Source organism: Amaranthus tricolor, chromosome 2, assembly GCF_026212465.1.
Source record: "Amaranthus tricolor cultivar Red isolate AtriRed21 chromosome 2, ASM2621246v1, whole genome shotgun sequence".
NCBI lineage: Eukaryota > Viridiplantae > Streptophyta > Magnoliopsida > Caryophyllales > Amaranthaceae > Amaranthus > Amaranthus tricolor.
Genome location: NC_080048.1, coordinates 2,865,567 through 3,153,924, shown reverse-complemented (window position 1 = coordinate 3,153,924; position 288,358 = coordinate 2,865,567). Strand labels below are relative to the sequence as shown.

At 32.7% G+C, this 288,358-nt stretch overlaps 24 protein-coding genes, 1 long non-coding RNA gene and 4 pseudogenes across 34 annotated transcripts; 14 read left to right on the top strand and 15 right to left on the bottom strand.

Moving 5' to 3' along the window:
* Window positions 1-1,839: 1,839 nt before the first annotated feature.
* On the top strand, window positions 1,840-6,331 carry LOC130806263 (uncharacterized). Its single transcript, XM_057671275.1, has 2 exons — window positions 1,840-2,359; window positions 4,048-6,331. The coding sequence occupies exons 1-2, from the start codon at window positions 2,264-2,266 to the stop codon at window positions 5,242-5,244; spliced, it is 1,293 nt and encodes a 430-aa protein (XP_057527258.1). The 5' UTR covers window positions 1,840-2,263; the 3' UTR covers window positions 5,245-6,331.
* A 5,377-nt stretch (window positions 6,332-11,708) lies between these two features.
* On the top strand, window positions 11,709-15,929 carry LOC130806588 (silicon efflux transporter LSI2-like). Of its 3 annotated transcripts, none has more exons than XM_057671725.1 (4): window positions 11,709-11,800; window positions 12,462-13,828; window positions 14,530-14,719; window positions 15,359-15,903. In XM_057671725.1, the coding sequence occupies exons 2-4, from the start codon at window positions 12,722-12,724 to the stop codon at window positions 15,622-15,624; spliced, it is 1,563 nt and encodes a 520-aa protein (XP_057527708.1). In that variant the 5' UTR covers window positions 11,709-11,800; window positions 12,462-12,721; the 3' UTR covers window positions 15,625-15,903. The 3 variants fall into 3 exon arrangements, with proteins under 3 accessions (XP_057527708.1, XP_057527707.1, XP_057527706.1); XM_057671724.1 differs by having other exon boundaries at window positions 11,776-12,044; window positions 15,359-15,929; XM_057671723.1 differs by lacking the exon at window positions 11,709-11,800 and adding an exon at window positions 11,865-12,156 and having other exon boundaries at window positions 15,359-15,916.
* A 1,590-nt stretch (window positions 15,930-17,519) lies between these two features.
* LOC130806773 (silicon efflux transporter LSI2-like) lies at window positions 17,520-22,267 on the top strand. 2 transcript variants are annotated; one of them, XM_057671977.1, is made up of 4 exons: window positions 17,520-17,819; window positions 18,985-20,222; window positions 20,496-20,685; window positions 21,808-22,267. In XM_057671977.1, the coding sequence occupies exons 2-4, from the start codon at window positions 19,086-19,088 to the stop codon at window positions 22,071-22,073; spliced, it is 1,593 nt and encodes a 530-aa protein (XP_057527960.1). In that variant the 5' UTR covers window positions 17,520-17,819; window positions 18,985-19,085; the 3' UTR covers window positions 22,074-22,267. The 2 variants fall into 2 exon arrangements, with proteins under 2 accessions (XP_057527960.1, XP_057527961.1); XM_057671978.1 differs by having other exon boundaries at window positions 17,520-17,844.
* A 5,641-nt stretch (window positions 22,268-27,908) lies between these two features.
* On the top strand, window positions 27,909-37,017 carry LOC130806754 (mitogen-activated protein kinase kinase kinase YODA-like). Of its 2 annotated transcripts, none has more exons than XM_057671957.1 (12): window positions 27,909-28,307; window positions 29,956-30,706; window positions 30,882-31,625; window positions 31,729-31,816; window positions 32,399-32,461; window positions 32,688-32,848; window positions 32,976-33,051; window positions 33,183-33,242; window positions 33,326-33,433; window positions 35,211-35,447; window positions 35,763-35,854; window positions 36,043-37,017. In XM_057671957.1, the coding sequence occupies exons 2-12, from the start codon at window positions 30,141-30,143 to the stop codon at window positions 36,563-36,565; spliced, it is 2,718 nt and encodes a 905-aa protein (XP_057527940.1). In that variant the 5' UTR covers window positions 27,909-28,307; window positions 29,956-30,140; the 3' UTR covers window positions 36,566-37,017. The 2 variants fall into 2 exon arrangements, with proteins under 2 accessions (XP_057527940.1, XP_057527939.1); XM_057671956.1 differs by having other exon boundaries at window positions 29,912-30,706.
* A 78-nt stretch (window positions 37,018-37,095) lies between these two features.
* On the bottom strand, window positions 37,096-41,719 carry LOC130806755 (short-chain dehydrogenase TIC 32, chloroplastic-like). Its single transcript, XM_057671958.1, has 8 exons — window positions 41,493-41,719; window positions 39,695-39,926; window positions 39,122-39,201; window positions 38,888-39,041; window positions 38,740-38,818; window positions 38,319-38,403; window positions 37,573-37,619; window positions 37,096-37,471 (listed from the first exon to the last, which is right to left on the bottom strand). Exons 1-8 carry the CDS (start codon window positions 41,674-41,676, stop codon window positions 37,313-37,315), a joined length of 1,020 nt encoding a protein of 339 aa, XP_057527941.1. The 5' UTR covers window positions 41,677-41,719; the 3' UTR covers window positions 37,096-37,312.
* A 1,263-nt stretch (window positions 41,720-42,982) lies between these two features.
* Window positions 42,983-49,415, bottom strand: LOC130806756 (short-chain dehydrogenase TIC 32, chloroplastic-like; annotated as a pseudogene).
* A 3,592-nt stretch (window positions 49,416-53,007) lies between these two features.
* On the bottom strand, window positions 53,008-61,071 carry LOC130805401 (short-chain dehydrogenase TIC 32, chloroplastic-like). The gene is made up of 8 exons (XM_057670172.1): window positions 60,800-61,071; window positions 58,644-58,875; window positions 57,936-58,015; window positions 57,172-57,325; window positions 56,268-56,355; window positions 55,543-55,630; window positions 55,409-55,452; window positions 53,008-53,178 (listed from the first exon to the last, which is right to left on the bottom strand). Exons 1-8 carry the CDS (start codon window positions 60,915-60,917, stop codon window positions 53,008-53,010), a joined length of 975 nt encoding a protein of 324 aa, XP_057526155.1. The 5' UTR covers window positions 60,918-61,071.
* Window positions 61,072-72,525: 11,454 nt separating this feature from the next.
* Window positions 72,526-87,013, top strand: LOC130806907 (SKP1-like protein 21; annotated as a pseudogene).
* On the bottom strand, window positions 85,536-88,191 carry LOC130805400 (uncharacterized). The gene is made up of 2 exons (XM_057670171.1): window positions 87,571-88,191; window positions 85,536-85,673 (listed from the first exon to the last, which is right to left on the bottom strand). Exons 1-2 carry the CDS (start codon window positions 88,189-88,191, stop codon window positions 85,536-85,538), a joined length of 759 nt encoding a protein of 252 aa, XP_057526154.1.
* A 2,476-nt stretch (window positions 88,192-90,667) lies between these two features.
* Window positions 90,668-91,972, bottom strand: LOC130806908 (uncharacterized). The gene has a single exon (XM_057672142.1). The coding sequence runs from the start codon at window positions 91,661-91,663 to the stop codon at window positions 90,881-90,883; it is 783 nt and encodes a 260-aa protein (XP_057528125.1). The 5' UTR covers window positions 91,664-91,972; the 3' UTR covers window positions 90,668-90,880.
* A 1,745-nt stretch (window positions 91,973-93,717) lies between these two features.
* Window positions 93,718-94,251, bottom strand: LOC130805399 (uncharacterized). Its single transcript, XM_057670170.1, has one exon. It carries the CDS (start codon window positions 94,249-94,251, stop codon window positions 93,718-93,720), a length of 534 nt encoding a protein of 177 aa, XP_057526153.1.
* A 1,046-nt stretch (window positions 94,252-95,297) lies between these two features.
* On the bottom strand, window positions 95,298-97,674 carry LOC130805398 (cyanidin 3-O-glucoside 5-O-glucosyltransferase (acyl-glucose)-like; annotated as a pseudogene).
* A 14,109-nt stretch (window positions 97,675-111,783) lies between these two features.
* Window positions 111,784-117,986, bottom strand: LOC130806132 (beta-glucosidase 10-like). The gene is made up of 13 exons (XM_057671081.1): window positions 117,712-117,986; window positions 117,504-117,567; window positions 116,611-116,666; window positions 116,458-116,533; window positions 116,309-116,380; window positions 116,144-116,231; window positions 115,201-115,456; window positions 114,522-114,637; window positions 114,222-114,436; window positions 113,620-113,654; window positions 113,111-113,204; window positions 112,502-112,592; window positions 111,784-112,428 (listed from the first exon to the last, which is right to left on the bottom strand). The coding sequence occupies exons 1-13, from the start codon at window positions 117,886-117,888 to the stop codon at window positions 112,164-112,166; spliced, it is 1,605 nt and encodes a 534-aa protein (XP_057527064.1). The 5' UTR covers window positions 117,889-117,986; the 3' UTR covers window positions 111,784-112,163.
* Window positions 117,987-120,937: 2,951 nt separating this feature from the next.
* LOC130806252 (uncharacterized) lies at window positions 120,938-129,518 on the bottom strand. The gene is made up of 10 exons (XM_057671260.1): window positions 129,278-129,518; window positions 126,781-127,009; window positions 126,520-126,656; window positions 126,292-126,339; window positions 126,150-126,203; window positions 125,624-125,728; window positions 125,242-125,448; window positions 125,021-125,106; window positions 122,214-123,220; window positions 120,938-121,736 (listed from the first exon to the last, which is right to left on the bottom strand). The coding sequence occupies exons 2-10, from the start codon at window positions 126,959-126,961 to the stop codon at window positions 121,447-121,449; spliced, it is 2,115 nt and encodes a 704-aa protein (XP_057527243.1). The 5' UTR covers window positions 126,962-127,009; window positions 129,278-129,518; the 3' UTR covers window positions 120,938-121,446.
* A 2,251-nt stretch (window positions 129,519-131,769) lies between these two features.
* On the bottom strand, window positions 131,770-140,353 carry LOC130805917 (U-box domain-containing protein 33-like). Its single transcript, XM_057670755.1, has 9 exons — window positions 139,740-140,353; window positions 137,720-137,841; window positions 137,482-137,603; window positions 137,281-137,385; window positions 135,995-136,673; window positions 135,540-135,689; window positions 134,501-135,028; window positions 133,200-133,925; window positions 131,770-132,294 (listed from the first exon to the last, which is right to left on the bottom strand). Exons 1-9 carry the CDS (start codon window positions 139,930-139,932, stop codon window positions 132,112-132,114), a joined length of 2,808 nt encoding a protein of 935 aa, XP_057526738.1. The 5' UTR covers window positions 139,933-140,353; the 3' UTR covers window positions 131,770-132,111.
* A 10,207-nt stretch (window positions 140,354-150,560) lies between these two features.
* Window positions 150,561-155,322, top strand: LOC130805397 (aluminum-activated malate transporter 2-like). The gene is made up of 6 exons (XM_057670169.1): window positions 150,561-150,816; window positions 151,265-151,405; window positions 151,994-152,266; window positions 152,841-152,962; window positions 153,839-153,985; window positions 154,810-155,322. Exons 1-6 carry the CDS (start codon window positions 150,561-150,563, stop codon window positions 155,320-155,322), a joined length of 1,452 nt encoding a protein of 483 aa, XP_057526152.1.
* An 8,764-nt stretch (window positions 155,323-164,086) lies between these two features.
* Window positions 164,087-166,852, top strand: LOC130805396 (probable LRR receptor-like serine/threonine-protein kinase At3g47570). Its single transcript, XM_057670168.1, has one exon. The coding sequence runs from the start codon at window positions 164,087-164,089 to the stop codon at window positions 166,850-166,852; it is 2,766 nt and encodes a 921-aa protein (XP_057526151.1).
* Window positions 166,853-169,816: 2,964 nt separating this feature from the next.
* Window positions 169,817-170,524, top strand: LOC130806656 (uncharacterized). Its single transcript, XR_009040337.1, has 2 exons — window positions 169,817-170,053; window positions 170,248-170,524. It is a non-coding gene; the product is annotated as an uncharacterized LOC130806656 (long non-coding RNA).
* A 1,299-nt stretch (window positions 170,525-171,823) lies between these two features.
* LOC130806655 (probable prolyl 4-hydroxylase 12) lies at window positions 171,824-175,646 on the bottom strand. Of its 2 annotated transcripts, none has more exons than XM_057671816.1 (6): window positions 175,286-175,646; window positions 173,824-173,949; window positions 173,312-173,369; window positions 173,153-173,239; window positions 172,694-172,751; window positions 171,824-172,587 (listed from the first exon to the last, which is right to left on the bottom strand). In XM_057671816.1, the coding sequence occupies exons 1-6, from the start codon at window positions 175,354-175,356 to the stop codon at window positions 172,049-172,051; spliced, it is 939 nt and encodes a 312-aa protein (XP_057527799.1). In that variant the 5' UTR covers window positions 175,357-175,646; the 3' UTR covers window positions 171,824-172,048. The 2 variants fall into 2 exon arrangements, with proteins under 2 accessions (XP_057527799.1, XP_057527800.1); XM_057671817.1 differs by having other exon boundaries at window positions 173,824-173,946.
* Window positions 175,647-177,064: 1,418 nt separating this feature from the next.
* LOC130805333 (60S ribosomal protein L36-2-like) lies at window positions 177,065-178,869 on the top strand. 2 transcript variants are annotated; one of them, XM_057670080.1, is made up of 4 exons: window positions 177,065-177,176; window positions 177,677-177,781; window positions 178,311-178,510; window positions 178,639-178,869. In XM_057670080.1, the coding sequence occupies exons 2-4, from the start codon at window positions 177,680-177,682 to the stop codon at window positions 178,667-178,669; spliced, it is 333 nt and encodes a 110-aa protein (XP_057526063.1). In that variant the 5' UTR covers window positions 177,065-177,176; window positions 177,677-177,679; the 3' UTR covers window positions 178,670-178,869. The 2 variants fall into 2 exon arrangements, with proteins under 2 accessions (XP_057526063.1, XP_057526064.1); XM_057670081.1 differs by lacking the exon at window positions 177,065-177,176 and adding an exon at window positions 177,183-177,297.
* A 144-nt stretch (window positions 178,870-179,013) lies between these two features.
* Window positions 179,014-185,233, bottom strand: LOC130805332 (uncharacterized). Of its 2 annotated transcripts, none has more exons than XM_057670078.1 (10): window positions 184,603-185,233; window positions 183,624-183,710; window positions 182,626-183,467; window positions 181,631-181,719; window positions 181,436-181,539; window positions 181,239-181,335; window positions 180,772-180,847; window positions 180,578-180,692; window positions 179,957-180,488; window positions 179,014-179,749 (listed from the first exon to the last, which is right to left on the bottom strand). In XM_057670078.1, the coding sequence occupies exons 1-10, from the start codon at window positions 184,919-184,921 to the stop codon at window positions 179,257-179,259; spliced, it is 2,754 nt and encodes a 917-aa protein (XP_057526061.1). In that variant the 5' UTR covers window positions 184,922-185,233; the 3' UTR covers window positions 179,014-179,256. The 2 variants fall into 2 exon arrangements, with proteins under 2 accessions (XP_057526061.1, XP_057526062.1); XM_057670079.1 differs by having other exon boundaries at window positions 183,624-183,721; window positions 184,603-184,744.
* LOC130805395 ((+)-borneol dehydrogenase 2-like) lies at window positions 185,096-188,064 on the top strand (annotated as a pseudogene).
* Window positions 188,065-195,790: 7,726 nt separating this feature from the next.
* On the top strand, window positions 195,791-198,367 carry LOC130805838 ((+)-borneol dehydrogenase 2-like). The gene is made up of 2 exons (XM_057670628.1): window positions 195,791-195,904; window positions 197,228-198,367. Exons 1-2 carry the CDS (start codon window positions 195,843-195,845, stop codon window positions 198,021-198,023), a joined length of 858 nt encoding a protein of 285 aa, XP_057526611.1. The 5' UTR covers window positions 195,791-195,842; the 3' UTR covers window positions 198,024-198,367.
* Window positions 198,368-198,712: 345 nt separating this feature from the next.
* On the bottom strand, window positions 198,713-202,829 carry LOC130805839 ((+)-borneol dehydrogenase 2). The gene is made up of 2 exons (XM_057670629.1): window positions 202,551-202,829; window positions 198,713-199,757 (listed from the first exon to the last, which is right to left on the bottom strand). Exons 1-2 carry the CDS (start codon window positions 202,592-202,594, stop codon window positions 198,959-198,961), a joined length of 843 nt encoding a protein of 280 aa, XP_057526612.1. The 5' UTR covers window positions 202,595-202,829; the 3' UTR covers window positions 198,713-198,958.
* Window positions 202,830-204,662: 1,833 nt separating this feature from the next.
* Window positions 204,663-214,344, bottom strand: LOC130805192 (signal peptide peptidase-like 1). Of its 2 annotated transcripts, none has more exons than XM_057669858.1 (4): window positions 214,078-214,344; window positions 212,181-213,121; window positions 205,709-205,909; window positions 204,663-205,016 (listed from the first exon to the last, which is right to left on the bottom strand). In XM_057669858.1, the coding sequence occupies exons 2-4, from the start codon at window positions 212,976-212,978 to the stop codon at window positions 204,900-204,902; spliced, it is 1,116 nt and encodes a 371-aa protein (XP_057525841.1). In that variant the 5' UTR covers window positions 212,979-213,121; window positions 214,078-214,344; the 3' UTR covers window positions 204,663-204,899. The 2 variants fall into 2 exon arrangements, with proteins under 2 accessions (XP_057525841.1, XP_057525842.1); XM_057669859.1 differs by having other exon boundaries at window positions 213,835-214,093.
* Window positions 214,345-216,851: 2,507 nt separating this feature from the next.
* LOC130805191 (pectin acetylesterase 9-like) lies at window positions 216,852-226,250 on the top strand. The gene is made up of 11 exons (XM_057669856.1): window positions 216,852-217,206; window positions 217,288-217,370; window positions 220,316-220,445; window positions 222,225-222,304; window positions 222,418-222,504; window positions 222,854-222,978; window positions 223,405-223,522; window positions 223,627-223,704; window positions 224,430-224,535; window positions 224,638-224,786; window positions 225,877-226,250. Exons 1-11 carry the CDS (start codon window positions 217,071-217,073, stop codon window positions 225,982-225,984), a joined length of 1,200 nt encoding a protein of 399 aa, XP_057525839.1. The 5' UTR covers window positions 216,852-217,070; the 3' UTR covers window positions 225,985-226,250.
* An 11,757-nt stretch (window positions 226,251-238,007) lies between these two features.
* On the top strand, window positions 238,008-250,715 carry LOC130806540 (pectin acetylesterase 9-like). The gene is made up of 11 exons (XM_057671667.1): window positions 238,008-238,255; window positions 238,386-238,468; window positions 241,066-241,195; window positions 246,301-246,380; window positions 246,707-246,793; window positions 247,352-247,476; window positions 248,190-248,307; window positions 248,402-248,479; window positions 249,254-249,359; window positions 249,835-249,983; window positions 250,270-250,715. The coding sequence occupies exons 1-11, from the start codon at window positions 238,105-238,107 to the stop codon at window positions 250,375-250,377; spliced, it is 1,215 nt and encodes a 404-aa protein (XP_057527650.1). The 5' UTR covers window positions 238,008-238,104; the 3' UTR covers window positions 250,378-250,715.
* A 1,757-nt stretch (window positions 250,716-252,472) lies between these two features.
* On the top strand, window positions 252,473-281,400 carry LOC130806752 (tripeptidyl-peptidase 2). Of its 2 annotated transcripts, none has more exons than XM_057671953.1 (34): window positions 252,473-252,986; window positions 256,044-256,122; window positions 256,450-256,523; window positions 258,197-258,306; window positions 258,426-258,506; window positions 259,019-259,105; window positions 259,182-259,324; window positions 259,733-259,883; window positions 259,960-260,082; window positions 260,302-260,385; window positions 260,549-260,736; window positions 260,872-261,046; window positions 261,125-261,246; window positions 261,358-261,437; window positions 263,199-263,257; window positions 265,807-265,961; window positions 267,466-267,644; window positions 270,480-270,592; window positions 270,687-270,857; window positions 272,459-272,587; window positions 272,676-272,776; window positions 272,867-272,984; window positions 273,244-273,323; window positions 273,470-273,542; window positions 273,682-273,767; window positions 274,028-274,079; window positions 274,159-274,293; window positions 274,448-274,519; window positions 274,596-274,688; window positions 276,877-276,972; window positions 277,643-277,741; window positions 278,444-278,536; window positions 278,647-278,805; window positions 280,132-281,397. In XM_057671953.1, the coding sequence occupies exons 1-34, from the start codon at window positions 252,629-252,631 to the stop codon at window positions 280,288-280,290; spliced, it is 4,077 nt and encodes a 1,358-aa protein (XP_057527936.1). In that variant the 5' UTR covers window positions 252,473-252,628; the 3' UTR covers window positions 280,291-281,397. The 2 variants fall into 2 exon arrangements, with proteins under 2 accessions (XP_057527936.1, XP_057527935.1); XM_057671952.1 differs by having other exon boundaries at window positions 252,512-252,986; window positions 277,640-277,741; window positions 280,132-281,400.
* Window positions 281,401-282,087: 687 nt separating this feature from the next.
* On the bottom strand, window positions 282,088-287,307 carry LOC130806753 (cytokinin hydroxylase-like). Its single transcript, XM_057671954.1, has 4 exons — window positions 286,995-287,307; window positions 285,945-286,177; window positions 284,822-285,439; window positions 282,088-282,699 (listed from the first exon to the last, which is right to left on the bottom strand). The coding sequence occupies exons 1-4, from the start codon at window positions 287,269-287,271 to the stop codon at window positions 282,274-282,276; spliced, it is 1,554 nt and encodes a 517-aa protein (XP_057527937.1). The 5' UTR covers window positions 287,272-287,307; the 3' UTR covers window positions 282,088-282,273.
* Between the last annotated feature and the right edge of the window lie 1,051 nt (window positions 287,308-288,358).

Here is a 288,358-nt window from a genome sequence, read left to right as displayed (position 1 = left end):
CTTAAAGCGAAAGGTGAAAAGACTTTTAACAACTTAAAGCGTAATGAATAATACAATACTTCCTCATATTTTTTTCCTTTTCTTTTCTCTCTCCTCTCTCTAAAAAAAACCCTAATCTCCATAGTTGGTTTGGGGCTATTATCAACCTTCTGGTTAATGATAAGCCCCTAAATTTATCCATTTTAAGCTTTTTAAATATAATTAGAATAAATATTTGTCCTCTCCCAACTGAAAAGTTGTTCTACCCATTCATAGGGTTGATTCTATCCATATATTGTGTTTTGATCTCTCTCTCCGTGAGAGTTTGGAGTTATGAAGTTTGGTTTGTAATTGATTTTTTCGTAGAGATTAATGCGATAATGCAGCAGACACCAAAATTGCAATTACCATCAACTACATCAAATTCAATTTTATCTCAAGACTACAACAGATCGAAAGACCCCCTTGTAGAAGGCTGTGTCAAACAACGATGTGAAAGAGGATATTGAGAATCGTCAGATCTCATATACAACGATCGTAGTTTTGTTAATTTTGAATTATCTTTGGTTAAATTTATTATGTACTTGTTAATTTTATCTCTGATGTAGATGTCGTATGACTCTTTATGAATGAATCAGGTATTATTCAAAAAAAATATATACTCCCTCATATTCTTCCTACTTGTCTCATTTATTTTTTCCGCCAATATTCTCTAATCACTCTTAATTTATATTTTATTCTTAATCTCTAATTTAAAATATAGTCAAGTGAGATTTTATTTTAGTCGTCTCAATGCAAGGATTCTCAAGATTAATTTTTCATAATTTACAATTATGCACAATTAGAGATATTAATGGCTAGAATGTTATCTCGGCAAATGTGAACATTCAATTGAGACAAGTAGGTTGAATAGGAGGGAGTACTTTTAACTATATTATGAATAGCACTTGATCTTATATTATGAATAGCAATAATAAGTAATAACTCATATTACTTGGCAAAAATGCAAATTGTATCTAAATTTAATTCATATTAATATCAACCATGTGAACATGAAAACTACATTTTTGGACCTTAAAAATTTTGGGCCCTGAGTGATAGCCCGCTTTGACATAGTTAATCGATGCATATACTTATTTTGCATCATTTTTGACTTTTAGATAATAATCCGTCACTTTCTTTTTATTTATACATTTTAACTATCTTTTAATTTCATTAGTATAATTTACTCTCTATTTATTTATTACTAAAATATTCATCTTTTTCTTAATAAAAAACACTTTATTTCTCTTTGGTATTAATTTAAGAAAAACAAATAGTATCTAATTATTAGTGTCACGTAGTAATAAGTAATATTCTTAAAGTGATATTAATTATTAATCTCTTGTATATAGAATTATTAGGTTGTTTTGGGTTCATTAATGTGATTATTTTTGAAAGACATTTGGAAATAAAAAAGATAAGTCAATCAAGAAAAGGTAATAATATGTATTTATACTAATTTTCTGTTCTTTTGTATGTAATTATATACCTATGAAAAATTAATATTGTGTTTTGATGTATATAAGAATACTGGTTGATTTAGTAAAAATCAATTGAAATTAGTAAAAGTTAATAATTGTAAAAATCAATTCAATAAAAATAAGTTACTATTAGTAAAAATTTGTAGTAAAATTAAATTTTAATCAATAAAAATTAATTTTTATTTTCGCTTAATATATAAAAAATTCATTTTTTGTTCTGAAATAAAAATAATATTATCTCACATGGCGTCAAGTTTCCAACAATGAAAGGGCATAATAGTAATTCAAAGACATCCTCCGTGTAATCCGTTATACGCACAAGCGGCACAAACAACGCACAACAGAATAACAGCAAGTATCTCAAATAAATTATATCATTTTATTCTCTCTCCATTAAAATTAAAATACATAATTCACGAATCATTTTGTTTTACTCTCCATTTCTTTTCTTTACACATCAAGAGAGAGAAACAACATTTACGTGAATTCAATCCGTTTTCAGTTTTCATCTTATTTTTTCCATTGATCTCCTTCTTCACTGATTAAATTCTACTCAACTGGATTTGTTCGACGAAAATCGGTGCCTTTCATGATCTCTAGTGGTTAAATTCGTTGTGTGTATTAGATCTTGTTTTCCTGGACTCTTTTGGCGGTTGTAAATTTTTTGAAGGTTTTCCGGTGGACTAGAACAGAATAGTTGAGAAATTGCGGTTTTTCGGTGGAAACAGCAGTATATTGAGAAATTGCGATTTTTCGATGCAATGATGGCGAGAGTGAATAATAGCGTCGAAACTGTTAACGCTGCTGCTGCGGCGATCGTCACCGCTGAAAGCCGTGTTCAACCTGTCTGTGTTCAGGTAAATTTGATTTTCGTTAATTTTATCGATTAATCTCCTTTTTTGTTGATTATCTTTTTTAGTATATGTATTGATTCTTTAAATATTTTTTGAGTTATGATGTAGTGAAGAACACATAATTGAATATCAAAACGCGTGAACAGTAAACTAAGAGAGTGTTGATATATCTCGATATTGATAATTGATGTTTAAATCAAGAATTATTTGTTCCATAGAAAAAAAAAATTGAATCATGTATTTTTAGAGATTCATGCTTTAACTGAAAAAGAAAAGTGAATTATTCATTAAATGAGGCGGTAAAGAATTTAGGAGCTGTTGTAAGAGAAGATAATTTGGTCACTTTTTGCAATTGTAGTGATTGATTTAATCTCTTGAATCTTGAGACTTCTCCTTTAATTTTGAGTGATGGTTGAAATAAGTATGATTATCAACTTTATGGAAGTAAACTTACTTTATACCTACTTAGAAGTAGCCTTTTTCATAGTTAAAAAGGTAATAACTTTGCTTTTGATTGCGAAATTATGGTTTTTTTTAAACTTGTGTAATTCTGTGAAAAAGCTATTAAGGTAACTATTATTAGTTAGTTGCCTCGGGAGAAGGAGAAGATGCGGCCGATGTTTTAAGATATTGTGATTAGTTGAGTTGAGTTGTTAGGTTGGTAGATGTCAAATGTGATACTATTGATAAGAACTGTGGACTTGTTTAAGGTTTTATTAGTTTTTTATGCGAAAGCTAGCTTGTTTTGGAATTTGATGAGTTTTGCTTAGTGTGAGATGGGTTGTGCAAGCTGGAAGTCCAGCTACTATGAGGTACTAACATGAATTCATGATTAAATATGAAGCGACTTGAAATATTTTCGGAAAACGTTTTATCTTTCCACTTGCCTTTGACTGCGAGTTGACCTTATTATACTTCACTAGAATTGATTTGTCCGTGATGAAGTGTGTTTGGCATGCTGGAGATTTTGGATGGGCAATCTGAAAGCTTTGTTGGAATATGCAACTTACTGTGGAAATCAAGTAGGATTGTTATATGCGGACTGAGATTTCAAGTTGAAATGATTTTTTTCTGAATTTGGAGATGAAGCCACTGTTTATTGATGTCACTTTTCCTAGAGAAAAGTTTGAAATTTTATTGTGTAGGTTGATCATGGACGTGTAGTAAATTGTTCTAGATAAGTCTATTATGCTTGTTCTCAGCATTCTATTCTCAGAATAAGAATGTTACGGTATTTTGACCACCCAAAGTAGATTTTTGACCACCTAAGGTAGATACAAAGTTAGAAGGAACTTGACTTAATCCTAAATCTGAATTTCTGAGTCTAGGTCTCTGTGTTACCAGATCAGAAACAGGGAATGCTTCGTTGATCTTTGACCCTCTTTTATCTGACAGTTGAAGAACATCTTGAAAGTTGAATACTTAGTAGCTAATGGGACGATTATCAAAATTTACAAATGTGATGAAGCTAGAATAGTTTGATTGCCCTTGAAGAACTTTATGATTGAAGAAAAAATATTGTGCTTTCTTTCGATCACCAGTTGCTATGTGTTACTCAGAGCCTGGGTTTATCTGATTGTTTCCAATATTGTGCCCTGCATTATTTTAACCTAGTTGTTAGTCAAATATTTTTTACAAGCATCTTTTTTTGTGAGTATAATTCTAAATAAAGTATTGGATGATGATTACAGAAAAGAAGATGGGGAAGCTGTTGGAATCTCTATTGGTGCTTCGGTTCTCTCAAAACCAGCAAGAGGATAAGCCATGCTACCCTTGTACCCGAGCCTACTGTTACTGAGACTGCAGTGACTGTTTCTGACAACCCAAACCCTTCAACATCTATAATATTACCATTTATTGCACCTCCATCGTCTCCTACATTTTTGCAATCAGATCCACCAACAGCTACTCACTCTCCAGGTGGATTGCTGACGATAACTCCTCTTTCTGTAAATGCTCTTCAGTCTCCTGGACAAGCACATATTTTCACCATTGGCCCATATGCCCATGAGACTCAGCTAGTCTCACCCCCTGTACTTTCTGCCTTCACCACGGAGCCATCTACTGCTGCTGTTACTCCCCCTCCTGAACCTATGCAATTCACCACTCCATCATCTCCTGAAGTTCCATTTGCTCAATTGCTCACCTCTTCACTCAACCGTGCAAGGAGGAACAGTGGAACCAATCACAAACTTGCACTATCCTGCTACGAAGTCCACCATCTCATATCCCCTGGCTCAGTAAATTCTACGTCTGGCACGTCATCACCTTACCTTGATAGACGTCCAATCCTTGAGTTCCGCATGGTAGATGCTTCCAAGTTGTTTGACTCAAAGAAATTTTCTACGCACAAATGGGGTTCAAGACTAGGATCTGGATCAGTTACACCAGATGGTACAGGATTTGCCCCTTATGACCCTCTACCAGTGGAGAACCAAATTTCAGAAGTGGCATCACTTGCTAACTCGGAAAATGGTTTGCTGGCTGCGGAGGCTCTAGTCGATCACAGGGTCTCATTTGAGCTTTGTCGGGAAGATATTCCAATAGTTCTTGAGAAGGCAGTGGAAGGTGAGCAGGAAACTAGGGATCAATACGCAAGAAGCAATGATGTTGTTCCACACAAAGCCGAGAACTGCTTCCTGTGTTCTCAAGAGGGCTTAACCGAAAGCCATGAGACAACTTCAGGTGTAACAGAGGATTGTCTACACAAGAAGTCCTCTATCTCTCTCGGATCAGTCAAAGAATTCAATTTCGATAGTAGCAACAGAGAATCTATTGCGCAATCAAACCTTACCTCAGAGTGGTGGGCTGATGAGAAAGTCGGGAAAGATATTAGTGGTCAAAACAACTGGAGTTTCTTTCCAATGCTTCAGCCGGGAGTCAGCTGACTATCCCTTTTCGTAATGGCTAAACCTTAGCCATTTAGCACTCCATACTCGCAGTAAGTCAATCAACAGACGGACTTAATTTTGTTCATACAAAGATACAATCTTCAACCGTTTTACAAACTCCGACAATGGATGATGAACAAGCACAAACTATCCTGGATTGAGAAATAGGTTTGCGCACTCTTGGTATGACAATCACTTGACCTTATTTTTTCTCATTATGTTATACATAAATTAGGATTTTGTTATTAGCATCCCTTCTTGAATGTATGTATAATTATTATTCAACAAAAATGATGATAACTCTATCCTATCCAATATGAAAAGCATAGCTTTATTTGTATCAATTTCGGCTACTATTTGGTCTATGACTTGTTTGTGGCTTTGTGTCCTAGGGCAGCACACTGAAACACATACATTATACGCACTTATTTTAGTAACATAAAATTTTGGTAATGGCTTAGTGACCAACTTATTACTTTAGTTGACTTATAGCATATTAAATTGGGAAAATTGTAAAAATATGATTCATAAATAGCTTTTACAAAAAGTTAACTTTTGACCCTTGGCAATATATAAACCACATTTGGTCACTCTGTTTCTTTATGTAGTATTTGCTACAAGAAGTACATAGAACTCTCATTTTGATTTTTGAGCTGCAGCAAACTCTAGGGAGGAAGCATCCACTTAAACAAACATGAATTAAAACCATTTGCTACTCACCTAAGTTGAAATAGCCATGGCTATAAGACTAGGGGTGGATCTTTTAAGCAACCTAAAGGGGCCTGCCTCTATTCCATGCCAATAATTTTTTTGGGTTAATATTTAAAAGTAAAATATTATCTACTAATAGGAAAATGTATATTTAGTATTCACAAGTAGAGTTTTTGAATTATAGGTTTGAGTGTATGTGAATGTTTTAACTCTTTCAAACGTGAGATCCCTAAGTGATGTAAGACTCTTTTTCATCATACTTGTTATACTTTTTTTATTTAGCTGTTTTAAATTACTTGCTTGATTATTATTTATGGCAAAATTTAACTATATAAATGTTTATTTTGTCCTATTTTTTCTTTACACCTCTTTTTACATCTTTCTATTTAGAAATTATAGTATTTTTAATGTAAAAATACTAATTTTTTAATTCTTGTGTAAAATGCTTATGAAGCATGGAAAACAGAACGAAAAAATATTTTGTAAGAAAAAAATATTAATAATTATAGCAATTTCAAAAACATGGTTTACTAGAGTATTAGTTAGAATGAAAGTGCAGTTTGAGTTAGCACAGAAATGAAAGTAAGAGTAGATTTGGATGGAGAATTTAGTGGGATAATATATGAGCTTTATAAGAAGTTGCATGAACCATTCATTATTGATTAGTTCCCCTGTTTGTTCCTCGTTACAGGCTGTACCCATAAAGCTGATAGAGAATAGGTGTAGGAGTATAAAGTTATTCTGGTCCTACCTTTTTCTCTTTAAATTACTGTACAAGTGACTGCGGACGTCTTTCACCAATTCTCCTGCCCATATCTTTTAGATAGATTTAAGTATTTAACGCTTTTCTTACTCTTTCTTTTTAAGTTTATAAAAATTTCCCTTTCTAATTTTAGTTCACATATTTTATGTTTTTCTTAATCAAAGAAAAATAAAGTGATTTTTAAGAAGTATAAAAAATTTTGATATTTTATTTAGCGCAATATAGGTAAATTTAAATGATAGGAGATAATGAATTATGTAGTGATACTTTATTTATTTTATAATATTTGCTACATTTTTTAAATTACTTGTTATATTAATATTTTTGACAAAAAATAACGACATAAAAGTCTAGTGCCCTTGCTTTTATTATTTTATCCTTTTAAGTTTTTTTATTTAACTCAAACTTATCTCATTTTCTGAGGTTATTTAAGTCTTTTTTTCAATAAATATTCTCTTATTTTTTGAGCATAGTTGAAATGTAGCAATAAATACAAAACGGAGAAAGTATTAAAAGAGAATTTAAATATTTAGATGAGATTAAAATAAGGTGGTACGGTTTATTTATAAATAAGAAAACGACGCAAAGTAAGCAGAACAATTTAAAATGAAAATTAAAGCAAATTGAGTGGGGCAGAGGAAATAATACTAGTAAATAATATTCTTTTCATCTCATTTGATTTGCATCTCTTTTATTATATATGATGTAAATATTAGTTTGTAATTGGTGAAAAAATTAAATAAAAAATAAGGTAAACGAATGAGTGAATGCGATCAAAGGAAAAAACGAATTTGTGGATGCAATTACAAGAAAATTGTGATAATTATTATCAAAAAAACAAAATCATTACAAAGTAGGTGGGACAATTCAAATAAGAAATGTGGTGATCTACAACTAATCCAAGTCTAATTTGAAGTTACTTCATGATCGGCATTCGGCTCATCAACTTGAAAATGTAGATAATTGAACTCAGCTTGCAACCATATGTTACTGACCAAAAATTCAATTTATTTGATTTGTAATCGACCCAACCAGAAATAAAAAGTATAACCGCTTAGGATTATATTGTATTTAGTTTTATCGTATCTAATATAAAACATGAATTGAGTTAAGTTTAACTTGACGTATATATATTAGGCAAAACTTGACTCAAAATGACTAGAAATCTAATTTGATTTAACCTTACTTATACTTGATCCGATGCACAATTGAACTTGAATGAACATGAGGATTTATTTGAAGAGAATTACCAACTTTGAACTTAATTAAACTCAATATCTCTAAGTAGATCCATTGAAATTTAAGTCGTTTTAAGTTTTAACTCAATTTGAATTTATTTCACATGTAATTTGATGTTGACTTGATGGAAATTTAAATACTGGTCTAGGTGAGACATTTGAGTTGATGTAAAACAATTATAAATAAATATGACCCAATTTAATATATGATCCAAAATCCAATTTAGTAACTAAATTTCTATCTCTACTTATATACATTTTTTCAAATTTCCAATTCATGTGGTGGCATCATAGGTCATTTATATAGGAGTTAATGAAGATGGTTCAAGTGTGCAAAGGAAGATCAGTGATGCGTCTGTGAGAAAGTCGAAGAACGTCATAATTGATGAAAAGAGATGTCTTATTAGACCTAAGAAAACGCAAAAAAAAAAAACAAAAATTAGGAACAAAATAAATGAATTGCAGCATTCTGAGAATCTGGCCAGAGATACAACAAGTTTAAGACATTGTATTCACGTCGTAGACCATCGATTCTTTGGTTTATATTTGCTACGTGTCTAGCATTGTCTAGTCCTTGCTTGTCTTTCATTATATTTGCAGGTACTCCTGATCGAGACGAGGGTTTTGTTGGCTACATCTTCTTTGGAAGGGTATTGTTGGCCACATCTTCTTTGGAAGGGTATTGTTTATTGTCTTTTATTCCTTCTCAGTCCCTGATCATATCTTCTATGAGCAGAATAAACACCAAATATAATGATGATGGTAAATGGTGTTCGTTGTTATTAATAGCGATCAAGTTATGCTCTATTCAAAAAGTCAAAAAAAGCTTTGTTCATTGTCAGTTACAACGAACAATCATTTAATAAGTTGGTCAACAGGAACGTCGTGGTCACTTTACAACAACGATCAAAGCCTTCTTGTTGACTTTTGACTAGCTTTTAACTCTAAAGTGATGGATTTGAGAGGAAAAAAAAGCAAATGAAGTACATAGTAGGAAAAAGGTGGAGGCAAAGTAGAGATTCATATAGCTATTTTTCACTATAAATATTAGTAAAGCAAGTAATTTTAAATGATCAACAAAAATATAGTAAGTTTAATAGAATAGAGGATAAGTAAAGATTTAATTAAAATCAAAAAGTAATTTTAGAGCTTTATAATTTTTTATTGTTGATGGGCTTGCAAACCTTGAAAAATCACAACATATAAAAATACTGCTGTAAACTAAAACAACAGTAAAATAATTTTAAAATCCTCAACTATAAAAACTCTCACAAATAAAAATCAACGAAACTATTGCATATAAATTGAGCACATTATTATTATTATTCAAATTATTGAACATTTTGCAATCAAAAAAACTAATTGTGTCACGACCTCAAATTTAAATGCAAAAATAGACTAATAATAATTATCGGTTAGATGATCACAAAGTAAAGTTAATAGTTTCAGGAAGTAGGGATGCAAACGGGGCGGGCGGGGCGGGGATTGGAATTCCCATCCCCATCCCCATATGTTAATGCAATACCTATCCTCGTCCCCATCCTCACGGCGGGTATAATTTTTTTCCCCGTCCCCTCCCCGATGGGTTTGTACCTAAAATCATCCCCGCCCCACCACCCATCTGGATATCCATCCCCGTCTAATATCCATTTTTCCCGCCCCACCACCCGTCAAATCCTCGCTTAATACCCATCTGTGCCACATATTTATATTCAATCATTTGGGCCTTAAAACCCATAATACATATCCAAACTCCAAAGTCTCAAATAAACACACATCCAAAGTCTCAAATAAACTGGGGTTTCCCAAAATTTGAAAAAAAAAATTTTAAAAATAAATTTAGGGTTTCCCAAAATTTGTACATATCTTGAGGCGGGGCGGGGCGGAGCGGGGATGGGGCGGGTATCACCTAAAACCCATCCCCATCCCCATCCCCGCGGTGGGAATGAATTTTATACCCGTACCCGCCCCATGACCCATCAAACCGGGACCCATTCGAAACGGGGATGGAGCGGGTCTCCTATTAGACCCGCCCCGCCTGCATCCCTATAAGGAAGGGTAAATCGAGAATTACAATACAACATTGAAAAAAGATTTTTGTTTATGGACCTATAAGAGTCTAAATTTAAGATTTTTGATCAGTTTTATTATTTTGACAAGACCAATAAACATTGAGTCAAACGCTCATATAATTTAAGCTTTTTAACCGATTTTAAAAATGAACCACAATCATAGCTCTATGTGTAATACACCTCTAAATTTACGACCCAAAATCTCAAAAGACAATGAAATATGATTGTTACACCACCTCTCTCTTGGAGTGATGACTTAAAGGTGAGTATAAGCTAAAAAGACAAGATTACTAATATTTTATCTTCTCCTCACAAAATAACAAAATGTCAACTCAAAATTAGTAATTTTTTATAAATAAGATGAGAAATTAGACTTGCATATCTTTTCATGTATTGTAATCTCTACTTTATTTAATTTGCCCTATTTTTATTTTTAATTTATCTTAATAAATTTATTTTATTTCCTAATCGTTCTCACATTCTATATTTTGTCTTATATATATATATATATATATATATATATATATAAATATATATATATATATATATATATATATATATATATATATATATATATATATATATATATATATATATATATATATATATATACTACTATTTTAATTAATTACTAGTGTAATGTCTATGTAATATGCAGGGAATTTTTGAAATTTTCATATATATAGTAATTTAATTATTTTGACCATTTTTTTAGCATAATTATTAATTATTTAGATACAAAAAGCCATTTAATAATTATATTTAAAAAATTTACATACTCGATCAAAGTAGATATTAAATTTATAATGTAAGTTGCACTCTAGAGTTATTCACAATAATTAAGCGAATAAGAAACAATATTTAATTAAGAAATAATTGAGCAAATAAGAAAACAGTATTTGATTAAGGAATAAAACAATAGTATTTAATTTGAAAAGATAATTCAACAAAGTGACACGTGGCAACCATAGGTAGAAGTATTTAATAAAGGAATAAGAAAATCGGCAATTAATTTGAGGAGATAATTCAGCAAAGTGACTCGTGGCAAATCGATCATGAGAATTTATCAACCTTCATTCTAAAGCCGCCACATGTCATATGGTTGCTGAATTAGTTATATATATATACTTCCTCTGTTCCATAATACCCGCTATATTTTCTATTTTTGTCAATTTTATATTACTTGCTACATTTCCGTTTTTAGTAATAAAATAATCATTTAAAGTTCTACCTACTCCTATTTTTATCCTACTCTATACTCTATACTCTATAATAAAATACTATACTATACTCTATAAAGTAATCTAACAACCTATTTTTCCTTTTTCTTTTTCAATTAACAATAATAAAAATACTATACTCTATAAAGTAAACAATTAGCTACAGTGTAGGTCAATCACTTTTTTTAATTCTCGTACTCATGTAAATGTAGCAACAATATCAGAACGGAGGAAGTATATATATATATATAATGATACTTTAACTTTTTAGTCTATGTGCCAAAACCACGCAAAATAGCTGACATGATGTACATGCAGTTCAAACCTACACCAAAAAACATCCACAAATGTGGTAAGTTAACCAGCACTTGACAACACTCCAAAGGCAGAAAGCAACTATACAAACCTTTAAAAACACAGGATACAACAAATAAATTAAAAAACATACAAATTTTGGTAAAAAATAAAATAATTCCTAAATTCCTTAACTTATTCAGTGTTCAACATTCAACGATTCCTGAATTGTCTGGTTTAATTTGTGGCTTACATGTATGTAACGTCTCAGTCTCCTCTTAATGGTCCTTCTCCTACCTTAAGCTATCACATTAAAGTGTATTTTTAATGTATATTTTTTTAAATACCCATATAAAATTTGGAATTATTTTTCAATAAAATAAAATAATACCAAATAAAATAACCCATTTTTATTGATAGTGATCACCTTCATATTTTACTAGTTTATGGCTGATTGTTTCAAGGAAGATTATATTCAAGATTGAATTTTTGCATCTGGGTATTTCTTTCTTTCCTTTTTTTTTTTTAATAAATTTGAGCTAGGATTTTTGTGAATCGAGTTAAGGTTGGAGAGTTCCTTACAGGCAAAAAGACGGGAATAAATCCTTCATGTATGTGGCTATTTTGATTACTTTTTTGTTGTGGAATATATTGATCATTATTGTTAGCAATACATGATTTTTATTTGGCAACTATTTTGTTGGTTATAACTACATGATTGTTTTTGCACTTTCTACTAATTTTTTTAGACTACTCTGTTCCTTATGAATTTGCTACATAGCCAAAGTCATAGTTATATTATATAGCAAATTTAAAGAGATAAATAAACTGTATTTTAAAATATCTGTCTCAAGTTGCATTTAACAAACTTCTCTTTAGTACTTGTGTAATGTGTAGCAACATGTGTTATTTTCAGGATGTTACTGTTTAGTTCTGTAATTGGATCTCAAAACTGTGCATACAAGTTCTAATCAAGATGCCTTGAATATTTGTACATAAGAGAAGGATCAATGGTTTATTAGATCATCGAGAATCATAGGTTGGCCTAGTATATAAAGGCCTTCTTTTTCACTTCGGGAAAAGGAATCGATTCCACTCCCCCTGTTGTCTGTAGGAGATTCACTAGCCTTAACCCGACAAAAAAGGGTTTACAAGATCAACAAATTTAGTAAAAAAATGGCTATGGAACCTACAATTAAGCTTGTTTTAGGCTCAATAGCCTTTGGAGTCTTTTGGGTATTAGCAGTTTTTCCTGCTGTCCCTTTCCTACCCATTGGAAGAACAGCAGGATCACTCTTAGGTGGTATGCTTATGGTCATATTCGGAGTAATATCCCCCGATCAAGCCTACGCCTCAATCGATCTTCCTATACTCGGTCTCCTTTTCGGTACAATGGTAGTTAGTGTGTACCTAGAAAGAGCTGATATGTTCAAATACTTAGGTAAATTACTTGCTTGGAAAAGTAAAGGGGCTAAAGATTTGATTTTCAGAATCTGCATAATTTCTGCAGTGTCTAGTGCCTTTTTCACAAATGATACTTCTTGTGTTGTTTTAACTGAGTTTGTATTAAAGATTGCTAGACAACACAATTTGCCCCCTCACCCCTTTTTACTTGCACTAGCTTCTAGCGCGAATATTGGATCCTCGGCAACACCAATTGGCAACCCGCAAAATCTTGTGATCGCGGTCTTAAGTAAGATTTCATTCGGGGAATTCTTAGTAGGGATTCTCCCGGCTATGATTGTGGGTGTTTTTGTAAACGCGTTGATCATAATAGGCATGTTTTGGAAGTTGTTATCGACTTCAAAAGATGAGGAAGATTCGTGTTCAGAATCAGTTGGTCAAGATGAATTTACTTCTCATAGATTTTCGCCCGCCACAATGTCACATATATCTCCTTCTGGTTCTTTGATATTGGATGGGAATCATACTTTTCCGGGTGTAAATGGAGTATCGGATCATGTAGAGACTTTAAGAAACCGTCTAAATGTGTCTGATAACGAAATCCATAGTGCGGATTCTTCTCGAAGAACAGGGGAATTTCAGCAAGCTGAGAGAACCGAAAGTGTAAGAGACGGGTTCATTACACAGTTGATGTTATTCGTTAGGAAAGCAATGAATGAAAAGTCGAAGCATGTAGTTTGGAAAGTATGTGTGTATCTTATCACTATAGGCATGTTAATCGCGTTGTTAATGGGTTTGAATATGTCATGGACTGCAATGACTGCTGCATTGGCTCTTATAGTGCTCGATTTCAAGGATGCTCGCCCTTCACTCGAAAAGGTAATAACCCGAATCTTTGTTTATATCCGTCCTTGACTTGTAAATCAATACAAGATACTTGAATAGAAAAACCCGTTGAACCGAGAATCATAGGTTGGCCTATTGGTTGAGAGTGAGACTTTCCATTTTACCCTTGTGTCGACTCGAGGGTTTGATTAGTTCGCCGTTCCCCTTGCATGTAGGGAATTCTCCAGCCTTACACTCTGATCCAAGAAAAACCCGTTGAACTGAGAATCATAGGTTGGCCTAGTGGTTGAGACTTTCTATGTTACCTTTGTGTTCAGTGTTTGATTAGTTCGCTTTTCCACTTGCCTGTAGGGAATTCTCTGGCCTTTTCTCCTATCCAAGAAAAACCCGCTGAACTAGACCAAATTTCTCCGATCCAAGAAAAACCCGCTGAACTAGACCCAATTTTCTGATATTGATACTGTGACATGCTGCACAGTGCACAGTGCAGAGCATCATAGGTTCGTTGTCCTAGTGGATGCCCGTAGAAAATTCACCGGCCTTGGCTCCGATCCAAGAAAACCGGAAAAACTAGACCAAATATCCTGATATATGATACTGTGACATGCTGCACACTGCACACTGCACACTGCACACTGCAGAGCATCAGTATCAGCAAACAAACATACTGCAGCAGTTTTGTGATGTATAATGTGTTGTATAACCCTTGTTTTTGTGTGTATCTAATGAAGCAGGTATCATATTCACTTCTAATATTCTTCTGTGGAATGTTCATCACTGTCGATGGATTCAATAAGACAGGCATTCCGGGCAAATTATGGGACGTTATGGGGCCGTATTCACAGGTTGATCGTGTTGTCGGGATAGTAATCCTTGCACTGGTCATATTGGTGCTCTCTAACTTGGTATCAAATGTTCCTACTGGTATGGATTCTGCCTGTCTATGTGTTCATATCTTCGCATTCATCAAACTCAACTCATTAATATACCGACTTGCTTCGAAGTCGAAACAACCTTGAACTAACTCGATTTTTAACAAGATGTTCACAAGTACAGGTGTTCAACGGGCTGGGGCGAGTCAAAGCAAGTTTAAGCCCAACCCACTTTGACCCTTTTTTAAAAGTTCATATAATAGTTTTTTATTCTACTTTATGGCCCGTTGGTTTGACCCACCTATGTATATAATAATATCATATAAAAATATAAAAAAAAGTGATAAAAGTTTTTTCGCAACCAATTCCTATAATTATCCGGCCCAACCCTTTACACCAAGGCCCGTTAATGGTCTGATCTGATACTGACCCGATACGCTAATGACACAAGAAATTTGACCCGTTGGGTCGATCCACCCTGTTAAACACCTCTATTCACAAGTAATCCAAGAGTGACTTCTTTTAGTTGCCACCCAAGGATAGACTGCATAAATTAGACATTTAACCTTTGATTTTGCTTAATAGATTTTCGATCCGTCTAACCTCATTTATAGCCTTAAAGTTCACATTCCGTAAAGTATCAAGGTTTTGACATTGTTGCGTTGAATTAATCACAAAATGTTGTTCACAGTTTTGTTGTTGGGTGGACAAGTAGCTGCATCCGCAGCAGCAATATCCGCATCAAAAGAGAGAAAGGCGTGGCTAATTCTAGCTTGGGTTAGCACTGTGGCCGGAAACTTATCACTTCTCGGATCAGCTGCCAACTTAATCGTTTGTGAACAAGCTCGATTTTCACCATATTTAGGCTACAACCTCACCTTTTGGAGACATCTTAAATTTGGAGTTCCATCCACACTTATTGTTACTGCTATTGGCTTACTTTTAATTAGAGGTTGATAACATATTTCTTCAAGTTTAGTATTCATAATGAAGAAATATACTCAAAGAACATGAATCCATGACTTAGAGCTCTATGCTCTTAGAAGATCATGTTGAATACATGTATAGTACCTTTTTTGCTAAGAATTGTATCATTTTGTTAGTTCTGTAAAATCTTGCATAGCAATGAACCGATGATCTATTATGTTGATTTTCGATTTGTGTAGCCAACTTTGATGTTGTTTCATAGTTTTGTAAATTATCACGTATTCAATTTCTTTGGAATATTAATAAAATAATATTATTATTTATCGATATCGTTTTGGTTGAGCTATGGTGTCACGTCACGTCCAAGCACTTCTAATCTAATGGACATGTAGTGTACTTTTGATTGGTTTTTTTTCCTTATAATTATATTCGATTCTCTAATCAAGAATTATTCAAAATTTTGAGCATCGGATCTTGTCTTAGTTAGAGTAGATACCACTTTTCATAGACAATGTCTTGGAAATTAGGATCGATTTTCTCACTTAGTCCTTCCATTTTTCTCAGACTATCCTATAAAAAAAAATATATTCAAAATCTCTCCTCTCTTATAAATTCTATATAATAATAATAATGTAGAGAATGTTCAAATAAATCGACTACATATTTAAGTACCTCAATTAAGCACCTCAATAAAACAAGTCAAAACTAAATAGTAAATACTATCATTTGGAATTATTCACATTTAAAATTGAGTAAACTCAAATAAATAATCTTCTTATAAATGATCAAAACTTTGTTTGAACTTAAACCGATCTCCTTGTCATATAGCAAAAATGTGATTTTGGTCACAATAATTGTTAAAATAAATGCCAATATTCATATAAATGACGTTAACTTTAATCATATTATCGAGCATGCTTTATCATGTACATTAGAGGAGGATGGTGAAAATGTGTCGAATTGTGTTGGATTAAGGTTTGGTATGATTGATTAGGTGTTTAACGAGAAACAAATGAGGCTTCACTGAAGGTGGGAACCATACCTTGAACAAGGCAAGGCATGGTATGAAGGTTGCTTGAACAAGACAACTTGAAAACTAAGTCAAAAGTGGGCTGGAGAGGTGTGCTCGTTCAAGGCACATTGTGCATGTGGGTTCTAAACTAAGTGCTCATTCGAGCACATGGGATGCTCGTTCGAGCACTTTGCCTAGGATTCCTTGTGGGACGTTTTAGCTACGGTATGACTTGGTAGAGCATAGTATTTCTTGATTAATTACTATGTTTATTGAGTTGTATATTGTCATACTAATTGCTATGATTAATTGGTGATGTAATTGTACTTTGATGGTGCATTGAGTGTGGTTCTATGAAAGATGCTTTCCTTCATCTATAAAAGGGAACATCATTCATAAGAACAAGGCACTACAAACACATATTGTTGAGAGTTAAAAATGTTCTTCATAGAATTAGTATTGTGATCTTGAAAGAGTTATTCTCAAGATAAAGGGAGATTTATTACATTATAATTGTTGAATTCAATCTAATAAATTACATTTAAGGGGAGGTATCCAAGATACTTCATATAAGATACCTCATAACACTTGTGTTCATCTTTTGCTTTAATTTTCATTTTGTTTTTCATTGTTAAACCTCTTTGAGGCTATCATTTCAATAACGAATATGCATTTTACAATTTCTTGACCTGTGTATCTGTTGTAATAAAAAAATGCATTTAACACGTCACTAGTAATTACTCATTGCGAATAGCCAAATATTCCCTTCGCCTCTAACAGGTTACAACAACAATAGTTAATAAAGTACTAAGTAATTGGTAGGAACGATCTATTAAATTGTATGAATAAGAATTATAAAAATAACTATAAGTAGAAATATAGAAAACATAAACAAATTAAAATGAAAAGGAGGACTACATAGCAATATAGCATATTCCATACTTCCATGGAAAAAATGCACAAGAGAAACTCCATGGCTACTCCATGATTGCAATCTCTCTTCTTCATCTATCACTATGAAATCACTGATACCGAGTTACCGCCACGGCTCACTCAATTCCTACACAAATTTCATGATCACCCATCTTACATTTGGAGGAGAGACAGAAATTTTAACCGGGAAATGGAGGTGGGTTTTTGCAAGAATAATTTCCCGAGGAAGAAATCGAGCTTCGAAGACTGAATCTATTGAAAATTGAAGAAAAATTCTTCAGTATGAATCCCCAAATTCTTATTCAGTTATTCTCCTCCATTTTCTTAATTTCAGCAGTAATTTATCATGTTAAGTGCTTGTTTATTAGGGGGTATAGACTTATTATAGATTTAAAATGTGTCATTTCATGAATGTAAAGAACTATGAATTTTTTCAAACCCATCTAAAATTTAGAACCCTTTTTAGTTTTTATTGTCCAAGTGAAATGTGATGAAATGCAGTTGAAATTGTTCTTTATGTTATGCCCTTTAAATACTTATCTTTGATATGACTTATGAGCACCTTGATAAAAGTAACATACTAAAAAGTTTGAATATTCTGAGGAATTTTATTTTGTGGCTGCTTTGTTGCAGATAAGATTTGGTGGGAATCCTTACTTCCATAGTTTCATTCATTGTTTATTGTCATAAAAATTGAATTGTTTGATATGGGCATATGGGTAGTGATGAGAATTGCAGTTTTTTGCAAATTGGGTTTTAAGGAGTATATTTATGATTATAGTGCAGAATTGCGGTAATGATTGCGATTGAAGTAATGTAATGCATTAATGGAGGTGTGGTTGTAGTACCGAATATCAGCTATAACCATGAAATATCCCTTGATGTGGTGTAAAACATTGCTTTTTTTATGCCTTTATGATGCAGGCAATATAGATTCGATAAATTTAAAAACATTAACAATGTGGCCTTCTTTTCACTATATGCAGTTGGGTTAAGGTGGGAGAATCCTCGACAGATAAGTCTGGGGAAATTAAACCTTCCTATACAGGCGGTGAGAATTGAACAGAAAAGTCTTCAACCACTAGGCTAGCTCATGATTCTTAAGCACTATGCCTATCCCTCGTAATTAAGGATTTACTACCAGGATTTCTCCAAGTCCTTATATGTATTGATAGTCTCTTGTTCTCACTTCATTCTATTTAGGTAGAGTGACCTTTCAAAAAATATCTAACTTGATTAGCATTTTTAGCATATAATATGTGACAATTTGGTCCGGACAATCCCAAAAAGCAGATATGACAATATATTTGTTGTTTGTTTGAGTATGACTGTTTTTGCACCTCATGGGCCATGGTGATAATGCTTTCTTATATGCACTTTTATGGTTGTCTGAGTTGGATGTCAAACCATTGTGCTTAATATGTGCATTTGTTTTATACTTCCAGGCTATATAAGTGACTGTGAAGCCGAACCTTAATGCACGCCTTAAAACGTTTGAGCATAACAGAAAGACCGAGATTTTGTTGGATCTGTAAAGGTACTAAAAATGGCCTTGGCTCCAACAATCAATGTAGTTTTAGGATCGATTGCATTTACGGTCTTTTGGGTATTAGTCGTTTTCCCTGCTGTCCGTTTTTTACCCATTGGAAGTGGCGCCGGATCACTCCTAGGAGCTACGCTCATGGTGATATTCGGTGTCATTTCCCCACAGCAAGCATATGATGCAATTGATCTTCCGATACTTGGCCTTCTTTTCGGAACAATGGTAGTTACCATTTATCTAGAAAGAGCCGATTTGTTCAAATACTTAGGTAAGTTGCTTGCATGGAAAAGTAGAGGAGCCAAGGATTTGATATTCCGAATTTGCCTAATATCTGCGCTTTCTAGTGCTTTCTTCACAAATGATACTACTTGTGTCGTCTTAACTGAGTTTGTCTTAAATGTTGCCAGGCAACACAATCTTCCTCCGCATCCGTTTTTACTCGCTCTTGCTTCTAGCGCGAATATTGGATCTTCGGTAACACCCATTGGGAACCCGCAAAATCTAGTTATAGCTGTCCAGAGTAAGATCCCATTTGGAAAGTTCTTATTGGGTCTTCTCCCAGCTGTGCTCGTTGGTGTTTTTGTTAACACTTTGATCATAATAGCCGCATTTTGGAAGATTTTACAAACTCCCAAGAATGCGGAATCTGTCGCTTCAGAAGGAGCACATTCACATCCTGTCAAGACTCCAAGTAATGGCCTCAATTCTGTGAATATTGAAATCAATAGTTTAGAGTCTTCGAGAATAATAGATACGTCTAAAGATGTGGTAGATTTAGACGAATCTTTTAACTTTCAGCAGAAGGAAGAAACCGAGTCTCTTGAGTCTTCCGAAAGATTAGATACAACAAAACATTTGGTGATCTATCTAGACGAGCCTTTTCAGAAGGAAGAAACGAGAATTCCTGAGCGATTTGAGACCGGAAAAAAAGAGTTTACTACACAATTGAAACTATTCTTAGCTGGAAAGGAAGTTAGTGAAAAGTGGAAGCATATAAATTGGAAGATATGTGTTTATCTTATTACTATGGGCATGCTAATTGCTCTAGTCTTTGGTTTGAATATGTCATGGACTGCGATTACTGCTGCTTTAGCTCTTATAGTTCTCGATTTCAAGGATGCTCGACCTTCATTAGCGAAGGTAATAGTCCCTTAATATGAATTCCTTGTTTGATTGTGAAGTTAAATTGTAACTAATCGGTAAATTTGTTAACGGGTTTGTACATAATAAGACCTGTATAAGAGGAGAGTTGGCTGCACATGAGTCTGATGAGGTTCTATCCTAAAACCAATTGGTAATAGGAGGAGTAGCCCATCAAGCGTATATGTTAGTCATTCTCTCTCAAATTATTCGATGTGGGATCACATGTAGGTAATTTTTCCAACGCTGATCGGTTTTCATGTTCTTTCGCAGGTCTCGTATTCAATTTTGATATTCTTCTGTGGAATGTTCATCACTGTTGATGGATTCAATAGGACTGGCATCCCTAGCAAACTATGGGAGATCATGAAACCGTATTCGCGTGTTGATCATGTTGGTGGAATGGCAATGCTCTCGCTTGTCATTCTCGTCCTTTCCAACTTGGTATCAAACGTTCCAACTGGTGTGGATTCGACTTGCTTGTTTCGTATTTCCATTTCATTATGTGAAATTTATTCGGTCGTTAAACATAAGTCTAGCATCCATCTCAGTTTATGGTGCACTGCCATTGATGAAACTGATCAGGATCAGTACAACTTACGTAGTGCTGAAAGCTTGACAAATTTTCATTTATAAATTCCCTCCGGCCTTGATCAATGTTCCTCCCTGACTTCAGGATTTCAGGCTCGGGCCTGCCTAGGCCATTGCCTGGGTCATTTGATTGAAAATCTTATTAATATTAAATTTTATAATATTAGCACACAAAAATGACGGCCAAAATCCAGTGCACATGCAAAGATGAGTGTTCAGTCCACCCTATACCTTGACGAGTGACAAGTAGTAAGGGTAAATGACGATCTATTAGCAAGTAGGATGTAGATGATAGAATACTATAAAATGAAAGTGGACAATAAGACTTTTATTAAGAAAAAAGTGTTGAAAAGGTTGAGAACTAGAGAAGTAGTTGGAATAGATTGATTCTTTTGCAAGTTGGGTAGAAGTATATACTATATTGTCTATATATATTATAGTGACAAGTTGTGAGAAAAAGTGCTTAAAGTGAGCGAAAAGGGTTTAAAGTGATTGGGAGAAAAAATATAGTATGAGAATTAGGACCCTTATGCACACAAAAGGGTGAAGGTTTTCAAATAACCAAAATCTTCAACTAGTGGGAGAGTATATTGCGATGAACCAAATTGCTTTACAATTAGATTATTTTGAGAGAATTTTTATCTTTTAGCTTGATTCTGAACTTATTACCCCATATCCAAACTTGACGCCTCGACCTTTTGGGGTTGTGAGTCAAATTTTGAGTAACGGTTATAATTAGTTGATTAGTCTCTTCACTTTATCTCAAATACCTTTGTCAGATCTTTGACAGTTGGACATGGGTAGGTGAAGGTCACTTAGTCGATTCAAATTCGTTCAAAATCTTCGGAATTTTTACAAAATAGTCAAGTTGGACACTTAAACATGTATTTATGAACTGTGATAATTGGGGTATGAATCCGAGTAACATAGCATATATCTTAACTTATTAGAACTTATGGGTTGGTTTTTTCATGATCATTTATGTTTTTTATAGTATTGTTGTTGGGAGGACAAGTAGCTGCATCTGCAGCAGCAAGTTCACCATCGGAAGAGAGAAAAGCATGGTTGATCTTAGCTTGGGTCAGCACGGTGGCTGGAAACTTGACGCTCCTTGGATCGGCAGCCAACTTAATTGTGTGCGAACAGGCTCGACATTCCCCTCATCTAGCCTACAATCTCACGTTTTGGAGACACCTTAAATTTGGAGTTCCATCCACACTTATCGTCATTGCTATTGGCTTGCTTTTGATTCGAGGTTGATTACATATTTCTTTTTCAAAATCTATGTTTTTATAAGAAACTCTTTTACCGATGATTCGACTTCAATGTTGTAGTTGTATGATTTGAATTGATTGGAGTGTGCTTTAGAATGGTTGAGTAAAAAGAAATGTAAATAGCAATGGTATCGTCTCTCAATAATATCAATTTTCTTGAATTAGTTGTATATTCTTAAATTAGACAAGTTAAAACTGTTGGGTTTTAGCAAATTTCAGGTTAGATGATTTTCGGTTTACGATATTTGAGTTGAAGGGTTCCCTTTGATCGCGACTTCATCGTGAAGAGAATGTTGATCAGCCTTCTTTCCCACCCTCCCCAGATCCTGCTTTGAACGGGACTTGGGATAATTATGATGATGATAAATTTCGGTCCAGTTATTTTCGGTTTGACAGCATACATGAACCTACATGATCAAAAATACATCGTGGCCTATGGGCCTATAATTAAGGCGCCAAAGGTCAAACTTCTAAAATGGGTTGAAAAAGAGCGAATAATTTGTATTTTCATGGCCTGCAAAAGATAAAGGCCCAACATTCTGAACATGGTGGGCTTTTGAGCCTTGATTGTGAGGTTACACAAATTTTCATTTAAAACTTCTCGGGAAATTTGAAAAAATTTAAATTTATTTTGAAAAATAAATTCTAAAATAAGTGTGGAGAAATGTTAATTTTCAAAATAAATATCTTTATGTCAAAGCTGAGATTGTGTATTTGTTTGCTATTACTAACCGCGAACAAAGAAATTGGTCAAAAAAGTCAAAATTTTTTATTCGTTGATTCAACGAATAAAAGAAAGACAATGTCACAACTTGAACGAAAAAATAAATAAAACACGTAATTGTTTGTACTATTCAATACACTGTTCCTTAACTCTTATGTACACCTCTACTTAAAATCATAAGTAATAGTAATAAAATATTTTTGAAATAATTTTTAATATTTACCAAACACTTTTTATTTTGGCCAATTAAATTGAAATGATGTTTTTGACCTCTGGGCTTATGGCTTATTTATTTATTATCAATTCATTTTCAACTAAATTTATTCATAATTTTTACTTTCACATTTCATTTTCAACTAAATTTATTCATAATTTTTACTTTCACATTTCTAGTTGTATTTTGTTATTTCTTTGAAGTTCAAATTAGCTTAACTTAATTAAAAAAACAACAATTTGAATAATTTAGTCATTTACATCACTTTCCAAGAAATTTCTAGGAAATTAAATGATACAAATTTCAAAGTAAAATGGACTATAAATTATAGACTATATTCATGCACTTGACTAATAAATAGAGCATCCAATTCCATCAAGAAATGGATGATGTGTGAAAGCTATACATCATTTTCAATTAAATGTAGTAATGAGTAATTTTGCCTTTTCTTTTATAGAAGTGATGACTTGAAATTGACACACTTCACAATTGACATTGTTAAGTCGCTCTTCATCTAAAGTCTAACCTCATCTCACTTCTTTTGTCAATGTGCCCACCAACGGTCATATTGGATTCATCAATAAAGATATTACTTTCTCCCCAACTAGCGGTATTCTAAACATACTCAACAATTTGATATTTATAGCAACGAATTTAAGACTCAAATTCAGTGATAGCACAATCATAAAAAAAAAAATCAATCAGAAATTTTCAAAAAATCATATATATATATATATATATATATATATATATATATATATATATATATATATATATGTTAAAAATTAATGTTTTGAATTTAACCCTAAAAAAATATTTTATAATCTCTTTTGACAAATTTTCATATCGGGATATTAACTTTCCAAATTACTAATTAATTAGAATAATAAAAGACAAAAATTACACATAGAGTGTGTAGCTTAACTGGTCTTGAGTGTCCCATAAATGCTTCAACACAAAGGGTCTTAGCTTCAAATCCTATAAACAATAGATTTTTTACAAAATTTTAGTACCCTCACGTGCGGGCGTGGGATCCGACCTTATGATCAAATTCGACATTAAAATGAATTTAAATTATATAAAATTTATGTGCACACAATACTCGATTTTAAAATCGATCTGAAAGAATTAATTTATTTTAAACAGGATTTTGATTATGCTATATTTAAGAATCATGATTTAGTCTAAAGATTAAGTTTAATATATCATTATTTAATTATTAAAATCAATCTCAAAAAAATATACTACATTTGAGAATCATGATCTAGTCGAGTGGTCGACGATTTTCTCTTACACCATTTTAACAGAAGTTTAATTATAGCTACATACAGAAAAAATTAATTTATTTTTCCTTTATTTGTATTTTTGGTGTATTATCACTGCATACAAAAAGAAGTCTCTAGTCCACACTCAATAAAAAAAAATTGCAAATTATGCTACATTTAATTATCTCATGCATATCCTCTAAAAAAATTATTATATCATGCATAAATTAGAAACTCGCCTAAAGGAACTACTTTTATGCATAGGTGGTTGATGACTTGTTGGGGGAGGAAGAGGAACAACGTAACGTATTCTTTGGAGCCAAATACTATTCCCTTTTTTTTTTTTTTTTTTTTCTAAATTATAGTTGTCAACTACTTTTTATTCTTGTAGAATTAAATGATTTTGAAGTGTTTACACACACATTCGCTTTTGCATTGTTTAGGAAAAAGAACAAGTCAAATGATCATTTCATCATCTTCTTCTTTATGTTTTCTTAAATCTCTTACATGCATATACTCCAATGCTTTTTTAAATAACTACACTTGAATAGTAAAAATTATTTATAAATTAATTTTATTTTTTAATTTTTACAAATGTGTAAAAAAACATAACTAAATGGATTTTTATTGGATTTATTTTAATACATATTTTCACTATATTATTTTTTATTTTTAATATAAGTCAGGATCGAAAACAACTAAAAATCAATCATATTATAGAATTATATTAATTTGATATTATAAACGAACAAATATTTAACTTATAAAAAATAAGTTAAATACAAATTAAAATAAATTACATATATAAGTTTAGAATAGAATTTGACACAGCCTTGATTAGAATATATTATGATGTTTAAATTATGATATAATAACTTAAATAATAAAGAATTGAATTATATGAGTAGGGTTTTTATTTTTTTAAAAACAGTAGAAAAATTTAGGATTTATAAAATCGAGAAAAAATTTCAAATTTAGAAAAGATAAAAATTAATTTTCATTTTTCCTTATGTTTCCCAAGTTATTTTTTGTCACAAACTAGGGAGTAGGGATGCACGTGTTTCCCCCTTTGTCATATAAATTCAATTATACAAATTTGTGTTTGGATTTTGTCCAATAGATTGGTCAACTCAACACTCCGATTTCTAAAAAAAAAAATACAAGATTTATTTGGATTTTCATAACACCAATTTTTTTTTTTTTTTTTTTGGCTACTTCTTTTTCATTAATCGTCATAATTATGCTATTTTTAGAATGATGAAGCATTACCATAATCTCAACTCACTTTTTTTTTTTCTCTATTTGTTTTTGTTATTTGTACGTTATTGGATCATTGTCCAAAATAAAGAATAAAGGACCAAACTAGTTGATATAAAGACCAAATATGTTAATAGTATTAAAACAAACCCATCAAGGTTAATCAGAAAAAGGGAGAGGGGACATCCAATATTGATCGCAAATTCTTGCGTGAGACGGTCTCTTTGAGAGACAATCTCTAATTAGGCAGACTCATTATATGTTTTTTAAAAATACTATAAATAGGCATTAAGAATGATGTAAATATACATTTAAGATATTGAAATTAGACATTATGATAAATAAGTATTAAGAATACCATAAATAAACATTAATTTTTAATGGGCTGGGCTTGAAATATCTCTTAAAGAGACGGTCTCTCAAAAACTCGCTGAATATTAATAGGGCAATTTGTAATGTGGCATATAATTAATAATTTTTGAAAAAGTGCAAATAAAAATACACATTTCTTTTCAGATAATAAAAAAAAGAATAGCATGCATACACCAAATGTATTTTAATTTTTTTATTTTTAATATTATATCTTAAGCAAGGAGTAAAGGACATAAGTATAAAATTTTCCTCTTTATCTTTATAAAAAGTGATATTGTGAATTTAAAAATAGATATATTCATATATTCCTAAATCTTTATTTTGTTTTGGAAAAACCCTAATTTTTATAACTAAATTGAATTGTCAACATGAATAGCAAAATAAAATTGAACAATAACGAAGATATTCTACAATTTTGTGGTCTTATTAAAATTAAATTTGAATTTAAATGTCTTAAATTTTATTCAGTATAAAGTCGTTGAGAAAAGAAAAAATTAAAAAGAAATAGTATAAATCAAATTTAAAATCTAATTTTAAAAATATGATACATGTTTCAACCCTCATGAAACAATATATAAAAGTGCCTCAAAATTTTACAATTAAGAGTACTTTGTTATTGATCAATCATTGGTGTCAAAGAATGGAGGAATCCTTTTTACTTTTCATCCATTGGCTATTCCCTCTATATGACTTGTGCATATTCTCTCCTCTTTCATATTTATATTTCTTCCCTCTAATAACAAAGATGTACTTCATTTTATTTTAAAAATTTGCAACACAATTTGATAGTCAGATCTCATATTAATTATAGCAAATAACATTTTTTTCAAGTAAGATTATTAATTCAATTCTCACATATTTTTTTTTAAATTTTTTTAGCCTACATTGTAATCCCAAAAAAAATATAAAAAATAAAATGAAATTAGAATTTCCAATCTCAAATATTTCAATTCTAAAAATCTTGACTTTAAAATATTATTTAAAAAATCCTAACTTTTAAAATAAACTAAAAGACATATATATATATATATATATATATATATATATATATATATATATATATATATATATATATAAACTACTAAAATAATGTCACTTATTTGTTCTTACCTCTTATGACAGTCATCAATAAGTTATTTGTTTAAAAATAATATACCCTTAAAGTTGAAATATTATATATAAATGCAAAGTTGAGATTTTTATAATCAACGTACTTAAAAGAGAGTTTTAAAATCAAATTTTCCAAAAAAAGTTTTGCAAGTACCTTTTAAAGTAAGTATTTCAATGTATAATTTTAATTGTTACTCCCTCCCTTCTTTTTTGTTCTTTCCATTTACTTTTTGCACATTTTTTAAAATAATTTTTAGTCTCAATATATTTAAATACGCATCATTAAAAATTATAAAAAATATATGATCAAAAAGTATTCTTTAAGACGAACCTAACGAGATCCCACATACATATATTTTATCATCTATATACGTCTTAAAAATTTTAATCAAATTTCTCTCTCCAAAATGAAATATTCTAAACGGGAAGAACATTAGGAAACGGAGGGGTAATATATAATTGTAAAAATTCTAAAAAAATGATATTATTAAAATTATAAATTTAGACTAATCTAATATAATTTTATAATATACTATTTTTATGTATTAAATATAAGAGTAAATATTTCAATAAAGTTAATTATTACTCCACATAATTTATAAATAGAGTAAAAGTTAAACTAAAACATTAAAAATTGTGTTTGATATACTTCAAATTGTTGTACTTTCACCTTAATATTTCTTATGATTACCAAATAATCCAAATAATGAAAACCAAGATGAAAATAAAACTTAAAAGAAATTATTTAAAAAAAATAAAAAATAATACTTCATTTTAGACAAGACTCCATTCTCGGATTTTACCTTAAACCTTAACACAGAGAAACAAATACATTGACATTTCTATTTTTTATTACTACAAACATTTTAGGAAAAATAAAAATAAAAACAAATAAATGCGGAAAATCAACGCTCAGACAACTTCCATTGTTACACACTAACACCATTACCATTTACCACCATTTCTTTCTCTCTCTAATAAAATTCCATTTCTCTTCCTTTTTCTCACTCTATTTTGTTCTCCCACAATTTTTCCAGATTTTTAGGGTTTTGTTTTTTCCGCTGATTTGTCAGTTCAATTTTACAACTTGAAGTTTAAGGAATTCATTAACTTTGCTAGATTTATAAATCTTGAACTATCATACTTCGTTAAGTTACTTTAATGGTGGACATTTTTGTTACAATTCCGAGCTTACTTACTGTAGTTAATGAGTTATAGTGTTTGTTGAAGAAAAAAGATTCGTTGTTTTAACTGAGGATTTGATGCTGATAATTTGAGGTGAGTTTAAGTAACTGTTCTCTGATTTCGGATCTGTTGCTTTTTTGAAATCTTAGACATCTGAACGGTATAATTTCTTGCTCTAATTTTAATTTAGTTGTATACTTCATACTAGGATTTTTTGAAATATTTTTTGGCATGTATTTGTTTGCTTGTTTATTTATGTATTTTAGGGTTAATTAGGTTAGGAAATTTAGGATAATGGATAAACAATACTTCTACTATTTTGATGTTTTTGGAAGATGAGATCCATGTAATGATTGGAGGATACTTTTATGAACTATTTTAAGAAATTAGTGTTATGGACTTGTTCTAAATTAGAATTTAAAAGGATTATTTTTGTTGAAGTTGAGAATTGACTTGACTAAATCAAGTTTTGGCCAACCTTAGACTTTGGAAGTTGATTATGGAAGGAATTAGTCAAGTTATATAAATTTTGTTAGACATATAATCATATGGACTTTGGTCTTGGAGACTTGTTAAACTGTCCTCGCCTCGCGCCTCACTTGTTAGGTTTTTGGTGTGTTACAGGTGTGTTTGCGGGTGTGTCGTGGAGGTGAGCCGGTTATGGATGTTTAATGTTTCGTAGAGTAATAGGTTGGAAAAGAAGCATCGTTGTTGTTGATTTCTTGACTGAAGTTGGTTTTAGTGGTTCATGTAGTCAAACTAGCCAATCCCATTTTGTTGGGATTAAGGCTTTGGCACTGCTCTGTTGTTCGTGTTGCCAAACCTTTATTTTGTGATTTCAGTTTTGACGTTCTTGTTGCTAGACTAGTAGTTTTTTTTGTGCTGAATAGCAGGGGCTGAACTATGTTAAGACTAAGGTACTCATGACCCCTCTTAAAAATTAGTAAATGTAGGAGATACGGGTATTTGGCCCACAATTTTTTTGTAGCTCTACATTCAAGTTATAGAGCCTCTTATTTCCTGTCAACATAACAAAATTGCTCAAATACCTTGACATTTTTTGCTCCCTTTATGTAACATCCTTTATGTGTTAATACGAAAATTTCAGCCATCCCTCACCTAGATCAGGGCTTCTCTTCTGCTTAGGGGGGTGGGTGTTTAAATGTCACTGGTTAAATGGGAGGTGTTGTGGGAGAAATTGTCATCCAGAGTACTATCGAGAGTTGAGATCATTCGGAGAGATGGGGGTTACCATGGCTTGGGTTTTGTGGAGCTCTATCCTTTTCTACATTGAGAATCATTAGCAAAAGGGAAAACTTACAGTGGAATGTTAGCGAAATTGATATCTGTTTCTCTTTTTAATTGGCCAATCAAATTGGTAAAGATTACTGTGAGGAAATGTTTAAGAATTTATGCGTGGAATTTAAGTGTTGACCAGCACGCAATGGCTTTCTCGTTTTCAGAGACTGGACATACAAGTTTTGAGTGATATATGAGGAGAATTTTTTCACTAATATCACTCTCCATTTGTATTCATATTCTTCTGCATTAACATAAAAGAGATGTTTATTACGTAGATGTAGCTTGGCTTGCTCCTTTGTGGCTGTGATTTGCAACTGTAGAATGTGTACTATAACTCAAATTAAGAAGTCTGTGGATTCACTATCCTTTTTTTTTCTATCTATTTTCTCTTTCAGGTGCTACCTTCTGAATTTGTTTCCTTTGTGTACTCCAAGCGCAGTTGATATTAGTACAATCGGTGCTGTTGAACATAGCTGCAGTGTTGTTGAAGATTTTGGGTGCTGTTCAGCTTGAATTCTGTTGCTATGATAAGATATACCTGTATAACTTAGTGAACTCGGCTTAGATATCTTTTTTGAGTATCTGCATTCGACTTTTGATTAGTGAAGTAGCTGGAACAAAACTATGCCTTCATGGTGGGGCAAGTCATCATCAAAAGAAGCAAAGAAAAAAACAGGTGATGAAACCATCCTTGACACATTACGAAGGAAATTCAGAAGTCCATCTGATGTGAAGTTAGATAGTAGCTCAGGAGCATCTCGAAGGCATTGCATTGACACTGTCTCCGAGAGGGGTGCTCAATCTAGGGCAGAATCTCGATCTCCTTCTCCTTCCAAGGATTCTAAACGTGTTGGGAGGTGTCAAAGTTTTGTTGAAAGGCCTCTTGCCCAGCCACTTCCACTTCCAGGCTTGCATCCTGCCAATGTTAGTCGTACAGATTCTGGAATCAGTCTGACATCAAAGCCGAGATTAGAAAAGAGCTCCAAGTCATCATTGTTTCGTCCCCTTCCAAGACCTTCCTGCATCAGGAGCACTGCAGATCATTCTGAGTTGGACAATGATTTGGTTACTGCTTCTGTTTCTAGCAACAGTTCAGTAGAGAGTGATGATTTGACGGATTCTCGGCTGCGCAGTCCGCAAGCATCTGATCTTGATATTGGGCCAAGAACTGCTGCTGGAAGCCCTTCTAGGTAAGAATGTCATCTTTTGCATTCTTTGATATTCGTTATTGAAATTTTTTTGTATCTGCTTTTTTCTTTTTTCTTTCTTGCCTTTTTTTCATCCAGAATTCCATTTTGAAGAACCGGAAAGTACGTGAGATGATCACATGAAATTGATGATTTTGTTCGACTCTTGTTTTTCCAGTGTCATGCTCAAAGATAATTCACCAAAATCTGCCCAGAATAATTCTATAGAAGCACTTAGACCTGGGAGCATTCCGTTAAGCAAACAAAATACTACTGCCTCTACAAGAAGAAGACCTCTTGGCAATCATGTGCCCAATTTGCAGGTACCTGCTCATGGTGCTTTTTACAGTGCTCCTGACAGCTCGATGTCCAGTCCCTCAAGAAGCCCAATTAGAACACCTAACTCTGAACAAGTTTTGAACACTGCTTTCTGGGCTAGTAAACCTTATCCTGATGTCACTTTACTTGGATCTGGTCACTGCTCTAGTCCAGGCTCAGGCCACAACTCTGGCCACAATTCCATGGGAGGGGATATATCAGGACAGCTGTTTTGGCAGCAACCAAGCAGAGGTAGCCCTGAGCATTCTCCAATACCTAGTCCAAGAATGACTAGCCCTGGGCCAAGCTCTAGAGTTCAGAGTGGTGCTGTTACTCCGATACATCCTAGAGCTGCAGCCTCAGGTTCTGAGACACATGCAAGCTGGGGTGATGATGGAAAACAACAGAGTCATCGTTTACCTCTTCCACCAGTAGCAATTCCTAGTCCTTCCCCATTTTCTCATGGAAATTCAGCAGCCACATCTCCCTCTGTTCCGAGAAGTCCTGCTAGAGGGGACAATCTTCCGAGCCCCACCTTGCGGTGGAAAAAGGGAAGGTTACTTGGTAGAGGAACTTTTGGACATGTATATCTTGGGTTTAATAGGTGACTATACTTTCAAAACTATTGTTGCCTTTTTACATATCTAGCTAGTGGAAAAAAAACACTGAAGACAGTTTTTGACTGGGTCTTTCTGTCATTGACATAGTGAAACGGGTGAAATGTGCGCGATGAAGGAGGTGACACTGTTTTCTGACGATCCAAAATCAAAGGAAAGTGCTAAGCAGCTTCAACAGGTAATTGTGGCTCTAATTGTCTTGCTACATCATAAAAAGGCACAAAGATATGGGTTCTCCTTTTTTTTGCCCTTCTGTTTAATTCATGGACCATCTATTTATGTGTGGCTCATTTGCTATTTTCTAATAGTTATACATTTTCAACCTTATATGTTGGGATTAAGGCTTTTGACATTTTTGTTGAATCCATGACGAGAAACTTCTAGCATCTTGAGTGCAGTCAATGGCACACTAACATTTAGAGCAGGAAGATGATATGACACACTGGCACATTAGGTGCAGTTAATGGCACCAAAATTTGTAATTTACCTACTATCTTATGAACTATCACAAAATGGACAAGGGAGAAACTACCTGACGTTATTGTGAACTGGTGCTAGGTTATTTTAGGATTTTGTATTATCACTATTCTTTTAATCATGTGTCAAGGGATTAATTATTGGCATTGTTGTTGATGTGTCAACTGTCAAGTATAGAACGTTACCACCAAAATGGTTTCTTCAGTGACCTCTGTGCTATTCATGTGCCTTGCATTTAGCAGACCATGTGATTATCTTTAAAAGTAAATGTTTTATTGCGCAGGAAATTTCTTTGTTGAGCCGCCTACGACATCCAAATATTGTGCAGTATTACGGTTCAGAAACTGTAAGTCTAATTTACTATTTTTAGATCGTATTGTAGCTAATTTTTCCCTTCGTTCTTGCATTCATTGTTTATGAATTACGCCATCACTGATGTTTCTTTGACTGTCAAATTTATTTTAATGGAAATTTTGGAAGATGCTCTTGAGCTTTTTTTTTTTCTTTTTTTTTCTTTCCATTTTGCTTCTTTCTCATTTAAATTAAACCTTATTGTTATGTTGGTTTTACAGGTTGGTGATAAACTCTATATATACTTGGAATTTGTGTCTGGTGGGTCTATCTATAAGCTTCTTCAAGAGTATGGACAGCTCGGTGAACTTGCAATACGTAGTTATACTCAACAAATACTTTCTGGACTTGCATACCTCCATGGGAAAAAAACTGTTCATAGGTGATTATTGTTAGCCACTTTTTATGTTTCTGTTCCTAGGATACCGTTTGGCATTGTAAGATTATATTTGTATCATGAAGTACAAGAGTATAGAGTCGTAATTTAGAGTGTGAACTTTGCCATGCAGGGACATTAAAGGAGCAAATATACTTGTTGATCCTAATGGACGTGTTAAGTTGGCAGATTTTGGTATGGCAAAACATGTAAGTGCTTTGTCTACTTTTGTTTATGCCCTAAAAGCTATTGAAGTTATTAGTTTGTGTGAACCAGTTCTATTTATATGTAACTGTTAACTGATAGAACCCTCCATAATGGCTTATGAATGTCTTTGTAGATTACAGGACAATCATGTCCGTTGTCATTGAAAGGAAGCCCTTACTGGATGGCACCTGAGGTAAGAATCTGAATGGTGTCTCTACTTATGGCTTCAGTTGTGTGTTTCCTTGTGGCATTTTCAGTTTTCTTTTTCAATTGTAGGTTATAAAAAATTCAAATGGTTGTAACCTCGCTGTTGATATTTGGAGCCTTGGTTGTACTGTCTTAGAGATGGCAACAACCAAACCACCTTGGAGCCAATATGAAGGGGTATGTGTCTTGTTTTCGACAGTTTGGTTTTCATTTAAATTACTGGCATTGTTTCTTGTGTGTTACAAACAACTATGACAAACAACAGGCACTTCAATAGGGGATGAAGTGCGTCCTCTGTCCAATGTCCTTTAACTTTTACGATTTTCTTATACTATTGTCATCAATAAATTTATCAGTATTTATGAAATGTTCTGGCTTCAGAAACTGTAAATTTATTTTGTATCCTCACTTTTTTTATCATAAAACTATTGTCAATACTTCTTGGTATCTTTATTTGCTTAAGCATGCATTATCCTAATATATTCTGTTATATGTACTCCTAGTCATATATATTCATAGTATGCCCACTGGTTGCTATCATGCAAGGATAAAATCTAAGGATAAGAAAGAATCAACTGATGGAATTTTAGAGGGCTTGCTTAATTTTTTGTTGAATCGTTGAAGAAGCTGTTTAGACAAATGAGGAGGATGCAAATTTTTAACTTGGATGAAAATGAAGAATTTTATATTTGTGTGACATGGAGCGTAGTGGTGGTATGAGAAAGTAAAGGGTGATATGGTAGTTAATAAAAGGATATAACGTGGTGGTATCAGGTATGAGGAAGTAAAGGACATTTAATAAAAAAAAATTGTTATTTAGCTTTTGTATAATTTAAGAGTGAGGTGAATCAAAGGGTGATTAGTAGTAAAATTAGAGCGTGGTGTTATGAGGAAGTAAAGTTAATAAAGAAGAAGAAAGAATGTTGTTTAGCGTAAGGAAAATCTAAGAGTAAGGAGAACAGCGCAAAAAACATGGAAGTCAAATCTAGGACAAAACTAGTGTTGAGGCAAAGTTAAAGTGCACTATGAGGCATACAACAAGTTAGAATTGAGAAAAGGGGAGAAAACTCTATATAGTAAGGCTAAAAGAAGACTAGAGGTTAGAAGAGATTTTAACAGGTAAAAGTGTTATCAAGTTAGGTTTGAAGAAGTTCCCACAATCATGTGATTTAAGTACATTAGATCAAATTTCCGTAGAACTGAAATATCGATCAAGATGTAAATTATAAGATTCAATGCGCTTGGCTCAAATAGAGGTGGATCAAAAAGATTATGTGACCTTAGTGTGTCATTAAGATTAAACAGAAAATTCTATCATACTGTCATTAAACCAACATTACTACTACTACATGTGTCAAAATGCAGAAAAGATGGGGATAACTGAAATGCATATGTTGAGGTGGATGAATAGATGTACTCTAAGGATAAATCAAAAGTAAAGATATGAGAAAAAGGTCTTATTGTGGAAAAAATCAGAGACGTTTACATTGGTTTGATCGTGTACAAAGAAGACCAAAACATGCACTAGTTTAAAGTGAAAAGTTGAAATTTTCAGGTGCTTTGTTTAGAATAAGGTGATCCATAGTTGATGAGTTCAGAATAACATGAAAAATTAAGGTTTGCACGAGTGTATGACAATAGATATAAGTGAACGAAGGAGGAGAATATATGTGTATGATAATTGGCCAAATAATGTATGATCTTTGTTACCAATGAATACATGATACCTCGAATTTATTTGTTTTGGTTCTAGTTGACCTCACATGAGGGATTAAGGATTTGACATTGTTATTACAGTTCATCATTTAAGTTGATCCAAGTTTGATGCTTCCATAATTTTTCCGATCTTGAAGTAGCTAAATACGTTTCATTTTTGTGCTCGCACCAAAGTACATTGTGGGTTTGGGTACCTCTTGCGTTGTAGAGTGCGTTGACATAATGTTGGTGTTTGCAGGTTGCTGCTATGTTCAAGATAGGTAACAGCAAAGAATTACCGGCTATTCCTGATCATCTTTCTGAGGAAGGAAAAGATTTTGTGAGGCTATGTTTGCAACGAAATCCATATCATCGCCGAACAGCAGCTAAATTACTAGAGCACCCATTTGTCAAGAATACTGCTCCTCTGGAGAGGCCTTTGCCAACCCCTGAGCCAGCTGATTCAACTAGTCTTCCAAATGGGATGAGGAATTTGGTACGATCTTGGGTCTTAATTTGTCCCTTATCTTCATTTCAGATTGTCAGCAGTGGCTATTCCATTAATCCATAGTCTTAAATAATCAATATCCTAGTACCAAACTACCAATTACGTGGGGCAAGCTGCATTGCCTGCAACTTTTCATTCTGAATAGAAACTTTTTCCCTTGAGATAGTGCATTGTAGCAAATATGGTCCTCATTGGATTGATGGTGTGGGCTTTGGCTTTTCAGACAAGCTCATTTGCTTTTATGCACATAGATGATATACATTGGCGTTGATTTTTTATTTTCTGCTGCTTGAATAACTTCAGGGGGTTGGATTTGAGAGGAATCTATCTGGTTTGGACTCAGAAAGACTTGCTGTTCATTCATCCAGGGTTTCACCAGCTCGACCTCGCTCCAGGTTTCTTTTGAACTCTTTCCTTCAACTTTAGTTTATACATTTAGAAAATTTGCATGTGCTGACATCAACAACATTCTTTTTGTTAGTGTTGTGAAAATTAGAGCATCTATATTTATTATCAAGGTGTAGAAATCAGTGTTGTAGTTTTAATATCTGACTTTTGGTCGAATTTCATGTTTGTTTTCTAGCGAGTATCACATCCCACGGAACATATCTTGTCCTGTTTCTCCAATCGGTAGTCCACTTTTACATTCAAGGTCACCTCAGCATCTTAATGGTATGATGTCTCCTTCTCCTATATCCAGCCCACGAGCCACTTCTGGCTCGTCAACACCCCTTACTGGTGGTAGTGGTGCAATCCCATTTCATCTCTCACAACAGTCACTTTACATGCAAGATGGTTTTGGAGCCATGCCAAAGTCCCCCAACAGTGTTTTTCTCAACGGACCATGTTACCATGATCATAACCCAAACATTCTTCGAGGAATGCAATCTGGACCCCGTGCTATGATGACACCAGTGAGTTCTGAAAGTGAAATTCGTGTGAAGCAGATTGAAAGAGAAAGACCCTATCAAGGGGGCCCATGTAATGGACGGGCATTATTGGCTGATCGTGTATCCCAGCAGCTCTTGCGGGAGCAAGTTAAGCTAAATCCTTCAGTGGAATTCAGCCCCCGCTCAACGTTGCCTAGTCGGACCCATGGCCTCTAGCCTCATATCCTGCCCGATACCAAATAATTTTAAATGCATTGGTCCTCAGACGTTAAAGGGAAATTGGGGAATCATTGGTGAATTCAGACAGTGCTGCTGGTTATGGCACCTGGGCGCCTTCATTGTATATGCTGGAATGAGTTCCGTTTTCCCTGTTGCTGGAACCATGATAGCTCGGGGTTTTCACAGCTCAAATTGGTTATGCGGAAGTGGTTTTGGAGCACCGTACAGTTAGCTTCCGTGTGTTACTCTTACACATGCAGAACTCTGCTATCTCATTCAACAGACTCCAAAAGCAGCTTAGCAAAGGTAGCCCTACAGTTTCCAAGAGAAGTTTGAAGTTTCGTATGGACCTGCGTTTTTCTAGGTCAATTTCAGACGAGTTAGAATGAAGCTGGGATTTTTTTCAATGGTCTAATATTTTGTACAGGAGCCTAATTTGGATATACAACCATGCATTAAGGCATTTTAAAATTTGTTTACCCAATAGATTTCAGTCTGGGAAATGATTTATACCTGCTCTAATGTAATTGTCTATAATATTATGATTATGTATTAATATTGTTGCTCTGTTTCTGTACATACATTATTTTAGTACAGAAATCTACTCATTCAGACTGTAATCTACTTTTCATATCAGTGATATTTGATGAAACAAACACTCTCCCGAGTGTCCCCCTGCCGACCTCTCCTGTTAAAAATCGCGTTCCAACCTAGCTGCATTGTGCTATACGAAGACACAGTACTTCATTTGACTAGACTAGAGCTGAGATCCCACAACTTCCTGGCCAAATCCGCATCATTACTCTGTGCGCTTGCTTCAGTTATATTGCAGTCGGCAAAATATTTGCCACTCACCCCTCTCACATTCGGGTGCAATGCTACATAGCACGTCGTTGCTGCACCCTGTGCCATTGATTATGAGGTTAGTACAAACACGTAGTTGCTGTTAATGTCTTCGGCCCATTGTCCGAATTAATACAGTGAACTTAAAATGCAGCAATTACCTGTTGGACATTTTTGACAACCCATTGCCCCACAAGATTAACTAAACCTGCACTAAGTAAAAATAAAACGCATTAAACACATCATATGTTGCTCTATTTGAACCAATAGCACACGAAACCAAATTTTATTCGATACAAGAAAAGAAACGAGAAATGAGACATTAATTTAATATTTCGAAAACATAGAAAACGTAATTTGATCTTGTAAAAGCTAAGATTGGGCCGGTGTTGTCCATATACAATGATCATAAGTAGGAAATGTAATTATAACAGTAACCATAAATCAAGTTTATTGTAGCACAAATGTAGAACATAATATAACCATATCAGTAAAAGAAAAAGAAAATAGAAGACACACTTTTCCATGAGAAATGAGAAGTGTTAATTTAGTGTTTCGAATCGATGGTTCAGACACGGTAAGGGGCATAGTTTTTCGTTTCGTGCTTCAATGATTTGCACTGTTAACTTTCATATTTAACCTCCTTTTGAATTCTATACATCTTGGACTGCATTACTGTGACACCTTATATTAAGATACATATAAAGCGGGAAAACACTGAAGAGATTACAAAGACAATCATCTATGTCCTATATGTGCACAGAGCTGATTGTTCTATTACAGGTTGGGATGAAAGGAAATTAATGCATCGGCATTTTACATTTATGGTCACAAGGTGGTAGACTGGTAGACGGTAGTGTGTCCCGTTACAAAATAAATGGCTGGGCAATAGAGCATAGTATGTTACCTCTAAAAAGGCTGTGATGGCGAAAAATATCAGTGTCAACTACTCCTGGGTGAACTGAATTGGCCGTTACCTTTACTCCCTCTTCCTACACAACAAAAAATCCGTCAAACAGAACAGGGCAAACATAAAGCAGAAAACTTCACTTCATATTCGTTTTCTGACATTACCTCTTGCTAAAACGGAGAAAAAATACGCATACTTTGACAACATCTAAACTTAATGTCGGTCACGTTACGATGGTTTTGAAGGTGTATATAAATACCAAGACAACGGTAAGTTTCTATGTGAATACTTTTATATTTCTCGAAAATATTCTCAATAAAGCAAAATTATATGTCGATAATATGCTCAAGAGAATGAAGAGACAATAAGTGGCTGTACTAGTGTATCGGACATTCGGTTGACAGCTAAAAGAACATACCTTTAATTGTCTTGCAAGTTCATTAGCGTGCAAAACATTTGCAAGCTTTGACTGACCATAGGCTGATAGGCTATTGTACCTGAGATTCATCGCAACGATTACAAAAATTATTGAAACGAGATATCCTTGGACAAAAAATGTCATTTACCCTGAAGGATCATTTATTTTGGCAAATCGAATTCCTTCAGGATAAGATAGCTTGTGGCGCCTTGATGATACATTTACGATCCTTCCTTCTGTTTTACTCTCTAGTGCAGTCCTCTTCATTCTCTCGAGCAATAAATTTGTCAAAAGAAAGTGGCCTACACGAATAAAAGATTGCATTACAAATGTCGTAACCAAGGGCTCCAATGATAGGGGTAGCAATGTAACTAAGCATTACCTAAATGGTTGGTTGCAAATTGTAGCTCAATATTGTCTTTGGAAAGCATGAAAGGGGTAGCCATTATGCCCGCGTTATTACTTGGAGAAAAAAATGAAAAATGATGATTATAAGTGTTGTTTCTCGATAGAAAAGCAGAAACTTGACAAATACGAGCCCTAAGCTCATCATATACGCTATCACCATACTATGGAGTGTTTGGCAAACGATAGATAGATGGTAGCTGATATCTGATTATGGTAGCTGATTTGACCAGCTAATTTCATTAACTGGTTTAACCAGCTGATTTCAAACCCGCTGCTATAAGCAACTTGTTCAAAAACAGCTTGTCGTAAAAATAAAATGTTTCAACCAGCTAGTTTACCGAACATAGCATTAGCTGGTTTGACCACCAACCCTTTATTTGTATTTAAATAAGCTAAAGTTACTCAATAAGCTAAGTTGCCAAACATCTTCTATGACATAGTAACAAAATCATCTTTTGGAAATTCACAGCTTCAGGAGAACCCGAAAAGAGAAAGATGACTGACTCATGAAGCTATCATTAAGGTGATGGTGTTTGATTGAACTTACATGAGAAGATTTAGTGGACAGCCTGATGAATTAAATTCTAAAGCAAATTTCCTGACAGAAGCCATAGAGCTGAGGTCCAATTCCATTACATCGATTTTTGCAGACGGGATATCTTTTGCTATTGTTTGTTTCATGTCCCTGGACAATGTCGTATTTCTTACCCCCATAATAACATGGACACCACGCAGTGCAAGTACTCGAGCAGTTTCAGCTCCAATACCACTTGTTGCTCCTGAAAACTCCGTGAAACCAAATATTGAAAAGAAAAGGTAAAAGAACCAACACGCGAAGGGTTACTACTTACTTGGGATCGAAACATCCCGATTTTTAACTGGTAATTCAAATTAATAAAACAAATAAATACCATATTCTACATTTCTGTAATTGATATCATGTATATTCTAACTACTCTCATTAAATCATGTGCACTTTTTTTTTCAAGTTAAGCTGCAAACACTATTTCAAGGGTCAATCGGAAAGGCATCAAATCCCTTTTTCTTTCTTCGGTAGGAGTCCCTTTAGTGTAATTTGAGGCAATGTTATGTTGTTGATGTAGATTGTATTGTTTGATAAGGGAAAATCATAACAGATCCATTAAACAAATAAAGTGTGTCAAGATTATAGTTTCATTGTCAATCAACTATTAAGGTTAAATTTTCAAGTCTAGTGGTTGACCTAGTGGCTGAAGGTTTTTCTTCCACCTTTTGATCGGATAACGATTCTAACCACCTACAAGAAAGTCAACTCTTCATCCCCTCTCGCTTATAAGGATTCAGCTTACCCTAGAATCAAAAAAAGGTCAAAACCTTAACACTATGTATAGATAGCAAATTAGGAGAGAAAAAGAAAGGAAGGAAAAGAAAGGAAAAATGAAGGAAAATGAGTCTTTTCTCTCCAAATTATTCCATCTAGGAGAGATTGTGTTCTTAACAAAATTTGTCTATGTTATCCCTCCAAACCCCTCCCTTCAAAATCCCTTCCCTCCTTTTTCCTTATCCAAACAAAGGATCCTCTATCCTTCTAAATCTCTTCCTTTCTTTCCCTCCATTTATCCCTATCCAAACAGGGTGTAAGCCTTTTCAGTTAGCGGTTGAAGCAAGCACGAAATTGCTATACAACATGGAAGGTTACTTGTAAGCTACCTTGGATGCTTAAGCCCATACTGTTAGGATCGATGCTTTGACATTATTGTTGACATAGACACTCAACCTTGTTCACACAACATAATTTCTTTACCTAAAAACTAAAAAATGTCACTTTAGTTATATTGAGCAGAAAAAAACACTCCCACACCTTAACCAATTAATATATAACTCATCAAATTATCTGGATTTCATTTACAGGTGTTTAAGGGTAGGTCATTTCATCAAGTATTTTACCTTAATGGCCTAATGGGTTAAAATTTTTGCAACAATTACATAATTTCAAAGCATAAATTCTTAATCAGAACTCAAATTGAATTAATTCAATCAAATCATAATCCCCCACAATATTCTGAAATTGAAATTGAAATTGAAATAAATACCATCAAAATTCAAGTCAATAAATTTAGCAATTATAATATAATAGAAGAACTCAATTCAACAACAGTTGCAGTAAAACAAAAACAATAAAAAGTAAAAACAAAAGATAAACACATATTGTATGAGGCGGTCTCACACTCTCACTAAATTATACATTGTTGAATAGCCCGACTAATACGAATGATGGGAATAGGGGATTTTTGTTTTGAGGTCTTCAATGAGACATGGTCTCTAATAAGAGTAGCTAAAAGAGAAAGGGATATATGATGATGAACCTGTGACAATGGCTGTAAGACCATCGCCATTAATGCCTTCAGTAACTTGTTCAGCTGTTGAGCTTCCTGAGAATCCTGATGACCCTTTTCTGCCCAACACCCACATTTTTTGGTAGATTTTTGGTAAAGAATTAAAATGGGTTTTGGTTTTAGTGTTCACCAGTGGATGATCATAGTCCACCATCTCAGGGATAGCGGTGAGTGAGTAGTTGGGTAAAAACACAAACACCAAATAAAATTAATAATGTAGTTGATTGATTTTTTAGTAATTTAGTTCGGTTTGGATTAAAAAAAAATAATGTTGCTATTTTTTTATTTGGATTTGGTATTTATTTGAAAATAAATCAAAGCATCACTAAATTGAATTTTACGGTCTTTATAAGCGTCAAAGAAAACACTTAGCTTTAATGTGTTAATTGAAGATTGACGAAAATAAGTGTGCTAAATGAAGTACTAATTTTTTAGATTTTTAATTTGGTTATGTTATGCTTTAAACCTTTAATAGTATTTGGTTCATCAAACTTTTTATTATCTTTTGAAATTTAATTAATTTTTTTTTGGCAATTAAAATGATATATTAACCAAAAAAAACTTTTTACAATTTAGATTATAAAAGGAAAAAAAACGCCATCCAAAACACAAAAGGGAGGCAACAAACAAATCAAACCGCCCACAAGAAAGACAAACAAACCAACACAAAGGAAGACAAACTATACAATAAGGCTATTTTTCCTATCATCCTAAAGTCTAGTAGCAACATAAAAGATGATAGTGTTAGCCACAAGTCGAGCCGATAAGACTTTCCCTTCAAAGGTCCTGGCATTCCTTTGGAGCTAGGTCTGGTATAACATTTTAGTCTAAGCCATAACAGCGATATTAGCTTTGGAGAACGTACTCTTGCACAACTTACTCATCAAATGCACCTCATGCTCATAAGAAAAAACCCAAGGAAAGAAAATATGGTGAGAGATAAACTGATGTACCTCCTAAATGAAGCGACATCCATGAAAAAGATGATCCCGATCCTCTACCTCAAGCTAACACAAGACACACTAAGTATCACAGATGATCTCCCTTTGGCAAGTCTAGCCTTCGTCGGCAATCGGTTTAGAAGGATCTGCCACAGACAAATGACAATTCTGAGAGAAGCCAAATTCAATTTAATTAATTGTTTTATTATTTAATTTTGGTTGAGCTACTTTGGACTTTTGTTTTATAGTTTAATATTGATCTTTACTCAGTTTGGTTTGATTTGGTTTAGTAAAATTTTGACACAAATTTGGAATGAAAAATGAAAACCAAATTTAGTTTTGGTTTATTTTGGTGTATCAAAATGCAAAAAAAAATAAATAAATAAATAAATAAACCAAAAACCAAAGTTGCATACTTAAACTCATAGATACATTTCATTGTGTAAATCAATGGGAAACTTTTTCTCAATATAATGCCTTAATAAACCCGATTTTTCAAAATATTGATACCTACTACAATTTTTAATTTGTCACTTTATCATTCATATATATTTGTTGCATTTTTTTTCCCATGACACCCTAAAATCGCGCTCATTTCAAGTTCGAGAAATGGATGGAAGCTATATACATTTCATATTCACCGTAGAAGGCGCTTCTCGGAATGGAGTACAAAGAAGCAATCACACAAACTAAACAAACATGTATCTTCATAAAGCTCACTGCACATAATCTTCAGCATAAAAGCAACTTAAACCATATTACAACTCAATTACTACATCAAGCTTCAGTAATCAGCTTACATTTCCACTTCTATCTTTCTTGTTTGCATATTCGGTTGCTATACGACTAAGGAGAATCATTAGTGTTGATCAAATTCATGCTAAAGTCCCAGAGTCTTTCGGCCAAGGAAACATCTCGAGCTTGTGAAGTAGGCTTGGCTATGTTACAGTCGCTGAAGTATTCACCACCGGACTCCCTTCAACTGTGGATGCATAGCAACGTAACAAGTTGTTGCAGCTCCCTGCGGTAATTAGCTCAAGGTTCATAAGTTCAGTGTTATCACAAGGGCACGGTCGTGTACATCTGACTGCTCCAAAATCCCATCAAAGTGGGGGCCACTTCACGACACTAGGATAATAGAAGGTTGTACAGGAAAAAAGTTGGTGGATAACTATTACTATTGAATAACATTATCAATCTACATGGTTGTATGAGACAGTCTCTCCGAGAGATGAGCCTCACACATGGGCCAAATAGCCCTTGTCATACATATTATAAGAACATAGGTTCTTTGTTTGAGATCGCCTCACCGATAGACGATCTCTGACAAGAATAGCTCCAATCAATCTAGTACTAGCCAATGATGGACGCATGTTGGGGATAGGGAGTGTCCCGGTCCAGCACTAGTAGTAGCAATTGTGGTAAGGAACAAATTATCGTGTGAACCCAATGTGCAAGCTAAACTTACCTGTGGAATACTTTTCAAGGCAAACTTGCCAACCACTTTAGTCATACCTGTCAAAAAAAACCCAACAAAATCAGTAATAATTAGTGCACATATGGAGTGAGATCATCAATGTTAAAAGAACCCTGAAGCGTATATAAATTAAGCTTGAACGATGAATAGTGTCAATAAGGTTAATGTAGCGAGTATTTCAGAACGGAGGAAGTATGTCCTAATATTTCCATGACATTAGTTGAGTGATAACAAATGAAAACACAAGCCAAAATGCCGATCATGAAGTACATACTGGCCATCCAGCTGTGATGGCGTACAAGGTTTGTACTAATCGCCCCTGGATGAAGAGAATTTGCTGTTATATCAACGCCTTCATCCTGATAAAAAAAAATGGATTATCAATAGACACAACTAAAACCTACTACAACAAAAAAGCAAAAAATAGGCGTGTAGCGTAATCGGAGTATCGTACTCAGATTAACAGAGTATTAAGAAAAATTCTCAGAATTGCAGATGTTTGCACGGTATTGAATTCTCGAATACAAAAGATTAGTTCTCACTGCCGTATCTTTAGAGAAGAACAAAGCAATACCCTGAAACGCTTATTCAGCTCGTTCGCATGCAAAATGTTAGCTAGCTTTGATTGGCCGTATGCACGCCAACTGCCGTACCTGTACAGGCCATGAATAAGGCATGAAGGCATGAAAATGGATATTAATCAACGGAAACAAACATTCCCTACACATAATTTATGTAATGCTTCGTGTAAAGGATAAGCTGAAAGTTTCATGACAGCTTAAGCCCATACATTGAGACCTTCCCGACCCAAAATGGAATTTTTCAGGGACTTATTACGGACTTACTGTTTTATCTATTGAGAATTCAGAGCATTCTAGAACCGATTTCCTAATGAATAAGCTAGCTTAGTGCATGAGGATAGGAGTGCATGAAATTCAGATTATGAAGGAGCGTGAAGCTACTTGCTTTAGTAGGGTTACAAAAATGAGGGCTCGACGAGTAGTTGAGGTATATCCATATATATCGACTGGTTGTCGAGGCTACGCAAAAAAGCAGGAAACGAAAACAGGTGGCTGGAGGTTGAAGGCTTAATGAGCCATCGAGGTTGACCTCGACCAGTCGTCAAGTGTGCAACATGCCCTGCTCCTTTCTTTGTGGTTTGAGTAATCTTTCTTTGTATCTCTCGGGTTTGTTTCGATTTCATCCCTAGCATCAAGTCGGAAAAATAAAGCTCAAGGAAAGACTCGTGTTGCCTAGAGAGAAGTATCAAGTTTCCGATTTTATCATTTGAAGTTAAAGTTCAATATTTGTAATCCATGTAGTGACTGTTATTCCAAGTTTATCAAAAAAGTTTGTTCATTTGTGATCTTGATGCTTACACTCCAACGTTTTAAAGTAAAGATAAGCAAATCAACGGATGTCAAATTGATAACAAGTCAGTGTCTGGCGTTAACATATCACCCTGATGGATCGTTGACTTTGTCAAAGCGAACTCCTTCAGAATATGTAAAGCGTTGAGCCTCTGATGACACATTAACTATTCTTCCTTCCCGACCACTTTCACGAGCAGTTTTCTTCATGGTGTCCAATAGAAGATGTGTCAATAGAAAATGACCTGTAAAAGGATATAGAATGATTAAGGGAATGCCTTTAGTGGTCTAAGAGTGCTAAATTGTACTCCTCCGTCCCGTTAAGATTGCTCTTTAGGGAATGACACCAAGATTAAGAAAAATAGGAAAGTGAGTATTTTAGTGGAGTATTGTAGGTTTTTAATGTAGGAAGGAAAAATAAATTATAGGTTTTAGTTGGGTATTATAAGTGAGGTCATGTCTAGAAATAGTAAAGAAGCAAACTCAGTGGGACGAACGGAGTATATATTTCTCTCATAAGCAACAAATAGCTAAACATCAGTAACAAAAGCTAATTAGGATGGCGTAAACAAGAAACAAAAATTCTTAAATGGGATGGTCTCATGGTGGAACTCTCTATTAGGATGACCCATGTACATTTAGTCTATTAAAGTGATCACTTATAATCTTAAAGTGATCAATTAGAGAAATAGACTAATTATATGGGCTCGTCTTAGGGTAAGACAGTCTCATACAAGACACTGTAAAGTCAATATATTGCTCTATCAGTGAGAGACAATTGATCATACTTTTCATTTTAACATACCCAAGTGGTTTGTCTCGAACTGAAGCTCAATACCGTCTTTAGAGAGCATAAAAGGCGTGGCCATCACTCCTGCATTGTTACTTAAAATAAAGGACAAGTTAGAGTTCACTTAACGAATTAAAGCATAAAGTACACATAAGAACTAGCTTGTAAGTTAACGAAGGGATTACATCACCAATCGAGCTAAGTATGATCATATATAGGGGAGCAGAAGATACAATGAGGCCCAATAGAGAACGAGATAAAGACGGTAGCTTAATTTTACAAAGAAGAAAGGTTGAACTAGTGTCATGATTTGATAATCTCCTCGCGAATCGCGAGTCGAGAAAAGCAAATTATGGTCGGTTTTGGGCTATTCTTGGGCAAATTTGAGCGAATCGCGAATTTAAAAAGCGAATTAGCCAGTGAATTATGTTACACCGAGTTGAATGCTCATTATAAAATAAAATATTTCAGAATGCCATGAGTATGATAGAATAGGTTCTCACATTAAAAGGTTAAGTGGACGGTTTGAGGAGTTGTACTCTGACACGAATTTTCTTACAGATGCCATTGAGCTCAAATCCAACTCCATAGCATCAACTTTAGCTTCCGGAAATTGCTGAACTATTTTATCCTTGACCTCTCTGCCGGCCTCCATATTCCTAACACCCATGACCACATTTACACCACGTAATGCAAGGACGCGTGAAGTTTCAGCACCAATGCCACTGGATGCTCCTGTTGAATCGTCAAACCAAGTAAAACTTCATTCAACCAAGAGTTAAAAAAATGATCAATCCATAAAAGTCTGTATGCAAAAAACAGATTCAACCATTAAACATTGGGTATAAAAGAAAGCATTTGCTCTAAAAATGAACCATATTTCCTTATCTTCTCATAAACATCTAAAACCCAACACACATGATAGTCTAGAAAAAAAGAAATTATTTAAATTGAAGCTACAAAAAGTTTAATTTTTATTCTTCGTACTTTCTAGAAAGATTTGTTCACTTTTCTAAAAGTTTTCTTAGCACACCTTGTTTACGGTTTTTACATCTAACAATGGTGAAGCCTTAATCCCGATAATGTGGGATTGACTGCATGAATCAAAACAAATCAAAGTGGAATATCATGCTAACAAAGGATATACCTTATTCAATCCTATCTTATACATATCTACAAATAAGATAATGAATACCGAACACCAATGAACATTCACATACATTATCATTCTCCGTTCATTCCTATCCCATTTTTGTGTAATTCTTCACTTTTTTTATCCACGCCCTCTTCAGAAAAACTCTTTCCTCTATATGCTCCTCAAAAATCTAATCAAGTTTTCTAATTGGTGCATTTTGCGATCTTCTTTACTCTAACGGAGCCAGAAAATTTGCAATAAATCCACCCTAGTCAAGATGTAACTAAAGCTTATCTATTGCCAGTGTAACTAACCAAAAGTGAACAACCAATCAAATGGAAAAGTATAACATACTCAAGCAAGAAAAGACAACTTATATAAACCCTCCTACTATGATCTACAAATCTGAATTTCCAAATGAGAGTAGGCGAAAAGACATCAAATGAGGTGTTCCGCCATCAAACTAAAAGCTTTGCCCTTAAGCCTAGACAAACCCACAATTAGATTACATGTATCTAATTTCTTGTTTTGGATTCAAGGAACTAAAATGATGAGTCTAAAAGATGAATTTTGATGAATTCAAAAGATTTTGTGGATCCTATTAACTTTTTTTTGAACAGTAAGCCTGATTCAATTGGATATGCAACTTACTAACTATTTCAAATTGCCATTACTTATTAGCCAATACAACAGTGAACACAATAAAAACTTAAAGAAACTAGGAAAGTTAGCTACTCCATACAAATAGAGTGGCTCATAGTTGATTAGACTGAAAAAACAAACAATATTAGGTATTTGCATATCATTTATAGAATTAACAATAGATATCCAATCCTCATCTAGAACTTGAGGTTTCTCATAGAGTATAAATCATATCCTCGAGCTACAACTATCAGCTTAAGCTCTTGGTTGAGTTGATTACTTGACATGGTATTGGAAGCCAACATGACCGAAGGTCAGGTTCGATTCTTCTCAGCTCTCATTTCAAGTGGAATATATAGCGCCAAGAAGAGCTTGTGCAACATTCACAATTCAAGCCCAAAAGGCTATTGTGTACGGGGGTGCGATAGAGTATATAACATATCCTAGGGATACAATCATCAACTTAAGCTTTTAGTCCAATCGATTCCTTAACATGTTCAACATGTTCATCTATTTTCTAAATGCTACAACATGCATTCATAGTCGAACTAGTCAGACTAATGGACACTCAGAACAATGGTACAACCTCTAAAGATTTAACACATTTCACTGAAAAAGCAAGGTACAACCTCACAATCATTGAATATTGACACATTTCACCATGACACATAGTAATTGTAATTCTATATATATCATTTAAGAGTACTTTCAAATTGAGTACTCTTTATCCCAGGAAAATCACATCCTTTAAAAGATTTAACATCAAGCAAACAAGTCCATACTACCCCAACTCAATAATTTCCCAATTTATTCAACAAATTCTTTAGCATATGAACTAAAATTCCCACCACAAAAGCCAATAATCCCAAACTGTGTGTTCCTCGACATTCCACAGTAGGGCAAATTGAACTTTTGGTAACAAAAACACAGCAAAACTAACAATTCAGACCACAGTACCCACACCCAGTATAATCCCACTACTTAAGCAACATAATATTTGCTCTATTGACACAGATCATCACTTTTTGGTTGGAAATAAATTAGCAGTTAGTACAGAGAAGTAAGGAAAATAACCACAAATCATATCAAGCTCTAATGCGAAAATTCAACTTACCCATCTACTGAAACAGAAAAATAAAAATACCCATACATTAAAAATTACATATAAAAATACCCATCCACCAAATTTTGCAAACAAACATACCCATCAACTAAAATTGCAAAAAAAAAAATACCCATCTACTAAAATTGTCAAATAAAAACACCCATCAAACAAAAATATATTAAAAAAAATGGAGGTAAAATGGAAAAAGAAATAGAGAAGAGACTAGATAGATAGAAATAAGGACCTGTAACAATGGCAGTAAGAGCAGTACCATCAATTCCATGAGTAACTTCTTCTGCTGTTGAAGACTTAGAAAATCCAGATGGACCCTTTCCTCCAAATAACCACATTTTTTCTTTGGTTTTTCTCCCTTCTTTTTTTGGATTTTAGCATTGAATGTATTTGCAAGAGCCAAGATGACAGAGTAATTAAAGGTGGTTAGTGGAAGATGATTATAGTTTATCTTCAAATTAATTTTAATAAGGGAGTTACTAAACTTCGCCACTTCTTTTCATTTTATCTCACCCCTTCAAATGAAATTACGAATTTGTCCCTGATATTTAAAAAATTATAACTTTACCACTTCCTACAAATTTCTTATTTATAATAATAATAATAATAATAATATTATCAATAATAACAATAATAATAATAATTAACTTTTTTATATTCTTCAAAAAGAATATAAATAAAATTAATAATAATAAAAGTAATAATAATAATAGTAATAACAACAATAATAAAATTAAAAATAATAATTATTATTCAAAAAAAAAAAAATTAAATAAAATTAAATAAAATTAATCGCCCAGAACCGGGCGATTGGACCCCGGTTCAATCGCCAAAAAAGTGGCGCCTAATTCTGGGCGATTAATTTTTTTTTTTTTTTGAGAATTCTAACAGTCAATTTACTAATTGAGCTTTTTTAAGTATTGTAAATGTAAATTAATTAATTGTAATTAATTCCCGATATGGAAAAACTGTACTGCCACCTAGCCGCATTGTTCTGGGATTATACATTGAAACTTTATCTCATTCTTAAACACTAGTCAAGATGTAATGTGGGTTACGAACTCATTTAGTTTATAATAAGAAACACTAGGATTTTCCAGACTGATCTAATGTTGCAATGGCAGGTCCAAGATCTTATAGAACATTGCCTTCAACTGTACATGACCAGTAAAGAAGCTGTGAGTTAGAGCAAATGTGATGCCGAGCATTACTGACTGAACTTTGTAATTTTTCATTTCTCCCTTTCTTTTAATTATTATTATTATCATTATTATTATTATTATTATTATTATTATTATTATTATTATTATTATTATTATTATTATTATTATTACTATTATTTAAAAGAATATAAAAAAGTTAATAATATTATTATTGTTGTTATTAATATTATATTATTATTATTATTATTATTATTATTATTATTATTATTATTAATATAAATTTTCCAAAAAGAAAAAAAAAAAAAGTCAATCGCCCAAAATTAGGCGATTGAACCGGATTGGACCCCGGTTCAATCGCCACTTTTTGGGCGATTGAACCAGGGTACAATCGCCCGGTTCTGGGCGATTCAATTTTTATTTTTTTTGAATAATAATTATTAATTTTAATTTTATTATTGTTGTTATTATTATTATTATTATTATTATTACTGTTATTATTATTAATTTTATTTATATTCTTTTTGAAGAATATAAAAAAGTTAATTATTATTATTATTATTGTTGTTATTGATATTATTATTATTATTATTATTATTATTCTTATTATTATTATAAATAAGAAATTTGTAGGGAATGGCAAAATTGTTATTTTTTAAAAATCAGGGGCAAATTCGTAATTTCATTTGGAAGGGGGTGCCGATAAAATGAAAAGGGTGGCGATATTTAAGGATTGGGTTTTAATAAATCTACCTTGATTGACTATTGAGTCCATGACTCATGAAAGTGAACTGTGAAGTGTTATCGACTATGGTGGTTACAAAAAATAAAAAAATTGACATTAATTTAACTTTTATCCATTCGTCGTAAATAATTTTAACTTTGAATTATTTTTTAATAAATAAATATTTATCCTTAGTTTGCTGTCAGCATATTAATACGATATGCTGATAATAAATTTAGAGCAAAGATTGAATTATTATAAAATAAAAGGTTATTCTGATAATAAATTAAGAACAAAGGTTGAATTATTAAAAAATAATTTAAAGTTGGAATTATTCATAGCAAATGGATTAAAGGTTAGATTATTAATATTAATTTTTTAAAAAAAATTTGAATATTTTTTAATTAGTGACTGTTAGCTGGAGATATTTACCGAAAAGATTATTTAACTCGAGCAACTAAAAAGCCTGAAATTCATTGATAAGTGACAGGTTAAAGCCAAATGATTAAGAAAATAGTTGGCAAAAAATATTATTGATCGTTCACTATTTATTAAAAAAAACATAGCTAAAAGCCAAAGTCAATGATAAAAGCTATTATGAGTAATATTTTGATTTTGACTAAAACTAATTTTGTAATTGATTTAAAAGTCATTCATTAAAGATTTTTTTATTTTTTGACTCATCGAAAAGTTAAAAGTCAAAAGTCATTTAACAAAACCAATAAAAAACTAATTGTCAAACATCTTTTTATCTTTTATGTTTGTTTATGAATTTTTACTATTTATAAATATTTTAATATGGATGTATTTATAGAGGAAAAAAATATTAATATATATAATTAAATTTATTATTATGGTTTAAGTAATTTGAATTGGGCTAACAAGTCACAAGACTTAAAGAAGGGTAGGTCTACTCATAATTTACCAATGAAAAAACTAGAGGTGTTCATTCGGGTGATCGGGTCGGTTTCAGACGGGTTTCATTCGATTCGGTTGTATTTTGGATCGGTTATATTTCGAATGCGTGTTACAACGGGTCATACTCGAGTCGGGTCAGTTAGTCACGGTTCGATCGAGTCAGTATCAGATTAAGTTGTTAGTTATTTTTTAATTGATGATAAGGTTCCCTTTACTTAAAGCAAAATAGTTAAAATGCAAATCAATTAGTGATCATTATTACATTGTTACTTTTATTTGTTTGACCGAAAATTAAAATTATAAAGTTCTATCAATTTTCATCTAATTCGATCAAAAGTAGTTAAATAAACATTGATCATTGATTATTAACTCTAAATATATGAAACTATGTATTTATAAAATTTATTTTATTAAAATATTTATCACTTTATTAGAATAACTAATAAGATAATTGAATATGAGTCGATCATATTTCTATATAAAAATTTGGTTCAGGTTTACAATAGTTCGATCTAAACTTCGTTCGGGTTAGGTCGGTTTTTAGCCGAATCGATTTCGGTTTCGAGCATGATTCGGGTCGGATATGACTCGGGTCGGTCATTATTAGGTTCGGGTAATCTCGGTTAACAGTTATGTGCCGGTTACAAAAATCGGTTACGGCTCAGGTTCAGTTTTTCCATTTTCGGTTGTCAACCGGTTCGGGTAATGTCGGTTCGATAAACCTAAAAAATGAACACATTTTCGGGTCAGTTTACTTTTGGTTTCGGTTCGGGTTTTCGGGTCGGGTCGGGTCAGTTTTGAACAGCTCTAGAAAAAACATAAAGAATTATACTAGGATTTTTTTTTCACCCTCCGTATGATCGTAGATTAGTAAGAGTAAAGTAAACTATTGACTAGAGCCTTTAATTTTAAAGGTCCAAAAATTTGATTTTATATACAAGATTAATATTAATTTGAATTAAATTCAAATATAATTTACATTTTATTGTAATGAATATGGATTATTTATAGTACTTCTATTATATTAGAAAAATAAGTTGTTTTTTCATTTCTATGTATATCAAACTCAATTTGAACGTTTGATTAATTCATTCATAGTGATAATGAAATCACATCTCTATCATTATTATTTATCAATAACACATTGCATTCATAATAGAATTATTAATTATAAGTTTTTTTTTGTTTAACAATATAAAAATTAATTACAATTAATGAGCGTGATTAGTGATCAAATCCATGGTATAATCCCACAATTTTTGTGCCAAAACGACATCTTGTGTTTGCTTAGAAGGTTTAGCTAAATTAGAGTTACTGAAATATTTTCCGCTTATGCCCTTCACTTCTGGATTTAAAGCTACATAACATGTTGTTGCTGCTCCCTGCAATCAAATTCACCATATATCAACACTAATTACAAAATTACTTTCCATATATAGCAAGCAAACTCCCTCTATCACTTTAATTTGCACCTTTTTTAAACAGAGTAAATATTAATTTGTAATTGGTACATCAAGTGGGGTCATTAAATGAGTGAATGTGCAAATTGAATAAATCGGAAAAATAATAAATAATCAAGGGCAAAATTAGAACTTCAGGCGTTGGATTGAATATTTTTATATCCTTATTTGACAGGTAGACCTATTAAATATTGACCTGACTCGATATTGACCTTGAGGCCGACCAAAATTAAATGGGTCACTAGAGTTTGACCCATAGAATTTCTAGTGAATTTTTTGTACTTTAAATCAATATTTTGTAAGACATAAAATATTATTGTATATATTTCTTTTGGAAAAAATATAATGATATAACATAATTTTTTATAACCTTTAAGGCTTTAACCATTGAGTTGATCCAAACTCAACCTGACCCGTATATTATTTGATTCAAAAATGATTTGGCTAGAAACCTTAACTTGAAACTTGCGCATATGTCGTTTTGACAGGTATAGTGATCCATTGGAAATTATCAGGATTTTAGGGTTTTTGAACAGTTTCATTACATCAACAATGACATCAATAAATAATATTACTTAAATTTCGAGTTAAAATAATTCATGGTTCAGATATTCCATATGTTATATTTTGATATCTAAATACATGCTGTGATTGACCTTTTCATTATGGTTGCTTTTTTGGAAAACTAGTATAAAAAAACTAGTATAATATCATGTGCAATACATGTATTGTGACTATAACGATATATAAATAAAAATTTTAAAGATATGTAATATTCAAATTAATTTAATCATTTGTTTTTATTAAATTGTATGATATAATTTAAAAAGTTTAGTTTTAATATTCAAATTAAATTAACCAATTGTTTTCTACGTTAGGTAAATTTTAATAAATGTATAATTCATATTATTTTTAACCTTATTTATATTATTATATGCAAGAAAATTTCTAATTAATTAGTTTTATAAAAATATTCAAATTATTTAGTTTATAAAGATAGAAAATTTACGGTATATAGTAAATTTAAATTAATAATTTATCCAATATAACTCAATCTAAGCCATAATCATTCAATTTATTCTATTTTTAAAAATGATAGATTACTCAATTTAATTAATCATTAAAATAACTAAAAATGGCAGGTTAATTAATTTTACTTGTCACGTAAGCCAACATCAACCAATAAAATAAAATTTTCCAACTTTTAGAGCTTTATAAGAATGACACGTAGAAGTTTACATTCATTTTATTAGATTATTTGGGCTCGAGCCTACTTAGATTATGACCTGACCACATCTTTGATTAATAATCTTTTTAATATTAAATAATGTAATAACTGTTAAATTAGGCTGGACTTATTGTGAATGCCAGCATATTACCGGGGGAACACAAGTGCACACACTTCATAAGCCAAGGAGATACATACCATCCCAAAATCATATGGCAATGGGAAGAAGGTCTCTAATAGCTTATAAAGCGTGCACACCATTTTCAATTTATCGATGTGGGATAACTCATCCCAACACCCCCCTCACATGCGAACCCCCGTCAAGTTCGCATGTGGGAGTAATCAATTAGGGTAGGAACGCCATTCTTTTCGAACCTACCATTTTTAAATTGTTGATCGAACCATCGGCTCGGATACCATGTTAAATTAGGCTGGACTTATTGTGAATGCCAGCATATGAACGGGGGGAAACAAGTGCACACACTTCATAAGCCAAGGAGATATATACCATCCCAAAAAGCTTTTGGTTGAGTTGGTTCTTTGACATGGTATCAGAGCCAGTATGACAAAAGGTCACGGGTTCGAATCTCAACCACCCCTCATTCAAAGTGGAATATTGAGCACCATGTATGAGGAGAACATGTTTTGCTCTCGTGTGAGGGGGCGTGTTAAAATATATAACATATCTTGGGGCCTCAACCATCAGCTTAAGCTTTTGGTTGAGTTGGTTCTTTGACAATAACATGTAGCATAATGAAAATGGTAGTTGATTTAATTTTGTATACAAGCATACATGAATATTCAAGTCAATCTTATGGTGATATTCTGAATTTCCTCTTACTAGGCTTGATTCTATAAATCAATGAAAATAAATGCTTTAATAAAATTGCTAAAAGTTCAAGTATTTGTTTGAAGACAACTTACTTGTGGTAGTTCTTTGATGTAGGGTTTGAGAATTATACCAAGAGCTGTTACATTTAAGAGAAAATAATGCATTTATTAACCTTTAATTAAAACCAAATTAGACTTTAATTATAAACATAAATAATTAAGCATACCATCAAGAAAAATATTAAGCTTGATGATGTTTGTATTCTTTACAAATCCAGGATCAACAGAGTTGGCAATAATTTCAATCCCATCATTCTGATCAACATAAAGAAATAATAACTGTAATTAGTATGATGATTTACTAATGCCTAATTGAACTTATTTGATGCCTACTTATGCCTAATTGATCATGTACCATATTTATGTAATTAAAAAATTAAATGATTCATCAAAAGTAAAAGTAATAATTATGGGTTTAATGGTTGAGATTTCTCTTTCATCCTAGTAACAGAAATTTGATTCTCACCACATAATTAAAAGATTAATTCTCTTTCTTTCTTACCTGTAGATCGTAGAAATTCTCTAATCTATTCGAATCAAGAAAAATAGAATGAAAAATAGTTTTTTAATTTTGAAAGTCCATCAATCACATATACATTTTTTAATCTTAGCTGTAGTCTTATACTTATGTACTCTCCTTCAAATATTTCTCTAATTGAAAAAATAAGTTTTATTTTGTAAATATGTTTTAATTTAGTAAAAAATAGTTCCGTTTAATAAAAATGAATACAAGATAAGATTAGTTCAGTAAAAATAAGATGATAAAAAAGAACCCGCTTACACATTTTGATTAACTGTACTAAAAATATTTTCACAATTTTTTTTTTAATTTGTTACAATAATAAATTAGGACCTTTAATTTTTTTAGAAGATCCAAATTAAAATACGTTACCTTAAGCTGTTTTGCAAGCTCATTAGCATGCAAAATAATAGCGAGCTTAGATTGACAATACGCAGAAAATCTGGAATATTTAGAGTACCTGCATATTTACTAATTTATTAATTAATATTAATATAGCTAAGTTTAAAAAAATGCAATATAAGTAAAACCCGACTATAAATACATACTAATTTATTTAAATATAATTAAGGAGCTAAAAGTTAATTGATATAATTAATTAATGCAGGTATATAGCCTTTATGGCTATAAATGGTAGAGAAAGTTTGTAAACAAATTGTTATAAAAGACGATCTTTCTGAGGACTCATTACATATATGGGCTGAATATAGCAATTAATACATCTTAAAGAGAAAATAAAAATGTGAAATTTATGTTTTGAGGTCACAAGAATAGCTGAAGTTTGTATGGACTTGATCCATACTATTTTAGAGTGTACCAATTTTAAAAAATATTAAAATATTAAGTATTTTGCTTGACAATAAAATTAAGTACAATCATTAAAAAAATATTTGCTAACATTAGATAAAAAAATAAATAGCTCTACGTATATTGAGATAAAAAAATAAATAAAACATCATCCCAGCCCATTCTTTATTTCAATCTCGCTATTATGTATTAAAAAACACAAATTTTTGTATGAAATGATATATTATTAGATTAGATGTGCTTTATAAATGAGTTAAATAACTCAATTATTAATATACAAATTATTAGCATATAATATAGGCTTTTTAAATTAAATTTGTATCATCGACAGACGCCCTCTCCTAAAAATATCCAAAAAAATTATTACCATAACATTGACAATATCACTACATGACATTTATTGATTAATTTAATAATCACTTAAAATAATCATAGGATTTTGATAGAATCAATTAGTTGTTAGAATTACCCGGATGGATTTCTAAGTTTATCAAAAGAAATTCCTTCACGAGGTGTGTATTTATGAGCTGACGATGTTACATTCACAATCCTCCCCTCTTTACCACTTTGTAATGCCGTGTTTTTCATTGTGTCTAATAATAGATGTGTTAGAAGAAAATGACCTGCCAAATGGATAAAAATTTAGGTTAATAAATAATATCTCATTTAAGACGGTTTTGTGACTAGTGGCGAAATTTTTAGATGAAAAATCGAGTAAGATAAAAGTAAAAAATAAGGAAAACATAAACTTTACAAAAATGAAAATTATTATTATACTTAATCTGTTCCATCATACTTGCTACATACCACTTTTTATGCAATTTAATATGTAATTTTGATCACTTAAAAGTTATAAAAAAAATGATATAATGAAAGTATGCGATTAAACGATTCAAATAAGACTTCACTTGACTATATTTCTTCTAACACATTAGCAGCAATATATAAGAATGCTTGAAAGATAAATAGTACCATTATGTCTAATGTAACAAGTATTTCAAAATGGAGAAAATATAATATTTAAAGGTGTTATTATATAAATGTTACATGCGAGCAAAAAAGTTTATGGAGCCAACATCCCCTCCGGTCCTAACTAAGTATTGCCATTATTTTGTTTAAATTTAAGCTAATCAAATAGTCTAATTTATATTAACGATTAAATTTATGATATAAGACTGCATAAAATAATAGATCATCGGAGTATTTTATATTTAATTGTTTTGATTTACTCACCCAAGTAATTTGTGGCAAAATGCATTTCTATGTTGTCTTTAGAGAGAATAAATGGAGGGGAAAGCACACCTGCATTGTTACTAAGAAAGTATGAAATTAAATTGATGCAAAATATTATAAGTAGAACGTACTTCTATTCAAAACAAAATACTTATATTAAGAATTATAAGTTAATGTAATGATTAAAGTGATTTATTTCATCCTTATAATGTTAGATTAAGTTTCATCACCTATATAAAGAATTACTTCATAATATCAAGGAACAAAATCAACTAAAAACTTAAATTAATGGTTGAAACTCATGATATATTATATACTTTCACACGCTCTATGCAAAAATCCTTAGAGGTAGAAATGTGAATGCAGCACATATCCTCCTCATATCCGGTGCTAAATATACCACTTTATAAAATGAGGAGTGGTTAAGATTTGAACACGTGATCTCTTGTCACGTTAGCTTCTAATACGATGTAAAGGAACCAACTCAACCAAAAGCTTAAACTTATGGTTGACTCTCAGAATATATTATATACTCTAACACATAACAATAACCTATTTTAACAGGCCTAATATTAGCATTAGATGATTCGATCATTTGATCCTCTTTGTGTGACAAAATAAGCTAAAATAGTCTAATAAGCTATTTTACCAAATATCCAGCCTAATAATTTAAAAAAAAAAAAACTCAAGAATAAATGATATAATTACATTAGAATGTTGAGGAAAAGATGAGAGGACTTGTAATTCGATGCAAAGTTTTTAACAGAAGCCATTGAACTCAAATCCAACTCCATTAAATGAAGGTTAGCAGATGGAATTTCATCAAGAATTTTAGCCCTAATTAAATTTCCTGCAACAATATTTATATCCGCCATGATAACTTCAACACCACGCAACGCAAGAACTCGTGTTACTTCAGCACCCATTCCACTTGATGCTCCTGCAAATTATAGTTTTAGTAAAAGAGGAGTTTTATTTCCGATTAATTTTTCTTTAATTTATGAGACTTTTTGAGGGATTATTATTAGAAATTCACAAGAACTGACGTAATATATTTTTAGTGGGATATATTAAATAAATAATGATATTTAATTTAAATTTATTACTTTAAATTTCTAATGGTACATTTTAGTGACATTTATTAAACCTTTAGTAGCATAATAAAAAATCGTACTAAAATTTTTAGTGTCATTGAATCTAACAATATTTCTCATAAATATCACTATAGACTACGATAACAATTATATATGTTTTTAACTGTAAAATTTAATGTCACTAAATCACTTTATAGTGAAATTCAAAGTAAAAATTAATAATTATGATACTAAAAATATAAATTAGTGAACTATTTTTTAATGTGACTAAATAAAAATAAATTTTATGTAACGTGTACCAAATACATGAACAAATTTGGTGTGGTGGGCGTGACATTTTGACTTTTTTTTTTTTTCATTGATTTAACTTTTCAGTTAATCAAATAAAAAAATATTTGGTCAAAAACCTTAAAATCAACTAATCAACTGTTTAATTGCTCGTTAAATCAAAATAAAAAAAGTTAATCATAATAGTTTTTTTTATTGGTTATTAAGTTTTGACATATACTATTTCTATAATAAACAACCTACATCCAACAAATACCCCCTATCCACATGACATAACACCTCTTTTCTAGGGTGGGCGTGGTGGCCATGGTGGGAATTGACTCGATCTTGCAGGGGAAGTTACGGTGGGGTGGTGGAAGGGGAGGAAGGCTAGGAGCCAGGAGGGTGGCACTAGTGGGAGAGGGATTTTGGCTTTTTTTTAATATTTTCTTTTCTTTTCTTTTAAGACGACAACATGTTTAAGGTAATTTCGGATATTTGAGAAAAGCATCCATTTGAATTGGTAGTATTATTTAGAGAAATCGAAAAATATTGGATTACACATTTTTTCCAATTTTTGATAAGCATTTCTAAAAGTAATGCCGTTGTACTCTAAACAAGGTCGTATCAAGAAATCAACTCAACTAAAAACTTAAGTCAGTGATTGGGCTCTAGGATATGTTATATATTCTAACACACCCCTCGCACGAGAGCCCTTTGGGCTAAAAGTGTGGATGCAGCACAACCTCTCTTCAACTTGGCGTTAAATATCTTTATTTAAATAAGGAGTAGTTGAGATTCGAACCTGTGACCTTTTGTCATAATGGCTCTGATATCATGTAAATTTTTAAGAGAGTTTAGAGATATGTTTAAAATGATTGTTGATATTAATCACAACATTACATTGTAGTCATACTAAAAACAGTGGCGGATCTAAAACTCAAACATAGTAATAGCACAATCATGACAAAAAAATTCAATTAAAAATTTTAATGAATCATAGATATATATATTAAAAATTAATGTTTTTAATTCAACCCTAAAAAAATATTTTATAATCTATTTCGACGAGTTTCATATCGAGACATTAATTTTCCAAATTACAAATTAATAATAATAGTAAGATAAAAATTACATAGAAAGTGTGTAGCTCAACTGGTCATGATTGTCTCATAAACGCTTCAATGCAAAAGGTTTTAGGTTCAAATCTTAAAATTTTAACAAAATTTCAGTACCCTCACGTGCGGGCGTAGTTGGATCCTATCTTGACTAGAAAAGGAATATGATCTAAAATTATATTAGTAAATAAAATAATATAAATACTAAAAATAAAAATTACATGTAATATTATCTATAATAGTTACAACATAAAACAATTATATTCTCAAGATAATCATCATAGATATGTTGAGATTAAAATGGTACAGGATATATACTTTATTAAACATTTTTGTAGACTACACAGTACACAAAGACAATCATTAATAATGAGTTGAATTAAACCTGTAACAATGGCGGTGAGGCCGGTACCGTTTACTCCATGGGTAACTTCCTCTGCCGTAGAAGACCATGAAAACGAGCTACTACTACTACTTGCTTTTTTGCTTCCAAAAAACCACATTTTTGAATTAGATAATTTTCAGTATTTAGAGCTGTAAATACAATTTTAAAATTATTTTACGGTGAAATTTTCTTAAATGAGAATTCGAGTACAAATTTTAAATTTAAAGTGAATATAATCTAAAAAGTTCATTTTGAATGTTTTTAAATTTGTTTCGGGCTGGGAATATATAAGAAATTAAAACCACCTACTTGCGCGCTTTGCATGTTTGATTAGTGAGAGGAACCTCTACGTTTCTCTTTCATCATTTCGATATTTACACTCCCTAATAAATTTGACAATTATTACTATTTATTTATTAATTTTAATTGAAAAAGTTATTCAGAATAATCTCATTTATTGTCCATTTGCTATGAATAATCTCTACTATTGATTATTTGTTATGAATAATCTCTACTATTGATTATTTTTAAATAATTCAATCTTTGTAGACACCTACGAGCCGTTACACTCACTTTTTCTTCGCTCTTATGCTTCTTCATTGGTCTTGCCTTACTCCTCTTTGGTGGTAGGTATCTATAATACCCAATTAAAATGTGGAAAGAGATGTTGCAGCAAATAATATACAAAGGTTTACTTAAGAATAATCAATAGTAGGAATTATTCACAGCAGATGGACAATAGGTGGAATTATTCTAGACAATTTTTTCTTTTTTAATTTGTGATTAATTCTTGTTTTATAAGTTAAAAAATACTTTCTTCGTTCTTTTTTACTTGTACACCATAGTTTACTTCAGTACTATTTATCAAGTAAATTAATTTTCATATTGTCGGTATTCTATAAGTTACTCCTAAAACATAATCATATGAGATTTTGTTTGAATCGAGATTAATTAATTTATGATTTTCATTAGTTTTTGATATACATAACTAGAGATACTAAGTATTGAATTTATACATTTAGGAGTGTGAAAAAAGCAAATGGTGCAAGTAAACAAGAACAGAGTAGATATAGTTAAGTAGAATATTATTTAATTCGTCTCAAGCAAACATTATTAATATCAAATTTTTATTATACATAATTAGAAATATTAAGAATTGAACTAGTATATAGAACTGCGTGAAAAATCAAATATTGCATGTATTTTAGAACGTATAAAGTATAAAATTTTAAATCTCAAATCTTTTATTATTTTCTCCAAACAATTAATCTTGTTATTTTCCATATATTGAAACCTGTGACTATGAGATCATCTCATCACGAGACGTGCTTATATAATTAATCTATATTTTTACTGGATACTTTAAGGTTATTAGTGGGCATTCTAAGATTCTAAAAAATAATCACCTTAAAACTGCGAGTAATCACTTTAAAATTGTAAATTATCCTTTAAAACAGTAAGTGTCAATAAATTAATCCAACAAAAATAATATCGTCATTAGAACATTTCATTAGAAAATTTTGTGAATTTCCTTTAGAAAATATTGAGAATTCAAAATAAAAAAAATTTAAATGAAGTATGTTGAATTAGGTTACATATAAATATAGGTAGGGGCCACATATTTATTATCAACATGGCTTCTTCGCTATGCAGTATTAGTGTGAGGCTAACTTCACGACTCTCCCTGTCGATCCATCAGGCAAAATAAATTTTGTGTCGTCATAAACTTTTTCTTTACCAAATTAATAGCAAAGAAACAACCCATCATAATTTAATAAATTTATTTGTCGAAGCAACTCATAATGAAATTAATTAAGTCCCTTTTAATGAGTAGGAAAATACTAAAATAGCAAGACATGTATAAAATACTAGTATGTCCATTTTAGTTTAATTTTTTCTACACTTATTTTTTAAAATACTCTCATAAATTTAACATTAATTATTCAACTTATATACAAAAAAATCCACGTAAGAGAAGAGTTGACTAGTATATATTGCTTCATATTTTCCAAATAAACTTTTAATCTTTAGCTTTGCCCCTGCTCAAATCATAAGTTATTCAAAAAATGTGTTACAACATGGATAATCAAGCTATCAACTAGTCTAATTTAGAAAAAATATTTTTCCGTTCCTTTGAATTTGCTATTAAAAGTGACATACATATTGTTAGAGAAAATATTATTTTTATTAGTAAACTCAAAGACACAAGAAAGTGACTTGTATAAAATCAATAGGAATAATTACCAAAATAAAGCTCATAGTTATAAGTGCAAAAATAATCTAAATTATAAATAACAAGAAAATTCTTATTTTAAAATTGTCTCATTGAAATATAATTTCTCATAAAAGTAGCAAGATTTTATTTTACACAAATTCACTAATGGGAGCGCCATACCTGTGTGATCTTCAGTTCAACTAAATAATTATTTTTACTTACTAACTCTAAGCCTCAAACAACTATTCCAAGACTTAAGTTTATTTATTGACAAATAATTACGTTGCTACTCCAAGGTTTAAAGTCGATATTCCAAGCTCCAACCTTGTTGTAAAATTTAAAGTTGTCAATTTCAAAACTTAAAACTTCTATTTGAAGGTCTAAAAAACTTATTCCAAATTTAAATAATGACAACTCAAAAAATTATTTTTATTACAAAATCAAAATTTTTCTCTAAAATTTTCTCACTACGAACATAAGGGACATTACTTTAAAGTTTAAAGGCCTACTGATAAAATCAAAAGTATAGCCCAGCCCAAATTATGGATGGGCATGAGGTATGAAAATTTGGAAAAAATAAGATAACTTAACAACTTTATTCAAAAAATAAGCTTCGTGTAAATTTTATTCCCAAAATAAACGTCCTTGCCTCCGAAGCTAGACTTGGTGTATACTCACACTTACTAACAGCGAGTATAATGAAATGGTCAAAATTTTAGTCAAAGTTTATTTCACTGTTACTAACAGCGACCTATTGTTTGATTGGTCAACTGGTCAAGTCGCTGTTAGTAACAGCGACATATCCCTTGACCTGATTTGACTTTTGTTGATCTTTTTGTATGATTTAAACTACTGTTGTAAAATTGAAAAATAGCCGTTATGAAGTTGAAAATAGCCGTTGTTATTATCTTCTATAAATAACTCCATCATCTCCCTACTTTATTGTATCCAAACTCCATCATTCTTGTTCTAGTTAATTGATTTTGAAGGTAACATAAAGTATTATGTTAGTATTATTCTCAATTTATAAATTTTAATATTATTTTTGAATGTTTACTTATGTTACTATATCATATGTGTTCCGTAGATGTCACATGAGCATTCTATTGAAGTCCGTGATTGTGGTTATGAAGTTGAGATTAATACAGATTGGAGCGACGTCGATCCTGTCCGTGATTTTGTTGCTTGTCCTTTCTACTTGGATGAAGGATTCGGATGCACGTACTTTAGGTGGGTTGTTCCGAAAGGTACCAAATCGCTTGAAAAAGAAAAACAAGAGCTTAAAGATGAGGTATTGAATCTCAAGAGACAAATAGATGATATGGAACATAGGAAAGAAGAGACAGAATGAATTATGAAAAAGTTGAAGAAGCAATATTAGTTAACGGCGGTGGTTTAACTTAACGAATGAACTACGTAATTTGATATGAATTCGTTGAACATGAATGAAATTGTGTTGAATTTTCGAGAGCATTTTCCCTATTTGAATATGATTGTTTGTTTGTATTTGATTAAATTCATACTGCATTCTTGGTGGAATGATTCATTGCCGAAAACTCTGAGTACTTAACATCATTTCATTCATAATAAACGTGTGATAATACGATAAAAATATATACATCTACATATATATTACAAATTATACACAAAAGTCCAAATGTTACAAATATTGAATATGTACAAATGTTCAATATATACAAAATGTCATTAATGTTCAATATATACAAACAGTATACTAATGCTAATCCTCCTCCTGTACCCTGTCTAACTGTGACGGTTTACGACGCTTCCTACGATAGTAAGAGGCCATCGCATGACGCTCGGGTAGGGGAGGTGATTGATACTGTGATGATCTAGCACCCTATGAGGACCCGACACCATAGTCAGGGCACGTTAAGTCTACCTCTTCAAGATGAACGTCGACATGATGAGGAGATGACCCCTGCTCGTCCATAGTGGTGTCGGGCATAGCGACTTCTGGAATGAAGTGCTGAAACTGTGTCCCTAGAAGTATGCCTTGGCAATCTCCCGTACAGGCTCCTCTTAGGTGGAGCTGATGACAGATGCAATGCCCTGTGCCTGCATTAAGACTGAAGAATTAATGAAATGTATAACATGTAAGTTCTATGGATAATAATAAACGTTGAAGAATACTTACAAAGTGTGTCATCGTCGGTGCTACGGGAGCATACTGGGATGCCGCGATGATACCTCGTGGTGTCATCCATCGACGAGTGATGGAGAGGAACCACGACATGTAATCCGCCGAAGTAGGTTCGCCTACAACCTCGATCGGCGCACCTTGGGCTAACAGCTCCAGCCTGTGATCCCAACGATGTGATGGAGATCCTCCACTGTGTCACAAGGCGGCGGGATGCCCTGTACCATCCCAAATTGGCGCAGTACGCGCTCAGGGAGATGCACTTCAACTATGTTGAAGCATATCAAAGGTACAGAGGCTCTCCACGCCCCTGACAAGATCCCTGAATGCTGAGGCAATGCAGCGTATGCCTCAGCGGGGTAAGGGTCCTATCGAAACTACACGTGAAAATGTAATTAATATATTACGCAATATGATAGTTACAAGAAAAGTTGTAGTGAAGTTTTTACCTAGTTAGCTTGAAGTAGATCGAGTTGATCGCGGTAGAACCCCACGCCCGATCCTGTGTGGGTCCTTGTACGTCTATCAAAGGACCACCGCGATCCATACGACACATGTGCGGGTGGAAGAATTGGTGGCGCGAATGCACCACGTCCCACAATCCTCATCGGTTGCCCAATGAGAATGTGTTCCCAGGCCCAAAGTTATGAATTACAGATATTAGTAAGTAAACGACTCTCAAAAACAAATTAAGAGAAAAGCGTTAACATGTAAAGTTATTATTACTTGGAGAATAATCAGGAGCCTAGCGATCTCCTTCACGTTCTTCCATGAAGCTTCACACAGTCTTCTGTACAGATAAGTTAGGGCTGCGGAACCCCAGCTGTAACTGGAGATGACCTCCCATGGCGCATCAAGCAATGTCAAGTACAAAAGCTGTACCATGTTGCCAGTCTTGTCGGAGAACAAGACAGCACCAATCAGATATAAGAGATACGTAGAGTATCTCTCAACGGTAGCCTCATCAACACCTTAAAGGAGGTGCGAGAAGTTCTGCGCAAGCCATGTTACGCACAATCCACTCCCTTTGGCTACCTCTGGGGGAGGTCGGACTCCTAATAACCTATGGACTTTACCTTGCCAACTTTTGAGTTGGCATCCAACGGTGCAGACGGCATGTCCCTCGATGGGAAGCCGTGTAAACATAGCTACGTCAAGTAAAGTGATAGTAGCCTCACTTAGAGGTAGGTGGAAGGTATGTGTCTCTTGGCGCCACCGCTCGACTAAAGCCATGACTAGTGCCCGATCGACTCTCCCATAAGCGATGAGGTGGAAGTCGTACAACCTCACTCGCTGAAGGTAGGGGATGATCCGTGCGTCAATCTCCCACGGAGCAGAGTCGGGATGCCTGGTGTCTCTGGTCTCTACTTTGGACACCTAAACGCAAAGATTATATTAGCATAAAGTTAAAGTATAAAGGCATGTACATTCAAAATACTAAGTTGACTAACCTGGACATCCCATAGTACACTGCTCCTGTGATCCGCCTGCATTGTCAGCACACTAGGGTCTCGAGGGCCTGGAGCTGCTGGACTCATCTCTACAGTAATTCAACAATAACTTAGTTACTGTAATTAGAAGGAGAAGAGGATGATGGCATAATGGGATTTTGGGTTTCTCGGGTAGAGAAGGGCGTATGAGAAGGAGCAAAAGAAGTTACATTTAAGAATGCATTTGTTTCTACAACATTGACATCTTGATTCCCTAGGGGTACCTCTTCTACATATAACTCTAAAAAAGGAATAGAGATAGACTTTGAATACTCCCACATTGCATCTATAGCCTCCTCATCCTCAACCGGAAGAGCTAACAATTCTCCACTCATATTGTATTTAAAACTTACATTAACAGTACTTTTTGTAGTGTCAATGTCAATCTTAGAGCATATAAAATGTTTGAATTCATTCAAGTCCATGTTTGAGTTGCATGCAAACAATTTACGTCTTCCCTCAACATACTTAACATTGCTACTACTTGATCGAATTGAACCATTCCAAAAACATACAACAGTCACACGAAATGAAGCCATTTCTACAAAAATATGTACAAAATCAACATCACCATCAAGTTTATAAATATACACATATATATATAACAAGATTGATTAAATTTAGGTTTTAAATTCAAACATTCTCTAAATTAAACTCAAATTTAGGGTTTGCATTCAAACATTCTTTATATTCAACTCAAACATCTTCTACATTAAATTCATGAACAAACAACCTCATTATGAAGATCATGGCAAATAACAAGTACATTTGACATATTCATAGAGTTTAAATGAAAATGACCAATATAAATGACATACATTTTAAAATCAACAACAAATAAAAAATTTATAATAAAAATGTACCTTAATAAGCTGTAGATCAACAAGAAGTAGTAAATTGCAAGTTTATGAACTTGCATTTATGTGAAAGTTGATGAGGAATTTATGAACCCTAATTTTCGAAAAAGAAAAAAACACAAAAAAATAGTACCTTAAGTGAATGTAGGAAGATGACAGAACTAATTAGTAGTAGAAACTTGAAATTTGATGAGATTAATTGAAGGATTGAAGTTGATTTTAATGGTGGAAAGTAGAGGGAGATTTCGTGGGTTGTTTCGCTGATACAAAATCGGGTGAAATGATGAAGGAGGAAGAAGGCTGCTGAATTTAGAAACGTGTTAGATCGCTGTTACTAACAGCGACTTGACCAGTTGATCAGTCAAACAATAGGTCGCTATTAGTAACAGCGAAATAAACTTTGACTAAAATTTTGACCATTTCATTATACTCGCTGTTAGTAAATGCGAGTATACACTAAGCCTAGCTTCGGAGGCTTGGACGCTTATTGTGGAAATAAAGTTTGAACGAAGCTTATTTTTTTAATAAAGTTGTTAAATTATCTTAATTTTTTCAAATTTTCCATGAGGTATTCAAATAAAGCTTCTAGGCAAGTTCGTATGATAATGTCCCGTGTTTGGCAATTGACTGTTGGTGTCGGTTGTTGACTATTGGCTGTTTTTTTGGTTTTTAAACTAGTTGAAAAAGCCAACAATTTATAGAGATATTCGGTAAATTTAAGTGTTAGTTTTTGGTTGTTTATTAAGAAAAAGTGGGTCAACGAGCAGGGGTGGAGCAAAAAATGACAAATTCTATGAAGGTCCTGTGCAATTTTAAAAATAATGATATTTTTCTAACAATTTTGTATGTTTAAACACCCAACATATACTAAGTAACTTAATATTGAGGCCCCTAATTTTTCGGGGCCCTGTGCGGTTGAACTTGTTGAACATGCTCAAAATCTCCCATGCAACGAACCAAAAGCCAACAAAAAAAGCTATATTGAGTAGCTTTTTATTTTAGCTTAAAAGTTAGCTTTTCAACTGGTTTAAAGTTATTTACCAACACTTTTTATTGATGTTTGACCAACCTATAAGTCAAAATCCATAAGTCAACCAAAAAGTCAATATAAAAGCTACGTACCAAACACGAGGGATTTAGGGGGAAAGGAAATAGACAAATTTATAGGGAGATTGTTTCCTTTATTTGAATAACATTTTTAAACAGAAAGACATTTAAAAGGAAGGGAAAAAAAAGGGAATAATGGACCTAATATTATTAATAATCAAATCTTTCCTAGATGGAAAAACATTTGAAAGGAAATTAAACTTGTTAGGTAGAATAATTGTTAAATACTACTTCCTCTTCCTCTGTTCTGATTTTGTTACTATATTTCTCTTGGCACAGGAATTAAGAAGAAAAAACATATCTTTTAAAAGTCTATTTTACCCTTTATTTTAGTTCTGATTTAAAGAGGAAAAGAAAATGAAAATACCAACAAATAAGAACCAATTTACACCATCATTATACATCAACAAAACAGTAACTTCAACCATCTACCATAAATCAAAACCAAGTGTAAATCTGAACAATCAACCATTAACTAAGTGAACAATAACTATACACTCTAAATATACCAGATTTAGAACAAAACATTAACTTAAAAAATTCTAAATAACTCTAAATCAAAAAATTCAGATCTCAAATTGGTTTGAAAATAAGTTTCATGGCAATCAAAAAACCCAGATCTCATTTGGGTTTTGTAAACCCATAAGATGATGGAGGTTTCCAAGCAAAGAAGAGAGTAATAGTAAGTGAGAGAGATAGATGGTTAGGGTGGGTTTTTAAACAAATGATGGATAAAGGTGAATGTTTGAAGGGAATGTGATTTTAAAAGATGATGAATGAGAGTGGGTTTTTATAGGGGGTGATTTTAAAAGATGATTTTAAAGGGGTATGATTTTAGCAAAAGATGGTGCAGATTCATCATAAAAGTACAATGGACGGTGTACATTGCCTTATTTTGGTTGTAATTGAAATCAGAATAAATGGAGAAATAAATATGGAGGGGTTATTAATGTAGTTAGGAATATGTAAAAATTAAAAAAATGGTTGATATAAAATTTAATGAGGTATTGAGTAGGATAAAAATAAGGGTAAAATAGACATTTATATGGTTGTTTTATTGCTAAAAATAGAAATGTAGCAAACAATATAAAATTACCAAAAATGAAAAATATAGCAAGTAATATGAACGGAAGAAGTACTTCATTTTAGAAGATGGTGCTTGGGGAAACTTTATATGCCTTCAACTCTTAGTTTTGTCTCTATTTCATTTTTTGCTTTCTAAATTTATAGTTTTTTTTTGTCATCTATGAATATATTTTAATAACAGAGGTTTTTTAGTCATTAATCTTTCAATACAATTTACAATATAATTACAACATAATAGCGTATTTTCCGGTATCCTATAAAGAGAAATATTTATAAAAAATAGCATAAATAACGAAAAAAAGAAAGTAAAAATGAATAAAAGACGAATATTTATTAGATATTGGCAAAAAAAAGAAATAAAAAAAATAAAAAATAGGGAAATAGAAAAAAACATAAATAAAGGAATCTATATGAAATACTATGGAAGAACAACAATTAATAAACAAAAAAAAAAGCAAAAAAAAAAAAAGGAAAATAAGATGTATTTAGATATTTATATACCGTATTTTCATTTTATTTCTCTTCAATTCCCTCCTTATTCAATGGAAAATTTTATCACTAATTTTACCTTTTCCTCTCCATCCCCTTACTTTTCTTTTCCCTTCTCTCCTAAAACCTTATCCAAACATAGCGCTAAAGTATTTAGTGATGATTTTAATTAAATATCCTATTTGACAATACTCAAATTTTTAAAAAGGTTACTAAATAAGAAAATAAGGAATTTGAATAGAGTATGCTAAAAAGAAAAATGAAACAATTGATTAGAATATGAGAGAGTGTTAAATATTATAATATTTTCGATTTCATTAAATTTTTCACTAAAAACTCTACTCACATTGTTAAATTATCGTCAAAACGAAGTTAAAAGGATGAAAGAAATTTGTTTATACGTACGTTAAAAGTTTTCGAGTAGATTAAAAGGTAAAATTTACCGAGTTGCAATTAGTCCTGCTTTACTGTATGGGATAGAATATTAGCCCGTAAAGAAGACTTTTGAACATAGCATGAAGTTACAAAAATACATATGCTGAGGTGGATGTGCGATTACACAATGATGGATAAAATCAAAAACCATGAGTTTAAAGAGAGCCATGATAGATTGAGATGGTTGGGCATGTGCAAAGAAAAACTTTTGATGCCCCCATAAAGAGGATCGAAAGCATCATAGTGGAGGCAAGAGAGAACGAAAAAAACCTAGGAGAACGTGGGAGGCACAAATAAAAATAACTTGCATGAGTTAAACCTCTTTGAGGACCTGACTAAGAATAGGGGGAGTTGGAGGCGCCATGTTCATAACTTAGACTACTGATACTTTCTCGCTTACCTATTGGTGTTTTAGTTCTTTTGCATTCTACATACCATTTTTTACTCGTTTAACCTAGCTTTTATTTTTTATTTTATTTTTTTTATATATATTGTTTTTATGAACTTATATATGTATGAAGGGCCAAACTTATGTTGTATGATGCGAGCTTGCGATTTCAACTTCACTCAATCCTTTTCCTTTGCATGTATCTCTCTTTCTTGAGGAATTCCTAAAGCCGAGCTCTTTAGCTACATCCTTTTTTATGGGTATGGGTTATTGCCTATTTTCCCCTTAAGCTTTGCTTATAGTCTTTATAGGCGAGATATATTAGATTTGATGGTGATGATGATGATGTACATTAGAAGGTACAAGGGAAGCTTATAGAATATGTAATTTGTAGCAAATTCTCTAATGGATGCCATTGAGCTTAGATCCAATTCCATTATATCAAGTATCAACCTTAGCAAATGGTGTTTGGTCGGGTATTTTAGCCATAACCTTTGTGTTGGGTGTCCAGCCTATTTTTGTGATTTATAATATTTTTTTGGGTGCACTTATTATAATGTGGTTAGCTTCTCTTGGAAGCTTTGAGGATGTATTTGTTTTATCTACTTTTAAGCTTATAAAAAGGATGTTGGAACAACTATAAAAGGGGGTAGCAATAGGCACCAAAGAAAAAGAAAAAAAATCTAAATACAAAACAACATAAAAAGAGAGAGAGAGAAAGTGGGTTGTTCATTCTTTGGTGCCTTTTGTTGCCCCCTTTTATAGCAGTTACAACATCATTTTTTAAGCTAAAAAGTAGATAAAACAAATACACCCTCAAAGATTCTAAGAGAAGCTAACCACATTATAATAAGTATACCCAAAAAAATATTATAAAGGGAAAATTACCTAGAATAATTCAACCTCTTTGTGATTTTTCTACAATAATTCCACCTATTAATTAACCAAGAATAACCCCAACTTTAGGGAGTATTTGCCTAGAGTAAGTTTGGTAACCCAACGACTTGTTATAATAGGTAATTCACGAAAAAAAGTAAACTGAAAATTAATGTAAAAATTAGAGAAAAATTTTAAAATTCACATTAAAATTTTTGAACAATTAAAAAAAATCAGAAACTTTTCTTAATATTTTTTTTCACATTTTTTTCGACATTTTATTTTAATTTATCTTTTTTTAAAAAAATAAAACTTGTTATAACAAGTCATCGGGCTACCGGATTTACTCTAGGAAAATACCCTCTAAAGTTGGGATTATTCATGGTTAATCAATAGGAGGGATTATTGTAGGAAAATCATGAAAAAGTTGGATTATTCTAGGTAATTTTCCCTTTATAATATATTTTTTGGGTGTACTTATTATAATGTGGTTAGCTTCTCTTGGAAGCTTTGAGAGTGTATTTGTTTTATCTACTTTTTAGCTTAAAAAAATGATGTTGTAACAGCTATAAAAGGGGGCAGCAAAAGGCACCAAAGAAAAAGAAAAAAATCAGAATACAAAACAGTAGAAAGAGAGAGAGAGAAAGTGGGTTGTTCATTAAAAAAATTAGCCTGCACAGTTTTGATCAATACATCCGATGGAGGGGCAAACGTGGTCCGATTTGCTCATTTTTGAGTATGTTGTAGGGGACACATAAAGCTTTAATCTGAACGGTGGTGATCGGGTTTGGTGGTCTGGTGGGCCGGAAATCGCGATTGGACAGTGGCTGTCCTATTTTTGGTGAAATTCTCTTTATTTTTTTCTTTTATTGTATTTCTCTTGTAGTTGATGGTTGATGGTGGGTAGCGCACTTTGTTGGATTGCAATTGGTGCTTGTCTCTCATTTTATTATAATAAGAGTGACTTTGGTGGACTCCCTTGACTAGTCCCGTGGTTTTTATCCTTTACACTGAAGGGGTTTTCCACGTAAAAATCTTTGTGTGTTGTTATTGGCTGTTGTTTATTATTGTTTGTCTTTTGATGCTCATTGTTGGTTATTGAAGTGAGCTAGGGTTTAGTCTTGGTTTGGTTGATTGTTTTGCCTAAATTAATTTTGGTGTGGGTGTTGTTGGAGTTGTTATCAACCCTTTGTGCCCAACACTTTGTTCCTGCATTCATATCCTTAAACCCGATGATAACTTGAGCAAAAATGCGTGAAGTTTCGACACCAAGATCATTGGATGCTTTTACAAACGGTGTCGAAGTCAGAAACTAAAAAATAGGAATACTACCAGCAAATAAGCAATACATAATCGAAAAATCTACAAGAGTCAACTAAAAATATATGTCGTGAAAATAGATTACAATAGTAGGCCGCGAGGGGCATGACACATGTCGACTCTCCATATGGCTTTATCACTGCCTGCAAATTTAAACACTTTTAACTTTTTAAATTTACATGTTAATTATATAAAGAATTACAATAGGAAAAAGATAAAACTTACAAATATATTCTTTATTCTTACATTAGATTGTTAAAGGATATATTGATTTGGAGGATTTTAAATCCAATGTGAAATACTACCTCCTATTCAGCTGAATTGTCCCATTTTTTTTTTGGCACTATTCACTTATCACTCTTAATTTGTATTTTACTCTTAATCTATAAGTTAAAACATAGTCATATGGGATCTTGTTTGATTTGTCTCAATACAAGGATTATTAATATCAACTTTTTATAATTTTTAATTAAGCATAATTTAAGATATTAAGAGTTAAAATGTTGCCTCGGCAAGTGTGAAAAGTCAAATGGGACAGTTCAGCTGAATAGGAGGGAGTATATAAATAAGTTTTTAAATTTGCCATAAAAAGTAAACTTTTAAATTGGCTTACAAGACATATCGATAAACCAATCGATCAAAAGTCAAATACTTTAAAACTGTTTAGCAAACACGTTATTTCAAATGATACATATGCATAAAATATGAGTTTTTACAAGTTAAAAGTATATTACTACATATACAAAGTAATTTATTCGTCCCTAACAAATTGCTATATTTTTTATTTTTATTAGTCCAAATTAATTTGTTAAATATGTAAATATTTGATGTGTTTTTTTTATATGGTTTTTATTACTATATTCTTTAATTTTTTTTTAATAATACTTGATTCATTAATAAAGAGTTATACGACATCTATGTCAGAAATAAAAATTAGTAAGTACATAACAACTTTAACCAAAGATAATTCAAAATTAACAAAACTACGATTGTTCTATATGAGATCTGACAATTCTGAATATCCTCTTTCACATCGCTGTTTGACACAGCCTTCTACGAGGGAGTCTTTCGATCTGTTGTAATCTCGAGATAGAATTGAATTTGATGTAGTTGATGGTAATTGCAATTTTGGTGTCTGCTGTGTTACCACATTAATCTTTATCAACAAATTAATTACAAACCAAACTTCATAACTTCAAACTCTCACGAAGAGAGAGAGATCAAAACTCAATATATGGGTAGAATATATGGGTAGAATCAACCCAATGAATGGGTAGAACAACTCTACTGTAGGGAGAAGACAAAAATTTATTCTAATCGTATTCAAAAAACTTAAAACGGACAAATTTAAAAGTTTACCATCAACCAAAAAATTAATAATAACCCCAAACCAACAATGGAGATTAAGGTTTTTTCAGAGTGAAGAGAGAAAAGGAGAGAGACAGTATTTTGTTTTCCTTTTAATATCTTCCAGAAAATTAAGCTTAAGATTAAGCTTACTATCAATCAAAAAATTAATAATCTCGATATTACATATTTATTTACCCGATCCTTAAATATCGCCACCCTTTTCATTTTATCGCCACCCCCTTCTCCCTCAAAATTACATATTTGCCCTTAGAGTTTAAAAAATTACAAAATTGCCACTCCTTACAAATTTCTTATTTATAATAATAATAATAATAATAATAATAATAATAATAATAATAATAATAATAATAATAATAATAATAATAATAATAACAATAATAATAATAATAATTAACTTTTTTATATTCTTAAAAAAGAATATAAATAAAATTAATAATAATAATAATAATAATAATAATAATAATAACAATAATAAAATTAAAATTAATAATTATTATTCAAAAAAAAAAAAAAATTGAATCGCCCAGAATTAGGCGATTGAACCGTGGTTCAATCGCCCAATTTTGGGCGACACACTTTCTTTTTTTTTTTTTTCTTTTTGGAAAATAATAATAATAATAATAATAATAATAATAATAATAATAATAATAATAATAAAATAATTATAATAGGCCACATTAATCTATAAATTATTATTATTATTATTTTCCAAAAAAAAAGTGAGTCGCCCAAAATTGGGCGATTGAACCATGATTCAATCGCCAGTTTTTGGGCGATTGAACCGTCTGGGCGATTCAAATTTTTTTTTAATAATAATTATTAATTTTAATTTTATTATTTTTGTTGTTATTATTATTATTATTATTATTATTATTATTATTATTATTATTATTATTATTATTATTATTACTGTTATTATTATTAATTTTATTTATATTCTTTTTTAAGAATATAAAAAAGTTAATTATTATTATTATTATTATAAATAAGAAATTTGTAAGGAGTGGCAATTTTGTAATTTTTTAAACTTCAAGAACAAATACGTAATTTCGTGGGATGGGATGACGATAAAATGAAAAGGGGGTGACGATATTTAGTAACTCATTTTATTTATTTTCCTTTTAATAGCTTCCGAAAATTCAACTTTTCTAATGAAAAGCAAATTCTAATTTTGTCTTTAACAACTTCTCTTCCTCCTTTTAACCAGAATTTCATCACCGTCATTTCATCATTCATGGTCGATCTCCTTCTCAATCCTCTATTTGTCGCCCCGGCAGCTATTTTCTCTCTCTAGGTTTTCGCCGAATGCCAATCGCCGAAATTAGAAGGTTAGGTTTTTGTGCTCATCTACTAATTGAATTTTATTGAATTTTTTGTTGAAGTTTTGTCATCCGTCAATATGAATCAATTCAATTCCAATTTTGTTTACATCATTTTTGTGTTAGTATATTTTGAAATGTAAAGTGTGAAATTGTTGAAGGATGTATGTGTAGGATTGTCTGAATTATTTTGTTGTAGAATTATTGCCAATGTAACATGCTTTGCTCAAAATTTGTTTTCATATCGATTATATTGTATATGGGTAGGATTAGAGGGTCGGGATTTTTTGTGATTTGCTCAAAATGTTTAGTTAAAAATCAACCATAATTTTTTTTATCGATTCAACTTTTTATGGGGGGATTAGGGATTATTTATAATTGATTGGTGCTATACTCCACCTAGTTCATTGTCTCAAATTTTGGCTTGTTCGTAATATGTACTCTTGATTCTGAATGTTATTATTATTTAAATTATCGACTTATTTTTTGGATCCCCTAGAAAAAATTGATTTTTACCAAGTTGGATTTAGAAGAACCGAGATTGTTTGTCCATTGTACTGCTGCGGCCATGATGTCCATAGGCATAAGGAATGGCGGAATACATAATCTGAGGTAGGTGTGAGATTGTAGGAGTAATTTCTAAAAAAATATAAACAAAAGTAGAAGAGAATATAATGTTTGAGTAAATGTAAAATATCAAGTAAACTAACTTTGATATGTGAGATGTCCATGTAGATTTGAACACTCTAGAAGAGTCTAGTCATGATGGTATTTTATCAGAGGAAGCTTCATGAATTTAAAGAATGTCGGTAAAATACATGAACGAGATATCCATGAAATGCAAACATGTTGCGCAATAAATAGGAGACAAATACAAAGTAGATGTTTAGAACAAACACACCAAACACAAAAATGGGTTAAGCCAAATTACGACTAATCCCACAAAAATATTTGTATGGGTGAAACGTGAGTTCACCATAGGTAATAATATGAGATTTCTGATATAATTGTGAACATGAGCTCACAAATTACAATGTAAAAGTCATCCGAGTGTGGAACAAGTGTCCCACCAAAAGCAATGTTATATAATTTACAATGTAATCAATTATTTCTATTCAGTACAATGTAATATATTACAAGGATCCATTACATATTTTGCGTGTGCACAGATTTCTATCATGGTAAAGTTTGAATGAAAGAATTTATACAATGAAAGTGTGGCATACACGTTTGTCTTTGCTGATTTTAGTGTAAGATGTGTGTCATACGTTGGGGTATGTTTGCTAGAAAGAAAAAGAAAGGATTTTAGATTTCTTTTATTTGGTTTCTCCAATAGATGTTTCCTAGGCTTTTCTAGCAACATTAGTTTAAAAGGTGTGAGGTGCTTTAAGGCACAAAGGATCCCCAAAGCCTAGACTATAGTCTATGCGAAGCCGCTAGTCTTTGGGTGGCAGCTGCTTCAAAATCCATAGAAGAAAATAAATTAAAAACTCAAAAAATCCCAACACAAACCAAAAGAAGAAAAAGATAAAGAAGAGAGTATATAAGAAAAAGAGAAGAAAAAAACCTTGGCTGGTCAAATGGTCTTCCTCTAAGACCAAGACCAAAAGACACTCAAGGGCGCTATAAAGCGCTTGACTTAGACGCTATAAAGTGCTGTGAGGCGCTCGCCTTCATTGCTCAACCATATCAAAGTGCATGACCCATTGCCCACCCAAGGTGTGCCTAAACAAGTTTTTAAAACTAAGTTAGCAACAAACTTAAGTAGTAATGTGTGATAGACAGCTTCTAATCCAGTTGTAATAGACAACTTCTAATTCTGTCAAACAAGTTAGCTATAACAGAATATGAAAATGCAACGAAAGAAAACTAACTCGTAGGCAGGCTTTGAGTGCTACTTAAACTCCCAAGTGGTATTTTATTTCATTCACCACATAACTCCTTTTCCAGACTACACAACATATTTATACAAAGATAAAAGGATCTAAATAAAATAAAGAAAGCTAATAAAATCAGAAAACTAGCAACAGAATTCCTAACAGCCTATAACTACTTTATAACTAACTAACTAACTACTCATATTAAAACTACCCTTAATACCCTTATGTCTAATGTATAACACTACCGACCGCTTGAAGTTCCACCTTGCCGTCAAGGTGGATAGATAATCAGTTGTAACCAAAATGGATCTTGTGTAAACGTTTAGGTCTGTAAAGAAGAATTGGGCTACAAGGAATCAAATGAGTAAGGGAAAAAATATGGTCAAAATGAGGCTTGAAAATTTTGGATGTAAAAAATAGGCTTGAAAGAGTGATAGGCAAAGTTGGTCAAAAGCTAGAAGAATTGGGCAAAACATGCAAAAATTGAGATGGCTACAACCTTTTTTGTTATTTGAGAAAAAAGAAAACAGGTTGGTGACGTTAGTGCTTTTTCAAGAAGGGCTCCTTCTCGTCATTTCTGGGCAGCTACTGCAAATTTCCAAATCTTTCAAATTTTCTGATGAGACTATTTTCACGTGGTCTTTTTCCACGAGCCACTAGAGACCTCCATGGACCATGGCTGCAGATGCTTCATTCTCTAGCGACTTCTCATTCTGTCATATCTCCCAGGACCACCACCAGATCCACAACATACATCACAGTCTCCTCTCCTTTGTTCTCGGTGAAGTAGCATTTGACAAGAGTATCAACACCATTCCTTTGCCGCCTCTTCGCCTAACTTTGACCACTTTTCAGTTGTTATTCTTCTCCTCTTCTTTGTTTGTCCTCTTCCTCTTTTCTTGCTTATCTTTTTTACTTCTTTTCATGCCCTAATTACTTACCCTTTGCAAAATTTTACAGTCAATACCCGGTTACTTCTGCCAAATACTTTCAGAATTTTCTCCTCTTTCTTATCTCGAAACTCTAAATTTTCACCTTTGTCGTTTTCATTGATACAAAATTTTGGCTCTCCTTCCATGTTAAATGCATCAACCTCTGAGATTTTACTCTTTTCCACTTTTTTTTTTTTTTATTTTTTTTAATTTTTTTTTTAAAATTTTGAGTGGCCGTTTTGTTGTCTATCTGCTTGGAAGATATCTTGCAAGATTATGAATCTTGAAACTTTTTATTACTCGCTCTTTAAATTCTTGTAATTCAGCTTTGGTTTGACTATTGGCTCCTTTATTAGAGGTGTAGTTCATTTGTTTGTTTGTAATACTGCTTGAACAATTCATAGGATTCTTCATTTGCTCTAGTTTCTTCTTGTCTTGTCCGCTATAGTTGAAACGTTAGAGCTTTCGTCATCTTTATTTTTTTTTTCAAACCCGAATGGATCTAATGATGAAGCACTGTACCGGTCCCAAGAACGAAATTGCTTTGATACCATTGTATACCCATTGTTATAGGATAAACAGGAGAGCTCACCCAAAGACTAGCCTATTAGGTGAGCGAGCCTGTTTGCCTATAAACCCCACACCAATTGCATACACAATTGATGTGGGACAAGTCCCATACCTTGCAATGGACCATAACAATTGACCACCCCAATAAGGCCAAAGTCCTCATTGGGTCACGGCTGCATTAGGTCACAGTTACGTTGGGTCACAGCTGGCTCTTCAAGACTACCCACTCTGCAAGCCTCCCACTTTGGAGGCCACCCACTCCAAGTCCGTCTCTGATACCATTGTGATATACAACTTCTGATCCAGTTGTAATGAACAACTTCTGATCCCGTCTCAAACAGGTTAGCTACAATAGAATATGAAAATGCAATGAAAGAAAACTAACCAGTAGGCAGGCTTCTAATGCTGCTTAAACTCCCAAGTGGTATTTTATTTTATTCACCATATAACCCCTTTTCCAGACTACACTGGCCTGTATTTATACAAAGATAAAAGGATCTAAACAAAATAAAGAAAGCTAATAAAATCAAGAAAGCTAGTAACATAATTCCTAACAGCCTATAACTGTTTTATAACTAACTAACTAGTCATATTAAAACTACCTTTAATACCCTTATATATGATGTATCACATAATGAACATGTAGTTTGCTACAGCATTATATCAGATTGTCACACACGAGACTGGAAAATTTAACTTGGTGCTTTGAATTGGTTAAAAATCTTATGGACATGACATATTGTCATATGTTAGCTCATAGTAGTCTTAACTTAAAATAAGCAAATGAGAGCCACATTAATGTGAATGCATGCCAGATTAAAGGTTTTTAAACTCAAACTTTTTACTGCAGTCACCAAAGTCCCTTAAGTACAAGGTAATGATAATTTTAATGCTTCTACATTTGATTTATTTGAATTTTGATTTATTTGATGATATTTATTTTCTCAAATCAAGATCAATTTTTCCTCCATTGGAAGTTTCTTGCATGAATAAATCTCTACAACTGAAAGTCATGAAGTAAAGCACAATCTGATAATTTGCACTTTCCATTAGTTATATGTCAAATAGAGGCATGCAACATTCACGATAAATGAGGATTCAACTGTGTGGAGGGTGGTGAAGGAGTAGTTAGATTATCGCATTGTCAAATCTTATGAAAGATTTGTGTTTATCTTTTTTTTGGTTACAAATGAATGGCTATGTGTCTGATATAGGATGTAAACTCATTATGTCTCTTCTTAGGATAATATCATTGCTAGCTATCTTGGTACTTTAAATGCAACTTAAGAGATCTTAATGGTGCAAGGAACAAGGGTGGACAACTCTAATTGACCATCTTTGTCCCTTGTTTGCATTTGGGGCAAGTCATTTTGAATAATACCATAATGGTATTAGAAAATATAGCATAATGCACTTGGTCCTTAACTTTTACAATAAAAGACCCATTAAAATGAGTTCATGAGCACATGAAACTTTAAAATTTGTATTTGACTTGTAATATTTGCAGGAGTTCTCCATCAATTATCATGGTCATATCCTATGATTGTTCAAGACAACATAATATAGTGGATGAAACTTGGGACAATTTCAGGGACCTATATCATCGGTGGACCAACTTGCATTCTTAGTATTATACTTTTGTCCATAGTAAGGATCAATGTTTGAATTGGAATAAGGACATCTACATCGCATCAAGGTGGTATTTTTAATTTTTTTTTATTACACAAGAACGAAAGACTTGCCTCATTATCAACCAACCAGTAGAAGTACAAGCTAATGCCAAAAGGCTCAATGGCAGTGGTAAAACCAGAGGTATGCTCCTAGCTTGTTTCTTAGTTCCATCATTTTCTTGTTGGTATTAGTATTTCGTATAATAAATTCAGCATACTTAACTTACAAATTTACATTCATTTAAAAAAAAAAAAAACTTACAAGATTACATTTGAGTGCACAATATAAATGAGTTGATGACCACATTGATTCTGGTCCGCTCTTTCTTCACTCAGTGTGTCGTAGCTCAGGCTTGGCTTCTTTTTCTACACAAAATTGTTTGGGAATTAGCATAGTGCAAATGCTTGGATTTAGTTGTGATCACTATTGTGGTGGCTCAACCATTGTTGCCGTGAATATGGAAGGTTTTGCAGCTGTCTTGGCTTATATTGTGGCCATTGTAAGCTCAAACACCTTTAAAATGGTGATGCGACAGATATTTTGCATATTGGTCATTATTCAAAGGTAGCTCAGACAAAGCTTTAGGGAGTAATGATTATGCCCTTGTGTTTGTTGATTCAGTCTTAAGAACCCAAGATTTATTCCTTGAAATGAAAAAGGAAATGCATCATGAGGCTCTTTTGTGCTGCGTTGAGTTGTTGACTTTGACCATCCTCTGATTGTGATTTCATCTATGCAGTTAGAATCTTATGTTTGGCTACGAACTGCCGATGGCTCAATTCAGCAAGTAGAGGAAGATGTTGCAATGTTTTGTCCTATTTTATGTGGAGAGATACTTCAAAAAAAGCATAGGATATTTCGAATTAAATGCTATAGTACTCCCAGAGCGGGTTAATTCAGCAACCCTGGGTTTAATTCTTGATTATTGCCGTTTTCTTCAAATGCCTGGTCATTCTATTAAGGTTTGTTTTTGTTGCTTGATATAATCTTCAACTTACTTTTGTTTTATTTTTTTTTCATCTAATTTAACTCATGATTGTTAGGTTCAAAGAACATATTAGGTTTTGTACTGAAAATATTACTTGTGTACGTGTTTTTATATTTGTCTGTCCTAGGAGCAAAAGGCATTTGATGATAAATTTATCCGATTAGATACCAAAATATTATGTGAGATAGCATCTGCTGTCGATAGCCTTCAGTTAAAACCCTTGGTTGATCTCACAAGCCGTGCACTGGCTCGAGTAATTGAAGGCAAGACTCCAGAGGAGATACGTGAGATATTCAATTTACCTGATGATCTTACAGAGGTTATTTTTTGTTGTTTGCAAAGCTAGTATGTAAAAATTGTGTGGCACAATGTTTGATGTTAGGTTTTCATTGTTGCAGGAAGAGAAGTTGGAGCCTTTGAAAAAGGTGACAGATGATCCTTGTATGCGACTACTGAATCGATTATATGCTAAAAAGAGGAAGGAATTGAAAGAATTAGAACAAAAGGTGCTTGATAGTTGATACTGCAATTTCATTTCTTTCAAGTTTGCTGCTGTATGTCTGTGAAATACTGGCAATTGCAGGGGAGGTAGGCGCTTGGAACCTTCACGTGAAAACTTAAAATAAGTAACTCAATACAGAGACCTCAACAAACAATTTCTCTAAGGTCTCTCCTTTGTTCCTGCCTATTTATTGTTTTCGGGGAGCAGGGGGTAGCCCCTTTCAATCACATATTCACTTTTCATTAGAACACTTTTTGGAAAGAAAATATAGACTTTCTTCTGTACTTCCCAATATGGAAGCCAGTATGGCAAGACATTATAAGTAGTCTATCATGATGCAGAGTTAAAATTGGGCCCTTATAGACTCTTTCAGTTTTATTGGAAGGACAGATAATGCCATGTCTGTACAGCAATTGTTTTTCTTCTGTAATAATTCCGATGAATATGTTATAAAGTTTACTTGAGATTGTTAAAATGGTGAATTTTTTTTGGTTTTGCATTGGGAAAATTTATTTACCTACTTTGTATGTCAGTTTATGCTTGTGTTTGCTCATTCCCAGTATTATGGCGTTGTAGTTGCAGATGACTTGCATAGGTTGTGTAATCAATTCGTCCCCAGGTGTGTTTGTAAATGCCTCATAGGAAAGAAGAAATGTAGGCAGGCACTTTTACCAAAACTTGGCTGCTTGTGTTGCTGTTGCCAGCCTAACTTAACGTTTAGAACCTTTTTTTGTTGAATAATGTTGTATCCTGGGCATTCCTGGCATGACTTCATAACTGAAAGTTACAGAATTTGGATCTTTGTTCGTAATTTAGTTTAGACATTTACGCATTGATTAATAATGTGTTTGTTTTTCAGAATATTGAAGTTGAAGAAGCACATGTGGATGAATGGTCTGTTGATGATCTCTTGTCATTTATTAATGGTGAAGAGAAAGGTACTTTCATACTTTTGTTTCTTTCATACTTATTTGACATTCTTTATACTTTCGTCAATTAAGAAGTATTTTGAGAAATTTGAACCCAGATTGTATCTTTGTTATCTACCTTTGATTTAATTGAGAGGTCATTTTTGTCAAAGGCAGCATCCAAAAAATTTGTGCTATAAATTAGGCTTTGCTCATCTTGTTAGCTCTTACTTTCAGATTTTTGTGATGGGTGAATTGGCTACAAGCCTACAACAATAAGACCATGAACTGATTCCAAAAAATGAATCTGGAACTTGCACCATCTAGCTAGAGAATGAAGAGGTCACCCTGAATATTGATCATAAATTCATATTAAAGATCACATTTGACAGCTCTTAAATGATTTTAAATTAGGCTTGCAGAAATAGTATTCATCTCAAATACTATGGTATAATAAATTAATGACTTCTAATTGTTATGAAGTTTATCATTTTCTATGAATCATTTATTAAAAACAGCCATGAAGTTTAGGTTATTTATAATTTATTGCCGGAAAGTTCATTATTTATGAGTTATAGCCACTATAAATCAAAAAGCTCAAGCATTCAGGATGAGTTTTTTCGAATCTTGAAAATGAATGTTTACATCCTTGTTTAAGACGCTATATTATTAAAATGTATCTGCAGCTTGTTGATTTCTGGAACCCTATAAAATGGACCATTTATGATATGTAAAGGCCTTTATATTTGTGATGTATTATGTGGCTTCCTCAGTGTCGTTATATGCTGCAATCTTTATTTGGGATTTGTAATGCAGAATCTAAAGGAGCTAACACTGGTAAAAGTAAAAAGAAAAACCGTCGTAAGAAAACATTCGTCAAAGCATCCACTGATGATGAGAAAAGAGGCCACAGGGTCAGTGCTTCACTGATCTTATACTAGCCTTCAATTGCCCTATCTACGATACTAACCTGCTTGTGATCACTCCATCAGGAGGTTAATGGTGTATCCCATTTGTGTGATAGCACCAAAACAAATGAGGGCTTGGTGTTGGATTCTGGTTGTAGTTCACAATTTCTAGATCCTATGAGTTCTTTTTTTATCTAAGCTTGACTCCAGTGATGGCTATACTGAGGATGAGCTGGATCCAGCAATAAAGGAAAGCTTGACAGGTTTGTAGGAAAATGGGTACATTCTTGACCAAATTTTCTTCCTATAATGGTATATGCATACTGAGATATGACATTGAAATATGATTCTTATTTGCATTAAGTTGCCAGAAGGGTCCAATGTTCTTTAGACATTGCCATAAAATTGCTGCTACTAGAAAAACTTTCCGATCTTTTTTTGTCGTTGAAATTCAATTCATATGAAGTCTGGACATTGTAGATTTGCTTTATTGTTCTAGCAATTTTCCTTGGAAATGTGAAAAATGGGCTCCTGCATAATTGAGGATTGTATTTTGCCTTATAGGTTGAAACTAGATGTGCACTTTTATGTACCTTAACTGCTTTAATGTTCCTTTCATGATCGACTTTGATGTAGTAGCTTGAAGTTGTGGAAGTACAAAAACACAAATCGAGCTAATTCTGTATATTTGTTCCCAAAATTGGAAAATTTTTAATTGCGATTTTACAAATACCTATAGATCTTTAGAGATTAGCTTGCTGAATATTTTCCCACCCTGTGTTAATAACTGAATATTAGCTCCCTTAAGTTCTAACCCACCTAGGTGGGAGCCAAGTGACATAAGGTAATGCAATGTTTTCTCTTTATCTCAAACTTTTTAAAAGTTGTATAGATATTGTCAAACAAAGTTGTGGATGCACAAAAACACAAAATCGTGCTCATTCTGTATATTTGTTCCCAAAATTGGCAATTTTTTACCAGTGATGATACAAATACCTATATATCTTTAGAGATTATCCTGCTGAATATTTTGCCACCTGTTAATAACTCAATATTAGCTCTCCTAAGCTCTTACCCACCTTGTTGGGAGCCAAGTGACATAAGGTAATGCAATGTTGTTTTCTCTTTATGTCAAACTTTCTAAAAGTTGTATAGATTTAGTCCAATAAAGCTATTGTTATCAGTTGCTATGTTATATATTTTCTCCTTCAGAAGTATTCATTCATATAGTTTATTTACCATATACTTTAGCTTGTGAGCTTATCAGTTTTCTTTTTCACTTTTACTATAGGGAAATAGAGAATTTTGCTCGGATATTGAATTCAGGTTGGCCAGAAAGAATTGAAGAGATTCTTTCTTTGGGGCAAGGAAAAGGCTAACCCCCATATCCATAAATGGTAACTGCTCAGTACAGAGACACACAGGTTAGCTGTTCAAACATTTATTAAGTGATTGAACTGTTTCGTTCGGCATTATGACATTGGAAATTACCTATGATGAATATTTTTATGCTTTAAATATACTCTGCACAAAATATTACTGACAAAAATTTGTTGAGTTGTATTGGTATGAAGTGATACCTATGATGTTTTGAAATGACTTGATCATGAAATGCCTTATAATGCTGTATAGATAGTGGAAATTGACATTCAATTGCAATAAGATTATTCATCGATTAGTTTTAGATATGAAAAGAATTAACTCTTAACAACCTGTCTTCTGTACTGCAAGTACTACTGTATAAATAATCTGGAACTTGATTATCTTACATACTAGTATTTGATGTGATACTTGTCTGTTGAGGTAATGATGATAAATTGGTGTTATTTTGCATACAAAATCCCACGTGGTTATTCGCGGTGATGGTTCTTTGCTTTTTGGTATGAGTGTTTCTTTGTCAGTTTTGTCCCTCGTTTACTTTTCTGAGGTATTAATGAAAGTGTCAGTAATTGAGAGCTTTTCCTTGATAATCTTTCGGGGATAAAATTTTGTAGTTCTTTAGTTTTGAATTATAATAGAATATAGTAAATTGGTCATTAAATCATGTGCTCTTCTTATGTATATGAAGTTGACCTTTTCTATCAAAGGTCAATCTCGGGATCAACCACTTGTTAGTTATCACAAAACACAATATTGCGTACATCTGCCCCTCAAACCACATCTAGGTTGGTGTCACCTGATAATGTTGGCCATTGGGGCAATTAAATGTTGTCTATTATTAAGAGCACAAGCTTTATGGTGCATATACATTAGCATGACTGTTTCGGAACATTTCACGGAAGATTTGCATAAAACTGATCATTCTTGATGCTTTAATTGCATCATTGACACTGTGTGACAGAGTTTTGGCATAGTGGTGAATATTGATAGTCGCAGAATAAAATTATCACTGATTCTTCGAGTTCTGGCTGAAACACATAACTTATGTTATCATGTTTGCAGAGAAGATAATAACGAAGTTAAAGTGGCCAACACATCATTGATTAAGCTCCCCTCGCTGGAATAAGCTTGTTTATCCTCCTAATGTGCATATATTTATATCTTCTGCGTTGTATTTACCATGCCAAGGTGACGGTAAAGGAAGGTTAGGCTCTTAGTTGCAAATTTGTAAAATTGAGCAAGGATTTGGTGCATTTGTGCCCTTCTCTGCATTCATGAATTCCTCCGCTTGAATAGAGTTTTTATTACTGAATGGCTTTCGGCACATATAGAAGGCATATATTGCAAAATCTCTTTCCATATTTTTTTTTGTTTGGTAATTTTCTCTTACCGAAGCTCATGACACATAACACAACTTTTGAATTCAGAAATGCTGTTTTATTTTCCTACTAGAGTATGCAATTTTCAAGTAACAAATATGAATCCGTAGTGGTTGAAAATTTTAGCTTCCACCCTGATTTTTATCATCTATAAAAAGATCAATTCTCCTCCTCCCTTCTTGCTTGTAGCCTGTAGGGGATTATCCTTATCCTTACTCGGAATAAAATAAATAAAAAGCCAAATTTAGTGACATTAGCCTAGAAATTAGTAAACATTAAGCATTGCAACAAAAAAAAAGTAAAATTAGTGGAACAGGAGTTGCTACAAAATAGAATTGCGATTTTGCACTAGCCTAGAAATTAACGGAGTAGTTATGAAGTAGAAGTCCAACAAAATTTCAGAAATGAAGAGATTACTCTTGTGATATTGGACTGTCTGGACCAGCAAAATGGGCAATATGTTCTCTGCTGTTCATAATTTCACTTTACTGGTGATTATTCAATCCTCTTTAGTCTTTAGAAGTAGAATTATCACTTACTGAGTAGTATGCCTTCAAAACTTTAGAAAGAAAATCAGGAAGCAAAAACCCAAACAAATTATAAGTCCATATCCCAACATTAGCAAGCGCAAGAGCTTTTCCAACCATCAAACTACCATCCTCGACTTTCAAAAACGCATTCTCGACCCATGCCTTAATGGAGAACAACCTGTAGGAATTGTAGAAAACGGGTACGAAAACAAAAACAGGCAGAGAAAACCCGCTTGAAAATGCAACACCTTCCATGAAAACTTGACTTGCAAGGAGAAAAACATGAGGAACAGCCGCTTCTATCCTACTTTTGTTACCTTCCAACACCCCATGAAAGATGTACGTTATGGGTAAAAACAATCCAATGATCGCGGTTAAGAGCACATAAGCGTCATTCGTTTTGCTTCTCGGAAAAATTGAGGCGAATACTGATGGGTTGATCGGAGAGGTATTAGGGAAGGCAAACTTAGAAAGGATGTGCAAGTATATGTAGGAGAAACCAAGGATGACATATTCTTGAATGCTAACCATACCGGTTAAAGCGAAAGAAATCATGATGGTTAAACATTTCAATTGAAGTTTGGTTAAGAAGATGATTTTGCCATGTTTTTTGGGGTTTTTTGTTGTCATTTTTAGGTGAACTTAATTTAAATTGTGTTCTTGTTTTTCAAAATTGTATTAGAATTATGTTTTTGGGGTTTAAAGTTATTTTTTCTTTTGGGTTTTGTGGGGGAGTATGAATAAAGGATGAGGTTGAAAGATTAGTGGTCTGCAAGTTTCTATTAAGGATGTTCTTTTTGTGGATGAAAAATAGAGATGAAGACATGGTAAAAGGAATTCAGGTTATCATTTTTTATTTACTGAGCTATATAATCTAAATACATGATGATGATTTATTTATGTTCTTTTTTTCTTACCGCCTCCTATTTTCCCTATTAGTCCTATTTCAAATAGGGTTAAGTCACTCTATTAATCTCATTTCTATTTATAGTATGTACTTCCTCCGTTTTATAATACCCACTACATTTTCTACTTTTGGCAATTTCATATTACTTGCTACATTTCCGTTTTTAGTAATAAAACAATCATTTAAAGTTCTATCTACCCCTATTTTTATCCTACTTTATACTCTATACTCTATAATAAAATACTATACTATACTCTATAAAGTAACCTAACACCTATTATTTTTCCTTGTTCTTTTTCAATTAACAATAATAAAATACTATACTCTATAAAGTAAACAATCAGCTACAGTGTAGGTCAATCACTTTTCCTAATTCCCGTGCCCATGCAAATGTAGCAACTAAAATGGAACGGAGGAAGTATTTTTTAGCTTATTATCTTTACTCACATTACCTTATTACAATTATAAAGAACTATTAACAATTTACTTATTACTTTTTCTCTTTCCTTTTTAAGTGGTCCCATTTAATCCACCTAAAAATTAATGAACAATCAAATGAGACTAATTAAAAAAATAAGAGGAAGTATTATTTTTAAATCGAAATGAGTGTCATGTATAATGATGTATACTCCTTTGTCCCACTCATTTCTTATTATGACGTAAGAGTTTTTTTCTTCTAATTGGTCCAGAATGAAATGATAGAGAGGGTAACTATAACTAGCAATGATGGTAGTGTTAGCTATTAAGGTTCTGATAATCTCCATTCTTCATCTTCATCTTCGTTTGCTAATCATGATGTTAGTATTAGCCATATTCTTGTATGCTAAACATACCAGCTAAAGCGAAAGAAACCATGATGCTAAACATTTTAATTCAATTTTGGGGTGTTTTGTCATATTTAGGTGAATTTTAATTGTGTTTTGTTATTCCAAATTGTATTAGAAGTATGTTTTTGGGGTATAAATTTTCTTTTTCCTTTTGGGTTTTTGTGGGGAGGATGAATCAAGGATGATGGAGATGAAAGATGAATAGTATGGAAGTTTACAAGGGTGTTAGTTTTGTGGATGAAAAATTGTGATCAAGACATAGGAAAAGGAACGTAAGATCTGGCAGCACTTATTTGGTAGTCTAATACTTTCTGAAATATTAATTTTTATTAACTTTAATGTTTATTAACTTTTATGCTAATTGGATAAATCAAACATTTAAAATGATAATTATCAAATTAAGTATCAATTATTATTTCATTTATTAGAAGGAAAGACAATATTATTTATCAAAATTAAGTATTAATTATTAATTGTTTACTAGGAGAAAAGTGGACAAATAATTCAAAAGTTAATGAAAAAATTTTAAGCTTAAAAACTTGCTTTTCTAGTTTTCTTTGAGATAATAAAAAAATAAGGGTTTTTCTCACTTATACCCACGTACTTTTAAAAATTTTCAGCTGTACCCAATAAATTTACCAATTTTTAATTGTACCTAATAATTAGTAGGGTTTTTCTCACTTATACCCACGTACTTTTAAAAATTTTCAGCTGTATCCAATAAATTTACCAATTTTTAATTGTACCTAATAATTAGTAAGGTTTTCTCACTTATATCCACGTACTTTTAAAAATTCTCACCTGTACCCAATAAATTTACCAATTCTCAATTGTACCCAATAATTAGTGTTAATTTAGCAACAATAACTATTTTTTACCCACAACTTAACAATAGTTATCTTTGGGTTTTAGTGGGAAATTTCCCTCCAAATATCACGTGACTATAATTCCCAACACTTCATTTCCACCTTCCTTCATCATTTTCAATTTCCTTCTTCACTGAACAATTCTAAAATGATTACTGTTCAAAGAGTAATTCTAAAAAAAAGGTTGATATAAACCATATTCACATTATAATGCTACTGGTAATTCTAAAAAAAAAATTCAAAAAATATTACTAACGCCTTAAATAAATCTAACTGTTGTTAAGTTGTCATTAAAAAATAATTATTGTTGCTAAATTAATACTAATTATTGGGTACAATTAAGAATTAGTAAATTTATTGAGTACAGCTAAGAATTTTTAAAAGTACGTGGATATAAATGAGAAAAACCCTACTAATTATTATAATTTGACTTTTATCGAGCATTTATGAATTGTGACTTTTTAACCAATTAATAACTAAAAAATAAAAATTAATGAAAAAATCAATTTAAAGTACTTATAATTTGACTTTTGATTGAGCTAATTCATTTACATTATTATTTCATCTTATTTATTATACAATCTAAACCCGCATAAAATCTCCCATAAAACAAAAACAAGTCTACAACTCAAAAATTTACCATATAACAAATAAAACCTACTTGATACTCCAAATCACAATACAATACATCCATCCAATATTAAATCATGTAAATTATCTCAATCCTCTTTATTATTAGAGTTATTAGAGATATTAGCATCATAATAATATCTTTTAAAAGCTCTTGGAAGAAAAACAGGCAACAAAAACCCAAACAAATTATATGTCCAAAGCACAGCATTAGCAACAGCTAGAACTCTTCCCATGCGCAACCTACCAAATGATGAACACCCATCACCACATCTTCTTTCACCCACATTCATAAAATCATTCTCCATCCAAACCCGAATAGTAAGCAACCTATACGAATTGAAAAAAACGGGTATGAAAACCCGAATTGGGATCGAAAACCGGTCTGCAGCCGATACACCTTCCATGAAAACTTGACTAGCAAGAACAAATACATGAGGAACAGCTGCTTTAATCCCATCTTTATCACCTTTTAATACACCATGAAAGATGTATAAAATGGGTAGAAATAACCCGATTACCCCAGCAAATAGTATATAGGATCCAAGAATTTTGCTATTCGGGTCGAATACTGGGTGTTGTTTTGATGGATTGTAATTTGGGAATACATATTTTGATAAGAAAATTATGTAAATCATGGAGAAAAAAACTATGGCGATTTCTTCAACAGAAACTAATCCGCTTGCAGCTAAGACTATCATGATTGCTAAACAATTTAATTGGCGTAAGGTTATGAAGAAAGCTTTGGGGGTTTTTTGTGGGTATTTTTCTGATAAATTTGGGGTGGTTACTAAATTATGGGCATGTTTTTCAATTGGGTGTTCATCTTTTGGGAGGCTTATATCAGCAGTTGGACCGACTCCACCAGACATATTGTTGATTGAATTTAAGGAAGTGATTATGGATTGATGAAGTAGAGAGGATGATCAATAAGGGGAAGAAATGGTAGAGATTTAGGGTTTTTGGGTATGATTTTGATTTTGTTGGGGTTTTTGGGATTTTGTATGAAGATGGATGACAAGTGGCTAGAAGAAGGGTGTGTTATGTGGATGGAGAAACATTAGACGTGGTAGAATATGAGGAATCATGTTATCAATTGCTATCTTCAGAATTCACTTCTTTTGACTCCTTGGAACTTGGTTTAAGCGAATCATTTTGTCTCACTTTATTTTAGCACAAAGAGTCCAAAATTAGAAATTAGATACTTTCTCCCTTCTATTATTTAATGCGTAATTTTAATTATTTATATTTTAAGTTATTATTAACTAAAAATATTAAAAATTTAATATGATGAAAATATGCAATTAGACAATTTAAACAAGATCCCACTTGACTATATTTTTTCTTACCCATTAGTCGCAACATATAAAATAAGCTTAAAAGATGAATAGTACTATTATGAGTAATGTAGTGACTATTTCAGAACGGAGGAAGTATAATATACTAAAAAGGAATTTTTAAAAATAAGAAAGTAAATATTGAGAATAAAAGTGATGAAGTCATATTCAAAATAAAAGGGGTGAATTTCAATCTATTACTAATTAGTATAATTCTATGAGACATATTTATAGAAATTGAGATTTACATTAGAATTGTGCTTCAAAAATTGTTAAATAAAAAATGTAAATTGCAATGCAAAATGGAGAAATGTATATATTGCGTTCGTATCGTATGAAACTGATTCACTATGTAACGACTTTAAAATAAGAAGTTTATAAGCTAAAAGTTTCTATTATTGAACTATTTGATCCAAGTATGATGCATGTTTTACGGTGAAACCATCTCATACAAGAATTTGTGAATATATTATAGCGATTGATCATTCAAATGAAGCATTATTCCATAACATAAAATTTTGATTACGGAGGGGCTATACTAGTAATTTTTTCATTGAATACTTTGAAGTTTTACCTTATGCACTCCTTTTGTATTTTTGTGTATAAGGAGTAATAAGTATTGTGTTAATTGAGTAGTTTCTCTATTTAGTTCTTTTTCTACTCAAATAAAATATTTAAATTTTTAAGTGAAGTTTTAAAGACGAATATTCATTAATCTACCTATTTATGTGAGATTTGTAGTTGAAAATATGAGAAGATCATAAGTATTATAAAATATTAAAATTAGAATGATTAGACTAATTATGTTAATAAAAATGTGATATAAATTGAAAGATTGTTAGAGGAATAATAATTAAATAGCTTAAAATAAAAATAAGAACATTAAATAAAAGCGATAGGAGTATAATTTTTTTTACTAGTGAGATTCAAAAGTTTCATTAATTCAAACTCAAACAATGACACAAGAACAAAGGCATCAGCCTTATGAAAAAAAACATCATACTGCTAGAGCTAACAAAAGCAAAGTATATATTATTGTATAAGATGATAAATTATTGTATAAGATGATCTCATTGATAATTGCTCCTTATATATAGGTTAATAACCTACTTAATATATATTATGAGTATATTAATATGAATTCCTTGTTTAAGATCGTCTCATTGAAAGACGGAAACAAGAGTAGCTCAAAGCAAAGATCGGTTTAACGCGATTTTAATCCAGTATGAATATTCCCTCTCAATTCAAAATCATGGGTTGATCTACTGTGGATATAAATATTCTTTTTTACTTTTATAACAAGGTGAAGGTTCAATTCTCACTAATCACCTACAGAAAGATCGATTTCTCCTCCCCTATTCTCTCTATAGGATTCACCTTTCGCCAAATTAAAAAAAATCTCTTCCGATTTAAAAGGAAAGAGGAGGTTATCCTATTGTTACTACTTTTTAAAATTTATATCTAAAATAATAATAGTAAATAACTGATTCTTACATAAAAATTAAAACATATATACTATTTTAATCATTAAAATATATACTAAGTCGCGAGTCACATTAATTATATAAATAAAGTTCAAATCTATAGGATCATTTAAGTATAAGATCAGTGGGTAAAAGGCTATAAATACAAACATCTAGACCCACCCCATCATCTACCATTATATAATTTCTAAGTACACCTTCTTTAACAAACCCTACCTTTTGTAACACCCTCTCAGAGGCCTTGTTTGAAACATCAACAAGTGCTTGAATCCTAACAAGATCTTGTACCTCTTGAAAAGCAGAAGAAACAGCCATTTTAACCGCAATAGTGGCGATGCCTCGGCCCCAATACTCGCGGCCTAAGGCATACGACAGTTGTCCCCTACCCCTGTCAAGGCCGTGTATACCAGGTTGTCGCTCAATTGCGACAAAGCCGATGGCACGGCCTTGCAAACATATGGCTTTGTACCATGGATGGGCAATCACCCTTTTTTCAAAATAACTCAAAACATCTTCTCTTGATGAGTTGGGATTTATCCAAAATTGCATGTAAATGTATTGTAGTACTTCTGAGTTACATGCCCATTGCATAAACTCATCTATATCGGATATTTGGTATGGTCTTAATGTGATTTCCATCACTAAATATATGAAAAGGCTAATATATGCTTTTGATGTTTGATTTTGAAAAGTATTTGTTTGTGCAAATATGCAATCTTGGTAGAACAATCCTAGTTCATTGTCTATACATTGAAGGAGAAAGAGTTGACATGAGTCTTTCTCATGTGTGGTGTGGGTGTAAGTTATAACAATAAGAGGTATGTATAGATAACAAAAGATAAATTTATGGCTAGATTGTGTCGTATTTAATGACATTGACTAGTCACCTAATTGTGTTTCAAGTCGGCTAAAATTAGTGGTTAAAACTTAAAAACGAGGAAGTAGAAGTATTTATTGGGTTATTGAGTCAATTTTAAATCAAGTTAGTTGGCTTAAAATCGAATCTTAGGTCCATATTAATTTTTACATAATTGTAAATTCATTTTGAAGTTAGGTCAAAATCAGTTTGGGTTCAGTTCTAAGATTAGGTAAATGTCATATTGTCGTGTCTGTTTTGAACACTTTTAGGCCAAAGGTAGAATTGAGATTTAACCTCCATTCAAATTGTTGGAGTGGATGATCTTACTCTGACACACATCCTATGTATGGTTTTGATAACCTAATTATCATTCAACAAAATATATGTCATATATGTTCAAATTGAGAATCTGGACTTAAATCAATTGAAACATATATGAAATAGCAAACACAATATCTGAAAATCTAAAAACGCTAAATAAATATTATAATAATATTTATCAATGCGTAATTTTGTCATAAATCCTTGAGTTTCCGTCATGTTTAAAATGCAATTAATACGTATTCGCAAGCATTAGTGTTTGTATACATCACACAAATCAAAATAACACAATGTTTCAAAGATTTTTCTCGTGAACTTATAATGTTTATTGATGCGTGATTTTTTCATAAATCCTCGAGTTTCTGTAATGTTACGAATGCAATTAACACTTATTCGAAGCCATCTGTGTATGTATACATCTCAAAAATCAAAATCGAACAATGTTCCAAAGATTTTTCTCGTGAGTTCTTCGAGTCATTGAGATCTAGGTGCACCTGGTGCAAGACATCCTGCAAACCATCATTCCCACAAAGAACTCAAATAGAAAACCTATCATCCACATCCAACACAGGTTTGTAGATAGTGATCATATTCTCATGTTGGCTGCCTTCATTATCTGTGCTAACGTTTTCTCCTTTCAGAAAATTTGAGTACCATCTTTGAGAAATTTTCGGATATCTGGTTTGATTCGGATCACTGAAATTCACATAATAAAGGCCGAAAGTGTAGTTGTAGCCATACAATAGCTCGAATGCATCCACGAATGACCAAACAAAGTAACCCTTTGTGTTTGATCCTTCCCTGTAAATTTTTGCCACACATAAAAAAAGTTCAAGTAAATATGGCAGCTCCAACAAAACCGAAATAATCATACCTTACTGCATCAAGCAAACCTCCAACAAAAGCTTGCAAAAACTCTACTCTTGATGGGTCATTTACGGTTGTATGTAATTTGTCATTTGCCCTACAGAAAGTACCATCAAATACCGATTAATGATCAAGAAGTTAGTATATAGCAATAAAGCCTGTTTGGTAATCGATCATAAATGATGGTAATGAAAATATGTTTAGTGAAGATATGTCGTGTCCTTCTCATGGTGATGAAATTCTCGTCCTCAAACATGTGATATTCTTCGAATTTAGTGCCTATTCACTCTCAAGAGGGTAATAAATGGTAATAGATACTGAAAAAAAAATGACTAGGCTACGACAAGCCTGAACATAATCCTTTCAGGGGAACATCTCAGTGGGCACTTTCCTCTTTGCCCTCTGTTTGGATGGGTATGGGTATGGTCAGGCTGCTACCTTCCTCCCTCTCGGACCCCTACTTGTGAGGGATACTCTTTTGATGACAATAACTGTGACTATGACTAAGCCTGAACATAAATAGTGAGTTTTTATTATCAGCCACATCATTTAATAACAATAACCAAACAGACTGTAATTGTCTTAAAGTTCTCTGCAAAAAAGAAGACAATCAAGAGAATGAACCATTTTCGTATATGTAAATTGGAGGGTTGTTGTACACAATCTTGAAGTACTCCAGAATTCCTTTCAGGCCCCATGGTAAGACAGGGTATGTAGTCTAGTATAAAGATGAAGATAGATGAGAATTTAAAAAGGAACATAAATATTTACTTTAACGGCCCATTTGGTTAGTGGTATTAAATGGTGGTAATGGTAATGATTTATAGTGTAAAATTTCATCAAAAGTTTCATATCATTCCCATGGTAATGAAACTTTGCCCACAAATAAAAAAATTTATTTACACATTTTTATTACCACCTAATACCACCTTTCTCAATGGTAATGCATTGGAATGAATTTTATGAAGAAAATGAGATGATTGAAGTTGGACAAGCATGACCATCAAGTTAGCTAAGAGATTTTTCAACAAAAATTACACTATTTTTTCATTCCCATTACCAACGTTTATTACCACCTACCAAATGGCTATAAGTGATCTTAAAGGAGAAAGTAATCCTTACAATATCAATTGGTATGGCACCACTGTGATTGTAATCTGCACAAAGTTGAATCAAAATCAGCTTTCTGCAGGAAAATCCAGCATTCAATACTATCTTTTTCGCCGAATTCAGGAAAGACAAGTTCTACATATAAGTTTGGATAAAGCTACTGGAGTTTAATTCTCAATCAACTATTGTCAAGGAACCACAAGCTCAAGCTGATAGTTGAGACCCCATGATATGTTATAAACTCTAACACACCCCCTCACACGAAAGCCTTTTAGGCTAAGAGTATAGATGCAACACATACCCTCCACATACTTGATGCTGAATATTCCACTTTAAATAAGGGGTGGTCGAGATTCGAGCCTGTGGCCTCTTGTCACGCTGGCTTTACTATTATATCAAGGAATCAACTCAACCAAAAGCTTAAGCTGATGATTGAAGCCCCATGATATGTTATATACTTTAACAACTCTCGTAGACATGAGTTGAATTTCGAGAAGTAAATTTCAGGTGAAGAAAACGAATCGTAAGCCACCATATTCATATCGAACTGGATCAAAGTAATAGGTAAACTGAGCTAGTTTAACACATACAAGTCCATTCTGCTGCAATGTCGGCCCAATAATCTCTCGGCTCTGGAACTAGAGTTCTGTGTTTAGTCGATATGATACTATAGTAATTGAGCCCAACAAAATCAAACGATCCCTCGACTAATTCAGATTGGTTTTTATTAAATGTTGGAAGCCGACAGCCAGCGTTTCTCTTCATTATTTTCGGATAATCTCCATGCGTCAAAGGATGCATGAACCTGGTGGGCAAGGCAGAATATGAACGGTTAAAACATATGCATAACACAACAGAAAGACAGGAATAGCAAATAAAAGTAACATCACCAGCCAATGAAAAAAACATATGATCTTTGGGCTGCAATTGCATCTGCTGTTGTATTCCTTAAAGGAGAAAAATGGAAGCCATAAAGACTGATCCCTAAGAAGCCAAGTTGCTTGCTCTGCATACAAACATTTTAACAACGATGCCATTTATGATGCACACATTTCAAATTCACATATTAGCATGACATACAGAATATTAACGGGCCGGATAAAATACTGTGCTCCAACTTGACCCATGTAATTGAAGCCAAGAAAAAAGGACGTACATAGATAAAAGGGCTGGGCTGGATTGGGATTGATGGGTCCAACTTGTTTAGAGCTTGTTTCCTATTTTGTAAGGCCCGATCAGATCCGACCCATTTCCTTTTGAGCCCGACACAGTCCTTATCAGGCCCGTTATTACCAATATGAACTATACAACAACATTCCCATCACCCCAATGCCATAATATGGCTACCACCTAAGTTGGTTTTGGATGGCGAATGTACGCAACCTTACCCTTGTTAATTTCACGTAAATAAGAAGTGCACATAGTTTAATATGTCTTTATAATATAGTCCATTATAATCCGAAACCAAAGAAAAATTAATCTTTGACCCATCGAAATAAGGGACATTCCAATGCGAACTATGGACTACGAAAAATTATGCTTGTGAGATGACAATGGCACAATATTTTTTTAAGGTGCACATTTTTCAGAAAGTTTAAACTTTAGAGCTTAAAATAAATAATTAAATTAAAATTAGAAAATAGTGTCTTACCCCGATTTGAGTAGATATTGTTTTGAAAATTCCAGGTCGTAACTTTGTTTTTGGTGTTTCCATATAGTAGATAAATTTTTTTTTAATTCACATTATCACTTTGACCTTTTTAATTTTTTCACGTGGTAGATAAAAGAAAAGTGTTTTTTTAAAATTTACGCTATTTTACCTAATATAATGATATTTTTTTCAAAAAAAATGTCGTGATCACCTTAATTGATCACATACGAAATTCTGTCGATATAAATTCTTAGTTTAACGAAATCTTACCACATAGAAAAATTAAAAGTTCAAAGTCACCACGTGAATTTTAAAAAATATTTGTAGAAAAGCCAAAAATTCAAAATAAATAGGTGGAAATTTCCAATATTGTTTTTTTTTTGTTAAAGTTTTGGATTTTTTTGAAAAACGTAAGCTAAAAAAGAAAAAAATTAATTAAATAAACTAAGAATCAAACTATTTCCAAAAGTAAGCATGAAAATCCCAAACCTATGGTTTGGAGCTGTTTGCAGTTACTAACTGCGAACAGCTAGTTAATATTTTTTTTCCTTTATTTTTGAGTTGTTGTTTGTTGTATTTGCACTAGAGACATTATAATAAGTAATTACAAGTCGATGTATCTTTAAGGCGCCATGATTCATCGCCAAAACTCCGATCATTCATAAGTCAAAGTTTAGAGCCTATGATAAAGTAATTAAACATATATATACAATAAAATATATATACAAATGTTTGAAATATTTAAATCAATTAAAATATATATATATGTACATAGTCGATCCAAATACACAAAAGTTAAACGTTAACGCTCACGAACCCTCATCTACCCTATCCAACTGAGTTGGTCTCCTTCGCCTCCTACGATAGTAAGAGGCGTTTGGGTGTTGCTCTGGCAGTGGAGAGGATTGGTACTGTGATGGCCCAGCCTGCGAGGTCCCCGCAGCGTCAACGGGGTATGAGTGATCCATCTCCTCCAAATGGTAGTCATAAGTAGGAGATGAGACGTGCGTATGGGCGGTAGTCGTTGAGGACTCTGCAGCGACTTCCGGTATGAAGTGCTGGAACTGCGAGCCGACGAGCATGCCATGCGCAATCTCCCTCACCGGCTCCTCGTGGCTGTACCGCATCACGTCTGTCGCACCTTGTGCCTACAATTAATATTTAGTTAATGTAACATTATATCATTTAATTGGCAACTTAATCATATAAATGCAAATGAAGACTTACAAATTAGGTCATCGTAGGCGCAGCTGATGTGTAATGTGCTGCTACGAAGATGGCACGGTGTCATCCATCAGCGCGTGATGGAGAGGAACCACGGCATGTAGTCTGGTGTAGTAGGTGCGCCATGAACATCGATTGGTGCACCTTGTGCCAACAGCTTAATTCTACCATCCCAACGAGCGATGTGACGCCAATTGATCTCCATCCAGTTTGCCATAGCCTGATTTTTGCTGGAAATTAGGTGCAGCTAGGGTTCAGTGTCACAAGGCGGTGGAATGCCCTGTACCAACCCATATTGGCGCATTACGCGCTCTGGTAGATGTACTTCGACAATGTCGAAGCATATGAGTGGCACAGAAGCCCTCCACGCCCCTGAATGAATCCCCGAGTGTTCGGGTACAGCTGCGTAGGCTTCCCCTAGGTATGGGTCCCACAAAAACAAAAATAAATGTTATGAAAAGGTAAGTGATATGTTGATTAAATTGTACTAAGTTAATGAGTACTGAAATGTTTACCTGGTTGGGTCGTAGCAGGTCTAACTGATCTCGGTAGAATCTTAGACCGCTACCGGTGTGCTTGCGCGTCCAGCGTGCAAAATTCCACCTCGAACCGTACGCAACATCTGGTGGGGGTTGTGGTGGAGGAGCAGTATCACCACGACCAACAGTTCTGTAAGGTTAGCCGATAAGAATATGCTCCCACGCCCACAGCTAACGATCGCAAATGTAATTAGTATGTAATTAATCAAATGTGGATTAGAATTAAATATTATTGTTATTACCTTTAATATGACTAGTGGTCCTGCAATCTCTTTGACGTTCTTATGGGCAGCACCACAAAGCCTCCTGTACAAGTATCCTAGGGCTGCGGAGCTCCAGCTATACTTGGCGATGCGCTCCCACGGGTCGTCAAGTAATGTTAAGTATAGGAGCTGTATTTGGTTGCTTGTTTTATCGGCAAACAACACAGCTCCTATCAAATATAGGAGGTACGCGTTGGCGTACCTGGAAATGGTTCCTTCATCAGCACCTTCAGGGAGATTCGAGAAGGTTTGAACCAACCATGTGCATCGCAAACCGCTCCCCCTGATCACTTCCGGTGGAGGGCGCTCTCTCAATATGCGATGCACGACATGCACCATGTCACGCCAGCTTGATAGCTGGCATCCGCCTGTACACACGGCACGTCCCTCTTTGGGAAGCCGCGTTAGTAAGGCTACATCAAGCAATGTGATGGTAGCCTCACCGAGAGGGAGATGAAATGTATGCGTCTCCTGACGCCATCTCTCGACCAGTGCTGTGATAATGGCACGGTCAACTCTGCCGCATGCAATGAGGTGAAAGTCGTATAACCTCGTTAGCTCTAAGTATGGGATGATCCTATCATCGATCACCCATGGAACGGAATCTGGATGCCTGGTGCCCAGCGTTTCCGCATCAGACACCTATGAATATTGAAATATAAATAAGTTACTTGTATGTTAGCAATAGTAAAATGTAAATCATAACTATCATAAATCTAACCTGGGCATCCCAAAGAGGAGTACTCCTGTGATAATCCTGCATGGTCAAGACACTAGGATCTAGGGGTCTTGGAGCTGCTGGATCCATCTCCTCTACTGCTGTGTTCGTGTTTGCTTTAATTAATATTACTATTATGTAATAATATAAAATATATATAACATATTACCTTGAGTTACAGATTATCATTCTAGTATAATATATATAACATATTACCTTGAGTTACAGGTTCTAGTGTTGTGACCTTCGCTCCCACAACGACGACAATTAGATCGTTTTGGTCTACCCTCATCCATTTCGTTGGCAATTCTCCTAGACTTAGGCCTCCCTTTACCCCGAATTTGATCGGGATCATGTCTAAGTTCAAAGCCCGTGTATTGCGGCCATAACCTCTTATCGATCATTGGCATGAAGTAATGTTCGTATGTACTTGCATAACTTTGACTAGTATAGCACGGATCCACGAACCTCTCATATGAAAGGTGTCGTTTGATGCAAACAACAAGTATGTGTGAACAAGGAAAGTGGTATATCTCAAGTTTGTTACATGTGCACTTCACTTGATTCAAGTCAACACGTTGAATCTTCCCCCCCTTGGACGATCCTCTAGTACCCCTCCCAGTCTTAACTTCGAATACATCACTTCTGTAATCAAATGCGATTATATCTTGCCAATTTGCCTTCTTAGTATTTCTATTGATAATCCTAGTGGCATGCGCTATGTACATGTGTCTTCCAAGTAACCATGCACTAGCACGTTCACGCCTTTGAACAAAGTAGTCGTTTACCCGATAGAAGGTGAATTCAACAAGTGTTGTCAAAGGTAAGAAACGTACACCCTTCATCACAAAATTGAAAACTTCAGCTAAGTTCGTGTTAGTAACGCCATACCTATGACCTCCATTATGACACAATGACCATTTAGACATATTACCCACGTCATCAATCCAGAAAATTGTCTCTTGTTTTGCAGTCACAATTGCCTTTAGACCATTCATTACCTTAACTTGTTGTCTTTGCTCAGCTGTTTTACCAAACAACTTCTTCAACTGAACATTACCCATAGCACGATTGAAGTTGCTAAGCAAATGGCGTAAGCAAAATCTATGATAAGCATTAGGTAGTTGCCACTTCGGCTCTTCCATGGTTGCTAAAATACCAGCGTGTCTATCAGAAATAGCGCATAAACCCATCCGCTGTGTGACATGCTTACGAATACAAGCCATGAACCAGGACCATGCACTTATATTCTCCTTCTCTACCAAGGCAAAGGCCAATGGGAAGATTCCCTTATCACCATCTTGGGCAGTGGCAGTCAATAAGGTATGACGATATTTACCATACAAGTGTATGCCGTCAATGGGTGATAAGAGGTTTACAGTAATTGAAGCCTTCAATGCAAGGTTTAAAGGCCAAAAGACACGTTGGAAGGTCCTAATATTAGGTCTCACATATACACCCATGTCATTGTCCACCTTAAAATACCACTCAAGTACTAACCCCGGGTTAGAATGTTGCAAAGCTTCTAGAAAGCGTGGAAGGAGTAAGTAAGAATCTTCCCAGGTCCCGTAAATGGATAATAACGCTTGTTGCTTTGCACACCACACTCTCTTATAATTCACATCCACACCAAAACGATCTTTAACCATCTGCTGTACGACAGATACCTTAATGAATGGGTCTTTAGCAACACAATTTCTAATAACATTGTTAATGACAAAAGATGTCAGATGAATGTGTCCAACCGAAATACTGCCACTACCCAATACACAAAAACCGTGCTTACCCTTATAGGTAACAATACACCATGAAGATAAATAAGAGTCAAACGTAGCCCTAAGTTTCCACAAACAACCCCGCTTGTACTTCAAGGAAAGGAAAGTTTGGTTCGAGGTCTCCGTTCTGTACTTGACATTTCTCCCAATATGATACACTCTGATAGCTTCCAACAACGATTTCTTGCTATCAAACATCATACCCTTCTCAAACTCTCCCTGTTCGGTGTATGTGGTATCACAAGCCCAAGTCCTCCATGAGTTGTCCTCCGCATACTCGTCTAAAGGTGGACAAAGAGCATAAGGTGTAGGAGGAATGATTGTAGGAATGTTGCCTAGTGTCATGTCATTTGCTAGCGCATCCTCATCGACATCCACATCGTCCTCAGAAGGATCGTCAATGAGCTCATTACTCTCATTGCCATCATCCCAAGGTCTCATCTCAGCAATTTCTCCTAAGTTAACCATTGAATCAATTGAAACTTGATGCGTAAGGGATTGAGAAAAAATACAAGATGCGGAAGAAACGACGGGATTTACAGTTTTCTGAGTTAATATAGGCATAGGGGTAGGAGTAGGATTAGAAGCAACTACATTCCCTAATGGTACTTCTTCTACGTATAACTCCAAAAAGGGAATTTGGGTGGACTTTGAATGCTCCCACATCGCATCTATAGCCTCATCATCCTCAACAGGAAAGACAATAAATTCTTCACTCAAGGCATATTTAAAGCTTATAGTTACGGTATTTCTAGTAGGGTCCAATCCAATCTTAGAACATATAAAACGTCTAAAGTGGTTCAAATTCATGTTCAAATTGCAAGCAAACAACTTACGTCTTCCCCCAACATAATGAACTTTGCCATTATTTTCTCTAATACAACCATTCCAAAAACATACTATAGTCATGCGAAATGATGTCATTTTCTACATTAATACAAAGAAAATTAACATCAACATCAACTCATGCCCATACAAGTATATTATATTCATTTGATTATAATATTTTTTGGTCTAAAAATTATTCAAATCCATAATGTAGCTAAGTTCATACATATATAATACACATAAAATCCAAATAATAAATCTATTCATAAGTTCACAAATAATATTTCTAATACCAACATCAACATCAACATTTCTAATAATATTCAACTAATACAACATTACTTCAAAATCCAACATAAAGCTATAAAAACAATTAAAAATTACCTTCAATGCTTATGGATGATTAAGATTAGTCTTGATTTAAGAACTACAAACCTACATTTGAAAAAATAAACAAATTTGGTTAAAACCCTAAAAACCAAAATATACATTAAAAAAACACAATAAAATTTACCTTTGAGCAAGCTAGAGTATCCCACACTAATTTTGAAGTGCCAAATAGAAAGAGGAATGCAAGATTTAATGGAATGAATCAATGCTTTTAAAGGGAGAATGTCGAATGAAGTTAGGGTTTTGCGAAATGAGTAAAATGCAAACAAAAGAAACTGACCTGCGTTTTTGTAGAACAGGTCTGTTCGCAGTTAGTAACTGCGAACAGCTCCAAAGCACAGTTTTAGGGTTTTCATGCTTACTTTTGGGATTTTTTTAAAACTTAATTCATTTAATTAATATTTTTTTTTTTGCTCAAGTATTTCAAATTTTCTCATTTTTATCTAGCCAACGATTTCCTGTAAGCAACCCTTTGATATAATAATAAAAAAATTAATACGGTGAGGATTCTCCAACAAGTCCACTCGACAAAATCCTTGAAACCAAATATGCCACTGATCATTAGAGCTCGTTAATTTACACATAAATTCTAGAGAAAATTACTTAAAACTACCTTTTCTATACACTACTTTGCAAAAAACTACCTTTTATAAATTTTTTTGCAAAAAACTACCTTTTATAATACTTATTTTTGCGAAAGACTACCACTTAACGTTTTTTAAGGCTTTGACCGTTTATTGAAACGGTTGACCATCACGTGACTTGCACGTGATGTTCTAAGCTTGTTAAACCATCTTCATTGCTGCCATTTCATTCCAAAACACAAAGAACAGTGCGAATTTCACCTTCTCTGCTCTTCAATTCTTCTATCTAAGTTCTTCTATTCCCTTCTCATTTCCTTGCTCCATTTTCCTCTTGAAGATTTCATCATTTAAAGGTATGTCTTCTTCATTAATGGTTATATATTTCAGTTTTTTTTTTTCGATAAAATTCAAATCCGTCTTCAAATTTGCGTTTTTTAATGTTGAATTTCGTGTAAATTATTGTTTAATTTGTAAATTGATTGTTGTTGTCTATGAATAATTGATTAGGGTTCTTTAAATTAGATAAATTCATAACATGAAGAAATTGAAAATCTGGAAAAAACCAACTACTTCGAAAAAGATGGATTCTGAGTTGGCAAATGATTTGGGTAATGTTAGGGTAGCTGAGTTGGAGGTCGATACATCTGATGTGGCACATGAGTTAGTGTATGAGTTGGAAACACCAAATGTAGATGCTGTTGTTGGGGAAATGGGACCACCAAACACATATACGGGTTATAAAGAATGTGTAAGTGCTAACCCTAGATCTGAAACAACTACCTTAGCTTCTCTTTCTGCCCTAAACCTTACACCAAATGAGATAGCCCAAAATGAGCAACAAATTTCTGATATTGAGGTTGAGGATAACAGTGATGATGATTACAATGGTAGTGATGAGGATGAATATGCGAATGATTCTGATTTGTTTGCAGAAAATGTAGTATATGGTCTCGATGATGTTTTTATTGGTGAGGATGAAATTAGGTTGATAGTAGATAAGGAAATTGATGAAGAAAACAACAGAGACATATACGTTAATGATGATGAACTGGAGTCCGATGATGATTTGGGTGCTTTGAATGTGGATGAGGAAGGTATAGTAAGCTGTGCCACATTTAATCCCGAGGTTGATTTTAAGGGTAAGATCAATTTGTCGTTAGGTCTTAAGTTTCCTTCGATATATGTGTTTAGAAAAGCATTAAGGTACCATGCTGTTGAATGTGGTTACAATTATTATTACTTGCATAATGGTAGTAGTAGGATAACCGTGTATTGCTACAATAGATGTGATTGTCTGAAATCGAAAGCTAGAATTGTAAATTGTGTTTGTGGGAAGGATAAGAGGTGTTATTTTAAGGTTCATGCTAAGAAGTTGAAAGAGGAGGAGACATTTCAAATAAGGAGTTATATTCCCGAGCACACTTGTGGTCACCAACACATTAATAACAAAGTCACTGCGTTGTATTTAGCTGAGAAATACATAGAGGATTGGAGGGAAAATCCAAATTGGGATTTAAGGGCATTTATGAAACGGGTTAATAGAGAGATAGGTTGTGAAGTGAAGTATTCTAAGTGTTACATGGCTAAAAGAATTGCTAAGAAAATGATCGTTGGTGATGCTAGTGAAGAGTACAGTAGGGTGTGGGATTATGCTGAAGCGATAAGGAGGTTTAACCCAGGAAGCACTGCAATCGTGAAATGCATTGGAATAGAAACACCTCCACCCTTGTTTCAAAGGATGTATATATGTTTGCCAGCATGTAAAGAGGGTTTTGTTGCTGGATGTAGGCCTATTATAGGTGTGGATGGGGCACATTTGAAGGGAGAATTCCCTGGGGTTTTACTTACTGCTGTAGGTAAGGATGGGAACAATAACATCTTCCCTGTTGCATGGGCTGTGGTAGAAACCGAAAATGTAGAAACCTGGACTTGGTTTCTAAATCTCCTCGTAGAAGACCTGAAGTCGGTTAGTCCATCGAGTAGTTGTGCACGAGCTGGATGTGAAGATATTACCTTCATGAGCGATAGGCAAAAGGTATGAACGTTATGTTAACACAAGCCTTGTTTCATATGTGACTAATGTAATAAACCTAATACTAATCTTGTACCTTCATGGGCATTGCAGGGTTTGATTGATGAAGGCCTAAATTAAGGAAAAGGAAAAAGGAAACTGATGAAGGTAAAGGAGGTAAGAAGCCTGCAACTGCTGTTCGAGAATATAAGCAACGGAGATGTGGTAATTGTGGTGAGTTAGGTCACTACAAAAACAGATGCAAGAATCCAACCAAACCACAGTCAACAAAGATGAGGTCAAAAGGTGGACGGCCTAAAACGGGAGCATCTTGTACTCAATTGTCCACACCAAGTGACATGCATGTCTCCAGTAGTGATCAACTTATGACAAGTGCAACAAATGCAAGTACTACATATGTAATGGATGAACAAAGTCAAGTATAGAGTTCCAAAAGTATGTGTTGAATGTAATTTGTCTACTTAATGTAAGAAACGTATTAGTGTATCAAATGAACTCAAGAATGTACTATCGTGAATTAGATTTTTGAGTAATGATCCTTTGTATTTCTTAGTTTCTGAGTTGAATGGGTTTTGTTGTTTCCTTTTTTCCCTTTGTAATTAACTGCTGAATATTGGTAGTCTTTTCCCTTTGTTCAATATTGTATGAATTAATGTTCAATGGATGCATGTTCAATATGTATGAATATTGTATGAATTAACTGCTGAACTCAAGATGTATGAATATTGAACAAAATGGATGCATGTTCAAGTATCAGTGTTCATACATTCAAGACTGAACTGATTTCATACATCAGTGTTCAAGTAATGACAATGAATCAAGTAGTGGAGCAGCAAGTTGCATTGTCTTGAACAAAATACCAGCAATTGCAGCAATTCCAACAAGTGTTTTAGTGTTTTAGTGCAGCAATTCAAGTGTTTAAGTGCAGCAAATCAATTCAATGTTCAATGTTTTAGTGCATCAATATTGTGCATGAATAATGTGCATCAATAATGTGCATCAATTGCTGTATGTGCATCAATATTGTGCATGAATTGTTGTATGTGCATCAACAATGTGCAGCAATTGCTATGTGCATCAAAACCTGCAAATCCAAACAAAAACAAAATACCAGCTCATATAATGCATCAATTGCTGTGTGCATCAGTATTCAAGATACCAGCTAACATACCACCAAACCAAAGCAAATGATCATCAATCTTGAACACAATACCAGCAAACATACCACCAAAACAAGAGCCACAAATTCATGAACAACACAACCATCATGATACACAGCATACAAACCATTAACAACTAACATACCAGCTCATACACACCAAACAAAACAGACACAGTACCTGCAAAGAAAAGTAGTGGAAAAGATAAATCCTTGATTCATTGATTCAACATTCTCATGTTACAAATACAATTCCTAGAACATTGTTACAATTGTTGTGATTAAGGTCCTAAAATTCAAATACTAATCTTGATAAGTACAACAAACACTAACAAAAAACAAACGAAAAACCCTAACGCAAAGCTTGCACACTGATTCATCGATTTCTTCTTAATCCTTGATATATCTGAAATTGCTAGTTCCTTTTCATGTTCCAAGCAACAAACCCTTGAAGTCAAGATCTTGATTTCCATTGCCAATTGTCGCTTCTCCTCCAAAAGCTTGTTCGTCACTTCTCTTTGCCAAACAGCCATTTCAGGTTGATCAACCCATTCAAACTTTTTGCATCCCCTCCAATTTGTATCAGGATCATAAAAAACGCAACTCTTAAACCTTCTTCCGGGATTTTCCTTGGTCCAAGAAACCCTTCTTGCAAAGGGAACTCCACAACGACAATTCTCAGATCTCGAATTTTCGCTAGAAGAAGAAGAAGACATTCCAAATTAATTCCAAAAAAAAATTGGCTTGCTTCACTGAATTAATTATTCCAATTGCTGATACAAGAAAGAAGGGAGAAACGAAGATGAAGAAGAAGGAGTTTGGGTTTTCGAAGACTTAGGGTTTGAAGAAATCAGTGAAGAAGAAGGGTTTATAAGCCTCAAAATATCACGTGCAAGTCACGTGATGGTCAACCGTTTAAATAAACGGTCAATCCCTTAAAAAACGTTAAGTGGTAGTCTTTCGCAAAAAAAACTATTATAAAAGGTAGTTTTTTGCAAAAAAAATTATAAAAGGTAGTTTTTTGCAAAGTAGTGTATAGAAAAGGTAGTTTTAAGTAATTTTCTCTAAATTCTATGCATTTTAACTACAGTTTGATTTTTTAGGTTTTATTTATTTAACAAAATAATTTTAAAAAAAAAATACAATTTTAGAATCTCATGTAGTGTAACATGCTAATTTATAGAATGCACTAGTTATACTCTACTTCTGTGTTGTTTGGAATTTCTATGGTATATAAATTCATTATTGTCAAGCAAATGACTTCCGTAAATTCCTAGAAAATTGAATTTCGGATCAGACGAAAAGTTCACATGTCGACAATTGTATTACTTGTAACACTGTAGCTCTGCCAGTGACTACTCATGGATGCTGTAGACTTGCTTCTTCACAGGCCAACACAAGTCCTTTTAGTGCACTTTAACCCTACTTGTACACACCCGAGAAAATTTTCCAATAGGTCACTCATCCTAGAATTGCTCGAAAAAGTGAAAAAAATAAGACATTTGAACAACTTATTTCCCAAAATAAGCTTCGTGAAAACTTATTTCTCAAAATAAGCGTCCGTACATCCAGACTACAGCTTTGGGTAAGTCGCTGTTAGTAACAGTGAAAGAAGGAAAAAAAAATAAAATTGGCTAAGTCGCTGTTAGTAACAGCGACTTAGGTGCTTTAATTTTTTTATTTTTTTTTACGAAGTAAAGTAGCCATTGTTAATTAGAAAAATAGCCGTTAGGAACTTGAAAATAGCCGTTATAATGATGTTCTATAAATAGCTCCTTCATCTCCCATCTTTCATTATATCAATTCTACATCATTCTTCTCCTCTTAATTTCTAAAGGTAACATTATGTATTATGTTAGTTTTACTTTTAATTTTTAAATGTTAATATAATTTTTGAAAGTTCATTTACGTTACTATATTATATGTATTATGTAGATGTCAAAGGAGCATTGTATTGAAGAGCTTTGTGATTGTGGTTATGAAGTTGAGATTAATACAGATTGGAGCGACTTTGATCCAGGGCGTGAATTTGTTGCTTACCCTTTCTACTTGGTTGACGGATTAGGATGCACATACTTTAGATGGATTGCTTCGGAGGGTACGAAATGGCAGAGAGAGTTAATAATACGGCTTGAAAAGGAAAAAAAAGAGCTCAAAGATGAGGTATTTAATCTAAAGAGACAAATGGATGATATGGCGCATAGGAAAGAAGAGACTGAAAGGATTATGAGAAAGTTTAAGAAGCCTTGTTAGTTAGCGACGGTAGTTTAACTTAACGAATGAAGTATGAGAAGGAGCAGAAGGAGTTATATTCATGAATGCATTTGTTTCCACAACATTGATATCTTCATTCCCTAGGGGTACCTCTTCTACATATAACTCTACAGAAGGACTAGGGGTAGACCTTGAATACTCCCACATTGCATCTATAGCCTCCTCATCCTCAACCGGAAAAGCTAACAAATCTCCACTAAGATTGTACTTAAAACTTAAATTGACAGTACTTCTTGTAGTGTCAATACTAATCTTAGAGCATATAAAATGTTTAAATTCATTCAAATCCATGTATGAATTGCATGCAAACAGTTTACGTCTTCCCCCAACATACTTAACATTGTTACTCGTTGATCGTATTGAACCATTCCAAAAGCATACAACAGTCACACGAAATGAATCCATTTCTACAACAACACAATACAAAATCAACATCACCATCGTGTTCATAAATATATTACCACTACACATTTTAAATTCAACAACAAATTCTCGAACAAACTATTAATTATGAAGATCAAGGCAAATAATAACTACATTCGACATATTCGTAGAGCTTAATTCTAAATGACCACTATACATGACATACATTTTAAAATCAACTCCAAATAGAAAAATTTAAAATTGAACAACAATTAGTAAATTCGTACTTGAAACAATTGCAACATTCAACAAGTTGAACAACAACACCAAATAAAAACGTACCTCAATAAACTGTAGATGAACAACAATTAGTAAATTGCAAGTATATGAACCTACATTAATGGGAAAGTTCATTAAAATTCACTAAACCCTAATTTTCCAAAAATTGAAAAAAATCAGAAAAAAAATACCTTACTTCGATGTAGGAAGATTATACAACAAATTAGTGGTACCAACTTCGACTTTGATGAATTTAGTTGAAAGATTGAATGTGATTTTAATGGAGGATAAACGAGGGAGAAGAAAGTGAAAAACGCGAACTGAAATGAAGAAGAAGAAACTGGAAAAATAAAACGACTTAAGTGGCTGTTACTAACAGCGACTTAAGTCTTTTAATTTTTTTTTCCTTCTCTCGCTGTTACTAACAGCGACTTATCCAAAGCACTGGTCTGGATGTACGGACGCTTATTTTGGAAAATAAGTTTTCACGGAGCTTATTTTTAGAATTAAGTTGTTAAATAATCTTATTTTTTTCAAATTTTCGAATTGCTCCCATCAAGAATACTTAACTTTGAATTTCTAAACAAATAAGCTCCATTAAAAATAAAATACACATTGTTAATATAAATAGTCTATTAATCTTTTTTTAGGTTCAACCAGAAGAATCACATTAAAAGTATCCCAAGCTTCTTGTTTTATCAAATAAGTTGTATCTCATTTATGTGTACTAATTACAAAACAAATGATTGTTTTTGAAACCAATCATATTTCAAAGGATCTTCCCCAATCCTGTATTTCAAAACTAGAAAAAAGTACAGATCAATATACTTTGATTAGTGCTAAGAATATAATTATAATAGGTGTATCTCACTCATAGGAATTATGATCAGGGTCTGTCGGTTTGGAAAGGGAAGGAAGATGACAACTCATACCCATCAGGACGAATTTAGAAAATATTGTTACCTGGGCAAATATTATATGACCTCATTGTGTGAGCGAAAATCAATACATATCCATAAATTGACATGGTGTAATAAGCTGGAAACACCTTAGTCAAAACACATAGAAGGTCGTGTGTTCGAACAATGAACATCTATTTAACATATTACTTTATTTTCATGACCAGGCCATGGCCCATTGACTATATCTCTAAGTGGAAGTACAGTGGGTCCATATAATTTGTAATATGCTGATAAACAAGGTTTCTACAATATAAGATATGTGGGTGTTTTGACATTTTCAGTTCTTCGAGTCATCGAGATCTAGGTGCACCTTGGTGCAAGACATCTTGCAAACCATCATTCCCACAAAGAACTCAAATAGAAAACCTATCATCCACATCCAACACAGGTTTGTAGATAGTGATCATATTCTCATGTTGGCTGCCTTCATTATCTGTGCTTACATTTTCTCCTTTCAGAAAATTTGAGTACCATCTTTGAGAAATTTTCGGATATCTGGTTTGATTCGGATCACTGAAATTCACATAATAAAGGCCGAAAGTGTAGTTGTAGCCATACAATAGCTCGAATGCATCCACGAATGACCAAACAAAGTAACCCTTTGCGTTTGATCCTTCCCTGTAAATTATTGCCATCCATAAAAAAAGTTCAAGTAAATATGGCGGCTCCAACAAAACCGAAATAATCATACCTTACTGCATCAAGCAAACCTCCAACAAAAGCTTGCAAATACTCTACTCTTGATGGGTCATTTACAGTTGTATCGTAATTTGTCATTTGCCCTACAGAAAGTACCATCAAATACCGATTAATAATTAAGAAGTTAGTATATAGTAATAAAGCCTGTTTGGTAATCGATCATAAATGACGGTAATGAAAATATGTTTAGTGAAGATATGTCGTGTCATTCTCATAGTGATGAAATTCTCGTCCTCAAACACGTGATATTCTTCGAATTTAGTGCCTATTCACTCTCAAGAGGGTAATAGATACTGAAAAAAAAAATGACTAGGCTACGACAAGCCTGAACATAATCCTTTCAGGGGAATATCTCAGTGAGCACTTTCCTCTTTGTCCTCTTTTGGAGGGTGTATGGGTATGGTCAGGCTGCTACCTTCCTCCCTCTCGAACCCCTACTTGTGAGGGATGCTCTTTTGATGACTATAACTGTGACTATGACTAAGCCTAAACATAAATAGTGAATTTTCATTATCAGCCACATCATTTAATAACAATAACCAAACAGACTATAAATGTCTTAAAATTCTCTGCAAAAAAGAAAACAATTAAGAGAATGAACCATTTTCGTGTATGTAAATTGGAGGGTTGTTGTACACAATCTTGAAGTACTCCAGAATTCCTTTCAGGCCCCATGGTAAGACAGGGTATGTAGTCTAGTATAAAGATGAAGATAGATGAGAATTTAAAAAGGAACATAAATATTTACGTTAACGGGCCATTTGGTTAGTGGTACTAAATGGTGGTAATGGTAATCATTTATAGTGTAAAATTTCATCAAAAGTTCCAAATCATTCTCATGGTAATGAAACTTTGATCACAAAAAAAAAATTGTTTACAAATTTTCATTACAACCTAATACCACCTCTCTCAATGGTAATGTATTGGAATGAATTTTATGAAGAAAATGAGATGATTGAAGTTGGTTAAGCATGACCATCAAGGTAGCTAAGACATTTTTCAACAAAAATTACACTAGTTTTTCATTCCCATTACCACCGTTTATTACCACCGTTTATTACCACCTACCAAATGGCTATAAATGATCTTAAAGGAGAAAGTAATCCTTACAATATCAATTGGTAAGGCACTACTGTGATTGTAATCTGCACAAAGTTGAATCAAAATCAGCTTTCTGCAGGAAAATCCAACATTCAATACTATCTTTTTCGCCGAATTCAGGAAAGACAAGTTCTACATATAAGTTTGGATAAAGCTACTGGAGTTTAATTCTCAATCAACTATTGTCAAGGAACAACAAGCTTAAGCTGATAGTTGAGACCTCATGATATGCTATAAACTCTAACACACCCCTTCACACGAAAGCCTTTTAAGCTAAGAGTGTAGATGCAATACATACCCTCCACATACTTAATGTTGAATATTTCACTTTAAATAAAGGGTGGTCGAGATTCGAGCCTGTGGCCTTTTGTCACGCTGGCTTTACTATTATATCGAGGAATCAACTCAATCAAAAGCTTAAGCTGATGATTGAAGCCCATGATATGTTATATACTGTTAGAGTATATAACATATCCTGGGGCTTCAAATCTCGTAGACATGAGTTGAATTTCAAGAAGTAAATTTCAGGTGAAGAAAACGAATCGTAAGCCACCATATTCATATCGAACTAGATCAAAGTAATAGGTAAACTGAGCTAGTTTAACACATACAAGTCCACTCTGCTGCAATGTCGGCCGCATAATCTCTTGGCTCTGGAACTAGAGTTCTGTGTTTAGTCGACATGACAGTATAGTAATTGAGCCCAACAAAATCAAACGATCCCTCGACTAATTCTGATTGGTTTTTAGTAAATGTTGGAAGCCGACAGCCAGCGGTTCTCTTCATTATTTTCGGATAATCTCCATGCGTCAAAGGATGCATGAACCTGGTGGGCAAGGCAGAATACGAACGGTTAAAACATACGCATAACACCACAGAAAGACTGGAATAGCAAATAAAAGTAACATCACCAGCCAATGAAAAAAACATATGATCTTTGGGTTGCAATTGCATTTGCTGTTGTATTCCTTAAAGGAGAAAAATGGAAGCCATAAAGACTGATCCCTAAGAAGCCAAGTTGCTTGCTCTGCATACAAACATTTTAACAACGATGCCATTTGTGATGCACACATTTCAAATTTCACATATTAGCATGACATACAGAATATTACTAGGGGTGTTCAACGGGCCGGATAAAATACTGTGCTCCAACTTGACCCATGTAATTGAAGCCAAGAAAAAAGGACGTACATAGATAAAAGGGCTGGGCTGGATTGGGATTGATGGGTCCAACTTTATTAGAGCTTGTTTCCTATTTTGTAAGGACCGATCAGATCCGACCCATTTCCTTTTGAGCCCGACACAGTCCTTATCAGGCCCGTTATTACCAATATGAACTATACAACAACATTCCCATCACCCCAATGCCATAATATGGCTACCACCTAAGTTGGTTTTGGATGTCGAATGTACGCAACTTTACCCTTGTTAATTTCACGTAAATAAGAAGTGCACATAGTTTAATATGTCTTTATAATATAGTCCATTATAATCCGAAACCAAAGAAAAATTAATCTTTGACCCATCGAAATAAGGGACATTCCAATGTGAACTATGGACTACGAAAAATTATGCTTTGTGTACTCATACCTGATAGTTCTCTTTGTACAGCTTAGCCACTGATGCATGGGCAAGCAATAGATTATGAGCAACGATATATGGTTCGGTTGTTGAGTCTCCTTTAATACATTGATATCCGAAGGGAAAAGAACATCTAGAAGGAGGTGAAAATCCGGTATCATAGCTTCCAAAAGCGAACATATTAACCTCGTTTATAGTAATCCAATATTGAACCCTATCACCGAAAGTTCTAAAGCAAACATCGGCATATGCAGTGAAATCCTCTCTGTGTGCAATAATACACCAACATAAGAGAAAAGCTTTCAATCATAAATACATAACAATACCCCCTCTTGTATGAGACAAGTCCATACAAAAGATTTATTATGTTAAAAGTTTATATTATTAGGCTATATAACCCAAATAGGGATGTTTAATGGGCCGGATAAGAGCCGGGCTGGACTTAAGTAAATATGGGTCGGGTTGGATAAGGATCCTTTAAACATAATGTGGGCTTTAAATGGACCGGGCTTTGAAAGCCCGGCCCGACCCACCCGGACCATTTTTAAAATAAAATTATTTTAATCCCTATTTATCAATTTATAACAATTAAATTATCATTTATAATAATTAAATTGAAATAATATTAATAATCATTGACATTGTCATTTGTAATATTTAAATTATACATTAATTATGTTATTTACAAAGGTCTGATTTTGACCCTTATTGAGCCCTTTTATAGTCCGCTTCATTTTCATTATAGCAGAGCCTGTTTTCGGCCCGGCCCTTACAAAACCCTTCTAAATCAAGTCGGATAAGGGCTCAAAATAGGAGGCCCGGCCTATTGAACACCCCTAAAGCCAAGTATGAGGCACGTCTCACGACAAGATCATCTCCTACAAGAATTAATGATAAAAATAAGGCAAAAAACGCCAGAAAGAAAGATCATGATGATAAGAGAATTTCGAACATGATACTATGACTAAGAAAACCTCCATATTCATCCTCTAGCGCCTGAGGCACATCAAAGTGGATTAAAGTAACATGTGGTTGGATTCCTGCAGATTAAAATGAAGCAAATACATGATTTGAAACCACACTTAAAGCTATTAGCCTATAAGCCACATTATTTTACCATTGTTGACGAGTTCATCGATTAAATTGTTGTAGTATTCCACACCTTTAGGATTCAGAGCCCCTCTGCCATCTGAAACAGAACATAGCCAGATATAAACTTCTAAGTTTGCACTGTGATACTTCAAGTTCGATAGTTTGAGATTTTACCCGGTATTAGTCTTGACCATGATATAGAGAATCGATATGCGTCTAATCCCGTTTCTTTCATGAGTTTAACGTCTTCCTAAACAAATGAAAAGGGTGTCAATCATTCGATGTCAAATATGGTGTCGGAAATTGAGCAAATGGAATGTAGTTAACCTTGTATTTGTGATATGCATCAGCTGCTACATCGCCGTTGCTCTTCAAAAACCTGCCTGAAAATTTCATCGTTGTAATTAGGTGAAACGTATGTTGATGAGTATACAGGATGCAACTATTAGGCCGTGGCAATTTGTCACGTATGGCTCACTCATGTGGATACGGGACACCCGTGGGCTCGGGCCTATGAACCCACGGGTCAAGAGCATTGACTTGCACATATATTTGGTGAAGTTCCATATGGTTGTATTATGATTAGCCCACCCAATATACATACAAATCCACAACCTACTATTTTATCGATGTAGGATTTTGTCTCAAATATAAAGTATTTCCAACAGCAACCCTATACATATTGTCGCGATTTCACCAACTAAATATGAACCTTCACCTAGAATGGGGTTACTGTTAGAGTATATACCATATTAATGGGCTTCAAACTTTTTTGCCAATTGAAATATATATAGCTATGTATTGTCAGACATCTTACACATTGTCAAAACATCTTGAGCAAATTAAATTATTTCTAACAGCATGGGAAAAGCCACATGAGGGGCCGACAGCCCCCAATGCCTACTTTCACGGTCTATTCTTACAAGCTATTTTTCCAGTTCGGCCATACTACTACATTACAATTTACAATCCCCTTTTCCTCTGCAATAAGGTTATATAATCTAAACAGGATTGAGCATATTCTCCTTACTAAATATAGATTGCAGGAAATAGATAAGACTAAACTAATAAATAAGTCCGGAAAAAAAAACCCTAAAATTTTACTAAACTAATAAATGCGACAATCAAATACCCAAAAGAACTTTTTCATCCAAAACATGCAGGAAAAACAAGTAAAACTATACAATAAATATAGAATAAAAATCAAAACCAGAAAATACCGGAATGAGCAAAAGTATCAAAAATACTAGTTTTCCTTCCATCTTCAAATGCTGCTCCTTCCACCTACATCATAATCAGTCAATAGTTCAACAAAAAAACACTTATCCATTAAAATTGATCATATACCCATTAAAAAGTGTTCATCAGATGATTAAATTTGATGATAAAACTGAAGAAATTACTGAAATACAGAAAGAAAAATAAAACCTGATAAGCAGAAGTTGAAGCACCAAAGATGAAATCAAATGGGAAATCATAACGGTTATAAACTTTGGCATCAACAACAAATGATTGATTTGCACACAAAATCAAAAGTGTAAAGTAGAGAAGAAGATTAAAGAAGGCCAACATTTTTTTTTTGTTGTGTGTTATTCTTATCTCCATTAATAGTCCATATTATGAAAATACTCTTGAGTCGTGAATCATGAATTTTGAATGTACTTGTGAGATGACAATGGCACAATATTTTTTTTAAGGTGCACATTTTTCAGGAAGTTTAGACTTTAGAGCTTAAAATAATAATTAAATTAATAATTAGAAAATAGTGTCTTACCCCGATTTGAGTAGATATTATTTTGAAAATTCCAGGTTGTAACTTTGTTTTTGGTGTTTCCACGTAGGAGACCTTTTTTTTTTTAATTGAGATGATCACTTTGATCTTCTAATTTTTTTATGTGGTAGATAAAAGAAAAGTGTTTTTTTTTAATTTACGCTATTTTACCTAATGTAATGATATTTAAAAAAAAATCATGATTACCTTAATTGATCACATATTTTGAAATTCTGTCGAAATAGATACTTAGTTTAACGAAAAACTTACATTTTGTTTACCACATAGAAAAATTAAAAGTTTAAAGTCACCACGTGAATTCAAAAAAAAATTCAGAATAAATAGGTGGAATTTCCAATATTGTTTTTTCTTGTTAAAGTTTTGGATTCATTTTTTTGTAGCCAACGATTTCCTGTAAGCAACCCTTTGATATAATAATAAAAAAATTAATACGGTGAGGATTCACAAACAAGTCCACTCAACAAAATCCTTGAAACCAAATATGCCACTGATCATTAGAGCTCGTTAATTTACACATAAATTCTATGCATTTTAACTACAGTTTGATTTTTTAGGTTTTATTTATTTAACAAAATAATTTAAAAAAAAAAATACAATTTTAGAATCTCATGTAGTGTAACATGCTAATTTATAGAATGCACTAGTTATACTCTACTTCTGTGTTGTTTGGAATTTCTATGGTATATAAATTCATTATTGTCAAGCAAATGACTTCCGTAAATTTCTAGAAATTTGAATTTTGGATCTGACGAAAAGTTCACATGTCGACAATTGTATTACTTGTAACACTGTAGCTCTGCTAGTGACTACTCATGGATGCTGTAGACTTGCTTCTTCACAGGCCAACACAAGTCCTTTTAGTGCACTTTAACCTTACTTGTACACACCCGAGAAAATTTTGTCACTCATCCTAGAATTGCTCCCATCAAGAATACACATTATTGATATAGATAGTCTATTAATTTTTTTTAGGCTCAACCCAAAAAATCACATTAAAAGTATCCCAAGCTTCTTGTTTTATCAAATAAGTTGTATCTCATTTATGTGTACTAATTACAAATCCAATGATTGTTTTTGAAGCCAATCATATTTCAAAGGATCTTCTCCAATCCTGTATTTCAAAACTAGAAAAAGGAAAGATCAATATACTTTGATTAGTACTAAGAATGTAATTATGATAGGTGTATCTCACTCATAGGAACTATGATCAGGATCTGTCGATTTGGGAAGGGAAGGAAGATGACAACTCATATCCATCAGGGGCGAATTTAGAAAATATTTTGTTACCTGGACAAATATTATATGACCTCATTGTGTGAGAGAAAATAAATACAAATCCATAAATTGGCATGGTGTAATAAGCTGAAAACACCTTAGTCAAAACACATAGAAGGTCGTGTGTTCGAACAATGAACATCCGTTTAACATATTACTTTATTTTAATGACTCGGGCCATGGCCCATGTCAGCCCGGGTCTAGATACGCCCCTGATATCCATAAAGGAGAGAGCGGCTAAAGAGTTCCAAGACCAGAAGGAGAAGAAACAAAAGACTATATCTCTAAGTGGAAGTACAGTGGGTCCATATAATTCGTAATATGCTGATAAACAAGGTTTCTACAATACATGATATGTGGGAGTTTTGATATTTTCAGTTAGGTAAAGGTTCTCGCATTATCAATATCAATGAAGTCCCAACATAGGCTTTTACTTATGAGCAATGCTCAATGGAAGAGTGAAGGATTTTGAATGAAGTTTTTTGGGTCTATTGCTAACGGGTGGGCTACTCTTTTTTTGATAATAAAATGTTGCAATTACATGAATTGAATTCAACCTTTTGTCTTAGTCGAATTCATGGTTGTAATGTAAAATTTTTTATTAAAACTAATTTAGCGTATGTATGTAGTTGCTTTAAAAAAAATAACCTAAATAATTCCACCTATTATCCATTTGTTCTGAATAATTTTAATTTTTGATTAATTTTAAATAATTTAATTTTTATATATTTTTGGCTGACAACACTCATTACTACATTTTAATGAATTATTATAGGTATCTACCATCAAAGAGTAATAGGGTTAGACCAACGAATAAGCATAAAGAGGAAGAAAAAGTGAGTACAACAGCTCGTAGGTACATACAGTAGACAATTAAATTGTGAAAGGGATGCTGTTAACAAAAAAATACAAAGATTGAATTATTTAAAATAATCAATAATATGAATTATTTAAAGCAAATGAAAAATAAGTAGAATTACTCACGATAACTTTTCCTTAAAAATATGTGCCAATCTTTTGTCTAGAATGCAGCATGTATGCAACTGTGGGTGGAATTTGCTAATTGCTATCAAATAAAGATAACTTTGTGAAAATGTAACAACATTAAACGGAATATACAAATTTTTGTGAGAGACGGTCTTTATGAGAGACCATTATTAATTGGGTTGAACCATAAAGTAAAACGTAAAGTAAGTTACTCGATGGACACTAAGATTATTGTAAATAGACATTTAAGATATTGTAAATACTGTACACTTATTCTGTGGGCATTAAGTATAGAGTAAGTAAGCATTAAATTTACAGTAAATTGGCTTTAAGAATAACATAAGTTACTCGGTGAGCATTAAAAATATTGTAAATACTGCATAAATATTTGATAGGTATTAAATTATTATAAGTAGGCATTAAAGATGATGTAAATAGACATTAAGAATAATATAAATAGGCCTTAAGCTTTAATGGGTTGGAGCTAAAAGAATTCTTTTAGGAGATCGGCTGAACGGGATAAAGAACCTAATTCATCAACATAAACCTTATAATGTCCTTTAAAAGATTAAATGACACAAAATTCATATCTTAGTAAGATAAATAAAAGGTAAAGCCTTTAAAAAAAACCCACCTAAAGACAGAAACCTTTAAAATTTAATTTTCCACCTGTAAATAACAAGTATTTAATTTAAACTTAGCTAAGAATTTTTTATAAGAGCAACAAGAGCACTTCATAAACCAGACAACCCGATTATGAACACCTCTACTAGCTAATCCTAAACCTCTTATGAACGAATTACGATCGAAGCTATGCACTACAACAATTCCAATAGAAAGTATGGTCAAAACCTATAGATTGCTAACAAAAAACCAAAGGGTAAAATCTGCATCACTAAAAAGACCCCATTTTATTACATGAGAAAGTATCCAACCTATAGGCAAAAAAAGATTTTACTGCATCCTGTAGTTAACCAGAAAGTAAAACGGATAGCTAACAAGTAATCAATCAATCACCTTCCCCCAAAATTTCTCCGACAGAAGACCGCTGTTAAAACTGGAACCTCTGCAATGAATGTAGATGAAAAACTGCACATTTGCTATACCACCTATGAATTGATATGAGTTGTATACGCACTTCCTTGTTTTGGAACGTATTTCAGCTTACCGCCCTTCTCCATCTTAGCTCGGGTTTTTGGTTTGATAGCCGTTGAGTGTTGTTCAAGGTTTGTGTGATTCGATAATCGGTTCTCTGCGCTACGAAGAATGCCACGCTGTTCTAACTTGGATGAATGAACTGCTTCTTGTTTATCATTGTGTAGCTCGGGGTTCTCTGGAGGTCTAGCTACGGGAAATAAGATAAGTTCAACGTGGTCTGATGCAAGGACCTCCTTCCACCCTTCATGAGATTTTTGTGCAAATCAAGTCAATCATAAATATATCACTTAAGTCTATCATAAACATTTTTAAACAAAATAGTCAAGTCCCTATTTATAGAAATATTACGCAATCAGATCGTGTTTGGATAATATTTTAGGAAGAAAGGGAAGGGAAGATTAATGAGTTTTCGTTCCAAATCTATCCAATGTTGGAAGGATTGTTTTGTACAAAATGTAAAGAAATATCCCCTCCAATTGACGGAAATGTCATCCCTTCATTTCCCTCCCAGGCTCCCCTTCCTTTTCCTCCATTTCCTTGCATTTAAACTGTGTTAAAGTAAGACACATCAATTCATTTAGGTGTCGTTCCTCAAGTAACAGGCAACAGTTGATCATAGGTATTACTTAAGGAGTTGGATCAAATTATAACACTTTTTACTACTAAGTAAGATGACGAGTTAAGGAGAGAAGCACGCAATTAAAAGCAGAGAACATACTCTTTGTAAGAAAAGCTTTCGCAGCATAGCTGTTAAACCTTGAGCCTTTCAGAAGTCCACCTTCCACAGAAGCATGATTTTCTTCATGACAGTTAGAACAACTCTCAGCTTCATATGTCTGCCGGACTTCATTATCGTCATTGCAAGATATACCGCTATTGCCACTAACTTCACAAGTGCCACCATTTTGGATAGGGAGCTGACCTCTATTATCATGTCGGCTAACAGGTCTGCACAGCTTGTCAGTTGAGTGATTTGTAGTAGCCTGAAATGCTTCGGTTTTGGCGGGCGTCTCACGATTTTTGATTAAATCTGATGTACAAAGCTCCAAGTCACTGGTTTCTGGAGCTACCCCATGATTTTCATGACGCCGTAGGTTACAATTCCCAAGGTTGACAGGCATAGAACCAATTAGAAATTCATGCTTCTCATCCAGGCCAGGCGGGTTTGGTGCTTTGATCTGTAACCTAGTTTTGCTAGCCTCTTCATCTGCGCCTGACTTTGTCTTTGGGGTCCACACTTTACCATTCATAGCAGAAGTACGAGAATCCCTGGAAGAGGCATGCTTTTGCACGATTTCATGTTTCGGTGCCTGATAGTTGTGACTGGTATGGAATTCATTGAAAGTTCTCTGCAATTTTGATGGTTGCCAACGAGGGTTAACTGTGTGTCTTCGGCCACTTCGATGTGATGTTCTATGTTCAACTTTTTGGTAAGTAACCAAATCAGGATATATATTTTGGGAAGTACTCAAATCTGAATATCCATTCTCATGGCATTTATCACTCTCTCCTTCAACGGTTATTATTTGAACTGGCTCAGAAGATTGAGAAAAGTCATGAGGAACCTCAAGAATAGATTCAGAGGAGTTAGCAGGGCTCAGGCTTAGTGGAGAACCAGAACTATCTTCTGGAGAATCGTCTATTTCTACACTGGCTAGCTCCTTGGCCCTTTGTTCCTTTTGTCTAAGTTTCTTTTGTCTCTTCCTTTCCAAGATAGCTTCTTGCCTGAAATAGCATATATACAAAGCATACCAGTTATCTTTACAACAGAACACAAAGTAAGTCGGATTATAAGCCCAAAGGTAATGATCAACCCCACCAGTCAACATACACAAGAATCAAAATAGGTTGGGTTCAAGCTTTGCATCACACAATGTTTGAAGTCCTCATTGAGGATTTAAAAGATGACAAGTATTCGGAAATTGATTGATAGTCTGATCTCATACCATCAACATTCACTCAGTCCCATAATCAATTTGACAATAAATGATAAGAGTAATTTTATCTACACTACCCACAAAAGGAATATGTAATAGCATCGCATATGCCGATAAAGTGACTCCCACCTAGGAGGGAATTGAAGGTTACATGTGCAAAGCCTAACCCTTGTATTAAGAACACATGATTTGATAAGCCAATTTACGCTTAGTTAATTACATGCAACGGTAGAGGCAATCTATGGCTCCACTGAAAAGCACATCCACAAATAGCTATTAGTGCAACAACGAATTAGTGCAACAACGAAAAAAGCAACAGCTAGTGATAATCTTTCTATGAACAATCTGGGAACGAATCCTAAGCAATTCTAATGAACTGCTTAAAGCTATAAATGAATATTATAGTTATTGAATCTTCTTGGGTTACAATTTATTTTCTTGGTCTTTAAAACGATAACCTATATTATCTAAGTCCACTGCTGAGGCTGAATATCTTGGTGTTGCTAATTTTGTATCTGACACTTGTTGGCTTCATAATTGACTTCTTGTGCTTCATTATCTCGTGCAATGACTAATTTAATGCACTTCTAACAAAAAAAAAAAGAAAAGAAAAGGCATATTTGCTCTATTAAAACATTCGGTGAATAGTAAGAGATGAAGCATCGAGTTATTGTGGCATTAATAAATGCACTCTCACATCCCAAGCAACGATAATATTTTACTTTCTGGGTCAAAGCTAGTAAATTTTGACCATTATGGGCTCGCCTGGATTCCAATAATAAAGTAAGGCAGTAAAATTTATGGAGCAAAATTCCCCACAGAATATAGTAATGGGAGAAATAGTTGTTTTTCATTAGTTTAGTATTATTCATCCAGTAAATATATAATCTTCTTTCCTTTTCAAACATCAGAAATTTGATGTAGAATTTCAATTCTTAAGTTCTCATATCTACATTTTTTCATCATCATTTCAATTAATCCTTCAAATCAACCAATTAAATTTACATAATTTTCATTGCCAAAAGCCAACATACCTTCAAAACCTCAAAACCCCTTTCATCAATGGCATCAATTTCTTTGAGAGGAGAAGGTTAGTAAGAAAGAAGGTTTAGTATTCACCAATGTTCTTAAAGAAAAGCCCTAGCTTCCTCCTCTGTTCAGATTTTCTGCAATTTGTTTTTAAAACCCATATTTTAAGTTTTAATTCCCTTTCTTTAAAGCTTCCAACAATTAAAATGGTGGAGATTTTAGATTTTTGATAGTGTTTATGGAAAAAGGTGGATAGTATTATGAGAAGGAAAAGAAGAAGGTAGAAGAAGAGCTAGATGGATTGGAATGAATTCAAAGATAGAAATGGGGCACTAATTTTACTGGAAAATATTTCCTCCGGGTCCCCTTGGAGTAAATATTAAATCCTCTTTTTGACTTGCTGATTTACTCCATTACTATTTACACTTATCCCAAACACTCAAGTATCCAGTATTTTATCCTCCCTTCACTAATACTCCTCTTTTCCCTTGATTCCAGGCGAGCCCTACGTGTCGCGAACAACCTTATTAGTTCACGATGGAAATAAACAGACACATACCTTTTTTGAGCAGCTTCTTCTTCCTCCACAAGCAACTTCTGGTACCTCAAAGCCTCAGCATCTTTATCAGCAAGCCATGCCTTCACCTACTCAATGAGATTACTAAAGTTAGCAACATCAAATGTCTGATGAAAGTTCAAAGCATCAAAAGGAGCACATACTCAGTACAAGTTAGTGAAGATAACATCAGATATGTTAAAAAAAATGAATCAGGTTTGTACCAGTTTCTGCTCAACAAGGAAACTAGTACAAGCAACCAAGTTCCTCATCTCGAGACCAATCTTTCCAGCTTCCCCGTCAAACACATACTTTTGCAGTGATTCAGCTGTGCCAGCACACAAAAAAGTTTCCTCGCTTGCACCATCTAAAATAGCAAACAATTCCTGTGATGATATTGGGAAACTTGAAGGTCTACCCTGGACAATGTCCTGCAAAATTTAACCATAACAGTCAAAACCAAGGTATCCTGATAAGTATTATCAAATAAAGGGTATCCTGATAACTGCCAAGTAAATAATGCCCTTAAATATAAGTTTAATTGGAGACCAGAAGCAGCAAAAGTTCTTAAAGAAAAGTTATCCAGAGGCAACACTGGCCGCTTACCAGGAGCACTGAGCCAGATTTCACGTAGCTTTTCGGTAGAGGAGTGAATCCAGGTTTCCTAATGAATGAAGTTAATGCCTTTATAATCAAAGACCCGCTAACTCCCTACAAAAAGATCAATAAAAATGTAATCAGCCTAATACAACACAACGTTTCATTACCCCAATGCCGACCGTTGATAGTCTCTAGAAAACAATCACAATTCTATTTTAAATAATCCCACATGACGGGTAAAATTCAAATTGATAATTTTAACTTTGTCATCTTCGTATCTTACTCTTAATGATACCTTTAACTAAGCAATCCAAACAAAGCCTAATTGGTAGAGTGGAGATGTAAATTTTACATAAAAAAGGATAGTTGTGGTATTCAACTAGGTATAAGAAGGGCTATTCAATTGAAGCCTAATATAGAAGAACAACAAATATACAGTATTCAAAGCATTGTTTCAAAATTATATAGTTACAACTAATGTCAGATACTATTGAGGTGGTCACAAGCTTATGATTCCAGAACAATTTCTTGCCTCAAGAGATACATCATTGAGTGACACAATCTCCATAGTCTCCTCTGGAGAAAGCTGCATTAAAAGAACCAAAATAACAGATTCAATTAAAGCTTCAAGGAGAAATTACGGAAAGGTCCGATAAGTAACGAATAATAAGTACCTTGTCCCAGAAAGCTTGCAACAGGCACCTGCTTTTCATAGTCGAATCCTGTAGAAAAGGATCAATATAAGCAAAGGTAAAAGAAATTCTCAAAGCAAAGACCCAACAGAACTTTCGGTGACAGCTGAATTTGTAAAGGTCTTAGAACACATATGACACAGTATCAGTCCACAACTTATATCCCCAAACTTCATGCAAAAAGAAAAGGTGATTGTAAGAGAATTATACCCTATCAAGCTTCAATTTTCGTCTATGTAAGCGCATGTGCCTTCGATAACTGATTGTTGAACAAAATTCACGAGAACACTTTTCGCACTTTTGCATTTGAATCTTCAATGGAGAAAGCAAAGGCCAACCGGGCACATCTGCATCGCATTTATTGAAAGAATTAGGTGAAAATGAATATTGTACAAGCTACACATAATGCTGTAAAATGGCTCCTTCAATCACGCTATTAAACCTATAGACCACTAAAATAATTGTGGGTACCTTGCTGATCCAAGGCATGAAGTAACTGAAACAATTGAACTGGACTGTCATTTGCCCTGGGGAAAGAAAGAAAAGGCTCTTTTCCAATTGCTTGTCTGATGAATGTGTCTAAAGTATCATTTCCGTCATCCACCTTCATTAAATCTGTAGCACCAACGGCCTTGGACTTTGGAAGTGGCATTTGTCTCTTAAGTGCTAATTTAAAGGGTTGTAACCTTAGGAAAATGTACTGCACAAAATAACTTCAATCAGAAAAATAATATGACAACACAGAAAAACATTCAAGAACAACAGACATTGAGCGAATATGGTAACATAGGTAGATTACAAAACCAATTTCCAAGATTCTGAACAGAAAGATCAAAGCTAGCCACTTCAAAGCAGTCACATAACCTCATAACTAGTCACATAAAGATCATAACACGACTTCAAAACAGCTATGATTTCAACTTTCAACTTCCACCAATGACATTTACATTGATTCTACCAGTGATAATAAAAAAAGAACACAGATATCATAGAGCCAGGGGCTTAGATTAAAATATGTGCCTAAGGCGAGCGCCATGGGCGGGCGACGTGTGAGCGCCTAAATACGGATAGCAAAGGCAATTTCTTAAGGTGGGCGCCTTATAGCGCATAAGTCAAGCGCCTCAGAGTATGTTTTTCTCTGCTCTTCTTTTTTATCTCTCTTTTCTTCTTTATTCCTCTTATGAGATTTTCTCTGGGTATTTGATTGACATTTTTGAGGTTATTGGGGCACCTCCCACCCAAATGCTTGTGCATTCCCCTGGCACCTAGAGCCTAGGTTCTGAAAACACTTAGCACCTAATGAGACCCTGAACCTTCTAAGACTAAGACCAAGAGTCCTCACATAGATTTAATTAAAACAATAAGATTCCTTCACACTAAATATTTTGCATCTTCCCAATTTGAGCATATAAACACAACAAAGTCAAATCACATATGACAAACAAGGTTATATGTCTAGTGGAAAACATTCATCTACCTCCTCTATAAATGATTGCGGGATGCTATAATGATTATCATAAAAACATAAAACCAAATAGCTTACTAATGCAAGCATTCAAAGTATATGAAAATTGTATACCAAAAGAAAGCATTAGACTATCGGCCAAATGATTTACGAAAACATGGATAGATCAAGCACTGCAAAAAGGGCATATCCAAAACACAAGGATATAGACATCAAAAGTGACCACCATGTAATGATGCTAAACCCAAGAAAAGGTACAGGAAGAAGCAACGAAAAAAGCTATTAGCAAGAGTAAATTCCTCAAAATGATCAAATCTTTGTATAGAGCCCAATCCAAGAGTTCAACTTTAAGATACAAGTAATGTGTACTTCACCTTTCAAGATACAACTTACAAAGTCATACTAACTACCATGGATAAAATAAGATTTAGAACTTCACTTTGGATCAATCATCTTCTCGTATTCAGCATAATTTTGTTCCTATTCAAGTCATCACTTCCTTGGTTCCAACCATATATTATTTGAGCAATTCAAAAGGATACATATGGCTACGAAGGAACAATTAAACAACTAAGATTATCTTTTTAGAGGAGACGCCACTACAAAAGGATTATACGTCCTCAATATAATGGTATCATGGCTAATATCAATTACAATCATTTTTCAGTCATCTTATCCTCAATATTTTCCACTGGCAAGCTAAAACAAATCAACTTCCATTTTAAAGCTGCATTTCCAGCTAGAAGGCTCAATATCAATCCTTGAAGCATTGAGTATGCATTATAGCTTCTCTAAAGGATCGAATGACTGAACTAAGATCATCATTTGCAGACGCCACCAGACAAGAAGCGTCAGTCCTCGACTCCTGGGTCCTTCCGTCTTTTTCTAATACATGATTTCACCCAGCACACTTCCACAATTTCAACCCATCAATGCATCAACCAATGTATTCTATAGCTCATAATGAACTCTTAACTAATCAAGGAAATGCCTCATCAAATTCTACACCATACAAATTTCTCAACAACCAAAACCGCAATGTACAAGGAAATTACCCAACAAAAGTAAACGACAACAAAGACAAATAAAAATAATTTCTCAATAGTAATAGAAAAAAGGGCACAAGTTAAAAGAAAGCAAAAAATACTAAAACAAACAAAACCCAATAAATGTAAAGTGCAAATCAAAGAAACAAAACCCAACAAAAAAGCACAAGAATTGATGAACCAAAAATCACATAAAACAATAAACTCACAACACCCATAATCTACATTGGATCCAAAATGATCCAATATCTATAAAATACAAAAAATTCATACTCTACAAAAAATGGGTAGATCATCAAAAATTCAAATGACCCAAAACCAGATCAAAATCAAAAACTTCATAATCTTTTAGGGCATCAAACATGATCTGGGTTGAAGTATCACATTAAATATAACAGGTTAGAATAATTAAAATTTCTAAAAGAAATTGTTAGTTTTAAGGAGAAGTGTGACATACCCAGTAGTAAGTTGAAACTTATGGTTCAGATGAGAAAGAAACAAAACTTGGATCGATTAATCACGCTGAATTTTTTGGGTTCAAAGATTGGAGAAAGAAAAAATTTCTAGAACAATTAGGAAGAATTTATGTATGTGAAGAAAGAAAGATGGTCGGCGAAACCTTAAAAACGGTGAGCAGAGAAAAATAAGGAGAAGAAGACTAGCAAAAACAATGCTGCCTTTGGAAAATGGAAATCTTTATTTTTCCTTTTTTTTTAAATCTATCATAAATTCTTAAATGTGAATTTTTTTATTGATTTGGTAATGTGTATTTAGTGGGTTAAAAAAAATCACATATAATTTAATTAATTAGAAAAATAAATTAATTATATAGATTTCCTCATAATAGGACGATCTACAAGACCAACCGAAAAACTATTTAGTGTTGAAAAAAAAGAAATTGCCCGCTCTTAAATTATTAAGGAAAAATTGTCCAAAATAATCTCTATTTATTGTCCATTTGTTGTGAATAATCCATATTATTGATTATTTTTAAATAATCCAACCTTTGTATATTATTTGCTAACAGCACCCATTTCCACATTTTAACCGACTACTATAGGTACTTAACACCAAAGAGGAGTAGGGTAAGACCGACGAAGAAGCATAAGGGGAAGAAGACATGAGCATAACAGCTAGTAGATACCTACATTAACCAGTTAAAACATGGAAACGGGTATTGTCAATATACAAAGGTTGGATTATTTAGAAATAATCAATAGTAGGGATTATTCACAGTAAATGAACAATAGGTGGTATTATTCTGGACAATTTTCCACAAATTTGTAAATAAATAATAAGCCAAGTTTACACTGAAAATGTTAAAATTTGGTGGTTTTTTTTTTTGAAATAATAAAATTCGGTGGTGTGATTTAATTAGATTGATAAGTAATATTTATTGTCTTTTTTTATAGAAATTATTATAATTAAAATTTTAATGAGAAAATTTTTAGGATTAATGTGGCAATAAGAGAGTATAAAATATTTCAAACTCTACCAATTTTTTGTTTATTACCTCATCTATCTATAGAGATTTCTATAATTGAATTTTTTATGTGAGACTTTTTTGATTAATTGTAGTAATATCACCATAAGGAAAATACTTGAGCAAAAACCTTACCTAGTTATTTTAGGTAACTTGAACATTTCCAAGAGGATTTTCAATTCTTAAGGTTTAGCATTAACCAAAAAAATTTGTGATATTAACAACAATATTATTTTATTACTTCAATGATATACTAAAGTAAAATTTTTAAAAAGTTAGAGTAAATATATGTAATTTTATCTTTATTAATAATAAAATATTAAAAATTCAGAAACAAGTGTAGATTCTCATGTAATATCGGTCGTCACTTCCACTTGTTACAAATTGTTTTAATCATTTTTTATCACTTGTTACAATAATGTGGATTCCTATTTCCTATTTGCAACCGAGTTGATCAATGATCATATACGTGTACCTCAATTTTTCAGAGCATGAATATTAATTTGTAGTTTAATAAAAAAAAAATAATATATAAATAAATTGGAGAATTAAACAATTAGAACTATGGGAGAGAATAAGTTTGCGAATAAGATTAAAAAAAGATACATTATTGTCTAAAAAAGGTGTAAAGTAGGTAAGACGAATTAAAATGAATAGGAAGAAATGGATTGTATATTAGCTCTTACAAGTTAAATTAATCGTATCATCATCGTACTCGATTTATCTCGCTCATAAGAGTAGGATTTGGGGACGGATGGAAAACTGCAGTCCATACCCTAATCAAAGGAGATGAGAAGGTTATGAGTTACTAGTTACGACCAATGAGATTTTAGATAGTGTGTATACTTTGTAAATTAATGAGTTCTTTCTTCCATTGTCACATGATTTCGGGATAGTATCTACTTGGCTTATAGAATGTGTGCACTTTGTGTTTCTCCAAACAACTCAATTTAACATGATATCTAAGTCGAAACTTCGATTAAAAACTGAGGGTAGGTCTGAAAATATTGGAGTTGCAAACCCTAATTGATTACACACGTGAGTTCGCATGTGAAGAGATGTTGGGATGGTTATCAATGAATTAAAGATGCAACGCACATTTTTATACCCTTCTTTCCATTGCCATATGATTTTAGAATGATATTTCCTTAATGTGTGCCCCTTGTGCTTTCAAATCAACTAAAATAATTAAAATATTTTTAAATACAGATTTAAATTCAAATTAACTCAAATCAACTAAAATAATTAAAATATTTTTAAATGTAGATTTAAATTAAATTAACTCACATAAACTTTCGAACGATTTTTTCATGGAAAATCATACAATATATAAAAGAATAACTAGGTGAAAAATAAACCCATAATCTTACGTGAAGGAGGCGACATTTGCTTCAACTGAGATAAAAAGATATAAAATATTAAAAACAAATACCAATGTTTGATCATGGGATGTAGAAGTTAAAGAATTAGAACAAATTCAACTATATTTGCTTGAACAATAACACTCATACATCATTATTATCCGTTCATATTTCCATAGACTTTCTGTTGGTTTTCTTTTCTCCATTTTCAACAATGATTGATGTTGTATTCGTTCCATTTTCATCACAACTTAATGAATACATTTTGAATACGTATTACATATATGCAAAGTCGAATTTCACGAGTAACATACGCTATTCGACTAGTATATTTCAAATACATAGAGTATTTTGTTATGATCTTCTTCAACTATAACCGATAATAGAACTATTTAAGAATACCCTATGTGACTATGTCCCTATAGCTATTATAAGTGTAGTGTGTACTTAAGGGCGTTGCAACCATTCTTGGATTGCATACTGAAGAGCATGATTCGGGATTAGATCACAGTTCGAAAGCTTAAGGTTTGTCATGGGTGAAGTCACATGACCGCTGTCGATCCATCCTCGGATTGCATCTCCTTCGTATGTGTATCCATCTGCAGCTGTACAAGGATCCTCCATAATATCCTATAGATCAAGTTGCAAAACCAAACATTTAGAAAATCACATTGTTATAAGGTAGTAAGTATGTGGGACAATTGAAGTACAAATCATGAATGTATTGATGGGTAAATAGTGAGCTGCGAAATCAAACGCTAGGGCTTGATCCTCCCGAAAGAACGAGGGCTTATTTACTACTCCCACCGTTCCCTAATGAAGTTCTCACAAGGAATGTTCATGGGAATTAAGAAAAATAAAATATTTTAGATAGTGAATATATTATTTAATTGAACAATAAATTTGATGGAAGAAAAGTGGGTACCATAAATATAGAAAAAATATTAAAAAAAATGCAAAAAATACGACGACCACAACTAATAAAAAAATATTTTTATAAAGTTAGTGAAAAGCATCTGGAAACCAGAAAGATTATCAAAATGGTAAAATGAAGTTAATGAAAGATATGTAGAGACCATATCATTATAAAAATATTAAATGGGGAAGAATAAGGTTATTTTTGTCAAAAATTTGTGATTAGAAGATTTTTTATGGGAACAACAAATAAAACACCTCAAAATGGCGAATGAGAACTTCTTTAAGGAATGCAGGAGTAATTTTAAAGAAATACCCTTAAATACTTAACAAAAAATACATTTTATTACCCAATGCCATTAAATGGCTCCCATATAAAGGGTATGAGGGTTAGATGTACATAACATTACCCTAGTTAGTGATAAAAACAAAAAGGTTGCTTTTATTTGACCCATGGTAGCAAACCGTAGATTCACAAAAATAAGAAGTGAACATGTTTTGATGACCTTCTAAATTAATCCATTATAATCCAGAAGAATTGTGTATCTTCAACCCCATCGAAATAAAAAATATGCAATGTTTCCTTAATAAAATTGAGAAGTGAACGAAATCATATATACCTTAAAAATTGGACATAGGAAATGAGAGGGAGGCCGTTTGTTTTCTTTCTTCTGCAGGCATGATGGTTGAGCAATACTTAATTTTCTGAATGGTTCAAGAACACTCCACATATCTGAAACAAGGTCCGGTCGTTTAGACGGGCCTCTCACACAGCATTGTAATGCCATTCGAGCCAGTGCTTTTGCTTGACTAATCGGCCACTCTCCAGCTGAAACATCCAATATCGACCCAAGTTTATCGTTCTTCAGCGCAAGTTTGACATCCCTCAAAATTCTTGAAGCAGGCCTACCGGTTAAAATTCGCAACAGTATCATCCCGAATGAATATATATCAGTATACTGAGTAAGCACTCCAGTCTCGAGAAATTCTGGGTCTATATACTCGGAGGAAGCATGTTGGCTGTTAGGCAGCTGATTTTGCGAGATCAGAAAGAAGATTCCCAAGTCACCAATTTTGCTGACAAAATTGGCATCAAGAAGAACTTTGGTGGGTCTTAAATTCCCGTGCAAAATTTGAGGATTGTTCGAATGAAGGAAGATCAAGGCGGAGCACAGTTCTGCTGCAATGCGAACTCGAGTTTGCCATGGTAGAGGGTTCCCCGTGCCTGCTAGATGGTCTTCCAAACTACCTCTTTCGAGGTACTCATAAGCAATAGATCGAACTTCCGGACAAAACCCAATAAGTTTCACTATATTTGGATGCCTTATTCTGCTCAAAATTTCAACCTGCCATTTTTCATGGATACAAGATATAGAAAAATATTAAACTTGGAATAATCTTAGCTAAAGCCATCTATCAAGGAACAAACTCAACCAAAACCTTAAGCTTATGGTTGAGGCCTAGGATATGTTATATACTCTAACACGTCCCCTCATATGAGAGTCCTTTGGGCTAGAAGTGTGGATGCACAAGTCTTTTCTCATGCCTGGCACTGAATATTCCACTAAAATCAGGGGTGGTTGAGATTCGAACCCGTGACCTCTAACACCATCAAATAACAATAACCCCAATTAACGGTGCACACGAATCCTAACCATGTACTTTCTGGTGGTAAATTATGTGAACATTTCATAGGAAATGAGAGATCACCCAATGTCATATGAGTCGTTAGTTTTCTCGCGAATTAATCGAAAAATGCAAATTATGATTGGTTTTGGGCTGTTTTGGGGCCATTTTAAGCGAATTATTATAAATTAAAAGCGAATTCTCTTGAGAATCATGTTACACTGAGAGGGTCCATTATTGTAGAGCAAGTAAACAATTGGCATACAACCTTACCACGGACTTAAGGTATACTTACCCCGCGTTCGAACATTTTTTGGCTCAAGAAGCCATCATTTGGCAGCATCCTTATAGAAACATCTACGTGTCGAAGGTTTCCTCTATAAACGCCTCCATATCTTCCATCTCCGATTCTTCTAGAAGGGTCAAAACTGCAAGTTGCCTCATCGATTTCCCACAATGAAAATGTTGAAAATTGTAGGCCAGACAATGCCACACTTCGTCGTTGCTTCAATCTTTTCAGCTTTCCCAGTTCTTGGATAGCATCATCACGCTCTTTCTCCAGCTGATCCCTTTTAGCCCGGAAAGATATTAATAGATCAACAGCTGAAAAAATCTTCTCCTCGAGCTCTTTAGCCGCAGCTTCAGATTCTCTGATCTGGTTTGCTAAGCCCAAACATTGATCTTGGACCATTGGAAGTTCTTCCATAATTTTCTCATTCTCTTCTTTCATTCTTTCACATTCTAGCTTGTGTTCTGCCAAAGCTTCTTCCACTGCTTCTCGGTGCTTCATCTCCTCGATATATTTACTTCCTGTAGCATCAGCCTGTAAAAATCTACGAGTTTTTCGTGATCACAGACATTTGGTGTAAAGCTATAATTTGTCATCAGCATCATCATCGTACCCAGTGTATCCCACTCATAAGAAACTATGATCAGGGTCTGGAAAGGAAAGGAAAGCGGAACGTATACCCATACAGAGGATGCGGCGAAAGATTCTCTCAGCTCGAGAAGGAAAGCTATAAATTTTCAGTATCTTTATTCATACAAAAGTTTTTAAAAACTCTGCCAATTAGTCTTGGTTAAATTTCGATGTTTCTCATACTTCTTTAAGGATATCATTATGCAAGAAAACAAAAGACATGGCTATAATAGTATGGTAGAGAATAGAGAAGTAGAGTGGTAGCAGTTAACAATATACTCCTCGGTTACTTTGAGTTTGCTACATATAATGTAGCGAACTCTAAGGAACAAATGAGTACCTTTCATATTTATACTTGTCCTTATCAAGGATTGTCAACTAAACGTCGCCTCTAATTTGAGGAGGGAGGAAATACCTTTCTAGTAGCATCCATGGCATTCCCCTCAGCCTTACACCTATCAACCGACTCTCGAAATGCTTCATGTTTTATGTTTTCGGCATCCAATGTGGCTTGATTCAGTTTCTTATAAACTTCTCTTGGTGCTTCAAGTTTGGCTTTTCCTGTCTGTCAAAAAAAAAAACTTCAGTCAATGTCTCAACTCGGAAAAGACAAACATGGGAATTTTATTTGCTTCATCCAAAAAGATCGACATTGTTATTTAGCAACACATCTTTATAATTCAAACCAGTGTCACATGAATCGCTAATCGTGTAATTGCGAATCAAAAAAAGTGAACTATGGGCGGTTTTAGGCTATTTTTGACCCATTTTGAGTGAATCGCCAATTTAAAAAGCGAACTAAATAGTGAATTTTGTTTCACTTATTCAAACCAAAACAAAACTCAATTTAATGCAGGAGATCATGCCTACCATTATGTCTTTGGACATCACTGAACTGAATGAAGAACGATATTCGGTCATCTGCGAGTTTTCCTCAAATCCATGATCTTCTTTTGCTCTGTCTGAACAATCAAGTGAACTCGACAAAACCAAACTCTTTTCCTCAACCGAACTAAGGTCAACAGAATAGGCACGAAGAATGGAACCACGTTCTCGAAATGTTAGCCGGTGAGGTGACCCTTTCTCATCATCCTTTCGGTCTGTTCTTACAAGCCTTGATTCTTCAGGGACCGTATTTGACTCTAATAATGGTGTGTCTACATGGGTATTGTTCAAATTGTCAAATTCCGCTTCTTCGGTCATGGAATCTAACTCCGATTCAGATTCTGATTCTGATTCAAATGATTCAGACTCTGATTCTTTGGTTGAAACACTTGAAGTCGAGGAGAGTACATCTTCTGCAGGAGTTTCTACAATCAGACTTTCCTCTTCTTCTATTGAAACGTCTGGATTCGAGGAGAGTGCATCTTGGGCAAGAGCTTCTACTTCCGAATATTCCGCTTCTTCAGTTGCCACATTTATCCCCAGTGGTCCTGAAGAATCTTCTGCACCAGCACCACCTAATCTTATATCATCCATTCCTTCGGTTATTGAATTTGTGTCAGTTGCAGGGAAAACATCTACGCCAGAATGATCTTTCGTACCTTTCCTGTTAATTCGTAGCAGCTTAAGTTAATTGACCGGTGATGCAGAACTCTAACGGGGCGTTTGGTTATTTACAATGAGTTTTACTCTTAATTTTCAGAAAACGTGTTGTCATTCCCATGGTAATGAAGCTCTCACCTTCAGACACGTATTTTCCTTCATAGTTTTTCATTAACACCTAGAGTTGTTCATTCGGGTCATCAGGTTGATTTTAGGTTAGGAGCTTCAGGTCGATTTGAAATTGAGTTTTGTGTCCATATGATATTTTACATAATTGTAAATCATTTTTAAAGTCGGGTCAAATCGGATCTGGTTATAAAATCGGGTAAATTTCGGGTCATCGGATATGTTTTAAACACCTCTATAACAACCTAATAGGCTAATATCACATTTTCTAAGCGGTAATGGATGAGAATGATTTTTGTGAAGAGAAAAATAATAAGAACAGAACAAGCATGATCATAAATCTTGTCAAGTTGTTTTCCTGCCTAAATTATTTTATACTTTCATTATCACTCACACCATTTAATACCAACAACAAACGGGCCGTTAAGAAATAATCCGCTAACTTACACAAAAAGAAATCGTAAAAGAAGAAGCCAAGAAGGAACCTCGTTAATATAAGTTCTCCTGTACAAGTAAACCAAATGCAACAGGAAGCGGGTGCTTGTTCATAGACGAATTTCGCCTTTTTGGACTTCAGCTCGGCCATTTCCCTACAGTTCACCAAAATACCCGAAAGATTAGTACTGGTAGATATTTTCCAGCTTATACGACGTCTAAAATCCAAAACTCAACTAAACATCTCATACTTTATGTAATGTTTGTCAGCCGCGGCTCCCATGACCAGCCATTTGATACCATGTTGAGCAATCAAATTGACTATTCCGTTCTCAATATTCTCCATTTCTATCCACATCCTATCCGCACGGAACTAACGATGCACGTAAACACAGTCAACTATCAAGAAAAATAAAGCCATACATCGCAACAATACAACAAACAAAATATGCATTTTGAGCATAGCTGAGTGGCAAGAGCGAGAATTACCCCCATTTGCGTAACGTAGTGAACATACTCACTGAGGAGCTTTTGAAGTTTCTGCATATCTGAATTATGGAATACCTTGATTGCTCTTTGTTTGAATTTGCTGGTTGTAAATTTCCCATCAACTGAAACGTTTTTCAAACACGCGTAAATAACAGGAATGCTTGTATATTTGGAGTTCGGCCCTCCAGTTCAATTTTTGAGAAAAGCAGGATAATAGTCACGATGAGTTAAAAATTGAAAGCAAATTGCATAATTTTAATCATAGAAAATAAAATGGACTTGTTGAACAAGATTCAACGTAGGAAGTAGTTTGGTAGCTATTGGTTATTTGGTTATATTAAGTTCCAAGTCTATTCAAATGCTCGACAATCAGGCTTTATGTAGGTTTTATGGAAAACTAGGTTAAAGCTAGTACACAATAAATAAAAGCAAAAAAGAATAAGGTCCTAGCTACTTGCTGATAGCCATAGTGAAAAGCCTTGGATGTGGTTGTTAGGCCGTGACAATCGTCACATACTCACCACACGGGCCCACTTGCATTGACACACCCACGGGGCACCCGTTGGCTCAGGCTCACGTACCCATGGGCAATGAGTGTTGGCTGCGTACACACTTGATGAGGTTCATTCTTTCCTAAAACCATATGATATGAGGAGGATTACCCACCAAACATTATATGCAAGTCCACAACCCACTATTTTAGTGATATGATATCTTTCTCACATGTGAAGTATTTCCAATAGCGATTGCCGACTTGTTGCGATTTGCAATAGAAGTCTTGAAACCACTTTCGTAGTCAATACGGGTTGATTCACAGTTATTGCGACTCGTGATAAGCTCAAAACCTTTACAATATGGTGACGCGACTAATATTTTGCACTATGCTAACAACTTCAAGCAAGCTAATACTCCAAGAAGAAGCCAATGGACTCTAAATCATACCATACTATATATAGCTACTTAATCACTTTGTTCTCGAATAAAATACTAATCATGAGTACATTGTATACCACCTACTATGCTAACTAACTGAATTTTAGCAAAAAGTATTCCCACAGTTCAGTAAATCATCCTATTATCCTCTCAAGTCAAACATAAAGATTGCCTTATTGCAACTAAACTCTTAACTAACAGCCTATTTCCAACTAATTTCTCCTCCAAAACACAAACTGATGTAATCAATCATTATAATAACAATGAAGTACTCCCAATTCCAAACATGTTATTTTACAAATACAAGCACTTACTAATATTTTGGCCTCATTCAACAATGTACCACATTCGCCACCACAACTTAATTTGTTTAATAAGGAAGAGAAAACTACAAATAGTTACTCCATAAGTTTAGAACATGGCAATCAATTGAAATACTAAAACCCCAATACTAAGCCTTAAAACTAAAAACAACCCTCAAATCGCCCAAATTCATTTAATCAAAACCTAATCATAGAAACATATACTACACAGGGGAATCTGGGCATGGGTTTGCCTAGGCTATGGCCCACATCAGTTAATTAAAACCTCTATTGATATTGATTGCAATTGGATAACCACTTCTTGTGTGAGACGGTTTCACCATGAGACGTCGTCCATAGATGGGCTGAATAACCGAACAAATACAATTATTAGCATATGAGACCTTTGTTTGAAATCGTCTCACCGAGAGACGGTCTCTCACAAGAGTAGCTCTTGTGTAAGAGCTAAAATCCAAGAAGGGGCAACCAAGTAAGTTCAACACAGTTATAAAGATGAATGTTTGGCCCACCTTCTGAATTCGCGGATGATGCCACAAGAAACAATGAAAGTCAAACACAAGAAGTAAACACTGTTCTATTAGATCAATCCAATCAATCTATCAATTCAATCAAACAAACCCACATTCTAAAACTAACAATTTCATAGATCAATTCAATCTTGCACCAAATGAAAACACCCAATTTCAATAAATTCATAATTCAATCATCTTAACAAGAACAAAAAGATGGAAATTGTAATTGAGATTCAGATGATTTGAACTTACAAAATGTCACTAATTGACCTGGTTGATGAATATGAAGGATGCAAATTCTCTTCTTTCCTGCAAATTTCCCAATTGCCCATGATAAAACAGATTCACTCTCTTTAAGATTTTTTCCTACTGCAACAAAGACTGTACTTTCTGCATAATAATTATCCAATTGCTCCTTCTCAATCTCTCTTCCATTACTCCCCATAATTCAAAACCTATCCAGTTCTTGATTCAATCTATACTGAAAAACCCAGAAAAATTCTTCATTTTTAGTGAAGATTATGATTGCAGTTGTTCATAACAATGCATTTCCTTGATGGGTTTTGTTCCAATTGTAGTAAAAGATAAATGTTGATAAGAATTAATGGTGGAATCTAGAGGAAATGGGAAAAAAGGTACAAACTTTGTTATTTTTATTGATGTGTTTGTTTGCACTATTGAAGAAAAATCCATGCTTTTGATGGTGATTTCATTTATTGGTTGGGAATAAGGCAAAGCAGAAAAGAATTTTTTTTTACAAAAATGGTGGTTTTCTGACAAGACAGAGTTTCCAAGTGGCAGTGCTTAAGCTTTTCTCCTTCTAACAACTTGTGCTAGAAGGATTGTATTATTCGTCAATACTGAATTGGACTACTAGTTTGGTAAGTGATTTTTGGGTTGATATATAGTTGAATGTTGATTTTTAGTTTGTTAGTTGATCAAAAAATTTAAGAAATATTTGATAAATTAAATGATTTTAATTCTTAGGTAGTTAAAAAGCTATTCTTTTAAGTTTGTCTAATTTGAATTTTTCACACTTATTAAAAAAAATAGAATCTTTTATTATTTTGGGTATTATTTTAATTCGATAGTGGTGTAAAGTAATGATTGTATTGGAAATATGAGAGAGAAAATTAAAATAAAACAAAATTTAAAGAACAAAAAAATTAGTGAGAGAGAGAAATAAGGGTATATTGGGGAAAAAAATTTTCAAAAATAGAAAGTATTTTAAAATGGACAAACTTTTGAAACTACCCGTTATAGTAAGATGAACAAACTTAAAAGAATAGAGGGTGCACTTTATAAGCTAAATTAAAAATGATATTTAATTTTACTCTTCCTATGTTTCTCTTCATAAAATTCATTCTCATCCATTACTACTTGGAAAATGTAGTATTAGCCTATTAGACGACTTTTATTATTACTCTTATCATTTAACTTTACTTTTTTTCTGAAAGAATAATAAGAATATTTAAGAAATAATTAGAGTATTTAGAAAATAATAAATAATCTTATTATTTCCTAATTACCTTGTTTTCTCTTCACAAAATTAAAAATGATATTTAATTGTACTCTTATTATAAATTTTACTGGTATTAAATTTCTCTTCTTAAATAGCTTATTTCTCTTCTTAAATAGCTTAATTATTTAAATATTTAAGTAATTTGAAGTCAATAATTTCTGTTGATTATAGTGTAAAAAAATAGAAAATTTAAAAAGTTGACTATTTCTAAAAGTTATGATAAATAGTGATAACAAAGTAGAAATAATGGACTTACAAATCCCTATCAAAAAATTAGACTTTTATTTTTATTATTTAAGTAGGGGTATTAGTGATGTTTTGAGAAATTTAAATGTAAATGCCAAAACATATACAAATGAAATAAAGTAACGCTAAAATTTTCCGTAATTTGTCGATGAAGACTAGAATTTATTTACAAATAATTAATCACAATTTTAATTACTTTAGTTTTTAATTTGAAAGTTAGATCACTACTAGCAACTTTTCGACCACCCAAACACAGTCGGAAATCAATCGGTAGAGTTATACCGACTGAATTCGTACTGTTTTGAGATAGTCGATTCAGAATGGTCGGAAATTCACTTTAGTTAGAAAAACAGTCAGAATTTCCGACTAACCATGGTTAGTCAGAAAATTAGTCGAAAATTCCGACTAATAAGTTAGTCAGAAAATAGTAGGAAATTTCCAACTAATTTTCTACTATTAAATAGTCGAAAATTAGTTGGAAAACACTATTTCAGAATTTATCCCAAAATGACAACAAAAAAGTTTTTATAAAATATGTGATCACCTAGTTGGTCGAAAAAAAAAGGATGAAAGGGGGATATGCCACATCATACCCACATGGCATCCACTACCTGCTTTATGCACAAATGCCTTAGGGAAGTTTTAAATCCAAGACGTCATATATATTACATTCATGCTCCAACCAGTAGGCTAAGTGTTGATTAGTGATATTCTAAGCTATGTTATTGAACTTATAATATAATAACACTCCTACCACTTATTGTATTATTATTATTATTATTATTATTATTATTATTATTATTATTATTATTATTATTATTATTAATGCATTACTATTACTTTATTAGTTATTTAGTCGTATTAATCGTATTAGTGCATTAGTCGTATTAGTGTTTACTCAAAAAAAAGTCGTATTAGTGTAGTACTAATATATTATTAGTATGTAATTAGTCATAGTAGTTGTTTAGTGTAATTAGACATAATTATTATTATTATTATTATTAGTATTAGTATTATTATTATTAATCGCTTTAGTGTATCATTAGTATAATATTAGTTGTATTATTATATAATTAGTATATTATTACTCGTATTAGTCGTCTGATTTATTATTATTAATCGTATTAATGCATTATTACTCGTATTAGTTTATTATTAGTTTAATTAGTCGTATTTATTATTATTATTAATAATATTATTATTAGTATTACTATTATTATCAGTAGTCGTTTTAGTGTTCATTAGTATAGTATTAGTTGTATAGTATATCACTACTCATATTAGTCGTCTAATTTTTATTATTATTATTATTATTATTATTATTATTATTATTATTATTATTAGTTGTATTAGTGCATTATTAGTCGTATTAATGTATCATTAGTATAATATTAGTTGTATCATTGTATTATTAGTCGTATCAGTGTATTATTACTCGTATTAGTTTATTTGTAGTTGTATTAGCATAATATTAGTCTTATTGGTGTAGTATTAGTATTATTATTTGTTTTATAAGTCTATTATTAGTTATATAGTACTCCCTTCTATTCTTTTTACTTGTCTCATTTGAATTGGACACGAATATTAAAAGTAGGAGGGAGTCCACCAAAAAGGTTTGCACCTATTCAAAATCCAAATTGCCTTTTCAAATTTTGTTTTACTTGAATATTCAAAAATTTTACCTTATTTCCGCTTAAATTCAATTTTTTTAAAAAAATTATAATAATTCATAACGTGCATCATGCAACTTTATCAAAGTGAATACAACATATAATAAAGCTTTGTCGAGATCTTAAAATATGTTTTATACTCTAATTCCTAACATAAGTATAGTAAAGATAATTCAAATTTTTAGACTAGACGTTATTGATAGGATTAAACTCCAAAAAAAAAATATAGTTGGAAGTTAGAGAATATGATTCAATAAGCAGAATATTGAGCTTTTTCAACTTTAATTATATTCACTTGGGAATGTGCGTACATAAGGATGGGTTCAGATCCAAGCTTGCTAGCAAGTAGCAAGTAGCAAGTAGCAAGTAGCATAACGTATGTACAAATTTAGCATGAGAATATTTCAATTTCTGCATGGTTTTACTCACCATGCATGTTACGTCAACTAGCTAGCTAACTACGGTTGGCTGCGTGTAAGCTGTCCGACGAGAATTATTAGTTGAGTTTGTTGTTTAACATTTTTTTCCTTTCATCCTTTGATATTCTTACCACCTGAATAAAAAATTATTTCTCTCATTATTTTCTCATTATTATATAGGAGATTCTCCATCCTTATCTTTGAACCAAAAAAATATGTGCAAATAATTTAGCAAATAAAGGGTCTTACATAGAGTATCAATTTACAATTTACAATTCACGTAATTAATTTACATCAATTTAAATTTATTTTGGTTAGTTAATTTTTTTATCGGTTTTTCTAATCTATATACCAGAAGCATAAGTTAAGTTTACAAAATTAGTAAATTTGGTGAAATATGATTTGTAATATTCTCTAAAATTCACAAACATAACAAATCATTAGAGAATATATCAATTCGATTTCAATAAATTTACCTATTTTGTTATATGAAATTATGCATACATCAGGTGTATAGGTTAGAAAAACCGAAAAAGAATTGTCAAAAAAAAAAGAAACAAAATAAACAGAAACTAAAAATTTATGATAGATTTTATCCTCGTTTGTTTCAACTATGTCTTGATTCAATGATTCTCAAATTAGTTAATTAGGGGTCGTTTGGTTCGTACAAGGGAATCGAAATGGAAAGAGGAAAGAAAATGAAGGAGAAAGGAATGGATTCCCCTAATTTAGCCTAGTCGTTTAGCTGTATTCAGGAAACGAAATGAACTGCTCATTGATTCTCTTTGTGACTATTTGGTTCAAGTTAAGGAATCAAATTATGAGTTTTTAAATTATTTTATATTTTTTCCAAAAATAACTAGTTATTATATAATAAACTTGAAAAATTTATTTTTTTAAAAAATATCATTAACCTGTATCATCTTTTCCTGTAATATGAAAAAAAAACATAACTCTAAATAATATCTTTCTAGCTCCATTGATTACAAATAATAATAATAATAACAACAACAACAACAACAACAACAACAACAATAATAATAATAATAATAGCAATAATAATATAAATAAAATTAATAACAATTTTTTTTAAAAAAAAAAAATTACCAGTCGCACTAAAAGTGCGACTGTACCTAGGTCGAGTCGCACTTTTTGTGCGACTCGACCTAGGTACTGTCGCACTTTTTGTGTAACTGGTATTTTTTTTAATTTTTTTTTAATTTCGAATTATGAAATTTTTTTGTTTATTTAATTTATTTTTTAAGTTATTGTTATTTAAATAAATGTTGTAATAAATTATTTTATTTTTATATAATATTATATTATGATAATGTTATTATAATAATTAGTTTTGAATTTAAATAATTCATTTGAATGTTTAATTATTTTTTAATATAATAATAATATATTAATTAAAATTTAGTTGTTAATTAATTTTTAATTTTTTATTAATATTTTTTTATTAATTTAGTTGATAATAGTGTTATTAAGTCCAATGGCAAATTCGTGATTTTTTTAAGTTCAGGAGCAAATTCATAATTTAATTAGAGAGTGGCGATAAAATGAAAAGAGTGACGAATTATAACAATACCCATAAATCAAAGTTCAAATTTTAAGTGATGGGTAATGAAGTGGGGAATGGGAATGGAAAAGTCTTTGGAGAGGGTGGGGAATGAGTGTGGAATACTTTTGGATAAACACAAAAATAAAAAAGGGGAAAGAGAATGATAGAAAGTGGCAAACACACAACAACAAAGAGAATTAGGTCTGTTTATTCCCTTTTCCTTTAATTATTACATCCAACCAAACAGCCCTTTAATTTATTGTGTTGTTACATCGACCAACTACATTCAATTGGTATGTATATAGGGACTATAGGAATGCTTCATTTTTGAAGAATTGTACCCTCTTTTTCATTAACTAGCAGCCTGTTCAGATATAATAATTTTATGAGGATATGTTCTTGATTTTGTTCAAAATGATCAAAATATTAAGACCCATCACAATTTCTTTTCAAGTTGTAGATTTAGTATAAGTATACATCATCATCATACAATCTACTAATTGATAAACATTTTTGCCATTTATCGCTTTAGGAATCAATTATTTTGCCATTTGTCAATTTATCACTTCATGATACAATTGTTTTGCCATTTGTCACTTCATGAATCAATTGTGCTATTTATCATTTCATCTAAGTATTTGTGTCATCTACTTAATTTACTACCCTTTGTATTGTTACATAATTTAATTACCTCTGTTAGTCTTAAAGTAAAACACTATTAACCTTTTGACAATTTGTTATTCCATGGTATTTGGAATTGGAATAGTTTCTTTAGTGCAAGTGTAAATGTCTCTTTTATTTTTAATTACCTCAATTAGTGTTAAAGTAAAACACTACTAACCTTTTGATGATTTGCCATTTCATGGTATTTGAAATTGGAATAGTTTGTTTACTTTAGTGCAAGTCTAAATGTCTTTTTCACCCTTAATATTTCCTCCGTTCCACTATATTTGTTACATTTAACTTTTTACGCAATCCAATGCGTTATTTTGATCAATTATATATTGAATTATATACGTCTAAAAATTATAAAAGTTCATATTATGAAAATATGTGATTAGACGATTCAAACAAGATCCCACTTGACTATATTTTTTCTTACACATTAGCCGCAATATATAAAATAAACTTGAATGATGAATAGTATCAATAATAGAAATGTAGCGAGTATTTCAGAACGGAGAAAGTGTTAGAACTATCCTTTGAAGCACTCCTCTAACTCCTTCCCATTATTTTAATTGTTTTTCTCTTCCCAATGATATATTTCTACATTGATGATTATTATTATTATAGCAATATAAAAATAATTCTTATACATACCAACATTTAGTATTAATAATTGATACAACATTAAAAGCTTATACCACTATAAATATACACTCACTAGTATACAAACTCGTGCAATATGCACGAAGTTTGTTGGCTCGGAAATACATATAAATATAAATTTAAAAAAAAGATGCAATTGCATTTATAGTTATCAAATTATAATATAAATAAAATGTAATGATTGATATAAGTTTTGTTAACAACATAATAGTAGGAAAATTGTAACAATAAATTAATCTTTGCTCAATTCGCAGATGATAAACCTAACTATTATTTATTTTTATATAAACTCACCTATTCGATATAACTGTTAAAAATAAACCCAACTATTATTTATTTTTAATTCTTGACTTATAAAAAAACTTTGAAAAAGGTTATAAACTCGTGTACTTGTTGAAAATAAAACCAACTATTATTTATTCTTAATTGTTGACTTACAAAGAAGTTTTAAAAATAGTTATAAATAATAGGGTATAGTTTAATTTTCGTAAGCATAGCTCTTAGGTAGATTTATTTAAAAATAAATAATATGTGAATTTAATTTTAGCGGATCATGAAAAGATTGGTATATTATTGAAAATTTACCTCATACATAGTTACTTGATTGAATAAATAATTATTGATTATATATTTTACCCAAAATTAATTTTTTTTTAAATTGACAATTTTGGAAAAAATTTGTGTTGAAATTAACATGCTTACAAAATTATTATCCATAAAATCCAATAACTTACTCATTCTCATCCAAATTAAAATACATGATAAAGATCTTAGATAATAGTTCATATTATAAAAGATATGCATGATTATATAAAATTGTTTATATTTTATAACCAAAATATTATTTGCAAAATAGTTGTCACCAAATCATACATCGCTATGTAAAGTTTTCAAAAATATTTTAATTAATTTAAACTTTTTACATATTTGATCTAGTTAAATCTTTCTGAAAGGTTACCTTTAATACTTAAAATCATACTTAATGTAATAATTCTTTTTTAACATGCAAAAATGCTCCATTTGACAATTAAGAATTTTTTCAGTCTTTTTATAGTATTGTATGATGATACTTAAAATCATAAGTAATGTAATAAATTCTTTTTAAATGTTACACAATCACATTTAACCTGTAAAAATACTCCATTTGGCAAAGCTCTAAAAAAGCGCCATTTGGAATTTTCCAGTCCTTTATAGTTTTGTATGATTACTTGATAATATTAGATATCACTTAAAATATTGGTCAAATTACAAAGCAATATTTATTAGTTGATGCAAAAATGAGTTTACCGTTTAAAAAACTTTCTGAGATTAAAGAATCAAAGGTTTTGTTCGAAATTAAGGCTAAAGTCATATACATGAAAATCAATGGAAGATATGGGTAAGGGACAAGGTAAAGGAATTGTGTTACACATGATCTAGATGGATGATGAGGTAAATTATTTTGTCATTTAACAAAAAAAATTATGAAATTTATCAACCAATTTAAAAGGTTTACTCTCACTAATTACTGCTATAATATTGTATTAATCAATGTCTGTTATATTTTTTTTTCCAATCTAAGAGTGTTACAATTCAAGCCTCCATTGCTTACTACAATTATGAAACTTATGGATCTCAAATAATGGAGGGAAAATCATATTCCTTGAGCAACTTTAAAATTTACAAAAACAAGAGTGATTATAAGGTTTCAGAACATGAATATAAAATTTATTTCGCAAAGTATATTTCCTTAAAAGTATGTCACGATTTAGTAGTACTACCTTATCAGATAAAATTTATGTCTTTCAATAAAATTTTAGCAGAAGAATGTGACCCCAGTCTTCTTATAGGTAATTTTCCTCTTTATTTTCATTATTTTATACTCAATTTAGTTATATAAAATTAAAATATAATATAATATATATATATATATATATATATATATATATATATATATATTTGTATATATATATATATATATATATATATATATATATATATATATGTATATATATATATATATATATATATATATATATATATATATATATATATATATATATATATATATACACATATATATATATATATATATATATATATATATATATATATATATATATATACACATATATATATATATATATACATATATATATATATATATATATATATATATATATATATATATATACATATATATATATATATATATATATACATATATATATATATATATATATATATATATATATATATATATATATATATATATATATATATATATATAAATAAGAAGAACAAACTTAGGAATCTAATAAGAGATCTCATGGATATTTTGATAAGATTTTGTTCCATCTTAATAAGAGATCTTACATATTTTCAGGATAGACGAAAACTTGAAGTATTACATGCATATATTTTAAATCATAATATCATATCATCATCATCATACCCAATACATCTCGCTCATAGGAAAACTATATATGATCAGGACCTGGAGAGGGGAAAAAGACGACAACTCATACCAATATAGGAGCGGTCAAAGAGTGATCCCTCGGCTCAAGACATTAAAAATAAATCTTACTTACTCCATCCGTCACTCTCAATTTACATTATTTTTTATTTTGGGATGTTCTACTAATTTTGCATCATATCTTTAGAATCCTAACTCATTCTCTTAATCTTATTCATACATTTCAATTCCCTCTAAATATCATTTACACCGTGTTTGGCAATATAGTATTCATTTGAAAATATGAAATTTAACTTTAATATTCAAATTCAAGAATTGTAAATGACACCTATATATTTGGAATTTGCAAATTTTGATACTTGAAAAAATTTTACATTGTTATTGCAATTCTATGGAATTGACCAAATTCCACATTTCCAAATTCAAGATTTACCAAATATAGTATTTTGCCCAATTCAACATTTGGAAATGAAATTTAAATTGCCAAACATATCATTACATAATTCAATTTCTCTCTTTATTTTCCGCATTTTCTTTAAAAACATATAATTTGCATTTGACTTAAATTCACAGGGATTCATTCATTTGTAATAGTCATTGCAATATCATGAAAATAAGCACGATCATTAAGTTTATGGATATTTTCTTTAAAGCTTATACAAACATAACCTTAAACCCTAGTTATCCCTAACTCTAACTCTATCGTTTGTAACTTTTTTTTTTATGGAGTTCATGAGTTTAAGAAGTATGAGATCAATCAATCAACACATGAAGTAGCCCTATGAAGTTGGCCATCAACCGATTCCACTTGAGGAACTTTTTTTTTTAAGCACCATCCAAGATAATTTTTATATATTCTATCGTATTTTCTAAGGCGAGAATTCTTTGAACTAAAAGTGTGATGCAACACATACTTTCTTTATATATGATGTTATATATTTAACTTGAAATGAGGAATGAATGAGATTCGAACTCATAATCATCTATTATTGGTTTTTTATATCATGTCATAATATTAAATATGCTAATTCAACTAAAACTTTAAACTAATAGTTGAAACTTAATAATATTTTATACACTCTATCTTAAAAACTATTGGTAATTGAATTTTATTGCTCAAAATTTTACGCATAAGTTTATAATAGAGGAATATAGGTTATTTCAAACAAAAAAGCATTCACTATGTCCCCTCAATTAATAGTATGTGCTTTTTAATAAAATTAGTAAAAATGAAAATTAAGTTGAAGAATAAGATAAAAAAAAATACTAGTAAATGATAAAATAAGTTGTTATAATAAAAAAAAAAAGTAAATTTGTGGATGGAATCAAAAGAAGGATCAAGAATGAAATCATTAACAATAAAAGAAAAAATTGTAACATCAATGAAACAGAATAAAATGAAAATTAATACTAAATAAAAAGGATGAAGGATATTATTTAATAAACCATCGACAAGAAAGAAAAAAAATATAAAATCAGTAAAATAGACTAAAATGAAAAATAATGCAAAATAAGAACAATAAAGGTATCAAGTATTTAATATGGGTTATAGATAAACCAAAAAAAGGTGACAAACATCCTACTTTACTTAACAACCAACCATAAAAAAAAAAAACAACTAAAAGCAAACCGCAGAAAGTGACAATAAAAAACCATGAATAGAATTCTCCTGTACTTGCATTGTACAATCCATTCAAAAAGACACATTAATTTCTCTTTTCTTTTCTCCCTTTGAAAAATACTTTTCCATCCCTATAAATATGCATACTTTAGACATTTCAAGTCATATTTGACATTACTACCCATTTTAATTCTTTCATTACATAAAAACTACAAAAAACCTAAGCTTTTATTAAACAAAACCATTAATGGGATTTACTACTTCTAATGAGCATTGGCTTCATCATTTGCCCAAGAAATTAATCTCGAATGTAGTCGCGATTGCGAAAACGACGAAAAATATAGCAATGGATGATCCAAGAAGGGTTATTCATTCCTTTAAAGTTGCATTAGCTATAACTATTGTATCTATGTTTTACTATTTTCAACCTCTTTATAATAGCTTTGGAGTTTCTGCTATGTGGGCTGTTATGACAGTAATTGTTGTTTTTGAGTTTACAGTTGGTAAGTTTATATAATCTTCATTATTTTTTTAATCCTCAAGGAACCCACTTAACTCAAAGCTTGAGCTATAGATAAAGCTCTAAAATATGTGATATACTTTTAACACGCTCTTTTACACGTGAGTCATTTGGTCTAGAAGTGTAGATGCAGCATAAGCTTTCTTTATATTTGGCATTGAATGTTCCACTTTAAATGAGACGTGGTTGAAATTCAAACTCGTCATCTCTTTTTACGCTGGTTCTAATACCATGTTAAGGAAATATTTTAACAGAATACTTAAACTGATAATTAAGTTGGATATATTACATAATTGTGATACTTCAATTAGTTTTAACTTTTTGTTGAAGCACCATAATATGTTTTTTATATATATAAATATATATATATATATATATATATATATATATATAAATAAAGATAATTAATTGAATTTGATTTTGTTATGCAGGGGCAACATTAGGAAAAGGGTTAAATAGAGCAATGGCAACATTAATAGCAGGTGGATTAGGAGTTGGTGCTCATCATTTGGCTAGTCTTTGTGGCAAGATTGGTGAACCACTTCTAATTGGATTTCTTGTCTTCATATTTGGTAAAGCTCTTGTAAACCTTTATATATATATATATATATATATATATATATATATATATATATATATATATATATATATATATATATATATATATGTATATATTTATTTTACGCGCGCACACACACATATATATATATATATATATATATATATATATATATATATATATATATATATATATATATATATTACGTGTATGTAAATAAGACGTGTGTTAAGGAATTAACTCAACAAAAAGTTTAAACTAATGATTGAGGCCTCATGATATGTTAAATACTTTAATATGCCCTTCACACGAGTGCCCTTTGGGCTAGAACTGTGGATGCAACATATGCCCTGGATTCCACTTTAAATGAGGGGTGGTTGAGATTTGAACCCATGATTTCTTGTAACACTGGTTTCTGATATCATTTTAAGGAATAAACTCAACTAAAAATTTAAGTTAATGGTTGAAGCTCTACAATATATTATATACTCTAACAACATGCACTAATTAACAATCCATTAACCATTTAACTATATTCTATATTATTGGATTAAGTTTGAACTAATAATTAATTAATGTTAAAAATTTGATTGAAATGCAGCTGCGGCATCAACATTTATGAGATTCTTTCCAAAAATAAAGGCGAGATATGATTATGGATTCCTGATATTCATATTAACATTTAGTTTCATATCAATATCTGGGTATAGAGCTGATGAAATCCTGGAATTAGCCCACAAAAGATTATCAACAATCGCCATTGGTGGATCTGCAAGTTTGCTTATAAACATATGTTTATTCCCAGTATGGGCTGGTGCTGAATTGCATGAATCAATTGCCCATAATGTGGAGAAACTTGGCCATTTCTTACAAGGTAATTATTAGTAACTAATTATGTGATACAATTAATAAGCTACTTAATTTGCTTATCTTAAGTAAACTAATGTGATTTATAGTGGTTTTGGGTATGTGGAAGGCGTTTATGATTTTACAGATTTCTAAATTAAGGTTTTATTAATTTTGAATTAGATTTATTATACTTATTTTTAGGTCTTAAAATTGCGAGAAGCTATAGAATAAAAAGGACTTAGAAAGATATTTGGGTCCATTTGATGCAAGATAGTTATGACGTTAGCAGTTAGTTGTTTAAATAGTGGTTACTTAAATAAGATGTACAATTGTATCTTTTGAGTATTTAAGTGTCTGATTAGCTATGTAAATTAGTATTGTTCGGTAAAAAAGACGAGAATATAATTTGTGATAAAATAAAGAAAAAAATTATATAACAATTTTAACCATCTTTTTTTTAGAATGTACAGATAGTAAAATTATGAAAATAATTATAAGAATCACTAAACGTTATTTAAATAACTACTTTGCTAAATATAATGATACTTTGTTGTATATTTATGCTAAGGCATTGATGTGATTGGGAAATATTTTTGCAGGATTTGGAGCTGCATACTTGAATAAATCAGAGGCTGAAACTAATTCTAAGGCTGAGAATAAATCATCTTATTTTCAAACCTATAAAAGTGTTCTAAATTCCAAATCTTCAGAAGAAAGCATGGTAAATACTTGGCATATTCTTTAAAAGAATATAAAAATATAATACATATAATACATAGGGGTATAATAGTAAAAAATAGTTATATGCTTCCTCTGTTCCATAATTGTTGCTATATTTGCATGGGCACGGGAATTAAGAAAAGTGATTGACCTACACTGTAGCTGATTGTTTACTTTATAGAGTATAGTATTTTATTATTGTTAATTGAAAAAGAAAAAGGAAAAATAGGTTGTTAGGTTACTTTATAGAGTATAGTATATATTTTATTATAGAGTATAGAGTATAGAGTAGGATAAAAATAGGGGTAGATAGAAGTTTAAATGATTGTTTTATTTACTAAAAACGGAAATGTAGCAAGTAATATGAAATTGCCAAAAATAGAAAATGTAGCAAGTATTATGAAACGGAGGAAGTATCTTGATAAAAGGGTTATACGTGTTTTTTAAGTTAAGACTGCCATTAAAAATATATCACAAATATGTACCTATATACCAACTTATGGTGTTTTAACAACATCTTTTTATATACTACCTCCTATTCACCTTAATAGTCCCATTTGACTTTTTACGAATTTTAAGGAGAGTTAAAAGTGGAACTCTAAGGGTAGGAAAGAGAGTGGTATTATGGGTTTTTAATGTAAGGGAGAAAAATTAGTATGGGTAATGGAGGGTATAATTGAAAATAGTATAAAGCTACTAAGGGAATAAAAGTCGAAAATCCATATCAAAAATAGAAATGGGACAATTAAGGTGACTTGACCATAAAAAGAAATGGGACATATAAGCTGAATAAGAGGGAGTATAATATATATAGAGGTTATATAGCTTGAATGAATGATCAATAAAAAAAAAAGAAGTTTAATTATGAATGTTTCAGGCAAATTTTGCAAGATGGGAACCAAGACATGGGCAATTTCGATACCATCATCCATGGAATGAGTATGTTAAGTTAGGAAGTCTTATCAGGCAATGTGCTTACAGAATTGATGCTCTCAATGCTTATTTCAACCATGATGACGCACAGGTATGCTACCACCATGCATTGATGCATCATCATCAACAATATGTTTTCTTAACTTTTTTTTTTTTTTTTATAAACTGATCCGACTTGATAACTCAATTTAAATGAATGAGATTGAATATTGACAAAATAAATTAATTGAATTGATAGTTAAATAAATTAAGATAAGGTGGAAATTTTGAAGTTGAACATAACATACTTTAACTAATTTATATATAAACATCCAATAAAAAAATTTATTATTAAAATAATATAATTTAAAGAAAAAATCAAACATATTCCTTTTATAATGAATTACTTTTTTGTGAAAATGTAATTAATTAATTTCGGTAAAAAAAATTTGATAATCAACAATAAATGGGCTAAGCAACAAATTAGTTTAAAATTATATCTCAATATGAGTAAGTATTATTTTTTTCAGATAAAGTCATTCAGTTTGATTTTGATCACCTCATCCTCCACTTCTCTCACCTATCCAATAATGATATGTATTTTAAGAAATTAATGATCAGTTAGACTAAGGTTAGAGCTTATAACTTATGCATGTTTAATAAATGTTTAATAAATGAACTAAATTTGGATTAATTATTTTTAACCAAGGTGTTTAATTGTATGAAATCTCCTAATTAAATTAAGGAGCCTCTAATAAACACAATTACTATTATTATTATTATTATTATTATTATTATTATTATTATTATCTAATTTTGCTTTGATCCTGACCTGACTCCGAACACAAATCAAACAAAATCCTATTTGTATGATACCTTTACCTTTAATTTCCTTGTAGAAAATCTAAGAATTGAATTTGCTCAATTTTGTTGCAGAAATTACAAAAATCCCAAGAAGAATTCAGAGATATATGCAATAAAATAAGTTTGGAATCAAGCAAAACACTTGTAAAATTAGGATCATGCCTAAGAGAAATGAAGTATCCATCTTCATCAGTAAATCCTCATATTGTAAGTTCAAAAGCAGCAGTAAAAACCCTAAAGACATACCTAAAATCACACTCATTATACAATCAACACTCTGATTTACTACAAATTATACCAATTGCAACCCTAGCTTCATTACTCATTGATATTGTTGATTGTACTGAGAAAATTGCAACATATGCCTATGATCTTGCTACATTAGCACATTTTAAGAAGGATTGTTCTAATGATTTTGCAAAAAAATCAGCAAAATTTTGTGTTAATAAGGAACAAAAAGGTGTAAATCAAGTCTCTCAAGTTGGGTTTTGTCCTCATGTTGTGATACCAATTGTTGCATTAACTACAATAATTGATTCAAATTCAAGTCAAAGTTCGGATGGTCAACATAGTTCGGAAGACTAGATTATAGTGCAAAAATATGATTTTGGTCATGGCTGTGGTAACTAGTCATCCTGAAGACTTTATAATGTGATGGTTTTAGGGTTGTTTTGGCTTATATATTGATTGTTGTAAGCTCAAAACTTACACTATATGATTGCATAAGAAAGTCATACGGCGGTGATGGAGACGATATTTTGCAACATAGTTCACAGTAAGCTCAAAAATGTTAGAACATTGTGATATATTGATGGAGATGATATTTTGCACTATAAATCGCAGTAAGCTCAAAAATCTATACTAAATGATTGCAATAAGATTGTGATAATACAATAATGGAGATGATGTTTGCACTACAGATCGCAGTAAGCTCAAAAATCTATACTATAAGATTGCGATGGAATTGCGACATGATGATGGAGATGATAATTTGTACCATGGGTCGCCATAAAAACAAAAAGTATACGATTGCATAGGATTGTGATACGGTGATGGAGATGCCTTTTGTGCTCTATGGAGTAGATAAATGGATTTAGCAAACACATATATGTAAAATGTTACTTAGCCAATGAAGACTTAATCTACTGATTAAGAATGAGGTCTTAGTATTGGAGTCCATGTTTTAATTTTTTTTTCAGATATTAGCATGTATATATCATGCTGTCATGCATGTAAAATTATTACATACTATAATAATTGAAGACTTAATTTCATGCATGTAAAGTTATTTTGAACCACATTTTTGTTGCAAATTGAAGTGCAAAATATCGCATGCATTATCATAACGTAATTGTGACCTTAACAAAACCACATTTTTTTATACTAAAGCACAAATTGATTTTCATTTAAAACTTTGGCAAAACTAAATAGAAATCCTTTATCCAACATTTTTAGAATATATAACATATTCTGAAGTCTTAACCATCAGTTTAAGTTTTTGATTGAGTTGGTCCCTTGATATAGTATTAGAACCTGATTTGACAAGAGGTCACAGATTCAAATCTCAACCACCCATCATTAAAGTGAAATAAGAGTATTTGTTAAAATATATAACATATTCTAAACATTCAACACCTATCCGCATCCACACTTCTAGCTTATTGGACTCTCGTGTGACGGGGTGTGTTAGAGTATATAACAATATAACATATCTTGGTGCCTCAAATTCAAGTAAAATATTTCACATCAGGTATGGGGAGGGCATGTGCTGCATCCACACTTCTAGCCCAAAAAGCTCTCATGTGAAGGGGCGTGTTAGAGTATATAACATGAAAACTCAAACATCAACTTAAGCTTTTAGTTGATGAGTGGTTTTTTGACATACCTTTAAATGATAATATTAGATAAAAATAAATTTATTTTGACATAAATAAGTTTAGTTCACTAAAAAGATGACGAGAACACGTGGATCCTAGCTAAACACATCTAAAATCCCTATCATAAGTCCTTTTTTATGAGTACATGAAAGCAAGTTGATAGTACATAAAATGGCTTATTCTTTATGTGTGTGACATACAGAAGATAAACTAGTTGTAAAACATATAGTAGAAGTAAAAAGGGTATAAAAAGGTGTATTTGATGGTGGATGGAGCTTAGCTAGCTGTTTACCTCGAACATGCGAGGAAATATATGTACTCTTATAGTGTAGTCTTTATAACTAGTGTTTGTAAAGAAAATTAAGATGTATTGTGTTTTAGGAAAAAGTGTAATGATGATAATTTACTAGCTACCTAGTTGTAATGCAATAATGTTAAAGTATAATAGTTAAAAATAAAGGTAGTCTATTTGTCCCGTAACAATTGCTATAAGGATACAATTTAAACAAATCAAGAAAAGAGATGATCGAGTAAAAAAGGAAAAAAGGTAGATTTATGAAAAAGTAAAAAAAAATATAATATACTAAAAATCTTTGTGACGGACTAAAAAGAAAAATATAACAAAACACGTGGGATAAAGAAGTATGTGAGAAAAATATTTGGATGAAACAAAAAAGTAAATTAAATGTGTGAGTGAAATATAAAGAAATAATTGTATCAAGATTATAAAAATTGAAATAGTGTAATTATAATAGGGCGGAAAAAAAGAAAATTGGATTAATTCTTATTATAGATGGTTCGAGTAATAAGGGAATCTTCAATGAAAGAAACTTACTCCATTTGATCAAATGTATATAATTGCAATTTGCAACTTGTTTTGAAGAAAGTATATACATGATTACATGCATGCATTATAAGAGAACATTGTTTAGAAGGAGATTGTTAGGCTTAGCACCTTTTTATTTTGCTAAGTAACCAACTCGATCAAAAGCTTAAGTTAATGGTTGAAGCTTCAGGATATGTTATATACTCTAACACGCCTCCTCACACAAGAGTCCACTGGATTAGAAGTGTAGATGTAGCACAGGACGACTTCCTCATACCTGGCCCCAAATATTCTACTTTAAATAAATGGTGGTTGAGATTCGAACCCGTGACCTCTAGTCACGTTGGCTTCTGATACCATGTTAAGGAATCAACTCAACCAAAAGCTTAAGCTAATGGTTAAAGCCCCAGGATATGTTATATACTCTAACACGCCCCCTCACACGAAAGCTCATTGGCTAGAAGTGTGGATGCGCATAAGCGCTAAATATTCCACTTTAAATGAGGGTGATTGAGATTTGATCTCGTGATCTCTTGTCACATTGGCTTCTGATGCCATGTCTGGAACCAACTCAACTAAAACCTTAAGATTATGGTTGAGGCCTCGGGATATGTTATATACTTTAACATATTTTACACAAGTTGTAAAATAGGCGAAATTTATTGGAACGAGAAATTGTATAAAATAAGATTATTGTCAATAAAGAAAAGAGTGCAAAATAAGCGTGATAAATTAAATAAAATAAAAAGTGGTGTAAAATTGAAAAGGAAATATAGGAGTTTTCCATACTGACTCTTTGAAAAATCAAATTGTCTTTAAACATAGTGTATTCGTGAGGAATATACATTACATTGTATCACTAGAGCGTAATTTATGAGCGCATATATTATGGTAAAAGTAATTCTAAAAAGAAATTATCTTGTGAGCGTTTTATATTATATTTTATGAAAAGAAATAAAAAAAGTAAAAGTGGTGAAAAATTAACTTAAATAAGAGAATGAGAATTAAAAAAAATGGTAAATTATAGTAAAAATAGAAAAAAACAAATTTAATAGGAATAACTAAAAAATGTGACTAATTATTTAGAGCATAGTATTTGAAAGTGAATTAAGACCCCTATGCATTTGCACATATTGCCAAGTCCCAACAAAGGATAAATTAAATGAACTTTTGTTGGTATATGGAGGATCATTGTACATTCCAATTTTTTAACTTTGTGTTATTTTTAAATGAATTAAGGTTGTGTTTGATGATACGTATTATATTTTAAATTGTAGATTTTAATTATGAAATTATAAATATGAAATTTAATAATAATAAAGTTTGAAAAATTACTCTTAAATTTTTAATTTTAACTATTTTTGAAATGATGAGAAAATTAACTTAAATTTTAATTTTAATTTTTTTATTTACCAAACACTAAATTTGACAAATTTTTAAATAAAATTATTATTCTCAAACACACCATAAAGCTAAATAATTGAAGTCAAAACTATGGTGGAGTTGAAGACAAATTTCTAGCCTATTTACTTTTACTTTGGAGTAATTGCAAGTATGTAGTTGTTTTAATCATAACAATTAATTTTGCCTAGCAATTTTAAGAAAAACATATTTTACAAGTCTAAACATGAATAAATTTGTATTAAGATCAGTAAAAAAAATAAATGACTCTCCTACATACTTATTTTAGGACTAATGCATTTTAACAATTATTAGAACAATGAATTAATTATAAAATATTTTAAATATTAAATTTAGATGTTATAAATTATACTAGAAATTTCTCAGAATTATACAACCTCTCACTAATTTTTCATGACAAAAGCTAACACCTAAGAATAATACTTCATCAGTTTCTTTTTATTTGTCCATTTAAGTTTTTTTCACTTTATGAGAGAGAAAAAAAATTAAAATTTTTAAAATATATATTGATGATAAAATATATTCATATGAGATCTAGTTAGATTCGTCTTGATGTAAAATTTTTTAATATATAATTTTTAAAATTTTTTATCATGCGTAATTAGAAATATTAAGGCTTAAAACTTATTTTAAAAAAGGATACAAAAAAGTTAAAAGTATAAATTACAAAACAAGATGTACTAAAAACGAGCTTAGTAATAATGATGAAACAACTTTTTAGTGTTAGTGGGTGATGTTTGATGAACAAAATATGATTTCGAAATGCACATTCATATACCTTATTTCAAAATTGTTGTGTATTTAATATTAATTAATAAATAAGTCAAAAGGCTAAACCAAAAAAAGCTAAAAATAGGCAAAATTAAAAAAGATTTCCTGATAAGCACTAGCGGTTGAAAACCAAGAACTTGGATACGAAGGTTCACTTTTACTTTGATAAGTGCTTTAATCTCTCAAATCTCAATAACTTACTCTTTATATAAGCAAGTTGACAAATTTGATTTGTCCACTACATACCTAAGCTTTTTACTTTTTGTTAGTCAAATTATTTGTTCAATTTTTTATGGAAAACAACTCACAATTCCACCAAAGTTTATTAATTAATTAATTAATTTATTTAATTTAATTTAATCAATAAATAATAAATAAATGAAAGCCTTTAAAGTTATTTTGTCCTTATTGTGTTTCATTTTTAATCATTTTTATTATCTACTTCTACTTCCTCCGTTCCATAATACTCGTTACATTTTTTATTTTTGGCAATTTCATATTACTTGCTACATTTCCGTTTTTAGTAATAAAACAATCATTTAAAGTTCTACCTACCCCTATTTTTATCCTACTCTATACTCTATATACTATAATAAAATACTATACTATACTCTATAAAGTAACCTAACAACCTCTTTTTCTTTTTTCTTTTTTAATTAACAATAATAAAATACTATACTCTATAAAGTAAATAATCAGCTACAGTGTAGGTTAATCACTTTTCTTAATTCCTGTGCCCATGCAAATGTAGCAACAATATCAGAACGGAGGAAGTATATGTTTAGTTTTTTTAAAAGAAAAAAATTAATTTAATTTATATATTTTATAGTTATGCACTTGTACTTTTTAGGTAAGTTATAATGTAGATAGTTTGGTGATGCACTGATGCATGTGTTTATGAAAACATCATTAAGTGTGGTGGTGTTCCGATAGGATTTATTTTTGAAAAAAATTCAGAAAAATTTTAATTTATATTGATTCTCCTATAATGGTTATAACCATTGATTTATTGATTATACCTAACTAGTTTTTAATACTTTAAAATTTTTATTTTATTTTATTTTTTCTCTGTTTGGTAATTAATCGGCAAAGTGCCATTACTATTTAGGCAACAACATTTCTAGGTTAGGAACTCAAGTACACTTTGGAATTTATCTCAAGTCATAGTTAATGCTATATTAACTCATACATAACTATTAACTCATACATAAAATTTAACGAAAAAAATTAATTTGAAACTTTACAAAATATTTAAATTCAATTATAAGTTTAAACTTATAGTTGAGACTCTATGATATGTTATATACTCTAAAACGTCCCCTCATACAAGAGCCTTTTAAGCTAGATGTATGGATGCAACACAGTCCCTCCTCATACTTGGCGGTAAATATTTTATTTTAAATAAGGGGTAGTTGAGATTCGAATCTATAACTTCTTATCACGCTAGATCTGATACCACATTAAGAAACCAACTTAACTGAAAATTTAAGCTTATAAATAATTAGCAAATGTAAATGTACTCTTTGTTCTTTACATTATCTCCTTCAACATTAGCAAATGTGAATTGTGGATAGAGTATCCCAATAATGATTGAACCACTCTTCCATTAAATACAAAAATAACCATGACATTACATTACCCAAATTAGTTCCCACCTAGAAGTTAAAAAATATCGAATGTACGCAATTTTATATTTTATCTATATATTAGTGATAATGCCAACAAACATTGCATGTTTTCGATTGGCTTTTAGTCGTAGTAACTGGCAATTGTAATAAATATTATGTGTAACTTTATATAAATAAAGTATACGTGTATGATTTAGTAAGCCACTAGATGATCACCCATGTTAAAGCACGAGACATTTAGAAATTATTATGCATAAATAATATAATTGTTATAAACAGATTAAATAAAAGTTAAGAAAGAGAATTATGAATAATAATTTTTAAAAAATCACTACAAAGAAAATTGAATAATAAATAACAATATTTACACATTATTAGAACATAATTGTTGATTACTCGTGCTAAGCACGAGCTATTTAATAATCACTATATATTAAATGTATTTATGTAATATTAGTTGATTATCCGTGTTAAACACGATATACAAAAAGTTATTTTATCAAAAATTGAATAGACTATAAATACTCTAACTTATGTAATGGAGTAGATACACAAGAAAAATGCATGGATAAATGTTTATTTTGCTTTTTAGATTAAACAACTTATACAAAATGAAAATAAAGAGTACTTGTAAGATAAGGAAAATATATTCTTGAAAAATCCAAAACACAAAACTTCTCTCTCCTTTTGACGTTCGAACAAAAAATCAATTTCTTACCAATTTCCAACTTATCTTTTAAGAAAACCTCTCCTTGAGATACCTTAAACTCCTATACCATATTTAGTTTTTAACACTTCTAATTATTCATATTCAACTATACTTAAAACATATTTCCTTCATTTACCCAATTTAGTTTTTAACATTATTCCTAACACTCTTAATTTGAATTATTCCAAATAGAAAATATCACAGTAATTTGTATTAATATATAGAAGATAAATCTTAAATAGTAAATTTATTTTCAAGCTTACTAAAATCACATATAATATTCCAACACATATTAAGGGAAGAAAATTTGTTTTCAATCTTACTAAAATCACATATATTAATCTAATTGGTATAAAGATATATATCTCCTTAATCTTAAATAGGCAAAATTAATAGTCATATAGAATTGCAATAGCATGCATTAATGTATAGTAATCTTGTCCTGAAAGCTACAATAAAGTTATAAGAAAGTGTATGTGAAAAGCTAATTTAGCGCAGAAATTTTTTACCAGAGGCTGGTACGTGTCATTAGGTGGTCTTTGTTTTAATATATAGAATGATATAACTGTATATAGTCCATTATAATCTGAAATAAAATAATTCTAAATCTTTGACCCCATCAAAATAAGAAACATCTATTCTTCATTAAATATTCCTAATAAGTAGAGACTAGATGAGATTTAAATCCGTATGGCCATAACGTTATGTCATATTACTGTTAGACCATATCAAAAACTCAACTTAGCCGAAACACTAACCCGATGATTAGAACTCAAGAATATCTAATATAGTCTATCAGACTATTTTTTGTGCACACCTAGATTCAAAATTCAACAAACTTATGGGCAAACAAGAACAATCTTGTACGGTTACAGTCTCTATGTCCTATACAAATTGCAAATTTATTTTTAATTTATTCCTTAGAATTTGCTACGGTTTTATTTTTAGTTATAATTTATTTTTTTTATGCTCATTCAAAAGTACACTTTCACTCTTCATAGAATACCTAAGTTATGCTTATAGCATTAGAGTTGAGCACCGGGCTGGGTTCGCTTCGAACTATTATTATGCGGGCTTCAGACGAACCACACCTTAATGGAGTCAAGCTTTCAATGAACCCTTTATTAATATAAATAAAACAGGCTCTTTACGGGCCTAAAATGAGTCTGTTTTTTCTTAAAATGTGTTACATTACTATAGATTTATACTAGTCAATAGTTTGATTATAATTGACAAAACCAAGTAATTAAATTACAAGACATTAACTATCTATTATGCTTATTTCAATGAAAATTCAGAAGAACAAGTTATAAATGGATCAGACCAAAATGAAGTGGGCTGACATAGTCCGGCCCATTTGAGCCCAGCCTTAGTCCTTATCCGAAACATTGTACAGGCCTAACTGCAATTCTACTCCAACAATAAAATTCAGCAATTCAGATATTAATTGTGATAAATTTTATCTAACCTTGATTATCATCTTCAATTCATAGTAATAACTGGTCAGAATTCTTGATTATTGTCTTCAATTCAAGACATACTAAGTTGAAGATGTAAAAAGAAGTGTGAAACAATGGACTGAATGTAAGTTTATTCCATGGACGGTGATATATGTTAAAAAGAACGACAAAAATTAAAGGAAACAGGAACAAGACGAGAAATAAGACCCATAACCAAATATTTTCTCTTTCAAATAATGATCAAATCAATTATTCTCGGCTTCTACCATTAGAGTATATAATATATTTTGAAACCATAACCATCAGGTTAAGCTTTTGATTTGGCTGATTTCTTGACATAGTATTAGAGCTAGCGTGACAAGAGATCACGGGTTAGAATTTCCACCACCTCTTGTCCAATGTGAAATTTTCAGCACTAGATATGAGGAGGCATGTGCTGCATACACACTTCTTTTAGCCTAAAATACTTTCGCATGAAGGGCGTGCTAGAGTATAGAACATATTCTGGAACCTCGTTGCTTGAGATCTACTCATTCTACTTTCTGAATTCTGAAACTGTTTATTGGCATCTTACAAATTTAACTAAATTTCTACCAAAGACCAAGTATATATTGACTATTGTTATCAGACTTTGGTAACTAGAAACCAAAGCAAATATGATGCCTATCTACACCATCTTTACTATGTTGTATGTCATAAACACAATACTTATAAGCATCTCAGCAACTGATACAGGAAACGAGACAGATCATCTCGCATTGCTCGCCTTCAAGTCTAAGATTACACACGATCCTCGAGGGGTTCTAAAGTCTTGGAATGATTCAACCGAGTTTTGCCAATGGGAGGGGGTTGTTTGTGGTCATCGACACAAACGAATCACAGCATTGTTATTGCACGATGAAGGTCTCGCAGGAACCTTATCACCATACATAGGAAACTTTAGTTTTCTACGTATTCTGAGCATGTCTAACAATACTTTGACCGGCCATATTCCTCCTGAAGTTGGCCGCCTTTTTAGGCTGGAAATACTCGAATTGAAGTACAATTCTTTCGAAGGAGAAATCCCTGCAAATATATCGGGTTGTTTGCAACTCAATAAACTCGTACTGAGCCACAATAAACTAGTTGGAAAAATCCCATTTGAGCTTCGGTTCTTGTCTAGATTACAACAACTGAGGCTTGATCAGAATAACTTAACAGGTGACGATCTTTCTATGCTTGCGAATTTAACTTCTCTACAAGCATTAGTCTTATCGTCGCAGATAGAACAGGGCGGGCTTGGTTTCCAAGGAAGCATCCCGGATTTCATTGGGACCTTCCAAGACCTTAATGTTCTTGCACTCGGTGCAAATTCATTCACCGGTAAGATTCCTACATCCTTGTACAATTTGTCCATGCTTCAAGTATTCTCTTTGGGTACGAATTTTTTAGAAGGGCGTCTTCCATCTGAATTCGGCCTCTATTTTCCACAACTTCAATTGCTTGAAATAGCTGAGAATCGACTAACTGGGCCTATCCCACTTTCGTTATCCAACCTCTCAATGCTTGAAGAAATAAACCTTTCGTCCAATGAATTCAATGGAAAATTTGAATTCGATGGAAGCAATATGCAAAACTTGTCAAAACTCTTTCTTTTTTCGAATCATCTAGGCAATGGAGATCTTGATGACCTCGGTTTTTTGAACACACTAACCAACAACACTAGTTTCAAAGTCTTGAATATGAACGACAATCGCTTTGGTGGGATCATTCCCGACTCCATTGGAAATCTATCGGCCACAACCATATGGCTAGACCTTAGAGCTAACCTTATATCAGGTAGAATTCCTTTCGGGTTTGGGAATCTATTGAACCTACGTTCACTTTTGTTAAGTTATAATCGAATCATCGGAGCTATTCCAGCTGACATTAGCCACATTCCTGGCTTACAACTTCTGGACCTGTCAAGAAACCAGTTATCTGGTAACATTCCCTTGTCTTTAGAAAATTTAACCTGGCTCAGTACGCTAGACTTGTCGTTCAACAAGATTCGAGGGGCTTTACCACCGACACTTGCCAATTGCACGAGTTTGCTCCAGCTCGATCTTAATGATAACAACCTAGTCGGAAATATACCATATCAACTCTTCCAAGCTTTAACTTTATATGAACTTAAACTTGATCATAACCACCTACAAGGCTCTATACCATCTGAAATTAGCAACTTGCAAAAGTTAGTGATTTTAGATATGTCTAGCAATAATCTATCTGGGAATGTTCCAAGTAGTCTTTCACAGTGTGTCGCTCTTACGGATCTATATATAGGAAGTAATTCCCTTGACGGGTTCATCCCTCCGTCTTTTAAACTCTTGAAAGGTCTCGAAATTGTTGATCTGTCTCACAACAAATTTTCGGGCCAAGTGCCCGACTATTTCTCGAACTTTTCCTCTTTAAAAGTGCTGAATTTGTCTTTCAATAACCTTGAGGGGAATGTTCCAACCAAAGGAGTGTTCACTAATCTCAGTGGAGTATCTCTAGTTGGAAACAGAAAACTGTGTGGAGGAATTCCACAACTCAAACTACCATTATGCCCAACAATGAAATCTAAGGGGAAAAAGAAGTCGTACACACTTCTCATCGCGGTGTTAGTATCTTGTGTAATTATCGGGCTTGCAACTGCCACTTCCGCCTACCTCCTTTGCACTAGGAAGAAAAGACGAGCATCTTCTTCAGAGACATTACACAAGAAACGATTTATTAAAGTGTCATACGACATGCTCTTGAAAGCCACCAACGGTTATTCTCCTGCAAACTTAATTGGTTCGGGTGGATTTTCTTCGGTTTACAAAGGAACCCTTTTGCTAGACGGAACATCAAAGGATGTAGCTATCAAAGTGATGAACAATCAACAGAGCGAAGCCAGTAAGAGCTTTCTAGCGGAATGCTTAGCATTAAGGATTATCCGACATAGGAACCTTGTGGGAGTAATCACTGCCTGCTCGAGTATCGATTTTCAGGGCAATGATTTTAAGGCGCTAGTCTACGAGTTCATGTCGAATGGGAGCCTCGACAGATGGTTACACCCAAGTGCAGAACAAGATGAACAGTTTCAAAGCTTAAGTCTTCTGCAAAGGTTGAATATAGCCATAGATGTTGCACAAGCACTAGACTATATACACAGTGGCAATGAGACTCCAATCATTCATTGTAATTTGAAGCCCACTAATATTTTGTTGGATCAGGATTTGACGGCTCATGTTGGAGATTTTGGGTTGGTGAAGCTTCTTCCAAAGATGTCTGAACAACTCTATAACAGCAGCTCCATTGGAGTTAGAGGCACAGTTGGTTATGCTGCTCCATGTAAATTTATTCGAGCACTATCAGTAGACCTGTCAAAACAATTAGACGAGGGTTTTACGTCAAGTCATTTTCAATTGAATTAATTTTAAATTTGGTCATAGTTAGTTATATGAGTCGAGTTAGGATTGATCCAACGGATCAACGTTTTCTATTTTTATCATTAAATATTTTCCAAAATAAAAATATAAATAGCAATTTTGATTTAAATTTTTTCTTATAAAGATGGACTATTATATATTTTATACTTGTTTACTTTTCTTATTTAAGTGTTGTAAATTATTTACTACAACATTATTTTTGGCAAAAGTAATTGTAAATGTTTATTTTTGCCATGCTTTTTTCCTTACTTTTACAGTTTTACCTCATGGAGGTTATAATGGTCCCTTTCACCCAAAGATATCAATTTCTTACATCTTATACAAAACCCCTTGTATAGCGGGTAAAACAGCAGGGAAGAAGTATAATGATAAAGTTTAAAGAAAATGTTAGACTAAAAATATAAAATTTTCTGATGACGTGAAACAAAAAAGAAACATTAGGAAAACAATTCAGACAACAGTTCGTCTTGTATGACACTGTCTTGCTGTGAGACGGACCTATATATTAGCTCATTTCTTTAATATTAGCTCATTTCTTTAATTAATTAATTTAAGGTCGTGAGTGATTGTTTTAAGGCTATAAGTAATTACTTTAAAACTATAAAAAATAATTATTTTAAAATTATAAGTGATTACTTTTAACGTCCTAAGCGATCATTTTAACTTTTAAAACAGAATGTGGTATTGAGTTAGCCCAATAGTAATGTTCTTATCGTGAGACGGTTTTATGAATTAGTGTCAAAACAAGATTTAACCTTAATTTTTCCTAAAATTTTCGGCTCGTGTCATATTCGGATTATGAGTTAAATTTTCCGAGTCATGTCCCGCTAATCTCCGGTCTGATTTGGGGGTTAGGGTTTTGACAGGTTTAACTACAAGATAAAAATAAAGTAGTGATCATGTTGAACTTACTAATTTATAAATTGCAAAAATATAATCCAGAATACGGTCTTGGGACTTCAATGTCTGTAGCCGGTGATATATACAGTTACGGAATCATACTGCTTGAGATGATGACTGGAAAGAAACCCACAGACACCATGTTCGAGGGAGACATGAACCTCCACAAGTTTGCACAGCTTGCCTTACCTGATCGAGTGCTGGAAATCGTTGATCCGCTGCTTCTTATCAAAAATGATGATGAAGAATGGAACATCGATTTGAATGTGACAAGGATGATTCCGAATTGTGTTTTTGATTGTATAAAAACAATGATGATGATAGGTGAGAAATGTTCTTCAGAATCGCCATCAGATCGGATGGATATAAAAGATGTAATTCGTCAGCTGCAAATTCAAAAAGATCGATTCCTTCTCTGTGGAAGGCGTCACAGATGCCAACGTATGCTTTGAGGTAAAGTCCTACACCAGATTATGTCCAACTGCAAAATCAAGGTCACATTATTGTATTACGTCCGTATTTTAAATATTTTTGAGTTTACGGCAATTGAAATATGTGCCGCCTTGATAGTGAAATGATCGGATTGTAATTTTGCGCTATGATTATGATTTATGTATGAGAAATGTTCTTTTTGATTTGATTGTCTTGCCTATGGCTTAAATCGGGTTATTTATTTTCATTTGCAGGTAATTTTAAGGTCGAGGGTTCATTGACTGCAACTTATATATTTCTTTTTATAAGAGTATAATTTATCGTCTTTCTAACTCTCTTGAAGTTTTACTTCTATAAGTAAGATATACAAATGATGATATTTATGGAATAATTTAATATGACCAGACCGATTATGAGAGTAGACAAGAAGTGCAAGCTAGTGATAGGGTCTATAGTCAATAAAGGATACAAACTGGCTAATTTGTAGCTTTGAAGAGCAAACACTATTAGAAGATAGTAGTATCACCTTGCAACTTAGAACACATAGTTTAGAACATATAGTTTAGAAATTAAAACATACAAGTAACATGATATTTCAGTAACTTAGTGTTAAGTTGAGTTTGACCTATTGTCAATGTTAACATAAATTGAAAAATACGGAATCCACACACTTTATAAGTCAAAAAATCATTCCAAAAATATATAACAATGGAAGAAAGGACTCTAATGACTTATCAACTTACATCCATGATAAGCATAGTCAATTCAAATCCTTCTTAACAATCATAGTCAAACCGAATTCTTGGTAAAATCCTTACATCAAACAAGCAAAATAACCCATATAGATGATCTGCTATCCCGATGAATTTATCCATCTTGTAGACAGTGTGAATCGAACTCCTGTCTCACAAGTCACAACCACTAAAAAAGAAAAATGCAGCAACGGCTACACATCTCACACCTAAAGAAATCCAAATTTAACCGATTAGTCGAAATTAATTACAATACTACTCAATTTTACTGTTGTTAATGGTGACTCAAACTAGCAAGCACCATTTAAGAAGATGAGTATGGGTCAAAGAGGAGGTCCGAGGGGCGCGGAGAAGCTGCTGCCTCAGTCCGCGGGGCGCAGAGTGCGTTCTGTCTCTATTTCGCGGCTCGTGTAGTTGTACACGGCTCGGAAACGGCGGTTTCTTTTCACAAGATGTGTCTTTTGGGACGGTTACTTTATGTTTATTATGTAATAACTTCCTTTTACTGGGCATTAGTATATAAACTTTCATTTTAGGATCAATACATGATAATTCAAAAATTGAGAGAGATCACAAAAGAGACATTAATTTGTGAGTGTGATTGAGATTCATCTTGTAAATTCTTTGCAATCATAGTGAAAATATTTGATCTCGGTGCCGGTGGACGTAGCTATCACATTGATAGTGAACTACGTTAAATCTCTTGTGTCATTTTCTTATTGTTTGCATTGAATTTCTTCATCGAAATTGCTTTCGCTGTCGCACAACAATTACTAAAAAAACATATCTAAAATCAAACTTAATTAACAAGATATTTACATATATATACAAGACTTGACAAATGACCGAACCTAAATATCGTACCCAAAAACTCATCGAACCTTGAAAAATCACTCCTAACGTTAACAAAGGCAAAGAAATACTCGTATGGGCTATTGCTATGCCTTAGTATTGTACTCCACAATACAACAGTAATATCACTACCAAATTGGTTTCCATTTCCGGTTGCGTAAAGTTGAGGTGCCGAGATTCAAAGTCGTCGATTGAAGCAGCAATCCACCGGAAGCGAATTAAATCATCGGCCGGCGGATTCAATCAGTTCGTAAGCAATAGTCCTTAAATTTTTTTGTGGGAATCATTAACTTTCATAAATTTTAATCAAATTAATTGATAGTAATAATTAGTAGTAATTTCTAGCACAATCCCTAATTTAATCGTAAATTTAATTTGATTTGTGAGCTTTTAATGGCGGAAGAAGATCCATAAAGTAAAATCATACGAGGTTTCATGTTGTAGGAGTTGCTAAATGGATCGAGATGCTGCGACGAAGAAGATAATGTCACCATGCGATGTGGAGGCTTTGAAGAAATGCTTGGAAGAAAATAAAGGTGATTACGTAAAGTGTCAAGCACAAATTGAAGCTTTTAAATCTTCTTGTTCTGTTAAGAAACCCAATTCTTCTTCTACTGCTAGTTTTGATAACAAAACCGTTCCTAGATAGTATGGAAGATGCTAAATATGAATTTTGATTAGTTTGTTTGTATACCAATATTTTAATATTTGCTTTGTAATCTTTCTGATTGTTGGTGCACAATTTGTTTCATTTTATATCTTGAATATTTGTTGAAGATTATCAATTTGGATTTAGAAGTATTATGGTAGTATAATTTTACTGTATGTGGTGTACTGCTCAAATTGAGTGGAGGAGATAGCTATGCTAGTGGGATTCAGGTACTAAGATTGAATAAAGAGTGAACTATACTTGCTTGGACTTTGGTACTAAATTGAGGGGAGGGGAGAGGCACGGAACTCGGATTTTGGAGACTGAAATTGAGAGTAAGGGAACTATGTTACTCAGATTCGGGTACTAAAAGTGAAGAGAGGGGAAAGCTATGCTTAATGCTACTCAGACTTGGGTATTAATTGTTCCATGAGGAGAAAGCGATGCTTCTCAAACTCGGATACTAAGATCGAGAGGGGAAAGCTATGCTACTCAGATTCAGGTACTAAAATTTAGGGGAGGGGAAAGATATGCTACTCGGCCTCGAGTACACGCACATGTGAGATGTAATGGGCATACGTCCAAATACCCATATCTAACTGCCTTAGAAAAAACTGCATCAGATAAGTGAAGATTTCGAATGAGGCAACAAATTAATTTCAAAAGATGAGGCTGCCTAATCTTCTAGAAATTTATCCAATTCAAGAAACATGTTCACCCAATTGAGCTAATCGTGTTTGAAGAGGAGATCACTGAACATGTATTGGACAGAACAAAACTCATGTCAGTCCGTGAGTTAGCCAAAGGCACAACCTACACAGATTCTCTGTGCATGGGCTGGAAACCTCGTTGGCCATCAGAAGAATGTTGCAGAGACAGAGAGAAGCCACTAGAAAGCAAAGGCAGATTGTCTCTAGTAGTGATAAATGACAATGCGATGCCGCCGCCTATTAAAAGATTCAAGGATATAAATCCTTAACCTTTTAGAAGAGATTGGAGGAAAAGGGCATTGTTAATCCAAGTTTAAAGCCTTCCGGTTATTCTATCCGAAGATATATTATTGGTATTGCATTTACAGATTCAGGGAAGATGCTTGTATTTGTCCTGCCCTTACTATTTTGGCCCTCCAGGTGAAGCAATTGGTGCCTGTTATATCCAGTGAAGGCTGGTTTAGCCGATTGGTTTGCCTATCTAGGTAACTCGCGAAGCTGACTTATGATGTCATAGAGTTGTTTCTAACTTTGATTAGGTGGTTACATTTTGTTGCCACTTCAGTGCAGATGTCTCGTGAAATATGTGAATCAGGGACACAAAGAAGTACCTCCTTAAGTGCCTAAAAAGCCAGATAGCGTAAATCGAATTGAAAATCAATTGGCAATAGAGAATAAAATCATAAAATTTAAGTGAACTTGATTACAAGTTTTTTTTAACCTCGTACGAACATTGGTACAGCTATAGATCTCTTTCATAAAGCACAAAAGGTCAACGAAACTTTCAACATTTGATACGGGAAATAGATCGACATTAAATTTTGCACTCAGGGCTCAGCCTTGTATAAAATGAACAATTCTATCATCATCACAATGATTCTATTCATCAGCAAACATTACAACTCTTCCTACAGGTTCCATAATAATCAGGAGAACCAACCATGAATACTGAATTCTTTTCACATTCCCCGAGAGCAGCCCATTGTGGGCAATTCTCATCTTCATCGCTACAATCGCTCTCCGCTGATTCAGCTGGCACATGTCTCGTATTTATAGCTCGGATGTGGAAAAATTTAGTGGCACACCATAATTCACCCTCAAAAACGGGATCTCTCTCATGGCGGCTTTCCTTGTCGGGAGATGCATTGGGGTGGACATTGAAGAACAGAACAGCATTACCTTTGATAGGTCGAAGCAGACTATTATAGTTAGTAGAGAAAGACCACACTTTGGTCTCCAGTCTAGAACTTACCGGTGACTCTGGGAAAGAGAGCTCACCACCTCGAGGGACATCCGAAAGATACAATATAACAGTTGCCATCAACGGTTCACTAACTTGCCAGGCCGATCTATTCCCAAAATAATCATATTTCTGTTTGGCCTCTTCGTTCTCATAACGCTGAACATGCAATGACCTGCTATTTTCTGTCAAAACAACATAGTAGAGAAGATTATAACAGCAATCTTATACTCCATTGTAAACCAAGAAAGATTTCTATTTTGGACGAACGATTGATGGAAGAGTGATTACCTAAAGGAAGAAGAGTCCATGCTGAAATCTTTTCCTCTATTTGTGCAACTATTTCATCCTACAGAACAGCAACCAAGGTGAGAAACCTGAAATGTAGATTGTACTTGGTCGTGTAACCAATCAGCTGAATGAAGCTCCTACCAGGCTTGTTTTGACAATAGTGTATAAATAAGGCAGCACCGCATCGCGTTGGTAGCGTTATAAAGGTTTTTAAAACAACGAACCAATATTTTCCGCGTTGTACTGGTATAAAAAAAAACCGTGTTTTGAGCTGTAACAAGGGATATCTTTGTTTTTGACCAATACTCGGGCGTTACGATAAACGTATCACTTCCGTTACTACATCAACGTTTCGTTATCGCAATCGCAACCGTTACCGCATTTTACTCTATGGTTTTGACGAAGCAAGCAGTTGAAAAACAGAAAACACAGCACTTCATTTAAAGTTTGAAGACTTACTTTCACATCCAGAGAAGCTAATGATCGTGCACTCAGTCCTTGGGTGTTATTAACCACGGAGTTAGAATCTTCTACCTGCCCATGTGCCTAATAATGAAAGGACATTAAGACCATCTAAGCAGTTTCACAGTTATAAATTGGTAATGTGAAAAGAATTACCAGAGCGATTAGATAATCACACTCCTCTCCGGAGAGAAAATCCTTGTAAACAAAGACCCTGTTCCATTTGTCAAAAATATTTCAGTCAAGGCCAGGGTGATTGAAAATATTCATAAGTTATGCTCAAGAGCGGAGCAAAGATTTTGAAGGCCCTATTTATTTTTGTGATGTCTTTCAAAATGAGGCCTTTCAATATATCAAAAGATAAAAAATGAAGCATCCCATCAAGTCCCGTTTTGGAAACTTTGTCGCCAAAACACTAGATTAAGGTTTCCGAGATTTCGTTCCACAAACTCCAGATTAATGTTCTAAAGAAAAAATGTTTCAATCTACAACTGATTAAAATATTATATAATAAAAGATCGAATCATAAGGACCCTTTTTTTCTGAAACACTAAATTTCCGTTCCCTGTAAAATATCGTATTCCTCTCGGGTAGCATTGCAGTAACTATACTCAGAAAAGGAAAGTCTTAAAGCAATATCAACAACACCTCTAATCAAGATACCTGACCTTGGTTGCCAAGACAGCTGGACAACCTTTGAAGGATCTATCCTGGCTGATGGAGTTAGATTGCCTGAGCCATATAGTATAAAATTTGATTGTTTTGTTTCTTTACTTCTTAATTCCTTTCGACTTCTACAAAACAACACAACCAAACAACTATTCATCACAATTCCAAAACAAACACGTCATAAAATGCTCGCAACAATCAAAGAAACAAAAGAGACTAGCATGGTCTACAACGAACAAGTTGAACATGATATTTAATACTATCCACGGATAATATTGAAGAAAGGTGACAACAAATAGTCATTACCCTAATGAAATGCATCAACAACAGTGCCAAAGCCTTGTTCTCCACAAATGGACATCCAATAGCCATTACCCTAATGCAATGCAGCAACAACAATGCCAAAGCCTTGTTCTCAACAAACGGGGACAAATAAATGAACCATTATACAAATCAACGTATAAGTGAGAGTATACAACATATTCAGGAGTTTCAAACATCGGCTAGTCATGGTATTAGAAGCCAATGCAACATAATGATCAACAACCCTTCATTTCAAGTGAAATATTTAGCACTATGCGTGAAGAGAGCATGTGTGCATCCACACTTTTAGCCCAAAGAGCTCGTGTGAGGGAGCGTGATAGTATATATAAGAGTTTCAATCATTAGCTTAAGCATTGCTTGAGCTATGTCTTTGACACAAAGATCATATAGTTCCTTGACACAAAAATCAAATATAAAACCGCATTTTCCATTCATTCCTATTTCCTATCTAGAAATAATAACATTTTTGTATAAATCAATATAGCAAGAGCTTGGGTATAATCTAAAAGATCAATTTGTCATTCAATGATATCTTTGAACAACATTCCATCCAATATCCAAAGGAGATTCCTTCCCACAATATAAAATGATTAATAAAGCAATGACAACCAATAATAATAAGTATAAAGAACAAATTAAAGACTTCATTTGGGTAGCATTATCAGAAAATCAGCAAATCTAAAGCCCCAACTCTCCTCAACTAGATCATACTTCCGATCTTGTTTGAGCATACTTTCATAATATTAAATTTTTATAATTTTTAAATATATATATATTTCAATATATAAATATTAAAATAACACATTAAATATTGCATAAAAAGTCAAAACCTAGTATAGTGGAGTGGAGGAAATATAATGTTGACAGAAAAAAAAATACAAGAAACCGATCACATTATCAATTTAAAAGAAACCTAAATAATTATGAAAAGACAGAAACCCAGAAAATAATCAATAGATAAACTAATACAGAGCATACAAAAAATCTTTATGAATAACTAAAACAACCCAGATCAAAGATACAACATTAAACAGCAATCAGATTAATTTAACACATAATTCCAACAAATTTACGGACAACCACAATTTGAAACAACCAAATAAACCTAAAATTTAAACAAAAATAAAAATTTCTTACATTTCAGCCGAAGAACTCGAGAAAATGTTAATACAAGCAAAAAGAAGAAGAATTTGTAGTAGGGAAGCCATGATCTGTGTGAAAGATTGAATTAGAGAGAGAGTTACTTAATTGAAAGGTTTAAGAATGATAAATTTTGGAATTACAGTTGAGTTAATGTGGTTGAAATTGTGATTTGAATTCATCCAGAAATGAGTTTGGTTATTACTTATTAGTATTGGGAGTAGTATGAATGAACTACGGAATTTGATGAGTATGAATTATGAAATGGAGGGGAGTGTCATGTGTTCCCACTAGGGATGCTCATGGGACAGGTTTGAAGTGGATCCCGTCCCTAGTTCCCATATTGCGCCTGAAATTTTAACTTATTAATTTATCAACTAAATTTTCAATTTAGTTCTTTTATTTAGTTTAGCGTAAATAAATACGGGTGTTTGAAATTATTTGGATTTTGAATCATATGGTTAAAGAGAACAATTGATTTTGGGCGAGACGGTCTCATAATGAAACAGTCAATTTGAGCCGATTTAATTCGCGTGTATAACAACTTGACATTTTTTTTTGAGTATCAATTTTGACCATAAAGGTCAAAATTAATAAATGCCCAGAATATTGAAATGTTATTACACGCGCGAATTGGGCCGATCCAAATTAACGGTCTCATAATGAGACCGTCTCGTCCAAGTTTTTGTGTAACACAAATTCTCATATGGGACGGTCTCACGGTAAGACCATTTTAATTGGGTTGGCGCAATTTACATTTATTTTTAAAGTGATGACTTTTTATAGTCTTAAAGTTATCACTTATAACCTTAAAGTGATCACTTACAATTTTAAAGTGATCACTTAGAGAATGGGTTTACTTATATGGACTCGTCTCATGGTGAAATGAAATGATCTCATATAAGACTGACTGTGTAAAGTGAATGGTTATAAAAGTTGTTATGGCTATCTTTTGTGCGAAAATAAGAATCTAATATTGTTGAGAACTGGATTTCCATTTGTATAGGAAGCGGATTTTTTTTTTAAATAGTTTTGGTTGATCCAATTGCAATTATCTCACGATAAGACGACCTCTTAGGGGTAAGTGCTAACTAAAATATAGTCTTTTATTCTTCACAAATTGTTGTGAGAGACAGTTTTTCCGATAGACGCATTAGATATATGGGCTAAATAGCGCAACCAATACAAATTAGAAAAAAAAAAAAAGAAGAATGTGAGCTTCCTTTTTTGAGAAGAGTAGTTGTTTATTCTTTAAATAAAATAAAATTTGAAATGATTAAGACAAATTAACAACAAAATGAACGAAATAAGATAAGTTTCAACTTATTTTCAAACGTAACCGTGCAATTCCCAAACATGTGGTTTGGGGTTGTTCGCAGTTAGTTACTGGGAACAACTTTGACTATTTTTTGACCTGTTTGCAATTAGTAACTGCGAACAACATGCTTCACAAATACGCACAGGCAAAAAAAAAGTGAAGTACTAACTGCGAACAGGTAAAAAAAAAAGTCAAAGTTGTTCGCAGTTAGTAACTGGGAACAACTTGTTTGTATTTTTGATTTGTTCGCAGTTACTAATTGCGAACAGCCCCAAACCACGGGTTTGTAAATTACACGCTTACTTTTGAATATAAGTTAAAACTTATCCTATTTCGTTCATTTTATTGATAATTTATCTTATTCATTTCAAATTTTCTAAATAAAAAACAATATTTCTAAGCGATAGATGGTTAGTATAATATGGGCCTTAAGCACTTGACCCATTAATCTAACCCAAAAGACAAGCCCAAATAAGAAGGCAGCTAAATCCGAGTATAAACTGCCATCTCAAACAAAACATAACCGAGAAGTTCCAATATTTTTAGGGTTTTGGTATCAGTCGCTTCACCGTAAGTCCCTCTCTCCATCTCTCGAATTCATCGTTTTCTGTAAATTGATCACATGAATAAACGGAAACTCAATTCAATTCGCATTAGGTTACTACAATAGATCTATTTTTCTGTGTATTTGGTATTTTCTCATCGGTTTAATTCTATTTATTTTCTACTTTAGGGTTTAAGAAGCTTAATTTATGATTTGGTTTTCTTTACTCACTTGAATAATGAAATGTAATTTTTTATTTCTTTGTTTTGTAAATTTAACTGCTGAGTGGTTGTATTTTATGAATGTCTTAAATATTTGCCAACAAATGTGCTAAATGGTGATGAAATGATCAGATTCATGCTAGTAACGGTATGCTATTAAATTATCCCCAATAAACGAGCTAAAAATATGTTTTATAATGTTAGGAAGAGCTAATTTATGATCAGAATTACTTTTGTTTGGGATGAAAATGTGGTTTAGGATTTTATTGCGGAAAGTGATGGCTGTATGCTTTTATTATTTTCAGGAGATGGCTCCAAAACAGCCAAATACAGGTCTTTTCGTGGGTTTGAACAAGGGTCATATTGTTACCAAGAAGGAGTTGGCACCAAGACCATCTGATCGTAAAGGGGTAAGTTTGTTTTGTTTACTAAGTTTATACTTTTAGCGTATGCTAACTTTTCTTGGAGTATGCTATCTTTTATAGAAAATACATCATTAGAGTGTAATCTTTCTGATTGGCTTAATTTTGATTTCAAATTAGACGAAAATATGCACGTATTGATGCTATGTGGTTGATTTAAGGATCACCCACGAATAATGATAAAGGGTGAGAAAAGCTACAAGAATGATGATTGTTTGATGTTGTTTAATTTGTTTTATGGTTGTAAAGTGATTTGCTTATGTTTGTTTATCATACTCTGAACGCAAGCTAAAACCGTAGGTAATCACTGATCTGTGAGAAATTGAAATTACTGAATTGTAAATTGTCCATTGTATTGCATTTTGCTGTTGAGAATGTAGGCTGGCTGATTTTGATTTTGGATTCTAGACTAGATATATATTAAATATAGGTAAATGATGGTGATATCTGTGTCATAGGATAGTTTTGGAGATTTGAAATTGAATCAATTGTTTATTATATATATGTTGATTGACAGAAAACTAGCAAGAGGGTTCACTTTGTGAGAAGTTTGATTAGGGAAGTTGCCGGATTTGCACCCTATGAGAAGAGGATTACCGAGCTTCTGAAGGTTGGAAAAGACAAGCGTGCTCTTAAAGTCGCAAAAAGAAAGTTGGGCACCCACAAGAGAGCAAAGAAGAAGCGTGAGGAGATGTCCAATGTGTTGAGGAAGATGAGGTATACCGCCATTTCGCTTTTTGGCATTGATAGATATTGATTTTCGCTTTCTGTTTGGATTGATTAGTTGATTTTCATTGTCTCGTCGAATTGAATCTAATTATCTAATTTGTTGATTGCCTTTTTAGGTCTGCTGGAGGAGGAGAGAAGAAAAAGTGATGATCCATCAAAATATTGTAGGAACCTTAATGTTTTGAATGCTTTACTTTAGTTGGAATGACTTTGTTTAGTGAAATTTTATGTCCAATTTTGGATTTGCCGGCTCTTTTATACATTTTTTTGAACTTAGTCTGAACTTATTTATGCTGAAATGATTAATCAATGACATTTGTTAATGTAGTTATGATGTTACATTGTTACTCTGCTTCCCATAAGTCCTGTGAGTACTGGGGAGAACCATCTACTCTGTTCTCTATAATTTAATACATCGTGTTCTATTTATGTTAAAATGGTTAATCATAATGTAGTAAATTTAAAGTTACAGATGTATGACAAAGTGGTTACTGTGGCATCTTAATGAGCCAAAATTTGACCCGTGTCGTAACTCAAAAATCCAACCGAATTCATCTAGACCATTTTGACCCATTTTCTTACAAGTAGGTAAAATTTTGAATTCTGCGTTAGTATTTTCCCTCATTCGCCAGATTATTGAAAACAGGAATCTACGTCGAAACAATGATATTACATAACACTCGGTCTGCTTACTAAAAATAGTATGTTAACTTAGCCTACAAGGTGGGGAAACATCATGTTTTGAACCTCTGAGTTAGTTTCTCGACACCTACTCTATAATCCCCAACAACACGCTTGGTTCCTTCCTTCAACGTAGCACCAAAATCAGCCGAACTTTGTCGCAATTCTCGGACTGATCCACCAACTTTTACAGCAGCAGCATCGCCGAACTCTGTCATTTGTTTGCCTGCCTCGGAAATCCATTCTTTGATGGCTAAAACTAGTGACCGAATCTTTTCGATAATATTGTTAATTATTTCTTTTGATTTCCCATTAACTTCACTCGCCATAACCTTTAGCTTATCCATCAAAGTTTCAGCTCTCTTGGCTGTTTCTTCTATTGATAACGTTTTCCCAAAAGTGGTCCATGTCGTATCAGCTGATGCTTCTTCTTGGAGGCCATCATCAACTACCACTGTGAGGCCTTTTCTCTCCCAGCGGTCTCTAGCCTCCTCCAGAGCTTTTGCATACTCTTGCACTCTTTTCGCTTCATCCTCTGCCCACGCCCTTGAGGAAAAAAAGACGTCACTAACCAAAGATAATTTCAAGACAAAGCGAATATTTAATAGAGCCAAAAGAATTTGTGTTTATTAAACCGGTCTGGAGACGCTCTCTCTGGCACAACCCATTAAAGCTTAATTAAACAAAAAGATGAAAATAGGCTCTCTCTGGCACAAGAATTTATAAAAAAATAGACTGGAAAAACATACTTACCGGGCCATAGAAAGGGCCTTTCGTTCAACCTCCAACTCATACTGCAACCGGGTAATTGCTTGATTTTCTTCTTCCGTCTCTTTCTTAAGTTTTTCAATCCGTTCCTTTTCATACGATAACTCAACCTTATTACTCATGACATTTTGCAACTGCTCCTCTAGCTCACGTCTCAATCTTGAGAGAACTTCCATCTCTGACTCGACAATAGCCCGTTCCTTGATTAACACAACATTTTGCTCTTCTCTCTCTGCTCTAAGACTTTCCACTTCTCGGATCGCTTCATCAGCCATTTTCTGCACGGCATCTATTTTTTCTCTTTCCAACAGCAGCTCCTTTTCAAAACTCGCATTTATATCCTTCTCAACTTCTTCGATCAACGCATTATGCGCAGAAACTGCTTTGTCAGCAACAGATTCTGCCTCAATACGAGCAAGCTCTTCGCTGACTACATCGGCTGCGTCTCCAGTAGTAAGAGCAATTGCAGCCTGGCCTTTTGTGACTGGTTTATCCGGCTGGAAAAGCCTTGTGTAGCCTAAAAATTAATTATCCACATACATCAAAGACTCAAAGTCAAAATAGTGGACAGAAACATTTACTGTACAGTTAAAAACCGAAACTGACCAAATGCAAGAGCCACAATCCCTTGCTCGCCTGCAGATAAGTCAGCCACAAGTGCAGGACATGCATCAGGATCGATTCTGTCGATGTCTATGAAACCAGATTGTTTTTGCAGGACCTAATCAAGAACGTCAAATGCATAAGTTTTTGGATGGACAATTGCATGTTTTACGAATGATAACGAAAAAATAGTAAACCTTTTGGTCAGCTTCTGGTAGCTCCTTCTTTTCCAAGGCCATCTTCCAGGTCACAAGATCCTGACGAGATAGAGGGCTGCAGATAAAAAAAATCGAGAAAGATATAATCCCCCGTTGAAGTGAATCGAAAAAGTGAGTTATACAAATACAGTAATTCATAGGTTTTGTTCCACATCTCTAGTCTTGAACGTAGTACAAAAACAAGGCCATATCCCCATATCAAAACAAGGCTGTTAGCGTATCAAGACCGTGTCGTAAAGTTTTTGAGTTCACCATGATCGAAATATAGGCCACATTGACCACAAAATCATCCGCATTGGCTGCGAAAAACCGTGTTACAACTGTTACCGCGACCATGACCGAAACTGTACTTTTCACTATTCTTTACAAGGAAAAGTTCATGTACTTCAAAAAGCAAGCCAAATACTCCGACTTAACTTCTTAATAGGTAAAGATAAAAGAATCACCTATCAGGATGGAAGTGGAAGGAACCAATATCTACATCAGAAGAAAGCATATCACGCGTTGAAAGCTTGCTAGATATAAGTCCAGCTTCAGCCAAACCTGTATAACATGATATGTTACTTTAGTATCATCTAATCTTTATATATGGCACGTCAAACCAATAAATGAAATTTAGTATTGACATGACAATCATATTAACCTTGGATGGCCGTGAAGTCGGGATCTTCTGGTGTGATGTCATCAAATGCAAGTTCAGTAATATTTTCTATGTACATAGCTGGGTAAACCTTTGAGATCAAGTTTCTGAAAAAGATAAATGACAATGGGCGATTATTGCATGCATTAAATAATAAATATAGATGAAATAAATATGAAACGAAGAAAGAGAACACACCGTGAAAGAGCACTACTTGCAGACACCAACCAACGGGCATACTCACGACGAGTGCAGAGATCACCAGGTTGAGCATCACCCTCAATTACCTAAGATTGATGAAGAAAAATGGCAAGACTCGGGTAAACCTCAGAATATAATAGAGAAATTTAAGATACTAGTGCCAAATGACCAACCCCGACAAAAAACAGAAATAACAAACTGCCTAAAAAGATTTACTTGACTTTAATGCTAGACTAAGATGCCCATCGAAAGAGAAATAGAAAACTCCCTAAAAAGAGGCTGCTCCACCCCATAAGATCAGTGTCATACAAGGACATTGTATTACCAGATGTTGAAAATCTTATACAGTCAGATATGAAAGAACAGCTCATCCAATCACGGCCCGTTTTGTAATCGGTGCTCAATATAGAGAATGATAATGAAAAGTTAGTGTAATTTTAGTAGGAATATATCTTGAAAAATTAGAACTATCGTGTTGTTCATTGACCTAGATATCAGCCACTAAGCTATATATATCTAAATAGAAGAACATCAACGCTCCAAAGTTCCATCTTATAAAACACACACCAAATAGTTCCACACACAATCTCACAGACCACATATGAAATCCTAGATATAATTGCAGAAAATTATTATTTTTGGTTAGAAAAAAGAACCATAGTGCAAAAACAATGCCGCATCGGATCGCTTCGGCCGCTTTATAAAGGTTTTTAAAAAAAGCAAACCGATATTTCATGCAATATAAAGGTTCAAAAAAGCCGCATTTTGGGTCGTCTCAAGGGGTATCTTATGCTTTTGACCGATATTTAGGTGTTATGATAACCGCATCACTCTTGTTACGATACTTACGCGTTAGATAACCGCATTTGGGACTGTGACTGAATTTTTGAACTATGAAAACTAGGAAATAACCGAGAAGTTAGCATAAGTGATAAACCAAAGGGGTTCAGAAGACATATGAAGAGCAGAGCAGACATTCACTAAAGGCATACCTTCAATACTTGCAATGCTGCCAAAGCTTGTGACTGAGTTTGATCAGTAGCTGCAGGAACCAAAACCCTTCCAGGAGTCACCTGAAGTGCTGCAGGGAGCAACGAAGGTGCGGGAATTCCACGAGAGGCAAAAGATGTTGTCTCGGAAGCTACAGTTTCCTTTGAACTATTAATACCTATGGATGTGCTATTACTTTCACCATGAAACTGAAGCGGTTTGTCGAATTCATTGTCTTCGTCGCTTGCTACTGATGGAACTACTAATACATCATCTGTGGGAACACTGTTGGTTTCTGGAGTTGCAACAGCCACATCTGAACTATCTAGATCTTGAAAATCTGAAAGAAAAGCAACACTAGAAGATGATTGAAGTGTAGAAACGGAATCATCTGTTTCATTTCTTGTGTGGGTTTCTTGCTGCTCGTTTTTGCTTAGCTCAACATCCACATCGTCTGCTTTACTCACCACGATCGTGCGTTGTGAATCTATAGTGCTAGAAGTCACATAGGAGTCATCGATATCTTCTATTTGTGATAGTTCAGGTGAGGCTGAGATGGTATCTGGACTGTTTATGTCTGACGTCGAGTTTTCACGAACAGATAAAGACTCTATATTGGTGTCATCAAGGAAATCCCTTTGGCCAACATATTGAGTTGAACCCAATGATGAAGAAATATCATTATCCGTCCCTTCCTTGCTCTCTAAATCATGCCCATTTTGCAGGTTACTTTCATCCTGAACAATGGACTTTCCATCAGTATTTTCCTCAGCCTCCCCGTAAACCTCTTTAGAAGCTAATACTTCTTGCTCTTCTGTAAGAGGCTTCATCTCTGGCGTAGACCCTACAGAAAAGCAGGACATCAGGATAGCAGCAAAGGTTCAATTATTAAAAAATAATCCAAAGGTGGAATTATTCACAGCGGATGGATGAAAGGTTGGATTATTAATATCAATTTTTCCTTAATAATTCTACTTTCATAAAGAAGGGAGTTACTCACTTGAGCTGCTACTCTTGCCTATTGCTAACGCAGCATAGGAGATTCCGGCAAAAAGTAAAACCCCAGCAAGCCCTGCTTTGAGAATTCCTGAAATCCAGCTACTTCAAGATCATTAATGTGATTTCAAAAGCAATAAACAGAAAAACATAGCATTCAATATGCTTTTCTCAAACTTCCCTTAATCTTTTCAATTCTCTATATCAAACATATAATTCCTATGTTTTTTCGACGTTTTGATTGACTCTGATACTACACCCTCTCGTTTCCAACGAGAAACATCTAAATCAATCAAAAACTTAGTATTATATAATGGCTCTATATTTTGTAAGATCAATGATAATGCCAAGACAATTTTGATCTTGCCAAGGAATATGATTTTTTTTCTTCATATCAAGTATAATCTCGGCACAATCACTACTCATTCGCAAAACGTAACAAATTGCAAGTTATTCTCAATCAATTACTTGATCTACTACCACATTCACAACACCACCAACTAACTTAAAATCTCAATACATTCACATAAACTTCTTATCCAAAGCAAAGCTAATTTATTTCTAATAAGTTGCCTCAAATTCAAAATTACAAACTTCTATCCACAACAAATGCTCAGTTGAAGTCTCACTACCAAATTCATTAATGGAAAAAATGATAAATTATCATTAACCTTTTCATAATTCTAACTTAACCTAATAAAATACCCAAAATTACAATGTTAACAATTCTAATTAATCCAAAATTAGAAACCCCCTTGAAACCCTTAATCCAAAATTAAAGCTTTTGAACGCTTAATTCTAATTAATCGCATAATCGAATGTTAAACCTAAATTATACCCACAATCCAATAAGAAAAGATGAAATCTTTCTGCAGAAATCCCAATTTCTACTAAAAGTCGCATAAAAGAATATAATCCCATGATGAAAAATCGATCCCAAATTAACCAACAATACAAATTCACAAAAAGAAAAAATATTTCACCTGCAACACCATATTTCTGCCCAGAATCGTTATACTGCTCACTATTTCCAAACCAATCAGAGGAAGCAGAATCAGCTTTGGGAGTATTCAAATCAATCCAAGAATCTTCAGAAAGACGACTTTTTGACTCACTACTATCATCTTTAGCTTGATCTTGAGCAACACAATGAATCTTCATATGATGTCTTCGACGACCACCATAGCTCAAAACTCGAGCTTTTACAAACATCAATGGAGTCAGAGATTTTTTAAACTTGAAATTGAATTGAAGTTGATAAGACCATGTTGACGATGCTGTTGTAGTTAATAATAAACTCATTTTATCAAAATTTGAGGGAGGAAATTGTGGGAATTTGGGGAAAATTGTTTGGGAGAATTGGGTTATAAATTGATTAAAAGTTATGAAATTTTTGGGTGGTTCTTTTGAGTAAAAAAGATGTTCGAAAATGATAGAAAGGGAAGAATTATATATTCTTGATTCAAGGATTGTAGTATGAAAGTTCAGTACAGACGAGAGGACGAAGATGATGTGATCATTTTTGGAAAATATGAAGTCAAGACAATTCAAAAAGATATGTATTTCTAATTTGTTTGGCTAAAATTTAGTTGGAGCTTTGCAAAGGTAAACGACACCCATTTGATGGGCTTACTCAGTATATTTAACGGTAAAATTTCATCATCATCTTACTCAGTATATTCTGCTCATAGAAAAATTATGGACAGGGTTTGAAGAGGAAAGAACGTCGGTAACTCATATCCATAAAGAAGAGCACGGTTCCCCCGACTCGAAAAAAATTAAGAGACGTAATTATACGAGAAAGATAAATTAAATACTTATAAATAAAATCAACTATAAAATAAAGAAAAAAAAACTAATAATAATTAGTAGAACCAACGTACAACAACGAAATAAACCGCAAACATCCCAATTAAATTTGCAAATCCTCATCTTCACCACAAAGGTACATCTCCTACCAATCTTTAGCTATTTGTTAATTCTATCTCTCGTTTGTTCTACTTTAATTTATGCACTTACTATAGTGATTACTCTTGTTTGAATTTACTTGGACAAATCAAGCAAGAAGGAGCAAAGATAACATCTGTTCAAATTAGGTTCACAACTAAAACCAATTGATAGTAGTATTAATAAAGTCACTATTCAAGTTTATAAATTGGCATATGCCGCATATCACTTTCTCTTTTTTCGATGTGGGACAAATTTTATTTGGATAATGATAGACATTTTAACACTTCCCTTCACGTATAAGTGCCTATAGAATTTTAATCCACTAGAAAGGTTACAAATCTCATTGGGAATAAACATCCAATTTAAGGCCTCTTAACCAATGGTAAAATTAAATGTCAAGTCATAAAAGTCCAATAACAAATTTGTCTCTAATACCATGTTAAGCAAAAATTTAAATTGATGATTAAGCCTCCATGATATATTATATACTTTAACACTCGTACACATTAACGATTACTTTCTCCGTTTAAGAATATAAAAGTAGTTCATTTATTTCCATTCAAGTGTTTTTTTGGATTTCTAATCGTTTTAATTTTATTTTTTACTTATTTTTTCTACAATAAACATCTAACATTCCACCATTATTTTTATTAACGTATCTTTGATGGGGTATTTGGTCAATGATTGTTAGCTTTTTTTAATTGACTTGTTTGACTAGCTGAAAGTATTGACTATTTTTGTTGGCTTTTAATCTAACTGGATAATATAAGCAAAAACCAATCAAGGTAGTTTTTCATTTTAGCTTATAAAGCTAGCTTTTACGCCGACCGAAAAACTATTTGCTAAAAACTTTTTTGACTTTTTACAAATTGACAAAACAAAAGTCAAAAACTAATAAAAATACTTATATATAGCGAACTACCAAACACCCCAAGCTAGAGAGCTGGCTTAGCCACTAACATAAAAAAAAAATTTTAATCACACTAGTTGTTCAAACAAATTAATTGAATCAACCAACAATCCATAGTCATATGTCAGTTCTCAAACAACTCTAATATCTTACTAGTAATTAATAATCCTCCTATAACTGATCTCAGGTTACTAGGAAAAGTAGCACTAGTGACAGGAGGTGCAGCAGGAATAGGAGAAACCACTGTGCGAGTCTTCTTCAAACATGGCGCAAAAGTATGTTTGGTTGACATCAACGACGAAGCTGGCCAAAACGTCTGTGAATCCCTTGGTGTAGCAAACCCAAACACATGTTATTTCCACTGCGATGTTTCCAAAGAAGATGATGTTAAACAAGCTGTAGATTTCACTGTACAAAAATTCGGCACTCTAGACATTATGGTGAACAATGCAGGTGTTAGTTCAGTAGTGAACCCAAATGCCTACAAGGGCACTTGGCTCGAAAAGTCTTTATGATATTTGAAATATTTGTGCCCCCGTTTTGGGATGGTTGATCCCATATCGATGAATTAAAGGTGGTGTGTACACTTTATAAGTTAGGAGCCCTTTCTCTCATTGTCATATGGTTTAGGGATGGTATCTCGTTGGCCTATAAAGTGTGTGTAATCTTTCTCAGATAATATACTAGTATTGACAATAGTCTAGCCTAATTTAACATAATATCATAGCCGATGGTTCGATCAAAATTTTAAAATGATAGGCTCGAAAAGAATGGTGTTCCTACCCTAATTGATTACTCCCACATGTGAAATTGCGGGGGTTCGCATGTGGGGCTATTGGGATGGTTTATCCCACATCAATGATTAAAAGATAATGTACACACGTAATTTGAAACTCTTCCTCCCATTACCATATGCTTTTGGGATGGTATCTTCTTGGTTTATGAATTGTTTACACCTTATTTTTTCCCGAAAATGTGCTAATATTGACAATAACTTCAGTCAAATTTTACACTTCTAACTAATTTTTTTCTTGGATTCACCACTGCAGGTGTTAATACACCTCCGGGGATGGACATTTGTAATGTAGAAGGCTCCGAATTGGACAAATGATTAGATGTAAATGTAAAGGGAACATTTTATGGTATGAAACATAGTGCAAGAATCATGATCCCATTAAAGAAAGGTTGTATAATTTGAGTGTGTAGTATTGCAGCTGTAATAGCAGGGATAGGTGCACATTCATATGCAGCATCAAAACATGATATTTTAGGCCTAACAAAGAATGTTGCAGCTGAACTACGACAACATGGGATACCACTGAATTGCGTGTCTCCCTACGCGGTTTTAACAAACATGGCCTTAGCTCATGTACCGGAGGGTGATAGGACGAACGATGCAGTCGTTGGGTTTCGGAATTACTTTAAAGTGAAAGCGAATTCGCAAGGGGTAGAATTGACAGTTGAGGATGTAGCAAATGCTGTGTTGTTCTTAGCAAGTGATGAAGCTCGGTATATAAGTGGCCATAATCTTGTGGTTGATGGTGGCTTTGCTTCTGTGAATCATTCCTTAGGAACCTTCAAATGAGTTAATATTTTACAAGAAATCTTGTATAGTTGTTAAGTGTTTGTAATTCCATTTAGTATGACTCTAATTAATGCAAAATAAAACCTTCATTTTTTTAAAATTGATCAATTAATTATGTTAATTAAATGTTTTATTTCTGATACATATTAACTGACTGTAATTATAAATTATAAATTTATTTTAAATAATCTGATGTATTCTCAATAAAGTTAATTAACTGATGTTTTTTTTAAAATTTAATTTAATTACATTTATTCACCATAATATTCTGATTGATTAGTTAAGTTAAAAAATATTAAAATTTTTATTATTTATTTAATTATTTTATGTATTGTAGAAATTACAACTTGAAATATTCAATTGTCAACTAAGTAGGCTACAACAAATGAAATTATTATTTTATTTGTTAGTGATGCTTTTAACGTGACATGTGTAATTTTTCTTCTCAGTTCTCATGCAATATTTTATTTTCCAAACACTTGCAAATAATTATATCTCTAAATTTAAAATTAAATTTAAGCAATCAATATATGTGTACATAAAAAAAGAATCACTTATCCATATTTGATGATATCACCTGATAAATCCAATAAATAAAACAAATTTGAATAATCAATCAAATTAATTTAGATACTTTGTTCAAGATGAAATTGTGATTGAATTATCACGAATAGTCTGATGATGTGTGTACCTAAAATTTTGTAAAAAAATTAAAATTAATCTAAATTTTGTTAAACTTACAACCCAATGTTTAAACATCGCTACCCTTTTTATTTTATCGCCACCCCCCTAATGAAATTACAAATATGTCCCTGAATTTCAAAATATTGCGATTTTGCCACGGAACTTAAAATTTCCTATATATACTCCAATCTCACTAAAAACTTCTCTTATCACACTCAAAAAACAAACTTACAACATAAAAATTTTGGAGCATAAACTAAGAACTTCACGCAAAATTAATCGAAGTAATTTTTTTCGAATCGTATTATTTTGAATTTTTTTTTTAAAAAAGTGAAAGTCGCAGGAAAAACCGCGAGCCAACCTCGGCTGAGTCAGCGGTTTTTCCTGCGACTCAGCCGCGGTTGGCTCGCGGTTTTTCCTGCAACCAGTTATTTATTTATTTTTTTTCTATTTTTATATGAATAATTATTATTAATTTTATTTATATTATTATTGTTATTATTATTATTATTATTACTGCTATTATTATTATTATTATTATTATTATTATTATTATTATTGTGATTGTTATTACCATTATTATTAAATATTTATTTTTGTTTTAATTAATAATTTATTATTTTAAATATGTTTATAATAATAATAATAATAATAATTATTATTATTATTATTATTATTATTATTATTATTATTATTATTAGCTTTTTTTATATTTTTTTGAATATTATTTTTATTATTATTGTTGGTGATGTTGCTCTTGTTGTTGTTATTGTTAATGTTAGTAAATTTTCCTTTAATTTTATTTTTAAATATTCTTTTTGTTATTAGTGTTATGATTATTATTATTATTGTTTGTGCTATTATTGTTATGATTATTATTAATGTTTATTTTTGTTAATATTGTTATTATTGTTATGATTATTGTCAATTTAGAAAATGAATTACAATAATAATAATAATAATAATAATAATAATAATAATAATAATAATAACAATAATAATAATAATAACAATAATAATAATAATAATAATAATAATAATAATAATAATAATAATAATAATAATAATAATAATAATAAATATGTTGTAACATTATATTTGTTAATAATGATTAGTTAAATATTGTTGTTGGTAATTAATTATTTTTTTTTTGTTCATGTGGTTAATTAACGTAACGTTTGATTATGTTCATTTATTATAAATATTTAATTAAATTATCAAAAATTGTAGTAAATGGCTGGTAATCAAGGAAAAGGAAAGGGTTTTTTTTAGACACTTGTTGAGCGGTAATAGCTCTAGGCCTACTCTGCTCAGAAGGGACCCTCATGAGGGGGGGTAACGGGTTCTGCTAGGAGGGCTAAACAGGAAGAGGCTGCCAGACACAGTGTGGCCCAACGGTCGAGTGCGCTGAACCTAGTGCGTACTCCTTTTGATGACCAGGCTAGCAGCCTCCAGAGTAGTTGGGGGATTTCTAGTGATGATGATGTTATTGAGTACCTAGGCGACGTTGTTCGCCCAGTGGAGTGGACTGTTGTCCGGGGGTCTGACGGGAGATTCGCACGTGCCGGCCCTAGTTCTTCAGGCGCATCTGAGCGCGCCGGCCGTAGTCTCGTCGATAATGAGCCGCCACGGGGAGCAGGCGTTCACAGTCCGCTGGCACGGACTGGTTAGTCACATCGCCCCAGCCCGGGGGGCCCAGAGATACGCGCCTGATACCTAGCTATGGCGGGCACATAGCTAAACTTATTTTTGACGGCTCCGAGCGTACGCCTCCGATTCTGGAATGCCATAGTAGGAAGAGGCCGTTGGAGGCCATCATCGGACTGAGGGATATGAGCGATGCGTTGTACGATGTTCTACCCGCTACTCCCCTCGGCCGTCTACCGTACATTATGCACCAGCACATCGACTATGCTTTGATATCGGCCTTCGTGGAGAGGTGGCAGCCGGATACGAACACCTTCCACATGCCATGGGGGGAGATGACGATTATTGTTGCATGACGTGCAACGCATATTGGGCATTGCTATTGAAGGTTCTCTACCGGGCGAGCCTTCTGAGGTGGAGTGGCAGGTCGATATCACCAATCTGTTTGGGGAGCCCATGTCCGAGCTATGGCGGAAAGATGTATTCACCAGCGGCTGCGTCAACGTTGCTGAAGTGATGCAGCTGTGTCATAGGTCCTAGGCCATGGATACCCAGTCGACAGCCTACTACATGAATATTGTCGGCTCTACCCTGGTGGCGGATAAGACCAGAACCGGCATGTGACCTCACCTGATACTTGCCATGAACATCGATCAGGATGAGATCGCCTGGGGTACGGTGACCTTGGCCTACATGTATCGGCAGCTGGGAATGGCATCTAGGGCTGGTTGCAAGACCATTGCGGGTTGCCTAACATTGCCCCAGACATGGATCTATGAGTACTTTCCCGCTTTCTGCCCTCATCCTCGCCGAGCAGACGTGCCTAAAAAGACTAGGGCGGAGATGTGGTCCACGCGAAAGCCATGTCGTGAGGTGAACAGGCTGAGGGACTGCCGTAGCATACTTGACTCCATGACGGAAACTCAGGTATTGTACATCACATCACACTTTCTTATGCATGTTATTTTAATTTTAGATTATTTTTATATGTTATCTTTTCTTTGTGTGCAGGTGGAATGGACTCCGTACATGACTTCTCCAAGGGAATTGCTGAATGAGCACCCACGTACCACCTTCATCGGGGGTATCACTTGCTTTGATATCGTCGAGGTGTATTTGCCGGATCGGACAGTGCGACAAGTCGGCTTTGTGCAGGCTATTCGCTCCCCGCCTATGAGACCAGCCAAGGCTGTGCGACCGGCACACGGTACCTACTCCGTGACCTTTGCTTCTCCGCCTGTGTACTTGGAGGCATGGAGTACGTTCCCCTATAGTGCCTGCCTTGGTGAGCAGGCACTTCTTCGGGCATCTGTTCGATCAGAGGCTGAACCTAGTTACATTGAGTAGTTCAGAGTGTGCTCGCACCCGTACGTAGTCCCCGGCGAAGGATCGAGTGCCAGTTTTGGTCCATCTGAAAGCAGAGCTGAATACGTTAGTTTTTTTTAATTTATTTGTTTTCTCTTATGTCTTTGTGTTATTTGGATGTTGTTTTATATCTTGTTCACACCCTTTTTCCTTTTTTTTTTTTCAGTTTCTCAATGAATGGTCGAGTCGATTCGCTCCATAGGCGAGACTGCCTTCTGCTGCTGAAATGAACCCTCAGGAAAGACATGCTTTAGATGTATACCTTAATGATTGTAAAGATTTATATGTCGAATGGAAAGCGTTTAAGGGGCATGGCCCTTCATAGTCTGTACTTAAACTAATTTACATTAATGCTTTTATTTGTTTACGTCAACGCTTTTTACATTAAATTTAATTCATGTTTACATCAATGCTTTTATTAATTTATATCATTACTATACACAATGAATTTCATATACAATTTCTATAGAAATCACGTACACAATAGTATAACTATGAACTATCTACAAATCGAATCCCATGTACAATTTCTAAAATAAAACTGAATAATGATTTACACATCACGTTACACTATGGACTATCTAAATTTACAGCATCTGCAGCGGTGTTATTACGTTGTGGTGGTCGTGGCCCGCATAGTTTATTCCAGAGCATAGTCCTACTAGTAAAATGTGTTTCTATATGTCTGAAAAAATTGTCAACTGCTTCTTTCCAACGTTGATGAACTGGCGGCAGTGGGGATGAATCGTCGTTCATTAATAATTGAACAAAATGATTTCCATTCACCCAACATATATGTATAACTTTATTTACACTATGCACGCCCGGTGCTTTCCTTAACGGAAGAACCAAACAGTTGTACATCAGGTTACCGTCATCAGAACAATAATAAGCAATGCCAATGTTAAGAAACGTTGCTACAGAGTACAATGCCATCGGTGCATCCATCCAGTGAATATAAGGAGCAGGTCCATTGCCGTGTGAACCTATTCTGAATATAGCATCGTCTAACAACTCCAGGGATACATACAAACTTAGGTATTGGTCTCTGTTCATTTGCATTTCCATACACATAGCACGTGTTAAAATAGGCCATGCCTCCTCGCCTCCCAACTCTGTGGCGGCAATAGCTCTAAATCCACAGTTACTATTACCTAACACATCAATCCAGTCAAACAAGTAAGGAGGAAGAATGAATGGGATGTGATTAGGCCATGGAAACTGTGAAAAATCATGACCTCCTAGATCATCTGCAATTATTGAATATAAGGTTAATAAGATTAAGCTGTAACAAACTAATTTAAATAACGGAAAGGAAAGTCATATACCGGATAAGTTGAAACTAAACTTAATTCCAACTGAAGATTGCGTTTCTCGACCACTAGATCTACCACTGGATCTCCCGCGGGATGAAGATCTAGACCCTCGACCACGAGAAGATGATCTGCTATATTCAAATGCATTTTCATTTCTTCTCAGGGTTTTGCTTGTACTTGGTCTTCCCTTTCTAGGTGGACTTGCGTAAGGCTTAGGTATTTCGGCTCCATCAGGGTGTAGTTCATACTCAAGTACCTGAGACAATCGTCGTACAACTGCGAGATCAGATTTTAGAACTTCATCCACCAGAGATTGAAAGTACTCTTTGTCATCGGCGTTCGCGTATCGTATTCCTTCGTTGGTGTCATCTCCTATCTCTGTGTACCTCAAAGTACTCCATACATTAGGTCATTAACAAACTATACATACAAACATTAATAATAAAAACATTCAATAATAAATAAAAATTATAAATAACTTTAATAATTTACTTAAATAATTAATATTAAAAATAAAAATAATAATAATAACAAAAATTAACAATAATAATAACACTAAAAATAATAATAATAATAATAATAATAATAATAATAATAATAATAATAATAATAATAATAATAATAATAATAATAACAAATACAAAAATAATAATGTAAATAAAAAAAATTTAAAAAAATATAAAAATAAATAAATAAAATAAAATCGCAAAAACTTTGTGCGATTGAACCATGGTCTAGTCGCCCAGTTTTTGCGACTTTTTATTTTTTTTTTAAATAATACACCGATTCAAATCGAAAAATTTACGTACCGTATCCGATTCATAGTCGCTTTTGTTAGCCATAGTTAATCGATTACAACTAACAACTTGTTTAAAACCGAAGAACGTTTTTAGAGAGTTTTTAGAGAGATAGTACCGTGTTTGAATTCGTACATCATCAAGAACGCGTCTGAAAATTCAATATATATAGGGATGCGATAAAAATGTTCGGGATTAAAGTGATAATAGTGTTATTAAATGTGATTTACATTTGTTAAGCGAGTTTTAAGTCCAGTGATAAATTTGTAATTTTTTAAACTGCAGGGGCAAAATTATAAATTTATAGAGAATGACGATAAAATGAAAAATAGTAACGAAGTTTAATAACTCCCATTTACAAATTTTAATAGAGAATGTGTGTATTTACACAAGAATGAATGACTTTGAAATAAACGGACTAATTAAAAGCTATCGTACGCCTCGTAGTCGACAGTCGTACATCCAGTGATAAACTTTCGATTAACTTCTTCCTTTATAATTATTTGGATAGAAGTCTATAACTCTATGAAAGCAACTTCACCAGAAAAATTAAAATGTGCAGCATGTGCATATATTATTTTTGAATGGTTACAGTCACGTTCTTTACCATTTTTGAGTTTCACGCGAAAAATTAAAAAAAATTCTTATATAAATGAAGTTCTAGTTATTTTTTTTAACTATACATTATATAATTTTTTTCCATCACATTAATGTCAAATACATGTATAAATTTAAGATCATATAATGATAAGGTACTTATACACAAACTAAATTTTAATAATAAGGATTAACGCAATTTGAACTCCTTTATAAGCTGTGCCCTAGGCGGTTGCACCTCAAAACTACCCTCAAGAACAACCCTGAATAGGTAGTGCTTCGCAATTGTTCTTGTAGGTTGATTCAGTTGTCTTGTTTGTCTAATTATAAGTATCGATTTTTTAGTTTGTGCGTTGAAAAAGTAACTTACATATGATCTCATATCGAACAATTAGAGAGAGGTTGACCAATACATAAGTTTATTGAACTACTTCTTATACCAATTGGTTTTAGAATGAAACCTCATCGAAGTTGTGTGCAGTCTACTCTCCTATTATAGACGAGTGTATTACGTATAAGCTCAATAACCAACTAAATTATTATTGTATCAAAACTGATGCTTCGCATGTGAGGTTCTATTGGCCAGGATGAGTATATCCCACATCGATGAATTAAAAATAATTTATCATGTATAATACTTCTATTTTTTTGGCTTATAAAGTGTGCGGCTCCTCGTATTTTTCCGAATTTATATACCGATATTGATAAAAAATTCATTCAATTTAACAAGTTGTTAAAGCACTTATTTAAGGGTGTTATTATAAAAGTATTTAGTAAAAAAAATTTGTGATAAACTAAATGCCAAACACAGGTTGAGACTCTACGACTAATCTACATTTCTTCTAGGCTAAAATTTCATATAAGCCACATAACTAAATATAAATGATATGAACCGACTTATAATAATAAGGCCAAAAAAATTCCACCTCAAAATCCTTAGATGAGATTGGAACCACAAGAGATCTGGGTTGGGACAAATATATTTTATATTATTATCATGTTTGGTGTTTAATTAAAATACTAATATAATATTATATTTATATTAATGAATCAACTCAATTAAAAGTTTAAATTAATGGTTAAGATTTCAATTTTAACACATTTTTTTACACGAGACACCTTTAGACTAGAAGTGAATATAGCACAGACCCTCTTCATACATAACGCTAAATATTCCATTTGAATTTGTGGAGTAGTTGAGATTTAAACGAGTGACTTTCATTGGACCATATTAAAAACCAACTCAACAAAAAGATTAAACAGATTATTAAAGCGCAATATATATAAATTGAAAACTTTTGTACTATAAAAGGAAAGAACAATCGAACAAAATTACAGCGAAGAGTTAGAAAGGGAGCTAAGAAAATTTTTAATGGCAGAACTGAGCAGTTGCATTAGTAATGCTTCACCTCCAAGTACAAGAACAACACAAAGGTAATCACTAAAACTTCTAATTATAAGCCTATTTTTGGTTCTTCCTTTATTTTTTTCATTAGTTAGATGGATTTCTAAATTTAGTTAATCATGCTTTTCTGGATATTATTTGAAAAAATTGAATTGAATAGCATGTAGGAGCCAACGGCGAAGCAGGGTGAGGTCGGGGGTGGGTTAAAAGACCAGAATATAGTTGTTCCCTCATCAAAATTTATAGATTTTTTTAAAAAATTTAAAAAAATGACACCCCTAGCAGAAAAAAATAGTAGATAATTTGTTGGATTCTATTTATTTACTACAATATTTGTTACAAATTGGAGTAATAATTAAGGCTTTAAACTTGGGGACACATGTGGTTAAGCATCCTACACATGTTTAGTTCAGAATCACCTTTGTATTGTTGCATAGTTCAATCAAGTATTAAATTTCCAAATTGAAATTAAATATTCATTATCTTTTTAACCATTCATATGAACAATCAAACAACTTATATAATTGTCAAAACTTAGTGAAGAAAAAAATGATTTGAGTCCGGAAAATATAATTATAAGCCTTGTGAAATAATGTTGTTAACTAAAAATTATGTTAAATTTCTGATACCATTTTAACCGTTTAACACGGTAACCAAATAAGTCGTAATTAGGGATGGACATGGGTCGAATCTGGATCGAGTCCAGCTAGATTCAGATCCAGATCCTAATTTTTTTATTGGTCCTAGAACCGAATCCAGATCCATGGGTCTGAAAAATTTGGACTCAAACCCAGACACTTAGGGTCTAGGGTCTGGATCTGGATCCAAAATAATTTCTTTTTCCTGATTTTTTTTAAAATTATATTTTATACACTTTTCAAACACTCGAATAAAATTATTTAAACAACTCTATACAAATTGAGCGAAAAAATATATGAAGCTTTTCAACATACAAGTTCTTATAACAAAATATTTATCAAATCTTTTGATTTTAAAAGTATAGATATAGTGCAACTTTTCAAATTACAGGGAACCGATAAAGTTTATAATCACATAACGTTAAAAAATATAACAAAATTTCAAATCAAACAATTAAATGGACCATAATTTAAAAAAAAAGAGATTTAAATGGACCCATAGGTTGGATCTGGATCTCAAACTTGTGGACCCAGATCCGAACTCGGACCCTAAGGTCATGGACCCAGTTCCATAGGGTCTAAAAATAAGTGGATTCAGACCCTTAAAATTAAAGTCGGGTTGGGTTTAAACCCTTAGAGTCCAAGACCCATGGCCATCTCTAGTCGTAATTGTTTCAAATTTAAATGCACTTCAACATTTCAATAGTTTTTTAGGTTACTTGGTAAGGTGGCACTAGTAACCGGAGCAGCAGCCGGAATAGGCGAGAGCATTGTACGACTATTCCACAGCCACGGTGCAAGCGTATGCATAGTAGACATCAACGACAAAGTTGGCCAACGCGTATGTGAATCAATCGACGACTGTAAAGTAATCTTCTTCCCTTGCGACGTGTCCAAGGAAGACGATATCAAACGTGCAATTGATTTCACAGTAGAAAGATTCGGAACTCTCGATGTTGTTGTCAACAATGCTGGGATCTCGGATACTCCTTTCAAGGGGATCTGCGATGTGAACTCCTTCGAGTTGGACAACGTACTAGACTTAAACGTAAAGGGTACAATCTATGGGATGAAACACGCTGCACGAATTATGATCCCGTTAAGAAAAGGTTCCATAATTTCGCTCAGCAGTGGTGCAGCCGTTATAGCAGGAGTGTGTCCTCATGTGTATACGGCTTCTAAACATGCTATTATAGGCCTAACAAAGAATGTGGCAGCCGAACTAGGGAAATATGGGATACGAGTCAATTGTGTTTCTCCTTACGCGGTTTTAACAAACATGGCCTTAGCTCATGTACCAGAGGATGAGAGGACGGATGATGTGGTTGCGGGGTTTCGAGATTTTGTTAAGAAGAAAGCAAACTTGCAAGGGGTAGAGTTGACAACCGAGGATGTCGCAAATGCCGTGTTATTCTTAGCAAGTGATGAAGCTAGGTATATAAGTGCTGAGAATCTTGTGGTTGATGGGGGGTTTGCTTCTGTGAATCACACTTTAGGAAACTTTAGATGATTTTGCTGCCACATAGGTAGTCTTGGTTAGTTGGGATATGTGGGTTTGGGTTTAGGTTTTAATAAAACTAAGGGATTTTATTAAGATAGGGTGGTGTAAGAGGTTTGTTTTTAGTATGGATGAGACTCGATATTCGATATTTGATATTCAATTGGCTTCTTCAACCAAACGAATGGCGACTTGTATGTTTTGAGGCCTTTAACTGTTCTAGTACAAGATGAGTAATCGTTCTAGTTTTCGTTTACCAAAAACTTGGAATTTCGTGTGAGATCATTTGTCACTTTGCCATATATCGTAACTTAATTTGGTAAATTCATTTTTATGTGGTTTTACTAGCATTGATAAAACAATGGATCCATATGTATGTTACCATGATACTCGTTGGGAACAAAACATGTGTATTCTCCACCACTAATTTACCCTTTCAAATTTTCATCGTAATTATCAACAAATAGATACAACTATGGATAGGCAAGCCAACCTAGTCATTCTAGGTGTTTTGATACGATCCTATCAGGTAGCACGGTAGACGTGTATTCGGGCTCATAAACTTAAGATACGATTAAAACGGAGATATTTTAGCTTAATTCAAAATTCAGTGCATCACATCACTATTACACAATTCATTCGACTCTTCATACGACTCTTCATTCACTTCAGTTCAACTCTGTCTATTATTTTCAACGGTGGAGATCAAACCGCAAGACCAAAATATAATTCATTAATAATCTAAGAGCTAAGATCAGTGCATAAGTCATCACTGGCTACACAACATGAACAAAGAAGACTAAAGAGGGAAACTTAAAATACAGTTAGTTTCACTTCCATAAACAATGCCTTCATTTCATTACGAATCACAACAACAATTTCTTAATCTAAAGACAGATGAACAATCGCTTGCGTGATGAAAGCTAAAAAAACTACGACAATACGAATCATCTAAAAACTTTAAAGGAGTGATTCACAACAGTGAATCCTCCATCAACCATAAGATTATCCCCACTGACATACCTAGCTTCCTCGCTCGCCAAAAACAACACAGAATTCGCGACGTCATCAACTGTACACCCGACCTTCCGCAAATTGGCGTTGGTCTCAGCGAAGGCCTTGAAACTCGCAAGAGCATCTTCTGTCCTCTCATCCTCGGGTAAATGGGGCAATGCCAAATTTGTCGGAACTGTATAGGGTGAAACGCAATTTACCCTTATTCCGTGTTGTCCTAGTTCAGCTGCCACACTCTTCGTCAGGCCAACGACAGCATGTTTTGACCCTGTATATGCATGTGGACCTAAGCCACCTAAGGTGCCTGCAACACTACATAAAGAAATTATGGAGCCTTTCTTTGACGGGATCATAATCCGAGCAGCGTGCTTCATTCCTAGAAAAACACCCTTCACATTAACATCATATACCTTCTCGAAATCTGCCAGTTCCACATTACGAATGTCGTTGGTTGGAGGACCTGCGAGCCCTGCATTGTTCACCATGATATCAAGAGCACCAAATTTTTCTGCGGTGAAGTCAACAGCGCGTTTGACATCATCTTCCTTTGTAACATCACAATGGAAGAAACAAATGTTTGGATCACCACAGAGAGAATCCAATAGGCGTTGGCCAGCATTATCGTTGATATCTACAATGCATACTTTTGCACCGTGTTTGTGAAATAATCGCACAATGCTTTCGCCTATTCCGGTGGCTCCTCCAGTCACCAATGTCACTTTACCAAACAATCTGAAGAAGTCCCAAGTAAGATGGTTAAAGTTAAGAGATCACAAGGAAAAGGAAACGATCCCCATGAAACACAAAAAAATCTCGATCTTGCACATTTGAATACAATTGCAAACCAAATTCACCAAAAAATACTCCCTACATAGAGTGATATGCAAAGTGCTACATCTAGACTATACAACATGTCATACTACTTAGATGGGGTTTGAGAGGCCGTGTATGCAACATTACCTTTGTAATAACAAAGGGAATAAAAACGATCTCCATAAAGCACGAAAAAATCTTGATCTTCCATTTTCAAGTCCAATTGCAAACCAAGATGCATCAAGAAAATACTCCCCACATAAGAGTGATATGCAAAGTGCTACATATAGATTATACAACATGTCTTACTACTTAGATGGGTTTGAGGGGCCGTGTATGCAACCTTACCTTTGTAATAGCGAAGAGGTTGGGTATTAACCCGGAAAGCTAGAAAGAAAAGCTATCTAGTCGTTCCTATAGTCTCTCCATAAGGCTTCATGATCAATAGCTCATGAAATAGGTAATGCTAGGCCAACAATACCAACATGCCCTGAGCCCAATGTCAAGTGGCTCTTGCCAATATGGGGTTTCAGGGTCTGATGTACGTAATAACATTAACTTTACCCATGTAATAACGAGGTTGTTTTTGATTGATCTTTCATTTATTGTATCATCTACAATCACGCATAAATGAGAAGCACAAATAATTTAACGCGGCTATTTATCTTAACATAATCCATTACAATCTGAAACAATAAAATTATAAATCTTTGATTTCATCAAGAATGATTCATCAAACTTGGTGCACAAGGGCATGAAATGTTCTTGTTGATCATACTACCACTTAAGATAAGAATTCATCAAGCAATAATTTATCATAGGCCAAATGCCTTAATTCAATCTAAACTAACAAGTGAAACAATTAGAAATAACAAAGCTCCTTGATTTCTTGAATATATTCATTCGGGTTTGGGTTTGGATTAGATCAGTTTATTTTGTTGGCTCTTTTTTGGGTAATTACTAATTAGTTTTCCATTGGTTTAAGCTTTATCTTCATTGAGGTAGGTCTTTCATAGTGGGTCCACTTAGTTTTAAAAAATAACCAGAACATTTTTCTTCTAATTATTAATTGACTAGAATAGTAGAACTAGAACAGCAATCAGAAAAATAACTTTTACATGATTCTGCAATTCGATCTAAAGTATATAAAAATAGCTTAAAATTGACCATATTCTACTATTTTCAATTATTTGTAATTTATCTTAAATTAGCAAATTAGATGACACGATCTAGAACAACCCCAAACAATAAAATAAATTAAAACCAAATCACAAACAACCGTATGGTAACACGAGGGCTAGTGCACCAAATTTATATGTCAGTAACCGATAAATTTATTAATGGGCTTATACACAATAAGACCACCCATATGGTTGGCTGCATATAAACTCGATGAGGTTCCTACAACAAATTGGTGTATATTAGTCAATATTTCTCTAATTTTTCGATGTGGGATCACGTGTGAGTTATTCTTCAACGGTAACATCGGTATGGTGTTTACCGTTATGGTGTAAAAACGCGGTCACGATTACGGTTCGTGGTAAAAGAAAATATGCGGTTCTCACGGAACGGATCGTGGTAGAATAATTTTTAAATGATTATTTTGATTAAATTTATTAATAATTTATATATTAATATAATTAATACATATACAATTTTTTTTATACAAATACAATTTTTTATAGTTACAATAATATATGTTATTAGACGTTAAGGGTCCTGTACAATGAGTATAGCTTAGTAACAAATTTTTATTAATGATCCAACGCAATCCAACTTACTAGAATACATATTTTAATCTTTTTTTAAAAAACAAAAACTTTTGAATTAATCTTTGCAAATTTTTGTCGAAAGACGATATTTTTGGGAGATCATTTTTAATTGGATCGACTCATTATATATTTTTTTAAAATATTATAAGTAGGTATTAAGAATAATGTAAGTAGATATTTAAGATATTAAAAATAGACATTAAGAATATAATAAGTAACATTAAAAATAATATAAGCAAATTAAAAATACAATAAATAGATATTAATATTGCAACCAGCCACATGGGTACATAGAATTTGCACATTAATTTGTACAACGCATAACCCTTCTTTCATTCTCTTTATTGAAAATAAAGATCTATGAGATCTCAATAAAAATACTTATTGAGCAACTAGTCTTCTCCAACTCTATCCAAGTATTTGAACTTTGAACATGACGTTCAAGGACCAACTCGGATCTGGTGAAAGTTCGTGTGTAAGTTTTTTTATTTTATTATTTTTCTTTTTTTTTTGGGTTGATTGGTATGATATGTGTTCGATATCGCCCCCAAAACAGAGCATCTCGCCGTAATTTACAGAAATTTCCGTTACAAAACGGTAGAAACGGCCGGTTTTCGACACATAACGCCGTTTTCTGGGTCAGCGTTATAAAACGCGAGATCTCGGAGCGGTGATTTCATAAAACGTTATAAATCGTCCGTTCCAAGATGGAACGTCCGTTACTTTATCACACTAATTGAGAACAAATTAAAAAAAAATAATACTCTTGTAACACACTGTCTTTTATTTAAAGAGACCGATCTCAATATAAGAAGCGCACATTCTTATTTTCTCTTTAATTTGTATTAATTGGATTATTCAGCCTATATATTTAATGCGTGTGTTGACTATCTCTCGCGACAATTTATGAGAAAAAAAAAAGTACGAGTGAGAAATTCACCTCTGAAACTGGGGAGGAATGATAGTGGTGGTAGCTAATTCCATTAGAATTGGGCATGGAGATCTTACAGTTATTCTTGAATTGTGAGTACCGCGTTTGTTTTACGAAATCCACAAGTACTACATGTGTATTTAACATGTGGGCCGGTCTGTTTTTTCTGTGACCGATTACTTTTCCCATCTTTGTTTTCTTGTCATTTTACCAACGGATTTGACACGTCTACATGTGTAGTAATGTGTTTCTTTGTGTCATTAGATTGGTTTCAGATTACGTGTTTTAAGTCGATTTGAAATTGATTTTGTGTTCATATTGTATTTTATATAATTGTAACTTATTTTTAAAATAGGGACAAATCAAATTTGATTATAAAGTTAGGTGAATTTCGAGTCATCTTATTGTTTTAAACAAGTCACATTACATCCTTTTGGAAGTTTTTCTATTTACCACTATCAAACTCAACACCTTGTTATAGATCTTTACCATTGAAGATGACAAAAATTAATAAGTGTGTTTTTTTAAGTTTAATTTTTTTTCTCTAATAAAATCATGAGCTGGCAGAAAGGGTTGCGCCTATGTAAGAAATCGTATGTTTAATTTGGAGAATTTGTGATTTATTACACAAGCAAAGGAGTATCTAAGAATCGAACTCATTACCTTATTTGTGAAAGGTGGCTGTCTCCAACTGAAACAAGGTCCGATTCACTCCCATTTGGAATTTAGTTTGAGAGTTGTGCAACGGGATATATTAAGAGCTTGAATACGACCCTCAAATATGTGGGTTTTAAATTGATTCTTTATTTGATGGGCTAAAAACAGACGCTATTAAATACGCCTTTTATTATTATACAATATACTCCTAAAAAAAGAGATGTAAAATTCCAAATGACAATCTCACAATATATGATGATTTGGCGAAAATCTATTCGCTACTTATTGCTAAAGTGTTTTCATGAAATGCCAACAAATTTATGACTGTATATTAAATTTGCTTTATTAAAAAACTTTTCTTTCAAGTGTAACTCAAAATTGTCGTTGTTAGATAGTAGGAGAATCTTTATTGAATATTTTTCCATTATTAGATGATACTAATTTTTTTTTCTTTTTCTAGTCTTTTTTCTTTTATCATTTCTCGTTTTTTTTAAATTTTTTTCCATTGAGAATTTGATATAAATAATTAATTCATGTAAATTATTTTATTTTTTTGAACTAGTTTTTCCATGTATAGTAGTATCTCAAGTTAAAAAATGTAAGAATTAAAGATTCATTCTTTAACCCAAATTTCTCCTAAAGGTACTAACATTTAGATAAAATTATTTCAATTGTTCATTTATGTGACTAAATAGTAGTAAATCTGAATAAAAATAATTTATTTTCCGTATAACGTGATTTCATTGACACTTTCTCTTTATAAGTCAATCAAATTATTAATTTTCAAACATATCCCTAATTAATGGTTAAGTTTGATTCATAGTCATACAAAGATTTTCTACATCAGAATTAACAGCATAAATGCAAAACAATTAACAAATATATAACAATTAAGGTTAAATAACAATTTAAATTAATAAACTACAATCATTGTAGATATTATCTGATATTAATGACTAGTAAATTTCTCACCAATCACTCTTAATATATAAACATTTTTCAAAAAAGGTGCATATATTATAATTATAAGAGAGAAAAAGTATTATCTTTAATCAATAAGCTCTCACATTCTAATCTTGATATAACAAATCTAAAGGAATATTCATTTTCTTATTAAAGAATAGACTATAATATTTTCTTTTAATCTTGTCAGTATATTTTAATTCTCTTACAATACTATTCGAATGGTTCAAATTTTATTTTATTCTCAATAAACATAACTAAAATTTTAAAGGTTAAAATTGTCACATTCTGGTAGATCTACTAGGATGGATAGTTGAATCTAGTGACAACTATGAACAAACATTATAACATAAGATCAAGAAAAACAATGTAGCATTCCTTACTAAATTTCGATTCCTCCTCTCCTCGATGCTACTCGCATTCCTATTCCGCCTCCCGTCAATGCTTCTCGCATTCCTACTCCGCCTCCCCTCGTCGCTACTCGCATTCCTACAACGCTACTCGAGTAACGCCATATCATTGAAAGAACTTCTACAGTGATAATAGTTGTACTTGTACATAAAGTTTCTAATTAAGGAAGAATACATTCAACAATTTCATTGATTAGAAATAAACATTCATTATCACTACAAGAGGTATTTTTCCTAAGAATAAACAAGAAGCGTTGCTCCCCTTAAGTATCTTTACATATTTCAGGCCTTTGTTCTAAGCAAATACAATTTCATTGGATTCGAGTAATCATACTTCAACCGAATGGACCTTTTCGCTCAAATTTGGCAATGAACCTTCCCATAGCTCCATCAGCTCGTTCCTCAACCATGAGATTACGATTATGGGGCCTAATGTTGAAGGTACCTGTGTCAACCAAGAATATAGCTCAAAACCAATACACAACGATCAAAATTTAACCTCATACATATAGAGAATCATTACGACCAACAGACAAACAACAATGCCAAAGACTACCTTAAAATGCCTCCTAATGGATTGTTACTAGCTGGCTAATTCGCTGATCAAATTCGCAATTCGCTGAAAATGACCAAAAAATAGCCTAAATCTGACCATAATTAGCTTTTTTCAATTCCCGATTCATGAGGAAGTTAGCGAATCATGTGACACTGAGGCACATAATAAGATATTAATACAGTAATGTCAACGGTTGATTAAAAATTCTATCGGACAAAATGAAACAATCTAGTACTCTAAAGTAGAACACTCAACTACATCAGAAGAATTGCCGATAATTACCAAGTTACCAGCTAATGCTTACTCTTCCAACTAAACTAGTCCTCAATATTTGCACTAATCCCCTAAGTAGCAAACTAAATCAAATAAAGGATATAGATGATCCAAATGAAAGACAACCCTTTCAAATTGAACTTTTATTCTTCGTCTGTCCCTTTGGATTTGCACCTTAAAACTTAAATATGTGAGAGCTTTTTGAATCCTAGTATGCAAACTCAAAGGGACAGAGGGAGTAAATGTTTCTAAATTAGCTGTATTTTTGGAGCTTAACAACATATCTTACTTGAAATCAATGAGCTTACCAGGTACAAAAGAGCTGGTTGTGGTGAGTGAGTCAATGTTCCGGCTGCTAAAGCTGTAACAAGCCCAATAGCATATCCAGAAATGGCATACCATATGTATTTGTGTCCTCTGGAGGATGCAAAATCTAATGTACTGACCGCTTCTCTGTTCTTTCTGTGATCGAAGCAGAGAACTAACGCCAAAAGCATAGCGGGGATAGCCTGAAAATCAAAACCATTCAAGTTCAGATTCACATGCAAAATTCCTTTGATAGATGCAAGTTATGTTGTAGTATCAAGAAAAATTTAACTCCACAGCATAGCAACTGTGTGAGGTTGGGTTTAATATATGACGAGGACAATCAAGATATTTCATACTAGAGAAGAGGAAGAAATATTAAACACTGAACACAAGCAACCTGGGTCTTGTCGCTTGAATCCAAAAGGGAAACACAAATTCTTGTGAGAGACGGTCTATTTGAGAAACCATTCCTAATTTGGTGAGCCCATCATCATGTTTTAGTTTAATTAAGCTTTAATGGGTTGGGCTTGAAAGACATCTCTCAAAAAGACAGTCTCTTAGGAGACTTGCTAAAAGTGAAAATAAGGAAATATCACACTACTAGCGGAGAAAAAGCAAGTTAAATATAATACCAATACGAATACGTGCAATTTGTTCATTTGGGCCATCAGGTCGATCTCGTATCGATTCAAAATCGGGTGTTGTGTCTGTATTGATTTTTACTTAATTTTAAATTCATTTTGAAGTCGAGTCAAACGGGTGAATATCGGGCCACTGCTCTGATTTGAACACCTCTACTTGCAACTTTGGTGCATATATCAAGAGGCCTAACGACAATCAAGTTTATATAACACAAGACCAAACCAAATCTACATTATTCAAACTTGTAAGCCAGTGCCATCAGATATGAAAACCGTAATCACTTACATCGACTATACGAAAAGTGCATTTGAGTTCCTCATCCTTGAATGTAAAAAGTGGAAAATCAAGTAATAAAAGCCACAAGTATACTCGATAATCTTGCGGATATTTGCACATAGAAAGTCACACAGGGCATATACTAATAACATAATCTTTGCCTACCAAGCGATAAATAACCATACAACTTGTTATGAATGGTAGTATACTAATGTGATTATAAATGATACTATACTAATGTGTGACTTGAGTGCACATTAAAGGGTTGAATTCATGTGTGTGACTCTTGAGTTGTGGAATCCAAAAGGGTGTAATAAGGTGAAGAGTATTCATGGGAATTATTGGTGTTAATGAAGATTAAGGTGAAGAGTCTCATGTGTGTGACTCTTGAGATAATGCCTTTTCAAGTTCTTAGAGTTATTTCATAGTATTCATTACCCTAAATTAACTATGTATTTATGTGAGCCATTCATCTTCAAGTACCTAGCACTATAAATAGGGCTCTCATACCCACACTTCAAGTATGCAAAACACATCAAACACAACCCTTAAGCCAAACACATAGCCTATTGTTGTTATCTCTATCTCAATTGTAATTCTTCATATTGAAGTGTTGTTTGTATTCATTTGATATAATATAAACATAAACTACACACCACGGAGGACGTAGCCATCATTGGGTGAACCTCCTTAAATCTTTGTGTCCTTGTTTGTTACTTTGTCAAACTTAATTTTGCTCATTGTTGTTTGTTCTTAACATCGTAAGTATTTGGCGATCGTTTTCAATTGGTATCAGAGCCAAGGTTATTTTGCGGTGTTTTAAGAAATTATTACTTGAAAATCATGACTACAATGAAGCTCGATATTGAGAAGTTTGATAGGAATGTAAACTTTGGCTTATGGCAAGTCAAAATGAGAGCCATTTTGATTCAAAATGGTGTGCACAAGGCGATTGATGGTGTAGAGAAGATGCCGGAAGGAATGTCCGTATCGAGATGGGAAGAGATAGACACAAAGGCGTTATCGGCAATCCAATTATGCTTATCCAATGAAGTTCTAAGAGAGGTTGTTAAAGAAACAACAACCAAGAGTATATGGGAGAAATTGGAATCACTCTACATGGCCAAGAGTGTTACCAATAGGCTACTTTTGAAGAGTAGACTCTACGACTTACGCTTGGAGGAAGGTAAACCTTTAAAACCTCACTTGGATGAGTTTTGTTCCATTGTTATGGATTTACAAAACATTGATGTTAAGCTTGATGATGAAGACTTGGCAATTTATCTTTTATGTTCTTTACCCCCTTCTTATAAAAATTTTAGAGAAACTCTACTTTATGGTAGAGATAATTTGAGTAGTGATGATGTGAAGAATGCCTTGACTCAAAGGGATCTCATTGATACACAATTGTCACAAAAGTCACCAAGCAATGCTAGTGACAGTTTGTTTGTAAGAGGGAGGTCACAAGAGAAAGGTTCCACTAGTGGGAGTGGAAACAAGGGTAAAGGAAGGTCCAAGTCCGTAAGGCCAAACAAAAATAAGACTTGTAACTATTGCAAGCTTAAGGGCCACATCAAGAAGGATTGTTGGAAGCTTAAGAGAAAGCTAGAAGAAGAGGCAAGGGAAGGAACTAGCAATGCCAATGCTAGTTATGTGAATGATAGTGATGATAGCGATGTTCTTGTTGCCACTCATGAGTACAAAGGTAATAATGAATGGATTTGATTCGGGGTGCACATTCCACATGACTCCCAACAAAACTTTCTTCCATACATTTGAAAGTGTTGATGGGGGAAATGTTACCATGAGAAACAACACCACATGTAAGGTTGTTGGGATTTGGAGCATTAAAATTAAAATGTTTGATGGGATTGTGAGGACCTTAACCGATGTAAGGTATGTCCCGGGCTTGAAAAAGAATCTTTTATCTTTGGGTACTCTTGATAAGATCGGGTGTAGAATCACTTGTGAAGGTGGAGTTATGAAGGTAGCCAAGGGTTCACTAGTGGTGATGAAGGGGAGGTTGAATGGGAGTTTGTATGCTCTTCAAGGTTCAACCATTCTTGGCTCGGCGAATATATCCACAAGCACAATGTCCGATCGTGACACCAAACTTTGGCACTTAAGGCTTGGTCACATGAGCGAAAGAGGTATGTTTGAACTCTCTAAACAAGGTTTATTTAATGGGAAAAATTTTGGGAACCTTGGTTTTTGTGAACATTGTGTTTATGGGAAACACAAGAGAGTTAGTTTTAAACCCGCCATCCACAACACTAAGGGGATATTAGATTATGTCCATTCCGACTTGTGGGGGCCTTCTCGAACGCCCTCCCTTAGTGGTTGTAGCTACATGTTGACCTTTATTGATGATTACTCTAGGAAAGTTTGGTGTTATTTTATAAAACATAAATATGAAGTTTTTGATGTCTTCTTGGAATGGAAGAAGATGATTGAAAAGAAAGCCGGTAGGAGCATCAAGACCTTGAGAACCGACAATGGTCTTGAATTTGTTGATAGCAAGTTTCTCAATTATTGTTCTAATGAAGGTATTGTTAGACATAGAACTTGTGCAGGTCGTCCTCAACAAAATGGTGTTGCGGAGAGGATGAATAAAACGTTATTGGAAAGGGCAAGATGCATGCTAAATCAAGCAAATTTGGGGAAACAATTTTGGGCCGAAGCGGTGGCTACGGCATGTTATTTGATCAACCGTTCACCTCATACCGCCTTGAAGTTCAAGTCGCCACAAGAGGTATGGTACAACACTCCGGTAAACTATTCTAGTCTTAGAATCTTTGGTTGTTCAGCTTATATTCATGTAAATGATGGTAAGTTAGAACCTAGGGCTAGAAAAGGTATCTTTGTGGGGTATGGAGTGGGTGTAAAGGGGTATAGGGTATGGTGTAATGATTCAAAGAAAATTATTGTTTCTAGAGATGTTGTTTTTGATGAAGATAGCATGCTTATATCTAATGTTGAAAAACCTTTTAATAATGATGATAATGAAGCACAAGTAGAGGTTGAATCCTCCAATATTGATAATGAGAAAAATGATGATGTTCAACAAAGGTCTCCTCCTTTGTCCACAACTAGGCAAAGAAGGAAGATCGTGGCTCCAAGGAGGTACATTGAAGAGTGTGATTATGTTGTTTATGCTCTCAACATTGCTAGCGAAGTTGAAGGGTTAAATGAACCAAGTACGTACAAGGAGGCTATGGCCTCAAATGACTCAAGCAAGTGGTTGATTGCTATGAAACAAAAGATGGAATCTCTTGCGAAGAATGGAACTTGGGATATCGTTGTTGCACCAAAGAAAAAGAAGATTGTGGGGTGCAAGTGGATATTCAAGAGGAAGGAGGGTCCTTCTAGTGATATTCCTCCCATCTACAAAGCAAGGGTTGTTGCAAAGGGATACTCTCAAATTGAGGGTATTGATTTTCACGAAGTTTTCTCTCCGGTCGTGAAACACTCTTCTATTAGGGCATTGCTTGCTTTGGTGGCGATGGAGGATTTGGAGTTACATCAATTGGATGTAAAGACGGCTTTTCTTCACGGTGAGCTTGAAGAAGAAATCTTTATGAAGCAACCGGAAGGTTTTGAGGTAGCCGGTAAGGAGAATCATGTGTGTAGATTGAAGAGGTCATTGTATGGGTTGAAGCAATCTCCAAGGCAATGGTACAAAAGGTTTGATTCCTTTATGATTTCACATGATTTTGTTAGAAGTTCTTATGATAGCTGTGTTTATCTTAAGAAATTTGAAGATGGTTCTTTACTATATTTGCTCTTATATGTTGATGATATGCTAGTAGCATGTAGCTCTTTGCTTAAGGTGGAGGACTTGAAAGAGTTGCTTTCAAGTGAATTTGATATGAAAGATCTTGGTGAAGCCAAGAAGATTCTTGGGATGGAGATTTTGAGAGATCGGGCTAAGGGTGTCTTATACCTTAGTCAAAGGAAGTACATTGAGAAAGTTGTTCAACGTTTCTCCATGGATGATGCTAAAGGTGTGTCTACTCCTCTTGCTTCTCATTTCAAATTGTCCAAGAATTTGTGTCCACAAACAAAAGAGGAAGAAGAGCAAATGGTAAGAATTCCATACACTAGTGCCGTTGGTAGCGTTATGTATGCTATGGTATGCTCTAGGCCCGACATTGCTCATGCGGTGAGTTTGGTGAGTAGATATATGTCTAATCCGGGTAAGGGACATTGGGAGGCACTAAAATGGCTATTGAGGTATTTGAAAGATACTTCAAATGATTGTCTCATGTATGGGAAAAATTCAAGTGAGCTAACCGGGTTTTGTGACTCGGATTATGGTGGTGATCTAGATAATAGAAAGTCCACAAGTGGGTTTGTGTTTACTTTGGGTGGTTCGGCGATTAGTTGGCAATCATCTTTGCAAGATGTGGTTGCTCTTTCTACAACCGAAGCGGAGTACATAGCCGTGGCCGAGTCATTCAAGGAAGCAAAATGGCTTAAAGGTCTTGTTGGTGAAATGTGCAACAAAGTGTGTGAGGTAAGTGTGCATTGTGATAGTCAAAGTGCAATTCATTTGGCTAGGAATCAAAACACATTTCATAGAAGGTCCAAGCACATTGATATTAAGTATAACTTTATCCGGGATGAAGTTGAGCACAAAAGGGTGTTATTGAAGAAAATTGACACTACGGAAAATCCGGCCGACATGATGACAAAGTCATTACCTACTACCAAGTTTGAGTTATGTGTTGACTTGGTAGGTTTAGCTCCTTGCTTGAGATAATGCCCTCTTGGGCATTTTGAGGTGTGTATGTTTTTTGAATAATGTTGTGACTTGGGTGAACTCAAGTCAAGGTGGAGATTGTTATGAATGGTAGTATACTAATGTGATTATAAATGATACTATACTAATGTGTGACTTGAGTGCACATTAAAGGGTTGAATTCATGTGTGTGACTCTTGAGTTGTGGAATCCAAAAGGGTGTAATAAGGTGAAGAGTATTCATGGGAATTATTGGTGTTAATGAAGATTAAGGTGAAGAGTCTCATGTGTGTGACTCTTGAGATAATGCCTTTTCAAGTTCTTAGAGTTATTTCATAGTATTCATTACCCTAAATTAACTATGTATTTATGTGAGCCATTCATCTTCAAGTACCTAGCACTATAAATAGGGCTCTCATACCCACACTTCAAGTATGCAAAACACATCAAACACAACCCTTAAGCCAAACACATAGCCTATTGTTGTTATCTCTATCTCAATTGTAATTCTTCATATTGAAGTGTTGTTTGTATTCATTTGATATAATATAAACATAAACTACACACCACGGAGGACGTAGCCATCATTGGGTGAACCTCCTTAAATCTTTGTGTCCTTGTTTGTTACTTTGTCAAACTTAATTTTGCTCATTGTTGTTTGTTCTTAACATCGTAAGTATTTGGCGATCGTTTTCACAACTATATGAAGATTAAGCAATACTACAAAATTCTAATAACTCGAGATCAAGACTAAAGATAATGAATCCACAACTAATCAATCAGAATACTAGTTAAAAAGGAAGAAGTTGTACCATGTCTCCTAGTCCAAGCATCATGAAATCGGCTGCATGTTCTCCTGGAATGACTCCACCTAACAGATTCCTAGGAAAGACGATCTTCACTGGCAGCTCCAATTTCTTAGTAATCAATTGCAGCCCAGGAAGACTCAAACTATCAGCTACTGTATGAACAGGATTCGATGCCTGTTGAGTCGCTACGGAAACCATTACGTTCGCACCAAAGAATCTCTCTGAGTAGAAAACCCAAAAGATGTCGTACATAAACAAACAAACAAGAAGCATCGCGCATACTTTTATGTTCGGAAGCCTTACATGGCTTACAAACGCAACACATATGGAGATCCCTAGCAAGTTATTCAATATCCAATGTCCCGAAACAAGCCAAGCGGCCACTACACAAATGCAAACAACCAAGAGGAGCCCTTGAATTCTAGTAATGGACTTAGAACAGCATCTCGAAACAAATGGGTCAGCCAACCCTAGTTGTGACTTCACACGACTGGCATATGGGGATAGGCAAAAGAAAAGGGACGAAGCAGCGGCAACCGCTGTGAAAGCCGTCAAGAGTTGTGACACTGAAGAAAACAAGTAAAACATCATGATCAAGCTAAAAGAGCTCATTATAGGAATCATAAGAGCTTGAGATCTATCCAAGGTAATCGATGCTTCGGAAAAATTATGATTACGCTCCATTTCCTTTCCATAATTCAAAGCTCGAAAAGCAGATCCAAAAGTCACGGCAACTGCTGTTATAATGAGAGTAACTGGAGCAGGCTCTAACAAATGCAAAAGCTTCCACAAAGACTCCATACTTCCCACCACATGCAAGACCCTTTGAAGAAAAAAAAAAAGCAAAATTTACCACCAAGAATCTATATTATTATTGATCGGATACTTAGCCACCAAAGCTGCAATCTTCCTCTGGTACAACTAGACCAGAGAATACACGCAACCTGAAAAGGCAAACATCAACAAAGGCAATTTCAGATACTCTCCCGCAGCATGTAGCCCATGGGGTGTTAGAAGTCAAGCAATGAATAGATGATCGTAGAATGAACAACATTCCCACCACATTGCCGGTTTAACAAAACGACTAGGTACAATAAAAGCAAGACGGGATTTAACTCTAATTACAACAACAACGTCAAAGCCTTGATCCCAAGCCTTGATCCCAAAAGATGGGGTTCGCTACATGAACTAACACTGCATCAGTCTTAGTGATCGTCCATATGAATTCTCATTATCCATTCATTTCGACTTGACTTACATTACATTCATAAATTGCCTAAGCTATCAACAAAAAACCAAAACAAGCCACCAATCCAACATCCACCCCAAGCTATTCATGGTCATTATACATCAAAATTCATCAATCATCCATATATACATTGAGGTCAACCAATCAGTTTAACAAATTAATCAAGAAACTAAAACCCTCAAATCAGATTGGAAACCCTCTCCATAATTCATAAGACCTTTAAAAGTAATCCAACTCATAAAAGTATGCCATTCTTTCACATTTATGCTTTTGATGCTACATTAAAGATTACACACCATGATAAATCATGCACATGAATTAGATTAAAAAACACTGTTCAAGAAAATAAAATGAAAAACCCAACAAAATAAATACTGCTATGATCAATACAAACATAAATAAACATACCCATAAAAAATTACTATCCAATACTTTCAATTTAGACCAGCAGAAAGAATATGATCCTATGTAAACAAAATATTGCTCTAGGGATTGGAATTCAAGAAAACAAAATAAGTTCATCTAATTTTCAAGATTGAACAAAAATAAACACCCATATCAAGAAAAGATTGGATCTTTGAGTAGAACAGCAATAACATCAATCTAACATCAATAATCTGAAAAAGTATGAAACTGAAAATTTGGACTTACCTTGGACCTGAAGGAGATTGAAGAAAGAGAGATAAAAAAGTAATTGATGTGATTTATTTTTGTTTTTGTTTTTGTTTTGGTTCATGTATCACAATTCACAAGTGGGTTAAGGGATAGTACCATAGAATATAGATGGATATGGGCATAGTATTCATTTTTTATATGGGTTAGATCCGTTAGAGGTGTGAATCACTGGATCTATAGGTTTGGGACTCGGGTCGTTAACTCGTTGTTCTTCTACTTGACATCAATTTAGCCCACATATACACTGATTCTATGCCCATATCCGTTAGATAGGTGAATCTAGAAAAATAAAAACAAATAAAAAAAATTTAAAAATTTTCATAATTAGCTTTGTGAAATTTTAATTTCCAAAATAAATGTATTCGTGTCTGATTTTAACGTGAGAATTTTTTCGTTGTTACTAATAGTTAACAAAAGTTAGACAAAAACATGATTTTTAAATGATAAAAAATAACAACATAATATTTGTTGTTTTTTGTCCTTTCAAATGTTATGAAATTATCTTTCTATTATCTCTTGCCGTAGTAAATTTATTTCTCTTATTGCGTAAAAAAGTCAAATATAGTTAATGAAACAAAAGAAATACTCCTATTAATTTTTATCTTTTTTTTTTTGCAATTACTTTCTTCTTTTAACATTACAATTGACAGACTTATTCTCTATTTTTTTAATTCTTTCCATTTTAATCATTTAATTCAATCTTTTACTTTTTTTTGCTTTATTGTCCAATCTGATTTATTTGTCTATTAACATTCACCCAAAAGTAATTGATATTAAATAAAAGGGACAAAGAGAGTAATTCATAACATTTCAATAAATAATTTTTCCCAAGAGTTGAGTATTATTTTAATTGAAAAATAGTATTTTGAATTCAATTATTAATGACAATATTTGAACAATTTACTAACTGGCCTTTGCACGATAAAAATCAAACTCTTATATGAGTTCATATATAAAAAAAGTGTTTGCGTGTTCCTAATTTTAAGTGCAATCAAGAAAGTTTAAATAATCTTTGAAGAAAAGACATGATTCAATATAAATATAGAGATCATCTATTTATTATATGAGCATGATTTTTTTTAATATTCAGGTCTAAATTTCATTTTAGATTAATTAATAACAAAACAACCGTAATTCAAGAATTCAAATATAGTACGAGTATTAAGTTAGAAAAACCATGGGTCACGGAGCCGGGGGACGAATATCAGGCGGGCCATAAAAAAATTAAACCAAAATATTTTTTAAGTGGTTTATTTATTGTTGGACTTTTAAACTAAAGTTGGACAAACACAAATTAAAGTACAATTATTCTTATAAAAGACTTTTTTTAGTGAAATAAATTTTAAACAAAAAAATATTATATTTTTAATTTTTATTAGTTATACTATTTAATCAAAATATGAAATAGTCTCACATTGTAAAACTATTTTATATAATAATTTATCAAAATTTTCCACCGCTTAAGAACTATAATAACAAAACATGTTAGGGAAATGTTAGGCTATACTTGGTAGGGCCATTTTGATATTAATAGTCCAAACCTAATTTTGAAAAACATTACTCTCCTTTCCTATATCCATTTGAAATCTCGTTAGATTCGTCTTAATGTATACTTTTTCATTATAATTTTTTTATAATTTTTTATGATGCGTATTTAAAGATATTAAACCTCAAAATTTACTTTGAAAATGTGCAAAAACTAAACGAGAAAAACAAAAAAAGAACGGAGAGAACAGTAAATGAAGATATAATATAGTAATTTACCTTATTAATTAAATGAGATATCGCTTTGTACCATGTTACTATTACAATTTCATTTATGTCATGTTTGAAAATTATAATTCCATTTGGAAATTTGAAATCAACTCAGATTTATTGTTTGGCAAATTAAAAAATTTTCAAATTTGAATTTAGATCAAATTCAATCATTATTTTTAAAGTTGTTAAAGTTGAGAATTTAAGAATGACTATCCAAACCTTGTCATTCTCAAATTCCCCATTTATGATTTCATAATTGAAATTCATAATTTGAAATGAAATACTTATTCTCAAACACTACATTAAGTTTTAGTTTAAAAATAAGAATTTAATTTACAATATATATAAGATATTTTGAACTGTTAAACTGTTAACCTGACTCATTAAATTATATTCCTTTTTTATTTTATTTATGTGAAGTCGTAGATGATATTTACTATCAAGAGGTCAATCATAAACAATATCTTTAATAATATTAATAAGTGTATAATAATAGTAAGATTACATACATTTGACCTGTCAAATCTCACACTAAGTGAGAGCTGCCCATCAAGAGAAAATATTGAATTGGGCGACAAAAGAGTATGTTTGTAGAAGTAGTTTATATTTCATCAGCTGGTCTTGGATGAGATGACTTTATAATTAGACTGTTAATTTGGACAAATCAATTTGCGCGTGTAATAGCCTAGATATTTTTTTTCATTTTTTGGGCATTTTTCAATTTTGACCTTAAAGGTATCAATTTTCAAAATTGATACCTTTAAGGTCACAATCGATAAATGTCAAAAAATTAAAATATTATAATACGCGCGAATTGAGCGAGCCCAAATTAACGGTCTCAGTTTTTGTGATACTGCATACCTTATTTGATCACTTCCTCTTGGATCCGACCCGTGATAATGGATTACATCGAACCATATGGAATTTAGGCCTCACAATTTTCATTCTCTCTTTCTCAAGCCTTTCTCTTTTATAAACAGCTAAACACCAATATTTGCACTTCTCACTCCCGTCATATTCCTTTCTTTCTCTAATCCTCTCATTCTTTTCATACCCTCTATTTGTATTTTATCATAGGAGTATATAATAAATATTCCTTTTTAAAAAAAATATTTGCATTATTCTGTTAGATAAATTTATAAGAGTATTAAATTTAAAAATAATTTTTATTAAAATTTCAACTATCAACTTAAACTTTTAATCAATAAAAAATGACGACATGGTTAAATTTTGCGGTGGTGTTGTTGTTAACATGTGCACCATGGGGAGCTCAGTGTGTGTACAAGTATAGGCTACCAGTGAGTTTGACATTGGTGAAAAACACTACAGCCACAACTCTAGGAGCTTGTAAGTCTTGAAAATTAAATTAATATTATTATTTACTAAATTATTAATTGTGATTAATACTAATTAAGTTTGTGATTGAAGATTGCTTGGATGGTACTTTACCTGCTTATCAGTTTAACAAAGGATTCGGTTCTGGCATACGCAACTGGCTCTTACATTTTGAGGTATTTCTTAATTTATTGTCAAATTAAAAAAAAATGTTCATTCGGGTTATCGGGTCGATTTCGGATCATATGTTTAGATCAGTTCAAAATCGGGTTTTGTGTCTATATTGATTTTTTTATATAATCTGAAATTCATTTTAATTTAAAGTCGGTCAAATCAAAATCGGTTAAAAGGTCGAGTAAACATCGAGTCATCAAATCTGTTTTAAACACCTATGCATAATAACCATACTCAACGAGAGGAAATATTTCAGAAGACTACTTAACATATTAGTGGCCACTCTAATAATAGTATTAAGGAACATTCTATTTGTTATAAAAAGTCATTATTTAGAAGAATCGAGTCGTATCATCATTTGAATTATTATTTTTCTGGAAATGAGAAATTCAAATACAATTTGTATTTAGTGTTCTTGCTTTTCTTTTTCTCGGCTTAAAGTTACAAATAAAAAGTAGCCAATCCTACCAATTGAGTCACATTTCATATAGGAGTAGATTCTTTCCTCTGTCACGCCTTGTCGTTTTATTAAACCAGTGGTCACATGCTCAAACGGTGTATTCAACTTCTTGGCAAGAGTCCAAACTTTTTCAACAAAAACAAAATAACACCTAAGTTCAAACTCCCAACACTCAAGAAATTTTCATCTACATGGAATGTTTTTGGTAGTTATTAAAATATTAACCTATTTATATATACCCTTTTGTCTTTCACTTTGACCTAAAATCCATTTATATCAAATAAGTTTTTTTTATTTGAATCAGTCACTAAGTTAAAAGATAAAAGTTAAAAGTCAAAAATCAATTAACAAAAACATGAGAATTAATACCTAAATAGTTAATTATATAATATGAAATTCTCTAGGTTACTCACTTTAGGCATCCACTAGGAATACTTATCTAGTTATATCCGTCTAATATCCGATTATAATTTAAAGATTAAAATATTTTTTTTTTGATTTACTATGACTAAATTGAGTTATAGTCTAAAAGAAATAATCAAGTTTGCAAATAGATGGGTAATTTTTTTATCCAACATCGAACAATATTAGGCTTGAATTTTAGCTAATTTCATCGCAAACTAAATTCATGACCCTATTTTAAACTCTAATATTGTAAAAATGAGATAGTAAATAAATAAGGATAAAATTAATTTTGAATCTTAGACTTATTAAATCTTACAGGTTTGAGTATGCATTTAAAATTTTCAATATCTTATTATCTGATAATAGATTTAGATCTATATTTGATTAGAATCAATATAAACCTTACCATGACCATGTATCCCTAACCCAACAAAAACTTAGCATGTACAATTCCAAAATATTTATATAATTGTTTATATTATGAAAGGATATTAAAGTAGTAAAATATTGTTATTTTTACGGTTTATATCGTGACTTATAAAGTTCAGTTAATAAGAAATTATTTTAAGTATATTTTTTTATATGAATTTATTAAAGAAGAAATTATTTAAGCTCAATGATTTATGATAAGATTATTATCAAGAATTTGGATAAGATTTATGAATTATACATCAATCAAGTTGTCTAAAATGGGAGGTCTAGCTTGTTAGTGGTTAAAATGTATACTTCTTACTCATCAAGGTTGCATACTCTAATGTGCAAGCATAAATTTTGCACCACAAAAAGCTAGATCTTGTGGCCCTGCTGCCATTGAGTCAAGCACTGACTGACTTATTATGCTCTATGCAAATTGATTTAATTTGATGAATTTTATAATATTCTATATTCAATTTAATTTTTTATGCATCATCTATTCTAATTTACTTGCAACATTATTTTTTACACTTTATTTAAGACAAAATTTAATAAAAAATTATAAAACTTATATATATTTAAAAACTAGATTTTAAGACGAATCAAACATCTCACATGACTATATTATTCTTTATGTATAAATACATATTATGTAAACAAAAGTGTTGATGAATAGTATTATTATGCAAATGTTGCAAATAATTTGAAACGGAGAAAGTACTTTTTAGAAAAAAAAAATTTATATATATATATATATATATATATATATATATATATATATATATGAAATTAAATTAAATGAGACTGTGTTATATGTACTTAGGTTCATGGATAATGACTGGTCACCAATTAGGCAATCACCACTAATTGATTTGATTCTCCTAGTTTGAAATTTAGTCTCCATGAAGATTAGACTTATTCAATAAACCGAAAAATTGGACCTGCTTTTTATAATAAAACTTAGGTGTATTTTTGAGTTTTACATAAGTTGTTTTGAGCTGCAACATACTATAATTTTGTTAATTTTTATTTATTTGAGTTAATAGTGCATAATTATAACTTGAAAGTTATTTTTAACCAAATTTAATAAGAAAAATTATTTTTTTAACTGTGACGAAAAAAGTTAAATAATAATTTTAGCTATTTTATAGTAATTAGAATAAAATAATATTAAATTTATAATTCATTGGGTCAAACCTAATCGATCCAGACCATCAATCTAACAGGTTCAATGAAGATCATAGGACCATATATAACTTTCATTGAAATATAGGCATTCTCATAGATTGAGTACTTTAGGTCGTTTACCGAAATAAAACTTCAATCACTACAATATAAAATTATACATATTGAAAGCTATGATTTTCTTAAATGTAAAAGACTTAAAATTTAATAGATAGTACATATTTAGTTTAATTGGTAATATTGCTAAAAATTCTAATAGATCAAGCTAGATTTAGATTTTGATATTATTATTGTAATAATAGTGATAAAAAATTATCATTCAATATAGATATAATATATAATATATGAACCACTAATTTATGCAAGGAAATTTTCTTGACTTTTTTTAATCCTTAAATAAAATATTTTGATTTGCCAAGCAATTGAATTTTTGGATGGAGAGCATTTTATTCATAGTGTGAAATGATGATAATTGAATTTTAGGGTGGTGGGTGGTGCAATGATGTGGAATCATGTTTAGAGAGGGCCATCACACGCCATGGCTCAACAAACTACATGGATAAAGTGGGAACCTTTTCCGGGATTCTAAGCGACAACGTGTCCTTAAATCCAGGTTTTTATTTCTAATTTATTTTTTTTGAATTATTTGATAGGCTGAGAAAAAAATGATAAGTGAGAATTAAATTTATGATCTTATGCAAGTAATATTTACTATAACTAAAATAAGATATAATTCTCATTTCGTTAATGTTTTGTTTGCATGGAATGCTAATTTTTTTGTTGTACATTTTTCTCATTTAATTTGATGGCAATTCCACATCCTTCAAATGAAGTACAATGAAATTGCGTTGGACATCTTATATCTATTCTTTTAATATTACTACTTTAAGCAAAATAATGTCTGACTATACTCGCCATTGGTATTATTGATTTTCAAAAATGTTTGAGATTTAGAGCATGTAGGATCATATTTAAAGGCTTAAGGCATATACTAAGCAAAGATGTAACAACGGAATCAAAACAAGCATGCTCGACCACCTGCTCGTTTGAGCAAATAGGTGCTCATTCGAGCACAATTAGCACAATTATGCTCATTCGAGCATGTTGTGTTTGGTCAGGCAGATTGTTCTAAAACCTTCTGTTTGATGTTTTGCTCGTTTTAGCACTTTAGGTACTTGTTCGTAGGAATTTTCGCGTCAGAAAGTTTCTGAAAGTTGATTTGGCTTATGCTCGTTCGAACACATATTATGCTCGTTCAAGCACCTCAGAACAGTGCTTCTGTTCGTGAATCAAAACTTCGGTTCATGGAGTAATGCGTTGTTATGAACGAATGTTTTACGTCATAATTAACTGATAATCATCACTTATTATTAATGTATGGTTTTGGATGAATTCATGTCACTTCTACTCTGAATGCATGGAAATCATTTACATCTTGAATATCAAAAAATTCTGTCTCATCTTTCTCTCAATCTCTTGAAATATAAAAGAGAGTAATTAACTCTTTTATTGTTTTTCTGGTTTTAATCTCTACATAAACACATAATCATTTAGTTCAATCGGTTCGTACTAATCGGTTGATGTGATTGGTTGTATTTCATAGTGAATTTCTATTCTCATAACCCAAGTATCTTTGTGGGGGAAATATCACAATAGAAAAGCTTGTATTCGCCTTCATTCTAATTATTAAGATTTCTGAGTGACGTTTATCGTTACAAACATATCTTCTCTACGGTGTTGTTCATTTTGTGGTTGATTCAAGCAAGGAGTCCATTACCATACACAAAGAGACACTACAAACATCATTTTGTATTTGTAGTTTATTTTCCGCATTATTATTTGTAATAAAAAAACTCTAATATTGATATACTCTGTCCATGCAAATAGACAATACACCAAATGTGCAATAATAGGTGTAACACCTGAATTCTCTCCCTTCCTTCACGATTTCTGGTTTCGTTTAAGGTTTTAAGGGGTTAAAAATTCAAGGGTGTTACAATAGGAATACATAGTAAGTCTCGAGTCACATCAATCATAATAAAAACTTATTTTAAATAAACGAAAAGTTTTAAAAATTATATGCAAATAAAAGAATTATTTTTCCTTAAAGAGTTATTCTGTACCATTTTTTTTCTATCGCTATTTTAATCATGTTTATACTCTACTGAGCCGATTTAGTTAGGTCTCAAGAAAAAAAAAGTCACCGATAAGTAAAAAAAAATAGTTGGAATGCGAATTCTTACTAATAAAAGGGTTTGATCCATTGACTATCCGGATTAACTCAACCAAGTTTATTTTTTTACTGTTATAATATTAAACTTTAAACATTTTTAAGTGATAGTCAGTTGGCTGTCTAAACTACCCATTAAATTCGTCCCATTCGTGAATATAGACTTTTACAATTGGAACCGAGTTAAGCTAAGATACTGTGATGGAGCTTCCTTTGCTGGCGATTCCAAATTCGACAATGGAGTAATAATCCTGTTTCTCTTCCTTTGATTTTGATCTTTCTCTAGGCCATTAGGCCTAATCTTATCTCCTATTTTCCCTAATCTTTTTAGTTTGTTTAATTTGTATGTAAACAGACCAAATTGCTTTACTTTAGAGGCCAAAAGATTTGGCAGGCAATTATTCATGATCTTCTCCCACTAGGATTGGCTAATGCTGACAAGGTAAACTTATTTTATACTCGCTCCATTGCTTAATAAAATAATAAATTTAATAGAGGAAAAGTAAGCATTATAAACATTAAAAAAATATTATAAAAAATTATTAAAAAAAATATAAGGATCGTAACTAATTAAAAAAATAATTTTATAAAGTTAGTGAAAAACATGTACAGACCATAAAAAATATAAAAATATTAAAATAAAGTAAGTGAAAAATATGTGCGGATCATATCAAACATTATTAAAATAGATTATAAATTAGGTTATAAGTCAGGAATTTCAGGCTTAGGACAAGTCTAGGTCGATTCCAAATCTAGATAGTTCTAAGTTAATTCTATTATGTACTCCGCAGGCTTTGCTTTCTGGAGCCTCAGCAGGGGGTTTAGCAGCCTTCCTGCATTGTAATGAATTCTCAAGTTTTCTACCAAAGACCGCTACAGTCAAATGTATAAGTGATGCCGGATTTTTCTTAGACGCGTGAGTTTTCTTCTACTTATCTTTTCATCTTATACACAATGATTACCTACACCTCTTCTATGAACATAATTATTGGGATGGTTTATCCTATATCGACAAATTAAAAATGGTGTGCACACTTTATAAGCTATTAGAGACCTTCTTTTCATTCTCAATGGTTTTGGGATAGTATATATCCTTGGTTTATGAAATGTGTACACCCTGTGTTTTCCCGTAAATATGCTGTCATTCATAATAAGTCCGGCCTAATTTAACAATAATGCAAAAACTATAAGAGGCAGCAGGGAAAATGCACCTATCAACAAAAGGACCCCACTCGTCGAGTCCTGTTTTACGTGTATCCTACACTTCTTGTGCATCGTTTTCGTTTATCCTAATCGATTTTTCGATATATTGATATCACGTCTTTGATATGAACATTTTCAGACCAGATATAGCCAAACACTACACAATACGAACTTATTTCAACGATGTTGTTTCTCTTCAAGGAGTCGAAAAGAATCTAGACTTGAAATGCACCAGTTCTGTCGATGATCCTCGCCTTGTACGAATATCCTAACTTCTCGAAAATATTCGTGTTATTATATACTTTCTAATCAGTTTGTATATATTCTTGAATGTCTGATATAGTTCTTTGTTTTGTCACAGTGCTTCTTTGAGCAACATCTTCTAAATTACATCAGGAAACCTGTTTTTATCTTAAATACTGCATATGATGTATTTCAGGTACTCTCAGATTTCATGGTTTCTGATTGTCCTCAGAATTATGCAACTTAACAAGACTAAGCTTTAGATTTGAGGGTCTGATAACAAGACTAAACTTTAGCTTTAAGAGGGTACATTGTTAACTGAGTCATTTTATGTTAATTGAGTTGGACTTAATCTAAATGCCAACATATTATCGGAAAAAAGGGAAACACGAGGTGCACACACTCTATAATTCAAGGAGATAATATCCCAAAACCATATGACAATGGGGAAGGGCTCCAAAGTGTGCACACCATTTTTAATTTATCGATGTGGGATAAACCATCTCAACAACCCTTCTCACATGCGAACTCCTGTCAAGTTCAGGAGTTCGCATGTGGGATTAATCAATTAGGGTAGAAACGTCATTCTTATCGGACCTACCATTTTATATTTTGATTGAATCATTGGTTGGATACCAATTTAAATGAGCTGGACTTATTATGAACGCCAGCATATTATGAGAAAAACACGAGTTGCATACTGCATACATAACAGATGTGGGATAAACCATCTCAATATTTTACTATAGTTCATTATAATCCAAAACCGAAAAAATAAAAAAGGTTTGGCTCAATTGAGAATCGACTACCACTTGAGAAGAATAAATCCTAAAATAAGTCAGAGATTCGAGAAGAACAACCGAAACAGATTGTTAATGCAATAGAAGTATCATAACTAAATTTCGTTGGTTTAATTTGCAGTTATATAACATATTTGTACCACCTACTGCTGATGTGCTAAAACAATGGAGCCATTGCAAACACAATATAACAACATGCACTACTACTCAAATAGAAACCTTACAAGGTTTGTTTGAATACTTGCTTGATAAACAGAACTTACGATGGTTCTTGATTTGTTAGAAACAGCTAAATGATGCATCAATTTTTATAATCGAATCGATTTCAGCTTATCGACAGTTGATGATTCAAACTTTAGATGATTTCTATAAACATTCAGCAAGTGGAGGAATGTTTATAGACTCATGCTTTGCACATAGCCAGATTGAGAGACAGGACAATTGGTTTGCAGCTGATTCCCCTACAGTTCAAAAAAAGGTACTTTCGACCCATTCTGTTAAGTTAAGTTGGACTTATTGTGAATGTCGAACATATTACTAAGAAAATCATTATACTTAACCTAAAACTTTGTAGCCTAAACACAAATCTTAGAGAGATCTTGAACTCTATTGTGAATTCTTCATTATAGTTAGCATTTTGTGTGTTTGGAACTCCATAGTTAATTAATATAAATAAAAGAAATCTTGGATCAGAAGAATGTAGTCCATATTGAGTCAACCTCCTTAAATTATTGTGTCGATTGAAATTGAATCTTATTTCAATTGGATGATTTACTAATTCCTCTAGGTAAGGTAGTTAAATTAAACTGAACTTATTGTGGATGCCAACATATCATTGAAAAAACATGAGGTGCACAAACTTCATAAGCTAAAGAGATATCATTTGAAACTATATGGCAATGGGAGGATATACTCTAATGATTTATAAAGTGTGCACATCATCTTGAATTTATCGATCTGCGACAAACCATTCCAATATTCGGGTTCGAATGTGGGAGTAACCATTCAGGGTAGGAACGTCTTTCTTTTCGAACCTACGACTCTGATACCATATTTCGTTAAATTGAACTTATTGTGAAAGACAGCAAAAACACGAGGTGCACACACTTCTTAAGTCAAAGAGATATCATTCCAAGACCATATGACTTATAAAGTGTACACCCATCTTTAATTCATCGATGTGGAATAAATCATTCCAATAAAAACATTAAATTCAATTCTCGTTGTACTCCTCCCTAGCCCTCATTTTACCCTATACTCAAAATAAGAATCTTCATGTTGATTTTTTATGCTTTTAATTTTGTGTTCTTGTATTGAATTCCCTCAATTTTATCTTTTTCAATTTCAAAACCCCAACCAAGACAATCTACCATTCATTTGATTGGTAGTTCAAGATTGTGTTTTGAATCTATGTTACAACTTAAATAATATTATTATAATTGTAAATATTCCAAAAAAGAGATTATTACTTCTATATTTACTAGCAAGCAATGAGTTTACATGATTTTTAAAATTGCATTTAAACTTCCTTGAAACTTTGCATAATTTTAGTTAATTATATGTTGCAGAAAATAGCAGAAGCAGTTGGTGACTGGTATTTCGAGAGGACCGTGACAAAGTTAATCGATTGTCTATATCCTTGTAATAAATCTTGTAAAAATCTATTACCCGCATAGGCTCATCATATCTACTTTATCCCGCGCATATTATCTATATAGACTAATAATTAATTTTTTAATTTTGAATTGGAATATATTTCTTTTTAGATAAATAGTGAATTGGAGTAATTTAGAGAATCTCTACAAATAAAAATAATTATTTTTTTTAATCTGTAAACATTGAGAATCGAATATTATTGTTACAAGTGTGAAATAGAAATATTATCAATGTGTATTGCACTCTAATTTTTCGACTTTTATTGCAAGATGGGTTATTAATGGATGTTATGAATATGATTGTACTAATTTTTTTCGAAAGTATATTAGATTTAATGGACCTTGATTAATAATATTTATATTACGTTACTTTCACAAGAAAATAAATAACAATTTATAATCTCATACATGATATAATTGATATAAGTAAGACTATCTAGTTAATCTATTTATTCGAATTAATGTTAAGCATTTTGAGATAAAAAAAAAGATAGAAACTAAAATTTTGCTAATCGATCTCCAATTAGGAATGGCCGTACTTGTAATTTGTGGGCTCTTGGCAAAACAATAAATAAGATCTATCACAATTATGTGTCTATATGATATATATACTGTTAATAAAATCCTGAAAATTATTTCTTTTGCATATAATCTAATTTACTATTTAAAATAATTTAAATTCTCATTAACAAATGCTTTGAGGCAATTCGGTTTCATATCAAGAAGGTCAATCATTGAGGCAATTTATATTTTGAGGAAACTGATGGAGAAATATAGGGAGCGAAAGAAAGATCTGCATATGGTGTTCATTGACTTGGAGAAAATGTATGATAGCATACCACGACGTGTCATCTAAGATAACCTCAAGGCTAGAGGTATTTCTTTAGTGTACATTGAGGTTATACGTGATATGTATGACAGAGTTTCGACTAATATTCAAACACCGGTGGGAATAACAAAGTCTTTTTCGGTTAAAGTTAGACTACATCACGGATCGGCTCTAAGCCCTTTCATTTTTACTGTCATTATGGAAGAGATTTCTAAATCTATTTGGGAGATGGTACCGTGGTACATGCTATTCGTTGACGACATAGTGCTGGTAGCAGAAACTAGAGAGGAGGTTAGTAATAAATTGGATGAGTTGACGGAAACTTTAGAAGGTAAAGAGTTGCGCATTAGTCGTACAAAGACTGAATATTTGCGCTGTGACATTAGTGAGACAGCACCGGTAAGTGAACAAGAGGTATCCATTGATGAAGCAGTTGTTAAAAGTACGATCAAGTACAAGTATTTGGGATCGATCATTCAAAGGGATGGAGAGATTGACGGAGATGTATATCATCGGATACAAGCGGGTTGGCTCAAGTGGGGAGCAGCCACCGCGGTGCTATGTGATAGGAAATTCCCAAGTAAGTTAAAAGGAAAATTTTACCGGGCGGCTATCAAACTTGCTCTGCTATATGGGAGCGAATGTTGGCCTGTAAAAAAGATTTTTGAACATAAGATGGAAGTTACGGAAATGCGTATGCTGAGGTGGATGTGTGGGCACACATTGATAGATCGAATTAGGAACCAAAAGTTTAGGGACAAACCAGGGGTAGCCCCTATTTCTGGAAAAATGCACGAAAATAGATTGAGGTGGTTTGGACATGTGCAGAGAAAGACTTTCGCCGCCCCTATGAGGAGGGTAGAAAGCATTATAGTAGAGGGTAAGAGGAGTCGAGGAAAACTTAGGAGAACTTGGGATGAGCAAATAAAAGTTGACTTGCATGAGTTAAACCTTTCTGAGGGCCTGACTAGGGATAGGGATAGTTGGAGGCGCCATATCCATGTTTTAGACTACCGATGTCCTCTTAGATTACCTTTTGGTGTTCTTGCCACCTTGCTTCTCTCATTTCTTATTATTAGTTTTTTGTTTTCTTTTATTTTGTAGTTGGTTCTACTTATTTATTTTATTTATATGCATTTAATTTATTTTTCCTGTGTAGCTACGTTTCCTTATCTTTCTCGAGCCGTGGAACTTCTTTGGTCGCGCTCTTCTTTATGGGTATGAGTTGCTGCCATCCTTTCCTCCCTAGACCCTGTCCATAGTTTTTTTATGAGCGGGATACACTGAGTAGGATGATGATGAAATGCTTTGAGGATATAGGCCCGGCAACAGCCCAACATGGAAGTTTGTAGTGAGTCAAAACCTCTGGTTCAAAGGTAAGGAAGTGATTTATCACTAGGTCAAGAGTTCCATTCCTCATATATACATTACTTTTTGAAAAACTTTTTGATAAAAGCTTGAGCGTAGCTGCCGTACCGCTACTCTAATTTTTGTTTTCTTGTTATTTTAGTTTTTGTTTTACTTTTTTATCTGGTATCGGACAAAACGGTCTCATTTGGGCTGATTCAATTCGTGCGTGTAATAATTGGGTATTTTTTTATTTTCTGGACATTTTTCAATTTTTATTTTAAAGGTATTAATTTTAACATTAAATGTATCAATTTTCAAATTGATACATTTAAGATCAAAAATAATATATATCTAAAAAATTAAAATGTTGTTAAAGGCGCAAACTGAGCGGCCCAAATTGACAATCTCATAATAAGATCGTCTGGTCCAACTTTTTACGTTACTTTTTTGGTTTATTTATGAGGTGTAATTCTTTTATTAAAGAACAAGTACTTTTACTAACCTATCTAGGACCTAGGGAGTACATTTTAAGAAAAAAACATTAAATAGTATTCCATCTTTCAACATTTCATTTATTTAGTTTCAACTTGTTTTAAGAAATCAAAAAATATATTCTTATTGCTATGTAGTAATGGATGAGATTCCCATTATATATATTTGTGATTTGGGGTAGGTTAGAAAATTATAATCGGAAAGTTAGAGATAGAGGAGAGGGAAATTACTCATTTCTGTAAGTGGTGAGAATTATTCTCGGCCTATTTAATGATTTATAAAACATTGTGAGATTTTAATTTATTTTGTTGTTATTTTATTTTACTATTATCTAAATTTTTTTCGTATCATTTCTTTTATGTTTAAATAAAAAGTCTTTAGTTAAGAGATGACTGTAAAAGAAAAAATGATTAGATAAAATAAGAATTGGTCTATTTTTTTTAGTTAAATAATAGTATTTTTATTTATACTCGAACGAATTGTGTCTTGGTCGTATAAAGATTAGGGGTCTCATTTTTGGTCATTACTTAGGGCCCCTAAAAAGTCCGAGACGGGTCTGGAGGATATTAGTTAGCAAGTTTTATTTTGCTTTTCGTTAAACCTAACTCAAAAGGTAAACCATTTGGTTCACCCTTGTAAGTTTGCATAATGACATACCATTTTTTTGAGTTTAATTTGAGGACATCACCTGAAGCCATCAAAAGGCCCTAGCAAATAATTGACAAGGTTTAAAGAATAGCTTTAAAATCAAAGAAATTTTAAAAGGCTAGTAATAAAAAAAACTAGAGTAAAAAAAAAAAGAGAAAAATTAGATGAGTACCCTGGGACTTGGGAGACAATACCTCGAGCAGGTCCAGATTGGTTTCCTATAAATAGTTTAATTTTCCGTTTTCATTTGGATTTTTTAGTAGAAGTATAACAATCCGATAAAATCGAAAAATGGTTTACTAATAAGAAAAATAAAAAAAGTGAATCAAGGATATCAATTTGAAGCATACCAAAACGAATATAAATTACATTAATTCGGAAATAGTGATTACATGAAAGTCAAGTTTTTATGAGACTCAAGCGTACCAAATTGCAACACTTCTACTAATGTTAGGTGGATAATTATTCTTGCATTCGAACTAGTAAGTGATAATGACAATCTGGCAATTGTAGAGTTCTGTTTTACTTCTATTTAAGTAGGTTCATTACCACCAAATTAAAGTTATATTTTAATTGTACTAATCAACCATAAAATAGAATATGCAAAACCATTACTTCCACATAGTCTAGAGACTTTTTGTTGGAATTTTGTGACTCGATCCGAGTCCAAGATCATATAGAAGATAAATTAAGTGTGGGTCAAAAATGTTGGATGCGCGGGGTGCGGAGATATGCACGGGGCGCGGAGTATTACACGGGGCGTTGTAAAGAAAAAAAAAAGAGCCATTGTTGTGGTTTTTCGTTCATCTTGTAATCTCCCAATTTATAGTGAAAAGTTTATTCTCGGTGCCGGTGGATGTAGCTATCATGTTGATAGTGAACCACGTTAATTTCTCGGTGTGATTTTCTTTATTGTTTGTTTAAATCTTTATTGCTTTCTGTTATTGTTTTCGATCTTTGCTTTCGTTGTCACACAACAATTGGTATCAGAGCTCAGATTTTTAATCCTAGGAAGAGTTTTTTAAGGGAAACAATGGTAGGAGATTCTACGATAAGGATTGAGGAATTTAATGGGAAGAATAACTTTGGTCTATGGCAGATTAAGATGAAGGCATTATTAAAACAGTTGCAGATTTGGCGTCCGTTGATCCCAAAGAGTGCGACATCTATGTCGGGATCTAGAGACGGATGGACTGATGAACAGTTAGTAGTGATGGAAGAGAAGGCTCATTCTACATCTTACTAAGTCTTGATGATCATATCATCACGGAGGTTGCTGATCAGGAGACAGTCGCATAATTATGGTTAAAATTAGAGTCATTGTACATGACGAAATCTTTAACCAACAAATTGTTACTGAAACAACAGTTGTTTAGCCTCAAGATGCAGTCAGGTACGCCATTAAGGGATCATCTAGAAAATCTTAATTCTATTTTACTAGATTTGCGTAATTTAGGAGTTAAGATAGATGATGAGGATGCAACTTTAATATTGCTTGTTTCTCTACCGAATAGTTATGGGAACTTTGTGGAGTCTTTTGTGGTTGGCAAAGACTCGTTGACCTTAGAGGAAGTAAAGGTAGCACTTTATACTAGGGAGTTGCGTCAAAAGGCTACTGGTGATAATGAGAATTATGGCAATGAGTTAGTTGTCAGGTTGGGTAGAAATTTTAGAAAGAAAAAGGGGTCTAACAATAGTAACGGTGCTAGGTCGAGTACAAGTAATAGTATAGATGAGTCTAGCAACACTAGGACCATAATATGTTATTGCTGTCAGAAACCAGGACATTTTAGGTCTAAATGTCCAGAGTCATAGATTCTATTAATTTTATTGTATAATAGCATAAGGCAGTTTGATTGTGAGCATGCTATTTGTCGTTTTTTCATTGGACACTATTAATGGAATTTGACTGATTGACATTTATTTTTGGATTTACCCTATTTACTAATTTGCATTTTAGGAAAAATTTATACATTAATGGATGCAATAAAGTACAATTATTCCAATAACACTATTATATATAAATGTATTGTTTAAAAAATTATACTAGGAATTATATGATATACTGTGAAGAAAATTATATATTGTTTGATAAATTATTCGAATTACACTATAATATATATATGATATGATGTACTGTTTAAAAAAGTATACTGCAAAATGTATGATGTACTATGTGGAAAATTATACTGCATAATAAAGTACATTTATTCCAATTATACTGCAATTTAGAAAATAATTGGAAGTACATAATTGCCCTTTTTCCATCAATTGTTCTTTAAAATTGAAATGACATAAAATTTAATATTTTTATTAGTCTAAAATTTTATTAAAATATTAACATATTTAAAAATTCGTGCATTGCACGAGTTTCTATCCTAGTTAAAGAATAAATCTCAGGCCATAGTAGTCGAAAGTAAACAGAATAAGAGTTATGATTCATAGGAAGACTTAGCATTGATTAGTTGTGTTGAGTCTAGTGATTTGGTTGATAGTTGGATTCTTGATTTTGGTTGTTTGTTCCATGTGAGTCCTCGTCGGTATTGGTTTGATACTTTTGAGTCTTGTTTTGGGGCTTCATTTACGGTTGCTAACGGTACTCTATGTGAAGTAGTAGGTATTGGTTCCATGAGACTTCAGACTAGTGATAGGAGAAGAGTTACTTTGACTAAGGTGAGGCATGTTCCTGTATTGGGGAAAAACTTGATATCACTTGGGACTTTAAATGATTTGGGGCTTAAGGGTGAGTTTAGCAATGGGGAAGTGAGTGTCTTTAAGGGTTCGGATTTGATACTTAGGGGTTTCAAGGTGAAATCCCTGTATGTCTTTCAGGGTGTTACACTACTTAATTCTAGTGTTAGTGCTTCTACTTGTCATCAGGAGATGAGGATTTGGGATAGGCATTGTCATATAGGTGAGAGTAGAGGGCTAGAATTGTCCATTTGAAATCGTCTTACATGTGTCAAGGATGCCTACCTTGAGGAAGACAAGCATTGGGTGTTTGGGTTTAAACACGGGTGTGAGCTTAGCATTGAAGCTCATAATTACTTGTACGGTAAGAAGGTTAGTTGGCTAAATTTGGATAATTCGCTTTGTGGATTTGTTATGTTCTGTGTTTTAGGTTTTGTGTGGCATCATACCTATGGGATAAGACCATTGCAGAGTGGTGTTACAGGAATAGCGTATCGGACCTTGTTAGGGAGAGTCTTATGCATGCTCTCTAGTTATTGGTTGTTGAGTAGATACTAGATTAGTTTGTTCGATTGGAGTTTACACACGGGATAGAGGTGACCAGTATGTGTGTGGTGTGGCTTAGAAGGTATCGTGCTATCTCATGTTTGAAGTCTTGTTAGGGCTTTGGTGTCCTGTGGTGCATTTTACAGTTGCTGGTTATGGTGATAGTGGTACCGAGTTTGAGGTATCTCTCTAACTGTGATTTCTGGTGCTATCTTTATCTCTGTGGATAGTTTAAAGGAGTCAGTATAGAGAACATTCCGCCGATCTAAAAGGTATTAAGAAAAACCTATATGTGTTATAGAGAAGTCTGATAGGTTGGCTGTAGGGAGTGTTGTTTTGGTCGCTATAAGTGTGGTAGGTTATGCATTGAGCTTTGTGGTTTTGGCAAGGTCGGTAGTCGTTTTTTTGGAGTCACTTGGACCTCCAACTTATGAGTACGTGTGTAGAGTACAGTGAGCGAGCGTAGTGGCTTGCTATGACTTTATGTATGAACAGAGTGTGGGAACTGTTTTATAGACTAGTAGTGTTACTTAGCTCAATTATATCACCTCATTTTGAGGCTAAGTCAGTCTACATGTCTAGAGTTACGGTTCAGTGTTTGAAGTATGATGTGATGTGTATTTGCTTTGCGCATGCCAAAAGTGTCATTTGCAGGTTTGTGACTCAACTTGGGTTGGAGCACTAGCAAGTAGAGATTTGTTCTCTCTACGATTTGCTTGGATCAACTGTTGTGTTTCTTATGTAAGGGAATGATGTTAGGTGCTTAGTTACATCGGTTAAAGTTTGAGTTGTGTTTGCTGAGTTAGATTGTGTTATGATCTCAGTGATGGTTCTTTGTGATCAACCTTGGTTGGCTTTTGTATGCTATGATTGTGTGATTAGTGATCAGGTACTTGATGTTCGGGAGAAGTACGGTGTGTTCATATTACATTTGGAATGCACGTACATGAAGATAGAGGCAAAGAAGGTAGGATGTTCTGACAGTCCTAGCTAGTAGATTCTTTACTATGTTGGATTCAGTGGTATAGGCCCGTTGGGGCGGTGTTGAGGGAGCTCACAGGTGGAGGTGTGCACAACCTCAAGGTGGAGCTTGCCTCGTGGACTCGTGATGCAGGTGGAGCATTATAAGTGAACTTATAATGCTAGTTGAGCGTTATGAGTTGTTAACTTGAAAATGAGTATGTGATGGGTCTTAGTTGAAAACTTATCGAGATAAGTCTTAGTTGGAGACTTGTCGGGATTTATGGCTTATGTTTAAACCTTGCATTGGTTTTGGCTTGAGAATGATTTTGTTTCACTATGGTTTGATGAGGTAGTGGTTGACTACGAGTTCTCGTCAAGATGGAGATTGTTGAGATTTTGTGATTCGAACCAAATCCAAGATCATGAAGAAGATGAATCAAGTGTGGGTCAAAAATGTTGGATGCGTGGGGTGTGGAGTATTACGCGGGGCGCAAAGAAGCTTTTGTCTTGGGTACAATGCTGAGCCCATGCAGCAGAATTCTACGCGGGGCGCAGAGTAGTGCGTTTTGTGCGGGATTCAGTTTTTCCACGTTCTTTTGACGGTTATTTAGTTTTTGGGCCGGTTTCTTTGTTTGTTAACCTAATTTCTTTGTTTTATGAGGTATACTATATAAAGGCCCTATTGTCGTAGAATTAGGGTATGATGCATGAAACACAAAGTGAGGAAAACTAAGAGAGGAAAAGCTTAGAGAGCCATTGTTGTGGTTTTTTGTTCATCTTGTAATCTCCCAGATTATAGTGAAAAGTTTATTCTCGGTGCCGGTAGATGTAGCTATCACGTTGATAGTGAACTACATTAATTTCTCGGTGTGATTTTCTTTATTGTTTGTTTAAATCTTTATTGCTTTCTGTTATTGTTTTCGATCTTTGTTTCCGCTGTTGCACAACACTTTTTTTATGCTTATTACTGATATTGTATAACATATTATAGGGCTAAACCATAATTTATGTTTCTAGTTGAGTTGGTTTTTTACATTAGTCACACGTTTGAATCTCACGTTGACTTTTGATACCATGTCAAAGAATCATTTCAAACAAAAATTTGCCCTTATGATTGAAGCCTAATACAACAACATTATCTTGGTCCGAAACGGTTAAATAAAGCTCTCGCCTAAACAAGATAAGAAGTAGAGAGAATTTAGACTCGAGTCTATACTAGCTCATAGTTCGGAATATTGAATTGTGTAATATATAATACAAAAGAATGATATCACGGTTGGTCTAAACATACATGCAGGGATGAGAGTTCAACCCTTCGTTAATGAGTTTGGATAACTCATACTTCTAAAATCAAAATGTCTATATTAGGGGAAAATGTCAATAATAAACCAGCATTTGCTCGATTCATTGAAAAATAAATCCAATTATTAGTATAATCCCTGAAAATAAACAATAAGTGATATAATTTTATCAAATATACCTAATAAATAGGTTTGTTTAAAAATATTGATAAATGAGTTTATTTTCAGTGGATCAAGCAAAAATTAATTTATTACTTTATGCGTCAGAATCTCCATCTTTGTGTTATGAGATTTGCCATATTTTTCATTTTAGTCTATCCTATATAATTTACTAGATTTTTATCTGATTTTTTCTTTAATATTTATCCACACATTTAAATTATCTTGACTCTCATCCATACTTATTTTCTATTTTTTCATATATCATGCTTTTTTTAATATTTATTTGAACTAGTTTGCTAAACTTTTACTGAGGAAGTCTTCAAAAGTGAGGAATTTAGCAGACTAAGTGAAAGTCACGCTAACGGGACCAAATTTAGGCGACCCCTTCAACTAATCTACCTAAAATCTCTTATAGTTTGTTGAATTTCATTAAGATTCATCGTAACATTCTAACTAATTTAAACTTTTCATTACAATTGTATATACATAATGCATGTCTGTATAACATTACCTATATGTTAATAATTTAATTTAATATATTATAAATACCCTTTAGTTTAGTCTATAAAATACCAAATTTCGTATAGATGACTATAATAAAAGGTCAATTTTAGGTTTGATACACCTATGTCTAAATCCATTATTATGAACATACTAGACCCAAACTTGTGATTATGGTTATTCACTGGGTTTAATGTTTATGAAGTAGATCTAATGGACCTAAAATTGGTGATAATTATACTTTGGGGCAAAATTAAGTTGAAAGAGCTATTTTTATGAGACATCTCTTCATGAGACGACCTCAAATAAAGAGCTTATATACTTATAATATATATGGGATAAATTATCCTCCCTCCGTTCTTTTTTGATCTTCCATATTACTATAACGGGTAGTTTCAAAAGTTCTTCCACTTTAGAATACTTTCTATTTTTAGAAAGTTTTTATCCCACTTTTACCCCTTAAAACCCCTCTTTTCTTTTAATGTACCCCTTTTCTTTTATTTATAATTATTTTTTCTCTCATACTTTCAATACAATCATTACTCCACACTACTATTTAATTAAAATAATACCCACTACAACCTCATACTTCCAATACAATCATCACTTCACACTACTATTTAATTAAAATAATACCCACTACAACCCAAAGATTCTATTTTCCTTAATATGTGTGAAAAACCCAAAGTGGAAGATCAAAAATGGAGGGAGTATAACTCATTTATAAAAAGTGTCTAATATATAATTTGTGAATTTGAAAATATTTCACCCAAATATGTATTAATGCTTTTTACCCTAAGATTCGACTAAGATCCATTGAGTCTCAACTCTGAAGAATGAGACCTAATCCTTAATTTAGGTTTGAAAATCATGTGGGTAAAAGTCAAGAGAGATAAGTAACACCAAAATTTTATGATATGATAAATCTTTTATATTTTGCTCTTTAAAACCCTAAGTCAATCTCCATACAAAGTAACATTAAATTTTGAAATAAGATAAGAGAAAATAATTCTCCAAAAACTTTTTCAATTCTTTCATGTGATAAACAGAACAAAAACACTTCATCTAAATTAAAAATATTTTATTTTTTAAACTTTAATCAAAGTTTTCTTTAGTCCTTCATCATACTTTCTCTGTTCTAAATTAGGGGCAAAAATAATACTATTCATTCATCATTTTTAATTTGTGATTAATATTTAATTTATAGGTTAAAATATAGTCAAGCGAGATTTTATTTGATTCGTCTCATTACAAAGATTATTAATATCAAATTTTATAATTTTCTATTATTCATAATTAAAGATATTAAAAATTGATTTAACATATTAAACTACGTGAAAAAAAGTTACAAATAAATTGAAACGAATGAAGCAATAATCAATCAAATTCACACAATATGTATTAAAGGGAATAATTTGCCTAAATGGAGTTGTTAAAGAAAAATATTTCTATTATGGTGTTCACTTAAAAATATTTTCCAATATGGTGTTCATGTCACTAAGCTATTTTAATTTTAGTTTGGTGTCTTCAAAGCTTATTGTGAACCAAAAGAATAGTAGGTCTACGTAGAATTAGAAAATAAAACAATATATGCTCTAGTACTCACTAAAACTTATTTTCTAAAATAGTTTTTTTTTATAGAAGAAAGAAATTTAATCAAATTTATCTGAATCTGATTTGGAAACTTCAAACAAAAAATTTGACCGACAAAATAATTGGTATATACATCATGTAACATGTGATGTATAGAATTAATTATGATACAATGATAAAAATACAAAATCGCAACAAAGAATTAAAAGTCATTTTTCTCTTTTAAATATGTCTAAAAATATCATTTAATTAAATGGGTTAGGGGAATTTAGAAAAAGAATAGGATTGCATGGGTGAAATATTTAAGACGATGTTAAGCAGTTCACTTATTTATCTACTTTATTAAAAAAAAGGTAGTTGTTCCCAATAAAAACGAGAAAAATCTGACAAAAATATCAATTATAATTTATCTATTTATGAGAAGGGTGCATTAATTGTAAGGATAATTTTGAGTTTATCAATACTAAGAATTTTTTTAAATTGATGAGAGAGAGTTAAAATTGTTATTAACAAATCTTTCTAAAAATAAATCAACTTTCAACTAAAATTTTATATCCAAATGTTCATTAAAGCTTTTCTTCTTTAGTTTTTAGTGTTAGTTTACTCATATTGATCCACGTATCAAATGCATCAAGTATTTATAGTTAGCTATAGGAATATCAAGAGAAGCGATTTTTACTTTTTTCATCGCAAATCTAAGATACTTTCAAAAATTATTCAATCCCTCAAAAAAACATTTTAACAATTATTTTAGCTTACATTGAGATATAAAAGTTCCAAACAAAAAATAAAGTAACTTATTGTTAAATCTTATGACATGAATATTACTTTGGAGAATTTTTATCCATAAACACCAAAATAGAAATTTTTTCAAATTATTCTGTTAATGGACCCCACATTATTTTTCTCTCTCTTTCTCAAGTCCCTATATCAACAGCAATTTGCCATTCCCCTTTCCCTTTCTCTCCATCATCGTTTTCCCGCTCATTCTACAAAGTATACCCATTTCCCCTGCATTTCCTTCAAAAATATCACATAATTTCTATTATTCTCTACATTATATAAATGATTATATTAAAATTTAATGTTTCTATACTGTTGCTGCTAATCTGCGCGCCATGGAATGTTCACTCATTGTATAATCATCGTAAGAATAATCGGCTTGAAATTGGAATGACAATGGTGAAAAATACTACTGCTAAAGCTTTTGGAGCCTGTATGTAATTGCACAATTAAGCTTTTCTTAATCTTGTTTTAGTTACTTAATTATGGTATTATGTATGTTTATATAGATTATTAGTCATTCGAATTTTAATTAAACGGTGGGAATATTTATGTGTTTGAAGATTGTTTGGATGGAAGTTTACCTGCGTATCATATCAGCAGGGGATTTGGTTCTGGAGCAAGTAATTGGATTTTACAATTTGAGGTAATATATTTATTTTATTGTCCATACTTCTATTATTGTTTTCGTATTGGGTTAATTAATTAAGAAAACAAAAGGACTAGAATCAAAACCATTTTATTTTTCAATTGAAATATATTACTTCTAAATTAGTTGATATATTTTTTATTAGAAAATTTTTATATACTTGCCTAAATGTAAGTAAAAAGAAAATAGTAAGAGTAAATTTTTATATTATTTAATTAAAGTGATAAAAGTGGACTACATAATATGGTGTAATTCTTGACTTTTTAAAGTGCCTCATATATGTAAATGAATACATGTTATTTCAATTCTAATTATATGTGTTAAATCGTGGAATGCATTTTTATATGCAAATGAAGATTTGTTAATAAAGTTACATACTACAAAAGAAGTTTTGTTTACATCATAAGTGATTTCCTACACATTTTCATACATTTTTCACATTAGTACTAACTCTCTAAATAAATATTATATAAATATAAATAATATTTGAGAATCCCTAAAATCACAATATCACAGATTCAAAAAGAAAGATAAATATCAATATTTACCTCAAATATAAGTACAATATTTATTGTAATTCAACATTATACTCACATAAGTGAGAAGTTAACTATGGTCGGGGCAGATATAGGGTCGTTTAATAATGTCAACTGACAACATTTAAGTTTGGTTTGGAATTATATACCTAGAATTATTAATACAATTGTTGGTTATATTGATAGGAGCTTTGCTATGTGACCACATTAACTAGGGTTCAAAACTCAATAAGCATATTTTTTTTAACCTAGAAAGAATACTTAGCCATTTGCAGTTTGATCGATATTTTTAAAAATATTATCGACATCATATGATTTTATTTTAGATATGCCCCTGACTATGGTAGGACGTTTGACTCATTAGATTGATTTAAATTTGTCAATATTATAGAGATTCTATGTTTTTATTAAATTACAAGTTAGGCCAAAAAAAAAGAGTTGATTAGGGAATGTACATATTCTTTGTTTCATATTCTGTTCTTATTCTCTGTATTTGTCCATAGTTTGTTTTCTATCTTCCTTCAACTTTAGCTATGTTTGGGTTGATTTGCTGCAACATTCTGAAAATAATGTTTTTGCTTTGGCTTTTTTATTTGAAATAGTCATCAAATTTTCAAACAAGTTCTTTAAGAAATGTTAGAAAAAGAATATCGAGTTGTTAAACCTGCCACTTTTATTCATCATTTCCGATTTCCGAAGGTCACGGCTTTACAAATGCTGAATAAAGTTGCTGCATTTTGCTCTTTATTTCTGCACTACATAAGCTAAAAATAGATAATTCTTTATCGGCAAGAGAGGAGACAAAATGATCTTTCTAAAAATAATAAGAATTAAAACTCTATCATAGGGCGGACAGAAAGTTTTGAGCATCTATGCTAACCAATGATTCTTAAGATAAATTTATTAATATTTATTAGTGTTAAAACTAATTAAGCTTGAGTGGAGAGAAAACTTGTTTTAGTTTCTTAACCTATCTTTCAAAATATAAATAATATACGTGTTATATATATAGTTTAATTTTCATAATTTTGTGGCAACTTGTTTATTTATAATAAAAATAAGCAATGTATCAGTTATGTATATTGTTAAGGAACTAATTCAATCAAAAATTTAGTATTTGGTTGAGTTGATTCCTTGATATGGTATCAGAGCCAACATGATAAGAGGTTATAGGTTCAAATCTCAATCACACCTCATTTAAAGTGGACTATTCTGTAAAATATATGAGGAGAGTTTATGTTGTATTTATACTTCTAGTCCAAATACTTCACTTTTAGTTGAATTTGTTTTTTTGATATATAAAAAGTCCTGCTTACTCTTATAATATTGGCTATATACAAAATCTCTTTCTTGAACAATTTTATGGGGGGCATGCATTAAAGAAGAGCATATATAAACTCTATTATTGATGAAAAATATGAATATGATCAATGCAAGTAGTATATATATGGATAAGATTTATGCATCAAGCTATCCAAAATGGTAGGTTTTTCTTTCTTAGACGTTTTATTCTTTGGTTGGGTATCAATCATGTGATGTATATCCACTGAATAAGGTTGTATGCTTTAATTTGCGTCTATTGATTGCTAAATAGGCAATCTAGTGGACCTGCTTCCATATTGACATAATATTGCGGCTGTTGATTATGTTTTGTTAATACTTGCGTGCTTTAATATTATGGAATTATTGTGTTCTTTTTAGACATAATTGATCAAAAAAATTTACTAGAGTAATCACACTGTGATATGTATTATTTAGGTTTTGCTTTTAGTAACGTTGTCTGATTAAGGCCGCATAAAGTTAGATTACAATTATCTATGGATCAAGTTTTTGATCTCTAGGCTAGGGCTGTTTATTTGGGTTTGTTTTCAAGTCTTATGTTATGAATTAATCTGAATATTTATGAATTATATATATATATATATATATATATATATATATATATATATATATATATATATATATATAACAATTTACAATAATATTGCTTGTTCTATTAAAAGAGAAATAACCATTGAATTAAATAATTTTATTAATAATAAATTGTTATTTTGGTAGGGTGGTGGGTGGTGCAATGATGTAGAATCATGCTTGGGGAGATCTAATACACGCCGTGGATCAACACATTACATGACTAAGGTGGAAATCTTTAATGGGATCCTAAGCAACAATATATCCCAAAACCCAGGTACAAATATTCTTCTTCTTATTGCTTACTTTCTAAGCAATGTGCGCATTAATCAAGAATTGGGTCTTGCCTTTGTAGGAGAGTATGTCCCATGTTCTAGAAAAAATTATAGGTTTGATTTTTATCAAATTTTTTTTCTCCCCACCTGTGATAGAAAAAGGTCCCATGTACACCATCATTTAGTTACCTTTTTATGTTAGTTATTACCGTTCACAAATTGTTAATGGTCAACTTTTCATGATCTAACATAATAGTACTCACATTTCCTTTCTATATAATTTGCACCTTTTTTAAATGTATAAAAATTAATTTATAATTGGTAAAATAAGTGAAATATAATTTTAATCGGATAAAATTAATTGAATGTATGAATTAGAAAATGAAATTAAAAAAAATTGCAGGAACTATTATTAAAAAAAGAAAAAAGTGTAAAATAAATAGGACAATCTTAAATTGAAATTTAGTATGCAAATTATATGTGATGGAGAGCATTTTATATTTTTCTGTTAGGCTAAGTTTAGACACAATATTTTTTGGAAAAAAATTTTTTTATGAAAATAGTTTGAAAACTAAAAGTATAATCACAAATTGTTGTAAGAAACTTTCTCTCCGAAAGACGCATTGAATTATTGAATATATGGGTTAAATAGCCCAATTTGCAAATTAAAGAGAAAATAAGAATTTGACCTTCTTGTTTTGAGGTTGTCTCTTTGAAAGACGATCTCTCACAAGAGTAGCTGAAGTATAATTAATTTCCTTTTTGTTTAGTTTGACAAAAAACTAAAAATAGAAATTTGATACAAAATTATATGGGACACATAGATTACTTTATATTTTCTAATTAGACGGAAGTTTAGACACAATATAATTTTTGGAGGAACAATTATTAATGAATTTTTTTTAATATTAAAAATATAATATATTTTCTTTTGTTTAGTTTGACAGAAAAAATATAAATTGAAAATGAGAGAAAAGGTGATGTCGAAATATATGGTTATATTGAAAATATTTGAAAATGAACACAGTTTCAAATAAATCAAGTTAGATAATTGAAATTTAATTGACATCATTCAAATTTTATATTAGTCTATATATACTTATAGTTGTTTACATGTTAAGTTGGTAGGATTTAAGAGTTATCTTATGTCACAGACCGACAAAACTGATCCATGTTCAAACCTTAGCATGAATATTTCTTTTTTCTTTTTTCCTAGTGTTTTAAAATAATAAAACTTTCCCATCTTGACATTTTTGAATTTTGTTCGATATCATTTAAATTATTGTAAATTCGCCTTTGCTACATATTCATCTACTTGTTAGTGAGTTGTATTCAATAAGAATAGGATAAATGGTTCAACGTTACAGCAAATATTCCTCGTCATGCTTGAATTAATATATAAATAAAACTCTTTTTCATTGAATCTTCTAATTTTATATAATTTACACTACAAAAACAAATTGATATTGAGACAATCTGTCGTCAAACTCTGCTACGGAACAGATTTTTATAATTATAATTATAATTTTAAAAAAGCGAAAATAATTCATTTTAATACGTTTGTTAAAACTTTTAGAATACCAAATATTAAAAAAAATAATATTAAAACATGCATATAAAATTGAGGACAAAGTGGGTGACCATGTGGCTAACTGGCTAAGCTACAAACAGTACTGCAACTGGAAGACAAAGCAAGCTGGAAATTTGTCCATTTTTAACCAACATGTGCAAAAGGTGACATTTTCATTGAATTTGATTAATATTTAAGTCCTTTATGTAAGGCTGCCAAATAGTCGTTAGTTTTTTTGTTGTTGGCTTTTTAGTTGACTTGTTTAATTAAATAAAAATATAAAATTTTTTTGGCTTTTAAATTAGCAGTACAAACTAATTGTTTAAAAAGATATTTGAAAAATTATATATTGACTATCAATTATTTATGGAAAGGAAAAATAAGTCAATTTGCTAAGAATCAACTGAAAATTTATTTACCAAACATCACTTATTGATTCTGGCAGCTCTTTAGAATTGACTCTTAGTGGTCGTAGTATAGAAGTAGTATGGAAGCCAATGTTTCCTTTTACAACTAGATCTTTCTATGAGTTTTGTTTGAGTATATTTACTCTTCAGCTTAAAGTTTTAGTTGAATTGGTTCCTTAACATGATATCAGTAGCCATTGTGATAAGAGGTCATAGGTTTAAAGCTCAATCACCTCTTATTCAAAGTGGAATATTCAGCACATGTACGCATCCACACTTCTAGCCCAATAGGCTCTCGTATGAGGGTGCATGTTAGAGTATATAATATATCCTAGGATTTTAACCATCAGCTTAAGTTTTTAGTTGAATCTTAGTGATCGTAGTATAGAAGTAGTATAGAAGTCAATGTTTCCTTTTACAACTAGATCTTTCTATGAGTTTTAAACATTTCATCATATAAATAAAAAATAATCCATTTTCTAATCAAATATTGCAAATATAAAGAAACAAAGAGGATGTGTTATGTAAGAAAATTTATCATAGGTTTGTACGTTTCACAGAATTAATTATGTTTGGTATCTTACACGATAATTATTATAAAAAATTATAAAATATTTTGCTTCATGTTTAAAAATTGAAATCATAAATTAACTTTGAAATGAGGATTACTAATTTCTAATTTTGTTTATTTGAATAAGCAATAATTAAGAAATTTTTAACATTCTTGTAATCCTCTAATAAATTAATGGATCAATAATATTATTTTTTTTATTTTCTTAACCAATTAGAAAATTTTTCTATTAGAGGAAATATTCTAAATGTGTTGATAATCAGTAAGGGTAATTATTTCATCTTTACCCATAGTGTAAAAATGCGGTAACGGTTGTGATCGCGGTAACGCAACGCTGATGCGGTAACGGAACGCTGATGTGGTAACGGGAGTGATGCGGTTATCGTATCGCCTAAATATCAGTCAAAACCATAAGATATCGCTTAATGCGGTCCAAAACGCAATTTTTTTACACCTTTACAACGCGAAAAATATAAATTCGCTTGTTTTGAAAACCGTTATAACGCGGCCGATGCCTTATCTTTATTCTATGCCTCTACCGCTCTAAATTGTGTAGTATCAACTATTACCATTTCATTACATGCAATCTCTATGCAGAACGACTTATAAAATATTAGGGGGAGAAAGTCTAAAAGAGGTTCAACAATGAAAAACAAATGAAAAATAAATGCAAAACATGAACGCAAGTATTTACGAGGTATCTTGGATACCTCCCCCTCAAATGTAATTCATTATATTGATTTCAACAATTGCAAGTATAATAAACCTCCCCTTATCTTGAGAGAATATCTTGAGGACAATTCTCTCAAGATCACAAAATGCTAGTTCTATGAAGAACACTCAAGTTTCAACAAAGAATGGGTTACTCTCAATATATGTGTTTGTGGTGGTCTTTTCTCTATGAATGATACTCCCTTTTATAGTTGAGTATCATTCTTAGAGTCACACACTAATCACCATAAAGCACAATAAAACACTCAATTAACTATGCTAATAAACATAGTAATAAACATCACGATAAACAAGCATTAAACAAGGAGTTACACAACCTTTCAATGCCTTTCAAGTGGCCAAACTGACCAAAAAGGAATCCGAAGCATAGTGCTCGAACAACCGCTCCATGTGCTCGAACGAGCACTTAGTTTAGAACCCAACTACACTTTAGTGCCTTGAACGAGCACACCTCTCCAGTCCACTTTTGACTTAGTTTTCATGTTGCCTTGTTCGAGCAACCTTCATACCATGTCTTGCCTTGTTCAAGGCATGGTTCCATCCTTTAGTGACACCTCATCGATTGTTCCAAACCTTAAACAATTCACATCGACACATCCTTATTATTCCTCTGCAAAGTACAAGCTAAGGCATGTTCGATTAAGTGATCAAATTCATCATCATTATTAAATATGTTGGCACTTGTATTAACAGTATTCCTTCTCTCCCTTTGAAAAATAACATTTAAATTGAATATATAATAGTTTTTTTTTACAGTCTGATAGTGTTTTCAAGAGTGCCAGAGGGATAGAGACAGTACTTAACAAATTAAAACCAAGTAGCCTTCCAAAGCTGGATTGAAAAAGAAATGAAGTACTTGAGTAGTGGAGTACACACTAGAGACTACAAAAACAACAAGAAATGCATAACAGCAAGCGTGCACACAACTTGTATCATGATTTGTCGACTGAATATATACAATCTTATTCTTCCATGTAATAGTCTTTTTTGGGTTTATTTGAGCAACATATTTTTCCATTAATGGTCTTTTTTGGGTTGAGCTTACCTAGCTATTTATTAAGAGTCTACATGACATTGACCGTGAAAAAATCAATTCAACTAAAATATAAATTGATAGTTGAGGCCTAAAGATATGTTATATATTCTAATACGCTACTTCACATAAAAGCCCTTTAGGCTAAAAGTGTGGATGTAACACATATCCCCCTTATACCAGATGTAGAATATTTCACTTCAAATGAGGAGCGGTTGAGATTTGAACTCGTGACCTTTTGTCACGTTGCATCTATTATCATGTTAAGGAACCAATTCGACCAAAAGGTGAAGCTAATGGTTAAGGTTCCAAGATATATTACCTACTTTAGCATTGACAATCACTTGAATAGGTTGGATGTCCTTTTACCTTGACAATAGTTTGGTTGTCGGTATAATTAAATGGTAGAATTGGTAACTAAAAGTTAGGGTAATTTTAATAGGAAAATTACTTGTAAGTTTAATGGTGATGTTTACTTATAATCATTTTATTTACTTCACTGAATGAACACCAAATCAACCAACCAAATAACCACCAGATCAACCAATTAAGCAACCAAAACATAGTTTTATCATCCGCTTAATCCTATAAGATATAAATTTAGAATTTAACTAAACAAAAAACTTAAACCAATAACCAGAGCCACAAAATTAATTTTATATACTCTTATCAAAAAGTCTTCAATCTACATTTTGAATTGTATTTTTGTGATGATGTGAAATTAATATGTTTATGCTTGGTTTTTATCCAAAATTTTAATTATATATAAACAAGCTTTTTTATGCCATTGATAGATTTCTATAATTGGAACCGCATCAAGCTTAGATACTGTGATGGAGCTTCCTTTGCAGGCAATTCCAAGTTTGACAATGGGGTAAAAACATTTCTTTCGATCTTAGTCTAGAATATATTAGTGTCTAATTATGAGCATAAGCTTTTGGTTAGGTTGATTTCTTAATACGATATTAAAAACCAACGTGACAAAAACCCTTTAATTTTGATGGAATATTGTGCACCACATATGAGGAGGACATCTATTACGTTCATACTTTTTGCCCAAAAAACTCTGACTTTCGGGGCGTAATAATAGACTATAAAATATATTCTTAGGCTTAGCTGATATTAGATATCTTTTATACTCTTTATCATTTGATCAATTTTGTTAGTATGCCTAACAATTAAAGTGTGTATGGATGACAGACTTCATTGATGTACTTTAGAGGGCAAAAGATTTGGCAGGCCATTATTTTTGACCTTCTTCCTAAAGGTTTGGCAAATGCAGAGAAGGTACATTGCATAGCTCAATAATTATTTTATAACGATATTTTATGTGTTAATTTTTGACTTGTTAGTCGAGAAGCTGACTTTTAAATTAAAATTAAAAAGTTGTTTGGGACAATTTTTTCATCGATTTTTAAACGTATCAACTATCAATAAATAGATTTACCGAACATCTTCATGAAGTAAATTCGGATTATAGCCTTGTGTAACTAGCTTAACCATTATCAACATAAACAATCAATGCGATCAATTTGTCAAATAAGCCTTAGTCAATCAATTGCCAAACAACCCATATTACTATGTATATCTAGTTGTCAATAGTATTAAAAACTTAAAATCTCAAAACAAACATATTTTCTTCTAAATCTTTCTGTTTGGTCTTGTATTTCTCATTAAATTTGCTCAATTTATTTTCGAGAATTTGACTTTTTTAGTACAACCCTAAGAAAATAAAGAATTACACAATAATAAAGGGTAGTACTAGTTATGCATGTATATATTTCATATGCAACTATGTAAATGTATATGGAAAAATCTGTGACAATGTCTGTTCATTCTGTGTAGGCTTTGCTGTCTGGATGCTCAGCAGGGGGTTTAGCAACCTTCCTACACTGTGACAATTTCACTAAATTTCTACCAAGAAATGCTACTGTCAAATGCTTGAGTGATGCTGGATTTTTCATGGACATGTAAGTCTACTACTTGTGTTTTTTTTTTTCAAGCCACATAAGCATTTTGTCCCCATAGCATCCTGGGAAGTGTATATGTAATGCAGTTCTTATATCTTTGTTTCTTCGAGTTTGCCCCATAAATCACAAAAACTTGAAAAAGACGGAAATAATATATTGCATATATCAAATAAAACCCAAAAATGCTCGTATTATTCTGGACAAGTGTAATGTGCTTGACCCCGGAGGCCTTTTATATTACTTTTGTTGAAGTATTGTTTTTAAGGCCCAAGATTCGAAAAAATCTAAAATAAATAGGCTCTTAACATTTATTTTGTATTTTTATTCTATCTCTGCTCCAACTAATCATCTCTCTTATTTCCATTTGACGATTAGAAGAATCTAGGCTAGGAACTGCCAAGGCTGTAACCGAGATCATTTGATTGAAGACCATATTAATATTAAAATGCAGAGATGAGTGTTCGGTTCATCCTATACTATGGTCCCAAATACAATCATGATATTGATTTCCCATGCACTCCATGTTTTCTAATAGAATATCAGAGTCAATGTAACATAATTCGCCAGTTAATTCACCTTTTGAATTCGCATTCCACGCAAAATGGCCCTAAAATAACCCAAAACCTATTATAATTCGCTTATTTTAATTTGCGATTCGCAACGAGATTTGTAAATCATGGGACAATGACCAGATCTTTGTAAATTTGTTGCAGACCAGATATAGCCAATGAAAATACATCAAGAACTTTTTACAACAATCTAATTACTCTTCAAGGAGTAGAACAAAATCTTGATAAGAACTGCACCAGCACATTAGAAGATCCTAAACTAGTATGTTTTACAAACTGCTTATTTTGTTATGATCACATGGTAATTATTAGGTTTTGGTCTAACATACTTTTTTTTTTAAAAAAATTTGGTACAGTGCTTCTTTCCCCAACATCTGTTAGGATTCATTAAGACTCCCTTCTTCATCTTAAACACTGCATATGATGTATACCAGGTAGGTACTTAAAAGATTTTTTTTAATTTTCATCATCATCATCCCAATGAGTTCATTCTAGAGGGAGGGTATGAGAAGGGTGGGAAAGAAAGCAGACCAATACCTTTATCACGAGGAGATCACGATCAAAGAGAGCACCTCAACTCGAGTATCGCCTGGCATATGAGGGCCCTGCAAAGGAAAAGCCTTTGAATGCCTAAAAGAATGCATATTAGCTATGACAATGATCAATGTACATAAGTAGTTAAAGATAAGAATTCAAGAATAATTTTCCGAACCTTGTTATTCTTAAATTTATAATAATTGAAATTTACAAGTTGAAATGAAATACATGTCTCCAAACACATTATTAAGTTTGCAACGATCTTTAAAGTTGCGTACGAGCATTTTTTTTTTGGTTGCGACAAATAAAAAGAGACAGATAAATGAAATATAAATCTTCCTTATTTTTTTTCCACCCTAGACTAGTAAACAATTGCCTTTGTTTGGAACAATTTTTTAGTTTAATCTATTTTGCGCTAGTAAGTTCCAACTCACATTAAAACATTGGATCATATAAAGGCTTCCCTAAGGTAGCGGTTGATTGTATGTAATATTTTCTGTTATAAAAGTTCGTTTTAGATAAAAAATATCATTTACAATTTCAAAAAAATTCTATATAATTAAAAAATTATTTTAATCTAATCAAAGAGTTATAAATGTTTAACTGGTTACAGCAAATTTCTTTGCACATACAAATTACTTGTCAAAGAGACTCAAATATTTCTTTGGCAGTTGAATCACATATTGGTACCGCCTTCTGCTGATCCAAGAGGACCATGGAACCATTGCAAACTCAATATTTCGACGTGCACTCCTTCTCAAATTCAAACACTACAAGGTTACAATTTCAACCTTATTGTTATTTCATTTGGTTTATATACACTTTTCAGTAGCATATTCAATCCTAATATCTTTAATTTTACATAATAAAAAAATTAAAAAGCTAATATTAATATAATTTACAGTGAGCGAATCAAGCAAAATGCCCCTTGACTATGTTTCAAGATATAAATTGAGACTAATACACAAATTAAGAACTATTGATAAATAATATCAAAAATCAAATGAAACAACAATAGTGCGCATAGGAGGGTGTATACTCTGGTACTCCCCTTTGTTATACATTGTGCTAAAATTCCACTTAAAATGAAGGACTAAGGATGTATGAGATTCAAATCTGTAACCCTTTCTATCACGTTGACCTCTGATACCATATGAAGAAACCAACTTAACTAGAAACTTAAGTAATGGTTTAAGCTTCAAATTATGTTATATTTTTTATGACGAACTTAAGAGTTTGGTATATTTACCAGATTTTCGAGAAAATATGTTTGAGGCTCTATACTCTTTTTATAAACATTCAACGAGTGGAGGAATGTTCATAAATTCATGCTTTGCTCATTGCCAAAGTGAGGGATGGAACACTTGGTTGGCAGAAGACTCTCCCATTGTGCACAATAAGGTACAAAACACTCTTTCTTCAATGTTTTTTTTTCAATAGAGTATACTTAACCTATAATGAGACTACAATCAGAGCATATTGAGTGCATATCATGTTGCTATAGCTATTAGATTTGACTTTTAATTTATTAGTCGTATAATATGTTATTAGAAATCATGACAATAGGGTCAAATTTTTTAAATTTGAACCGTATTAATCTTTTGTTTAAACTTTTAAGTACAATATATAGCGTTGGAATTGAATTGGATTAAGCTGTTAATGATAATTTGTATATGATGCATTGCAGACCATTGCAGAGGCTGTTGGTGATTGGTATTTCGAGAGAAACGTGACAAAGTTGATGGATTGTCCATATCCTTGTAACAATTCATGTCAAAACCTTATACCAGCTTAGACTAAAACATGACTTAGGAATCAACTAGGATTTATCATTAATCATATACCACAATTCTTTCAACACACACTTAGCTTCATTTTTTATGTAAATAGATCAATTACTTTCTAGAGTGTTCATTTGTGTCGATCAGGTCGATTTCAACTCAGTTCAAAATCAAAACTTGTATCTATATTGATTTTTATATAATGTAAATCTATTTTAAAGTTGATCAACTGAAGTCAAATGAATGTTGAATCTGTTAGATGTTGTGTACTAGGATTATATAGTTTTTAATCTCAATTCTTTATTCTTTAACAATGGGTATTGCATCTATTATATATTGTGGGTCACAATCTCATTTTGGTCTTGGTTTGTGAAGTATGTTGTGCTTTGGATAAGTGGTTGCTATTACTGCACACAATCTATATGTAGTTGGACTTGGATTAAGCTCTTTGTGATAATAAGAATTAATGATATACTTCTACATGAGTTGTAACACTAACTTAAATATTTATCATTAAATTATACATTATTTGAAAATATATATATATATATATATATATATATATATATATATATATATATATATATATATATATATATATTCCTTAGGACTACAAATAGTCATATTCGAATTACATACAAATAATTTACGTTTGCTATAAATGTATATATTATCTCTATTCGTTATTTAAAATTATCATTTTCAACATCATAACATAGTCCCACAATAAAATATCATTCTCTACCTAATACATAACATCCAATATTAAAGTCACCATCAATTTCAAATTCATTACCAAAAAAAAAATAAATAAATAAATCGAGTCCAATAAACCAACAACCAAGAAATAAAGAACATAAAGTACTAAGGGGATGTTTGGTTTGCTAAAATTTCAAGTAGGTAACGAAAACAATTAATGAATACCCTTTCTAGTTGTTTGTTTAATATGGAAAGTAATGGAATCGGTTATCATAGGGTATTGAAATCTGTTACTTTGTTGCTCCTCATGAACTAGTGGAAACAAAAACTCATCATCTCCCTTAATTGAAAAAGCTTATGAATACCCTTTCTACAACAATAACTAGAAGGATTTGTACATTACTTATCTAAACCAAACAACTTTTTAAAGTAACACAATTAGTTTCCTTTCTACTCTCTTATTGAATTCCTTTCCCTTTCCACTTTAATAAATATACCAAACACCCCCTAAATGTGTACCTTATATCAATGAGGACGAACAAGTAAGTATTACTTTGTAAAATTCATGGCCTACATTCAATTGAACGAAGACAAAAAAAAAAAAAAAAAAATAAACACTAAAATGACAGAAAAAAATGCAAAAGGTAATTTTTAACTTGAATCAAATGATTTAATACAATTAAATTGAAAGAAGAGAAAGTGCTTATAATGGTGTTTTTGAAAGGAAAATCATCGAACTATTTTGAGGATTTTCAGAATTGGTGGAAATCAAATGAGAAAGGAAGATTTACTTTTTTAAGTCTAGTTGTTTTCGTTAGTAAAAACGAACAATGGCGAGCTAATTAACCAGAATCATCTCTCTCCTTGTTTGTTGTATTAACATTGAACAAGGGCAGCGTTGACTTTGTTCGATCAACTTTCTTTGTTTGCTTTTTAGTAACAACTCAATGAATATTAATTTAATTTTTTTTACCAGTTAATTTTTTGTTCGCAGCGAACAGGTTTGACCACTAGCTCAAATAAGGATACACTTATTTTAAAAAATAGTATAAATTTTTTTATTAAATTAAGCTTTGCGTAAATCAATTCAAAAGCTACACTTGATAGACTAATCGGCCCACTATGAAGCCCTTTAAGACATTTTGGAAACCCATATCATAACACAAAAAATACAAATTTAAGAGGTGTTTAAACGAAATATGATAATTCAATATTTACTCAACTTTACGATCGAATTTTATTTAATCCGACTTTAAAATAGATTTATAATTATTTAAGAAAAATCATAAAAGCAAAAATATAATTTTAAATCGATTCAAATTAATCCAAAATCACCGAATGATCTAAATAAACGGGTCTAATAAATTTCACACATATCAACATCAAAAAAAGCCAATCCTAAATCAATATCATCGACTAAAAAAAAGTAAAATCATACCAGACATACACTTCTATTCTATCTCATTGGCTAAACCAACCGGCCTTTAAATAACCGCTTCCACCCCCCAACACCTGTAACCGTCCACCTGACCACCCTATTAAAATTACCAAACCACCCTTTTATAAATGCAATTATCACTAATCCAACCATGTCTCACTCTAACTTTTACTTCCGCCATTTCACCACCTACTAATAATACTCCACACTTCATTTTTCCACCATTTTCTTTCTCAAACCCCAAAGAATCTGGAAAAAGTAGAGAGAGAAAGTGCACGAACAGTAGAAGTAATTTCGGAACTGCGATGCCTTCAACTTGTTCGACCTCCATCGAAGCAGCCTCTGGTGGTGGCAATCTTCGAAGTTTAAAGCATACTGAAGCTTCTTTTCTTGCTTCTCTCATGCCGAAGAGAGAAATTGGTGCTGATAGGTTCCTTGATTCTTATCCTGAATATGATGGTCGCGGTGTCGTTATCGCTATTTTCGGTATTGTTTTTCGATTTTTTGTATCCGTTTCTTTTTGCAGTGCTGTGTTTTTTAATTGATTGAAGTAAATTAAGTTGCATGACACTACTATAATGGATTTCTTTTGGTGTTATTGTGATGCGTGAAGATCAGATGATATTGATTAATGATTGTTTAATGTAATCCTAATTTTTGATTTATCCTGAATACGGTGGACACGGTGTCGTTATCGCTTTCTTCGGTATTCTTTGTTCGATTATTCATATCCGCTTTTTGCAGATTTATGTTTGCTGATTGAAAATGTTGATTGATAGGTTTTATGTAGTTGTTTGTGGTATGTGAAGTTTGGCTTATAAAAGTACTTCACTAAGTAATGGTTCCTTTATTCATTATTTCGATTTTTTTTGTTCCTGTTTGTTCCTGCTTTTTGCAGATTTTTGCTTGCTGATTGAAAATATTGATTGACCGGTTTTTTGTTGTTATTGTCTGTGATATGCGAAGTTTAGATTATATAATTAATGATGAATGATGAATCTATTCATTTTGGATATTTTTATATACGCTTTTGCAGATTTTTGTTGCTGATTAAAAATGTTGATCATGTTGCATGAATGGAGTATTATCGATTTTTTATTGCTATTATGATTTGTGATGATTAGATGATATTAATTGATGATTGTTCAAATAAATATAATCTATTCATTTTTTGACTTTTTAATGTTGCAGAATAGAATAAGTGTGAATTAATGATTGTTAGTCATGTGATTTTTTTTTTTTTTTTTTTTTTGAAAACTTTTTTGTTGGTGATTGTTGATTTCGTTTTTATTTGTGGATTTTATGTTGCAGGATTTCATTGTGACTTAATGATCCTTGATCGTTAAAAGATTTATCTGTTGATCTAAAAGTGCTGTTTATGGTTTTCTTCGTATTCTATTTTTAACCATTGATTTTGTAGGCTAAATTGATATAATAAACCTTTGCCTGCTGTCACATAGAGTATATAGTCTGGCTTGCATTAAGCGTCTTATGATTTTGAAAAAAGAGAAGAGTAAGCATATCGCTAATTTTGTTTTCATTGCAAGAAGTAGGTTATGACTTGAAAGTGGAGAAGAGCTTACATATTGCTAACAAGTGCATTCTTAAAAGAGTGTGTAGGATTCAGAGAGAAAAAAGGAAAGAAAATTGATGTGTTTTCATTTCAAGTCTTTTCATTGGAAGGATTTGTTTTGTACAAAATGTATATGAGTTCTTCCCACAGATTTCTCTTCCCTCCATTTTCCTTCTCTTTCCTTTTGGTATCAAACGTCATCTCTATATTTTCCTCTCCATACTTACCCTCCATTTTCATCATTCCAAACATAGCTTAAGAGTTTTTTACATTTACTTTTAAAAGTGTAAAGTAGCGACAAGGAAAGCATGAGAAATTTTAAATAGTTTTAAGGCATGGACTAAACCAAAGAGTGTGAATTTTGAGGAGTGGAGGGATTTTTTATAACTCATCATACCGAAGAGTTAATATATTTACTAAATTAACTTTTTTGGTTGCTTATGCTTTATAATGTGAATTCTCCACCTATATAGAATATGTCACGACTCATGATATTACACCTAAATAAATGGTGGACCTTTCTCCATCTCACTATTTTTTAGAAACTAAAAATTAATTCATTAATAAAAGATTCTTAAGACGCCAATATCGGATTTAACAACAAACAAACAGGGAACACATAATATTTGAGGTCAAATAATAATCTAAATTGATATAACCATGATCGTTGTATATGATTTTGTCATGGATCCGCATACGGCTGAGGAGGTGGCAAGGAAGAAGCCTGATATTGTCTTTACTTATAGTAGGAGAAGGAAATAAATGTTGACTTGGCAAATTTTAGTTGAGCTGGCATAATTAGTTGTTTCTGTTTTGGGGGGTTTATTCTTTGAGCCATGTATATATTTAGTTGAGGGTCTTCTATTTTTGGGCTTATGCTTGTATGAACTGGTGATTAATTCACTTAGGAGTTTCTGGTCCACTCGAAGGTCCAATGTGACATCTCACGACGTACAGTAATACACATGCATTATTAAGTCCATCGTTTTCCCTTGCTGTGTTTGGTTTTGTTCTTTCTTCCTTTTCCCTCTTGCAGATACAACTACTTTGCATACCATCTTTCTCATCATAGTTTGATACAACTTACGAAAAAATTTTTCGATTTAATGTATTTTTCATATTGCATTGAATATGATACAATTTTTTTTATAGATGCAAAATTGATATCTTCCTTGATGTCGCAAAATTTTCATCAATAAATCAACTTTTATCATAAAAGTAGAATCTTTCTCATATGAAGAGACGAGACTTAAAAATTCAATGACTAAATAGCAAAAATCCATTAAATGGGTGCACTAACTCTTGTATAGAGAAAAGATGGAGTTTTATTCTAAAGATGAAAGTAAAAGAACCTCAATAAAAAATTGATAGGCTTATTTTGGTTGATGCCTTGATGGTAACTCCAAATTTGTTAAAGAAAATTGGGGTTTGAGAGACTAGGAGAAAGGGGAGTAGAAAACAGAATTCTCCATCTCATTATTATATTTTATTAATTGGGGGTATTTAAAGAAATCCAAAGTAATATATGCAACTATTTTCTTTGTATGTAAGGGGTATTTGTGAATTTTTTTGTGGTTGCCTATTGGTACATGATATTTGGTTGTGATACTGTTGTGATGCTAATTCTCCAATAAGCATATCTTATATGAGACCGTCTCACTATGAGACTAGCCCATACAATTAGTCTATTTCTTTAATTGATCACTTTATGATTGTAAGTGATTATTTTAACATTATACGTGAATACTTAAGACTATATAAAGTGATCATTTTAAGGCTGTAAGTGTACATTGGAGTAACCCAATGGAGATGATTTCACCATGAGACCGTCTCATTTGAGAATTTGTATTCTCCAATTATATTTATTAGTTATTGGTGTAGGCAGGGGTCTAGGGTATGGTTATAAATAATTTGATGTGTTTAAAATTGCCGCGTTCACTTTTTGATCTTGTGTGGTTTTGTATTTTTAGATTCGGGTGTGGATCCTGCTGCTTCTGGTTTACAAGTAACATCAGATGGCAAACCAAAAGTTTTGGATGTCCTTGACTGGTATATCTTGAATCTTTGCAAATGAGGAATATATATTGAGGGAGTTTTTCCCCTCTCTTTTTCCACTTAGTGCCGTTTATGATTGCTTTACGATCTTTATTTGTTTGAAATGGTGCTCCCTATTCTGCTCATACTTGATTCTGTTGATAAGGGCCACATTGATCTGTAATGAATTCACCTGATAAATTAATTTATCTTGTGATGGATCTGTGGTGATTCTGTTTCCGGAAAATATTGCACTTGGTTGAATTTTGTTTTGAAAATAAGTTTTTTAGCGTTGTTTGTTACTTAGCTAATAAATTGTTCCTTGTATCTAATTATTTTCAGTACTGGTAGTGGGGATGTTGACACATCTACTGTCGTAAAGGCTGATGCTGATGGGTGTATTGTTGGAGCTTCAGGTTCGTTAATTAGTCTAAATGATGTGGATACATCGGGATTTGATCAAATTGGTTCTGCTATTGCGTACTTTTATGTTTTATCCATTTATATTTTTGTTTTCCTTAAAATATATAATATTGTGTTAGCATCTTTAATGCTTGTGCATATATGTTCTTGCATGCTTGTGCATGTTGAAGAAAAAAGGTTTAGAACAAAAAACACTCTTAATAAAGGATAAAAAACATAGCATACACAAGCATAATTCCTAGTTAATTATTTGATGGATAGTGTATCCTTTTTGTTATATATGCAAATAAATAATGAACTATCGATGTACTAAAAATTACTACAATTTATATATTATGTATTGATATTTACACATAACTATGTCAAAGTCTTAATCTCAATGTTTTGGGTTTGCTATATGAACCAAAACAAATTGTGAGGAATTGTGGCTAACAATGTTTATTCTTTATTTAGTTGTGTCTAATACAAATATACAACTAAGAAAATCAATTCCAATGATCATCCACATGTATTTTCCTCCTATTTATGTTTTTTAGCGTCATATGCTCTAGCAAATCCAACACTTCGTGTCATTTTTGCGCGTGTTATGAGGTCATTTTTGGTTTACTTCTATGCTTCTTAAGGTTCCAATCTTCCATTTTTTAAACTCTTTTTACAGGTGCATTTTCCTTTTAACACATGACCAAATCACGTAAACTATTTTCTCTATCATATGTTGTATTTCGAATTCTATCCTTTAGGGTTTGTCCACTTATCCATCTTTAACAGTATCTCAACTACCTTTATCTTCTCTTTTGAAAGCCTCTATCATGTTTTAACCTTTGTCATATGGCAAAATATTTGAGTTTTTATTTTTATTTTTATTTTTATTTTCTTATAATACTCCTTCTGATTCAGGAATGTCCTATTTTCTTTAGGCCAGTTCACCCCAATTGTCTCACTCCCATGCTATTTTAAGTAATGATTTTTAGCACATGTGTACACCTTTTTGTTGTATTCCCCTCCTTAATTTGTACACGTGACCTTTTTGTGGTGATACTCTCCTTAATTTGTACACGTGACCTTTTTGTGGTGATACTCTCCTTAGTTTGTATACATGGAAACTTTTTATTATGGTTCCCTCCTAATTTGCAGATGTAGATATCTTTTTTTTGTGGTCCTCTTCTTATCTTAATATTTCTGCAAATCCCAAATGGGACATTTGCTCTGAATTGAGGAGAGTAGTTTTTATTGAATGCTCGTAAACTAAAATTTTGTGTCTGAAGTCTAAATATTGAAGCAGCTACATTTCTTGATTATCATTCATCTGCATGATGCTCACTCTGTAACAGGGCTTATTGACGTTCTTGCTTTTTTAATACATTTTTTAAATTTCATTTTCATAACTACTTATTTTCCTTTTTTCTTATGCTTTCTGTGTATTATATTTTTGTGTACCTTCCCGTTCTGTATGCCACAAAATTGTGGGTATAAATATTCAATTCACTCCACATGATAATTGGTTTGTTGATATCATGATTCATGACATGTTCCATGTGAAAAGCAGGGGCATATCGTTCTCATGTTTTTTCCAGATTTCAGTAGTCTTTTTTTCCTTCGCTTTTTTGGTAATTGTTGTGAGAGGTATACGTATTAATTTTGTTCTACTGGCTTTTAATGTAAATAGGAGCTCCATTGGTTGTAAACCATTCGTGGAAGAATCCTTCGGGGGAGTGGCACGTGGGTTGTAAATTGGTTTATGAGCTATTTACTAAAGATCTGACTTCTCGGTTGAAGGTTTTTACTTTTTAGAGTTTTTTCTTCCCTTCTATCTTTTCAAGTAAAGTTAGAACTCTGTATTCTACTTCTAATTGCTTATAAGAGCATCCATTGAAAAATTTTACTCTTGTGGACAGAAAGAGAGAAGAAAAAAATGGGATGAAAAGAATCAGGAAGCAATAGCTGATGCTGTAAAGAAGCTCTCAGAGTTTGACCAGGTTCTTTCACGACACTTTTTTCTTTTCTTTTTTGATGACTTGTAGTGAAACCTTACAACTGGTTGTGTTCCTTTAGATACTTGCTAGTTGCTACTATGATGTGCAGCTGCCCCAATGGCAGTATTTGCATGTGCCTAATCCGTCCCTCCCAGGAAAAAGAATCCTGATTTGTGACTGTTCTGTTTCGTGTACTTGGATGGTTGGACCTTGGTAGTTTTTCCTTTGAAGATATTTTAACATGGTATTATAGTATGCTCGCAGCACTAATTTATATCTGGTTTCACAAATTAAAGTGAAGCATTGATAAATTCATAATGTTATACGTTAATAAATATCATGTTCATTGATATATAGCTGCTTCCAAAAGCGTAGAGGAGATCATGAAGTCACTTAACAGTTTCTGAATTGCAATGTGAAATTTAGTTTTCAAGACACTTATAGTTCTTCTGTGCTTCAGTTCTCTATTGTGTTTGTGTGAGTCAATAGTCAGCTGCTTAAGGCTCTTATTACAGAAACATACGAAGGTGGAAGATGTACACCTGAAAAGATTGCGTGAGGACCTCCAGAGTAGGATAGACTTTCTACAAAAGCAAGCCAATGTAAGCATAAGGTTTCTTGGTCCTAATTACCACTTCTTGGATGATATTTTACTTATTTGGTATGTGATGTGTCCAGAGCTATGAGGATAAAGGACCTGTTATTGACGCTGTTGTATGGCATGATGGGGAATTTTGGAGGGTTGCTCTGGACACTCAAAGTCTTGAGGATAAATCAGGCAAAGGGAAGCTTGCAGATTTTGTTCCCCTAACAAATTATAGGTAGTCAAGTATATGCTTTTCCATCATTTGCAGCTTTAACTTTTACAAAAAGCACAATTTTATCGTGTGACATTGTGATTTTCTTTATGGAATCATAGATGCTAGACTTTTGTTTCCCCTTTGACGTCATGTAATTACCTGTTATTGCTTTGTAAGTTTGAAGCATAATCTATGAAACAAGGAGTCTTCTTTGGTAAGTGCTTCCTAAAAGAATAAAATGTGTGATATTCTTGCTAAATACTTTTATCAGTTTGATGTGAGTCTGGATAGAAATATTTAGAGAAACACTATAAAGAAGTTATACATACTGTCTAGCAAAAACTCAAACCTATAACTGTTCATCTTTTCCTGTCCACATATCCAAAGACTAGAGGGAAAGCTTATACTTCTTAATACCTTTTGTGATAGGATTGAAAGGAAGTTTGGTATTTTCAGCAAACTAGATGCTTGTTCATTTGTGACTAACGTTTATGAAGAGGGGAATGTCTTGAGCATTGTAACTGATTGTTCTCCCCATGGAACTCATGTTGCCGGAATTGCCACAGCTTACCACCCCGAGGTTGTGTCTCATCTATATCGTTGGGTTAATTGTTATGTTCTCAATCTTATTGTGATGGGATTCTGGCTTCATACAGGAGCCCTTGTTGAATGGTGTCGCACCTGGAGCACAGATCATTTCCTGTAAGATTGGTGACACACGCTTAGGTTCAATGGAGACAGGGACAGGATTGACCCGAGCTCTGATTGCAGCTGTGGAGGTGAGTTTTTTAAGATCATAGATAGAAACGAATTGAGGAACTAGACGACAGTTGTTACATTATTGAGCCATGCAGCCATGCATTTGACAGATGAATGGAATTTGCTTATTGTGTATGTGCACAATTATGTTCCTTCATTTCTGATTGATTTAAATGTTTTGAATGCTGTATAATATCTTCTATTTTTTGATTGTGACAGTTACTTTTCATTTATTTCAGCACAAATGTGATCTTATTAACATGAGTTATGGTGAACCATCTTTACTCCCAGATTATGGACGCTTTGTTGACCTAGTTAATGAGGTCATTTCTATTTCCTTTTCATTTATTTGAGGGTGCACTTGTTCTGCTTACTTTTACCTGATTCAATGGTGTTCAAATTCAATCTTTTCTTTTACTTTGGAATTCAAGTTGCTATCTCTAACACTTGTATTTTTCTCTTGATCTAATGCTTTTGTTTATATAGGCTGTTAATAAGCATCACATAGTATTCGTTAGTAGCGCTGGAAATGAGGGGCCGGCTTTGAGCACTGTGGGAGCACCGGGGGGCACTACGTCGAGCATCATTGGAATTGGTGCTTATGTTTCTCCTGCAATGGCATCTGGAGCACATTGTGTTGTTGAACCTCCGAGTGAAGGGCTGGAATACACATGGTATGATCCAATTATTTCATGTACTTCTATCAGCTGTAATGACTTGAGTTTCTGAAGTGAACAACGTGATTTTGTAATTGTTTGGTAAGTTTTCCATTGAAGCATTTGAAGATGCGATTGATGAGTGTGATGCAGGTCTAGTCGAGGGCCCACTGCAGATGGGGACATTGGTGTGTCTGTAAGTGCTCCTGGTGGGGCTGTAGCTCCCGTCCCAACATGGACCCTTCAATGCCGAATGCTCATGAATGGGACCTCAATGTCTTCTCCATGTGCTTGTGGTGGAGTTGCTTTACTTATTAGCGCAATGAAGGTTCTTTGCGTGTACTTGTTGTCGTCCTTTATGAAGTTTTCTTTTGTACGGATTTGTCTAATATTCTTTTTTCTTCAGGCTGAGGGTGTCCACGTTAGTCCCTATAGTGTGCGGAAGGCTATTGAAAATACATGTGCTCCTATAAGTAGTTCTCCGGAGGACAGACTGACCACAGGGATGGGGCTTATGCAAGTTGACAAGTAAATTTTCTGCATGAAGTTTTTTTTTTTTTTTAAAAAATAAAATGTTTAATGGTATACAAATTCTGTTAACAATTATTAATTGTTGATCACAAATATTTACTTCTTCAGGGCATTTGAATATATTAGTCAATCACGTGACCTTCCATCTATATGGTATGAAGTCAAAGTCAACTTTTCGGGGAAGTCAAGTAAGGCTCCTGTTATTTCCTCCCTATTTCTACTAAGCATGGAATTGTGATGAATTCAAAGAGACTGTCATAAGTTTGATTGTTCGTTCCTGTGTATTACTGAAGCAATTTTTCAGCAGCTGTAATATCTATTCATAAATATCTAAGAAAGGGGAACCTTAAATGACGAAAATAAATTTATGAAATTTGCAAACTAAATCTTGCCATTACTAGTTTGTCCAGATTATGAGAGATTTAATTTTAAAAAATCTGGTAATTAGAATTGATTTGAGGTTATCTCTTACTTTTCTGATTTCTGAAGTTTTAAGTGGGTAGATTCCTCGAGTTCAAAAGCTTCAACTACCAAAATTCCTATTATCTGTTGGGTTGTCCTTTGACAATTATTGGTTAGGACAAAATTTTATGAGTGAACATCCATACAATGATTCAGGTATGTTGCTTCACGTGTAAGATAATTTTTGCACCAATACAACATTGATGAGAAATTACAAGGAAATGAACAAATCAACAAACAGTGAAATCCACAAGTATTGATAATAATACCTATTAGCATCCATATAACAAACTTGAAGAACACCGGGATAGCCTTATCAAAAACTTGATGTTGCATTGAACGCTACTAAAACTTTTCATGATTGATGCCTCCATTCTTGTACTTGAATTTATTATGTTTAGGCTTTTGGAGCGTTCATAACATACTGTTTATCATGGAGCATTGCGACTGAAGCACTTGGATGCTTTGCTATTTCATGTAATGGAAGAATTGCTATCATAATTAGAGTTCAGTGGTAGAGATTGAGAGAACATGCAGTTTAGCCTCAAGGATAGAGCTTTCGATCATTGTTTGTGAAAATGGTAGATTAGAACCTTGGTGCATTTGATTATACTTAGTTCTTATGACAAGTCTATTTCACGAAGAGATTTTTTTCCGTTTATATGTTTGATTTAGAAAGGCCTTACAAAAGCTTTGGGTATAAAGAATTATCAGAAAGGAATCAAGGGGTGTTGCTCGTGTAAATCAAGGGCTAACGATAATACTTACATTACCCCTCCAATGCAATGCATTGGGTTACCTATTTGATAATTGAGAGTCAAAGAGAGCTATGTGCCTATGTCCATTTGCATTTTTGACACAATGCAGTTGATAAATTCAAGTTTTGTGTGATAGTTAAATTTTCCATATTCTACATATTTTATTTGCTATATCAACTTCTCCGCTACTTAATCCCATAGTCTTGGATGAAGCCTTCAAACTCGGAGATTTCCTTCTTGTGAGATTCTTTGGTTTCGGAGCTAAGAGATATCTAAAACAACTATGGACATGTTGCTGCTTTGCCATTCTTTGGACTATTTGGATAGAAAGTAACAAGAAAAATTTCAAGGATTGAGTTCTACCACTAGATGTAGTATGGTTGAGACTTGAGAGTCAAGTTTTTAGTTAAGCTTTGGGATAAGGCCAATGGTTTATTTTCAGATTGTGTGTTTGGAGATCTTTGTAGGAATGAGTGGAGAATTTTTGAATATGTTATGTAGAAGGGATGTCTATTTTCTACTCATGTTAAATCATTTTCATTAATTATTAAGATTTTTTTACCAAAGAAAATAAAAATAAAATTTTTTGTCACATTAATCTTCTATGCGTTGGTTCTTATCTTATTTCATTCATTATAGAGCTTCTATGTAGGACTCTTTTACTGTTACACACTTACTATACAGACTATCTAATTCTCGATCTAATTCGTTATAGTTGTTTTCTTGCAGAACCTACTTTTCGAGGTATATACTTGAGAGAGGCTAGTGCTTGCCAACAAGCTTCTGAGGTGAGCCTAAATTGATTGAATTTTTTTCCATGGGCTATTCAAATGTTTCTCCACTATGCTATGCCCACTACCACCATCCTGCATTTTTTTGTAGAGGGTCTAATTATGTTTTATTTCACTCAGTTTGATCCTGATTTACAGTTAATGTAAATGGTAAAATCTGTGCCATGAAGCACTACTCTCACTTCATTATTCTTTCAGTTTCGTGCTTTGCTTTCCCCCTTATGCTGGTGCTCTCTGACAATGTCCTGTATGTATATTATGAGTAAGAACTGAAACACACTTTTGCTGAAGCATAATTTGTACTTCATCCCAAGTCAACATTTCCTTCATAGTGAAGCCAACTAAATTGAAGCATCAAGCCATAAACTATGCATTCACATTTTGTTACGTTTGATCATCTTGCAAACTCTCTTGTAATCAAATGTACACTTCTCTGTAGCAGTCGATACAGCAGAAGGTAGACAACTTAGGAAGTTCATATAAAATTTGCATGTTCTGGCAGTATTGTATTTGGAGCTTCTGAAAATGAAACCAGGACTGATTTGAGTTCAGGAAGTAAATCATAGCTGCAAAGAAAGTTTACCTTATGCTCATTATGCATGGTCCTTTCTCTCTTGCGTCACACCTTTACTTTATAACCCTTTGCACCTCATAGCATTTGCATGGGCTTATATGCTTTTGTAATTCATAGTTTTATATCTAGAGGATTGATCGTTGAAGATAAACACCCATTTCAGAAGTTATAGCAAAAGAAGCTAGTCTTGAGTTTCTTAGTACATTCTATTGCTAAGAGGAGTGGTATAGGAAAGACAAATGACAGATGTTTGACTTCACTTCATACCTGTCATGAATTGTCAAGTTTGTTTGAAATCTTATCTAGATTCCTTGTAGTATTTGTTTTTGCATGCGTATCGTCAATAATAATCCCAATTTCTCTTGTTTAGTTTTCCTTTTATTGCATCATTACATTTGGAGAGGCTAAATCCTAGCTAGGAAGAGCTGCATTCTTCACTTTCAAAACAACTAAGTAGGTAAGTTCTGTTAGTATAATAAGGTGACATATATACTCCCTTACACTATGTTCGGATAGTAATAAATCGAGGGAAAGGAAGGGGAGGGATTTGGAAGGATGGAGAATTCCTTGTTTGATAACAAAAAGGAAGGGGAGGGATTCAGAGGGGAGGGGTTTGGAGGGAAAACATGGACAAGTTTTCTTAAGAATACAATCTCTCCTTAAGTGGAAAGATTTGGAGGAAAAACACTCATTTTCTTTCTTTTTCCCTTCTCTTTCCTTCTAAACAAACAAACAAGGTGCACTATCCCTTTTTACCCCTCCCCTTCCTTTCCCTTTCTTTCCTTCCCCCTCCCTTCATTTCATTTCTCTTCTAATTTGCTATTTAACATAGTGTTAATCTTCGGATGATGTTGAAACTTGAAACTGAACGTGTCTTATTCGATCACTATTCACTGATGTAGTTGAATTTGCATGATGCTTATTAGTACAGTTGGTGAAGGGGGGAGGGGAGACCTAGTTCATATTCGCTCTGTAAATGGCTCATAAAAGGTTAATTACCTGTTTGGCCCAATTGTGAACTAGACAAACCAGCTGCAAGCCAATTACGCATGTTGAAAAAATGTGGTAATGTACTAATGTTCATGATTGCGGGAATGATGTGGCCGTGCCGCCATATATGGGTTGAAATCATGAGATATCCCTTGAACCAGCCTAAATGCAGTTTTTGTACACCTTGACAACACGGCTAATATTCGTTTAGTTAATCTGAAAACCCTTTACGACACGACCGACACGATACGACGCGACCTTGTTTTGCACTATACAAGCTGGCACTGGTTTGAGGTTCAAAGTTCAAAATACTTTGACGCGTTAATTGGACGCCTGAAAGAATAGCCTGATCCTGGCCGCATATTCTTTATTTTTATAATACAAAATGGTATAGAGTGGGACGATATTTGAACCATGCATCTGGCTCAGAATCTGTTCTCTAGTATAGTTCAATATGTTACTTGAGTGATAAGTCTAGTACTCTTATTCCTATAGTGGCCCTTGCTTGCTCGGGATGTTTTTGGTTACTAAGTTGGCCCTGGCCTGATCTTCAGTGATGTAAATTTTTGAAATAAAATATCAAACATAATAAAATAAAGAAGGCTGAATGTTCCTTATCCTTTTTGCATAAAGTTTCGAACTGTAACTGATTTTTGAATGGAGGGAGTATCTTAGTTTGTGCTGGATAGCCGGAGAAGACTGTCAACACAATTTATCATCGTTTTCATATAAAGTATAGGTAGTGCAATCTTTCCTGTAATTTTTAACTATTTAAAAACTACTTATCTTAACATCTGATGATCCAGCAAATTCCATTAACTTGTGCAGGGATAGCATTCTGCTAGAAATAGAATGACCTTGCTTAAGTGTCTTGGATTTTTTAAAACATGTAGAATTGACGACGATTTCTCTCGTTTCCAATTTAAGCATTTTATTTTTTTTAAGCTTCACCTTTCTTTATCTTATATAGTTCTGTTAACAGTGGACAGTCCAAGTTGCTCCCAAATTCCACGAGGATGCAAGTACATTAGATGATTTAGTTCCCTTTGAAGAGTGTATTGAATTGCATTCCAGCGACACATCAGTTGTCAGGGCTCCTGAGTATCTCCTCCTCACTAATAATGGTCGTAGCTTCAAGTTAGTGTTCATCTTCTAATTAGCTTCTGTTTATTATCATTTTGTTGATCCTACATGATTACATATTTCAATCTGAATTAAAGTTTTAATCTTTAGCCACTTTCATGATTGGTGCCTCCACTATTATTACATTTCTGTAGAGGAGATTGAGAGAACATGCAATTTAGTCATAAGGATTGAGCTTTTGATCATTTTTTGTGAAAATAGTGGATGTTTCATTTTAGATAGCTCATATGTCAAGTCTAGTTGACGGAAGACTTATTTCCCTTTAGATGTTTGATTTAGTAAGGCCTTACTGAAGCTATGGGTATAAAGAGTTATGAGAAAGACACCAAGGGGTTTTGCTTTTATGAATCAAAAGCTAAGGACAAATCGGGCTTGAATGCTTGAGTTGTCATGAAGTGTCTACAAATTCTAAGAAGACGAGGTATTGTTCAGAGATAAAACTCGACTTCCGTAATTCATCTACGTAAATGGCTCTTAAAAGTGAAATCAAAATCTTAATGCTCGACAGAATTTCTTTCTAAGTTTATTCCTATGTTTCGAACAGAACCATTTTCCATATTTATATTACAGCATTTTTAACAGAACGTGGTCACACACAACTATTCTAAACAAGGCTAAAGAAACAACCAAAGAAGGATCCCTTATGTGAGACTACCTTTTTTGTGGTAAAAACTGCAGCAACTCTAATGAAATCTTCCTTTTCTAAGGAGAATTTGCTGTTTGGATCCTCTCTTTGACAGTCTCTCACTTGTAATAGCAAGCTTTTTGCAGGAGTGTTTGTCTTTTGTATCAAGTTGTAAAAACTCATATCAGAATAGAAGCCATCCTTGTCAGAGTACCAAACCGTCATTGCGTCTTGTCGTTCTCCTCCAATAGGCCTGTTGAATAGAAAGACGTTCCAAAACCCTGGCAACTAATCTCTCCTCATTTATTTGGAGGCCTGAATAAATGAACATTTCATTTTTCTTTTTATTAGCAATCCAAGCTAACATTTAGTCAAACCTTGTTAGTCAAATAGAATCCATGAGGTGATGCTTTATGGTGGTGGTGGTTGAAGAATGTCAAGAATAGTTCGCAAACAAAATAATGGGATGGATTTAAATTATTAAAATCAGCTGTGCTACCTCTAGAGTGGCTTTGGTGATTTTTCACCATTTTTCTCTATTTCTTTGATTGTTTGTTTGAGAGCGTAGCTCATTCTTCATCCATCCTTATGTCAAATTTTAACTGCTGTTTTTCTTGCTTGAAGGGATGGATGTTTGACTTACTGTGTAGAGCCTAATAAGATGGTTCACACCATCCTTCTACTGTTCTCCCAATTTTTTGTTACTGCTTTGTGTTTCACCATCTTTTTTTCCTAGCTCACTTTATTTACAGCTATCATTTTTTTTGTTCCCCGTTTGATTTTAATAATGCTGACCTCTTGTAATATAATTTCATTTCCATCCTAATTTTGGAATCATGAATATTAACCTGAAATTTTATTATATTCTTGTAGTGTTATTGTTGATCCTTCACAACTTGAGGATGGGGTACATTATTTTGAAGTTTATGGAATTGATAGCAAAGCACCTTGGCGTGGCCCTCTTTTCCGAATTCCTGTGACTATCACAAAGCCCATGATTCTTATAAATTCTCCTCCAGTGATTTCTTTTGCAGGCATGCAATTTTGTCCAGGTACCTTCTCTCCCTGACCCCTCTCATTTTCTGTTTTGTATTGGTGATCATTGTTTTTTTGTTTGATCAATGTTGAGCTGTTGATATTAGCAGATATGAGCATCTGGGATTCTGATTAACTGTAGCATTTGACTTCTCGAAGTCCACTGCTTTGTATTCTTATTCTGGTTCTGTTGCGTCTTTTTAAAGGGACGGGTTTAGGGTGAGGTGTGGTTGCCATAGCCCATGAGGAGTCAAGAAGACCACTGAAAAATGTATTTGAATGCCAGATTAAGGAGTTAGCTTATGGAAGGCCCAAATACATAAAGCTTGTAAAGTACCTGAAAAAGAAGCCACTTGTTTTTGATGGTAATTGTTAGTCTCATCCCTTAGTTGTGCTTGGAGGCATTTGAATGGAGGAGAGACTTCTTATCAAATAAATTATCTCTCTAAAGCTTTATAAAGTCTATTGCAGCGAAGTCACTGCCTCTAACCCCCCCCCCCCCCCCTCCCAAAAACCCTCTTAAAATAAGCACTGAAAAGAGCTACATGAATTACAGGTGATAGTGAGATGGAAAAATTTGAGCAATATTAGTGGTTAGAGAATTAATGAATGTAAACTTGGGTAGATTCGACATGAAACTGATCGTTGATGTGTTAAGTGTAGCAAGTATAAGAAATTTGAAAAAGATCTTCGCTTAAATATGGACAATAATCTAGTTGTTGTAGTTAAAATTGATAATTTGTATAGAAATTTGCTAGGAGGTGATGCTCCCCTGTAAAGTGGCAATAATTAATGTTGAAAATAAAATTGTGCATTTTGATACAGGGTTGCATTTCCTTGTAATTACACCCAACATTTGGCGTTTTAAGTGGGGAAGTCGATCAAAGCTGAAGTTTACTTGAAATGATTATTCAAATGGAGCATGACTAGGGTGATATTAGATGTGTAGTTGATTTGAGCAAAAACCGAAATGGAGCTCAGCTTGGTTTATTTGCACCCTTTTGTCCTTAACACCAATTCTTGAGACATGAACGTACTTAGTGTGCTATGATTTGATGTTTGGAGATAATGGTTTACGAAGGGGAAGGGGTAATTAGGTAATTACAATATTAGGAGTAACTTGGGGAATAAGTTTGTTTCAAATGGTAGTTTTCTTATAAATAAGAGGAATGAGAGGCTCATTAGTATCATGAAAATTGTAATACACTTGTTGGATGGGTTTTACTCATTTTAGGAGACCTCAAGCTTCTCGAATTGCTTGATATATCTTTCGTTACTTTGTAATCGTTCTTTAATCATCAATTTGACAGTATAATTTCTCTTTTGCCATTTTATCATTTCAATTTCTATTTTACTATTTTAGTCAATTAATCAGTTCATAGCAGAGTGGTACACTGTTTACTCAGTGTCACACCTTAAGTTCTAAGAAAACCTGATAGTTGTAAAATTTTTTGAACAACGTCAATTCATGCCTGGAAGGTTTTTTTGAAGAAACTTTTTCTATGATGTCCCAAATTTAGTTGACGTTTGAAAATAAATTCTACGGAGTTGTCTAAAGTTCCTAAGTTTCCCTTATTTGTGTTGACAACAAACTGTACTACTATAATTTATTTCATACTGTTAGATGATTTGTGGAGCTTTTAAAACTATCTCTTAAAGAAATGATAATATTTAATTAAACATGAAAATTTGAAAGGTACCAAGGGCTAAGAAGGGAGTGTTACCCCAGGACAAAAGTATAATTGCGTGTACCCTAAAGATTAATCAGTTTGTGAATGTTTCCTTGTAATTATGAAATTTCAATTATTTTTTTGGAGTCCTAGCTTGATTTCAGCTATACTAATCCTCAAAAAAGGAACTTCAAACCTTGATGAAGAGAGTTTGAGCAATATTCCAGGCATTATATTTGGAAATATAATGACTCAGTTGAGAATGCCTTTATTGTTGCTTATATTTGGAACTTCAAACCTTTTAAGTTGATTATCCACTAAGGAGACATGCACTATGAGCCAAAATTTGCGTTAAGGATTAAGATTCATATTTGGAGATTTTGAGCATCTTAACTTCTGAATTGGGCAGTATCACATCAAACATGGTTTTCGATGAGCTCATTATAATGAAATTGTTTATGCTTTTCTATTTTAGTGGATTATATGAGGGTTGCAACAACTGAATAGTTACAGCTTGGTATTGAGAAATATTTGATGATTATGGAAATTAACTTTATATGTAAATTTGGATGAAAAAGTTTCCCTCTGATGTCCATAAAGGAACCCCATCCTCAAAACATGTTCATCTTATAGTGTTACTACTACTCAATACCACCCTCCCAAGTGGTAATGACTTCTAATTGAATTCTTGAGGAAAGGAAGAGACTTGGAGGTTGACGGGTATTACCATGGGATTTTTCACAAAGAGATACTTTGAATCCATTGCCACAATTTATTTCTGTTTTTTAAATGACCTTAAGGGATTTTGGGAGGATTACTATTGATGCGATAAGCTTCATACGATTTAGTATTTAGAATAAATGCAGTGTTTTTTTTTTTTTTTTTTTTTTTTTTTTTTTTTTTTTGTTGTGCTGCTTAAGAGGATAGTACTTTTTAACGAGTCATGTATGGATGCAAAAAACAGTATTTAGGAGTTCACTGAAAAGGGCTACTGTGTGCTCAATGTTGGCCAGTCAATCTTCAGATTTCTCTATAAGAAGTTTCCATGTGGGGTGATGTTTCTTAATAATGGAAAAATTCATCAGCTAGTGCATTTCTGTTATTTATGTCTGACTATGTTAAGCTATTGTGTTCAATAACTAATACATTTTTCTAAACCTGTCTTTTTTACTTTCTCATTAGGTCATATTGAACGAAAATATATTGTTGTACCTCTTGGCGCTACATGGGTTGAGGCAACCATGCGAACATCGGGATTTGATACATCTCGTAGATTTTTTGTTGACACTGTACAGGTTTGGAGAATTGTGTCAGAACTTTTTTATCTGTGTCCATGTTCAGAATCCTGACAAATTGTATGTGATCTATTTCTTGTTCAATGTCTTGCAGCTTTCTCCCTTGAAAAGGTACTTGAAATCCGAGAATGTGGTCACATTCTCTTCTCCATCAGCTCAAACTTTTTCCTTTGCTGTTGAGGGTGGGAGGACAATTGAATTAGCTGTTGCTCAGTTTTGGTCAAGTGGAGTAGGAAGTCAAGAAACCACAATGGTGGACTTTGAGGTGAAATATTCTTGCAAATTTTCTTGGACTTTTGCTTCATTTCATTTTCTTTTATTATAACTATTTAGATTAGTTCTTTGGTTTCATATTGTGATACACTATTAATAAATAACTCATAAATCATGTGCACTTAATCATGTGCACTTTAATTCACATGAAGTTGCAAATGATGTTTTCTACAAAGGGTGAATTGGAAACTAACCTCTTTGATAAGTTAAGGTTCTAACCCTTCAAACACCGCAAACCCCGCATAGGTGGGAGCCACTTAATGACATTGGGGTAATGAAATATATAAATATTTAGATTTCTTCTTCTCCTTTGTGTTCTATTTTATGATCTCCACCTTATTTATTGCCTATGAGTTCCTCTATTTTTATGTCAGCGATTAATTCTGTAAATACTTAAGATTTACATATTGCTAGTAATTAGATAAGTAGTAGACATAATTCTACGAGCATGTTCGAGCTTGTTTAATATGTGCTTGAAACATCTGGCTTTGTGAAGAAATTCAGTCACACTCTTCTTACCCCTATCCAGGTTATGTATCAGATAGATTGGCCATCACTGATTTTATTATACCTACTGAAAATTAAGCCAGACCAAATAACCAATTGCCGAAACCATATGATAATTGTATACTAAACAAGATAACCTGATTTTGCTCGAATGGAAATCGATTTGATTTAAATTTGAATGTTTTTGCTGTAATTATCTACTTTCTACGTCATTGTTTTTACACTTATTTTTGTGAAAACATATTATCTCCATCCTTCAACCCTCTATATTTTGATATTTTATACTTAATTTCTTTTCCTCCCTCTATCCAGTACTAATTTTTTACACGATGGTCTGATAATCAATTTGCATGCCATCACCATGTGTGAAAAAAAATTCAAGGGAGCATAATGCAAAATCTAGGTTATATCGGTTCGCATTAACTGCAATGTAAAGTGTATTTTTAAAAACAGAACCGATACTTTTTGCATTTTAAAAGTGTAAAAAAATTACGTTTAGGACTATTTGGAGGGATATCTCATGCTTTCGGTCAATATTTGGCATTATGATAACCGGACCACTCCCAATACGACATTTTTTCACTTTGGAAGGGAGTTATGGTATTCCCTTATTTCGACGACGCCAAAGATTCATAGTTCTTCAGTTTTGGATTATAATGGAGCATAGTAAAATGACTTATCAAATTATGTACAGTTCGTATTTATGTGAATTTGCACATAATCTACCAAGGGTGCATCAAAAATAACCTCTTTGTTAGTTCTATTACTAACAAGGGTAAGGTTACGTACATCCAACTCTCTCAAACCCCACCCTAGCCTCTAGGTGGGAGCCACTTAATGGGCATTAAGGTAATGAAATGTTGTATATTGTTGGAATGGAGTTATGGTGAATAAACCCAATAGTGGACTAAATTGCCACACCAGAAGGTATGATTCAAGCTAAATTAAATTGAACCACATGCCATCCGAACATTTAGCTTTCAAGGCCAAACTATTGAGTTGCACAAACCTTCCCGCTCTCTTCCACTATCTTGGTTGTCCTTGTTGCTTGATCCTGAATATTACTTCTTTTCTTGCAATTGGCAGATTGAATTTCATGGTTTCAAGATAAAAAATGAGGAAATAAATCTCGGAGGGTGTGATGCTCCCAAAAGAATAGATGTTGGATGCTTGCTATCATCCGAGAAACTTGCCCCTTCAGCTACTCTGAATAAGGTAAAGATCATGAAATGATTGTATTTCTACCTTCATCAGCAAACACATACTTATGTTAACTTTTTTTAATGGGATTATAAACTTGCAGATCAGAATTCCATTACGACCAGTTGCAACGAAACTTCGAACTCTCCCTTCAAATCGTGACAGACTGCCATCAGGAAAGCAGATTTTATCTCTAACATTAACGTGGGTTTTGTATTAGTTGATTGACATTATTACCTGTACTTGTCGGATTTTGTGATATTATCTTTACTTTGCGTCTTTATTGTTCCATAGTTACAAGTTTAAACTCGAGGAAGCAGCTGAGATAAAACCGGACATCCCTTTACTTAACAACCGTGTGTACGATACAAAATTTGAGTCTCAATTATATATGATATCTGATGCAAACAAGGTCAGTATTCTCTTGCACTTTCTGTTTATTATGGCACGTGAGTTTGTCGTTTTTTCTTTGAATCTCTTGCTATATTAAGTTTCCAATACATAACAAATGTTGTATAAAACTTCCAAACTATCCTGTTTGATGTCATATTCATCACTTCTAGCTGCCTAGTTCTTTCATCTTGTATATCATTCCTTTTGGTTAAGTTTCACATTTTACTTACATTGAGGGTATATCTTGGTGGACCTAATATGTTATATTGGGTATCTAGCGTATTTATGCCTTGGGTGACGTCTATCCAAAAGCTGCAAAAGTGCCAAAGGGTGACTGGACCTTGCAATTGTACTTGAGGTAAAGAGTTTTATTCTACGTTGAGGGATAATTTTGTCTTTGAAGATCGCTCATTTTGCTCATTTTTATGTTTTTAGCTGAAAATGTTGACATCTTTATTTCTAAAGTGATTATTTGTATCTCACCAAGTTTTCATTCTTGTCCAGGCATGACAATGTACAACTATTGGAAAAAATGAAGACTCTGGTTATATTTATTGAGAAGACTTTGGAGAACAAGGTAATATATCTTTATTATATCTCCATTTTGAGGCCGTTATGCATCTCCTCCGTTGAGCTTTTACTTCATTCTTGTCCAGCCATTGTTGCCATTTGATATTTCTGAGAATCGACATGAATGTTTCTGGGTTTTATTTTAGGAAGTGATTCAGTTGAGCTTTTATTCTCAACCTGATGGTCATGTGGTCGGAAACAGTAACTTTCAGTCATCAATCTTGGTTCCAGGGTATGCTTTTTATATGAGAAATTGCTTTTTCCCTATGTTGTATTTTTCATTTCACTTTAAGTGCCGTGTCAGATACTTGACCTTCCAATGATTCTTCAACACTTTGTTTTTTTTTTTTCACGAAATACCTGAATTTGAGACTTGGACACATAACCAAATTCTTGAGTCTGATAACATATCTAGTTCCCATTGATTCCTGGTAATATACTATTCGTCAGTGATTCTTGGAAACATAGTTTATGTTTGTACATTACTTTCAGATCAGAAGAAGTTTTCTATGTTGGTCCTCCAGCCAAGGACAAACTTCCAAAGGTATAATTCGTACTGATATACGTTATATATTATAACATCATATGGTTTATGTTCATATCTTGTATCCAAATCTCTGCAGAATTGTCCTGAGGGAGCATTGCTTGTTGGAGCAATGTCATATGGAAGACTATCCTTTTCTGCAGAGAAAGGTGGAGGTGATCCTGAACACAATCCCGTTTCTTATGAGATATCTTACATGGTCCCTCCCAACCAGGTTGATTGTTACATTATTATTTATTACACATTTCAAATTATAATTTTTGTTGGTCTTATATTGTAAATGGAGATTTATTCCTTGTGTTGATACTGGATAGTTTCCATATATAACATCTAATTTAGTACCACCCCACTTGGACTTTCTCTAATAGCCAAATGAAGATAAAGGAAAAGATGCTTCTGTGTCGAGTGAAAAAACTGTATCTGAGCGGTTAGAGGAAGAGGTAAATATTTTGATAAGATGATAATATTAGTGTTCTTCTATTAATCTATTGCTTACTTTAGCATTCATCTCATTAGGTTAGAGATGCAAAGATAAAAGTTTTAACAAGCCTCAAGCACAATAGTGATGCAGAGCGCTCGGAATGGAAAAAGTTATCACTCTCTTTGAAGGTATGATATTCCAGTTGCTGCCTTCAAAAAATTTTCTGATGCAGATGAGTTTGGAGGTCCCATAATGCTTCTAGGAATGCTATAAACTTACATATAGAAAAAAAAAATGATCATGCTTCTTTTCTGGGTATCTATAATTCATTATGCACACTGAAAATAGATCACTGTTTTGAATTCTTCCTTTGTATGAACTCCTGTCTTTTTTTCTTTATTAACTATTTTTATAATATATATATATATATATATATATATATATATATATAGGGTCAAGTTCCAATGAGAATTAAGCTTATATGAGAACCGTGAGAACCAATCTACATGATAAAAAACTGTTACTTTTTTACAGAATATGTGTTACTTTTGGGCAAGAAAATGTTACTTTTTTAATTTTTAGCAAAAAAATGTTGCTGTCAGTAAATTTTTCAAAAAATTAAATTATACAAAGTAACACGTTTTTTCTGAAAAGTAACACTTTCTTATATAAAAAGTAACACATTTTTGTGAGTTTTGTTCAAAATTTTTTATTGGAAAAAACTTTTTTGTCAAAAGTATCATCTTTTTTAACAAAAGAAATCACACTTTTTTGCCTGAAAGTAACGCCTTTGTAATAAAGAAGTAACACTTTTTTGTCAGATAGATTAGTTCTTACGGTTCTCATATAAGAATGGTTCTCATTAGAACTTCTTCATTGTAAAGGGTCAAGTTCCAGTGAGAACCAAGCTTATATGAGAACGTGAGAACCAATCTTTCTGATAAAAATTTGTTACTTTCTCACATCAGAGGTGTTACTTTTGGACAAAAAAATGTTACTTTTGTTTTTTAAAAAATCTGGTACTTTTTAGCAAAAATTGTTACTTTCAGAAAAAAAATTATAAATACAAAGTAACATATTTTTTACGAAAAGTAACACCTTTTTATGTTAAAAGTAACACCTTATTGTGAGTTTTTTTCATAATTTTTTTCTTAAAGTAACACTTTTTCCTCTAAAAGTATCATCTTTGTTTTCAAAAAAAAGTAAGACTTTTTTTGCCTAAAAGTAACACCTTTTTAGTAAAAAAGTAACACTTTTTTTTCGGGCAGATTGATTCTCACGGTTTATATAGTTTCTAAGGATTGTTCTCACATATATATATATATATATATATATATATATATATATATATATATATATATATATATATATATATATATATATATATATATATATATATATAAGGCCAAGTTCCAATGAGAACCAAGCTTATATGAGAACCAATCTCTCCGATAAAAACTGTGTTACTTTTGGACAAAAAAAAGGTTACTCTTTTTTTTAAAAAAAATTGGTACTTTTAGCAAGAGTGTTACTTTCAGAAAAAATTATAAGTACAAAGTAACATTTTTTTCGAAAAGTAACAGCTTTTACGTTAAAAGTAACACCTTATTGTGAGTTTTTTTCAGATTTGTTTTCTTAAAGTAACACTTTTTTGCCTAAAAGTATCATCTTTGTTTTCGAAAAAAAGTAACACTTTTTTGCCTAAAAGTAACACCTTTTTAGTAAAATAGTAATATTTTTCTGTCAGGCAGATTGGTTCTCACGGTTCTCATATAAGGATGGTTCTCACTTGAACTTCTTTCTCTCTCTATATATATATACACACACACTAAGGATTTTATTAATTTGTCTTGCATCCTTTGCCCTTCCCCGATTCCCGTTCTTTTAAAAAAAGCAAAATGCTAAGGAAAACGGGAAATTTTTTACCCAAGAGCAATTTTTTCACTGAAAACCCATTTTCCATTAAGCCACAAAGAATATGCTGCCTTACTCATAGACCTTGTTGCATAAATGAATAACATTTTGAAATGATCTAGTTACCTGATCAGTTTTTAATTGTACTTTCTATTTTTAACCCATTTGTCACGAATACAATTGCGCTCGTCTTAGTTGAATTGCTCCCCCACATAAAAAAACAGCCCGTTTGGTTTGTACTAAATAGTGGTAATGGGAGTGATTTGATGTGTAAATTTTTTAAAAATATGTCATGTCATTTTCATTGTAATGAAACTTTGATCATAAAAATACTTTTTTGTTCACAATTTTCCATCAACATCTTATACCACATTTCCAAATGATGATGCATTGCAAGGAATTTAACAAAGAAAATGAAATGATTGGTGTTTAATAAGCATGACCATTATATGTGGTGTGCAGTCGGAATATCCAAATTACACTCCACTACTTGCTAAGATCCTAGAGGGTGTGCTTTCTGAAGATAATGTTGAAGACAAATGTTTCCATTTGCAAGAGGTAATTTTTTTGTTGGATTTCTCCCCCTTTCAGTATGCCCTTTTTTATTGGAGGTTATTTATAAGGAATTGTGTAAAAAGGCCATGAGTAACCATCACTATTTTACATTTCCACTATGTTTTTGTTGCCTTCCTTTGGTTTAGCAAAAGCAGAAGTAAAATATAGTACTCTTGCAATTCTAGTCAATTCTTTGCACTAAATTATTTGTGCAAACACATTTTGGGCATCTAGAAATCTCTCTTAATTAATCTAGGATAGGTTGCTGCAGTTTTTTTACCTGAGCAAAATTCAGTTCTATCAAATCTAAAGTGTATGTGGACCTACTCTAGAATTTTATCACGGGAGAATTCGATATAAACTATGCTAAAAGATGGAAAAGAGATAAGGAGATGATAATTGCAGTTTTGGATGGATTTTCCTTTGTTCTCCTTGGGAATGTCTATTAATTTATGACTTTGATAGATAGAGTAATGCTTTTTCTACACACTCCTGCTGTACTATATTGGTTGCTTATTTGGCCGAGTGTTGTGTATTCCATGAGGATGAGCAATTCCCTATTTCTTTTCTAGACGATCCACATTGCATGAAGTACGGTCTGGAACTTTCACTTATTGCATGGTACGTTCTTGTTCTGGCAGCTTGTTTGACCTGGTTTGTGTTGCTTTAGCAGGTTATTGATGCAGCTGAAGAGGTGATTAAAAGCATTGACAGAGATGAGCTGGCAAAATATCTTTCTCAGAAAAGTGTTCCTGAAGATGACGAAGAAGAGGTATGCCTTATGTTGCTATTGCCCATTTCAAACATGAAACTTGATTGCATAATATTATGTTCGCAAAATATTTTGTGGTATTGTGACCCGTGCATTTTCATGGGAGAAATTGTCCATTAATATATCCTAAATGACCCATTTGGTTGTTGGTATTACAGGATGAGAATAGCAATGAAAATATAATGCAATTTAGGTAGAAAAATTATTGACAAGGTTTATGATCATGCTTGCCTATTCTATTCGTTCTTTTTCTTCACAAAAAACTTTTCTCATCCAGTACCTCTTCGAAAGGTGGTATTAGGTGGCAATGGAAAATTATGAAGAATTACACATGTTTGAAGGGTGAGAGTTTCGTTGTCTTGTGGATAAAATAATAGTACATTTTATGAAAATTAATACCGTAGAGTGAATCAGTTCAATTACCACTCTTTAATACCAATAACAAGACGCGTGGAACTACTTTGTCCCTTCGAGTTTGCACCATTGGCCATATTTATGTGGGAGCTTTTTAGTCAATTATGCAAACGCAGAGTGGTGGAGTGTGTTCTGTGGTAGCGTCAAGCACACTACCTACGGTGTAGCCCTTAGTTTCTTTTATGCCTTAAGTTGGGGCACCTGGATGGATTTCTTATGCTTTGATTTGATATGTCCTTGTTCCTTCCTAGTTATTTAAAGTTAGCTTATATTTGTTATATGCTATAGAAAACCAAGAAGGAAATGGAGACAAGAAGAGACCAGTTAGCAGATGCGCTTTACCAAAAAGGATTAGCATTGTCTGAAATGGAATCACTAAAGGTTTGAACATACTCCTATACTTTTTTCTTACATATCTGTCATATCCATCTTAAGTTCATATTTGTAATTAAACTTTTGTATGTTACCATATAATAAATGTGAGCTTGCAGGCGGGTGATCAGGTTGAAACAATCTCAGATGCTGAGCAAGATTTATTTGAATCAACATACAAGGAGTTAAGGAAATGGGTGGATGTGAAGTCATCCAGATATGGAATTATTTCTGTAATTCGAGAAAGACGTTCCAGAAGGCTCGGATTAGCCCTGAAGGTATGCTCTGCTTGGTCTTGTAATTTCGGGACTAGAAAATATGTTTACAATGCATTCTAACTGGTTGTGCATCAGTAAAATAGAGCTCTTCACAGTTACAGTATGTGCATCAGTTTGGTATTTTCTTTTTTATCGTAAAACTGAGGCTATTTTATCGACAACGGAAGGGGGCTTAGGCTCTATTTACCACTCTTGCACCTGGAACAACTAGCTATTATTTGAGTTACCTCAACTAGATTCTAATTGTGCCAAGCATAAGGTCCCGGTTTTGGCCTTCATTTAATTCGATCCATTCCAAACGTATTTCCAATAAGTGCTCTCACCAATGCCTTGATATATTGAACCACTAATCTATTACCTGTGGTCATCTGCAAAGATCCAGTACGGGCAAAACCCTCTAGCTTCCCTGTTCACAATGTTCCTGGGCTCTGATCCTGGTTCCTGGTTCTACAATAAAAATCCCTGTTATATACAATGATTTTAGACTTTCATGACTACATTGTGTCTATTAATATGATATTACACTCTTTGCTGCACTAAATCATGTGCACTTCTTATTTATATGAAGTTGCACGCGAGTCCGTGACGTTTCTACCAAGGGTTAATTGGAAATAACCTCTTTGTTAGTTTTGTCATAAACAAGGGTAAAGTTGCGTATATCTAACCCTCCAAACCCCACCCTAAGTAGGAGCCACTCAATGGCATTAGGCTAATGGAATGTTGTTGACTTTTTGCTGATGTTTAGGAAAATGCGTAAAACAAAACTGATAAAACAAACAATTAAACCGATGGTGTGAATTAATCAGATGAAATTGGTATTTCAAGCTATTTCTACGTGAGGCTTTTGAAAATAACGATTTTGTCCATCACTCCTATAGGGAACTTGGTGATCACCTTGTTACTCTGTATATGTAAGGATTTGTCTAATAACATGAACCCTCATGGTGTCAACTGTGGTATGACCATCACATAATCTAGACAACAAAGTGGACAAAAGCATTCTAAACGTAGAAATGAGATACTGAACCAAGAACCACTAGAGAGCATGCATCTTGATGGAACATGAAATGTCACGTTTAGTTGTTCATTAGGACGTGAATATAACAAAGAGCTTAATTTGAAACCCATTGATGGAAAGTCAAAGCCTCTGTTTCAGCTTTTGTTGGACTGCCTGCTGGTGGCTGAGGCTGCAGCAGGATGACTGATTTCCGTAGCTATCTTTTAAGAAATCATGTTCATTGCTGCAGACATTCTCTTTTAAGTTTTAACAGTTAAAGAAAAAGAACAATGATATAGATGTAATCATCAAATATTGTGGTGCACTAGGTATTGAATGACATCATCCAAGATGACGGGCTGCCTCCCAAGAAGAAGTTGTATGATCTGAAGCTCTCCTTGATTGAAGAGATAGGATGGGAACACATGGCTTCATATGAGCGACAGTGGATGCATGTCCGCTTCCCACCAAGTTTGCCTCTCTTTTAAGGTTTATAGGGCAGTCGACAATATGTTGCTGCTGTATTATCAACAATTACAATACCAATGAACACAATGGTCCGGACTTCGGAGTGATTGCAGATGTAGGCTTGTGAGGTAGGATTTCACTTCGCCATTTCTGTGTTATAATCGGAGATCTGCATGCTGGGGTTGGGGGTTTTTGGGGGCCTTGGGGCTTTCATGATGAACTTGATTGTCATCCATTAAATTAAACGTGCAAGACAATAGCATCCCCCCTTCATTAATTCATTGTGATCTTCTCTTCCCCTGGATTTGACCCATCAAAATGGACCAACAAGTTAAGGTTATGTTATATTCGTAATTGTTATTACTGTTTTTTGGAAATTGGAATAAATACCAAGTCAAAGTTTTGTTAAAATATTTTTTTAAGTTTATTTATGACATATTGATTCAAATTTTATGAAGTGACAAAAATAGCAAGTTTTAAGTGAAATAATTGAATTGTAATTCCAGCTTCTACTAATTTGAAAAAGGGGTGGGTTGATTGAATCTCGGTTGAATCTTGGTTAGAATGGATTTTATTATATTTTTAAGACGGGAAAAAATAATGTGTACTTTGGAGTTTGGATAGCCATGGCATTACCATGCAAAGGAAATTTTAGTGAACTTGGTCTGCATTTAGACGTTGTCTAAGGTCTATGAAACCTTTATGCTGCTTGAATAATAATTCTCTACATACTTGTGGTTCTCAACATTAAACTACACTTGTGTTTTTATGCGAATGTCATAAGGAGTCTCGTCTACACTCAAGCTGCGTGAATTTGCTGTGATCGAATAGGTTCAAGTGAGCTTAACTTGAGTCGAGCAATGCAGAGTTTTCTTCAAAAATCTTGTGAACATTGTGATAGTAGTAGGCCCGAAATAGATTAGGTTAGGTTCGAGTTCGGATCATATATAGAGAGGTTAGAAACTCATTTAGTCTATTGGTTGAAAATCACAATCTTGACAGATCAAGTCGGCTAGATTTTCATCCATTTAATGTTTATAGTTTTGTGTTTTCATTTTCACAAATTCTTATGTGAGATGGTCTTATCATGAGGAGTTCTTCAAACATGTGTTGAATAGCCAAATGAATACAATTTATCAATATATGGGCTTCACTTTTTGAGATCGTTTCATTGAGAGATGGTCTATTTCAACAGTAGCTTACTATGAAAAATAGAAAAATATATGATGAATTAAGTTTTAGGCTTATTGATTTAAATTGAATTTCATAGCTTATACAACTTTCTTTTTGGTTTTAAGCTTTAACTTTGACCTAATCTAGTTAATAAATAGATCAAGTTAGGGCGATCCATTTAATCAATTGGATCAAAAGTATCAATTGAAATTTGCTTATTTCAGATTAGGTTTCGGTCGGATTAGTAGGTCTAGGCTTTTATTATGTCGAGATGATAGTAAACAGAAGTAAAACATAAAACGATTAAATGCAATCACAACTTCCATAGCGAGTCACAACACTTGTCTTCTTTATATGTTGAAGTTTTTCAAGATAAGTGTAACAACTGAAAAAATATGTATAAAGTAGTTTGATCTATGAATTATATTTTTGAAAAATAACATAATTTTGAACTTCAACTTTAATTGGAGCTCGTGTTTAGGCTTCAATTAGAATTAGGTTTCACACTAAATGAAGTCCCTTTGGAGTTTCAAAGCTGCCTAAACTTGAGCTCAATTTGAAGTGGGTCGATCATCTCCTTTCACCTTACTAGTGGTGGTGTAAGCATGCACAACTTTTTTTGGATTCATGATCATATTAAACAATTTATTTAAGGCTTAATTAAATGTACATTAATTTAAACTAATGTAACAGACATCTTGTTTGTAGAGTCTTGTACAACCGAACAACTTCTACATACTTAGTACTATCTCTCTCTTGCCCCAACATTGTTTTTAAGCAATGTAAGTTTAAGTGTACAATGATGTGCAAAATATTCATTATATAAGACATTAAAGAGGTTCAACAATAAGAGGCATCCCTGTATCAGGTCTAAATGTGAAAAAATGCATGGGAAAATGTCGATACGATGGAGATATTGAAAATGAAAAGTGACGAAGAATTGACGCAGTCACAATCTTGTATTCCATGATAGCAAAGTTCTTGCCAAGACACATTCTTCCTCCGAATCCGAATGGTAAGTAAGCCATTTTATGCTTGCATCCACCATACAAGTCTCCGTCAAACCTTTCTGGCTTAAATTCATTAACGTCATCTCCCCATAAACCTCGATCATGGTGCATACTCACAACATCAATCCATACATTGGTACCATTTGGGATCACTACATCACCTACTTGAATATCACTTCTTGCTTGCCTTTGTGTATTTGGTGCAGAGGGATATAATCGTAGTACTTCATTCATAACCCACCCCATCTACAACGTATCATAAATTTCATATTAAAATTCAAATACTTAGAATATTACATTTGATTAGAAAATCAACTCAACTAAATGGTAAGTTGGTGGTTGAAGTTCCATTATATATTAGATATATATTCAATCACTCTTTCATATGAAAGTCCTTTATAACGTGTATATTTAACCTAAACTTAGGTAATTGAGATTTAAAATCGTAATTTTTTGTCACGTTAGCTTTTAATATCATGTCAATGAAACAACTTAATTAAAAGTTTAAGTTAATGGTTGGACCCTCAAAATGTGTTGTATGCTCTGTATATACTATAATTTCTCTATATCTGGACTCGATTCGGACTGACTTAGATCATAGTCTAATCTTTATTCAAATAAAATAATTTTTGCATTATTTAAGACAAATTATTAATTACAGCTATATATCCAATATTCTTTATAAATTCTCTTACACTCCTATAATACTTGTATGACTTTTGGCATCAATAGATATTTTTAATTTTTATGAAACATTATATCAAGACATTTTAAAACTCTCTAATCTCTATGAAGATTTCTTTTGTTCGAAATCGCTTTTGGGTTGTGCATAGAAGGCGTGGTCCATACAAGGAAAAGGCTAGGCTGGAACAGTTGGCTACGATGGAATTTACGGCATAGCGGTATTAAATGAAGTAACAAATTCTTTGGAAGGAATTTTCTTTTGTGGACTACGAGATTCTCATATAATTAATAAATTTTTCTAATTAATAGTTTTAAAATTATAAATGATCAGTTTAAGCTTATAAGTAATTATTTTAAGATTGTAAATACAAAGTGAGCCAATTAAATAGAGAAGATGTATTTCACCATAATTCAGTCTCATATAAAAATTTATATGTATCTTTGAATTTGACCTTTTTTAATTGGGCATGTGGGCTATTGGCCAATGGTACAAATGTCTTTTTTGGTTGTCATAAACCTTTGCCCTTATTTGTCTATTGACACATTTTTCCCATTGGAGAAAAAAAAATTTGTCCATTATATGTGGAAGAAACTTCTTCATGTTAGTTACACTAACATCTTTCTTCAAAAAATTCAGTGTAAGAACAACTTTAACAAGTAAGAGGGATAAGGAAAAAAGAAATTAAACTTTTTGTAAGTAGTCAGATTCGAATTTTGATTACAAAAGCGAAAACGAAAAACTTCTGCTATTAGCCAACCAGGGTTGTTCCTGACCATAGGCAAAATAGTCATTTGCCTAGAGCCGAGAATGAAAAAGTGTCCTAAAATTAGAAAATGTTAGTTAATGAAGTAGATACTTAAAAATTTGCAATTTATGAGTAGTTTTTTTATCATTTAAGAATTATATGACACATCTACGTTTTTGACGTTAATTATAATATATAAGGTCTGTCTCTGTTATTTTTTCAAACACCCGTTTAAGTTCAGAATCGACCCTTCATAGTGAGAACCCATTTTTTTCAATTTGCCTAGGCCCATACAAAGCCAGTAACAGCACTATAGCCAACTCATAATCCTCATTCAATATCTTTGCAATGGGATATATTACCAAACCGTAAAATATGAAATAAACACGCCAAAAAAAATCAATAATTTCCTTTTTGAGCTAAACTAAATATGGTTGATGATACTAATTATTATGACTTAATTGTGGTATTTTTCAGAGTTACGTGCAGAAAGAAAACTATTTGAAACTCTAGTAGAATACTTCCTTTTAAATTTGGAATGACCCAAGCAAAATAAAATAATAAAATATATAGTATATATAAAACATTTTTTAAAAAAAACCTTGTCATGATAACCATGCATGTTAGTAGAGTATATAACGTTATCATAATTCTTGGGACTGGAACTAGTAGCTTAAATCTATGATTGGGTTGATAGGTCTCATGTTGATAAAGTATATAACATTATCGTGAAGCCTCCACCATTAAATTAAATTGATGGATAGGATGAAACCCCACGATAATAAAATGTACTATATTTAAAGTTTGATAATATTCAATGAATTGCTCTAATAACACAAAAGTAAATCGCATTTTTTAGCTAATAGAACAAACTCATAAAAACAGATGCAATAAGCGATCAAAATAAAAATATAAGATGTTAAATATCTTTATCTTACCTTCTTAAGTTTAGGAAGCATGGTGAAATCCAAGTTATCCTTCTCCCCAATAACCTCTTTGATTTCTTGCCTTAATTCATCTTGCCAATTTGGATACATAGCCAAAAGCATCAATGTCCATGTCAATGTTAATGCAACCGTATCATGCCCTCCTAAGAAGAATGTCTTACATTCATCAATAATTTCTCTAGTACTCAACTTTCCCACATTTTTACCATTAACATATTCCTCGCTCTCAAGCAATAATCCCAATAAATCATTTTTTTTTTCCTCACTAATAACCTTTTTTCTTGAATTTATGATAGATATAATTATATCATCAATTTCTTTCCCTAACTTTTTAGCTTCTAGGGTTCTTCCCAATTTCAAAAAATGACCATAAGGTACTCCAAGATACCTTGAATGTTTGAACAAATTAATTTGTAGAGCCCTTAATTTTTCAAACAAAATATGTCCTAATTCACCATTAATTCCTAAATTGGTTTTGGCCATTATTTCCCCGGCTAGTGTTGAAACCTCTCTTTCCATTTCGAGTTCAAGCTTATTTGACATACCAATACGAGTTGTCCAATTACGTATCACCTTTGTTGTAGATTCCGCAATTAGATTTGCCATGCCCTATAGTTTTTGTGACAATTATAATTGTAGCAATATTGTGATTAAAAAAACAAAAAACAGCTAATTTTGTAAAATATAATTTTTTTTATATATGTTTCTCGATGATAACCTAAAATTTTAAAATATGAACTAATCATAAAGTAAAAATAAATAAGAGCTATTAGATAGATTATTTGTCAAGAAATCAATTCAACCAAAAATTTAAGTTGATGGTTGAAGTCTCAGGATATGTTATATACTCTAATAAGCCCCCTCACACGAGAGCTCATTAGGCTAAAAATTTCGATACTGCACTGACTCTTCTCAAATTTAGTGCTGAATATTCCATTATAAATGAGGGATGATTAAGATTGGAAACCGTGACCTCTAGTTAATGAATTAATTCAACTAAAAGTTTAAGTTGATGGTTGAAGCCCCATAATATATTTATTTAACCCATGTATAAAGTGTATCTTTCGATGAGACCGTCTCATACAGTAATTTGTGAATAAATAATTAAATGTACCTTCAAGCTAGTGGAAGAGAAAGCTGGGGTAGCAATATGCCTATGACGAGCCCAATCTTCACCTTCAATCATGGTAAGACCATATTCTCCAAACAATGGTATTCTATCCCTTATGAATGCTTTTGGTTTGCCCCAATCCTTTGCCATTACACAACCATTCATTTGCTTCAAGAATTCAGGATCTGCTATATACAAAAATGGTTCCACTCCCATCCAATATACAAATACTTTCCCTACAAACATATACCCAAATAGTAATCAGGTAAGTAGTACTTTTCGAATTTCGATGGTCACTACAACAAATTTAACTTTTTGCGATTAATTTAGTGGCATTAAAAGAATGCCACTGATTTATATTTTTAATGTAATAATTATTGGTTTATATTTTAAGTTTCATTATAAAGTGATTTAGCGACACTTTATTTGGTCTTTAGTGACATATGTAATTGTTTCTATAGTCTATAGTGACATTTGTGAGAAATGTCACTAGATCCTATGTCGCAAAAAGTTTTAGTGTGATTTTTTATTATGCTGCTAAATTGTGTAATAAATATCACTAAATCCTCTATACATACTAGTAGAAATTAAAAGTAGCGACATTTAATTTAAATGTTATTAAATATATCTCACTAAAAGCAAATTATATTGTTGTGGGTATATTTCCAATTTTTATGAATTCTTAATGCCCATTTTGTATATTTTCAACAATTAAACCATGAGCGGGAGAACCTAGACCTAAACATGCTTAGGTCATGGCTTGAATAATTTAATAAAAAAATTTATTAATATTTAATTATGCAATTTTTCAAATAAAAAATAATAGTCAGATGGGTTCAAATTAACATTCAACTCATCCTAAAGTAGTATCATAGATTCACCTTTGTTATCAACCAAAAGGTGCATCTCACTATTTATGAAAAGTTCAATGTATTTTTATATATATAAGAGTTTCACTATGAGTAGTTGTTAATAGGATAGCATGGCTTACATGCAAAAGAAACAAAAATGTGATTGAAGAGACTAATATTCATCAAAGACAAAAAAACATACCATACAACTTTTGCCATTGAGCAAAATGTGGAAGAGAAGATGAATGAATATCATGGGAGATATTCTCACGAGATGAAGGATAATACAATGACTTGGTTTCTTTAAGCTTCTTCTTTATATCGATCAAATTTCCTAATGGAAAAATAGGCCTTGGTCCTTTTAACCCATTTTTACGCAGCTTTTGCAGCGCAAAAATGGGTGATAAAAAGAGAGCATATAACAACTTCCATAGCAAGAAAAAGAACAAGTAGCCATATAAAAGACGTACGATAGTCATTTTTTTCTCTCTTTCTGTTATTTTTCTTCTTTGATTTATGTGAATGTGATAAGTATGCAAGCAAAGTGAGGCAAGGAAGTATTTAAAGATGAAGAAAAATGATAAAATTAAAGACAAATCAAAATAAACAACAAAATGTTACTTTGATGTTGAATAAAACAAAATAATAATAATAATAACAAAAGGATCAGTTGAGATGTTAAAGCCTTAAAGAGAATGTATATTTATGTCGGCCGACATAAAATATTGAATTATGGTGCATTATTTGTGCGAGATTCCAATTTAGTATATACGCCTCTATCCAAGTTATTTGTTCTATTTTGATTACAATAATAGATTAGTATTAACGTATAATTATGGCGGAAGGTGTATGTATTTGCTCCTATTCACTATTGCTCTCTCATTTAAATTTTGTACTTTTGTCAATACACACATTCAATCGTAAATTTTTCAAATTAATTTATTTAATTAAAAATTATAAAATATTAATATTAATAAAATTTAGAAGTATATCAAAACGAATTAAATAAAATGTCACTTAATTATGTTTTAACTTATAGATCAAGAATCAAATACATATTAAAAATTATCGATGAATAATATTAAAATTTAAAATGGGACAATAGTAATAAATACAAAATAGTTTTATTTTGTATGGAGTTGTTAAAGAAAAAAGGTCAGCAAACTAAAAATCCTTTAAAATAATGTTTAATTATACCATTTTACTAAACACAAAAAAACCTTAAAACATATAGTCGACGCTTTTTTTATCTGCAACATGCAATTGCAATCAATTGTGTTAAGTAACATATTTGTTAAGTACCAAAATGATCATAAATCTCATATGATTTTCTAGCAAAATTACGTTAATTTTGCATTGTCATTTTTGGAATTTAATACAAATAATAAAAAAATGTTACTTTTCTTTGCTCGATCACAATCCAGGGGCGATTCTGAGTGACTTAATTAGTTGTTGTCTGACCATTTAAGGCTCTCGGTATTAGGCCGTGACAATTCGTCACATAATTTTCACCGTGGCCCACTCGTATGGACACGGGAGACCCGTGGGCTTGAGCCTACAAATCCA

What these genes read in the sequence shown, in the direction of transcription:
- LOC130806263 (XM_057671275.1), top strand. Translation starts at nt 2,264, where the DNA reads ATGATGGCGAGAGTGAATAATAGCGTCGAAACTGTTAACGCTGCTGCT. An exon ending in TTCAACCTGTCTGTGTTCAG is followed by an intron (nt 2,360 to 4,047) that starts GTAAATTTGATT and finishes TGATGATTACAG; the next exon opens with AAAAGAAGATGGGGAAGCTG.
- LOC130806588 (XM_057671724.1), top strand. Translation starts at nt 12,722, where the DNA reads ATGGCTATGGAACCTACAATTAAGCTTGTTTTAGGCTCAATAGCCTTT. An exon ending in CTCGCCCTTCACTCGAAAAG is followed by an intron (nt 13,829 to 14,529) that starts GTAATAACCCGA and finishes CTAATGAAGCAG; the next exon opens with GTATCATATTCACTTCTAAT. An exon ending in GGTATCAAATGTTCCTACTG is followed by an intron (nt 14,720 to 15,358) that starts GTATGGATTCTG and finishes TGTTGTTCACAG; the next exon opens with TTTTGTTGTTGGGTGGACAA.
- LOC130806773 (XM_057671977.1), top strand. Translation starts at nt 19,086, where the DNA reads ATGGCCTTGGCTCCAACAATCAATGTAGTTTTAGGATCGATTGCATTT. An exon ending in CTCGACCTTCATTAGCGAAG is followed by an intron (nt 20,223 to 20,495) that starts GTAATAGTCCCT and finishes GTTCTTTCGCAG; the next exon opens with GTCTCGTATTCAATTTTGAT. An exon ending in GGTATCAAACGTTCCAACTG is followed by an intron (nt 20,686 to 21,807) that starts GTGTGGATTCGA and finishes TGTTTTTTATAG; the next exon opens with TATTGTTGTTGGGAGGACAA.
- LOC130806754 (XM_057671957.1), top strand. Translation starts at nt 30,141, where the DNA reads ATGCCTTCATGGTGGGGCAAGTCATCATCAAAAGAAGCAAAGAAAAAA. An exon ending in CAAATGGGATGAGGAATTTG is followed by an intron (nt 35,448 to 35,762) that starts GTACGATCTTGG and finishes GAATAACTTCAG; the next exon opens with GGGGTTGGATTTGAGAGGAA. An exon ending in CCAGCTCGACCTCGCTCCAG is followed by an intron (nt 35,855 to 36,042) that starts GTTTCTTTTGAA and finishes TTTGTTTTCTAG; the next exon opens with CGAGTATCACATCCCACGGA.
- LOC130806755 (XM_057671958.1), bottom strand. Translation starts at nt 41,676, where the DNA reads ATGGTGGACTATGATCATCCACTGGTGAACACTAAAACCAAAACCCAT. An exon ending in TGTCCACTAAATCTTCTCAT is followed by an intron (nt 39,202 to 39,694) that starts GTAAGTTCAATC and finishes TTTTTCTCCAAG; the next exon opens with TAATAACGCGGGCATAATGG. An exon ending in CCATCACAGCCTTTTTAGAG is followed by an intron (nt 37,620 to 38,318) that starts GTAACATACTAT and finishes TACTTAGTGCAG; the next exon opens with GTTTAGTTAATCTTGTGGGG.
- LOC130805401 (XM_057670172.1), bottom strand. Translation starts at nt 60,917, where the DNA reads ATGTGGTTTTTTGGAAGCAAAAAAGCAAGTAGTAGTAGTAGCTCGTTT. An exon ending in CCTCACCGCCATTGTTACAG is followed by an intron (nt 58,876 to 60,799) that starts GTTTAATTCAAC and finishes TATAATTTGCAG; the next exon opens with GAGCATCAAGTGGAATGGGT. An exon ending in TTTTGCCACAAATTACTTGG is followed by an intron (nt 57,326 to 57,935) that starts GTGAGTAAATCA and finishes TCCATTTGGCAG; the next exon opens with GTCATTTTCTTCTAACACAT.
- LOC130805400 (XM_057670171.1), bottom strand. Translation starts at nt 88,191, where the DNA reads ATGACAACAAAAAACCCCAAAAAACATGGCAAAATCATCTTCTTAACC. An exon ending in TTTTGAAGGCATACTACTCA is followed by an intron (nt 85,674 to 87,570) that starts GTAAGTGATAAT and finishes TGTACTGAGCAG; the next exon opens with TTACCATTTATGGATATGGG.
- LOC130806908 (XM_057672142.1), bottom strand. Translation starts at nt 91,663, where the DNA reads ATGTCTGGTGGAGTCGGTCCAACTGCTGATATAAGCCTCCCAAAAGAT.
- LOC130805399 (XM_057670170.1), bottom strand. Translation starts at nt 94,251, where the DNA reads ATGGAAATCACATTAAGACCATACCAAATATCCGATATAGATGAGTTT.
- LOC130806132 (XM_057671081.1), bottom strand. Translation starts at nt 117,888, where the DNA reads ATGGAGATAAGAATAACACACAACAAAAAAAAAATGTTGGCCTTCTTT. An exon ending in CTTCAACTTCTGCTTATCAG is followed by an intron (nt 117,568 to 117,711) that starts GTTTTATTTTTC and finishes ATTATGATGTAG; the next exon opens with GTGGAAGGAGCAGCATTTGA. An exon ending in CATTGCAGCAGAGTGGACTT is followed by an intron (nt 113,655 to 114,221) that starts GTATGTGTTAAA and finishes AACTTTGTGCAG; the next exon opens with ATTACAATCACAGTAGTGCC.
- LOC130806252 (XM_057671260.1), bottom strand. Translation starts at nt 126,961, where the DNA reads ATGCCACTTCCAAAGTCCAAGGCCGTTGGTGCTACAGATTTAATGAAG. An exon ending in TGCAAGCTTTCTGGGACAAG is followed by an intron (nt 126,204 to 126,291) that starts GTACTTATTATT and finishes CTTTTAATGCAG; the next exon opens with CTTTCTCCAGAGGAGACTAT. An exon ending in AATCTGGCTCAGTGCTCCTG is followed by an intron (nt 125,449 to 125,623) that starts GTAAGCGGCCAG and finishes TAAATTTTGCAG; the next exon opens with GACATTGTCCAGGGTAGACC.
- LOC130805917 (XM_057670755.1), bottom strand. Translation starts at nt 139,932, where the DNA reads ATGGGGAGTAATGGAAGAGAGATTGAGAAGGAGCAATTGGATAATTAT. An exon ending in GCTGACAAACATTACATAAA is followed by an intron (nt 137,386 to 137,481) that starts GTATGAGATGTT and finishes GGTGAACTGTAG; the next exon opens with GGAAATGGCCGAGCTGAAGT. An exon ending in AAAAAATGTTCGAACGCGGG is followed by an intron (nt 133,926 to 134,500) that starts GTAAGTATACCT and finishes GAAAAATGGCAG; the next exon opens with GTTGAAATTTTGAGCAGAAT.
- LOC130805397 (XM_057670169.1), top strand. Translation starts at nt 150,561, where the DNA reads ATGGGATTTACTACTTCTAATGAGCATTGGCTTCATCATTTGCCCAAG. An exon ending in ATTTCTTGTCTTCATATTTG is followed by an intron (nt 151,406 to 151,993) that starts GTAAAGCTCTTG and finishes ATTGAAATGCAG; the next exon opens with CTGCGGCATCAACATTTATG. An exon ending in TCAACCATGATGACGCACAG is followed by an intron (nt 153,986 to 154,809) that starts GTATGCTACCAC and finishes ATTTTGTTGCAG; the next exon opens with AAATTACAAAAATCCCAAGA.
- LOC130805396 (XM_057670168.1), top strand. Translation starts at nt 164,087, where the DNA reads ATGATGCCTATCTACACCATCTTTACTATGTTGTATGTCATAAACACA.
- LOC130806655 (XM_057671816.1), bottom strand. Translation starts at nt 175,356, where the DNA reads ATGGCTTCCCTACTACAAATTCTTCTTCTTTTTGCTTGTATTAACATT. An exon ending in TCGAGTTCTTCGGCTGAAAT is followed by an intron (nt 173,950 to 175,285) that starts GTAAGAAATTTT and finishes GTTGTTTTGTAG; the next exon opens with AAGTCGAAAGGAATTAAGAA. An exon ending in CAGCTGTCTTGGCAACCAAG is followed by an intron (nt 173,370 to 173,823) that starts GTCAGGTATCTT and finishes CAAATGGAACAG; the next exon opens with GGTCTTTGTTTACAAGGATT.
- LOC130805333 (XM_057670080.1), top strand. Translation starts at nt 177,680, where the DNA reads ATGGCTCCAAAACAGCCAAATACAGGTCTTTTCGTGGGTTTGAACAAG. An exon ending in GACCATCTGATCGTAAAGGG is followed by an intron (nt 177,782 to 178,310) that starts GTAAGTTTGTTT and finishes GTTGATTGACAG; the next exon opens with AAAACTAGCAAGAGGGTTCA. An exon ending in AATGTGTTGAGGAAGATGAG is followed by an intron (nt 178,511 to 178,638) that starts GTATACCGCCAT and finishes TTGCCTTTTTAG; the next exon opens with GTCTGCTGGAGGAGGAGAGA.
- LOC130805332 (XM_057670078.1), bottom strand. Translation starts at nt 184,921, where the DNA reads ATGAGTTTATTATTAACTACAACAGCATCGTCAACATGGTCTTATCAA. An exon ending in AGGCAAGAGTAGCAGCTCAA is followed by an intron (nt 183,468 to 183,623) that starts GTGAGTAACTCC and finishes GCTTTTCTGTAG; the next exon opens with GGTCTACGCCAGAGATGAAG. An exon ending in TTCCACTTCCATCCTGATAG is followed by an intron (nt 180,848 to 181,238) that starts GTGATTCTTTTA and finishes TTTTATCTGCAG; the next exon opens with CCCTCTATCTCGTCAGGATC.
- LOC130805838 (XM_057670628.1), top strand. Translation starts at nt 195,843, where the DNA reads ATGGCAGAACTGAGCAGTTGCATTAGTAATGCTTCACCTCCAAGTACA. An exon ending in AGTACAAGAACAACACAAAG is followed by an intron (nt 195,905 to 197,227) that starts GTAATCACTAAA and finishes ATAGTTTTTTAG; the next exon opens with GTTACTTGGTAAGGTGGCAC.
- LOC130805839 (XM_057670629.1), bottom strand. Translation starts at nt 202,594, where the DNA reads ATGGAATTAGCTACCACCACTATCATTCCTCCCCAGTTTCAGAG. An exon ending in ATTCCTCCCCAGTTTCAGAG is followed by an intron (nt 199,758 to 202,550) that starts GTGAATTTCTCA and finishes GGACTTCTTCAG; the next exon opens with ATTGTTTGGTAAAGTGACAT.
- LOC130805192 (XM_057669858.1), bottom strand. Translation starts at nt 212,978, where the DNA reads ATGGAGTCTTTGTGGAAGCTTTTGCATTTGTTAGAGCCTGCTCCAGTT. An exon ending in TGCTTGGACTAGGAGACATG is followed by an intron (nt 205,910 to 212,180) that starts GTACAACTTCTT and finishes TTTGATTTTCAG; the next exon opens with GCTATCCCCGCTATGCTTTT. An exon ending in AACCAGCTCTTTTGTACCTG is followed by an intron (nt 205,017 to 205,708) that starts GTAAGCTCATTG and finishes TGGTTGACACAG; the next exon opens with GTACCTTCAACATTAGGCCC.
- LOC130805191 (XM_057669856.1), top strand. Translation starts at nt 217,071, where the DNA reads ATGACGACATGGTTAAATTTTGCGGTGGTGTTGTTGTTAACATGTGCA. An exon ending in AGCCACAACTCTAGGAGCTT is followed by an intron (nt 217,207 to 217,287) that starts GTAAGTCTTGAA and finishes TTGTGATTGAAG; the next exon opens with ATTGCTTGGATGGTACTTTA. An exon ending in GCCGGATTTTTCTTAGACGC is followed by an intron (nt 222,979 to 223,404) that starts GTGAGTTTTCTT and finishes GAACATTTTCAG; the next exon opens with ACCAGATATAGCCAAACACT.
- LOC130806540 (XM_057671667.1), top strand. Translation starts at nt 238,105, where the DNA reads ATGATTATATTAAAATTTAATGTTTCTATACTGTTGCTGCTAATCTGC. An exon ending in TGCTAAAGCTTTTGGAGCCT is followed by an intron (nt 238,256 to 238,385) that starts GTATGTAATTGC and finishes ATGTGTTTGAAG; the next exon opens with ATTGTTTGGATGGAAGTTTA. An exon ending in TCAAATTCAAACACTACAAG is followed by an intron (nt 249,360 to 249,834) that starts GTTACAATTTCA and finishes TATATTTACCAG; the next exon opens with ATTTTCGAGAAAATATGTTT.
- LOC130806752 (XM_057671952.1), top strand. Translation starts at nt 252,629, where the DNA reads ATGCAATTATCACTAATCCAACCATGTCTCACTCTAACTTTTACTTCC. An exon ending in AGCTCTCAGAGTTTGACCAG is followed by an intron (nt 258,507 to 259,018) that starts GTTCTTTCACGA and finishes CTCTTATTACAG; the next exon opens with AAACATACGAAGGTGGAAGA. An exon ending in TTTTTGTTGACACTGTACAG is followed by an intron (nt 270,593 to 270,686) that starts GTTTGGAGAATT and finishes AATGTCTTGCAG; the next exon opens with CTTTCTCCCTTGAAAAGGTA.
- LOC130806753 (XM_057671954.1), bottom strand. Translation starts at nt 287,271, where the DNA reads ATGACTATCGTACGTCTTTTATATGGCTACTTGTTCTTTTTCTTGCTA. An exon ending in TCTCTTCCACTAGCTTGAAG is followed by an intron (nt 285,440 to 285,944) that starts GTACATTTAATT and finishes CAAAAACTATAG; the next exon opens with GGCATGGCAAATCTAATTGC. An exon ending in TGCTTCCTAAACTTAAGAAG is followed by an intron (nt 282,700 to 284,821) that starts GTAAGATAAAGA and finishes GATACGTTGTAG; the next exon opens with ATGGGGTGGGTTATGAATGA.